Source organism: Lissotriton helveticus, chromosome 4_1 (assembly GCF_964261635.1).
Source record: "Lissotriton helveticus chromosome 4_1, aLisHel1.1, whole genome shotgun sequence".
In the NCBI taxonomy this organism is placed as follows: Eukaryota; Metazoa; Chordata; class Amphibia; order Caudata; family Salamandridae; genus Lissotriton; species Lissotriton helveticus.
Window position 1 is genome coordinate 1,358,698,096 of NC_136063.1, and position 288,358 is coordinate 1,358,986,453.

Here is a 288,358-nt window from a genome sequence, read left to right on the forward strand (position 1 = left end):
CCAGAACCCGCTTTAACTCTCGGTATGAAACTACTGAAAGACTTCAAGCAGGTCTCTGCAATATTATTAGCCAACATAAAGGGAGAAGCAGCAAATGTGGCGATTCGCCAGAGGTTAAAAGAGACAAATATAGCAGACCAACCATTGGAAATTGCCCGAATCATAGAAAAATCCTATGAAGAACTAGGAAGAGATAGTTTGGGTGGAATACCAGTGAAACCCCAACTAGTTGAAAGTCCTGAAAAGGTATTTATAAAAAATAATTTAAACACTCAAAAAAAGAGCTGGGATGGAAATAAACAATCCAATCCTAAAGAAAAAAGATTCCAGTCCAGAGGAAGGTCTCCTTGGCGGAGAGAAAGATCTCCCGACCAAGGACGCAAGTCTCCCCAACGGAAGCCCTCTGTGAAAAAATACAACCTTAGAAATAGGGATAATATAAAGAAACCTGATAGATATCAAGATATTGATACACGTCCCTCTCAATCTTTTCAGACTTCCTCGCAGAAATCGGAAAGAAGAGGACGATCAGAACAAAGGGAAGAGCACGTCAAGTCCAAAGACAAAGAACCTGCTCATCTGAATAAAAAATTACAATTTCCAAAAAAGAAGGTAGCCAGTATTAAAGTAATCAACAATGCCGAGAATACTGAGGACACAGCTGAAAAACGGAGAATGGGCTCAGACAATGCTAGACAGCGCAGCAGAAGTGAGCATAGCTCGCAAAGTCCTTATGAATCATCTGGAGACAGTGGACACGAATGAATACATTCAGGTGGAAACTGCAGATACCAGAGTTAGCAAACCTCATAAAATATATAAAATAACATTGCGTATAGAGGGGGATAAGACTAGAAAAATAAGAGGACTATTTTGGGATAATCTGTCCAAGGGCTATGACATCCTTCTAGCTGAACAAGACTGGCCTCCAGAGTTTGTCAGGGAGTGCCCACATGGCGAAGAAATAATTATGCCTGCCTTCTCAAACCATATTCCAATTCATAAAAAATATACACTTGCAAGAAAGTGGGCAGAAGCTCAAGCCCCTGCCTTATATAAAAATCATGTGGGATGGGATGAGGACTCTCCTCCTCACAAAATCCAGTTAAAATCACAACCCACTGCACAGAGGCAGTACCCGATTAAGCAAGAAGCTAAAAAACAGGTAAAAGAGATCCTAGATCAACTTGAATACCAGGGGGTGATTGAAACCTGCACCTCACAAATGAACAACCCTTTGTTTCCTGTCTCCAAGCCAGACAATTCATATTGTCTTGTTTTGGACTACAGACACCTTAACTCATGTTGCAAAACATTTGCAGTACAAAACTCGCACAGTGCTGCACTAATGAATAACATAGTGCGCAAAAAATACAAAACAACCTTAGACATTTCTAATGGTCTCTTTTGTCAAAATATAGCACCAGAGAGCAGATATTTGACGGCGTTCTCAATAAACGGCACGCGAAACAATTTCTGTCGTTTGCCCCAGGGGTTCAAGAACAGCCCAGGATTATTCTCAGCGAGAGTAACAGAATTACTACAAACATATGATGACGAGGCATTATCTTATGTCGACGACATCTATCTAACAGATGATGACTTGGATACTCACTTGAAAAGAGTGAACACCATAATACTTGGGTTCGCAGCAGAGGGTTACAAATTTAACTTTAAAAAGTCAAGAATTGCCCATCTAACAGTCCTGTTTTTAGGATATGAACTATCAAGTGAAGGCAAAAGCCTGGCTGACAATTTCCTAGAGAAATGTGCTGTAATCCAAGCACCTAGAACACTAAAAAACTTACAATCAATTCTAGGCTTCCTAAATTTCGGAAGAACTTACATTATAAATTATGCAGAGAGAATTAAACCTCTCTATGATCTAATAAAACCAGATTTTAAAAGAATCAATTGGACTCAAAAAACACACAGAAATTTTGAGATCTTTACAAACGGATATGTTAGTTAAAACAAAATTACAAACATGTGACAACACACGCAACCTTGTGATTCGAGTCATCCCAGGAAGATGCGGATTCACATACCTGACCTCTAATGAGGGAGAGAAGGTACCAATAGCATACAAATTACATTTGTACACAGAAGCTGAAAAAAGGTTCAGCATTAAGGAAAACATTGTTCATGCGGTTCAAACAGCTGTAGAAAAAGAAAAATACCAAGCAGACGGTAGACAGGTTACAGTCAGAGCAGCAGGAATAACTTTGAGCAAACTAGCACTTGGAGTTCCCTACATGCTGAATTTGGCCTTCAACTTTTTGAAGAAAAGCGATATGAAAAATTTTTCTCATAATTTTTTTTCAGACTGCAAGAACTTTTTCCCCAATTCCAAAATATTTACGATTTTTGGGACACTTATCTTCTGCTTAAAGTAGACGTTATTCTTAGAGAACTAAATTTCTATTTTTAGGTAGTCACAAGACATTCGCTATGCTAGCACTGTTATACATAAATTTATGATTGTGATGAAATGGTCTCGCACTTTTTTTCTGTATTAAGAGCCATTTCATGTGTGGTTTTCGCATTTAGATTATGCTGAATTTTTAACATACGAGTAGCATTATTAGACTGCTTGTGCTTATAGTATACGTGACAGTACATGTGATTGTGTTTCGTATATTTTATAAAATCCAATTTTCGGAATGCATATAAATGTATTTTGGGGTGGTACGGTATACACAAACGCTACTGATATTCACTATGCCTAGATTTGTAAATATGGACATAGTCTACGTGGAGTGGGTGTGATGTATTCCTATAGGTACTGTATCGATTCCCCTATTCCTGACCCTGGTTTGGTTAATAATTAACTAGCAGCCATCCAACGGTGCAAAAACCGTTATCTGATTAAGCCACACCACGGCACAGAAGCGCGTTATCTGATTAGGTCATAACGCATGCCATCTAATTAGACAAGCGATATTCCTCCAGCCCCTGATAAGGCATACGGAGTTCTCAAAACAAATCAAACCTACAGCGACCTGGGAAATTCCCATAGCCATTGTTTTGATTTCACCCAGAACTTCAGCAAAAGAATGTGCGAACGAGCCCGTTCATATGACATCCTTATTGACGTATATATGTCCATCCTTACGTCAATCTTGGCACCTTTCAGGTATAAATATTACCGACATTGCCTTAAGCAAACACATGCGGTGGTGACGAGATCGGAGCAGCAGACGTGCTGAGGAGCCCAGCAGAGAGCGAAGCCCACAGACGCTGCCCCGCCTTCCTGACGCGCTGAGAACGAGACGCTGCCTTTCTCCTGCCGAGAAATCCAGCTCCGGCGCTTCCAAGCAGCCCTCGCAGGCAGCTGGAATATCAAGACCTGGGATAAGAGATACCAGCCCTCCATCATTCTAGATCTCAGGTACAGAACTTAATAACCCCTTGCAGAGAATTCTCGAATCAGTCCCTTGGCAAAACAAACTTAACTTAAACTGCTACTTATCTACTCCCGCCCACGTATTAGGCTTAGGTCAGGTACATTGGGGTAGGCGTGGTTAGAAGCACCAGTTGAGTACGATTAGTCAAATGTATATATCTGTATGTATCTATTTTATCCATTTTAATGTATCATATGGCTCAGAAACCATATCAATGCTTTTACAGTATTATTTTATAATTCTGTCTCTACTGTATGCACTTTACTTAACTACAAGTATTGCAATAATAGCGATTCATTTCTCTTGTATGAGAAAAGAGACTGATCAATAAATAACATCTTTTATTGAACCACGCCCATCTCTTATTTCTCTACAAACTGGTGAAACTAAGAATGCACGTACTGACTGAGTAAAATAAGTTGTCTATTGTTTTCACACGACTCTAGAGATACACTCTTGATTAGGGGAGAGCAAAGTTGTCATGTTCCATGGTTGTCAGAAACTAAATCCCTTCTTGTCTATCCAGGGAGGTTAAAATCCTCCTTGCCTATTCGAGAAAGTTTCTAGTGAACTCTGAGCTAGCTGGCAAACACAAAACTTTAAGTCTAATATCGTCGGTAGAAGACCTAGTTAACTTCTGCCCTAGGTCTATACTATTGAAGATATTATTCCAATGCGCAGAGCCTATTGGGATAATAGGAACTACACTACAAGCTCACTCGAGGGACCTCGGCGCCTATGGGCACGGTGGCAAAGTTACAGACACACGTGGTCACTGAACACAACTCTTCTGGGCATTTACACAGCTGTAGTGCAGAAAAAGCACTATACATTTACCCAACGAGGTAGCACTTACTGCTTTCTCCTCAGCTGCTGCTCTTATCGGTCTCTGACCCTTCTTAAACAAGAGGCATGTGAACTCACACAGAAGCCCGGCCCCACACATACTAGGCTATGCAACGTCTTCCCGCCCTTTCCCCCACTGTGATGGACAGCTCACTCGAGGGACCTTGGCGCCTATGGGCGCGGTGGCAAAGTTACAGACACACGTGGTCACTGAACACAACTCTTCTGGGCATTTACACAGCTGTAGTGCAGGAAAAGCACGATACATTTACCCAACAAGGTAGCACTTACTGCTTTCTCCTCATCTGCTGCTCTTATCGGTCTCTGACCCTTCTTAAACAAGAGGCATGTGAACTCGCACAGAAGCCCGGCCCCACACATACTAGGCTATGCAACCTCTTCCCGCCTTTCCCCCACTGTGATGGACAGCTCACTCGAGGGACCTCGGCGCCTATGGGCATGGTGGCAAAGTTACAGACACACGTGGTCACTAAACACAACTCTTCTGGGCATTTACACAGCTGTAGTGCAGCAAAAGCACGATACATTTACCCAACGAGGTAGCACTTACTGCTGTCTCCTCAGCTGCTGCTCTTATCGGTCTCTGACCCTTCTTAAACAAGAGGCATGTGAACTCGCACAGAAGCCCAGCCCCACACATACTAGGCTATGCAACCTCATCCTGCCCTTTCCCCCACTGTGATGGACAGCTCACTCGAGGGACCATGGCACCTATGGGTGCGGTGGCAAAGTTACAGACACACTGGGTCAACTCTTCTGGGCATTTACGCAGCTGTATTGTAGGAAAAGCACGATACATTTACCCAACGAGGTAGCACTTACTGATTAGCCAGTAGAAAGTACTCCAGTTAAGTATGGTGCAAATCGCATAAAAATCTGCGATTTTGTGGGAAAATCCACGAATTTGTGGATTTTTTTGCGATTTCGCGCAAACTCGCAGACCGCTGATTCGCAAAATTCGCCCATACTTGCTTCTGAGTGTTTTCTTTTTTTGCAGCTGGCAGCCCAGGGGACCCTTTTTGAGGTTAACCATATGGGGGGCTCCATGCACCGTGGGGGCCTCTGTTATGCTCCTTGCTACACCCATACCAATTTTTCCCGGCACATGACTGAAAGCCTGCTGATCTATACTTAATTTCATTAGTACTCACTGCAAGTTGGATCTGTGTATTTCAAGTGCTCAATGTTGTTCTATTGTGAGAACTGCATGCTGCGAACCCCCTCAGCAGTAGGCTATTTAGGCCATTAAGTGGGAGCTTTCAAACAGACACAGGGAACTGTAGAGGCAAATGAGGCGGTTACATGTTAAAGTGGATTTTCTGGGTACATTTGGAGCAGACAGAAAGCTTTCCTTAACCCCTTGGACGCGGTCGCGATTCTGCGCCTGTGCGGCACTTCTGAAGAGTGGGCGTGTTCATGACGGCCCCCAGCCGTCATCAGCACATGAGCACTGTGATGCATGACGGACGGGGGCCGTCATCAGCATGGAAGGGGTTAAAGATTTCAACTTGCCGTGTGGACACAGTGTAGATGTGATTTGATCTAGTGTCTGTTATCGCTGGTTTCTGACCAAAGGGAAATGGGAGTTTGCGACCGTATCATGTGCAGTCGCGTTGTAATTGCGGTTACAGATCGCCGTCCCTCATAATTTTCTCATTCTGGCAGACATCTTAAATCCAGCTAGGCAACACACACCAGAGGACAGAGCTTAAGTCATGCCAAAACTCTGATGCCCAGTGTTGGAGGAGCCAAAATGTCCAGTGAGAGAACTATTCTGCTTTTCTCCTAACAGCTCATGGGGGTAGATCGTTGTCCATAATAACCACAATACAGATTATGGAAATGGAAACGTCTCAATTCTAAGACTGTCACCTGTGATGCGGCTAATTGGTAGTCCCATGTTTTTCTAAGATGACAGCATACTGACATGGAGCATGATCAAGGAGGAAACTGCAGAGATCAAACACTTTCAGAAGACAAGTAGCAAAAGTTGAAATTTCTGCCATGTAAAAACTGCTGAAAACCTAGCAGCATGCAATGACACAAGCCTCAAAAACTCCATGATAAAAAATAGTCACCTGTCCGTAACCATGGAGTCCTCTGGACTATAATTCCTTGATTGAAAATATAACATAAATGCTTAAAATGTGAACTTATTGCAAAGGACCAGGAAAACTCCCCAGAAACCTGAGGTGCCCAGACAACCCCAGTCTAACAAATGGCAGGGTTGCCACAAATGAAAAAAGCTGGGGGTAGATGTATCAAGATTCGTGTTAGCGACTTCTTAATAGCGAGTCGTTGCAAATCGCTATTAAGAAATTGTTAAATGCGATGTATGTATGTTTCTGCGACTTTTTAGCGATTCCTTAAAAGTCGCAATTTTTTTTGAGAATTTTATGCGACTTCTTAATTTGCGAATTTCGCAAATTAAGAAGTCGCAAAAATGCGTGAATGTGCTGCTGCCAACTACAAAATAGCTGAGTCATACTCAGGAAATGGGCTTGATTAGTTTCACCTGCATGCCTGAGCCACACCCAGTGGCAGTTGGAAACCTGTTTGGCTGGAGAGAGGAGCTGCTTGACTTCAGGATGGAGGCTGCAAATTCAGAAGGAGGCCCCTCAGCAGAGAAAAGGAAAAGGAAGCAGAAGTTTTCTGAGAGGGAGGTGGGGACACTGGTGGAGGAAATGGCCTGCAATCATGAACTTTTGTTTGGAAAGCAAGCCAAATATGTTCCTGAAGTCAGGAAGAGGAAGTTATGGCTGGAAATCCAGGAAAAAGTCAATGCAGTCGGTGTCATCCCAAGATCAATTGATGAAATTAAAAAGCGTTGGTACGACATGAGGCTGAGGGCAAAGGAGAAACTTGCTGAGAGACTAAAGGAAGCAAATAAAACTGGTGGAGGATCTGCAAATATAGACCAACCAACCCCACATGAGGAGCTCATTGAATCTACCATTCAGCATGAAAGTGTTTCCGGAGTCTCAGCCATTGACAGTTCTGATCACACAGTTGCTGAACATGGTAAGCAGGATGCTTGACTTTTTCATTGCATAAGTTAGAAGCATGAGTGTTTGAGTATGAGTGTGTGAGCATTATACCATGTTTTGGACAAATAACAGCACTTAAATGTGAAAATTGATCCCCCTTTTATCATACATGATTTCATAATTATTATATGCAGTACAATTTAGCTGCACTAACATACATGCATCTGAATAAGTACACAATAGCACCTCTGTAGTTAGCATAATTTAATAGTTATGAAGCAGACAGACAGACAAGCATCTCATGTGACTCTTCCTTTATTCCCAGATCATGTTGTAGATTCACATGATGGTGATGGGGGGCAATCCTCACAAGAACATATTACAGCCCCAGAAGAAGTAAATGTCAGTGATGAGCATGAATCATTGTCTTTTGTGAGAAGAAAAAGAAAAGCAGTTGCACAACTGCAACCTTTTGAAGAATCAGATGATGAACCTGAGGGATCAACAAATAACATACATGTGTCAGAACAGGAAGTTTTACATCTTGACACAGTTACTGATTCTGCTTCAAGAAGAACATATTCTATTAATAATAACAGAAGAAGCAGGGGAGAAGTCACAGAGACAGCAAATGTTTTTGCTGGTTTGGAAAACAACATGCTTTCAGTGCAAGAAAAACAACATAAAGCATTAAGGTCAATTAATGCCCAACTAAATAAATTAAATAAGAGTAACAATAAGGTGGGTGATGGTATGAGGCGCATGGCTGACTCCATGGACAGACTTTGTGTAGCATTTGAAAGATCAGAGTCAAACAGAGTGAGAGATTCTCGCAGTCATAACATCAGACTACAGAAGTACTATGCAGCTATAAATAGACTGTGCACTGTGACAGCACAGAGTAATAGGCGTAGCATTGCCATGCAACGCATGGTTGGTGAATGCAGCAGAAATGTTGCCAAAGGGCTGGATAAAGTATCCCATTCTTTTGAATTATTAAAAACTTGTCAGAAAGGGGCAAGTGCGTTCTTTGAGACCATTGAGTCTGAGGACACTTCCAGTAGAACCAGCAGTAACCCTACGCCCACTTTGGACACCCCTGAAATGAGGAGTGGAAGCCTTGGGAGACCACATACATCTGTGAGGAGAAGTGGGCCAGGCCAACGCAGGAGTAGCAGAAGGGGAAAAAATTAAAAAGATATTTCCACATATATATTAAGAAAAGTGAATGTCACTGTGAGCAAACATTCTCAGATGTATGTCCTGTGGATTAACAGGTTTCAGATTTTTGTTACCCTTCTAATTTTGAAAAATTAAAGGTTTACATACTGAAAATAAAGCTGTTGTGTTTTTATTTCTTACCTAGAAATAATTGTTTGTAATTTCTGCACGCCTTTGTCGACCAGCCACAGCTCCTAAACCTGTAGCACATCTTCTTGGTGGTGGGACATCATCATTGTCTGAAGATTCAGGGTCACTAACTTCACATTCTGTTCCTTTTCTAATAGCCATGTTATGTAGCATAGCACAACTTGTAATTATTTTGCAACACAATGATGGTTTATATTGCAAGGATCCTTCACTTTTATGGATTCTTCTGAACCTGCTTTTCAAAATTCCAAAAGTTCTTTCAATAACTCCACGTGTAGAACGGTGTGCCTTATTGTATCTCCTTTCATGAATGTTGTTTGGATTTAGATAAGGTGTCAAAATGAAATCACGAACTGCATAGGCACTGTCTCCTAAATGGTAATTTAGGAAATGTGACAGTTTTAAAAATAGGTTGACAAAAGTTTTAAATTTGATTATGTGTTTTTAAGTAGCACTTACCAAGCAGAAATCCATCTCCAAATTCACCAGCACTCAAACGTCCATGTAATCCACTGTGTCTAAATATATATGAATCATGAGTGCTTCCTGGAAATTTTGCAACAATGTCAGTAATAATATACTTAGCATTACACACCATTTGAATGTTTAAAGAGTGGTAACTTTTCCTATTCCTATAAACATGCTCAGTTGCAGCTGGAGGTGTAATGGCAATGTGTGTCCCATCTATACATCCAATAACATGTGGAAAATGGGCAATTTGATAAAAATCAAACTTTGAAATTTGGATATCTTGAGGTGTGCTGGAGAAGTAAATATGATGTTTCAACCTGTTCATCATTGCATCAAAAAAAACTTAAAAACCTTGAAAAAGCACTCTGAGATACTCCTCCCACCTCTGCAATCACTCTTTGAAAAGATCCTGAGGCAAGAAGGTGCAGGGAACATAAGACCTGCACATGAGTTGGTATAGAATGTGTCCTGTGTGTCTCATGCTCCAAAAAAGGCTTCAACTCCTCAATTAGGTCCAAAATGGTATGTGGATGCAGTCTATATTTCTCAAAAATGTCTTCTTCAGTCTGTTGAAATAAGGTAATCCTCAGTTTGAAAATCCTTTCCTGCCTCTGTCTCATCTGTGCAAGAGCTTGGATGCGCAGTCTTCTAGCTATCAGGTAAAGTCCAGCCATGGTTCTGTTGAAAAAATCAGTTGGGGCTGTCTTTTAAAGATTCAAAAAAAATTACACCTGTTTTGAGTTAGTGTTAATTGCGAATTCTTATTTTGCGATTTGCCGTTTTTCGCTAATTGCGATTCTTTCATACATTTCATAACGACTTCTTAAAATGCGAACATGCAAAATAGAGAATCGCTAAAAAATATTCGCATAAAAATGAAAAACGCAAATAAGGAAACGCAAAAAATAGCGAATTCTTATTTTGCGCTGCGAGAAAACACATACATCCCGAAATATGCTAAATGTTCATTAGCGATTCGTTATGGTCAAAATTCTGCGAATTTCGGCCATAACGATTCGCAAAATGCTTGATACATCTAGGCCCTGGTGTCAAGCAAATGAGATTCACCTTTGTCTACAAAAAAGAAGGAGAATGGTGTCAATTTGAGGCAAAGAGTATGCTGGCTGGAGGTCAGTGGTAGCTGGCTTCTACTGAGGGTGGGGCAGTCAAACAAAAGAAAAAAGAAATACACTTACTGACCCTGACGATGGGGACGACATCCTTATCACTCCAACTTCATCCGCTGCTGGGACCGCAGTGCAGGCCCCAGGAAACTCCGTTGACCAATCCAGGACTGCTCAAGTGCTGTTAACCAGCATGTGAGCAGTGCCCTGATTGATGAGATTGGACTTTCTCGCCGCTCCCGAGGGTACTGGATGTCTGCACTTACTCTCAATCTAGCTGTCTTGTGACAGCTGGTTTGAGAGGTTTAAAGTGTGCATGTGTGGCTGACCATCTCAAGACGACTGGCCAAAGACACATGCACACTTTAAGCAGGTGCAAAGACAGCCCTCTGCCCACCACTCCTCCCTGCACACTGAGCAGGACCCGCCCTGTCCTGATGCCCATGTTCAGGTCGGGACAATAATAAATAAAATGGTATCAGGACCCGCCCTGTCCTGATGCCCATGTTCAGGTCGGGACAATAAAAATAAAAAGGTAATGAATTACAACGTTATTTTTTTAACCCTGGGGCTTTGGGGGCACATAAGTGGGGTGACGCTTCTCAGCTATGCATTCCCTATGAAAGCCACAAGGGACACTTGAAAAATATCAGACAAGATCTCAATGCTGAATGTGTACCCCTTTTGGCACTGACAATGGAGTAATAGGGGACATGTTGAGTGAGGAGGACTACCCTAGACTCACCAAAATATTTCCACTCAGAAATCTACCCATTAGTTCTAGTATGCCACTTCCCTGTTAGGAGAGCTTTCAAGCTTGCATGTTGAAGGCCTTTAATCTTAAATGTGAGGTGATCTTGTGCTGCATTAAATGCATGCAGACTGGAATAAAGCGACAGCCATCCACCCTGAGGTCAGTATCCAGTTTGCCAAGCATCCCAACGAGCTGTTAAGCATAAAGTGAATCTCAAATAGCTGCTTGCTCACAATATTAAATTGCCTGGGGAGACTAAGATTAGTAACAACTGGGAAAACTACTTAAATAGTTCTGAGCAAGTATATGGCAGTAATTACCATTCGGTTTCAAAGCTAGCTAGAAACAGTAACTCTCTGTAGTGGAGGGGAACGGCAATGAAGACAGGAAACTCCGTAATATGAATTCAGGCTACTATTTATTTATAGTAATATACAGGAAAAGGAGCCCACGGTATAAGCAGTTGCAGGAGCAGGAATCAAACGGCAACTGACTGGGCAAACACAGAGTGACCCATGTTAACACCATTCTATAATAAAGGTTTTAAATGGTTAAAGAAACAGTAAACCTACATACCACATACCCTCCCCCATATAATGCAAAAAATGCTTCAACATAATACATAATCATGAAACTTGACATGCATTCTACAAACCCGTTGATCATGTACAGGTGCCATAGTAGGTGAAGTACAAGAACGAGTAGGTGAAACCATGTTGGTGCAATTTGGTGAAGAAATGTACACATTGGTAGCATTAGAGAAATTAGTGAAATCAAAACCAGGCCCAAAAGTAAAATCAGTATCATTTTCATCAGACCTGTTGGCATAAACTTTGTTAAATATATTAACTTGGTTGTCAGTTAGTTTCACAACATTGTTCTTATTCCACCAACCTCTATTCTCTAAGAGAAAAGAAGATTTGGTGACTCTGATAACTCAAACTGGTAATGTGAATCTAAATTGACCTTTACAAACTTTTCAGGGTTTTTTGATGAGACGCCAATCATTAGTTTTGATGTTAGGGCCAAGTGATGTAGATGGACCACCGTAGGATTTCTTTTGTAAAGATTGCTTACCGGCAACTCTGGTTTTAATAATTTGAGGATCTACCAGGGTATTTCTGTTGAGATGTAAAGCAGAACCTACTGCCAAGTTAGTGAACCATTTTGGCATGAGTTTTGACCTAGCTTCCCAGTCCCTGAGAGCTTTTAAAGGTGTAACACCAGTTGTGAAACGAGGTGTCGTTAAATAAGCCCAAACCTTTTCTTGTAAGAAATCACCTACATCAATATTGGTTGCTAGGAAGAAGAAGAAGGACTATACAATGCAACTTGACAATGTTTAATCTTGTGACTTTCCATGAATTTGGTGACTTGATGAGAAAGAAAGGGTTGGCCATTGTCAGTGACAAAGCAATTAGGGGTACCTTCAACCTTAAAAATACTTTGAAGACATGAAATGACAGTAGAAGAGTTAGCTACTTGTACAAAATAATAATTTATCCATTTGGATTGATATTCATTTACAACTAAACAGTACCTTTTGTCTGAAGGTAATAAATTAAAGGGTCCTGAAAAGTCCAAGGCAATTTTCTCCCAAGGAGAGTCCGGGAATGGAACAGGAAGCAAAGGCTTCTTGTTGGTTTTCCAATGCTTGTCGAAAACAATACAAGTAGGACATTTGTCTATAAAATTTTGGAAAGCAAAGTCTTGCTGAAGACTTACCCAAACCATTACCAGACAATAATGAGACTAAGGGTTTGTGGTCAGTACCAATCTCACATTGAGTACCCCAAATGTATGTTTTGAATTTCTGAACTGCCCAAACAATGGCAAGAGCCTCTCGTTCAATCGTGCTGTAGTTGCATTCAGTAGGGGTTAGAGCATGAGAGGCAAAAGCGATAGTATTTTCTTTGCCATCAACCCATTGCCCAAAGACTGCTCCAAGGCCCTTTTGGCTAGCATCTACAGACACAAAAGAACTGGCATTGGAGACAAACGGTTGCAACGCAGGAGCATTGATTCCTAATAATTAGATTTTTTCAAATGCAACAGACAGAGTATCATTCCATTCAAATTTTATACCTTTTTTGGGTAGACTTCTAAGTGGTTGAACTAATTGTGCATACCCAGGTACGAATCTGGCATAGTATTCACAGAGTCCTAGGAATGAGCATAGAGAATCTTTGTCATAAGGAGGAGGAGCATTGCGTATGGCTTCTACATTGCAAAATGTGGGTTTGATACCATTGCTCGAGATGGTGTGACCCAGATTCTCAACCTCGTTAACAAGTAATTTGCACTTATTAGCTTTTACTTTCATACCTTTGTCTTGTAAAATTTTGAGTAGTTTGTTAAGTATTTGTAAATGTTCCTCCTTTGCTTCTGTGTGGATTAAGATATCATCTTGGAATGCCTGAACTTGGGAAAAATCACTAAATAGACTATCCATAAGTTTTTGAAAGACACTCACGGCTGAGGCGAGGCCGAAAGGAAGTTTCAAATATTTAAAAGCCCCAAAAGGCGTTGCAAAAGCGGTAAGTGCTTGACAGTTTGGGGAAAGTTGAATCTGGTGGTAGGCAGAATGTAAGCCTATAGTGGAAAAAAACTTTGACTTCCCAAGGTTGGCCAGCATTTCATGTATGAGGGGTAAAGGATGGCAGTCAACAAAGATGTTTTGATTTAGAGATCTTAAATCCACCAGAGCCTCAAGTCCCCATTCTTTTTTTTCGTAAAACGACTGGAGAAATCTATTCTGATGAATCTATAGGAGAAATGATACCTTGATTTTTGAGATCATTAATTAATGACTTCAAATCCTATCTGATGCTAAGGGGTACTGGTCTGGTCTGTATTATAGGAACAGCGTTTTCCTTTAACATAATGGTGTGTTCATAATCTTTGACAGTGCCAACAGAGTCTTTAAATACATTAGGAAAAGATTTAAACAGATTTCCAACATCTGTATCTGGTTGACTGATGGACAAAATACTAGAGGGTAAATCACCTAAAATTATTGGAGGATCTTGGCCAGGCGCAAAATGATACCCAAAAGAGTAAGGTCTTTCCATCCAATAATGTCTCTTCCTTTGATGGCGAAGTACATTTTAGTTTTAACAGATCTGCCAAGACACTTCAATTTATCCAAAAATAACCCAGGAGATCAATATCTTGTTCTACGAAGGCTTTGGGGTTAATATCTGGAGTAAAGAGGGTCATGGTGTTAGTCCAAAACTTGTAGAATGTTTTGTCTGCTAAAATGGTGACAGGAGCTCCTGAATAAGCCATGGCTAAAATGATTCTACCATTGATGGAGATGATAACTAAAGGTCCTTCAATGGGTTTGTCTGAAGATTCAGGAACTTCAACAGTAACCACTATGTTATTGAATTGAGAGATGCAATCTTGGACATCAGGAGTGTCCGAAGAAATATTAGAAATTTTAACTTTGTTAGCTAATATAGAATACATACCACCCCTGCATAGTCCTTGAAAATGTCCACATTTCTGGCATTTTGTACATTTTTTCCCAGGGCAGGACAGTTAGGATTGTTCCCTATGTGATTGCTAGAACCATATCTAAAACAAATGGGTTGGCTTCTTTGCGGTTGATTTCTATAAGGCTTTTTGTTAAACATTTGTTTGGTATTTATAGCACAAACAGTATTGTCATCAGAAAACAAATTCACATTGGACGGAACAGAAGATTGAGTGGAACTAAGTGTGGTTTGATTGGAATGAGTAGATAGTACTTTAGATGTAACAATCAATCTTTAAATACTCTTGGCGATATTGATTGTTTCAGCTAAAGTAGGATTGGGAGAAGTAAGAAGACGCTCTTGAATCTTCTTAGAGTGGCAATAGAACACAAATTCATCTCTCATATAAATCTACATTAACACCAAAATCACATTTCTCTCCTAGAACTCTTAGAGATGCTATATGCTCTTCTACTGACTTCTCAGAAGATTACTTACACATAGCAAAAGTCAAATCTTTCTAAAAGAACTCTTGTAGAGTCAGAATACTGTTTGTCCATGCGTAGTTTGGCTTCAATGAAAACATTCCACACCGCATCCTCAGCTTTAGGAGGAGGATAGCGTGGCAAATTATCAAAAACTCTGCGACCAGCTGTGCCAAGATGATTTATTAATAGGGCTAACTTCCTTGAAGGGGAGTAACCATCTGCGTCAATAGCAGTAAGATAGTTTTCAAAGTCTCTCAGCCATTCGGCCCACTTTAAATCAGGTTCGCTGGTTTTGATAGAAAAGGTGCTGGCTGAATAACTCCTTGGCTGAATGCCACTGTATGAAAAGTAAATCACTGACAAGGATAAGTTGCTATTTGTAAATTTTAGAAGAAGTGCCAGTCAAATGTATAAACTAGTTCAATAAAAATGAAGCATGAAACATACTTACAATGAAGTATTGATGATGTAAAATATGGTTGAGTAATGTAATTGAGCGTTGAAATAGTCGGGCATAAAATAGAAACTGGTGTGCGAATCACCAATCATGATCTCGCACACAGCTGATGCAATTTCTGTTGTAAATGTGGTGTGCGAATCACCGATCGCGGTATCCCACACAGCTGAGGTACTCTCCGTTGTTGTAGCTTAAGGAAATCTGTTCCAGGGATATGTGACTGATCCAAGATGGCCGCTGGAGAGCGTATGATGTCAGGACACTCTCCTAGTATGCAACGCAGCAGTATGATGACGGCAGGAGAAGAAGTAGCAGGAAGAACAGAATGGCAGATGAAGTTCCAAAGCTTGGAACGAAGCAGGAACAGAAGGAGCGAGCCAGGTAAGCGACTTTTGAAACTGTTGCGCACCTCAACAGTCAGAAGGAATTTGAGATAGTAAGGAAATATTTCTGACTGACCTGAGTGCAGTTCATAGGTTGTAGGAAACAATATCTGGAACGAAGAAACAGCAATCTGGTGGGCTCCAATCCCAATTGATGCAGGAAAAGCAAAAAAAAATTACCCCACTCCTGGTACCAATATGTAGTGGAGGGGAACGCCAATGAATACAGGAAACTCCGTAATATGAATTCAGGCTACTATTTATTTATAGTAGTATACAGGAAAAGGAGCCCACGGTATAAGCAGTTGCAGGAGCAGGAATCAAACAGCAACTGACTGGGCAAACACAGAGTGACTCATGATGTAACAGAATTCTAAATGATTAAAGAAACAGTAAAACTACATACCACACTCTCTTTTCTACAGCCTAAACAGGAGCTAGTCCAGTCTTATTGTATACATCTGTGGGTGTGAATGGCTTCTTGCAGCTGATGAAAATGGTCTTCAATCCTGACATGAAGCAGGTGTCCAATAATATTAGAGCAGCATAACTTTAGTGTTCCTTAAGCTTACTAATTACATGTTAATCAATATGCTAACATGTAAATCGGTGTATTAATATGTGACAGTGTTTCTGTAACAAAGCCACATTTATAAAACTAAAGTATAATCAATGGATTGCTAATGGAATATTCCATTAATTTACCTGTAATTCTTTAATGTAGCCTAACTGCGAGTAGGCCTGAGCCACTCAAAGTTTTTCTTTAAGACATGTACTGTTGATTTCTGTGTGGTTTCATATCGCTTTCTTTCTTGCAGGAGCCGATTCATCATCATTAGTTAGGAGAACAGTCAGTTGTATTAGCTTTGGAAAATGTTAGATTAGGAGAGCTATTTAGAGGTTTGCCATGATTTGTGCTTGGCATGGCGATGGGAGAGAGCCTCCTGTACCAGACAGACTGGACAGAATATACTTTCAAGTCTGGCAGCTGTGTGCTCCTTTGTTGGGTAATGGGAACTTAAGGAGACTACCTGGTCCCAGTAGATGGTGTATCCCAATTGGCCCATCCAGTGGGAGTTGGTGAGTCAAAGCTTATTGAGCATTCTGTTTGATATAATTGTGTCTCTTAGAATAGTTTAGCACAACCTGACCAGACTTTGCCCTAACTCTACTGATACTCATAACTTTCATTCTTGAGCTTGAGCTAAACAAAGCAATCAATTCAACCACAAAGAAGGTAAAAACGCTTATCTGGTAACCCTAATGCGCAGCCCCTCTCCTATGGCCCAACACTATGGAGCGTGGCAAAGCGGCAAGATGATGCTGTAGTATCGATTTCGACACTCACCCACTACCAATTTCCAGTGGGCCAAAGCCCCTGTAGAGCTTTAAACAAAAACCTACAGATCCCCCCCGAAAAACTCTCATGTGGCACACTGACCCCACGTACTCACATCAGTCTTCCCCAGCAAAGTCTCCGTCTGTCTGGACATCGGCCTGGTGGCTTCAGTAATTGGGCCCTCTACCTGTACCCAAGGATCAAGTTAAAAACCTCGGAATTTGGATTGATTCTAAAATCTCCTTCGAGTATCACACCAGACGCGTGGCTGGAACCTGCTTCGGCATTCTGCGTAGTCTTAGAAAGACACTTGATTCGTTCCCTGTGTCAGCTAGGAAAGCCCTGGTCCATGCCTTGGTTACTTCCAGGCTGGACTACGGGAACGTCCTCTATTTGGGAGCCAATGTGAAGTGTCTTCAGAGACTATAGCATATTCAGAATGCTGCCGCCCGCCTGGTGTTGATGCTACCTAAGAGATCCGCCTCTAAAAAAGCTCTGGAGACACTTCACTGGTTGCCCACTAGGGAGCATATTCAGTTTAAAGCTCTTTGCGTCAGCCATAGAATTGCGCAGGGGAAAGGCACTTGTTTCCTGCGCAATCTGCTCACATTGTACACTCCCACTCGGCTGCTGAGGTCGCAGGGTGCTGGTATGATGCAGATTCCCAAAACCAGAAGGGCCAGAATGGGAGGTAGGTCCTTTCGCTTGTTGGTGGCCCGTATGTGGAATACCCTGCCCCTCAGGCTCCATGTGGAAACCTTGGAGGTGGCTTTCCATAAGGACTTAAAAACCTATCTTTTCCCTAGGGACTAGTTTATCTGGGTGGGCCTGTGGAAGCTGTAACGGTGGGATGCAGAAGCCAATGACTAGCGCGGGGACACACTGGTTAGTGTAACCAGGCGCTGTATAAGCTCAGGATTATTTATTTATTTATATTTATTTATTTTCTTATATAGCGCTTGAGTCAATTCCCGAAGGGATATCTCCGCGCTTGTGCTCCTATCAGATGGGCTCCAACATGATCATATGCTAATAGCAGAAAAATGTTACATTAAAACTGAGTGAATAAATGAGTTTTAAGATTTTTCCTGAAGGATTCTAAATTGGAAATTTGTTTCAGCATGGGTGGAAGGGAGTTCCAAAGAACAGGGCCTTTGTATTATTATTAAAGGATCATCATGCTTGGTGCCATGCAATACCAGTGCAGGGACAGCATAAGTCCTCGATCGGCACCCTTGTACTCCTATGCACACCTACATCAGTTACAGCATCAAGATTTTTGCACACAGGGACTACATACTCACCCTGATCCCTATCTAGGCCGCACTATGTGGATCCCCAACCCTTCTTCGAACGACAATGAGTCGAGGCACTCTGTGAGGTCCAGGCGTTCACCAGCGCTATTGCACAGCTACACCGGGATGTTTAGTCTGCATTATCTGGCTCCTCTTGTTCCAGCGGTGTCTGACAGTGAGTTACCCTTGCAGACTCAGTCACTTGTGACCATGCACTCCCTCACAGACTCAAAGGCATTGCTTGGTGCCAGGTCCAGGGCATTCCTTCAGCTGTTATCTCTCAGCACAGTTATCGCCTCCTGCATTTGGTATTGGAAGAACACTCTAGGAGAACATACAGCCTTAATTTTAGTACCAGTGCAATACCGGACCGACAGTCTAATTCTTATGACCTGCCAGGCCTGCAGGTCTACCTTGATAAGGTCTACTATGAAGCCCAACATTTAGCTCAACAAGCAGCGGTGTCACTGGGCCCAAGGCTTATCATTTAGGCAATAAAGTACAAGACAAATGGTGTCCCGCCTACATCGGGGAATCTGCATACTAAGAAGCGCATGCTAAGGGACTGTGTGGGACCAACACCACCTAAGAACCATCTGCTCTTAAGGCCCACAATGCATGAGGCCTACCACAAAGATCATGAAGCGGTCTTACTAGGCCTTGGTCCGAGGCCTACTGGTCCTCAACCAGCAAGATCCAATCTGTAGCATATGACGATTCTGCAGGGCACAACCACTTAAGGCCAGTTAACGCCTGGTAAACAGTGAAACATCATGAAACAGTAAACCAGTTGTGAAACACGAAATAACAATATTTCAGAGAGCAGCTAACCAGCTCTCTTGGGGCTAACAATGAAATCTAAATTTCGATACCACCCGTGCAACTCCCCCATTATTGTGTGATGAGGCACTTCCATACCAACAGCAACCAGCTGCAGTGGTCCAGAAAAGTGCAGAAATAGCAAACACTTTATGGTAATAGGGGAGCCTCTGCTTTGAGATCCAGCATGCTCTGCCTAGTTGTTGAGTCCTTATCGCTCCTCTGCCAGACCAACAGAGCACAGGCAGTATACAACTGCCAAAACAGATCTGCCACAGTACTAATCAGACACAAAAGTACGACACATGCCCACAATGGTGGATAAAAAAAGACCCTAAAGCCTGTGATGTACAGGATCACAAAGACTACAAATAACAGAAGGCAGCCCTTAAAGAGGCCAAACAAGACACTACTGTTACCGAGCCACCTGTAAACAAAAAAAAAAAAACATGATACTAAAGACAAAATGAACCTACCTGGTACAAATAGAGGTCTCTGGTCTGCGGAATGACTTCAAATCCAGACCCACGCAAATAGGGGAAGCTAAATTCAGAATTAGCATGCTAGAAAATGTGAATTTCAATGACAAGAAGAAATCATATGCACCACTAAGCAAGCAAATATCCTCTCCAGAACAATAACAGACTTAGAAAAGAGGAACAGAAGAGGAAATCTTAGAATCTTTTTTACTGACTGAAGGAACAGAAAATCAAGCCCCATCACATGTGTCATTCCTTGAACAATGTATACCGCAAACCCTTGGAGTCAAATTTGAGAGGTAATTTGATATTGAAATGGCATATAGAGTGCCAACCAGAACAACTCTGGGTGCCAAAAACCCACCCCTTTTCATCTTCAGACCTCTGCGAATCCAGCCCTCTGAGACCATCTTATCCCACATGAGAAGATCTAAAATGCCAACCTGGAATATCCCAAGACTATGCAGAAGAAAGAGTCTTTCACAGGAAAGGCTTCCTAGCCCTAAGAAACCCCCTTACAGCACTGAACATCACCTTCACTTTCATCGGCCCAGACAGATTCCAAATTATTCACAAGGGAAAAACTTTCATCTCCGAGGACACAGCAGAGCTCCAAACTTACATTGAAAATCAAGAGCAGCAAGATATGTTATCCTGAGTGAAATACTTTAAACAATCATGGTGATTGTGCCTGATTGCTCAAGGCCTCAGCAGATAAGACCCATTCTTCTCATTTTCAGCCTGATTTTTGTATTATGACCTCGATACGATACTTATGGCCTCATTTATGAGAAGTGACGCATCGCTGCGAGAAAACAGCGATGCGTCACTTTTCATCGCTACCTCCTAGCGACACCAATTATGCGTCATATTTACAGTATGACACATCATGTCGCAAGGAGTTACAGATATCTGTAGGTGCAAAAATGAGGTATTGCTGGAGTATGTCACAAAGTGACGAAACTCCAGCAATGGGTCATTACACATGGGCAAGTCCCATGTTAAATGTGCCTGCATCAGGCTTACGCCTGTGATGAGGCAGGCGTAAGATATTGACGCACTTGCGTCCTAGAAGTGGTGCAGTGAAATCTTACAGATTTCACTGCGTCACTTCTAAGACCCTTTCTTGCGTCGGAACGCCCCCCTGCATACATTATACCTGGCGCAGGTATAATGTGGCGCAGGGGTTTACAAAGTGACGCATCTACCTAGATGCGTCACTTTGTAAATATGGCACAACATAACAGATTTTTAACACCACTGGTGCGTCACAAAAAGTGACGCACAGGCGGCGCAAAAGTGATGCAAGGGCCCATAAATAACCCCCTGAATGTATCCACAATACCACAACTGCACTCTCTCATTTCTACTCTCTACCACTGTCGCACCTACCAATAGCACCAACCCACCTCCCCTCCCCACACTTACACGTACCTACATGCACATAAATCAAATATACGCAACCAGCTACACATACATACACCCATACTGATAAAAACATGCTCACATATGCTCCTCCACTCTGATAAGTGAGGATACCTGCACTACCTCTAAGCAAACTTTACGCTTCACCTCAGTGGGATGGAATCAGATCAAATGGCTATTCCAAGCCTTTTTCTATCGCAACCACTGACATAACCTCCATTTTATCCTATACAATACATTGTCCGAGAAGCCTCAAATGACTTATTTTTAAGTTTGTTCTAATGTGCTCACCATAATTATTACATCACCACAAATATGATGCATTTTTTTGTTGTTTAATATTTGTTTATAAAAGCAGGATTACCACTTTTTAATGATGACAATCTTCTTATGAATGTTGTGTACCTGACTGTCCTACATGTTACATTCTAGTTGATACATGTTCGATTTTATACCTTTGATACATGTTTGATATTAGGAGAGCTCTACTCAGTAAGCTTCAGATCTTTAATTTATCAGACATATAATCAATTCTCTGATGTGTGATGCACTGTTATATCGTACTATTTGTTTGAGCATTGATGCAGTCATCTCTGTTTCATGCCGATAGATGTCTGAAATGTCGGTTTTATCTTTCACTACTTAACATCTGCTTGCTCGCATTCACTTTAAGCATTCTTCTAGCATACTAGGACTAACACTTTCCTCTCCACTCTCCTCTCCTTTCACATGGGAAGAATACCTTCACCAAATAGTGAAAGCTAACCATGGCAGATATATTATCCAATGAATTTTGCTGAATTGATCAATGCCTGTTCATTAATTTCAAGGTAATTTACAAATGTTTTCCATTGGCTTCTCGTGTAACTTCTGAAGTTTCACTGTAATTCCTTTTACTTATTACACCTGATCCTTTTTTTGCATCTCTGGAATGCTTTCACTTAAAGATGTTTATTAAAGTGTTAATTTAAAAAAAAAAATCCTATTTCAATGCTTTAATTAGCTCAAGGGAGTTGCTTTTTGGAACTGAAGTATTCTCTTTACTGCATCTTATATTTGGCTATGATTTGCTTTTTCATCCATAGAAAGCATGAATGAATGAATGATGGAATTTGTAAAGCGTCGGATTCGCCCCGAAGGGTATCTCTGTGCTAGAGGTGCTGGAGGTGCAGGTATGCAAGGCCTGAGAGATCAGTTACTGAAAAGTTCGGTTTTCAGGAGTTTCCTGAAACGGAGGAGATCTGGGCACTCATGTAAGTGTACAGGTAGAGAGCTCCAGTACCAGGGGGCACGGTATGAGAAACCTTTGCCCCCAGTGCAGAGTTCTCTGTAACTGGGGATCACAAGAAGAGCTTTTTCCCCTGAGCGAAGAGATCTGCCAGGTTGACAGTACCTAAGTTTTCCATGAGGTAAATTGGACCTCTGCCATTGAGTGCTTTATGGACTAGACAACTAATTCTGAACTTGATTCTTTGGTGGATGGGTAGCCAGTGACGATGTCACAGCAATGTCAGGGAAGATGTTCTAGGGGTCTGTTCTGAATCACCTGCAGCCAGTTCAGCAAGGATTAATTTGCGGCCGCAAGAAGGGTGTTGCAATAGTCGAGGTGACTAATTACCAAGGCTTGAATTAGGGTCCTGTAAACAGATAGAGGAAAAAGATGGAACACTCTACAGAGATGACTCAACGTGTGGAAGCAAGTACCTGAAGTGGCCATTACTTGGTCTCTCATAGAAAGAGAGTGGTCCAGATGGATGACCAGGTTTGTTTTTTGCCATTATTTTTGTATTAGGGGCTAAGCCCAACTCCAGGTGCTACCAGTCAGAGCATCATAAAGTTTGAGCACTGCTGAATATTAAGATTTCAGTTTTATTGCCATTAAGTTGGAGGAAGTGTTCCGTCATCCAATCAGAAATTGTTTGCATACCATCAGCAAAGAGAAAAATGGTTGAGGCCATATTGTTATCAAATGATGAAAGAAGTTGGGTGTCGTCTGCATAAGAAAAGTGAGTGAAGCCATGAGCTCTGATGATCTTTGCGAAAGGGGCCACATACACATTAAACAGGGTAGGGCTAAGACAAGAGCCCTGTGGTACCCCCTTCGTGAGCTCCATGATGCGGCAGCGGAAAAGACCCATGTTAACAGTTTGGGTGTGCTGGTCTAGAAAACTTGCAAGCCATTTTAGCGTAAGCCCACGGATTCCATTCTCATTCAATCTTTGGAGTAGCTTGTGGTGAGACACAGTGTCAAAGATGCGGACAAGTCCAGCAGCACTGACAGCACAGACTTATTGTTGTCAAGGGCAAGTTTGATGTAGTCTGATGCAGTCTGTGACACCTATAAGGGTGTACGCAGTGGAGTGATTAGATCTGAAACCATACTGTGAAGGGTCGAGGCAGCCTTGGGATTCTATGAACTCTGTATGCTTAGTATTGATATGTCCTTCCAAGAGTTTATTCATAAGCGGAAGGAGTGAAATAGGGTGGAAGTTTGCCAACTACATTGCAGGAACATGTGCCTTCTTACAGATCAGAAGCACTTGTGCCACCTTTCATTCATGTTGAGGTTTCCCTTCACTCAAAGAAGCATTTAATATAGTACAAATGGAGGGGCCTAGTTGCTTAACTAATAAGGCAAACAGATTGGCTGGCATAATGTCGAGGGGTGAACCAGATTCAACTGTTTTCAGCATCTCTTCTACTTTTGATACCTGCAAAGCAGGGAAACTCTCTAAGTAGGCATCCTTCTCCCTCTGAGCTGTAGATAGTAGGTCAGTAATATCCAGTGATTCAGAGTCTCTTGGAAATGTATCATATATTTTGTTAATTTTTTACTCAAAATATTTGGCAATATTATCACATAATGCTTGAGAGAAGGGATCTGATTGATATAGTCAGTTGGGTTGGTAAAGGAATTGAGGACTTTAAAGAGTTCTTGAGTAGAGTTGCCTGCTTGGTTTAGCCTAGAGGTAATATGGGATTTTCATGCGTTTTTAATATTTTTGTGGTCAAGTGCTAAGGCAGCTTGATAAATTACTTTCTCCTTCACAGTTTGAGATTTTTGCCATGTCTTTTCCTATTTTGTGCAAATAAACTTTTCTTTATGAAGTTAAGAGATATACGAAGCTGCATGCTTACTTTGGGGATTGGCATGGTGTTATTTTAAGGGCGCAAGAGTGTGTGTGACTGATTTTATGGCCTCATGAATTACGTTTACCCATGTGTTAGTATCCCCAGGTTCTTCAAATATGGGGGGTGTAAACATTTTCCCAAAAGAGTCTTGTGTGATCTTGTACCATTGTCTTATAAGGTTACGAATGGGATGAGTAGGGATACTGGTAGGTTGGGTACATGTAATCTGGAAATTAATGAAAGAAATGGTCCGACCAGATCACTGGGCAAGGGGGTTCTGCAAGTATACCAAATCGCATGCCCCACTTCTGGGAAATATCTTGTTATCAAAACTTTTATATGCCGACAACTTGGTTTTAATAAGCCGGTCTCCAATTGGACTCCAACACCTTCTGGACACCACAAACAAATTTTCACAAATTAATGCATTAAAGATCAATTTAAACAAATCAAAAGTAATGACAGATGAATTATAATAAAACAAAGAAACGTTCATGGTACCTGGAAGGGCAGAGGTTAGACTGGGTAACCAACTACAAATACCTTAGGGTTCTATTGAACAGCAGAGGATCGTTTATACCACAACTAGAGGCCCTGCGTCAGAAAGGCACCACATTCTACTTCTCAATGAAGCCCTTGAAGAAGGTCCTTCCAGACCGAACCTTGGATCCTCTCTTACAAGTGATCAGAGCACAACTGCAGCCAATGCTCACATATGGGAGTGAACCAATGCAAGGGAAAGATGCAACAGTTTTAGACAAAATAGTCAGTAGAACATACAGAGCTATCTTCCAGCTGCCCAACTACGTGTCGCCTGCCCAAATAAGTCTTGAATTTGGCCTACAGAGATAAACAGTCTAGAGAAGAGGTGCTTACATCAAAATCTGGCATAGCAAGGATCCTTAAATGCCCACCTCTGGATGGAACTGTCAACCCGGCATAAATCACCAGCCAGGAAGTACCTTTTTGAATCATTGGAATGGATCACTGACATAACCTCGACAGACCGAATATCGACTGGACAAAATATCGATGACTAATTATCGACAACAAAATTATCGATTGACTATACTTAAACAACAAACCTCAAAAATATCGAATCCACAATATCGACTACTAAAAACAACGACTACAACAATATCGACTAACAACATTATCGATTTCTAAAACATCGATTATTACATATTTATATAAAAACAGTCAAAATATCGAATACAAAAATATAGATAGCAAATTGATCGATTTTTAAAAATATCGCCATTAATACATCCTAGAATAAATGACTTTATTATTTATAAATTGAGTCATACTAATCATAATTATTCAGATATTGTTAATATAAATAGATAAAATATATTATATATTTTCCTAACATTTACAACACACAATAAATACAAACATACATTTTATAATACATAAACAATATTTCGAACCACTACACATTTCTTACAGCTAATTATATATATTCCCCCACTTTACAAATATCAAGATAACATTACCTATACTAAATAAGGCCTTACACATTAAATAAACGTTAATTGGCGTCACCCATATAAGGAAAGCAATTAGCATAACAGAGAAAAAAATTCAAATCCACAAATAAAAACAGACTATCAATTTAAACAACCAATCCTATTTCTGAAACAATTAAACTAATACTATATAAACGAGATCACAGCAAACTAAAAATGCAGGATACATCTCCTAACTAAAGGAAGACGAAACTCTGCAGGATTTCAGAAAGAAAACTGATTGACTTCAACAGAAAGAGAGCTACACATATCTAAAGTAAGTACTACTACATTATTAGTCAGCGAAAATGTAACTCTCAAACCTCACACCTATGTTTAAAAGCCAAATACCTCAAATATATGTATTTTTTTTTACCACTCATCCTACAGACAAAAAGAAAATACAGAAGACCTACACAACACCTGGACATCAAAAGTTACATATAAAAAAGTAAGTATATATTAGAAATGTAAATTCGACATTTAATAGATAGGTAACTAAATAGAAAGTAGCTAAAAACGTCTATCAAAATATCATAAATAGTAATAAAATATTTGTACACATTTTCTCAACTTCCACAGGTACAAAAAGATATACACAGAAAATAACAGTTTGAAGAACATCAACACCTGGAAATAACGACTTGAAATCATCAAAAGATTTACAGGTAAAATAAAAATGTATTAAACTGTATAATGTGATTAGAACATTATTTTTTCTAAAAATGTAATGACATTCTCTTTTAATTACCTCCTAGCACTACAATACAATCATGACTGAAGGAGCTAAATTCATTTATTCACAAAAAGGGAAAATGCTTCTTTGTTACATGGGATATGTCTACACTCAAGAGAAACAAAAAGATTTGAAAGTGTTTTGGAAGTGTACGAAATATTATGCCAACAAATGTTATGGTAGAGCTATAACTCAGGAAACTACTGTTACTTATACTAAAGAACATAATCACCCACCCAATGTAACAGAAATAGAGATTAGACAAATGCTAGATTCCCTTAAAGAAGCTAGTACTAGAACTGATCAACCAACAACTGCTATTCTGAAACACCATTTAAGTGTACTTCCCCAACATGCTTCTAGCCAATTACCATCTATCGAATCCCTTAAAAGAACTGTAGCTAGACAAAAAAGAGCAACATGCACTACTCCTCCCACACCAAAAACTTTAGAAGAAGTCCAAATTCCCCCTGAACTCTCTGTAACTCACAATAATGAAAATGTTATACTCTATGACAACAAATCTAAAGATAAAAGAATTATACTGTTTGCCACAGCAAACAACATGACTAAACTTACCCAATGCCAAACATGGATGATGGAAGGTACTTTTTCTGTATGCCCCAAACCTTTTTATCAATTATACACCATCCATGGTCATTTCCAAAATGCAAATATTCCATTCCTTTATGCCCTTCTACCAAACAAACAGCAAGCTACCTATCAAGAAATACTAACTGAAGTCATTCAACATACTAACAACTATTTTCCACAAAAAATTATCATTGACTTTGAAAAAGCAATGATAAACAGCATCCTTAAAACATACCCACACACAGCAATACAAGGTTGCTATTACCACTTTAATCAATGTATCTGGCGACATCTACAAAAATCAACCTTGAGTATCCAATACGCCACTGATAGCACAGTTGCTTATCAAATCAAAAAACTCATCGCCCTAGCCTATGTTCCACTAACAGATGTAACTGAGCACTATAACTTATTAATAGACAGCCCCTACTATAAAAGAAACGAAGATAAACTAAGCCCTATGCTTGACTACTTCGAAGACACATGGGTAGGAAGGCTACACAGATCAGGCCATAGAAGACAACCCAAATACCAAATAGCTTGGTGGAATGTCTACCTTAGCACACTAAATAAGGAAGCAAAAACAAACAATGCAGTTGAAGGATGGCACAATGCCTTCCAAGCAACTACAGGCCGAGGAACGCCTACCCTTCACAAATTAATACAATCCTTACAAAAAGAACAGAGTTACCAGGAGCTCCGAATGGAGCAATCAGTAACTTTGATCGGACCTAAACTCACCAAAGAAACTAAAAAAATGTATAACACACTCCAAAGTCAAGTTACCCTCTATCCAACTAGCAAAGGACTAGAATATCTATCAATGATAGCAAAAACAATTCTTTAAAACATTACATAACTATACACGTTAAATTAAGCATTTTTTTCCTAAAATCCTTGATTATAACATGTAACAATTTGCAATTAAATGATCAAATACATAATATTAACATATATAAAATGTATTTAGATAATGTATTTACAAAATGTTACATACAACGTAAGTAAAGCAACATTTTAAACAGTTTCCCCACCCATTAAATGTTCAGAAAATACTTACATTTCTGTTGCAGCTTCAAACGTAATCCAATTCCAAGCAATCCATACGACACCATTGCAAAAACCCATACAATCCATGGAAGCCCAAAAAAAAATGCAAAAATACAAGCAAATCCATAGCGACTCCTTTCCACTTTAATAGACACGAGATACGATAGAAAACCCGAAAAACAGTAATGCAGAAAAAAAAACGCTCCAGGAAAACTTGAAATCCCCAAAAATTGTGTGCAAAAATAAGAGTGTATAATACTCGTCACACAGCTCTGATCAAAAATGAAGGAAGTCCTCCAAAACAGCGAAACGCGACGATAACCTAGAAAAAATAAAATACATACCCACCCACACAAAAACACCCATACATATATTAATACACATATTTGTACATCAAACATATTATCTTAGTAACATTTAAACATATTACCTCACCTCACACACCTACAACAAAAACGCGGTAAAAATCAAATATCGTACACTCTACCTAACACCGAACACACAATCTTCTCTTAATAACTCTATCTACATAAACCTAAACACAACACACATACACTAACAATAACTTCATTAACTTGTAAAAAACAATTAAAACAAACTTACCCTCTCTAACGCGAAGCAGCATCCAACCGCGATCTGTTGAAGCACCAAATAAGCCTAAGTAACATTACGCGGTTAAAAAGTAGTCCCTGTATACAGCAAAATCCTCTTTAATTTCTATATTCCAACACTTAAAAAAATACACAGAGTATTATATTAAGTGTAAATAATTATTTAAATTGTATAAAATTATTTCATAAATATTCATTGCTTTGAAATAATTATTCAACTGTTATGTGATACTTTAAATAATATTTGATGATTTATAAATACATTTAGAAAGTAATGTATATGTAAAAAAAATTGCATATATAACTTTGTTACAAATAAATTGTTATTAAAAATTGGAAATATTATTTTAAACATTATGTATGTATATAAAAAAAATTTGGGGTGTTTATCTATGTAAAAATTAATATTATAAATATGTTCAATATTCATAATAATAATTTTTTTTAAATAACATGACTTGGTAAAAAACAAAAATGTTACTGTTACAAAATAAATGTACATATTTTTCTATGACAATATATTCAATGTGTATGTGAATAAAATGTTTGTTATTAAATAAAAAGTACATATTACCAATTTGTTTCTTTAACTATTTAAATTTGAATATATGTAAAAAACATAAAATTATGTTAATATCATTTATGTGTTAAAAACATATATATGTACTTCATATATTTTTTGGGATAATAAAAACTGTGTATTAAAAAATTTAAATAGAAATAAAAAATTAATCTCTACTTACAATTATTTTTTTATATGTTAATAAACTGTTTTTCATTTATTGCATTTAACCCTGTGTATGTTTCCTTCTTTATTATTGTATATAAATATTAATTGCATATGAAATATTCTATTTAAAAATGCCTTATAAATTTTAATATTTTTAAAAATGTATTAATATTTTAAGTACTACAATAACAATAATTATAATGAGAAAATAAAAGTTCTATGTAATGTAAAAACTTTATTATATTATCCTACCAATAATAAGTATTTATTTAAAAATTGTTTTCTTATTTCCACTGCACCAATTATAAACTCACAAAACCATACTACACATTAAAACCATACAAATTACTATTCCCATTTCACCAATTGTAAAGTCATGGAAGGTGCTGGACACTGAACCCATACTAATGACTATTCCCACTCCAGTGGGTGCAAGAGTAGGGAAAGTAAATACTTCATATATTAATAAATTAATGAAAAAATCATATCTATATAATATTTTTAATAAATGATTAACAATTAAATTTAACATAATAATTAATATTTTACAATTACTAAATAACTATCATTATTTATCTTACTTTCCTATTAATACTAATTTACAACTAATTACCAATAATTTATGAGATAATTAAAAAATTCTTTTTCAATTTTTTTCTATTTAATACAATTAAATAAAACATGTATTAACTTTTAACACATACTTTTACAACGCGTACCTTTACAACGAAACTTTAACAAAGCAAATACCATTACACCACATTAATTTACAACAAATATTTTTACAAAATAAATACCTTTACAACGCATAACATTACAACATAACTATTTATAATTGTATAATATTGTGTTTAATGTATATTAATAGAAATATTTTTTATTAAATGTATTAAAAATTAACGAATTTAATAAAAATTTAAATTTACCTTATTTGTACCCTGTACCCCTCTAACCTAAAACCCCAAACTGACCCTGAACCCTAAAAACACCCCTTTACCCACAAACTGAAAACTGACCCAGAACCCAAAAAATACCCCTTTAGCCACAAACTCAAAACTGACCCTGAACCCTAAAAATACCCCTTTAGCGACAAACTGAAAACTGACCCAGACCCCTAAAAATACCCCTTTACCCACAAACTGAAAACTGGCCCTGACCCCTAAAAATACCCCTTTACCCAAAAACTGAAAACTGAACCTAACCCCTAAAAATACCCCTTTATCCACAAACTGAAAACTGACCCTGAAACCAAAAAATAGCCCTTTACCCAAATACTGAAAACTGACCCTGAACCCTAAAAATACCCCTTTACCCACTAACTGAAAACTGACCCGGACCCCTAAAAATACCCCTTTACCCACAAACAGAAAACTGACCCTGAAACCTAAAAATACCCCTTTACCCAAAAACTGAAAACTGACCCTGAACCCAAAAAATAACCCTTTATCCACAAACTGAAAACTGACCCTGAAACCAAAAAATACCCCTTTACCAAAATACTGAAAACTGACCCTGAACCCTAAAAATACCCCTTTACCCACAAACTGAAAACTGACCCTGACCCCAAAAAATATCCCTTTACCCACAAACAGAAAACTGACCCAGAAACCTAAAAATACCCCTTTACCCAAAAACTGAAAACTGACCCTGAACAATAAAAATACCCCTTCACCCACAAACTGAAAACTGACTCTGAAACCGAAAAATACCCCTTTACCCAAAAACTGAAAACTGACCCTGAACCATAAAAATACCCCTTTACCCACAAACTGAAAACTGACCCTGAACCCTAAAAATACCCCTTTACCAAAACACTGAAAACTGACCCTGCACACAACATATACCCCTTAATCCCCAAACTGAAAACTAACCCTGAACACTAAAACGACCCCTTTACCCAAATACTGAAAACTGACCAAAAACACTAAAAATACCCCTTTACCCAAAAATCCAAAGCTATAAAATTTTTTATATATTTATATACTTACCAACACTTACGTTGTAATAATATACAATGTAAAAATACCTGCCTAGTTAAAACATTTAATGTAAATACATGCCTTGCTATGCTTTTGGCGTTGTAAAAGTTTCATTGTAAAGGTAGTGCTTTTTAAACGTTGTGTGCTAAACGTTTTATACATTATTTAAATATTAATATTTCCTTATTTATTTATATATTACTTCCCAATCTATTCCCCTCTAAAAAAACAACCCACTCCAGAAAAGGAAAAATTAAATGTAACATAATTAAGAATTCAACAATTAGATTACATTATTTATCAAATATATTTTAAATAATGAACATTAATTTATTTAATGAGCAATTCATTAAATATTACTACCAATTAATAAAATTAAATATTTAATTGATTATCATTTAATTACTAACCACCCTATTTCCCTATAAACTCACAACCCCTACATAACATAAATTACTTGAAATAACATAAATAGCAATTACTCAATTAAATTATATTATTTACCAATTATAAATTATATAAATAAAATACATTATTTAATTAACAATTATTATAATATGACGACCAATTAAAATTGTTTACTTTTGTAAATAATAATAACATTACTCACCACCCGATTCCCCTATAAACCCACAACTCGCGACATGACATTAATTTAATAATATTACATAATTAGCTATTATTCAATGACATTAATTACCAATTAAATTTATTAAAAGTAAAATATATGATTTACTGACCAATTATTTAATTTTAAATACCAATTAATACATTTACATATTTAATTATTTACAATTAAATTACTTCCCACCCTATTCCCCTAGAAAACCACAACCCACTACATGACATAAAACATTACATTTTACATTATGAACAAATATTCAATTTAATTAAATAAATTACCAATTAACTTATATATAATTAACATTTTATTTAATTAACAATTATTTAATTATTAATACCAATTAATTAATTAACATATTTAATTAATTATAATTAAATTACTTCCCACCCTATTCCCCTATAAACCCACAACCCGCTACATGACATAAAACATTGCATTTTACATTATGAACAATTATTCAATTTATTTAAATAAATTACCAATTAAATTATATATAATTAACATATTTTATTTAATTAACAATTCTTTAATTATTAATACCAATTAATTAATTAACATATTTAATTAATTATAATTAAATTACTTCCCACCCTATTCCCCTATAAACCCACAACCCGCTACATGACATAAATTATTTAAATAAGCATAATTATCAAATAATCTATTAAATTACAATATTTACCAATTAAATATTATATATTTAATTAAATTGTAATTTAACAATTAATTAAATATTCATACCAATTAATATATTTACATATTTAATTAATTATATTTAAAATACTTCCCACCCTATTCCCCTAAAAACCCACTACCCGCTCCTAGAAATTATTATAGTAATTTAATAATTTTTTAAAATTATTATTTATTTTTTCAATTAATTCTATATAAATAAATAAATAAAAATAATTTATTTTAACAAAAAATGTATTTATTAAACATTAAAACAGTGTACATTTAACTATTAGATATTATTTATATCCATATTAAGAGTCGATATCATGACAGTCGATATCATGACAGTCGATAACACAACTTTCGATATTTTTAAACTACTAAACAAATCGATATTTTTTACTAACGATATTACTTACTCGATATTTTATCTATCGATATTTTTTTACATACATAACAATCGATAAAAATTACATCGATATTACTTACCTCGATATTAATGCCATCTCGATATTCTGTAGTCGATATTATGTCCATTCGAAATAAATAACTCGATATTAAGACTGTACACCCATTGGAATATCTCGAACTGACAAACCTTTGGAAGTTATCCATAGATAATAAAAGTTTCAAAAAAGTAGTAACAAAAACAACAACGCTAATATCAACAATAGAAGATAAGGACAACCTGGCCAAAAGGGCTCATGGATGGACAGTACTGAATGATTATGAAGCTCTTCACCCTCAAGCATACCTGAAAATGGGACTGACACAGAAGACAGAAGACATTTCTTTTAAACTGCGCTTTGGCATCCTACCAATTCTTCCTCATCTGGCATCCTGGAAGGAAAGAGAACACCAGTCCTGCATTTTTGTGGAAAAGGAAAAGAGGATCTAACACACATAATCTGTACCTGCCCGAGCTTGATCGACATAAGGCGTGCCTTTCTTCGAGTACTATGGAATCAAAAGGGCATAAGAAGCTGTAGACAGGCCGTGAAGCTGTGTTTTAACCCAGATGAGATCCAACTAAACTGCCAATTAACAAAGTACTTTGACGTAGTGGCTAGAAGACTCAAGACCTAGCAAAAGGTGCAAGGAAGACAGTAAGCAGCTATAGCACTTCATCAAGAACAGTGATGGCCAGTCTTGTAACAGGCATTGTCAAATCTTGTCTAGTACCCAGAAGCATAAGCACTTTATTGTCCTCGAACTGGAAACATTGATAATAAACTGAGAAAGCCCATCTAGAACCAGGCCTTGTTAAATTTGTGTCCTGAATTCCGAAGCACAAGCACTTTATCACCCTGGAAAAGGACAGCACATAAACAGAAACTGAGATTGCCAAGACCTTTACTTGAGAGTATAAAAGTTTTAAATCTAATAGTATAAGATAATGGCGAACATAATTTTATCGCTGAATGATTTTTTTTATATTGTGAGTATTAACTAACTGTACAATAAATTATTATTATCCATGTGTTAGTATCACCAGGTTCTTCAAATATCGGGGGTATACACTTTTTCGCAAAATAGTCTTGTGTGATCTTGTACCATTATCTTCTAAGATTACAAATGGGATTAGAAGGGGTACAGGAAGGTTGGGTGCATGTCATCTGGAAATTAATCAATAAATGGTCCGACCAGATCACTGGGGAAGGTGGTTCTGCAAGTATACAGGGTGAGTTGTTAAGAATAATATCCAGGGTATGCCCTGCTGAATGAGTAGGGCCTACATTAATCTTTACCAAACATAGGGTGGCCATGTCTGCAAAGAAGTGAACGGAATCCATATTTGCGCTATCTAATATACAATTTCAGAATTAATACCCAAAATGATATATATGCTTATTTGAAAACTGAATTCTTGATTGATTAGAGCTGGTAACTTTGACAAATCTGGTAATACATCTTTACAGTTTGGAATGCATCCTCTATGTTGTTCTTGTGTCTAATGGATTTCCCTGTCATCGAATTTTAGTGCTAATATTAGCTCCTTTCATACAGTTCCAGTCGATAACAAAAGTTCTATATTACTAATTGTGCGATTTGTTAGACAATTACACCAGAGCCTACAGGTGTTGGAAAGTGTTCCAGATCAATCTCTCATTTGGCTCATCCTTGAGGTTCTCTGTGGTCTATTGCCCCTGCAAAGGACATGGGAGCTTTAGTTCAGAGGGTGAGCCAAAATTCTCAGGGTTGTGGAGGAGCTGCATTCTGCGATAGGTACACTGATAGAGAATGCAATCACGGAGGAGTCCTATGTGCCGAAAATAATTTATACTAGGAATATAATGGAATTTAACTAAAATTATACTTTGGAATGTTTTAGATATCCATACCACATTACAAAGGAAGACATTGCTGGGGGAGTAGATTTATCAAATATTTTGTAGGGATGGAAAATACAGCTATAGTGTCTTTGCAAGGAATTCTGCAATACTTTGAGAAAACAAAACACTTTCACATCTCACTCATGACAAAGTAAAAAAAGAGACATGAATAATGGAAAGAGTTGAAAGGGCACGAACTACAGCAATTATTTCCTTTCTAGCATTATACACTTTAACAGAGGTTTTCAAGAGTTTGAGGGTGCAGGATATCTGCAAAAATATTTAGTTTGTGTTCTGTTATGAAATGTGTAAAAAAGGAGCAGAAAATGGAGTTCAACTGTAGGAAGATAATAAACAGAGCTATGTGAAATAAGCTGCACAATCAACATTTGAACAGTGTATTTGTTGGAGACAAAACCACTTCTTGCCCTCGCACGTAGAATGGAAAGACATTAACAATGCAGGGGAATACGGCAATAGCAAATTCTGGTAAAGTATTTGGATTCGGCTAATGGTGATTCAGAATGAAACGTGAACTGGCTATGGTGGTAATGTGCGGCTAGAACTTCCATAAGGCAAAGTGCGGCAGCTCCACACAACAAAATGTAGAGGGCAAGAAAATAGGGGAAGTATGACGTTACAACGCATACTTTTACAACGCATACCTTTACAATGCATTTTTTACAACGCAACATCCATTACAACGCATTCCATTACAACGCATGCCATTACAATGAATTTTTAAAAACTACCTTTACAACGCATTCCTTTACAACGCATACATTAGAAAGCATAACATTACATTGCATGTATGGTAAGTATTGGATAGTGTAGGGGTTACATTTACTATTCTAACTCCAGGGGGGTGCAACAGTAGGGTAATGTTGGATAGTGTAGGGGAAACAATTACTATTCTATTCTAACTCCCGGGGGTGCAACAGTAGGGTAAGTGTTGGATAGTGTAGGGGTAAAAATTACTATTCTAACTCCAGGGGGTGCAACAGTAGGGTAAATGTTGGATGCGTTGTAACGGTATGCGCTGTAATGGTATGCGTTGTAATGTCATACGTTGTAATGGTGTGCGTTGTAGTGTCATGCGTTGTAATGGCTGCGTTGTAATGGCATGCGATGTAATGAATGCTGCGTTGTAAAAGTTTTGTTGTAATGGTAGTGCGTGGTAAAAGTTGTGTTGTAAAGGTTGTTTCCCGAAAATAGGTACATGAGTTCCCCTGCCTACACTATATTCCAAATGAACAATCCTAAAGTTCCAAAGTGAAAAGCATTATCAATGAAAATGTAGTAATGGTACAAAGTACTGGCAAACAGTGTGGAGTTTAGGATAATGATACAAAGAAAGGGTCTTGTGACACACTGTTGATAGCTAGAAGTGTATTTGCCTTAGAGAAATGATTTGAGGATTGTCCTATAAATATGAGTACACCAAGAGAGTATAGGGCATCCTCCTCATCAGTATATAATCTTAGGATCATCTGTTGATTTTAAAAACCTCTGTCATTAATTCCCCAACAGGCAAGCAGAGGGTAGAAAGAATTGATTGCACCCCCTTTTTATTATTAGCCATATTTAACATTTTGTGGTCTGGGCCTAAATTGCACTTTTATGCTTCAGAGTGTGAACTCTAAGGGTCAAAGTGTCATTAGTTCTTTTACAAGTCAACTTCATATGGCTAAAAACACTCAACATTAAACTTCATGTGGCTAAAACACTCAACATTAATGCCTACCAATATGGGAGTTGAAGGGATGTTTCAGTGCTTTTTTGACGGTCTGCAAAGGATCTGGGCATACGGCAGGACATGTGTAACATAAGGGCTACTTCCTGAAAACAATGTACAATTAAATCCTAGGCCAGCTTCCCGAAATGCCATGTTAAGAACAGAGCATTGTGGTGCAGTCATAATAGAGTTCTTGGGTATAAAATAAATTAGATGAGCTAGCACTGTCTGCTTGTGCTGTCAAACTTAGGGCCTGATTTAGATCTAGGCGGTACAACGGCCGTCCTCCCGTGGTGGTAGTCCCAAGTACTCTGTCAAGCTAACAGCAGTCCACACGCCCTATTTAGATGTATGTTGGCTGACTCTCCATTCACGTCAATAGAGTGTTTACCGCCGCATATGCGGCTTACCACAACCTACTCCACAGACTTCTCAGCTGCTGAATAGTTCTACGTTGCCTTCAGGGCTGCAGGATTGCGTTGAAATGATTTAAATTTCACAGTTGTGCTGGCAGTGTTCTAGCAGCGGGGTGCCGATGAAGTGATTGTGTCGTGAGATATGGTTAACATTGAACTGTTCCTGTGGCTGATGTGTTGGACTTGGCCCTCTTTGCAGGGCTATCCCCAAACTTTTTGCTTTTTCCTCCTACTTTTTCCTGACCCGCTGTTGTTGGCTTTAGGACTCCGGGCACTTTACCACTGCTAATCAGTGCTAAAGTGCATATGCTCTCTGTGTAAAATGTTATCATGATTGGTTCTCCCTGATTGGCATATTTGATTCACTAGTAGGTCCCTAGTAAAGTGCACCAAATAGGCCAGGGCTGGTAAATCAAATGCTACTAGTGGGCCTGCAGCACTGATTGTGCCACCCACATGAGTCACCCTGAAAGGATGTCTCAGGCTTGCCTCTGCAGTGCCTGGACACAGTTTGGTAACTTGCCATGTCGACTTGGCAAGTGCACTTGCCAGGCCCTAACCTTCTCTTTTCTTACATATAGGACACCCCTGTGGTAGGCCCAAATTACCCAAAGTACATGGGCAGGCTGCAGTGTATGTGAAAGGTAGGACATGTACTGGTATGTGTAACCTGTCCTGATATGAAAATACTTGCATTTTCGTTTTTCACTATTGAAAGGCTATCTTGCCCTATAGGACAGAATGAGGAATGCTTTGTAACATTTTACAAGCATGTCTTCCCATAGGGATAAGACAAAAAACAAAGTTTAGGCTCTCTGAAGTCATAATGTAATAACACATCCTTTACTAAATATGTTTTTTAAATTTTGTGTGTGAAAATGCCACTTTTAGAAAGTAGGCATTTTCTTGTTTGACCATTCTGTATGCCTCTGACTGTTTGTGTATTTACTGTCTGGTTTTGGAGTGACAAAGGCTGGGAAGGTGCATTCTCTCAGACTGCCAGTGGGGGTTTGATGTGTGTCCTGCCTTTCCTGAATTATTCAGGGCTGGGATGAATAGACCTGGGCTGTATTCAGTGTAGGAGGAGGAGTTCTCACTAGCACCGGAATAGGCCCATCTGCATATAGAGTGGTGGGTGGAGAGTTCCCTTGCACCTGACGGGAAGCTGCACAAGAGAGGACAGAAGTGGTTTGGACTGGGCCCAGAGACCCTGGCATAAAGACAACAAAGACATTTTGGGGTATAAGTATTAGACCTAAAACCCCTGAACTTTAGACTACTTCTGGAATTAAGAGGAATCTTTGCTGAGGACAAAAGCTGGAGAATCTGAGGAGAAGTACTGCCCTTGCTGTTTGTCTTGGGTCGGCCTGCAGTTGCTGTTTCTGCCAAAGAAAGGAGAAGGACGTTGCTCTTTGCTGTGTCCCATGCTTGAGGAAAGTCTCTAAGGGCTTGAGTGGAGCTTTCGTACAGTTTTGAAGTCTCAGAAATACTTCACCCCCAGCTCCCCTGAACTTCCTTGCTTGGAGTTCTGACCTACCAGGAGTGCCTGTGTGTGGCCTCTGGAGGTTGTTTCTGCTACTGGGAGATGGAAAGTAACGTAACAACAATGAAAATCGACGCATTGCTCTTCTTGCAACAGTTTTTCTTACGCAAAGCTGTGATACGAGAAGAATCTCCCCGCACCGCTGCTGAAACTGACGCAGCGCCTGTTGCCGCTGCAAGAATCAACTCATCGAGGGATTGTGGCTGAGAAAACAGATGCAGCGTCGTTCAACATTGCTGCATTGTTTGCAGACGCATCCTGGATTTCCATGCATCGTCCCCATGTGGCAAGTTTTCCCCGACGCATCACCTGCGGATTAGAGTCATCTCAGAATCGATGCATCACTTCCCCCTACCAGCCAGACCTGACGCACCGCTCCCCTGTGTCCAGCGGAACCAGCGTATCACATCCACCAAGGTCTCAGGAATTGACGCATCTCTTTGTTTTTAACACTTCAAATCGCTGCGACTGTTTGGCTTGGTGAATTTTGTCGCCATGAGAGGTACTTTGCAAGAAATCACGCATCCATAGTTTTCTATGGACTCAATTGCTAAAACCTTTTGAAAGGCATTTTTGTCGCTTGGGTCTTGTTAAAGTTCAGATAAAGATACTTTATTTTTCTAAACCGGTGTGGTGTCCATTTGTGGTGTTATCACTGTGTTACTGTGAGTGTTGGCACAAATACTTTACACATTGCCAATGGGATAAGCCTGTCCGCTAGTTCCATGCTACCCAGGGGGTGAGCAGGGGCTATCTAGATTGTGTATCCCCCTTACCCTGACCAGAAGCAAGGGTCCCTATTTGGACAAAGGTACCTACCTCTGCCAACTAGAGACCCCCATTTCTAACAATGTGTATTGGGAAATGTGTGTACCTGCATACCACATCATAAAACACACTCCATATCAGACCATGATCCTTTGCCATACCACAGCACCACAACATTTGAAAGGCAACATTTTGTCACTGAAGTCAGGTTAATTTGTTGCTGTTCCCTGTCTCTTGTACCTTTTTATTTTCCATTTATTTTCTTGTGGGTAAGTAATTGTATTTCTATATTTTATTTGGATAAAGTCAGGGCACAAAAATTGACATTTTACCGAGGGAGAATTGACAGTCATGGTGGATGAAATCATAAGACTAGAGCCACTATTGTTTGTAGCTAAGTCCAAAATACCCTCCTATTGCAAAAATGGAAAATGTGGTCCAGAATAGTTGACAGAGTGAAGGCTGTAGCAAAAAACCTGCTCACACAGGAGGAAATTAGCAAGAGGTGTAACAAACTGGGGGATAGAGTGCATTCCCTGGCATCCAAGCATCACCTAGAGGCCCAGAGGACTTGTGGTGGTTCTTTCAGGCCACCCTTACAACACATGCCCTTGGAAGATAAGGCCTTGCAGATCTTACATCCTGAAGGCTTGACAAGAATCCCTGTTGAAGGCGAGACTGGTAAGTTGTACTTTTGAATGTGTCAGTAAACCTAGATGTCCTGTTTGCTTGAAGTTAGCTGTTGCTAATGTATTCAGCACCATATACATACGCAGAAATGTACATATATATTAGTAACATCTTGTTTGGCTTATTTGTTTGAATGTATTGAGTTGTATTTAAGATAACAGGTTTTAATATCCATCTCATTTTAAATGATGGTATGGTGCTTGTAAGTGTTTGTACTCCAAATACCAAATACATATATGTGTTCCACACATTAAATGTCTGTTCTCTTTCTATTGCATATATATGCAAGGTATGTTCAAGTCACAATTTTGCAGGTGTTTTGAATGTTTCATTGATATAATTACAACTACCATGATGCCTTGTTTCAGGTATGTGGTAATATTTATATTTCATTGTGCTCATTCTCCCTTTTTCTCTCACATTTTCACAGATGGTAAAGTGTCATTTATTGATCAATCTCTTTTGAAAACTGTGTTAAATTTTGTGTGTTGTCCTTTGCTTGTTACATATTTGAATTGATTGCAAAGGAAGCACAATGTTCAGATGGAAAATCTGATCTCCAATTTGGGCTCCCTGACATGGGTGCTGCAGTATATTTATACTCATATGTGCAAAGCTTTACCTGCACCATCCTCCCCTCTCTTTGGTCCAACTACATCTGGCCCTACTACATCCGCCTCTGCCACATAAAGGGAGGCCTTGTCATAAGAGGCAACACCTGCACCTGCCTCAGTCTCTGTAGCTGTGGATCCACCATCCCCCCACTGGAGCACATGTTCACTCGGACTGCCAGGAGAGGATATCTACACCCCCACCATCACCTAGAGACTCAAAACCTAATTTCCTCCAGTGCATGACTTCCATTCACTCTGTGGGCTATTTTCTAGTCACATTAACCTTTTAGAGTCCAGTTGTATTTTCGAAATTATATTTCAAACAATTTCTGCTCAATAAATATAGTTTAATTCACCATGACTGACGTTTTCTAATTTTGTGTGTTTTTTGGTTTACATGCACTTTTACTTTATTTGCTTTTGTTTAGTAAAAGTCACAAAAAATACAAAGTCAAATACTGGTGTTGAAGTTCATTTCTGTATTCAATCAACTGTTTTTCCTTCCTTCATACATTTCAAAATATAAACAACCAAAGGATTGTTTATTCATAAACTAATTGCAAGTAGCTAATGTGTCTCACTAATTTCTACCATGACAACAAAATACAAATACCAAAAACCTGATCAACTAGTATTTCATTAAATTTGAAACAGATTATTCTGTCATTTTTTTTAAACATAACAAACCATACATAACACAAATACTCCGGTGCCATTTTTACATTTCTAGTTACACAAATTGACACCCTGAAAGAAGTGGATATAATCAAATGAATCAGATTCAAAAGGCAAAATATAATTGGATTATGTCATCAGCTGGAGCCAGATATGTTTCACAATTGCACAACAATAACATCAATCATCCTAAATCCTGGCAGTACTCAATTTTGTGGCATCAGTTAAAAAAACTGTAGTAGTATCTCGGGTATGTCACAATCAACTTTAAATGGTGTTCTACTAGACGTTATTTCTACAATGATGAGACATATCAACATATTTATACACTTAACACAAAATGTGAATTTGGCCAATGTGAAGGAGGGTGATTATGCTTTTGGTTGACTTCCAAATGTGGTTAGAGCAAATCAAGCAGCACATATTGGCTTGGTGCCACCATTCAACAAAAAAGAACTCAAATGCAGTATTAAAAACTTCCATTCAATCACTGTGCAAATTGTCTTAGAACAAGGGGGCATATTATCAAGGACCGGTGTTAAAATTATCACCATTTTATCGGCAGGAAACTCCCGATAAAACAGCGATAATGGGCTTGATAATACGCCCTTGCTAATTCCCATAGAAGCCCATGTTAACATCAGAACATGGGCTTCTATGGGAATTAACAAGGGCGTATTATCAAGCCCATTATCTCCATTTTATTGGCAGGAAACTGCCAATAAAATGGTGATAATTTTAACACCGGTCCTTGATAATATGCCCCAAGATGTGTGCACAAAAAGTCTGTGTGTGTCTTCCAACAGGAACAACCCATGGTCCCTTTGTACTTTGAAACAGCACCATTCACCTGCAAATGTCACAACTTTCAAATATCCAAATGAAGGTGACACGGTGAAGATACATAAAATGGATTAAAACAAAAGATATTTAATGAAACATAGTGAAATAGACACATTACAAAGCCATCTTTTCTATGGAAATTTTTCAAAAACACAATCAGAGACAAACGATGCAAATATACACAAATGTCAATATGATGACTTAAGGCCTGGATTTCCCTGAACTTGCTGATCCTAGGAAATGGCCAGCACATTCGTTTTTCACTCATTACATCAATAGTAAGGGCGGGCGGAAAACTTTGCTCTGCCGGTGGAGTTTTCTGAGTTTTTGCCACTCTGCGTTCCTCTTGGAACACAGAGTTCGGCAAAAAACTCTGAGTCCCACTACTGCGTATTAGAGTTTATCACCCACCACCACCAGTGAGCCACGCCGCAGCTCTGTACATGCGCCCTGGCACCCGGCTCCTTTGTCTGTGGCGTGCATCAAGAAAGGAAATAAGGTAACTCCTTAATAACATTAATTACCTTATTTCCTTTCTTGTTGTGTGGCACAGACTAAGGAGCTGGGTGCTAAGGCATATTTTTATTTATTTATTTATGTAGGAGTTTTATATATCGCTAGCCTGACCCGAAGGTATTGGAGGACTGCACACAACATTTGTCGAATGACAGTCGATTATACAAAGAGTGGAACAGTAAACATAGTGTTCAAAGATGGGTAATTGATCGGTATAAGTCACATAGCAATCGAATGCAGAGTAGTAGTGGTGGTGGCAATAGTAAGGTGGAGTAATGGGCGGGTCAAGTGAAAGATGCTGTAAGGAGTTATTCTTAACGTAGTGACTGGATCCTCAGTTGGTGGTGGATCGGTATTGTAAATACGTTGTCACTTCGTGAGAGCTCGATTGAGGAAGAGGACTTTGAGCTGGCTTTTGAGGAAGGGTTAGTCCTGATGTATACGGATGGCATTCCAAATTCTGGTTGCATATCTGGAGAAGGACCAAGATAAGGTCTTTTTTTTTTGCGGGTTTTCAGGGGGATGAGTAGCAGGGTGTTGGTGCTCCTGAGATTTCTTGTCTGTCCCGCTTTGTTGAGTTTGGCGGCTAGATAGGTGGGTTTCCCAGTGTGCAGATCTTTGTGGGTGAGACAGGCAGTTCTGAAGTTAGCACACATTTCTATTGGGAGCCAATTAAGCACTTTGATAGTGGGAGAAGATGTGTTTGTATTTCTTTACTCCTGTCACCATTCTGGCTGCTGCATTTAGGGTTGATCTAACAGGAGCAAGGTGTAGTTTAGCCGTGCCTGTGAGGGTGGCGTTCCCGTAGTCACATCTGGATAGCACAAGGGATTGCTTGACTTGCTTAAGGTCTTTTGCAGGGATTAAGTGTTTGATTTTGTTTAGTAGTTTTAAGTTGAAAAGGCACATCTTGCGTTGTTCTTGATGTGTTTGACCATGTCAAGGTTGGGGTCTAGAGTGATGCCCAGTGACTTTACAGATTCTGCAGGGATGAGAGTGCAGTTGAGTGCATCAATAGACTTTATTCATTCCGTGTCCGTGGGGTCTGCTCTTTGTTGGCTATGAAGAGGATTTCTGTTTTTGACTTGGTTGTGTTTCAGATGGTTTTGGAACAGCCATTTTTGGACTTCTATTAGGGTGTCATTGAGTCTGCATGTCCGCTATGGTGGAGGTTTCGAGGTAGATCTGGGTGTCATCGGCGTGGAGGTGGAAGGGTATATTGGCTTTTTTGATGATGATGTTGAGTGGCTTCATGTAAATGTTGAACAGTGTGGGTGAGAGAACTGAACCTTGGGGGATGCCTCTGATTATGGGGTGTAGGTCGGACATGAAGTTTCTGATTTTTATTCTTTGAGAGCGATTTTGCAGGAAGGAGGTGAACCATTGTAAGACCACCCCTTCTGCTCCTACTCTTTCTCGGAGTACTTTGATGAGTAGTTTGTGGTCAACTGTGTCAAAGGCCGCTGAAAGGTCCAGGATTATGAGTAGACAGCAGCGGTCCTTGTCCAGTGATTTGTGGATGTCATCAATGAGCATATGAGCGGGGCTTACAAATGCTGTAGGTTTCCAGTGTGCATGCGTACAATGAAACACATGCGCACACAAGAGAATCCTTTAGAGGCTGAAATCGGATACAGGAGGCAGCAGGAGAGCATCACCGTTGACTCGTCACTAACCTCAAGGATCCAGGGACTCGGAGAAGGTAGGGTGCATGTGACGCGCTGGCCGAGCCCCACTGCAGTCTAAGTCAATGGGTGGAGCAGAATTCCACTGAGTTTTTATTGAGCTACACGGAATTCCATGTAGTAACACTCCGCGAGCTTCTCCCACCCCTGATCAATAGTTCGTTTAACAATTAATGTGATAATATGTAAAAATGTACTTACACTCATGAAGAAGTTGTCAAAGACATCCTTATATAAGTCAAATTCTTCCTCCTCTCCACCTTCATTTGTCACAGGGCTATGTTGTGCATTATGCAGCAGGCCATGGTTATTTGGCATACCTTATTAGCTGAGTAGAGGAGGGCTAATCCAGTCTTGTCCAGACAATGAAATCTAGCTTTTCAGAGCACAAAAGCCTGCTCCATTGGCCTCATGTTCTTCCATTGGGCCTCATTGAAATGGACTTCCCCTGGTGTTGCTTGACTCTGGTGTGTATAAGTACTCTGTGAGCCTCTGACCATCCTCGTATTGGAATCCAATACTAGGAGGGTCAAAGTTTAACTCATCTCACGCGAATGATGGAAGCAACGCGTACGTGTGTACATGCCTGCATCACCCTCCGGCGCCAAGTCGGCGTTCTCCTGATGCAGCTCACAGAGTACTTATACACGCCCGAGTCAGGACTCTTCTATCCTCGGGGTCCCGAATGTTGAGTTGAACCAAGTGCCATACGGGCGTCTGGCTTTGGCGTAGTAAGTACTTAGTGACGCAACATAAAGGTAAAGAACCGTTTTGTGTTTCTTATAATGACCATGTTCCATCTCCTGCCGTGTGACTACTATCCACGCCCCCTGCTAGGATCCATGATGTAAGGTGTCCCTACATCACTTGTCAGCCTGATTTTCTTTCTCTGCCATTCTTCCTATACCTGATGCCTCACGCCATACGATGGTGTATCGCTCCTTTTTTTACTCATGTTCACCTCGTTTTTAGTTGTTCTTTTACACGGATCTACAATGCCGGACCCGGCATGCAGGTCTTTAGTGCAAGTTGCACTTTGAACCGGCTTATTGTGATTGATTACCTGGGCAAAATCTAGTCGCCTAAAATCCGATCGCTCACTAAGTGTTACAAACCCACGCACTTGTTTTCCCACTATCACCATAGGTTACAATATACCAATTTAATGGACACACCCAGAAGAGCACACATGGCAGCATGAGCAATGTGACCCACACAGTGTTATCTCTTTTCTGTACAAAACCTATAATATGGCATGTTTGTTTTTATTTGTGTTTTATCTTTCAGAATCTCAGTGCTTTCAGAAATTACTGAAGGCATCAAGTTAACCGTAAGTTGAGTGGGGTTGTTTGTCACAAGTGCGAGTGCACCTTAGCGTGTGCATACCCCTGTGGCATTTTGATCCTGAAGAAAGCCTCGCTACGGGCATTAGGAGGCTGAACCTTGTAGACCACTATTTGTACTACCACTTTGGAATGTGACTGGTCAATTTAACCAGTTTGATACATCCACTTCACTTTGTTTTAATCTTACCTTACTTCTCCACCAATAAAACTTGTTGGACAAGTAAAGGCAATTTTAACCTTTGCACTCTCACTGACTGAACTCCCACACGAAAAATTGAAAACCTGCTCCTCTGTAATCAGGCATCGTAGCACACCAGAGAGGGACTCTGCCTCTCTGGTGGAAACCCAACGATGATGCATGTCACCAACCAGGTTGGTGAGTGAGGGTTCTTCTAAAAAACAGGCGTGACTCCTCATAATGAGATTGTAAAAGTTCGCTTGGATTCTCAAACATATATATTACTTATGAATTCACGTCAAATCTATATATGATCCTGATGATTTTAAGCATGAAAATATTTGCATATGCAGGAGCCCCTACAAATCTAATTTTGAAAAGGATCATATTTATTCAGATCAAGAATGGGATGAGAATCTGATTTTTTATAGTCAAAACCATACTTACTGGCACTATGAACATAAGGCATCAAGTCAATGAAGCTGGCCCTCAGGGTGTCTGGTAACAATGCACCAAGATGTTTATCCTTCAGTAGTTCACAATGTTTTGCACTGATCTGAGAAAGCTCGCCTCACTGAAAATATAGAAGCCCCCTAGGTGATGACACTGGCCCGGATTTTTGAGTTTAGGCCATGACCAGGAACGAGAGTATTCAATAGGTCACTACAAAATGATGCATTAATATATTTTTGGGGGTGAAAATACACATGTTGTAAGGTAACTTATGAATGATGCTTGTGATAGATGTAGTAAAATTGTGTTACATCAATACAGACAAAAAAAGCCACAAGTCACAATACCATTCTTTTTCTTTCATTTCTTGCATCCATAGAGATCAACTCCCATCGAAAACTAGATAGCTGGAAGGCCATTACCAGGAAGGTGCTGATCCTGGGGTCTACAAACAGTGCGACCGCCAGTGCAGGAAGACTGGGAGGACCTACGATGCTGGACCAGAAAGTCAAACGAAGTCCAGCTTGGGCAGTCCTCCCAACAAGGGAACAAGGGGGTAAGTTCTTATTTAAGTTTCACATGGTACATGACTAGTTTTTTTGTTACAGCCACAATTTTTCCCATCAACAGTAAGGATGACCCATGTCCAATGCACATGAAGAGCTCTTGAAGGTGAATACCCACATGCACCCTCACATTCACATGTACCACAATGACACCCAGCAGCACCCCAACAGCACATTCATCCACACAACAAACACATTAGAATCCACATCCACAAAACATAAACTCCCACACTCATCCCAACAACAGACACTTAGGAAGAAACATACACCCAAATGGGGGCAACATACATCAGACATTGTCACTACTGCTGCCTCCCAAACCCAAATCTCTGTTGAATATCCTACCAGTGTTCCTGTAGAGGCTGTCCTGTGGTTAGTTGTCTTTTGTTTTTGCTCCACCCTCTCCAGGATCCAATATTTTCCAAACTCACCTTCTGATTTTAGTGGCTTTTGACCATCTTCCTTCCAACTGATATGGGAGTATCATGGTTTCCACTTCTGTAATTCTTTTTATTCTCACTTTTCTCTCTGTATCTCTCCCTTTGTGCCCCTCCTGATCTTCTCTGAAATCCTTATCTGTATATTGCTTGAATTGTTCATAAATTGTTCAACTCAATATAGTTCACTTTCTTGTTATTACAAGTGTTGAGAACTATGGTGTAATAATAATCTCCATTTGGTTTCCTGGATGGTTAAAGGTATCCATAATCCTATAAAAAAACAAAGAGTTCTCACACATCTGCCAGACAAATCTGCCAAATAGCTCTCTTGCAAGAAATCCATATTTTGTAAAACATATAACTTCACTAAATAAACAATGGGTGTGTCAAGTTTTGCGTTCACCTGCTAATAACAATGAGACCAGCTTTTTATTCTATTTCATAAATCCCTTAATCTGGATATTGAAATAACCATTATGGATGAAAAGGGTAGAAGGCTTCTTGTGACTCTCAAAGTGAACAATACGCCACTCTAGATATATAATGTATATGGACCACTGGTGTCGATTTTCAGTTTGGGGATAACATTTCTTTAATTTGCTGTGCTCTTGCCCTAATGACAATTTAATTGTAGGTGAGTACTGTAACCTACTGATGGACCAAGTCATTGATAGAATAGAATGCAAAAAAAAAATTTAAAAATCCAGTCTCGCAAGCAGTTTAATTTATGCATGGAGGATTATCAACACCTTTTATTTCCCAGTACATCCGTCCAGATCTAGAATAGATTACATATTTGTAACTCAGCATATCTTAAAATCCTTAGTTAAGGCAGAGGTTAGTCCTAAACTAATTTCTGATCATGCTCCAGTCACCGTTCACATAGAATATGTAATGGCACCTATCCTAAGCGATGATATTTTAATAATGCCTTATTAACGGATCTTATATTTTTGCAAAGACTTGAACAATTTGCCAGACTATTTTGTTATTAACCAAAATACAGATACATATATGAACTTTATTTGGGATGCCTTTAATGAACTGCAAGAGGCTTCACTATTGAGTATGTGGCAATAAATAAAAAGAAATCATTGAAAATATATTGTGCTTTATTGCAACATATCAAAGATATTGAACACAACTATGTTTCCTCTAATCATAAAAAAAATTTAGGGCAAAATTAAGTTTCATTGGAAATCTACTGAAAGTGCTTGTGAGACCTTACTGCAAATAAATGCTTAATAGTACAGTGGATGTAATAGGGCAGGCAAATTACTTGCAAGTTACCTTAAAGTCCAAAAGCAAAAATCTAAAATATGGTTCATGATCAACTGGGTGATAGACATCTCACTGACCAGGACATTCTGGATTGTTTTATGGATGATTACACCCAACTGTATACTCCAGGAATATTCTCAATCAACAAAGGCCCTGGAGACATTTTTTTACTCTATTCCTAATACCTCGCACAGCTCAGCTGGTTTTTCTTAAGGGAAACAGACCGTTTGATTCAAGGTGTATGGTACCTTTTCAGAAGCTATGCTTTCTTTAATCCCAAAAAAGAATAGGGATTTATCTCAGTGTGGGAAATATCGCCCTATCTCATTAATCAATATTAATTGTAAGATTTTGCAAAGATTTTAGCTATGCAATTTAACACCATCATTCCTGAATTAATTGGCATAAAGCAATCAAGATTTGTTCCAGGTAGATATGTTACTGATAATGTTAGAACATTTTTGAATATCATCCAAGTAGCCTTGCATTCTACAGATGCTGCTGCAGCAATTACATTAGATACAGAGAAGGCTTGTAACAGTGTTCATTGGGATTATATGTTTAGAGCTCTACAATGGCTTGGTTTTAAAATACACGCTTTGCTTTATTCCTCTCCTTCTACCTCTATTTTTGTTAATTGATCGCAATCCCCACATTTTCAGCTACACAGAAGTACTCAAGAAGGAAGTCTTTTATCTCCATTATTGTTTATTTTATCACTAGAACCTTTCCCAGAAAAGTTACATAGAACTCCTGCCTTTTTCGGTTATACACACAAGGACATTGAGGTTAAATTTACAGCATATGCAGATGGTGTATTATTATTCACATCAAACCCTGTGCAAACAATCCCTAAATTTTTTCATTTATTGACAGAATATTCGTCCATATCTGGTTCTAAACTTTATTTTAACATATACTTTATTAGGATTCAGAGTTTGTAAGCATGGTTTACATTACACATTATTCTTTTCAAACTTATGCATACAGTGGATAACTGTCTCAAATAATATCACAAATATCTATTGATACTTCATGCCTGTACATAAGCATTAGTACAATTATTGAAGGTGATTATGCACTTCCAAATAATAATCCGGATATTTTATTAATATCAGTGTGATTTCTAAAGAACTTTTAAACCCTCCGGCTAACTCCCTTCCACAATACTTACCCTACCATAAACTTCCCCTCAAACTTTGCTTCTATGGTCTAATCAGCCATGTCTGAGGTTACAACTCGCTTGGGAGACAGTTTTGGCACAGGGGGTAGAGGGATGCGGGGGCTAAGGGGGGGAAAGTAGAAGAAAGAGGGGGTGGGTGAGGGAGGGGGGAGAGCAGACATATATTTTCGCCTAGCATTACAGTCTTGCACCAAACACTTCATACAGGGTCACCTTTTGTGTGCTGTTGATCCTCAGACTCTTCGCAAGACCCTACTCTAAATTGTGCTATCAATTTGGCCCATTCCATGGAGATCAGTTTTTTCCATAGTCCTCTGTATTCTTCGCGCTGTAGTGCTTCCCTTTCGGCTGTGGCCCATTTAATAACTTTTCTCCACCTTCCTTCGCGTGGTGCAATGCGGGATTTCCAGTGTTGTGTGACTAGCCTTTTAGCAAGCATCAGGGCAAGTCCCGCAAAGCGGCGCAATATAACTGCATTTTTTGGTGAGAGGGAAAAGGCCCAGGAGACAGGCCTCTATAGTAGACCAAGCGGAGCGCTCAGTAATTTGGGTAAGACCTTGTGTGACCTCAGACCAAAACTCTCTCAATGAGGGGCAAGCCCATGGCATAAGAATAGTCAGCATCCTGACGAAAACATCTTGGACAGCCCGAGGAAGCGGTGGGGTACATTTTCTGTATCTTCAATGGCGTGAGGTATGCCCTGTGAAATATTAACAGCTGTATTGTTTTTAGTCGGGAATCACAGAAAACCCATCTGGGATCATTCAGGGTCTGAGCCCATTCTCTGTGATCCAATTCCCTAGCTATCACTGCTTCCCATTTTTGACGAAGGGCCATTAGTAGGGTACTCAGATGTTCCCTCAGCCCACGGCATAATTATCTGACCAGGTGACTCCTGTGTCCCGTTATGTGGATTGCCTGCAGTCACTGAAAAGTACGGGGTTCCTTCTGGTTCACCAACCAACACCTGCAAATAAATTATGTGATAGATGCATGAGTCGGGAATAATGTATCTGGAACTGCGTGAGTGCTTACAGACTCATCATGGGGCATCAAATTAACATCCAAAAATAAGTCACCTACCATCTCTGTTTCGGCCCGTGTCCAGCTCTGTAATCTAATAGTTGATAATATTCTGCTCCAGGTGGGCAGGCCACAAAGTGGAATATTTGGAGCATATGGAGTAGATATTTTTACATATTTTAGTGCCAGCTTCCAGTAGTGTAGAGCTATGTGTAGGAGGGAGAAAATGAGGATCTCTTACTCTTTTGGCCCTGGAGCATGACAATGCCTACAGTGTTCCAAGTTGTAGTTGCTCGGGGGGGTAACCAATTTTGAAAATATTGTGACCAGCTAACCAGTATGCCAGCCATTGCAGTTGCCCGACGACGCAACATGCCTTAATATCACGCGCCCCCATACCGCCCATGGTGTTTAGCAACTGCATCTTGACCAAAGCTACTCTATGTAGACCTGTTCCACAGAGCAAAGATGACACGAAAGTATCAAGTATTTTAAAAATCCATGCCGGGAGGGCTACAGGGATATTTGCAAAATGATAGAGGAGTCTGGGCAGCATGATGCTTTTAGTCACTGCCAGTCGGCCTGCTATCGTTAATGGCAAGGTATTCCAGAACGCTATCTGAGATCGGAGGGAGTTAATAGTCCGAACCACATTTCCATCTATGGTGCCAGTGCTGGTCCTGTAGATGTGTATTCCAAGGTACTCAAAAGTAGTGGGCTCGAATCTGAACTGTAATAGGCCAAACTACAGACTGGGCCTGTTATAAGTTCATAAAAGGAGTACGCCACAGACTTTAAAGGGGGTTAAGATATAGGCCGGATATTTCCCCGAACTGTGAAAATAGGGAGGCTATGACTTGCATGTCTATATTTAGATCTCTAAAATACAATAACATGTCGTTGGTGTAAAGTGATACAGAATGCTCGTACAAACAATAAGGGTGACAGGGGCACCCTTTACGCACTCCGCTGTAGATATGATATGCGGGAGAGATGGTGGTGCACGTGCTGTGGGATCAGTATAAAGCAACTTCACCCAATTGCAGTATTCCGGGGGTAACCCAAACTTAGCGAGTACAGCCAGCATATATGGCCAATCAGGGTAACAAATGCTTGGCATATTTCTCATGACAAAAATCCTGCTTGTGGAGTTAGAGTATAGGCTGAGTGGATCAGGGCATGTAAACGGCGAATATTTAGTGAGGTTCTACGATTAAGTATGAAACCACATCGATCGGTATGTATTCATTTGGGGAGCAGGGGGAGCAGTCTGGACACTAAAATGTGCTGAGTTTTTTATATTCAGTATTGAGAATTGATAGGGGACTGTAGGACGTCAGGTAAATTGGGGGCTTATTTGGTTTCAATAATGAAGTCTCTATGGCTTCACTGGTTGTGGGAAGCAGCGTGTCCTCTGGAAGCGTGGTGGTATAGAGTTGTAATAATTTCGGAACCAGTGGTGTCGCAAAAGTTAAGTAGAATTCAATGGGGAGCCCATCCGAAATTGAGTTTTTTTACGTTCCAGTGCCTTGATAGCACTATGGATCTCCGCAGGGGTGAGCGGGGCTGCCAAGTCTTCAGTGTTGTGTCTGAAATAGTAGAAAGTTCTACAATTCCAAGAACTGGAGTGGTTGCTTCGGTTGTATCAAGGGGAGGAGCTGTGTAAAGATTTGTATAATATTTCTGAAATGCCCTATTTATGTCTGCTTGAAAAGTGATCAAAGTGCGGTGGCTATTGTGGAGCGCCAGGATTGGTGTAGGTGATGTTTGCGGTTTTATCAATTGCGCTAATAATGTGCTGGCCCTATCTGCTTCTGCATGAGTGCGTAGTGTATATTGAATTAAATCAATCATTTGCAGCTGTTCTAATAATTCAGCATATTTTATCCTAGCCTCTTGGAGATTTTCAGCTCCCTTCGTGCCTGTCCGGGCAGCTCGTTCCACTGCCTGCAAGTTATCCTCAAAGTCTATTATGTCCTGGTTTATCTCCCGTCTGTCGCCCACTAATGTCCCCATGGAGACTCCCTGTAGCGTCACATTAAAAGCTTCCCATTCCAGCGATCTAGTCGTGGCCGTGCCCTAATTTTCCTCAAAATATGTAGTGATGGCAGTTGCTAATGTATAACGAAACACTGGATCTTTTAATTGTAAGGGCTGCAAACGCCATGTTGGAATAGACATGGGGATACGGCCCCAGCTTAGTGACAATTCTATTGGATTATGGTCTGATATGGTTTTACCCAAATAAGTACTCTGTATGATCACTGATCACTGGGAATAAGTCTGGTGTACAAGGGAAGTGATCCAGATGGTGTACAATTCGTGCGATCTGGTTATAAACATAACATTGAAAAATCAGAGGTCTTACCCCTAAATTACTATTTTCTTAAAAAGATACTTCAAAATTCTGGCTTTACATGGTATTCCAGGCACATTAAATGGTTAGGCAAATGATATACTAACTCAATACGAGACACTATTTCTATTAACATCAATACAGTAAAACAAAAACTGTGTAGTTTAGCTAAAAAAATAGTCATCATTATTTTTTTCCTGGTGGAGTTGGTTGGACATCATCAAAATGAAAGTGAAAGCTTCTTACATATACAAGTACCTTGATACATGCCTGTTGATGGACTAAAAACAAAAGTTTAGTTACAGTGGGAAACTAATTTGCAACATACCTTTTCACTCCATATTTCCAATAAAATATGGTCATAAATTCACTCCACATCCTGTTCTGCGTGTACCACTCAAACGGTATATTTCTTTTATAATAGACTGTTGCTTACCCCCACTTCACTTTTTTAAGCCTGAGGTTGTAACTGATACTAACTGTTGGCCCTGTAATGTTGAGAACAGTGACCTCTTTCACATGTTTTTTGATTGTCTGAAGGTTAGTCTATTTTAATTACAGATTTGGAACAAGCTTGCAGGTATCTGTTCTTTCACGTTTCCATTTGATAAGAAACATTTTTTACCTGGGAGATGCATCTGATATTTGGCACAAAAATGTAATGGATGGGAAATTTGTTGATTTATTGATTACAATTGCAATACACATTATTTCGTCAAGTTGGAAAGACACTAGCGCTATTGCCTTCATTAGATGGTGGAATATGTTATGTCCTATGCACCATTTAGATAGAGCAAATGTACACTCTAATCAACAACTAATCAAAAGAGTTCTGGTTGCCATTTTCTGCTTTCTTATCTAGCCAGCAAGTCAACCCTAAGGTTGAACAAATGATATTTAGACCTCCTTGATTTTCCATATTTTCTTCATAAGTGTTGAACAATGTATTAAATGTTTAGCATTTAATTTTGACACTCTCAGTTGATAGGCTATGTCCTGTTATCCACCTGCTCCCTCCTTCCTTCCTTTCCTCCTTTGTCCTCTTTTATATTTATTTACAAATGTATAAAATGCTACTATTTTTTCTTTTCTCCATGAATAAGGTTGTTTTAGCAAGAAATATTCTGACTATAAATGACTTAGTGTATTGCTTTTTATATACTTCAATTTCAATATCTCCTCTTCCTAATGTACTCAAGTAGAAATTATTATTTATGTATATATGACATTATGATGTATTTTATTATATTATTCTATATAGGATTTTTAGACCTAAAATTTGGAATCTGGGTCAGTTTATTAGGAATGATGACTTCTCAGATCTAAACAGGGTATACCGTCTTCCGAGAATTAGATTATTATGCTGTATTCAACTAAGGGAATTTTCTCTAAAGAAATTAGCATGTCTTACAATTAATTCTTACAGAATTTCATCAAAATTTCAAGGAGCACTAATATCCATACTTTTATTTAATTTTGATAAGACAGAAGGATAAGCATAACAAATTGGAAGCTGTGTGAGTAATAGGTCACACTAATTGCACTGAAAATGTCTGTTGCTGATATTAGGCATACAGGTCTGCTGGTTCAGAGCATCTTAAATATTTCTCGGCTTAAGACCCATTCCTTTAAAAATGTGTATAATCTCTACTATGCACCTCACAAGTTGCATATCTGGGGCTTAAGAGAAAGTGAAATTACTTTTGTTGTAACATACCTGGTGCACAGACCATTCACATTTTTGCAACTAGCGATATCATTGCTCCATATTGGGCACAGTTTTTGCAATTCCAGCGCTAGATAAGAGAGCAGCAGAAGCCTGTATTTTGCAATTTGGCTCTCCATAACTCTCTCCAATATTGCAATGCAGCAGAACAACTTTCGTTCCTGTACTACTTTGCACAATTTCTTTGTCAACCTGTCCTGTAGATTGATCAGTTTCCTGTCAGAGACCAGAATTATAGAACATCCCGACCCGGAGTCAAACCCTCAGCTGCTGTGGAATTCGGAAATCAAAAGATATTTATTGTGGATCCCTATGACAGCTTGGAGTGGAGCAGTTAGTTTTAATATAAGCATTTCCCAGGAAAACAGCACCCATCAAAGGACTGAGAGATGTACATTAAAGACTACCTTCTTGGCCTTGTACTGTGTCTGGAGGGGCTCATGACGTTTGCTGGCATGTACGCCTAGGCCTGACTTACCCAGGACCTTAGGGTATCTTTACTCCATGCTCTGTCCAGGTGACCAGGGAGAAGAACAAGTTTTGTGGTCCACAGTCCATCAATCTTGACAACTTAGCAACACCTAGCTTTGGCATTTCTGACTTATGAGAATTGTGGAATGAAGTAATGCGCAGTTAGAGGGTCCAGGAAAGCAACAAGCATTTCAATCACATCAACCTCTTCACTTCCTGTGTGTCAGAGCTATGCCACTTCTGACTGACAGTGAACCACTCTAGGATAGCCCTTGCATTTTGTTAAAAAAAGCTTGAGGGTCCCTTAATCTGTAGGGACAGTGAGGAAACATGAGTGATCTCTGCACGTGTGGTCTGGGGATAGACATCCACAACTCACCATGCCAAGCCAAAGATTTTGCTACCCCTATATTGAATGAACATCTACATTACATTGCAAGTCTATGTATGAAGTTGTGGAATTTAGATCAACAAGTATATATGTACCCTGTGATATGATGTAGTACTAGGCAATGTAGTGGATGGAATATTTTGATGATCAATTTTGCGATCTCTATTGAAATAAATCCATGTATAAGTAAATGAAATATTGTTCATAAACTGTAATTATTATTAGTGCATTTACATTTGCCAGAGAAGTATCCGCTCACATGCTACTTGAAGTTCGAACATGTTTACTAAGCAAAAATAAGCTAAATGCAATATCACAATGCAAAGTGTCATCGGTTTCCCCTCATAGCAAAGAGCTTCTGATGCTAAAATCTCCCCTTCCTTCAATTTTTCATAAACTTCTGGATACTAGAACAACATAGCACACACATGACAGACACCGAAACTCTGGAATTGTTACACGTGCACAGCGTTATGATGTGTAGAGTGAAAATGACCTTGGGAAAAGATACAAGAAAAGTACCTTCAACAATATTCCGTTTGCCATTATATTAAATTCAAAGCAAATTTGTACATTTTCTCACATTGTACAATGCAACATAGTTGACTGTAGTGTCTGGTGGCATTTGATGAGGTACGAATGAGTGTCACCCATGCAAACTTGCACACTCCATTTAACATACAGGTATCGGTAAACGATGTATAAAGCTACAGGGTTACAGTACTAGCTTGGAAAATTACTTTGTGAATATTTTTATTTCTTTTCTGCCAGTTTCATCTTGCTTGATATTTGAGCTGTGAACTGGGGTAGCTCAGTGAGATAACCACTTGGGCATAAATCTGCATGCAACCTCAAGTAACGCATTCTTGTCTCAGTAGTACCAGCCAGACTCATTCTTGCACGGCCAATACAAATTAAATTAGTCTCATTGAGCCGGATAACAAAAAATATCCAGTATTATAGTGCCAAGAAGCTGCTGGGTGGTATAAGAGCACTCTACAAAACAAGAAGGCAGTGTTAAACTTGTCAACTATCAACATATGGTGGCAGTTGCCGCACACATAGCTGTCTCCCAGGCTGAACCCTGGTGACTGTGGAGACACATTACATCTTGCCCATTATGAAACGCATACTGACACCAAACTCCTAAAGCCAGCAAGCATAACATACAGCAGGGAATAGCATAACAGATAACACCCTTTAAAATGCAATTAATTAGAAACAAAAATGAAAGATGGTTAGCTTTATCCTAAGCTCTTCACATATTTAATTACACAGGTTACTGTCATTCATTGCTCTCAATAAACTCACTAGAGCAGAGAGGGTCAATCTGTTACTCCAATATGCAGTCACTGATATCACTCTGAGTGATTTGTGACAAGCATTTTCCAGCATTAAGATTTGCCTTTTTATTTCCTATGACTCAGATCCCCGGCGAGAGCGACAGTTTTAGAAAGTATCAAACGCTTTAAATTTAAAGCACCTTTTAGCAAACGCAGCGCTGTTCATCTCCCCAGGACTTTCTCTTACCTTGATTAAATTAAATTGGACCATAATAAAGAGGCATCTGCTTCATTTCCTTCTTTATCCTCATATGGCTACTGTTTCACAGTAGATTTTCCAATGGCCCTTTCATTGGAGGTTTATTCATCCTTTTAAATTTAACATTGAAGCAAAACAGTATTCTGGGCAATGAGGGACATAAGTCACCTGTGGGAGAGATAAGTCAATGTCTTTTTGGGGCAAAATGCAAGCGCCCCAGAGGGATAGTCAGAATTTATTACACCAAATAAAATCCGACACCCCAGGTTATGGAATGTATTACGCGCAATAAATTGCACTGAGTACGAGTTTTGGGGGAAAAACATGCGCAGTTTGTCTACATGTCCTGGGAAATGCAGGTTCTTTTAGTCTTGTTAAATTCCGGCATGTTTGACCTACTGAAACTGAATGGAGGATGCAAACTTTATTACACCCAGTTACCACTGGGTGTCATAAACATTGCGCCACTTATAATTGTAATCTTGCTGCAATCAAATCGTTCCATGTGGTTTGCAATTTTACTAAAAGAACTATAACTGAGGTCACCGAAGACCCACAACCTCAATTTAGAGGGGTAAACTGATTCTGTAAACAACATCTTAGCTCATCTTGATAGCTTTTTCTATACAACTCGGAATTGGCTGTGAATGTGTTTGGCGTGTACCCAGCCAGTCAATCAAAGCAGGAAAATACAAACGACATTAAGGAGAACCAAGTTAGATAATACTAAAGAAAGAAGTCACGTATATAAATACATATATAAAGTGGATAAAATGGTTTAAAAAGTCATGAGGTAAAAAGACTTATGAGGTAAGCATTAAAAAAATAATGGAAACATTAAGTGTGTCAAATTAGTACTTTAGTCATTCTAGGGGCAATATTTGTTTTCATGCCAGAAAATTGTATATGGAAATATGGTTTGACATATAGATCGTATCATCTGGTTACAAATCGTATTGTACCATTGGGCACAGATTTTCTCTTATCAATTATACTATAGCGATATTTTTAAACGCATATTAAGGTCATACAGCCTGATTCATGAAGCGAAATAGCGCCCGCAATGGCTGCGAAAACGCAATTGCGGGTGCAAAACACGGAATCGGCATTCAAGTACGAAATAGCGAAATCGCTAAAAAATAATAGCGAGCGGAATAGCGATTACGCTGTAAAAGTCGCAGACTCCGGGAAGTCGAGCATTAGCGATAATGAAATAGCGACCAACCACGGAATCTGCGAATTGAATAGCGAAACGCAATATTGTCTCAATCGGCATTCATGAAAGAAAAACATTAGCGAAAAAGCGCTAAATCGCACATTAGCGCGGCGCAAATTAAGGACAACTCAAAGCAGGTGGTAACCATAAAAGCCATGATTAACCAAAATTTGAAAAACTGTTAGCCAATCACCAACAGGTCCAGGCCTGACCAATCACACATAAGGACATTCAGCAGCAGCAATAGGCGTTCCACAATGCCTGGGATGTACATGGTGGTGAGGCGGCGAAGGCTACAGCGAGCAGCACGGAGGAGACGCATGAGGCAGGCAAGGATTTACCGGCAGCGGGTCACCTTGCTGGGGCAAACCAGAGAACAGATTTATGCTAAATACAGGCTGAATGGGGAAATGATCACCTGGCTGATACAAGAACTCGACCCCATCATGCAGCACCCAACAAGGCGAAACAATTCTGTGCCCACACATGTGCAGGTATTGTGCAGCCTGCACCTCCTGGCATCCGGCAGTTTCCAGGGCATAGTAGCCGCTGCTGGGGGGATATCCCAGCCCACCATGTCACGCTGCCTCCACACTTTTGTTGACGCCATGCTCAGCCAGCTCCACCGGCACATCACATTTCCCACGAGCCAACAGGATTTGGACCTCACAAAACTACAATGTTATAATGTTGCCCATTTTCCCCATGTCCTTGGCTGCATAGACTGTACCCACGTCGCCATCTGCCCACCAGCTGGCACGGAGTATATGTACCGCAACAGGAAGTCGTACCACTCCCTCAACATACAGATGGTCTGCAATGCCAAGACCATCATCACTGACATTGTGGCCCAGTACCCAGGGAGTACCCATGACTCCTTTATCTTCAGGCACAGCGGACTCCACACACGACTGATCAGGGGAGAGTTTGGGGAAGGACACCTACTTGGTAAGTACACTTTGTCGACAATGTCACATTGCTATGAAGTAACTGCGCTGCACAGGCAATCAACATCTGCTCCTCTCATTCAGGTGACAGTGGCTACGCCCTACGGGAATACCTCCTGACCCCTTACCTCAACCCTGCCACACCTCAGCAACGCCGCTACAATGTTGCGCACATCCGGACAAGGAACTGTATTGAAAGGACATTTGGCCTGCTCAAGAGCAGGTTCCGTATACTGCACAAGACAGGTGGGGCCATGTATTACAGTCCTGCAGCGTGCTGCCGCATTGTGGCTGTCTGTGCAATGCTTCATAACATTGCAACCAAGCGCCGGATACCAGTTGACATCTCAGGCAGTGAATCTGAGGGGGACGACCGGCCACCAGCACATGCGCACCATGCACGCGGGGAGAACCCAGCTGAAGGCCACAGACGTCGCAACCACATCACAGCTAACAATTTCTAGCCCACCCCCTTCCCCCACCCCACATATCACAATTGCATGCAAAATGTAATGATTACACAAGGCGTATGTGTGCACCAAAATAAATGTATTTGTTTGAATCACAAAAAAAGGGTCTTGGTAACAACTATTTACAAAATGCAGTATTCATGCATACTGCATGAGACGGTCCATGGCAGGCTTAAGTTCAGCCTGCGCCTGTGTCCCTGCCACAATGTCATTGGCGCCTCCGGCGCACAATTCCCAGGCGCCTGTGAGGCTCTTCCTCATCCTGGGCAGCTGGAGCAGGCGTAGCCCTTGTGCTGCGCCTAGGTGGGGGGGCCTGCGTGGCAGAGTGGCTGCTGACACTGGAGGCACCCTCACTAGCATCATCACCCCCCACAATTGCCGGTAGCACAGGTGCGTGCAGTGCGGTGACGGCGGTGGTCAAATGCTCCAGCACCCGGGTAATATCCTCGCAGCACTGGACCAGTTGGTGCTGCTGGGTCAACGAGCGCCGCGCAAGCAGGGTGGTGGCATTTGCCGAGACATAATTGGAGCGGCTATAGGTGGACAGCCGGCTCAGCAACTGGTGGTGGCGCCTGCTTGCAACACTGCGGTGCTTCACCAGCGCTGCAGTGTTGTCTTCCATAGCCGCCGTCATGCGGTCCATGGCCGCCGTCATGCGGTCCATCCTCTCGCCGACTCCAGCCACATTGCGGCCTATCTTATGCAGCTGGAGCTGGATGGCTCCTTGCTGCTGGGACTGGCGCTGGTGTATGCGGAGCATGCGCCGCTCCACGCTCATGCAGGCATGGAGATGCCCATTGCCCCGCCTGCTGTTGGGCCGCTGTGTAGCGGATGTGGCTGGCCCAGATCTTATTGGACGTGCTGCAGGTGTTGTAGCAGCTGGTGTTGCAGGTGCGGCAGCCACTGGAGGCACATTGGTGGGGTGCCTGGCTCTGGCAGCCGGTGGGCCTGCAGGTGTTGCAGCAGCAGAGGCGGGGGGCCTGGCCATGGCAGCCGGTGGGCCTGCAGGTGTTGCAGCAGCAGAGGCGGGGGGCCTGGCCTTGGCAGCCGGTGGGCCTGCAGGTGTTGTAGCAGCAGAGGCGGGGGGCCTGGCCTTGGCAGCCGGTGGGCCTGCAGGTGTTGTAGCAGCAGAGGCGGGGGGCCTGGCCTTGGCAGCCGGTGGGCCTGCAGGTGTTGCAGCAGCAGAGGCGGGGGGCCTGGCCTTTGCAGCCGGTGGGCCTGCAGGTGTTGCAGCAGGTAAGGTGGGGGGCCTGGCTGCTGGTGTTGGCGCTGCTGCAGGGGCTGGTGGCTGTGTATCAGGTAGGGATTCCTCCTCCTGGGCCTCCTCATCGATCAGCAGCCTCTCACTGTCACTGCTGTCACCCGCACCTGTGAGGGTAAGTGGATACTCATTAGGTGCATGTGACTGTCAGACGTGCAGATGTTACATGCATGCTGGGTGTCATTCCCTGGGTGGCTGTGTATTTGCGCACTTTGGAACCTTTCTGGCCGCATTGTGGTACTACTACATTGTGGACATACTACGTCTCCCACAATGCTTCAGGGCATTTCCTGATGCACAACATAGGCATGACTAAGGGCCAATGAGTGAGCCTATTTGGTCAGGGGCGGTCATAGGGGACAGGGTCGCAGTCGCATGCCACTTACCTTGGGTGTCTTGGGTGGGGCGGGAGGAGTCCAGAGGGGTCACGCCAACACACGCCTCCCTCTCCAAGGTGTCCTCTACCTGGTCCTCCAGGGGGGTGTTGGGTGGGACAGTCGGTCCACCACCTCCGGTGCCTGATGCCTCACCAAGGCGCTCCGCCACCCTCTCCTTGGCACGGCCTCGGAGGTCGTACCACCGCTTTTTAAGCTCCTCCAGAGACCTGTCCGCAACGCCCACAGAGTTCACACTGGAGGCAATCCCAACCCAGATCCTCCTCTTCTCCTGCTCTGGGACCCTCCGGGAGTTGGCACCAAACAGCTGGTCGTGGTTGGCCACCACCCCTTCGATGAGGTTCTCCAGCTCCTGTTCGTAGAATTTCAGTTTGCGCTTGCGGCCAGCGCTGTTGCTGGGGCCTGGCTGGGGTTCGTCCGACATGGCGGTCGCAATTTCGGCGGGGTTGTGAGTCGCTAACGGCGGTTTAGCGGCAGCTTTCGGTCTTCAACACTCGACTGATAGCGTCACTGTGTTGTTTGGGGGTGGGATTTGGCTGCTTCCTGGTTGTGATGTCATCACGGTGCTCGTAATGCGTCTTCCCGTTTTCCAGATCCCGCGAGATTGCGACTCGCATTCCCGATCCCACGGGATTGCGAGTCGCTATCCCGTGCGATCGAGATTGCGAGTCGCTATCCCGTGCGATCGGGATTGCGAGTCGCTATCCCGATCGCAGGTAGCCGGAAATAGCGATTTTTCTGCGTTTTTTGTCGGTCGCTAACGGCTTTAGCGCCCGCGTGCGAGTCGCTATTTTTTCCCCGAAAAGTACATGAATGCCATTTTGCGTTTCCTCAATAGCGAGTCGCTATTAATCGCTATTAGGGACACGCAAAACGGCCCGTACATGAATCAGGCTGATAGTATTTAATTGAGATGTTATTTTATAAACCCATTAATAATCAATATTATTCAGTTCATTGGGCTGCCCTAGCCTGTTTCACACTAGGAGCATTGTTGAATCAGGAAGATCTTTCTGAACACAAAAGACAAAATATGCTGGTGTTGAGGAGAAAGCCATACTGGGGAGCCGTCCTCACCCTGATGAAGCATGGAGATGGAATGTTGAAATTCAAAGGGCAATAAAAATCATGCACTGCACTCTCAGGAGACATCAATTTTAGTCCTTAAGATGAGCCAGAAACTAGAATATACTTTCCTCTCTAAGTTTCTTTGTTTCCATGTGAAATGCTGAGAGCCTGGCAACTAAGGGGCACATTATGATGGAGGATTTTCCGCATCCTCCGGGCCGGCGGAAGCCACCGCCGGCCCGGCGGATGCGGAAAATCCTCTGCGGACCCACCAAAGACCCACCGCCACATTAGGATGGCTGGTGGGTCCTGGTTTCAGTCCGCCGCTTTTCCGCCGCGGTTGGCTTACAACCGCGGCGGAAAAGCTCTAACATGGCTGGCGGTGTCTATCAGACACCGCCAACCATATTAGGATGGTGTAAAATGTATGCTTTTTGGCGGCGGCTTTTCCGCCGTGGAAAAGCATACGGACCTTCACTTCGGGGGCCCGTTGCGGGCCCCCTGGGTGAAGGGAGGGTGGGGGGTGCACATGGGGGGTACCTATGGTACCCTCCTGCATTTGCGTGAACAAAGCAGCAGGCACCGCACGGTGCCTGCCGCTTTGTGCACGCAAATGCGGTGCATGCATTTTTAACATTGCGGCGGGTGCAGCTTGAAGCTGCACCCGCCGCAATGTTAAAGATAGAGGATGTGACCGCCACCCTGGCGGTCACATCCTAATTGCACTGGAGGGACTGCCGCGGCCCCTGCGGACGGTCCCTCCTCCTCTAGGGTGGCGGGCGGACGCAAGTCCATCCGCCATCCTAATGAGCCCCTAAATTAGGTGCTGGCCAATTCCCTGTCTGAATAAACTGAAATTAACTATAATGAGACTTAATAAGACCTTCAAATTGACCTTTCAGTCCTGCAGTCATGCAAATATCATGTAAACTATGTAATCCAGTTATTAGTCCATGGTAAATGTATACGTTAGTCTGTTGATCTGTGAATTTGCTCACATGACAATTGATTGTAACCTGTGAATCTATTATCTTGCTAACTGATTCGTAAGCAGGTGTTAACTGTTCTCATGTGAAGTGCTTTGAAACCGATTAGGTCTTGTTTGTGCTAGACGCAACTGTAAAATACATAAATAGCCATGGAGAAATGCTTGGATAGTCTGTCTTGATGTAGGGTTCTGGACACCAAGCTGAACCAACCATTAATCCAATGTCTGACTTAGAGCATTGAACAGATGGTTGCAGGGTGCTGAACTGCTTGGTGGGACTAGAAGAACAATGGTGGTTCAACAGTGTTACATGCCTACCTTCAAATCGATGGATCTCCAGGATAGAAAGCAACTTTGCTGAGGTTGTGACAAAGTAGTGGTTAAACCACACAGTAATGCTGGAGAAGGCAGAAGCAAAATTGAATGCAGATGGTTAAAAGGGCCTAGGGTACCCTCTCCATATTGTTTGAAAGTCTTAGACCAGTTGCAGGAGCCTCTTGAGATTGTAAAACACTTAAAGAAGTAGCTTCTTTTGGTCATCTGGTTTTCCCAGCTTCTCAGCCCTCATTCACCTTGGACTAAGTCCGCCAGGAGGTATCAGTTTCTTGAGAGATGGGACCAAATGTCCCTGAAGACTTCAGCAATAAACTCACTCTCACAGTTATGAAGACAAGCTCTGGAGACAGAATCACAAATCAAAATTCTTCTCTCAGTATTGATTTGACAATAGTCACAGGTTATCTTTACAGGCATGGGAGTCTTCCCTTTTAAGAAGTTTTGAGAAATGATCCTCTTTTCACGGGGTCAAGAATGGATTTTTTTAATGGGTATATCTAGTTTGACATTGATTGCAATCTCTAAAACAATCTCAGCTCAGTGACTTCATGGCTCACACCCACATTCACATGGCAGAATCTTGGTTGAACTGTGAGGAGCTCTGCTCTGTCCTTGATCTCTACCAACAACATCCCCAGCAGAGCCCTGTTAGCTACAAACTAAAACCAGAATTCCATTGTCACTGTAGTTTAGCTTGAACTCACTTGACCATGCCCTATTCTATAAATGGAAAGCAGAGTTGCTTAGCCGTTCACTATTGTACATCTTTTTGCAAGCCCAAGTTAACCCTCACTCATTTTCTGTGCTTTGTGTATGTTTTTTAAAGAATGAGGAGGAGAGTAGAGTTATTAAAAGATATGAAGTGTTCTCTCCAGCCACCAATATTTATCTTCCGTTAATCTAAGGGGGCTAGTTCAAAGAACTATTCTTTCCATCAGTAGATAACTGATATTCCTGTGCCTAGTTCACGAGCATAGATTGGTTCAGTGGTATCAGTTTGTTTGAGTACTATTACACCTCCATATCAATTGTTTTAAAAGGACTATAACACACTATGAGGTCTTGGACGTTTCTTACCTCTGGCTGTGCCTTGAAAGTCTTCAGGCCAAAATAGTTTGGATTTGTAACTGGAAAAGCTACACATGTCTACTGCTATGATAAATCAACTTGCCCTATCTGACACTGACCTGCCTTCACAGCCAGGTCTACCTTATGAAGGTCCTGGTGCATTTTCTGGAAGTACATCACTGTGACCCCCATTTGGAGCTGTACAATTCAATGTACAGCAGACAGGCGACACTGAAGTAATCTAGCCAAACAAATAACAAGTGATCAAGCTTTTGAAAGATGGCGTGGAATATAACCCAAAAGTATAACATTCTGAATTGAAACTGATCGTCTAGCATTGCAAATGTTAGGCTCCCCTTAACACACTAGATTAGGACAGGGTAACCTAAATCCACTTAGGAACTTTTCAACCTTACCAATCAGTGAGCTCACCGGTTTGTTGTTTTGGGTGAGCGTAACGTTGGTGACTCAAATGAGAGTAATATAATCCACATAAACAGTAACCTCTAGGATACTCAGTTGAAATATTGACTTTAGAACATGTGACTTAACCAAACACTACTGGAGGATTCATTCACCCCCATAACTAGCATCCAAGAAATGTAGGGCAGATTTACAAGAACTGACGCATCCCTGCATATTAGCAGAGATGCGTCAGTTAATTTGCGTCATGCAAAAAAAACCTTGCGCCACCATGGATGCGTCATATTTACAATGGGGTGCACCGTGGCGCAAAGATTGAGTAAAGGCAACACATTGCTGGAGTCGTGTCGCAAGCACGACGCAACTCCAGCAATGCTTCGTAATGCCTATTCCTATTATGGTGTGTCACTCCTTACGCCTGCTTCAAGCAGGCGTAAGGTTTTGGTGCAGTGGCGTCATAGAAGTGACACCGTGAAATCTTGTAGATTTCACTGCGTCACTTTTACAAGGCTTTATTATGTCAGAACGCCCACCCTGCATACATTATACCTGGCACAGGTATAATGTAGTTACAAAAAGAAGTGGTCGGTTACAAAACATATTCATAGTGTTCATTTCATCAGTAAATGGTTCAAAGGTACACATTAACCATGTCAGAGCAAAACTGAGTTTAATTCAGCTGTAAGCAGTGGTATTCAATTTATACACAGTTATTAGGTATTTAATTCATACATTACATAACGGCGAATGTGGTCATTATTCAAAATAGTGCTCAGTGAGTGTCAAAAAGAAGGGTTCCAGATTCAGTAGGGTAGGGGGTGGTTGGAATAGATGGAGGGACAAAGAAAAGGAATTGTGTCCTGTAAACAATTCAAAATTAATCTTGAAACATTTCCTGTCTATAACAGATCACGCTGTTCCCTTTACAAACAATACACGAAAGCCAATTATGGCAAATCCTAACGTGACGTGTATGTTGTAGAGTAATGTTGTCGACTTTTCGACCCCAGTATTAAGGGCGGGTGATTCCTCAGTTTAGGGTCTTCATCAGGACAGTGAAGAAAGTGTTAGTGAGCACCTACGGAAATAGATACATATATCACTCAGTAGGGTGAAATTAAAAACTATTAAAAAGGGCATCAATAAATGGTTCCTAAACTCGTGTACCTACATTGATTCAGGCGTATCATGGAGTCCCACCTCAGTTGGAGACTTGCGCCGTTGTCGCTGTTCTGTGAAAGAACAATTGACATTTAGGAAGGTTTAGGTCGGGCAGGTCAGGGAGGAGACACCCCACACAGGAGATGCCCCTACTTACTAGATTCTTTAAAGTTGTCAGCCTTGGGTAGATGATGGCAGTCCCAGTATGGGAAATGGCGTGGGATCTGTGGATAAAAATATATATCCATGTATCTCTATGCCAGTGACAGAAGTGCACAGTGTTCCAAAAGTGCAGGTGGAATTCATAGGGTTCAGAGAGGAACAACTTACTTGAAAATTTTCTTAATTTCGTATTGGTGGGTGTGTTATCAGTCCAGCACCCACTTAAAGGATTAGTTTGTGAAAAGTTTTCTCACATCATCTGTAAAAGACCAAAAAACACAATGAGAATCTTAACTCGAGTCATTGTGTGGAGGTTGCTATTCGGGCGAAATTATGAACGTTGAGATTGAGGTGACCACTTAATTAACCCCAATCTGTCCCACAGGAGAGTATACCCGGTTGTAAATCTAGCCCCATTAGCTCCGGGGCCAGGTCGGGACTTCTAAATACATTAAAAGACCTCAAGTGCGGGGGCATAATTACAGCGTTGTGGGAACCGGAGTTGCTAGGATACCAAAAACGCCGTGCGTCTGTAAATGCTAGGATACAAAAAACGCCGTGCGTCTATAAATAGATCGGGGTTTTAAAGAAACCTCGGATGCGGGGACACACTGGTAAAGTTATTTTAGAAGTCCATGCGGAGGAGTACTGGTAGCGCTATTAGAATCCGAGCCCCGCAGGGCAAACAGGACAGCCTTTCTGTCTAACGTACCTGTGCTATGCTGGAGTTAATCCGCAGCATTGAAAGCCGGCGCCCACATCGAAACACTCTGAAATGCTTGACGCTGGAGGCGTGTCTAGAGGGGCGTGCCCGAGTTCCTCGCGGTGCCGGCGCTGGATGCTGCTGCCGCCTATGTGGCTAGAGTGCGCATGGGCGCTGGTGGAGACACTCTCCCGTCCGTGTGCGCGAGTGTCTGGTGCATTGGCGTGTATACAAACATCCATGGATCAAATAATGACAGTCTAGGCATATATGGTTGCTGACATCCATGAGTCTAATAATGACAGTCTAGACATATATGGTTGCTAAACTACAAGCGTTCCCATATATACTTCCTATTGTTAAAAAGATGCAAACCTGGTACTACGCAACATAGGAGGAGGCTACATAAACTTCCTATTATTAATGTGGAAGACATACCAAAAACGTAATTGTCGATTTGTTAATCCTGCACTATTAATATACATAGAGAAGCTGATCTAACTGCCCTTTGTAATTAAAGGCTAATAAGGACGATTGTCCGTTCGACTATTCACACAGGCACGCAAACCATTGGTCCAGAGTGATATTGTGGGTGATTAGCTAAGTCACCAGTTGAACATTGGTTCGGCTGACTGCATGATAGAACACTACGGCATAGAAAGGTTTATCCAATGCAGGGAGCAAGAACAACCGTCAGTGCCACCAGTTGAACGTAGGTCACATATCCACAGTATTAAACACAGTATTCTTAGAAGGTATTATTGAAACTTATCTAAGTGTTAAACAGTATTGAACACAGTATTCTTAGATGGTATTATTAGACATTGTCTAAGTGGATTGTGAGTCCTAATGAGTCACTGATTCACTAATTCCGTTAAAAGAAACATATCCTAGTATACCCTTTCTGTACATAAAGCATTTTCAAAAATCAGGGATCAGTTGATAGTCCCGCTAGCTGGGAGTAGGTAGCATCAAGTTCATTAAGACCATTATCCACAGTGTCCAGAGTGTACATCCATTTACATTCTCGCAAGTTAAGTAGCGAATTTAAGTCACCCCCTCTAGGTCCAATCTCAATTTTCTCAACCACCAGCCATTTGAAAGATTCTGGAGTGTGAGCTTTAGATATAAAGTGTTCAACCAAGGGGGAGCCCGGTGTCTGACACCTTATCCGGCTGGAGAATCCGTTTCTTTACATGTTGTTTTGTCTGTCCAATATATACAAGGTCACAAGGACATATAATGGCATAGATAACACCACTAGTATTGCAATTAGTCATTGTTTTGAGATTCACCTTATGGTTCCGATATTCCCATACCTTGGTCTCTAAGGTGAGTGGGCAGGCTTTACACTTGGTACATTTAAAGTGACCTACTACTTGGGGAAGATTCCAGATACTTTGTAGGGTCGGAGGAGCTGGTGTTTCTAGAAGTGAACAGACCACTTTGTCTCTGATATTTTTCGCCTTTTTGAAAGCGTGCATCGGAAGTTCGTTGTGGTTAATGACATCTGCTACCATCTCCCAGTGTTTATTGACTGCCTTCTTGATCAAGTTGCTTTTTGTACAGAATGTGGTGACACAGACAATTCTGTCTGGATTGGCAAGGCGTTCTTTAGGTTGGAGAAGATCTTCCCTTGGACTGAACCAGGCCCTCTTTCTCGCCCTTGTCACCAATCGTCTCGGGTATCCCCTTTCCATCAATCTCCCGATTAGACGATCCGATTCTGAAAAATAATCTTCTTTGAGTGAACAATTCCTCCTCACTCGGAGGAACTGGCCGAAAGGAAGATTGTCACGGAGACTACGTGTGTGGTGGCTTGAATATCGTAGTAGACTGTTCCTTTCCGTGGGTTTTCGGTAGAGGGTGGTATGGAGATGGTCATTTTGAACTTTTATGCTGATATCTAAGAAATCAATCGAAGTTCTACTCATGTTCATGGTAAATTGAATGTCTTGGGATTGGGTGTTAAGCCATGTGAAGAAAGAATTCAATTCATCTTCTTCTCCTGTCCACAACATCAGCACATCATCGATATACCGTCGCCACATCCAAATGTTGTTTTCATATGGATTTCTAGGTGATAGGATGTGGTCCTGTTCAAATTCCGCCATGTATAGTATGGCTAAGTCAGGAGCAAAGGCTGCCCCCATCGCTACTCCTTTACTCTGGAAGAAGTATTCATCTTGGAATACGAAGAAGTTTTTCTTCATTGCCACCTCCAGGAGCTCGATGATGAAGTCCGTTGGTACTAGAGGTGGTTGGATTCTCCTATCCAGAACTTTTCTCATTGCCGCCAATGCTGGGTCTTGGGGGATGCTGGTATAAAGTGACACTATGTCTAGTGTCACTAGTAGTTGTTAATCCTGGTCAAATTTAATATTGTCAACTTGGTTGATAATTTGCATGGTGTCCCGGACGTAGGTTGGGGTACCAGCCGCCAGTGGTTTCAAGAAGGTGTCTATATATTTGCACAGTGGTTCTAACAAAGAACCACATCCCGAAACAATGGCATCTCCTGTGTGGGGTGTCTCCTCCCTGACCTGCCCGACCTAAACCTTCCTAAATGTCAATTGTTCTTTCACAGAACAGCGACAACGGCGCAAGTCTCCAACTGAGGTGGGACTCCATGATACGCCTGAATCAATGTAGGTACACGAGTTTAGGAACCATTTATTGATGCCCTTTTTAATAGTTTTTAATTTCACCCTACTGAGTGATATATGTATCTATTTCCGTAGGTGCTCACTAACACTTTCTTCACTGTCCTGATGAAGACCCTAAACTGAGGAATCACCCGCCCTTAATACTGGGGTCGAAACGTCGACAACATTACTCTACAACATACACGTCACGTTAGGATTTGCCATAATTGGCTTTCGTGTATTGTTTGTAAAGGGAACAGCGTGATCTGTTATAGACAGGAAATGTTTCAAGATTAATTTTGAATTGTTTACAGGACACAATTCCTTTTCTTTGTCCCTCCATCTATTCCAACCACCCCCTACCCTACTGAATCTGGAACCCTTCTTTTTGACACTCACTGAGCACTATTTTGAATAATGACCACATTCGCCGTTATGTAATGTATGAATTAAATACCTAATAACTGTGTATAAATTGAATACCACTGCTTACAGCTGAATTAAACTCAGTTTTGCTCTGACATGGTTAATGTGTACCTTTGAACCATTTACTGATGAAATGAACACTATGAATATGTTTTGTAACCGACCACTTCTTTTTGTAACTACATACTGACCCAGGTCGGTGAACAAAGGGTTTACCCCATTATCACCTACCACAGGTATAATGTATGCAGGGTTTTACAACGTGACACATCTTTCTAGACGTGTTACGTTGTAAATGTATTGCAATGTGGTGCATTGTTTACGACACTGCTGCATCACAAAAGTGACGCAACAGTGGCGAGACAGTGTAGCAAGGGCCTGGTACATCTGCCCCTTGTATACCTTACATGAAGGAGGTCATTGCAACTTCTATTACATTTCATATCACTTCTGGTTATGGTTGAGTTACTAGCTCATATTTAGCATTATGTTCTAGAGGAAATGGCTGTCACATTCTTCATTGAATAATGTGTAAAGATTCAGATTATTGGTCTCTTGACATTGGAAAATAGAATGCTTTGATTCTGCTGGTAACTGCTTTGGCTTAGGAAATGGAACTGTGGAATGATATGACTCGTTTTATGGGGGGCAATCTTCTGTGACATCCTGTCCCGTGAGACATTTCAAGTATTTCTTGGAAGGGCCTCAACCAAGGAATTATGGAGAAAAATCAAAGCATCTACATCTTCCAATTTTAGGGACATCCAATGTGTGCTTAGGGCTTAGCTGAGCCTGAATCCCAAAGAGGATAAAGACCTGTTTTGATCTAGATTGACAAAGTAATAATGCATTGTTACACCAATCACCAGAGGAGGAAAAATGATCTAGGCTTAGGAAATGGAACTGTGGAATGATATGACTCGTTTTATGGGGGGCAATCTTCTGTGACATCCTGTCCCGTGAGACATTTCAAGTATTTCTTGGAAGGGCCTCAACCAAGGAATTATGGAGAAAAATCAAAGCATCTACATCTTCCAATTTTAGGGACATCCAATGTGTGCTTAGGGCTTAGCTGAGCCTGAATCCCAAAGAGGATAAAGACCTGTTTTGATCTAGATTGACAAAGTAGTAATGCATTGTTACACCAATCACCAGAGGAGGAAAAATGATCTAGGCTTAGGAAATGGAACTGTGGAATGATATGACTCGTTTTATGGGGGGCAATCTTCTGTGACATCCTGTCCCGTGAGACATTTCAAGTATTTCTTGGAAGGGCCTCAACCAAGGAATTATGGAGAAAAATCAAAGCATCTACATCTTCCAATTTTAGGGACATCCAATGTGTGCTTAGGGCTTAGCTGAGCCTGAATCCCAAAGAGGATAAAGACCTGTTTTGATCTAGATTGACAAAGTAGTAATGCATTGTTACACCAATCACCAGAGGAGGAAAAATGATCTAGGACTCTGGTCCTCATTGCGTGTCTGCTTTTCTTGATCTATGTGCAGAGAATATTCCGTACAAGTCAAGTCGAATCAACTTCATTCGGTCAAATTACATTTGACCACATAAGTGAAATACAATCATAAAATGCAAAAAATAATGACATAATATGATAAAAACAAAACTAATTGAAACGGGACCCACTGGGATAAAAACAAAGTGTGATCAAAGTGCAGTCTCCAAATTTGATACAAAGCAGAATCAAGCATGGCCTTTGGAGATAAAAGCAAGGTGCAGCCAAGGTACAGTCTATGAATACAGTACAATTAACAGCACTGTGTTGAGAACTGCCCATAACTTCTCATTCCACTCAGACCCATCAGCAGGTTCTATGCCACATCCCAACCCTTCAAGCATAGATTGATGGTATTTGGGATAGGCTTGAAGTTCATTGGGCAGGGCTTAGCTTGTTTTGAATTCAGCAGAGACGTATTTGTACCACATGACTACTCAAAGAGCATTGATAATTCATCATAGGCATTAGAATACCTCTTAGTCTGGAGGTAAATAGAAATTCGAATTTCAAGGGATGGCTTTGGAAATGACATCTGTGGCAGAGAAGTCAATACATCCCTCATCACTAAAACCTATGAGGAAACCTCAGGTTGATTTTCCTTCTCGTTTTTGCATACATTTTTCAAATCTCTCTCTTGCAACCAATCCCATTCATTAATTATTTCCTGGATGAAGAATTTTCTGTGGGAAGTACATACACAGTTCCCTTTTGCAAAGACCCATGGGGCTGAATTTTTTTACATTTGGGTGATTTTTTTCATTGGACCATTCCATAGTTTTTGTCTATTTGGCCTCAACTCAAATAGGATAAACATAATACTTCACTTCAGCTTTAATAGTGTTGCCTTACAGCGCCTCCAATTGTTGCTTTGTATGATGATAAAATGTTATTCGTCTCAAACCCAGTAGGTAACCTCCCTGCAAGCATTGTATCCCTCTTCTTATTCTTTTATATATAATTTTTGCAATGTTAGTTTATGTCATAGCCACTGTTGCTGATTGCTTTAAATAAAGATGCTGCTACACTCTAGTCTCCTCTCTCCCTGTTGTATTGGAACACTAGCTTTTAGATTACTCTACAAATCTTCATTTTAGCCTGTTTTTGAGATTACATTACATTATCCGACTCTATCAAGGCAAGGACAATCGGGGTGATTCTCCTACTCCTGGCTGGAACACAGAAGGAAGAAATCTCTGCCCCCACAGATGTTCGGAGCATGTGTTTGTCACTTTTGAATCTGGTTTCATGGGCACCAGCCCCCTGATTACTGCTATAAACTGGTGGGTTAGGCAGACAAACAGCACAAAAGTTGCTTTAAGTTATTTAGCACAACTTCACTAGATGCATGGTGCTATTCAGTGCTGCTGTGTGTGAAAAAAATATTTTGGAGTTCTCAGACACATGATCTACCGACACATGAACTAAACTAAAAGTAGCAGAATGGCTGTCAGTGTCAGTTACTCTGTTGATTTGCTAATGCGCACACTTGTGTGAGAAGTAAGGCTGTCTTAGTATAATGAAGATTCTAGGTACCGAAGTACCAAGACACTATGGAGGCAGCGGTCACACTTCCGATAGAGCCATGGTGACCCGCCCACTACATCTAATCCTCCTCCTCAACAATCAAGGAGTTTTTGAAAATAGCGCTTTCGTTGACAAAGCATGGCCACTTTTAGCAGAATTGTTCAGGGACGGCCAACCCACCTCATTGAAAGGAAGAAATAGTAGAAGTTCTGGTTTTCTGAACCCATGGAGGTGGTGTTTCTGTGGCAGCTGGACCACTGTAAAGGTGTTTTAATTGGCACAGCCCACTCAAGCTGTGTCACTCCACCTCTAAATAAGCTAGGGGAAACAAGAGCACTGGAGACGACCATCTAAATGGGACCTTGAGTCCTACGATCAGTGTAGCATAATTGGCCTGGCAAGCAGGCACAGCCCGTGACGGCGTGCCACCGGGCGGTGACGTGGGGCGGGGGAGGGGCAGGGTGGGTGGTTGTAAAATGTGGGAAACGGAAGATTTCAGGTAAGTACCGGAAAAAAAAACGAAGGGGCATATTACCAAAGTTAGGCAATTATTGCCGGTTTAGGGGCCGTTTTCGGCCGCTAAGCAGCGATAATTCTATCGCTCTATTAGCAAGCTGCCGCTAACTGATGTTAGCGACAGCTTTTAGGCGGTAGCGAACGGTTTGGGGCCCGCTTTGCATGTCAGCAATATTTATCGCTAATGACATGCAAAGTGGGCATACCCAACCTGTTAGCGACTGAAAGCAGTCGCTAACGTCGCTATCGCCTATTAGGAAGGCAGGCGTAGCGATGGAAATATTCCCGCTATCGCCAAAATCCAACTTTTCAGGGGCCCCGATTCAGAACAAGACCAATAAATATCTGTGAGATAGCGGAGACTAGAGAGCCCCTCACCACATTTTCTTCAGGGTGTGGACGGCATTTGACATTACGTCACTAATTGAGAATGGTTGCCTTACAAAGTTCAAGAATAAATGGCTACTTTTCTTTCTCAACAGAACTGGAGCAGCTAAAAATTGTACAAAATTGCTTTGGTCGAAAGTTTACTTATAAATAACCCTCACTATTGATGTAATTTAATTAATGAAACTCTGTGGATATCATATAAAGTGATGTACTATATAGGCTTGTTTACCGTCCTCTACATGCTCCTTTTTATGGCCCGAAAGAGCCGTAAAACCATGGCGCAGAAACGATTTTTAAGAAATATTGAAGGCGCACTTTTATCGTGCACGCAAAATACCGGAGACAGATATGAACATATCTAGAATTAAACATCCATAATATCTGATTTGCACCGCCGAGCTGTGCCTTAAAGTGAGTACTCGCATATTTCATCACACTCCATAAAACCAGAGTGAAAATAAAATATTTCCAGGACACTGTCCTTCTTCGAGCTGTTTATTCATTCGTTCATTATGTTTTAAAAGATGAGAAATGTTACTGATGCGCGTACTTACATGGTTTGCATCACATTATTTTAAATTATAGGGTGCCTTCTGATAACATGGTTTTTAAGTGTTTGTGCGCAGTGGATCTACAGTCGGGCGGGGCATAATTTGCCTGTGTTTTTCTATGGAACTGTGGGGCATATTAGCAAGGAATAGCGATAATTATCACTATTGCTTGGTTAGAGACAAAGGGGCATATTATCAAGGGGGTTTATCTCCGCTTTTTTGGCTTTAAAAGCCAAGAAAGCAGAGATAAAATTATCTCCCTATTACCTAGCTGTCGCTAACACCAGTTAGCGACAGCTAGTAGGAGATAGCGACCATCTTGGGCCCCACTTTGCATGTCAGTGATATTTATCACTTATGACATGCAAAGTGGGCGTGCCAAGATGTTAGCGACTGGAAACAGTCGCTAACATCGCTATCTCCTATTACCAACTTTTGGAGATATTCGCGCTAAGCGCGAATATCTCCAAAAGCTAACACCTGCCCTGAGCAGTTCTTAGCCATGTTATCCAATGGGAGGTGGATAACATGGCTAAGAGCATTAGCTCGGTAATGCATGAATATCGCGGACTTTTCGGCGATATTCATGCATTGCGGCAGTTTTTTATCGCATTTGCTTTTATTGAGTGTCAAGTCATTCTCTTACATGCAAGAGGCGTTCAGGCTCACCCATAATTATAAAACTCTATCACACTATGGTGGCACTTTGGAGCTGCAGATTAGCTCTCCAGTTGCATAAATATAAAACACTCAAATTCATTGGATCACTTTTTTTACACCATACAGTAGATAGTCTACCTTACATGAAGGCGGTCATTGCAACTTCTATTACATTACATATCACTTCTGGTTAGGTAGAGTGACTAGCTCATATCTAGCATTATGTTCTAGAGGAAATGGCTGTCGCATTCTTCATTGAATAGTCTGTAAAGATTCAGATTATTGGTCTCTTGACATTGGAAAATAGAATGCTTTTATTCTGCTGGTAACTGCTTTGGCTTAGTAAATGGAACTGTGGAATGATATGACTCGTTTTATGGGGGGCAATCTTCTGTGACATCCTGTCCCGTGAGCCATTTCAAGTATTATGGAGAAAAATCAAAGCATCTACATCTTCCAATTTTAGGGGCATCCAATGTGTGCTTATGGCTTAGCTGAGCCTGAATCCCAAAGAGGATAAAGGCCTGTTTTGATCTAGATTGACAAAGTAGTAATGCATTGTTACACCAATCACCAGAGGAGGAAAAATGATCTAGGACTCTGGTCCTCATTGCGTGTCTGCTTTTCTTGATCTATGTGTAGAGAATATTCCGCACAAGTCAAGTTGAATCAACTTCATTCGGTCAAATGCGACAGCTACAGCAGCGACACCCTTGTTCAGTGATGCGACGGCAGCGTCTGCGACGGCGACACGTTTCTTCTTCGTGAATTGCGCTTTCAGCTCCTTGCGACACACAGTCTCTCAGAAGGCCCAAAACAGCTGCAGGCACTTCCAAAGAACTCTTGGGGAGCTGGTGGTTGAAGTCTGTTGTCCCTGAGACTTCAGCAGGAGGCAAGCTCTTCTCTCAAGCCCTTGGAAATCCTTCACAAGTTGAAAAAAGCACACCCAAAGTTCCTTTCTCCTTTCTTTGGCAGTCAGGCAACCACTGCAGGCCAATCCCCCAATCAGCACTTCTGCTTAGGGATAGTCACTCCTCAGTCTCTCTTGTTCCGCTCCTCAGCAAAGTTTTCTTCTTGTTTCCCAAAGTGATCTAAAGTTCTGGGGTTTGAGTACCCTCTTTTATACGCATTTTCTCTTTGGTCTCTGAAGGCAGAGAGGCCTTTGCCTAGTCCGAACCAGTTCTGGTCAGACCTGGAACACTCTGTTTACAAGACTCCTTCTTTCCTTTCACAGTGCAGGGCAGGGACATCAGACGCACCACAGGGGGTGCAGCCAGCATTGTGGAAGGCAGGCACAGCCCTATTCAGGTCGCTGGTGCAACTCCTCCCATCCATCTACATGCACATCTCTCTATTCAGCCCTGTGCTGACTCACTCTGTCTCCTGGAATCCCCTAGCCCCTGTCACTCAAACTCCAGACAAGGAATACACAACCTAGCAGAGGCAGGCTTGGTTGGTTAAACAAAAAAATACCTACTTTCTAAAAGTGGTATTTTCAAACACAGAATGTTAAAACCAACTTCACTAAAAGATTTATTTTATCATTCTGAGTTCAGGCCTACTTAACTCAAATTTCTACCTAGTTCCCTGGGTCAGTTAGGATTATAAAATGTTATAATCTAACTGCCCATTCTGGCCTATGGGGAATAGGTAGCTTTGCAATAGTGAAAAACAAAAATGGCTGTAATTCACTATTAGAACATGCCACACACATCAGGGCTTGTCCTACCTTATACTTACAATGCACCCTGCTATTGGGCCTACCATAGGGGTGTCTGACATGAAGAAAAGGGAAGGTTTAGGGACTGGCAAGTGGGTGCACCTGCCCAATCAGCATGGCAGTACCAGACTGCACATAGGCTCTGCAATGGTAATCCTTGGACACACTTTTACAGGCTGCTTCTGTTAGTGGTACAACCCCATGGCACACTCAGTGCACTATACTAGGGTCTGATACGTAAACCAAACCAGCCAATCATGGACTCGCTAATCCATACATCAATTTACAATAGGGAGAGCATATGCACTTTAGCACTGATCAGCAGTGGTAAAGTACCCAGAGTCATAAAACAGCCAACAACAGGTCAGAAAACATATGGGAGGAAGGCAACAAGTTCAGGGATGGCCCTGCAAAAGGCCAACAATAAATAAATAAAAGGTGTCAGGGCCAAAGGTAATTTTAGGGACACCACTGTGTCTGCAGCAACGAATTCCTTTACTGACAGAATGCCAGGGTCAATAATTTCCCCACAAACACAAGTGGGGTATTTTGGACTACTCTAGATCTCACTACGCTATTACGATGGAATTGACCTGCTGTTTTTATTCCGGTTTTTTTAAAGTATGCTGAATTGCTCAATGTATGGTGGTCTCCTCTATTAAAAAATAAACAGGAGGTACCGCCATGTGGTTGACTTTCATAAACAGGTCCCAGTGGTAGAGGATGACCAGCACTGACAAACACCACCAGAATATTAAGCACTACCTATAGAGCACTTGAAATCAGGCTCTGTGTCTTCCTTTGTTGAAAATTTCTCAGTCCCTCTGTTTACTAAATTCATTTATAATGCTACCTTGCACTATCCATCACCTACTCCCTCTCTCCTTTTATAAAGATGTTTTTAACTGTAAAGTGTCACCATATCATGTGAGGTATTTTCAGTCAGCACTGGCTGGCTCTTCATGTTCTCGTTTTTTGAGGCTGTTACATGAAACTAAGTGTCAGAGACTGGATTTTATTTTAAATAAGTAAGAGCTGGCTTACTGGCTCAAAATGACATAGATGACATGCAGTCATTTAACAGCTACCTTAATAACACACCACACAGTACACCGTCCTCAGTACTCTATCCTTCCTTTTCCCATGCTCCACTCCCCTTCCTCCGTAATTATTTTTCTCACAGTCAGTCCACCCAAGGCACACTTTAACTTTCCCTCGGACTTTAGGAGAGAAGATGACACTGAAACACAGTTTCTGCTCCAGAAGCCCTAGTCTGTTTATTTTTCTTGTTTGACTTCTTCTTGCACAGAACTGATACTTGGATATTTCGCAGTGGTGGTGACACGGATCGGGGATGGCCATGCAGGGGGAGTTGGGGGTTGTAAAAAAAAAATGAAACTTACTTTGGGCCATATTATCAAGAGAGGGCGATACATTATCACCGCTTTTATCGGCAGGAAACTGTCGCTAAAGCAGCGAGAATGGGCTTCATAATATGCCCTTCCGAATTCCCTTAGAAACCCAGGTTAACACCAGAACCTGGGCTTCTATGGGAATTCACAAGGGCATATTATCAAGCCCATTATCGCCGCTTTAGCGGCAGTTTCCTGCCGATAAAAGTGGGTATAATGTATTGCCCGTTCTTGATAATATGGCCCATTATCTTTTTTTTTCTCACCTTAGCTGAGGAGCCACCACTGATCTTTCAACTGCATGTGTTCTTCTTCACATCATCTAAGGGAAGGCATCCATTGACTCCACACCTGCCTGAAAAACCTAGGGCTTTGTGACCTCATTACTCACTTGACGAACATTTTTGCACATACGTAGTGAGAGAATATTCTTATAACAGGCACTTTCTGATGTCAGAATTTGCCTGCAATAGGAAAATAATTAACAGCAGTTTACATATAAATGATTTTTTGAAATATTATATACTGTCAAAAGTCTAAAAAGAAATACTACCAATTTATCTGGATGTGCTGAATCTAAAATCGGATCATCTATCTATCTATCTATCTATCTATCTATCTATCTATCTATCTATCTATCTATCTATCTATCTATCTATCTATCTATCTATCTATCTATCTATCTATCTATCTATCTATGTATCTATCTTTCTATCTATCTTTTCACAGAAAAAGCAAAGGTTAACAGGACATTATAGTTAGGTGAAAATGTCAGTAGGTCCATTTCATTTTAAATGACTCAAAGCACAGAAATTCACCAATTATAATTATCTCAAGTAACTATAACTCATATGCTAAAGTAATTATGACTCAACCCCCCCAATGCACAGTGCTGTTCTCATTGATGTAATTTCCAGATGTTGCAATCATGTTATCAATGATGTAATAGAATGTCATGAGGAATCTGATAAGTGAGTTATAATCAATGCATGGAGAGGGTTTGAGTTATTGTTACGTTCCCTGAGATAACTATAACTGGTGAATGTCAGTGGATGTGTTCATTTAAAACAGTATGGGACTAATTCACAAAGGGCCTCCGCACATTGTGAATATTCCACCCCGAGTACGGAGACTCCCTCCCCACTGCGGGCCTCCACCACTAATGTGAAGTCAATTTGTAAATCAGGCCATATGTTTATTGATTTCATTTTCACCTATCTATAACGTATATTTAAACTTTGTTTTTTTATGTGAATGTATTCATTTTTTTAATGCAAAGTAAGATATTATTATTATTTCTGACTTTAACGTCACTTTAACCGTTGTTTTTTTCAGTGAATATATCTATATATATGCTCTTACATTTCAATTAAGTTCCTCGGCTGGCAGTGGCTGGTAAATAAGATTGTAAATGGCTGCATCAGCTTCAGAAATAGCAGCAAAGTATACTATAAAATTGTAGAGTAATAACTGGCAATTTTGTCATTGTTGGCCATTTCTCCAACATTTCTCTGGAACACATTAGCTCTTTGAGATGTATGGTAATTACTGGTAGGCATAGCAGTAGTAAAAATGTCCAATCAACCAATTGCCATACATTTTTGTCTGAATCACCATCATTCTCTAAACATCCACACGAGAGGCAAGAATTTCTTCTATGGGGAAATAACAATAATACATTTTTTTAAAACATTAAAGCCCAGAACTGGGACTTGAGTATTGAAATCTTATAGAAAACACTATTCTTTTCAAAATACACTTTGGAATTTAACAGTGGCTAACAATATTTGTCATCCCTGCTGACCCAAAACAAACTTCTGACATCACATTAAAAATAGTTATGACCAATAAGTCGACGTTTCGACCTCTTATACTTATTCAAATAGAGTCTTCCTCCAGACAAAATAAAGCGGTAGTAACCTGCCCATAGGACCTCAAATAGTTCTAAGAGATCCAAGGCCCCGCACAAGAATTGCCCTTATTTACGATTTTCAGTATTAATCAAATGGCTCTTTTAACATATCAGTAACATCTCGAACAATGAATGCCCGTGACATGGGATCACCTGGGTTCTCTCACGGACTCATCCCCTCAACATACATGGTTTCTTATAGGTGAGCAATGAATGCCACCACTTAAAGGAAGATGGCTTCAACAGCCCAGCCTACTGACAATACCCAAAAGGTTTCTATTTAATTCTTACTCTAGATTTAATGAAAAAAAGTTTTTTCTATCTGTGAAAGAGAAATACACTTTTTATCTATCATCACTTAAATTATGGTTAAACTCTCAGTTTCTCTCTAATAAAACTTCCATATCATTGGTGAACCTGTACTGGAGCCCCAGACTCCAGACCTCAGGAAACTGTCCTTCTAACCTTCCTAATTTTCTTTATCCTTTAAGAACCCCTTTTGCACGTATACACCAGAGGTAGAAAACTGGAGTTGGGAAATGAAAGAAGACATATTACAAATAAGAGATTGTAAAGCTGGCCTGCTCTCCTCACTACATTACACTTACAGGGAAGTGGTAGTGATATCCCAAATCACTCTAGTCACCCAGGCAGCCCTTCTACCCAGGCGTTCGACCGCTGAGATCACGAAACCTGGATGGGTTGGGCTCAGAAGTGGAGGCCTCAGACAGCCTAGCTTCTCAGGGCCAGTCTGGGAAGCATCTACATGCCGGTACTTCAGCGCTGCACAGGGTGGTTCTCAAACCCACCCACCTCCAGGAAAGTATAGAATCAAACATGACCCAGAAGCAGTGGGTGGGCTGCCCCTCACAACCACTGAGCCTCTCACTGTCTTCATTCATTGACTTCCACAGGTAAGACATGTCCTAAAAAATACCAAAAGAGCAAATGACCTGTATTTAGTGAAGGAAGAAAGTAAAAATACTAATGAAAGCTAGGTAATAGACAAGACCCAAACAATGTCCACCATGATAACTGTGGAATGCAGACACACACAGTAGACTTTGATTAAGGTCAGTGATTCCTTTATGGAACACCTGGAGAGGAGGACGCCAAGGGAAATCCTATGATCTTCTAGCTTGGCTTGTCATACCCGAAGGGACAAGTTGCAACATCGAACAAAGTAGGATGGAGGAGGCAATGCATTGTGGTTGACAGTACTATCCAATTCAGATTAGTGTGAATTTATTGACAACCTCCTTCGACCTTATTTTGTAATGACTGACAGACATGCCACCAACATCACGGAGGTAGTGATGACAGACGTGTCGCCTGTGTATTTGTAACACACATTTGCATTCAGAAACAGAAGTCACCTGATTATTATCAAATGATTCAACATCCTAGAAATAAAAGGAGACAACTCAAGTACTAAAAGCTCGGCGGGAAATCGACTTCTATGTATGATAGAAGGGTGCGTGGCTGTCGTTTTCAAATGCCCAACACATGACTTTGATGGTGCCAGGCTTCTCTTATTTTATTTTATTCGGTTCGTTCAGTTTTTGTAGGTCATACACCGCATAACTTCATTGCCTATGCATGTCGGAGTGAATGTGCACTGAAGGAACAGATGGCGATCTGATATGAGATTTAGACCTGGCGGGTTAAAGTCTACCATGTTTTCGGCATTGTGTGTAGCTGGGAGGCTGTTCAAAGGGTCAGGGCGAACGAATGAGAAGCATTGGTCTCCTTGAGATTGTGGGGCTACTAAGGAATTCACGTTGCAGGCGGGAGGGCTCCAGTGGTTAGGAATCTCTTCATTTATTTATGTATGTTAGCTTTCTTGCTACGTTTTCTCAGCCAAAGGGTTTCCTTAACAGAAAACTTTCCTGCAAGATGAGAGTGCTTTTGGGAGCTGTCTGCAAACAGTGAAGGTTGTGTATGTGTACTGTAAGCGGAGACGCATAATACAAAACAAGTGTTTAGAATACAACTTGGCTTCCACAATGCACAGGCTGTGATCCACCTGCAATGAGCCATGCTGATGCAAGCTCAATTTCACAATTTTATGCAAAGCATACACAGCCCAACAAAAGGAAGCGTTTCCTACCTACAGCATCATCTCTTCATCCTGACAGCTGGTTCTGTCTCCTTGAATGCTCGTTCGCTAAACGAGGCAAGCAGCAGTCATCCCAACTCAGAGATGAGTGAGCCTTGCTTTGTTGTGGAAGCAGCATGACTAGCTTTGTGCTAAACTGCTGACATCTGCCATTTTAAATTCTTCTAGCATAAATCCTCACCACTGTGTAGCAGGGTTCCCTCCGGTGAAAGATAGCTATTTTTAAAGAGGTGTGGGATAAATAGATGGCCTTCAGTGAACCCAGGGAGCTTGGCAGGGCGTGTTGCCAAACAACAGGTAGGTGTCGGGGTCAAATGTTGGGGAGAGGATGTGGCCTAACGGCTAGGGCGGCCGACCTCTTATCTGGGGAACCAGGTTCAATTCTCGACAATGATGCTCAACATCCTGCGATTCTGGGCAAATCAATTAATCACCCCGTGCCTAACAAAACACAAAAATGAATGTGTCCTTGAATAACGCAACTAGTGCTCATGTAAAGCGTTCTGATACCTGATACCTTCTGGTCGAGTTCGCACTATATAAAACTCGTAAAAAAAACAAAATGTTAATTTTACTGCAGTTTTTAAAGATCATGTTGTAGTAGTTAAAGATGGTTCTAGGTGAGTTCTCTAGAAATATGGCAATGCTTCAGAGTGTATCACAATACCCAGAAGCTTTATTTATCCTCTGCATCAGATTGTGTATCTGCTTATTCGGAAACATTTGCATCTGATCTGTCCCAAATGCTGGCAGTACACCAGGTACACGATTGTACCACAGGTTAAGCAGTACACCTCTGATATCATGTGTCCATCAGCGGGTCCACCCCAGAAAATGTTATAGAAAACAAAAAACCATCAGTGCATGCTTCCAATGAATAAATAAATACCTCAGCATTATTTAGGTATTTCAAGCGACACCTATTCACACAATCCTCGTGTCAACCTCTCTGGGCTACTTCTCAAACATTTCATGAGGCTTTTGAAATGATTCAGAGAGCTGCACAATTTTTATTATTATTATTTTTATTAGTAGTAGGTATAGTATTAGTAGCACTAGTATTATTATATTATTTGTAAAGCGCAACATGTAGTCCAAGGAAGTTTCTTGGCTCTTGGTACTATCAAGGGGGCAGAGCAGACGAAGGGATATATAAGAGAATTCTTAAAGATCGGGGGGCTTATTTACAAGCCCTTTGCGCCACTTTTGCATCATTTTTAACAGCCAATGGGTGGTGCAAGGGGCTTGTAAATAAGCCCGCTGGGTTGTAAGACCTTTTCTAAATCTCATCAGGGATTGGAGCTCAGTTTGAAAGGTATGTTTATGTTTATGTTTATGTTTTTGTGATTTGTATTGCGCCCAAATACCCGAAAGGTGTCTCGGCGCATGTGTTTCTCAGGACAGAGCACGCTGAACGAATCATTGGTCAAATAACCAGGTCTTAAGAAGTTTTCGGAAGCTGGTGAGAGTGGGACTGCGTCTGATGGACAACGGGAGCGAATTCCAAAGCTTAGGGGCGGCCACTAAGAACCGTCAATCTCCCCATGTGGAAGTTCTCGTGCGGGGTCTGAGAGGAGACAGGAGCTGGATGAGCGCAATGGTATGCTGGGAGCATAGATGTAGAATGCGTTCCTCAGGAATCGTGGTCCTACGTTATGAACTGCCTTATAGGCAATGCAAAGGGCCTTGAATTTGATCCTATTTCTGACCCGTAGCCAGTGCAATTGACGTATGGCCGCCGAGGTTGGGTGACGTTTGGGGATGCCAAGCAGAACCCTAGCTGCCGCGTTCTGAATTGATTGCAATTTGTTAAGGACCTGTTCTTGTGCATTAAGGAAAAGGGCATTGCCGTAGTCTAATTTAGAGAATACGAGGGTGGAAATCAGCGTTTTTCCTGCAGAAGGGGGAATATAAGGGAGTAGTTTCTTGATTTTCCTTAACATATGAAAGGAGGCAGATATCACAGAGTTCACCTGATGTTTAAATATCAGTTGTCGTCAAACATGACCCCGAGGTTTCTGACCTTGGCCACTGGGACCGGTAGAGGGCCAATTTCACTTGGCCACCAGCCTGAGAACCATCTCGGCAAGAGATTTCCAAAGGTCATGACCTCGGTCTTGTTTGAGTTTAACTTTAAGCAATTACTCACCATCCAGGACCCGATGGCAAGCATCCCCTCCTGGAATCTCGAAGCAACATCTGTCCCATCCTTATGCACTGCCACCACCAATTGGGTATCATCCGCATAGGTGGTTAGACTCAGCCCATGTTGCTTGATGACCCTCGCCAAGTCCGACACATATATATTAAATAGCGTCGGACTTAGCGCTGATCCCTGGGGCACCCCACATGGGAGAGTGAAGATGGGCGAGTAATAGTCCCCCAGCTTCACCGAATACGTGCGGCTTGCCCAAAAAGGTGCGAGAAGATCCCTTGCCAAGTGATTGATCCCCAGAGCTGAGACACGGTCGATCAGAGTGGAATGATCAACCGTGTGAAAGGCGGTGGATAGATCCAAAAGAATGAGAGGCGCCGTCCCCCCCTTGATCCAGGATTGCCCTGATTAAGGCGGTTTCTGTGCCGTGGCCCTTTCTAAACCCAAATTGGGTATCATTCAAAAGCTGTTCTTGCTCGCTTACTTCAGAGAGCTGCTGATTCATAAGAGATTCAAATATTTTGGAGGGGAAAGGGAGGCAGGCGATGGGTCTATAGCTTGCAGGGTCTGACGGGTCCAAGGAGGGTTTTTTTAACAGCGGTTTAATGACTGCTTTTTTCAAATGTCAGGATAGGTACCTGTTGAGAAGATGCAATTACAGATATCCGTGAGGTGTGGGGTAATGACCTCCGTGATGAGTTTGAGTATGGTAGGCGGACAAGGATCTAGAGGAGAGCCTGACCTAATGGAAGAGACAAGATGACTAATCTGTTCCATAGAAACATTGAGAAAGTTAGGCAAGATGGGTCGCGGAGATGAGGTCAGAGGGTCAGGATGTAAGCCCTCCGGGTAATGTTGGGAGGCGAATGCTGAGTATATATTAACAACTTTGGAGGAGAAGAAATTGGCAACGGAGTTACATAGATCTTGGGTTGGCTCAATGTCGGAGCGGGTCGGAGGGCTGGCGAGGGAATTAACTACTTGAAATAACTTTTTTGCAGAGTTGCTTCCAGACTCGATTTGTGATTGGAAGTAGGAGCACTTATGTGTAACGATGGAGCGCTTGTAAGAAGCTAGCACAGCTTTGTAGGTTTGTTTCTCGTGGAGATTATAGTGTTTGCGCCAGTGTCGTTCAAGGTACCTACAGTGTTGCCTCTGGAGTCTGAGGTCCTCTGTAAACCATTGTGCAGATGGAGTGGCCCGATTGGGAAACACCGCTTTAGTAGGGGCTACCCGGTTGACAGCATCCTGGACCCAGTCGTGATACATGTCTGAGAGTAGACTAGGGTTACCAGTGCTCTCATAGCGAGAGGTAGTTAGAGTGTTAGACAGACACAGGGTGTCTAAGTTTTTTCAAGCTCGGGTGGTCTTGGGCATGTGCGCTTTGTACTGGGGTGGATTAGGATTATGCGCTTTGACCTTGAACATAACTGCAGCGTGGTCTGACCATGCCAAAGGGAGTACCGTGGGCAGTATGATATCGGGATTATTGGTAAACAGCCCGTCAAGAGTGTGTCCTGCTAGGTGAGTAGGGCCTAAGACTAGCTGTTGTAGACCAGCTGCTTGCAAATCAGTAATAAACTGGTTTGTGTCCCTATCGCTAAGAGCTTCCAAGTAAAAATTAAAATCACCCAGTATGGTATAATCCGGGGATCCCACCGATGGTTCAACGAGTTCATCCAGGGCTAGAAGGAAGCGCTTACGGGGACCGGGGGGACGATACAAGAGGGTCCCTTTGAAGGTTTGATTATTGTTGAGGGCGATGGAAAAAGCAAAAGCCTCACAGTCAGGGCGGCCTACAGGCTCTATTTTTATGTGGTAAGGGGCTTTGTGCATAATCGCTATCCCACCTCCTTTACCTGAAGGTCTGTCCTGCCTAACTACATAGAAATCTTCTGGAGTGGCTGCACAAAAGTCCGGCCCGAGGCAGCATCACCCCAGGTTTCCGTGATAAAGAGGATGTCGAGGTCAGGCTAGTGACTAGCTCCATTATTTCCAAGTTGTGTTTTGGGAGGGAGCGTGCGTTAATCAGTGCCGCACGGTAAGGAGGCCTAGAAGAGGTGGGGGTAGAGGATGTGACATGGAGAGGGGTCGGGAGTGAGAACGGACAAAAACGACAAGGTACTGGTGCAGATGGGAGGCTAGGGATGGGTAACAGCGGCTTGCACTGCGAACTGGTAGCATGAATATTTAATTCCTTAAGCTGCGATGATGAGTACCTTAGTGAAAGGCATTCTGCTTGTGACTTCTGAGGGCCGGGGGGGGGCCCTGGGCTCGGTCCAGGCGCAGACGGGCGCAGACGGGCTTGCCTTGAACGGCCTTCGGCGCGTACGCGGCGCGCCCGCTGCACGCGGCTGCTGCGCGTCAGAGGGGGCATGAGGTTTTTATGTCGTAGTAGGTGAGCAGCTAGACTGCTAACCTCTATGCCAACCGGAAGTGGTGAATCACACTTCCTGGCGAGGCGATCTATCCCTCCACAGCAAGCTGAATAATCAGTGGTGGAACGGGGATCACGCCCAACTCACAAACACAAAGGTAATTTATTAATCAAATAACATTTGTGACATGACGCAAAGCAAGCAATAATGGTGAAGTTAAAAACGCTAGGCGCCTTCAAACTGAGCCTCCGTCTGCGCTTTAGTAAAAGAATTAAAAATGGGTCAATCACGCTAATGCGCTAGTGCGAGCATGCAGCAGGGCGAGAATGAATGCTTTCAGTCAGCGTTGTGGTGTCCTGGAGAATCCACGAACCTAGAAGGACAGGGGTTTTTATGTCGTAGTAGGTGAGCAGCTAGACTGCTAACCTCTATGCAAACCGGAAGTGGTGAATCACACTTCCTGGCGAGGCGATCTATCCTTCCACAGCAAGCTGAATAATCAATGGTGGAACGGGGATCACGCCCAACTCACAAACACAAAGGTAATTTATTAATCAAATAACATTTGTGACATGACGCAAAGCAAGCAATAATGGTGAAGTTAAAAACGCTAGGAGCCTTCAAACTGAGCCTCCGTCGGCGCTTTAGTAAAATAATGAAAAATGGGTCAATCGCGCTAATGCGCTAGTGCGAGCATGCAGCAGGGCGAGAATGAATGCTTTCAGTCAGCGTTGTGGTGCCTGGGAGAAAGGTAGCGAAGAAGATACTTCTTTTGGTTCGCTGTTTCAACTGGTGATATATAAATGTTCATGTATGTATATTTGCATAATAATTGCTGTTAAATGGCAATAATGACTGGATGAGTTAATGGGGGAAATCACAAGCAATCTTGCACTTAGAAAATGGACTAATCCAGTGATGCTCCCAAAATAAATGACCCAATCAATACTTCTGTTTAATAGGAAGAGTTTGGTGTCTTTGAAATTCAAACACAGCTGACAAAATGCCACTGACTTTCAAAAATTGAAATCCGGAAAAACAAAGTCGACTAAAGATACTTAACCAGTGTTGATGCAATTGGACTGCACACTTTGCCATTATACTCTTGTTAAATGTGTTTAAATATACCTTCCTTATGGAAGTACTTTTTATTCTATTCTTTATCAGGCTCTGAAAGTAACATGGCTGCATGTAACTGCCTACTAAACAATAAGTTTAGGTGCATTTAAGCTGGCTGCATGAACCTCAGCTACCAATTAGTTGATGTTCGTCCACCTCCCCATTTTTTCCCAGAGAAGCATTATGATTATTCTCTCACAAAGTGATAGATAATCCCTCATCCTGGTCAAAGACTATGTCTGCAAACTAAATTCCGGGATCCTGATTCTTTGACCGTGGCAGAAATAATATGATATGAAGAGCTGCACTCTAATGAAGGTCAGTCTAGATATAAAGTCTGCCTGGGAACACTGCATGCCTTATAAAATATCTGGCTGTAGTTTGCCAGTGGGGAAGATGGGTCATCATATAGCCTTTTCAGTGTAAATATTTTTATGCTATCTTTCTGATGTCAATTATTCACTCTTTATTCTAGCCAGACCCCGGGATAGCTATAGCAAGGTTCAGTTTATATACTGCTAACTCTCTTTCCACCACTGTCCACTTAAAAAATATCACCTCCTGGTCAGAGACCTGCTCTCCCCCCGCAGCTCCGCTGTCAAGTGCCACCGCTCCGGCACTGTTGCTCTGGGCACTGATGCTCAGGTGGGTGTCGAGGCCCTCCTCCACCCGCAGGCTCCTGCCGCGCCTCATCCCTGGTGGTCCAGTGGGAGAGCCTTGCTCTTCTGCTGGCCGCTGTTGTCTGAGTCTGCCTTTGTGCCACTTTTCTGTTCTTTGTCTCATTTGTGCCCGTGTCTGTCTTTGTGCCACTTTTCTGTTCTTTGTCTCTTTTGTGCATGTGTCTGTCTTTGTGCCACTTTTCTGTTTTTTTGTCTCTTTTGTGCCACGTTTCTGCTTTTCTGTCTCTTTTATGCCTGTGTCTGTCTCTGTGCCATTTTCTGTTATTCTGTCCCCCTTGTGCCCATTTCCTGCCTCCTCTCTGTCCTTTATTGTGCCCGTAAATGTACCTGTTCCTCTCCTTAGCCGTTCCTGTCTCTGTGCCCTTCCTGCCGCTGCTGCCCCCACAGCCCCCACAGCCCCTCCCCCTGCCAGTTCCTGCTTCCCGCCTCCCAGCTGCGCTTCCTTCCTCCCTCCCCTACTTAATGGCGGCCGTTGCGCAGCCACGCAGCGGGCCGCCACTGAGGTGCCAAAGGCAAGCCCGTCTGTGCCCGTCCGAGACCCAACCAAAGCCAATGCCAGGAACCCTGGATCTACAACCTTCCACAACTACAACTCCGCTGCCCTCCTCGCACTCAACCCTGGATGAAACAGCAACTGCCAGAGATCGACGCTGAACACCTCCCACGGCCAGTTCTCCTGCCGACACTGCAGACAATCCTTCACCATCAACAGCCCCCACATGACCGCTGACCCCACGACGGACACCCACACCACTGAAGCCCTGATGTGCATACTCCTCAACGTGCACTCCCTCCACAGACACGCCACTGAGATCTGGGACCTGCTTGACACTCTCTTGCCAGACGTCGCCTTCTTCACGGAAACATGGATCAACGCCACTTCTGCCCCTGACATCGCCACCACCATCCCCGATGGATACAAGATCCAAAGAAAAGGCCACAGCCCAGGAGGAGGACTCACCATCACACACAAGAGCTCCCTCTGACTCTTCACCCCAGCCTGAGTGACCCCCTCTCCAACACTGTATATCGCCACTTCCAGATCCAAACCAGCCCCAGAACCATGCTGCTCAGGACCCTCGTCTACAGAGCCCCCCAGGCCTCATGCCTCTTCCACCACCACCATTTCCAACCTTGTCACACCCTACGCAATGGCCTCAAAGGACTTCATTCTCATCGGAGACCTGAACTTCCACCTCGACAACCGTACCAACTCTGTGTCCACCACCCTCCTTGCCAACCTTGCCAACCTCGGACTGAAGCAAGTCATAAACCACCCTCACCCACAGTGCCGGACACACCCTCAAACCCATCTTTGCAGGAGGGACAAACATCCACTTCAGCAGCACCACGCAGCCCCTCTGGACAGACCACCACTGTGTACACTCTACCTTCAACACCACCACCACACTCAAACCCGCCGCACCCGCCACAAAGGAACTGGAGCAAGATCACAGAGGAACACCTCAACACCAGCCTCCTCCACGACCCCCGCTCCGCAAGGACCGATGCCAGCTCTGCAACCAAAGAACTACACCATTGGATCTCCAGCTGCGCAGACAAGCTTGCGCCCCACCGCCACCCCAACAAATAACGCCCCCTAAAGGTTGACTAGTTCACCACCGACCTCCAAGAGGCCAAGCGCTCCTGCAGATGCCTCGAGATACTTTGGCTGAACAGGAAAACCACCGAAGACCAGAACACCTACAGCAACGCCATGAATGAATAGCACCAGCGCATAAGAGCCACCAAGCAGACCTTTATCAAGTACAAAATCCTCACCCACGCAAGTAAAGCAAAAGAACTCTTCACCATCATACAGCAGTTCACCAAACCCCCCAGTGAAACAATGGACGTCACACCACCCTAGGACCTCTGCAACAAGCTCAGCTCCTACTACCACCGGTAAATCAAGGCCCTCTATGACAACTTCAGTGAACAGACTCCAGACACCACCCCCCTTTCCACCACAGACAGCCAGCCGACCATCATCACCTGGAAACCTGCTACCACTGAAGACACCACCACAACCATGAAGAACACCCACTCAGGAGCCCCCACAGACCCATGCCTCCATAGCACCCGAACTAGGCCGTACCATTAATGCCTTCCTCAAATCTGGCATCTTCCTCGACAACTGGAAGCGGGCAGAGGTCAAGCCACTCCTCAGGAAACCCTCGGCCGATCCAATGGACCTGAAAAACTACTGGCCCATCTCTCTCCTTCCCTTCACAACCAAAGTCACCTAGAGATTCATCAACACCCAGCTGACCACCTTCATCAAAGAAAACACCATCTTTGACTATTCCCAGTCTGGATTTTGCAGCAACCACAGCACCAAGACCACCCTCCTCTCCGACACCGATGACATCTGCATGCTACTCGACCAGGGCCACACTGCAGCCCTCATCCTACTAGACCTCTCAACAGCCTTTGGTGTTGTCTCATACCGCAAGCTCACAGCCAGACTTTACGACACCGGTATACGAGGAACTGCCCTCGTCGGGATCCACTCCTTTCTCTCCGGCAGAACCCAAACAATCAAATTCCCTCCTTTCTTCTCTGAACCCACAGAGATCAATTGTGGAGTACCCCAAGGATTCTCGCTCAGCCCCACGCTCTCCAACATCTACATGCCCCCCTCACCACCATCGTCAGACAGCATGGGCTCAGCATAGTATTCTATGCCGACAAAACCCAGCTCATCCTCTCCCTCACAAAAAATCCCAAAGAAACCAGACTCTGCTTCCAGGAAGGAATGAAGGACATCACAGCCTGGGTGAACAACAGCTGCCTGAAGCTTTACTCGGAGAAGACAGAGGTCCTTGTCCTTGGACCCTCCTCTACCTCCTGGAACAACACCTGGTGGCCTTCTGCCCTCGGAATCCCACCCCCTCCAACCGACCATGCCCGAAACCTTAGCATCATCCTAGACTCCTTCCTCACCATGACCCGCCAGATCAACGCCGTCGCCTCCACCTGCTTGAACTCCCTCCGCATCCTCCACAAGACCTTCAAGTGGATCACCCACAAATGCAGAAAGACCGTCACCCACGCACTCATAAACAGCAGACTGGACTACGGCAAGAGTACAACGTCTGTCGTAACCCAATTGGGGTGCCATCAATAGCCCGATTTATCTGCATTGTGGAGTAGTGATAAGCTATGATGATGTTGTTTAGAAGGAAATGCTTGAACCTTACATAAACATTAATCAATGTGAACTATATATAGACAATAACCACCAGGGGTGGTAATACACAGCAGTTTTAAACTTGATTTATGAGAATCCTTTTAGACACAACAAAGTTGTATTCTTGTTTACCCATTTACGCACCTGGGATAGATCTAATTAGAAGCCATAAAATCCCCTAACCATCGGTTTTGATCACATTAGGCTTCTGTCCTTCCCATCAAATGCCCTTTTATGATCCATAAAACATGCAGAAAACTGGGCTTTTCTTAACTACTACTGTTTAAGGAACATAGGGCTATGCTATTACCAGTCGTATCCCACTGCAGTCTAAACTGGTCTGCTGCCTGGGAATGAGTAGTGTTTCCACACCCATGCTTTTCATTCCTCTAAAAATAAACAGGCATTTGCTTTCAAAACCAGCATAACTGTTACCGGTAGTTGCAAGAAGAACAATGTCAAACATACACCCCAGTAGGGAGATCTAGGGCTAAAGCCATTGTTTTGTTGCTCCTCCTGCCATTCCAGTTTAAACCCAACCATATGCAAATCAGTCTTGACCCTGCTCCCTATGCTAACAGTCCGAACAGCCAGGTCAGATCCTCCCTGGAACAGAAACAAGCATCCTGGGACCGGTTTGAAGTCTTCACCTCTCTTCAGCCAGTCTAGCTTGACTCCAGTCTCAGCGAGAGCAGAGGACCCATATCTGGGCATACTCTTCCCAATCGGGGTGACAAATGCAAAGAACAATTGATGGACAGAATGTCGAACAATGTCAATCAATCACCCCAGTACAGCGATTTTGACTTAAATCCATCTTTTTCTGCTCCCCATGCCATTCCAGTTTAAACCCAGTCATATGCAAATGAGTCTTGACCCTGCTCCCTATGGGAACATTCCAGCAGGAACTGCCAGACAAGGTCCTCCATGGACCTGAAACAAGCATCCTGGGACCAGTATTGGGGTTTCACCCCTCATCAGCCAGGCTAGCCTGACTCCAGTGGCATGGAAAACAAAGGGCTGACAGCTGGGAATACCCGTCCTACTCAGAGTGACAAATGCAAGAAGGATATGCCTAGATGTGGGATACGTGCTGGCTGCACCACTGATTTCAAGCTAGCCTGGCTGATGAGGAGTGAAACATTGAAACTGAAACCCGTTTCTGACTTAGCAGTTCAGGCTGGACTGTTCCCATGAGGAACAGGGTCAAGATTGAGTTGCATATGACTGGGTCTGAACTGGGGTGGCATGGTGAGCAAAAGAACAATAGATTTAACCCAGTTCTTTTGACTGGGGTTGAATGTTTTGATTTGTTCCTCATTCTGTCCATCATTTGTGTGTCTTTGGCGTTCTTGTCCTAAGTACACCGGGAATGCTCAGACATGGGTCCCAGGCTCACTGTACCACTGGATTCAAGCCTGGCTGATGTGGGGTGAAACCCAAAAACTGGTCCCAGGATGCTTGCTTCTGGTCCAGGGTGGTCCTGGCTTGGTAGTTCAGGCTGGACTGTTCCCATGAGGAAAAGGGTCAATACTGATTTGCATATGGCTGGGTCTGAACTGGGGTGGCATGGTGAATCAAAGAATGATGCATTTAACCCAGATCTGTTGACTCAGCAGTAGCCATCAACAAGGCCCAGGGCAGATCTAGTTAGATCTGGTCAGCAGGGCTTGTCGGGAAACTGGATTCTTGAAGTTTGCTGTGTTCCTTTTGCTTAAGAGAAAGTCACCCAACTGACCCTTGGAGTCCACTTCTTCTTCCTGTGTACAAGTGGGAGCACATCCAGCCTTTCAGGTCTCCTCACAGGTCTCAACAGCTGGTGCAGTACCTCCTCTGTCTTTCAAGGTGTAGTAGTATTCTGCAGAGGGTGTCCAGTGGTCCCGCATATATGCCTGGCACTAGCATATAAGTGGGGGTGACTCCTGGCCCCTCCATAACCAATAGCAAAAAAATGTCCTTGGGGTAACCCAACCCTCTTTTGTTTACAGTTTCTGTGTGCCCTACTGCAAACAATCCCACTCTACATAAATGTAGAATGGAAGAACCTTTCTTTCCCTGTGCAGAGTTCCTGTGCCCGCCCTAGAGGTGTGACCAGGGAAATATTCTACTCTCATCTGTGGTCTCTCAAAGCTGGTTCTGTGGGCCGCTACTCTTACACCAGGAATATTGCCTGTCTGGCAAGAACAACTAATGAGAGAAAGGCCCAGATGTGAGCTACATCTGCAGTGACAGGGTAGACATCCTTTAAAGATGTGCAAGGGGCTGGGTACAGCCCCCCAGGGCATCCTGTTAATTGAATGTTAATCTCTCCCCCGCACTCAAGGTCTTTATCTCAGCCACAGAACCCAATTCACACCTCATCAAGGAGTGATTCTGCTCCTGATTGACAGTTGGATGCGTAGGCAAATGGGCTTCTGGAGGATATAGGTAGTCTAAAGATGAGTTTTTAGAAGACACTTTGGTCAAATATGTGCCTGATTAGGTGCTGATAACTTTATTTACTTTAATAATGTATACCACTGTGTTCCTAGGTAACAGCTAACCTTGTTACATTGAAAAAAGCTTTTAGTACATTGTCACTGGAGGGGCAAGCTTAACATTGAACATTTACATGTCCTACTCTTACATATCATTGCCATGCCGTATGGGCACTTAAGGATAACTTATGCTTGACTTATTCATATTTAAAAGGAGGGTTTGGGACTTTCAAAAGGGGATATTTTTGACAGGTTGAATTTGCAGTTTAAACCTGCACAGCCATGTTACTGGTGCCAGGCCAACAGTCATGTTTGCATTTTTAGAAATTGGGTTTATGGTTGGCAGAGGTACTATTTAGAAAAACTGAACCGCACACACCGGGTTACGTGTACATTTACTCTAAAGTGAGCAAGACGTTGTGAAATGATACATTAAGTTTCCCAGAGTAGCTTTATTTGAGGTTATTATTTTTTTATTATTTATATTCAAAAAAGAATTTTTTTTAAATTTTTTTTTTCCCTTTTCCTCAGTACAAAAAAGTGCGTTGATATATTTTAAATTCGTTTTTGTATTTCAATCACACATTTATATCATAGAATATGATTATTATTTAAAAAAGTTCAAAAAAGATTTATCAACTGATATGACAATATACATCAATTAGCAAATCATGATTTCCATTTATAAATACAGCATATATTCCCTTCCAACGCGTTTCGGCTAGTCGCCTTCCTCAGGAAATCTGTATTTTCAATTATTGCAAGAACTTCATGCTACAATAATGAAAGATAGTAGTTTAGTAATTCATCTGTAGAATTTCGATCTACTAACAACGTCTAGCAATTACTTTTCCTCTTATTTATCTACATCTTATCTATATCATGTAATCATTTCCTACTATCCAGAGATCTTTACCTACTGGGCTAAATTACACTCTATACATTTGTGTGTGTTGATCTATAAAACTATACATTTATATACAATTTTTACAATTTTCTCATCTATATGATTCTTAAAACAACAAAGAAGATTTTTTATATATATATATACAATATTTACAGCAGTTATTTAATTTCATAGTCTGACATACTTTTAATGCTTGCAGATGGGAGCTAAGATCTGGTGGGAAGTATGGGCATAACGTCCTGGGAGGAAAGCGGGGAGGGTTTTTATTTGGCATGTCATGAGAGAGACATGTATATTGGTGAGGCAAGGGAATGTGTTTTTAATAAAAAGCAAGGTGACAAGAGCATAACTTGAGGATATCAATCTTGTCGTATTTTAATGGTAGACATTATATTTAAGGTCTTAGTTCAAAATTGATTTAGATGAAATATGCTCTACCTGTTTTGCGTGAATGAATTCTCAGGCTATCTTAACCAGCAAGTGGCGCAAAATTCGGATTTTAAGAAATTCAATTGGAAGATATTCCTAGAGTGAAAACAAATTTCATTACTACATGGTTGCTCTATTTACGCCATAACTGGATACAGTATAATTAGGCTGCAGATTTCTACCTGAATTGAGGTCGTGGGTACTGTGACGTTCCGGTTCTAGTTTGATCAGATTTATCATGCTATTACTTGATCAATCCTAAAGGTCCTCTGAAAAAAGGGTTGTGCAAATATCAATATTAGTGATCCATTATCTTGTACTTGGTTGCTATCTCTATTATGGAAGAAAACAATACAGCGGTATACCTTAATGTTCGCTGTTTCTTATGGTCCAATTTCATGTACGCCGATGGTGCGCCTCTATTGGCGACCTCTATCGAATCCAGGGATACTAAATGTTGGATAGAAGGTGAAGGAATATTTAGATATTCACTTGTGGGATTTGGCGATTATTTCATATTAAGGACTTTCTGGTTGTTAACTTATCCATTCGCACCGTTCCATACCTTAAAAAGTTAGATAACAGAGCTCCATGAGGAGTCCTTGATTCTGTGCAGTTGCTTAGACGTGTCAGTTATAACCGGCTTCCTGATAGATTCCTCTTTAAATATGGTCGAATTTACTGTGAAGTATAAAAATATATTTACACTCCCATTATTGTCAATTCGATTAATTTATGGCAGTTTTAAACGCTCTAAAATCGCTACGCAAGGAGTCCCATTTAGTCTTACCTTTTTTAATGACATAGGCGATGTGGAAATGGATCCTTCAATCACGCAGTGTAGCTCCGCTAAAGTTGCTTACACCGGCTTCCTTTTTATAATTCAATGTTGGCGCCACTACCAGCCACTATTTGAGTAGTCTTTAATTCTGTGCAGTTGCTTTGACGTGTCCGTTCTAGCCAGCTTCCTAATATTTTCCTCTTTAAGTTTTGTCGAATTTGCTGTGAAGCATAAAAATATATTTACACTCCCATTATGTTCTGCTAGATTAATTTTATGGCGTTTTTTTTATTGCTCTAAAATCGCTACGTCAGAGGTCCCGTTTAATCTTACCTTATTAACTGGCATGGACGATGTGGAAATGGGTCCTTCAATCACGCAGTGTAGCTCCGCTAAAAGTCACTTACACCGTCTTCATTTTTATAATTCATTTTTGGCGCCACTACCGACAACTACTTGGGTGACTGACCCAGTCTCGCGAGATGGGTGTGTACTAACACATAGTCGCGTGACGATAACTTTGTTTACATTCAGCGCCTCCATCTTTAAGGTACCATATTTGCCTTAAAACAGTGCCAATATATGTGATTTGTATGAGTTGTAGCTACTATCCTCAACGCCCATATATTTCTCGCTGTCATGTTATTTTATTTTAAGATATTAAATGATTTTTTCGATCTATTTATTTTGCTATTTGTCATAATTTCGACGTTCCATGTTTATTTGACTATAAGAGTATTATTCATGGGACTTAATTTGCCAAATATTTATATGAACCTTAATTAGTAATCTTACCCGATTATTTTTTGCATGTTCTCGAAATACCGCTGTGGATGTGGCTTGTAAGATTTTACTATAAGGGCGCCATCTTTGAGTGTGTTTTTGTACTGGCGAAATAAACAAAAGTTAAACCTTGCAAGGTGTAAGTTGAGGGTTTAAAGATCACTTCCATCTGCAAACAATAAATAAACATAATAATAGCGAGAATACAAGTTAATACAGTACATGCCTCTTTTCTCTATTTCTCTTTGAGGTTAATTATAATGCATTGTCTCATTCACACTTCCTTGACCTTCCCAACCAACCTTGTAAATACTCCCCTCTAAATTACTTTCTATTTATAAAATTGCTTGCTCCCATGGTATTTCAGCATTTAACCCATTCGTAGCTGTTCCCAGAAAAAATATCCAAAATACCTCTCTCATCTTGCGTATTTTATCTTGATCCTGTCCTGCTTTAGCATGTATTCTTTCTAAAATGAACCATGCCATATTTTCTGGTGTGTGGTTGTGTTCCACATAATGACTCACCATAGGTGCTGTTAGCTTCCTAGTTCTTATTGCAGATCTGTGTTCTGTCAATCTGACATTAAGAGCTCTGCCTGTTTGTCCTACATAACCTTTCTCGCAAGGACATAGGATGAGATAGATTACATTTGTGCTTTTGCAGTTATTTAGATCCACAGGTTGAATTAGCTGTTTGTTAAAGATGAAATTCACTCCTTGTATTGCTGTAGCACAGGATTTGCAGCTTGAACAGCTATAGGTTCCTACTACAGGTTGATTATTTACAACTGATAGTTGTGTAGGGGATTTTGTTGGGATCATTCTCGATTTAACTATGTGGTCCTTCAATGTTTTGTTTCTTTTGTACGCAAAGATGGGCTTGGGTAGCTGATCCTGTTTGGGCACATTTGCATTTAAGATGTGCCAATTGGCACATATGCATTGTCTGATTCTTTCGTTGATCATAGTATGTTTGGTTATGAATATTAGTTGGGAAATGCTTTTAGCTTCTTTTGGTTGGAGCAAGCTCTGGCGATCATAAAAACGCGCCCGTTTGTAAGAGTCTCTTATTATTTTTTTCGGATATCCTCTGGCCAAGAACTTTGCTTTCATGTTTGTGGCTTTAGTGTCATAGTCTAGGATGCTGGTACAATTGCGCCTAAGTCTTAAGAACTCTCCAAATGGCACACTGTTTTTCGGTATATGTGGGTGATAACTATCATAATGGAGGAGTGTGTTTCTCGCAGTTGGTTTGACAAATAAGTCAACAACTAGATTACCTTCTTGATGTTTAATTACTACATCAAGATAGTTCACTTGTTCCCTGTCTATAGTATGTGTGAACCTGATATTGTTATCACATGCATTTATCCATAAAAGAAAGTCTTCCAACGTGTCTTCATTATCTGTCCAGATAAAAAACACGTCGTCTATATATCTAGACCAATTGACAACAGTTTCATAAAAGGGCGCAATTTCATTAAATACAAACTGATTTTCGAAGTATGACATGTATATATTTGCAATAGTGGGGGCACAAGAAGCCCCCATACTGACTCCTTGTTGTTGTTTATATACTGTGCCATTAAATTCAAAAACATTATCATTTAAGACAATTTTGAGGCATTCTAGAACGAATATCGTAGGACATTGAATTTTGTATTTTTGAATGAACCAATGTGTCGCATGTAATGCTCCCATAATCGGAATGTTACTGTACAATGCCTCAATATCCATTGTAACTAAAATTTGAAAGTATACACCCTGTCCAAGCAGAAACTACAATCCGAGTCAGGGTAATTCACAATGACACTCTAAATTAACTGGTACTCACCAGCTGGTAACTTTGCACTGAGCTGTCAGGCTTAACTTAAGAGACTGTGTAAAATATGTGTGCAACACTTTATACAGTAAAAGAGTGAAATTCCACACAAAAAGATATCAAACCTGGTTAGACAAATCAAGCTTACTTTAATGAACAAAAGAAGACTAAAATAACAAACGTCCAATAAGTAGAACCGGAGTTGAGAATTTTTAAGAAATTAACTGAAATCTAGTTTTTAACCCCTTCCCTGCGGGGCACATTCCCCAGCTGTGCTGGGGGAGGGGGGGCGTGCACAGCGCCCCCATGCTCATGACGAGGTCAGCTCATCATGAGGCACAGTGGTCGTGAGCTCATGAGGAGCTGACCACACCCGTTTGTGTGGAACGCTCGCACAGCAGGGGAATTAGCCCAGCATGCGAGCGTTCCAATGGTCATGACGAGCTCAGCTCATCATGAGCACACGAGCACCGTGGCTCATGACAAGCTGACCACATCAGGAGCATGCAAGGTGTTAAAAGCATAAAGCGCCAACTGGGTCTATCTGGTCGCACTGGACTGGGTCAAAAGCAAAAGCTCAGGCAGAATATGGTGGAGCGTGGGTCGAATACAGTGCCAGGTAAGCCCCACTGAAGTTTTACCTTCTCAAGAAATATGTCAAGAGTTTTGTTCGCAAAAACTCCAAAAGCTTGATTTCAGGAGCCAAAAAACTGTTCCAAGGACCCAAGCCCTGAGAGGTGCATCTTGGGTGTCAGGTGCTTGGTCAAGAAGGGCCCAGGAGCCGTGTGGAGCCTGTTATGTCCCTGAGGCTCAGATAATGAGGCCAACAGTCTAGCCATTTAAGTCACTCTGCAGTCCTGGGTTCAAGAGGAGGATTTCAGGTCCAGCAGGTCAGCACAGCAAGAAAGCAGTTCCTCCAGAGCAGACGTCCAGTGGCAGTCCTTCAGCAGCACAGCAGTTCTTCTTCCTGACAGAGTCTCCACAGGGCTAAGAGCAGGACAAAGCCAGTTTTCTAAAAGTGTAATTTTTAAAATTGTAATGATAAATTCATTGTTACCATTAAATAGGATTCATCATTACAATACCATAGGTACTAAACATGACAGATCTACCTCTTTCCAGTTGGGAATTCCAGCGTATTATATGTAACAGCAAACTTCCAACAGTATCTTATGAGAGTGGTAGACCTCACTATACTGCAAAACTAATTTTGGAGTTATTCACTACCAGGACATGTAAAACTTAAATGTACACGCTCTACATTTTATTTACATAGCACCCTGAACTAGGGCCTGCCTACGGGTGAAATATGTAATAGAAATGGGAGTTTATGGCTTTGCAAACGGTTTTCATTGCCAAGTTGACACGGTAGTGTTAACAGCACACACCGGCTCTCAGACTTGAGATAAGTTTTAAAAGACAACTTAAGTGTTAGCACAATCAGTACGGCAGCCCACTAGTAGCATTTAATTTAAGTTACAGGCCTTGGCACATGACCAGGGACTTGCAATTAAACTAAACATGGCAGTTTTGTATAAGCCAAACAAACTATGTTTTAGGAAGAGTGCACATGCCCTTTAGTACTGATTAGCAGTGGTAAAGTGCTCAGAATCCTAAAGCCAACAAAAACTAATTCAGCAAAAGGGTAGGGGGAAAACAAAACGTTTGGGGCTGACCCTGCAAAAAAGGCCATTCCCGACATGCATTCTCACTGTAGTGATGACAGAATATGTCCTGCAGTCCAGCAGTGACATTTGACTCAGACGCCCTGAATACACTTTGCACCCAATACTATCGATTTATAGGTAAGTTAAATATGCCAATCAGGAGTATAGCCAATTTTTACAAGTTTTAGGGGTCAGAGCACATGTATTGGGGGCTGGGTGGCAGAGTCCCAGTGCACAGAGTCAAAAACACAGCAGCATCAGTCCATAAAATGGGGGGGAATGTGCTTCTGGTCCATTATGCTGTGGCAAACAGAATGAGGCCATAACTGTCAAATAACAGGTGACCTAAGGGAATTGTGAGGGATGTACACTCAACTTCAACCAAATGTACACATACTTAGAACAGAGGCGCCATTGGTTGAGTAAAATAAGGGCGATATCTAGTAGGAAACAATCCTATCTAATTCAATCCATGCAATATGAAATAAAAGGATGCAAAGCAGTACTTTTACAATTTCAAGAACAGAATAATCCATTAAATATATTAAAATCGATCAGGGAAATGTGTGACATGTAATGTAAAACACACCTGGGCCCTTTTACCAATAGGCACACTTTTCATATTTGAGCCACGGCACCCCTTCAAGCAGGTGCTCCAGATACAAACAGGGAAAGAGCCCTATTATGTTGAATATGCTGCCCTCAGGGCAGTATAAGACTCGTGCTGCCTTCAGTGCAGGGCGAGGCTTGCTGTGCCCCCCAGGGCAGCGCATTCAGGAGAAATACGGAGCAGCTGTTTAAAAGCTCCTCCATTTTTCATTTTTAAGGGGGATTAGAGGTCCTCTTGCAGGCAGGTGACGTGAATGACTGCACCCACCTGCAGAGGATGACTGGGGGGTCATGGGACCCTCTTTGATCCTTCAAGAAGGCTGCCTCTAGGAGGTGCACTGACAGTGCGCATCCTTTTTCTGGAGCACTTTTAGTGCGCCTCCTAAAGGCACGTCAGGCGCAGAGGCAAAGAGATTCCCTCATTTGCTTGGGGGGATACCCCCAATGCAAATGATGGAACACCCTCTAATGATAGCGCTGGCACTACATGTGCACCAGCGATGTCTATATTAGAGAAGGGTCTGCACAAGTATCTTTGGCCCCTTCTGTAATGCCAACATTCCACAAGGTTGCACAAAGCGGTCGCATACGCCCTTTGTGATCCCAGGATACTCTGTAATATGGTCCCTGGTTTGGATGGAAATACAATGATTGGAATAATAACAGGCAGAAACAAAAACAGTAAAAATGAGTCTTTGTGATTGCCACTTGTAGTTAAACAGGTAAAGATGCTGTGGGAATGAGTTCTAGTGATATAGGTTCAGAAAATTGTAGAGAACCCCTCACAGTTGTACCCAACCAAATTCCTTTCAAAACTTGTTTTTTTAGTTGGACACAAATGGCAGTCTGCCACTTTTACTGCTATGTTTAAGTCTTGCCATGTTGATGTTAGTGCCGGGGAAAAATGATGGCAATTTGCATTAAACTGTATATCTGCAGAAGAGATGTTGGTCAATTTAATTAGTGCAAGTCGGGTAGTGGGAACTAGCACTCACTTTTGGTGACCAGGATTAAAATGTTATCATCTGCCTTTGTCAAAATCAAAAGAAAGAAAAACAGACAGAAAATAAAAAGGGAAAGAAAAATATAGGAAAACAAATACAAAAAGAGTTAGAAGGGATGGGAAATCCCGCAAGAGAGGTAAAGAAACAAGAGGACATGTTATCAAGGTTTTTGTCACCCTTGTACCATGCATTGGCGATGTATGGGTGTTCCTGTGCATCCACCCAGGGATTTTGGCACATTAGCAGAGTTACCATTACTGGTAGACCTGGAAATGGATCAAAATGCAGGGCCTCCCCAGGTGAGGCATAATGAGGAGAAATGTCCTTATTTCTTCTAGTTTTTTCTTCTTTATATGTGTGCTACATTCTGTGGCCCACATAGAAAGAGGAAAATGACTTTCGGGATCGTTTTTGTGCAGGAAGGTGAACATTCCTCCACAAAAACATTCTTGCCTGCAATGCAGGCACTCTTGCAACATGATGCAAGGATGTCTGCATTGGCTCTGGGCAACTAAAAGTGTGCCAGCACTGGGAAAGGACAGGAATGTGCTGTATAATGTTAAATATGGCACATTCCTGCCTTTTCACACAGCGTAGCAAAGTGGCTTGCTGCGCTGCATGAATAATTGATAAATATACACCAAGAAGTATAGGGTGGTGGTCAAAAGAAGGGTGAGGTGGAATCAAGAATAAACTGTAGGCACCTCAAACACAGACGCTTGGCTCCGCCTTGAGTCAGTGCAGTTCTGCCGTATCATGATGAGCTCCGTTGATTCAGCGCAAAGCAAACCCTCATTTTTTGGTACTTGCAGGAGCTTAAAGTCAATTCATTTCTTTGAGTTAGAGCTTTATTGCCAGACATGGCAGCAGCTGCGGCTGGTTCAGGCAAGCGAGGTGGGGAGACACAGGGCGTGGCAGGGGGTGAAGACGACGGATGCCAAAATAGGTATTATGAGGCAGATTTACGTTGCCTGACGCATCTCTGCAAATCGGCAGAGATGCACCAGGAAAGGTACGGCACGCAAGTTCATCCTTGCGCCACCCATGATGCGCCGCATTTACAATGCGGGGCACCATGGTGCAGGAATGAACAGATGCGTGTCGCATCTTGGGCGTAAAGGTGGCGCAGTGCTGAAGTTGTGTTGCGTGCGGCACGCAACTCCAGCACTTTTCCAACTTGCCCTATCTTTAACGTGGTGCGTCAAGCCTTACGCCTGCTTCAAGCAGGCGCAGGGTTTTGACACATCAGCGTTGGGAAAGTGACTCAGTGAAATCTTGTAGATTTCAGTGAGTCACTTTTCAGGGGCGTTCCTGCGACGGAACGCTCCCCCCCTGCACCAGAACGCCTACATGAAACCTGACGCAGGTTTCATGTGGCGCAGGGCCTTACACCATGACGCATCTCCATAGATGCGTCACGTTGTAAATGCCTCGTAGGGATGCACCATGTTTATGCCGCCTTGCGTGACGCAACAGTGGCGTAAACATGGCGCAAGGGGCTTGTAAATCTGCCCCTATTTCTTTATTTAATTATACCTATTCCGTCGTATGTTGACTTCCCCCCCTCTCCCACCCGACCGTGCCCCCGCCCTGCCTCACCGGTCACCACATTTACCTGTGCCGGCCGCCGCTGCAAGGCAGCTTGGAAACAGTGCGCAAGCTTTTCCGCTTTCCATTTTTGAGCTGTACTGTCTGAAATAATGCACTCACTAGAAAAAATTATACCGAGTTAAATGAACAAGGGTGTAGCTGTGAGCTGAGTGGAATCCATTGTGATGCACCCTGATTTGCTGTGTGATTCTGGTGAATTTAAATCTTCAATATCAATTGAATGTGAATCTTTTTAAGTAAGCAGTGTAGCAGTGAGTTCTATGCAAAGCTTTTCAAAGCAAATAGTGTAGGTCTCTGTTATAGTCCATGCGTTTCAAGTTAATGCATCAAATAACATTAGTGTAGCATTGCTGGGAAGGGGCTTAACAGATCGATTCCCGCTCTCGTTTTGTGGGCCTGTCCACTCACGAATGTTATTTTATTCATTATATCACGTTGCCGGAAGTTGGGTCTGGGAGACATCTTTATCTCTAATCGTCTCAGTAGTTTTGTCTTTACAACTGGAAGGCAAAAGGTCACTGTGTGAGGTTGCTAAAACGGATGGTGATTTCCTCAAATCTAAATCTAGGGTGGGATAATGCAAGTAATCAATTGAACAATGCTCTTCATATAAGTGAAAGTGGTTTTATGTACATTAAAATGAACTCAAAACATACTTAGCACTTTAAAATAACCTTGTACATAACCTAAACACTTGAAACGCTTAAAAAATGTTCCTATCTAGGTAAATAAACCGAATCATCTGTCAACCTGTTCCACAGGACTTGTATCAAGATAGATTATTTTGGGAGTAAATATTCACTTTAATTTCAATAATTTTAGATTAACAAACACTCAAAGCAATTTTTCAGTGAAAGGTACATGTACCTTCAATTTGATTGTACTGTACAGTCATAACAATAGGACGTTCATATTATCTCCTTAATATGTTATGAATCATAATCAGCTATACATGTTATTTGAATTAAAGAGATAGATTTGACCGAAAAACCAATATATAAATTATGCCTGTCAAGTGATACACGACGGCTGCTACAGAGCACTTCATTGGGATGTATTTTCCATCAGGGCACTAAACTGACGACTGCGAAGGTTTAATAGAAGTGAGCGATTTATTTTGTATTCAACTGTATTCGTTTCATGAAATGTAATTATACAAATTTTTATTACTGTCGCACTTCAAAGTGTGTGAAACTAGTTGTACTTGAGTTGGATTAAGGTATTAGTGATTGCTAGCGTTTGTAATAGACATTATAGAACTTACTCATGATTTCCTCAGAACAGGCTGTCACATTTTGATTTACTTTGTGAGAAATGTTATTAGAGTAAATACTAAATATAAGTAAATTCATGTACCTGATACAAGGGCAGTTTTATCAATTTGGTTCAAGAAGCCAGGATCTGTATTATTGATAAGGCGAACTAGCCTTGCATGGTCGGCGACTGGCTGCCGCCCCCCCACCCCCCCGAACTCAACACACCAAACCCAGGATAGAAGCTCATGAAGCATGGTTAACTTTTGGAAGGCGGGGGGTCGCGAAACCCCCCGGCCGTATTTATTAAGATATAAGATCATAACATTTTTAATTGCATGATAAACGTTTTATACAAAAATCATCAAGACATTAGATACAATATTGTCAACAAATGTGAGAGCCTAACCTTAACAGAGACTCTAATACAGCTTGTTTCCTAACCGAATCTAACATCCTCATCTAGATTTTTGTATACTACATTTTTGGCCATATGGCAAGGTCGCTAACCGGTGTCAGGTCCTACAAGCTGCGCCTTACCTAGAGATGTGCGCATGCACAGCCGAGCCCGGTAATTACCCGGTCCACGCCGTGAACTCCATTTACCCACTAAAGGAGGGCCCTTACTCTGCGCCATCCGGTGACGTCATAAGTATGCGCGCGCGGGGTGGCTACCAGCCTAAGGAAAGCGTGACTACTCCAACCCGCGGCCCTTTGAAGCACCAGTTACCTTGCCCCTGAAGTTCTAGGAGGGGCCAATGGCCCCTCCCCCTGGGCGGGAACCTCCATGGGTTGATGCCCGCCCCCTCAGACCTTAAAATGAGCTGCTCACCGGTCATGACCTTACCGCCACAGGCCAGCATTGTTAACCGACGATCTGGCCTCCCCCTGTCTTGACCTCCCCTCAAAAGTGCTCACCTAGCAAAACCCTCCAACCAGGCCCAGACATTATTAGACCACAGGACGTTCCCCGCTTCAGTCAAGTGTACCCCATCCCCCAGATAGAATTGTGCGCCCCAGATACACCCATGTGGAATCGTCTGCAACCGGGGGGCTCGGAATAGTTTGTCCAACTGTGTGTTGATCCTCTTTACCGAGTGATTCAACGCCCTGACCGAGTCCCCCCCTCGCCACTGCCACCGAGGGATAAGTTGAGACCATACTACAGTGCAACCCGGACAAGTCCTGGACACCCACCCCGCAGTGGAGATGATCTCTTCAATGAGGATGCGTCTCGCCAGTTTGGCCAGGTCATTCTCCCCTAGGTGAAGTATCACCACTGATGGGGAGTCGGGCTGCTGAGCTAGGAGCCCCTGAAAGAAGTTCCTAAACTGACAAAGGCACAGACCCCCCCTCCCGAAGAATGAGATGTCTAACCCCATCAGCGCCGCCCTTCTCTTACGGTCTCCTGAAAGAAAAACATGTTGCACCCGCCTCACATAAGAGTGGCCCAAAATCCAAATCTTCATTGTCCCGCGTCCAGCATGCTCCTTGTGCTGTGACGGTGTAGCTCCTTTTCTCCTGGTGGTGAGTTCCTCCCCTGCGTCACAGGTTTGAGAAACTGCAAGAACCAGAAAACATACCAAGCGTGAGAGTCATCCTGTCATAACATGTCAATCCGTACATATCGTTTATAACAATCAGATGACCATCTCCCAATTTTCTTCACACTCTCAGCCGAGAGACCCCCTAGCGCTGCTTCAGTTGCCACCCCTATCCTAAAGGAGTGCGTGCCAAATTCCTTGGGATCTAACCCTGCCTGTCTCACCGTCAATTCCAGGACCCGCCTAGACTGGTACCTAGTCAATGGTGTCCCATCAGCATGACACAACAGTGCACCCCCCGCCGTGCCCTCCCGTTGCCTGTGGAAAACCTCCACATGAGAAACCGGGCAACAGGGGTTGGTCCCGGCCCGGTGGAGCACTATGGTGTGCCCCCGAGATTCCTGATCAGTTTTTGACCTCTGGATTGTCACCCACATAGTATCTTCTCTGATCCTAACACTAGACAGTTGTAGGCCGCCCAACTTATCCCCTTTTGACCCTGCCACCAGTTCACCAATTCTTAGAGCCCCATAGAAAGCAAGGGAAAAGGCGCCCCCGAGCGCGGGGCACGACACGCTGTGGGGAGCGTCCAGGGAACAAGAGGGTCTTCCGGGCGCTCCCTGCCTCTTTATTCCTAAGTGGCCCGAGGGGGGGGTAGCTACGCCCCCCACCCGGCCCCCCCTGCAGCCCGCCCCCCTGACCCGGAAGTCCTATAATGACATCCGGGCCAGGGAGGGCGCCACCCAATCGGCGGTGAGGCGCGCCCGGAAGGGCACGCCCCACCACCGAGAGGCCTGGGAGGGGGAGGCGGTCGCCGCGCCGCCATGCGGGCGGGGGGGCCAAGAGCCCCCCCTTTTCATTTGCGCCATGGCACTCCTTTAGACTTGCGCGCCGGCTGCCAATAGGGACAGTGTACCTTATTATGATGAATGCGCTGCCCTGGGGCAAGCACATTCAATGAAATATGAAGAAGCTACTTCAAAGCTGATCCGTGTTTCTTTATGCAGGCAGCAGCACTCCTGCATTTGTAACTTGTGCACCCGCCATGCATAGTTTTCTCATAAATAATTTAATTGCAAATGTTGCAGGGATGTTATCAATGATGTCATAGAAGATGTCATGTGTGATGTAATACATGCCGTAATTAGCAGTGCTTGCTGAGGACGTGAGTTATAGTTACCTTGGGCCATGAGTTATAGTTACGTGAGATAAATATAACTGGTGAATTTCTGTGGTTTTTAGAGTTTAAAACATTACATTGTTACTAACTAATAATTTTACTTTAACCTTTGTTTTTTTGACTGAATGTTATTACCATACATTTGGCCAAAAGCCCCCTGCGCAAGGCCTTTTGGTTTTAGGCCTTGTGCGGTGGGAGGTGGTGGGTTGGCCCTAGGGCCTGGTTTGTGGCCAGTTTCTGTAGCCATCCCCAGCAGGCAGCCAAACCTCCCCTCCACCCCTCTGCACCCATCACCCACCCTATATATAAAGCAGATCTATCTCTCTACAGAAATTACCAATAATTTTCATCAAATGTATATTTCAATAATGACTTAAAAACATTAAATAAACGTTTTTTGAACTCCATGTCTGTGACTCTTTTTTTACACAGTTCCTAATAATTCATTTAGGCGGTGAACATTGTGAAAATAAATAGTTAAAGAAATATTATTTTTACTTTAAGACGAAAAAATAAAACAAATATGTCTCTATTTCACCTTTAAACATTTTGCACCCCATAGAATACAATGGTAAAAACAACCTCATCAAGGTCTTGTATTTTATGGGAAACATCTTCAACACATAAAATACAACTATACAACCAGCCCCTAGGTGGCAATGCATTCCCAGCTGTAGAGCAAAAGCTCCAGTCTGGGAAATGCATTTTGAAAAATTTGGTAAGTTCTCCTGGAATCATGATTTCAATGACGCAGGTGATGTATGACTTTTTTCTAGTGTTGGTAGGAGGCCTGCAGATGTCTCTATACTCCCCATACATATTTTTATTAATGAAGTCTGTTCCCCTTCTAGGGACTTCAACAAAAACAAGATATACGTAAATAGCTCTTCCAGGGCATTTTGCGGTGTCCCTTGAAGGAGAAGTTTTGCTTTTTATGAATTTTTTTAATAGGGGTCCCTTCCCACCCACTGTTGTTTTATATAGATGTGACAGGGGTCCCATGGCCCCAACAGCCCCACTGGATCACTGCTCCTGCAATAACTGCCATGTTTTTTAAGCAGCGTTTTTAAAAAAAATGGGATGCCCCAGTGCCCAGCCGGGGCACCCCACAGCTAACACCTCATTGGGGGCTGTTGGGGAGGCCCATGACCCCCACCGTCTCCCCCTGTGGGTGCAACAGGATTAGGATTTGTTTGAACCTACAGGGTGGGAGCAATCAAAGCATTTCCCTGCCCTAAGGCACAGGCAGGGAAATATTTTGCACTCCCATCGGTCAAGAACAGCTTTGTGGTCCCACATGATGGGAAAACATTGACCTCAGGACCCTGGGACACTGTCAGTATACTGGCCGGGGCGTTTGTATAGCTCAGGTAGAGTGCTGGGTAGCTCCCCTCTCCATTTACAGATTTACGGTCTCAGGGGATGGTGTCCCTCTACTTGCTTGGGGAGGGGTTGGGGGCTTCCACACCTTTATTTAGGATACCTGCCCTGGGGGATGAGGTCCCCGGAACCTCTCTTGGTCTGGGGAGGAGAGTTCGGGGCCCCCCTCCCATTTATTAATGATACCAGCACCGGAGGATGGGTCCCCGGGACCTCTCCTGGTCTGGGGATGGGGACCTCTTCCCCATTATTTTAAAAGATGGTCCAGGTGGTTGAGCTTCTTGGAGGCTTGGGGAGAGCTGCCATGCGCCTCCTCCCCCTAAAATATACCTCATGCTTCCCAGCCAGCCCAGGCCCATCTGGGGGGATTGAAGGCACTTTTGTGGTTTGTTATGTTAAAACGATTTTGGCCCTATGCGGGGTCCTTCTGGGACAACCCCACCAGGCTCAGGGAGTCAGGTCATCCCTACCTTGCCCCTTATGTCTTTTTTTCAATTTTCTTTAAGAATCAGGACTCAGTCCCAAGTCTTAAGATGGCTACCACCAATTCCGGATTGAGGTGGTAGCAGTCAATCAAATCTCAGGATGAGATCTATCAGCACCGCAGATCCTCTGCAATTTGATATATACATATTTGATTGAACCTTAATTTTCCTTAAACTACTGAATGAATTTAGTCCCAACACAAAAAACACTCTTTCTCTATAAAAAGATCTAGCATTCTGCCATATTTGGTAAAAATCCATTCAGCGATTTGGACTGTAGCTGTGTCTAAAGTTCCTTTGGAACTGTGAATGGGGAAGATGTGTTTTGGGACCCCCCTTTTTTCTCAGATCCCGCTTGCCAGATCTTCCCACGACTTTTGATGCCCAAACTAATCAAAAAGTAGCACTTTTAAAAAAAGGTTTTGTGGAGAATTCTCACTTGGCACTAAAGTTATTAGCAACTCCAAAAAGGAATTTCCTGTGGAAACAAGATGCTAACTACAGCCACCCATTGGCAACCGCTACTGGATAAAATATATATGTAATATATGGAGACTTAATTCCCCAACTTAAAAAGCGCCACTGGGCGGCTTTCCACACTTGCGACATCAGGCTACGCCCCCTCCCTGCACCACTGCGCAAACACACCCCCTGGTGGGTTGTAGATTGGGGGATTAAGTCCCCATGAGTCCTTGGGGTCCCCGGGGGCTAACTAGCCCACCACTTACCTCCGGTAAGCGCCACAGAGCTGCGTTGAAAAGTGGTGTAAAAAGGGGCATAGTCTGGCCACCTCTCTGCAATGCAGCGCAGCACAGTGGCGCTTACTGGAGGTAAGTGGTGGGCTAGTTGGCCCCCAGGGACCCTCAGGATTGAAGAGGAATTAATTCCCCAATTTAAAATGTGCCACAAGGTGTGTTTGCACACATGTCGCCTCAGGCCCCGCCCCCTCCGTTCACTACTGTGCAAACACATCCCGTGGTGCATTTTGAGTTGGGGGATAAAGTCCCCTTGAATCCTGAGGGTCCCTGGGGTCCAACTATCCCACGAGGTACCTCCAGTAAGCGCCACAGAGCTGCGTTGCAGAGAAGTGTAGAAAGGGGCGTGGCCTCTGAACACTTCTCTGCAACGCATCTCCCTGGCGCATACTGGAGGTACATGGTGGGCTAGTTGGCCCCCAGGGACCCTCACTATTCAAGGGGAATCAATTCCCCAACTTACAACTCGCCAAGGGGCGTGTTTGCACAGTGGTGAAGGAAGGGAGTGGGGCCTGAGGTGACATGTGTGCAAACACGCCCTTTGACTTTGAGAAGTCTTGAGAATGTCCAATGGTAGACCAGCTACTCGCTCAAATCATTAGACGTCATGAGGCTGTACACCTGCATTCCCCATGACCGAGGTTTGGAAGCATGTAGATACTTCCTAAGTGAAAGATCTATCTCATATCTCTCCCTACTGATATGTTAATAGAGATGATGTCTACCTGTCTCAAATAAAACTACTTTCTCTTCGATAACAACATTATAAACAGACCCTTGGTACATCAATGGGGACCTGCTTTGCTCCACAGTTTCCAGGTCTCTATTTAGGGTACTGGGAAGAGAAAGTAGTAAGAGAAACATCTATGTACAAAGAAAAAGTGGCGTTGTGTGTCCGCTACATAGACGACATCTTTTGTATTTGGGATGGAACAGAAAATGAAGCAAATGAATTTGTAAATACACTGAACATGAATAGTTTCAACCTTCAATTTACCAGTCAATGGTCAAAAGAAACACTAGAATTTCGAGATTTGAGACTCATAATCCAAAATGACAAACTTGAGAGTACACTTTTTTGGAAAATGACTGAGGGAAACAGTCTTCTACACGCAAGAAGCTCTCATCCCACCTCATTGATCAATAGTATACCAATGGGAGAGCTATTAAGAGCGTAGCGCAATTGTAGTACAGTAGAAAGTTTTCAAATAGAAGAGATAATTATGACCAAGAGGTTCCTCGAGAGAGGATATACGCAGTCAGTCATCAACAAGTCTAAAATGTAAGTTTCTAAAAGACCAAGAGCATCTTTGCTGATTTAGAAAGGGAAAGAAAAAGAACACGAGAAAAGCCAAGAGAATATCAGGTTTATTACAACCTTCAACAGACAGGCCCTTGAAGTGCGTAAAAGCTTGCGCAAGTTTTGGCCAGTTTTACAAACAGATGAAGACCTATTAGACAGCATAGAGAATTTCCCCCAGATTACTTTTAAGAGAGCGAAATCTCCCTTAAATATACTCTGTGTAGAGCAGTAGAGTCATCGGTTAAAAAATAAAAAAGAATGTATCTTATCACCAGATTGTAAGCCATTTGTAATCACTAAACATACAGCATGCAAGACAGAGTTTGCTGTATATGCCCCGGTCTGTCCCTTTTCAGTGATGTCATTTGAGATGTCATCAGTGATGTCATTTGAGATGTCATCAGTGATGTCATTTGAGATGTCATCAGTGATGTCATGAGTGATGTCACTGACCATGTCATGAGTGATGTAATATGTGACATCATCAGCAGTGCATTGCGGGCGCGCTAGTTATAGTTAGATGAACTAACTATAACGGGGGAATTTCAATGGTTTTGTATGAGTGAAATGTCCAGGTAACTATAACATGTGTTAAACCTATGGTTTTTTTCAGTGAATTTCTAAGGGTTTTTTTAAATGCTAATTGCTAACTATAACGTGGCTGAAACCTATGGGTTTTTCAGTGAATTTCTAAGGTTTTTTAAATGCTAATTCCTAACTATAACGTGGCTGAAACCTATGGTTTTTTCAGTGAATTTCTAAGGTTTTTTAAATGCTAATTCCTAACTATAACGTGGCTGAACCCTATGGTTTTTTCAGTGAATTTTAAAGGTTTTGCAAATGATAATGTTTAACTGTATTAATTGTTATATTTTTTTTATACTGATTTACTACATTATTTTAAAGTATTTATTTTTAGATATTTTATTTTTTAAATTACATTGCATATTTTTAATATAAATTGAAAAAAAATGTTTTTAAAAATATTGAAATTGTAATAGTTTTATTTTTTATTTTATATTTTTTTAATTGATATATATTTTATATAGCAGGTAATGATATCCTATGGAAGGAAATTCAAGTTACTGGTAAGTACGGTTAAAGTTACTTTTCTGGGACAGTAGTGAGCTGAAAGATGCAGCACTGAGGTCTCTCCTGACAACAGGTGAGTAAATCGGAATTCATAGTTCGACTGATTTTAAAGGAATTTTTTAAAGTTCCAAAACTCCATACTTAGAAGAATTTCCAAGTGAAACCAGTGAATGTGAGCCTATGGAAGGAAATTCAAGTTACCGTAAGTATGGTTAGAATTACTTTTCAGGCTCAGTAGTGGGCTGAAAGATGCAGCACTGAGGTCTCTCCTGATAACAGGTGAGTAAATCGGAATTCGTAGTTCGGCTGATTTTAGAGGAATATTTGTACATTTCAAAAATAGACATATGCACACATATTACCTCAAGCCCCGTCCCCTACCTTCACCACTGGGCAAACGCGCCCCGTAGCGCGTTCTAAGTTGGGGGATTAATTCCCCTTGCATACTGGGGGTCCCGGGCGGCCAACTAGCCCACCTTGAACCTCCAGTATGCGCCAGAGGGCTGCTTTGCAGAGAGGTGTAAAAAGGGCGTGGCCTCAATACACCTCTCTGCAACGCAGCCCCCTGGCACATTTGCAGAGGGGAAACTAATTCCCAGTACTTTAAATGGGCCGGTACTCACTGGTACTGAGTACCGGCACTTCATTTTTTTACCCCCAAGAGTACCGGCACTTTTTCCTTACAAAAGAGAGTACCGGTACTCAATCAGGTCAGTGTTTTTGGTCTAGTGAGCATGCGTCACATTTTTGCACTGTGACACATGCTCACATGATGGCTGTAATATGTGCTGTGGCGCGGTAGTGACATGGCACAGCCAAACAAAGTCTGACGTCACCCGCCAGGTAGTTGTTTGGCGCGAAGGATCAGAAGCCCTTTAGGCTGGTTTTCCCGTTTCGGTTTCCCAGCGCAGGACGGAAAGCAGAGCCACAAGATCACCACAGAAGAGCACCATCGTGAAGGGATTTGCCATCGCCAGCCAAACCCAGTGAGGAACCCTCTCCATTAACTCCTTGGTACACAGGTTAGTACCATGCAGGCCTTTTGTTTTGTTTCTGCCTCCTGGAATGCAGGATTGATGGGCCCCTTGGAGAGATGTAATGTGGGGCACCGAGGTGATGTGCAGCAGCTGCCCCTGCATTACACAAGCACACTCATTTGTTTCAGACTACCATACATGAAAACAAGCTAGTCCGGGGTGGGCTGCTCCTCCTGGCCGGGTGTCAGTCACGTCAGCCGGTTGCTCCTTAGTAGCCCGCTCACATATTTGGTGAGGTACCGTCCTCTGCGGTCAAACTATTTGCGTTAAGTTTCACTGTGAAGGATACTTTTTTTAGCTTACGTGTTTTTGAGCCCCTTATAGAGACCCCCCCAATTTTTTTGTCCCACTTAAACCCCTGATATTACTACAGTTTTGCACCAATGTCTTTTTTACTGAATGAGAAACACCAGCCAGAACAACGAGCCTCTCAAATACAGCGTGATTGCAACTTTCACAGTCTAACCCATTAGAAGTGCTTCCGACACACTTCTATATGATGGACCGGCACAAATAGGCCTGTGTCAATATCAGCGTGATATTTTCAAAATCTGTAAATCAAGGCCCCAGCCATCACACCTTTGCCAGAGGGATACCTCAGTAGGTTAAACATTTGATTGTTGCAGTGCCCACAGAGTAGCTCACAAACCTCTCAGGTTTGAACCACGGAGGGAAGGAGCACAGCTGCATTACTCAGAGGCTGAAGATAGAAAAAGTAATGAACAGTAGAACTGTTTCAAACTTTACAAAGCGCAGATGCACTACAAAGAACATTTTTAAGACAACGGTTCTTATTTGGTTGAGATCATTGTGCAATGCTTCGCTTAAAAATATACTACTAAGTAAATCAAGGAGCTCACTAGTCTGCCATCACTGCCTAGTCTGCATTCCACCTCTTGCCTTTTTCTTCCACCACTATTCACATCCTCTTTCATCGTCTCATTCATACAGGTGTTTTCATCAAATAAGTTCCAGTCCCTGAAAACGAGTGGCAGTGCCCACCACCTGCAACCACTGGCACAAACTAAGCACACTGTAATTATGCCACTTTGCGGCTATGACGATTTCACACAATTACAGATTTGACACATAATGCATCATCTGCTGCATAATTTGCAGATTTTAACCCCAAAAAATGTTGCTTCTAGCTCAGTTCAAAAGTTAATAAACAGGCTCTGACGCTGGTTGCTGCGCAGTGGAAGGCCCTTTGCAAATAAACTGATCACCTTTCTGTTGCTTATTGCCATATGAGAGTGTTAAACTGGCATTGATACGGTGTAACCAGTGCATAGACAGTGTTATCTCGTTTAAAATGATAAAATAATGAAGTAATACTATTCCAAAATGTGCCACTTTATGCTGTATAATTTCCCTGTTCTTGCAGAATACCTTACTCAACCCTGCCGCATAATTTGGCCCTCTCCCACTGCATTGTTCCAGTGGCCCTGCCTGTACCTCACCACATTAGACATTGGACTCCCCTCCCCCAATCCGAAACACGTAGACCTCTTTTCTGCTACATTTGTAAAGTATGTCAAGTGATAGGGTTGAAAACAGGGCGCAGCCAGAAGACGACTTCTTGTGGGCTCTGGAGAAAAATGACATTACTTCTGCCTCTGAAATTATAGAATGTACTCATAGATAGCAGCGCTGCTACATAGTGACTCCTGGAACACAATTTATCGAGGTCACATGCTCCATATTTCCACCCCCAACCCCAAAAGCCACATTTCAAACCTCAGTTTCCAGCGCTTAGTAAATGGTCTAATTTTTCTGCAGTGTGCTAAGTGCTGCACAGTGAAGCACACAGGAGGCCCAACAGAAACACCGCACTATGCCATGGTTGAACAGTGGTGGCCGTAGGGCCACTCATAGTATTTTCTCGGTTGGCTGGAAGCTAGGGGGTGCTTTCTGTGCTAGCACAACCATGAAAGCCCCGTTGGCTCATTCTGCCCATGGCCTCCTGAGTGTGGGGATGGTTTTAATTATACTTCTGTATTTGGTCCGGTTTTATGGCGTTTATTCAGGCCAGGTGTTTGTATAATTAAAACGTTTGGGCAGCAGCGACTGGTTCCTGGGCTAGCAGGTCTTTAAAAAAATAAGACGTGCAATTTTCCTTTTTGATGGTCCCTGGAGTGCAATACACTGTTTTGGTCTTCAGTATTTTGCTATTTTTATAGTTGTTGTCCTTTATAAAACTCTCCAATTTACACCAGAATTGGGGTTTAGATTTGTACCTAACAAGCGGATTAGTGAATATCACGGGTTCTCACTTACATTTTTGTTTGCCTAGGATCACACAATTTGGGAATCTGAATCTGTGCATAATACATGTGATTCATGTGGCCATTTGTGCACCAGCAATTTCATATGCAACATTTGAAAGAGAATGTTAAAAGTATCTTTAATACATGCAAGGGTATCAACAATATATTACAAATTGAAGCAATTTGTCCTTATTCGCACCCCAAAAAAGTCTTGCGCCTTTTAAAGTGGCATTAGCCCCGCACATTGTCCCACCTCCTAGCCCCGCCTTCTTGCCACACCTCCAGGACACAGTACAATTTGATGAGTACCTGCACTTTCTTTTTCCCATTTAAAGCACTGCTAATTCCCCTTGCATACTGGGGGTCCCTGGGGGCCAACTACCCCACCAGGAACCTCCAATATGCGCCAGGGGGCTGTGTTGCAGAGAGGTGTAAGGAGGCCACACCCCTTTTTACACCTGTCTGCAAGGCAGCCCCCTGGCACGTTTGCAGTGGGGGAACTAATTCCCTTTGCATACTGGGGGTCCCTGGAGGCCAACTAGTCCACCAGGAACCTCCAGTATGTTCCAGGGGGCTGCATTGCAGAGAGGTGTAATAAGGCCATGCCCCTTTTTACAACACTCTGCAACACAGCTCTGTGGCGCTTACTGGAGGTACCTGGTGGGCTAGTTGACCCCCAGGGACCCCCAGTATTCAAGGTGGAATTATTTCCTCCTCTGCAAACGTGCCAGGGGGCGTGTTTGCAGAGTGGTGCAGGGAGGGGACGGGGCTTGAGGTGAGGGATTGCACCACTCTGCAAACGCGCCCCCCTGGCGCATTTGCAGAGGGGGAACGAATTCCCCTTGAATACTGGGGGTCCCCGGGGACCAACTAGCCCACCAGGAACCTCCAGTATGTGCCAGGAGGCTGCGTTGCAGAGAGGTGCAAAAAGGAGAGTGGCCTCCTTACACGTCTCTGCAAGGCAGCCCCCTGGCACATTTGTAAAGGGGGAAATAATTCCCCTTGAATACTGGGGGTCCCTGGGGGCCAACTAGCCCACCAGGATCCTCCAGTCTGTGCCACGGGACTGCGATGCAGAGAGGTGCAAAACAGGGCGTGGCCTCTTTACACGTCTCTGCAAGGCAGCCTCCTGGATCCCTGTTCAGCTACAGCTTTCAGCCTTGCCCTGCTGAAGGAATCAGAACTGCGCAAAACCTGAATACATCCGAAGGAGCCAAATGTATATGGCCATCAAGGAACCTTCCTTTGAATACTCCAGATCAGGGCTTTCCCACAAAAGTCAATAGCTTCACTGAGATCTCTTCCAACAGTTGTCCGGTGTTGTGGAGTGGTCCTCAGCCATAGCCTGCTGCCATGCCCCACTGAGGATTATGTACTTCCATTTCAAAGACTAATTCCGAAGGTAAAACTTCTGACCAGGACAACACTGGTTTCTATATCTCACCCGTGCTCCATTGCAGTCAGCAGTTGGTGAATAAATCTTCCATCTTCATTTCCCCTTATTGGATTCTGTTTTTTTGGTGGAACTGTGTTCATTTAATGATTTTCTATTTCTGTAAATTGGAGTGGGATTTTTATTTAGTTATGTTTTTGACTTTCTAACTGTTTGGGTACTTCTAAATGCTTTACGTCGTCTGTATGCTCTGTGCTCGAGCTACCAGAGCTGAGCTCTGGTTTAAATTACTGAAAACCTTTACTGGGCCTAACAAGAATAGTGACTGTATTACTTGTGGTGAACTACTATCCATCTCAACTAGTAGTTCACTTTCACCTATCCTAGATGTACTTCTTGGTATAGCTAAGATGCACCATAGCAGGATGGATACAGTAGGTGTGTGGCAATTAGTCGGTAGGTTGCATTAAATGCCATACGGAGAGGTTGACTGGCTCTACTTGAGGCTATAGGAAGCAGTGTCCAGGTCTAGAGAGATACCCCATGGCATACTCCTTTTCAACACTTGCTGAATCCAGGCAATTGCAGTACCAACAAAGGTACCACACCACTACTAAGGGAACCGTGCAGCTGAGTACACAAGTCATCAGATGGGCCAGATGGAAGAAGGTGAGTGTGGACTACCTGCCTAAGAGAAGGTGGGTAAAAGCTTATGAGGACCATCTTAGGACACTCCACAGGCACCATGGTCTATTGGTGTTTCTGTTTGAGGGCACCTTTCAGTACCACGAACTGCAAGCGCAACGGGGTTGCCCTCGCGTTTGCCTGAGTCTTGCCAGAGTCCTGCCCGTCTGCGCCCGTCAGCGTCCCGGAGGCGGTGGAGCGGAGGTAGGGGGCTGGAGTTTCCTATTACTGCTTATTCTTATTTGTCTTGTTCTTCCTCCTTGCATTTACTCTTGGGCAGAATGATTCGCTATTCTGCTATGGAACTTTGCGCCTTGCAAAAACACTCTGGTGCCTGCCGGTCAGTGTTTCCGGCCCGTTACAGGGGGAAACGTCTGTGTCCTGGATGTGGTTGGGCGCCTACTTATACCCCTGCTGCGCCACGAGGGAGAGGAGATGCCGGTGTGAGACATCTAGGACTACTGCTGAATACCAGGTCGGTAGGCCAACACGCGCTGGAAATATTTGATCTCCTTGTTAGAGAAAAACCTCTATTTCTTCTCCTGACTGAAACATGGCTGGGGGAGACGTCCAATCCGGACATCATGGCGGCAATTCCACCGGATTATAACATCTTCCGGCAGGATAGAATCACAGGTAGAGGAGGAGGGGTGGCGGTGGTAGTGAATAAATCAGTATCCTGTTCTACTCTTTCTCTTAACACCATTACAGGATCTGAGTCGTTAGCATTCACTATTAGATTGACCCCGCAACAAGCCGTGAAAGGACTGGTGGTGTATAGACCCCCTGGCCCAGTGGGTTCTTTTTTTGATGACCTTCAGATGGCGATTGCGGGTTTGGCATTAAGCACACAGCATTGCCTGTTGGCAGGAGATTTCAATTTCCATATGGATGTGGGCGACGATTTGGACGCCAACAAACTGTTGGATATTACGGCTCCTTTGGGTCTTGTTCCTTTTCTTACAGCCCCCACACATGATAAAGGGCATACTCTTGATCAGATTTTCTCTTCGTTCCCTTTGGTCGACATTGAGCTCCTCCCGGTGCTCTGGACTGACCATAGGCTGGCCAGATTTGCCATCCTGGCCAGTGAGTCACCCCCGTGTAGTGCGCCCAGACAACTTGGCCCTGCTACAAGGGCCTTGCATAGAGTCTCACCTGATTTGCTAGCCATGGCCGCTGCGGACCACCCGTGCCCTCTTATAGGTGATTTAGAACAGGATGTCGAGTCCCTGCAGGGATGGTTGGTGGAGAGGCTGAACGATCTGGCCCCCCCGATGGCCCTGCGGGAGACGGCTAAGAGGGTCTCGGCACCGTGGTTTACCGAGGCTTTGCGGGTTGCCCGCAGTCAGTGCAAGGTGGCGGAGAGGGCGTGGCGCCTTAATTATGATCAGGGGGCGAGATTGGCCTATAAGACCATGGTTAAGTCATATCATCGTGATATTCTTCAGGAAAAAAGAGACTATCTGGCTAGGAGGATTGATGCCGCCTCCAACTCCTGTAAAGAGATTTTCTCGGTGGTCAGGGAGTTTATGACCCCTAGATCCAACATCTCCCAGGGTTTTCCATCGGAGCTGTGGGTCTGTGACTTGGCCAAATTCTTTACAGATAAGATTAAAACTATACAGGACTCGTTCACAGTGGAGTCTTCAGAGGAGGGTGTGAGTGCGGTGACAGGACCGGCACGGCTGTCCGTGCCGGTTGTGGTTCTCGAAGAGTTTCCTGCCATTTCCAGCGATGCCTCACTAGCGCTCTTGTCCAACCTGAAATCGGGCTCTCCTCTAGACCCCTGTCCGGCCAAATTCTTGGCTAGGATGGCAACCGTGGTTAATCCATTGGTGAATCCACTTGTGAATCTGTCTCTTAGTGCCGGGAAGGTCCCGTCGCCCTGGAAAAGAGCCATGGTGATCCCCCTTCTGAAGAAGGCCGGTTCGGACCCAGAGGTTCTGGCCAACTACAGGCCAATTTCCCTTCTTCCAGCGTTGGCCAAGATCACGGAGAAGCATGCGCATGGCGTCCTCTCCGGCTATCTAGAGTCCAACGATCTGCTTCACTCTTCGTAGTCCGGTTTCCGCCCTAATTTAAGCACGGAGACGGCACTGTTGGAGGTGTCGGAGATCATTAGGGAGACTCTGGATGCTGGAGGTAGGGCCATGTTGGTCATGCTTGACCTATCGGCGGCCTTTGACACCGTCCCCCATGGGGTGCTCCTCGCCAGACTACATGACATCGGTCTGAGGGGGACGGTGCTCAACTGGTTTACATAATTTCTTGAGAGCCGCCGACAAATGGTCTGGGCCTCTCCGAGCTCCGCCGAAATGCCGCCATTGGGAGTCGGGGTTCCACAGGGCTCTGTGTTGAGCCCGACTCTATTTAACATCTTTATGACACCTTTGGCGGCACTGGTGGAGTCTTTTGGGGCCCGGATCGTGTCCTACGCGGACGACACGCAACTGCTTTTTGCGTGTGGGAAGGATCAGGCCTTCGATGGAGAGAACATCCCAGGGTGTCTGGAGCTGGTTTTTGGCTGGCTTCAGCGAAACAGTCTTAAGGCCAACCCCAGTAAATCGGAGGTGCTGTTTTTCGGCTGCTTTCAAGACCCTGACTGGCGTGCGTGGTGGCGCGTGGATAGTTGTCCTCCGGCACAGGCATCATTGGTGGCCAAAAACCTGGGAGTGAAGCTGGACAATGGCCTGTCGTTGGTTCCACACATACGGGGTCTGACGGGGACTTGCTATGGGCTGCTCAAGATTCTCCGGAAGTTCCTACCTTTGCTCACAGAGGAGCATAGGAAGATCACCATACAGGCCTTAGTGGGGTCTAGATTGGACTAGGAGTAGCCGTGCGCTATAAAAATAAACATATAACATAACATAACATAACATAACAAGCTAATTATTCATACAGGAAGACTCCGGAGTAGTGCCACCAAAATTTAGGTTACAATTCAGGATGAAGGAGCTTTCCTTATAGACTAGGGAACCTTACTCATCATTTGCAGTATTCAGCTCATGATAATTGACATTTAATTATTGCATTTCTTGGTCGAAGCAATATCCTGTATGTCCTTTCCATTACTGGCTTTCACTGATATGTTGTCACTTTGTGGATACCCAAGCTTACACTATTACTTATTTTGTTCAGTGGAGACTTATCACCCAATTGCCACTCAATTCCCATGAGACTGTGAATCCTGTATTTTCTCTTTTAAAGTCTGAGTCCTGAGAACTATTTTGGTCTCAGTGTTCCCTTCCTAAGCATATATCAATGCCCTGTTTGTTTAGTATAGATCTCTCATTCTCCTGACACTCTTCCTATCTGGAATTTCGCAAATCACTCAAGACTTTCCTGTTTTCTAGATCTGCAGCAGTCTAGCCTCCATCCTCGCCTCCACTGACTCACAGCTATCCAGCGCCATGAAACCGTCCCGGTATAAGCGCGCTTAATAAATATTTTAAAAATTCAATTCAAAAAATTTATAATCCACTCACCCTTACAGATTTTTTCTTCTCCCCATTTTATAAATGGAATCATATCAAGCTTTGATACTGCAATTTCTGTGTTAATCTAATTCCATTTGAAATTAAATGAATGAAATGAAAAGTAGATTTATACAACGCGGTTGCTGCCCAGGGGCGTCCAAGCGCTATAGACCAGAATGGAGATATATGTTATGTGATAGCAAATGCACTCATTTCTTTCACTAGTAATGCTCACCATCCATATGAATGCAATATTTGTGGTATATTTGCCTGCATTTTATTGCAGGTAGCCCTTGCAAGTAAGGCCTATGGCTGAACATATTTAACGAAAAACTAAACTACTTTCAGTATGCTTAACAGAGGTAAACTTACACTTTTGTGTATCTTTACGATTCTTTGCTATTCACAAAGGGATTTATGAGTAGTAGCTGTACGAGCATGGGAGTCTCCAGACTAAAAAGACTTATCTTCTGTGAGTTTACTTTGTGAATCAGGCTCTTATTTGTCCATTATTCTACTACATTTTATCTACCTATCGCTTTTTCCATCTTTAATTCGGCGCTGCTTGCCAATTTCTGATCAGGATTTTTAATGTTCTTTGGTACATTGGGGATTATTTGAAATAAGGTATCTGGGACTACTGGGACTACTTAAAGTAGGTCCATCCTGTAGTATTCTGTTATGCACAAGTATGTGCCTTTCTGAAAAAACCTGAAATGGGAATGGTGAGGGATAATTGATATACAAATCTTACTTTAAAAAAGGGATAGCATTCTCGTGGACTAATATTATTAGGGAAATGGGCCTTTTGGGGCAGTTCACAAAGGCACATAAGAGTCATTAAAAGAATACTCCCAGAGTAAACTTTGCTTTTGTGAATTAGCCCCTATGTTTCGACTTATAAGTGTATCTATAAGGGCAGTACAACTTTAGTGTTCACTGTTCTTAACAAAGCACTATTAAGTGTCCTTTTACATCCCTCAAAAATGTATCTAGTAGCAAAGCAGACTAGTTCCCAATGTAACATTAAACAATATGGTTTGCATTTTCTTGGTTGTTGGCCAGAAATAATTCTACATATGAATTCTCTGTTTGAGTTGTTTTATTCAGATACATGAATTCACCCAAAAATGATAGATTTGCTTTATATGGTTTACATTGGTTTAGTTTGGAAGTCTTACAATTTGCGAAGGAAGGTCTGGGAAGATTAGCGATTAACTCTTGAGGTATTACTAGATTGTTATTAAATGCTAGGAGTAATCTCAGACTACCCCAAGCTTACTCCTTGATTACTCCTAGAATTCTAAAGTAAGCCAGGAATACAACATGAGTAAGCCACGCTGACTCATAGCAAAATCTTTTGCAACTCGTCTCTCTGTTTCTGTTCTATCCTTTCTCTAATAAATATATCTAATCAGTGCTCTGGTTGATTTCAATTGAGCAAACCTGACACTGTGGGATAATTTAGACACCAGTAGAATCTTCATTCGTATTTGTTTGTTTATGCAACCACTGAAACTATTAAAGTTTCATAACTCTGGACATGATTTCTACTGGAGTTTATCAGCATTTTCACCTAAAAATGTCCGCTTAGTTTAGTCAAATATCTGAGTGATATGAAGCCACCTCAGTCAAGGAACTTTTAGATTTGTACAGATTATTGGTAAATGAATTCCAGTTACTGGAAGGTAGGTCTTACCTATCTTGATTTGCTCTTTAGCAAAATAACACATCTGACTTGAAAGGCGACGTGTTTTGGTAAGCTGTTAGAGCTCTAACTTAGGCCCTTAGTTGAGGGAGTGAAAGACCGACTCAGGCAGAACCACAATACTAGTCAGGGTGAAACGCAAAAGTCACTAAATAATCCTGTGCTTAACCCTCTGGTAGCTCGGCACAAAAGCACTCAGACTTAACTTAGAGGCAACATGTAAAGTATTTATGCAGTACACAAACATTAATAAAGTAAAAATACTAAACAAAAAATCCCAAACCAATTCAGAAAAATTGATTAAATTTTAATAAATAGAATGACACCAAAAAGTATTAAATCCAACCAATAGAACCAGAGTTCTGAATTTTAGTGAAATCTGCGATCTAAAAGATCAAAGCACCAAATGCGGGTTTCCGGTCATGCACGACTGGGTCAAAGACTAAAGTTACAGCCGACCACAATGATGCACGAGACGGGCGAAAGGGGTGGCTTGGACCCGGTCTTGGCTTACCTTCTGACTTCTTGAAGAAAAGGTGTTGGGAAAGTAGTGTTCAGTAGTGCAAGACAGCAGGCTGAGCCCAGGTATGAGTTGTCAGCACTGGGGAGCCACTGGCCGAAGTCTCGCTGAAGCTGTTAATGACTGGTGGGAAAAAGCTTTTGGTGGGAAAAGCTGAATTTCCAGACTAAGGAGGACATCATTGGCTTTGGGGAGCTGGTTATTGTTGACCCCAGTGAAGATTTCTATCTTCGGTCTTGGAAGTTATTCTGGAGCTTGGAATCACCCAGTGGAATGAAGCTGCAGGCTGTGGACAAAGAGGGCTTCATGAGGCTGAATACCTTTGTTGGGAGGTCCTGCTGAAGAGGATTTGCTGCAATGGAGAAGGACATAGCAGGTGCTACTACTAAGTTAGTCTGACCAGCTGTGCCCCTTGGTCAGATCGTCTGGTAGGGAGGTCCCCGTCTTCTATAAGTTCTCTAGGCAGTTTTTCCTGAAAAGTCCCATGTTTTAGGGTTAGAAGGGAGCAGTACCAACGACACCACTTCCAAGAGTTCAACGCCTGGAGCTCCACTTGGTGGGTTAAGACTCACTCCAACCGAGGTCAGCAGCAGGGTTCTAGGCCTCAGGAACTTATGTCCCTGTAGCTCTCGAAGCAGGCCAGACAACTAGCCCTTGGAGTCAGTCTGACAGTCCAGGGGTCACGGAGCAAGTCCAGTCCTCCTTCTTCAGATACCAGGGCAGCAAGGCAGTCCTTCCAGCACAAAGTTCCTAGTCCATTTTTATGTTATTTTCTGGAAGGAATACACAGACCCCCAACAGCAGAGCCATTCACAATCATAAGACCCATGACACTGACAGAAGGCACAAATGGTTAGGACAAGAACATGCAAGAAAATGCCTAAAAGTAAAAATTTTAGAAGTGTGACCTAAAATCCTACTTTGCTATTAAAGAGGGTTTTATATTACTATTAATTTGAGTCTAAACAGCGTATCTCTATCTGTTCCCTATTAGCACGTATTAAATGTAATAAAGTAACCCTTAGCTATTAGGCGTGATATGCCTAAAAGTAGTGAACAATGTCTTTAGGGAATTATCACTACCAGGACAAGTAAAACTTAAACAGACATGTCCTATTTTTCAAATACTGGGCACCCTGCCCGAATGCCGTTAGGGCCTACCTTAGGAGTGATTTATAAGTAATTCAAAGGAAGTTCTGGGCCTGGCAAAGGGTTTATTTTTCCAGGTCCAAATGACAGTTCAAAACTGCACCACATGTTGCAGTAGCAGGCCTGAGACATGTTTAACATGCTACCTTAGTGAGCGGCACGAGGAGTGCTGATTGACAACTACTACCATTGAATTAACAGGCCCTGAGTACATGTAGTACCATATAGTAGGGACTTCTAAGTAAATTAAGTGTATCAATCATGTGTAGGCCAACTTTGCCATGTTTTAAGAAGAAAGCAAAAGCACTTTAGATCTGGTTAGCTGTGGTAAAGTGAACAGAGTCCTAATGCCAACACAACAAAATCAGACAACAGGAGGGGTGAAGTCAAAACATTTAGGGGAGTACCAAACCAAGGTGGTCGGATTAACCAGCCATCATTTTGAGTTCAAGGTTAAATTTGGATCCCAGTGTAAACATGTTTGCATAGGGATTATGTTAGCAATTGGGCTTCTGGTTGAAGAGGTATGCACCCTGTCCAAGCAGGAACTACAATCCTAGTCAGGATAAAGAAACCGGTCCTCGGAAGCTTGTTTCCGGTCCAGGGAAGGCATGGTTTGGTTTGGCAGTTCGGGCTGGACTGTTCCCATGAGCCACAGGGTCAGACTGATTTGCATATAGCCATATCTGAACTGGGGTGGCAGAGTGGGCTAAAGAACGGTGATGGATTAAACCCAGATCTTTTGACTGGGTTTGAGTGTTTGATTGGTTCAGATGCTCCGTCCATTACCACCCCCTTTTGTACCGCTAAGTCAGATACACACCATAAATTATTCTGTGCTCACCCTCTTGTAGTATGGCACAGACCAGGCAGGCTTCAATTAAGAGGCAATGTGTAAAGTATTTGTGCAACACTTCAAACGGTAACACAGTGAAAACATCATGAAATGACTCCACACCAGTTAAAAAAAATACATGTTATTTCTATAAATAAAACAAGACCAAAATGACATAAACGCAATAAATAGATGTTGAGATACGAAGTTTTAAACATTAAATGTAAAAATAGCACTTTAAAGCAACAATCGCCTATGGGTGTTAACTAATCATGCGGGACCGGGGCAAAGTCAAGATTTCAGGCAGACCATGATAGAAGGTGGGTCGGGATAGGGGAGCCATGCAAGGCCTGCTGAAAAAAGTACCTTGATCATGGTTACAACAGTAAGATACGGGGTGCAGCCGAGCGATGTGTTGTGTCGATCCTGCAGTTGAGGTGATGCATCGATTTTCTAGTGCTGGGTCTCATACATTGTTATTGAGACGTCTTGAGTACCAAGTTGTGATATAGTTTGTATTGATGTTTTGAGAGTGTAAGGAGTGGTATGTTAGTTGATATAAGTGTGAATGAGTGAAGTGATCCAGGGGGGTATAGTAATATGTGTTTTTTATGTGTTTTTTATGAGTAGCATGAATTATAAGAAATATATGTATCAATGAACATATGTATTGTAGGACTGTAGCCTTCATTTTGTCACTTGATAAATTGACATAAATAAAAAAAAAGAGAAAAACAAAAAATATTTTATAGTGACAAACCTGTAGATATAATTAAAAATATATTTTGAGATAAACTTTAGTGTCTAGGGGTGTACTTTTTTAACTGAATTGGAAATTATGCGAAGTAATTATTGGATGTAAATAATATGGTCTATGAGGGAAACTTTTGATACTGATGCATCGATTTTCTTCATGTAATGGTGGGAATGCCCCAATTCTGAAGATGATGTGTCAAGTTGAGAAACGTTTATTCCATAGACACTGAGCCATGCAGTCGAGGGATTGGTTTGGTCTTCTCATACTGCAGCGGCAGCAATGCGTTGGTTCAGGTGCATCAGTCTTTAAGGAGATGTGCTGGTTCTTAGAAAAATGCGCCTATTCTTCTCCCACAACAGAGATGATGCATTGGTTCTGCTACACACAGACACTAGATGTGGGAAAAAACACCTGGGTCTACTGCCAATGAACCAGGCAGAGGAGCAGGTGGTGAGACTTTGATATCCTTGAGTCTCAAAAACAGAAGGCAAGCAAGCAAGCCCATGGAGATCACTCTGGGTTCAAGCAGAGTCCAGTTCTTCCTCAGCAGGGTCAAAAGGAAGCATGCAACAGGGCAGCACAGTAGAAAAGCAGTACTTCTAGAACAGAAGTCCAGCAGAGTGACAGTCCTTGTTGAAGCACAGCAGTCCTCCCCTGACAGAATTTCTTTACAGGTCCAAAGTGTATGATATGGAGGAGTCAGAGGCTCAGTACCTGTACCCAGTCGTGCCTTTGAAGTGGAAATGACTTCAAAGAAGGGTCTTTGAAGTACATAAAGGTACTTACTTCCTAGCCCAGGCTCCAGACTCACTACAGGAAGTAATCAACCCTTTTGTGTGGAGACAGGACACTGCCTCTTCAGGTGTGTCAGCTCCTGCTTCTTGTCCTGCCCAGGATGAGCCATCAGGATACAGATGGGCATTTAGACACACCTAACCTTCCTTGGCCTGCGACTGTCTAGAAGGAATGCAGAAAGTCAAGCCACCCACCCCATATGTGTATTGGAGACAGGCTGCAGGCACCCAGAGCTTTAAGAGCAAAGAGATACCGACATTCTAAAAGTGGTGTATCTAAAATAATAACATTAAATCCAACTTTAACAGTAAAGAGGATTTATCATGGCTATTTAAATAATATGGAACATGACAGAGCTACTCCTGCTCAATCAGGAATTATAGTTTAGAAGTGCAATAAGGAACTCCCAATGTTAACCTACGAGAGGAGTAGGCCTTACTGTAGTAACAAATATTTTGTAGTGCTTTTCACTACCAGGACATGCAAAACTTAAAACTACATGCCATACCTTTTGCTTACACAGCACCCTGCCCTATGGACTACCTAGGGCCTAACGTAAGGATGACTTACATGTAATAAAAGTGGAGTTTAAGGGTTTTGCACGGCAGACCTGAGAAACATATAAAGTGCTACTGATGTGGGTGGCACAATCAGTGCTGCAGGCACACTAGCCGCATTTAATTTACAGGGCACAGGCAGTGCACTCTACTACAGATGTACAGGTAAATTAAATATACCAATTGTGAATAAGTCAACATAACCATGTTTAGGAGAGAAGCACATGCACTTAAGCAGAGGCAAATTGCTCAATGTCCCAAGGCCAACACAAAGGTCAGAAAAATAGGAGGAGGAATTCAAAGGTTTGGGGTGACCCTTCAGAGAGGGGCATTTTACAACAGATTGGAACTACAAAGTGTTTGACAATTATCACATCCTCACTTTTTTCCCTTGATAAATTCTTAGTCAAACCTACCAAAATTTACTGTGAGAAAAGGCCCAGAAAAAAAAGGCAAAATATGCAGGATTTGTTGAAAACAGATTCCTCATGTTAAGCCTCATTTTTCTGTTGAAAATTCAGAAGGAGAGGTATTTCCCACATGCAGTAAATCCATCACCTGTTCCTGCAAACTTGTAATGAGGGCATTAGCACAGAAGCTAAAGAAGCAAAGACATACTAGTTAAGATAATAGAGTATAGGTTGGCTTTCCTGTTTTCAGTTTTTATTTTTGGTAAATTCTAGTGCGGTTTTTCAGTGTTTTCAAGTTATTTCAATAACTTAAAAAACAGTGGCTATCAGTGGTTACACATTTTCAGGCCATCAAAAACAACAGAAACAGTGTTTTCCTGTGTTTATGGAACGTTCTGCTTTTATTATTGCTTGCTTTCTGCACTGATAGTGCATGGTATATAGACAGTGTGTGTACAGTGTATAGAAGGTCTAAATACATTTTTGCAGGTATTTTTATTTCCCTTGGCCATTCTGTATATTCCTCCGTAATTCCACTGGTCCTGTCCTCACTCCCTCTCTTTCTCTCATTCCCTAGATGTCCCCTACATCATAGGTCCTGACGAGACCCCACATCCTAGCGGGTCGAAACGCCATTGACGATTATAGGAAGCGAACCATTTATAGAGCACCTAGGATTGTATATGTTTGCTGTAATACTCTGTATAAGTTTATTCCATAACGGTCTTTCCTGGAAAATAATTGTTTGAAACCTTGTAAATACCTTCACCAATTGTCCCTTGACTGTTGTTTTTGGTTCTTACAAATACACTTTGGACACTTCGCACAGTTAGAAAGTTGTTTTGTAAATGATTTATTTTGTATAGTGTATATGTCTAAACCCACTTTTTGAACAATACAAACCTAAGTATGGTGCAAACATTGGTGTCATGAGTGCTCTCTCTCTCTCTTACTTCCCTCCCTAACCCTTACTGTTATTGCTATTATGCTAAATAATTATCAATGAATCCCAATGTACTATTCCAATGGAACCTTTATTTTCTACATAAAGTTCGCACCCTGGTTCCTGAGTGAATAGGGTTCCCTTGTCCTTTCCTTTCGACTCAGCACGTTTGAAACTACGGAGAAGATTCCCTTTACGGAAGGAATCTAGAACTTGTACAGAGTACCAGAGTGAGGTTTCATTGACTTCAAATGCCATTGTTGGTGAAGGGACATTTCTATGCATCATTGCAAGCCATTTCTCATACATTGTAAAATAAAAGCTCCTAAATTGTTCTTCAACATTGCGTTGCTTACCATCTGTCAAGCACTCTAACATGGAACATGTTGCAGTACCAAATTCACTAAAGGTGTCACCCAGCCTACTCTCAAGGAGATGTTTCACATCTACTCCAAACCAAGTATACTGAACACTTGACAGACAAGAGTGTTTTCAGACTCTATTTTTTTTATTATGTCCACTACAGCAGTTATGTTTTCCTGTAAAAAATTTAAGAATGCAGTAGAGTTTTCTTTTCACATCATTATCAATCTGTGACAAAATATCCTCCCATTTCTTGCCTTTGGCATAATTACTCATCAAACAGAACAGGGTAGTCAGATTCTTCACTGGTGGTCTTGGGTGGCTCTGTACTTTATTTAAGAAAAAGATGGATAAAGATGACTACTTTGAATTTCTACATATCTCACTTCAAGTGACATTGTACTACAATGGTACCCACTGTGATTCTGTGATAGTGTGTCTTTCTTTGGGTACTTCATTTCTGAGCAGGCAAAATGATACATTTGACTGACTATAGACAATGGTAGACGGGAAGCCATTTGAGCATGTCCTATCACAGAAGCGAGGCAAATGAACAAAAATACAGAATGTGATGAAAACCTGTTTGATATCTGTGTCTGTGCTCAGCAAATCCCATTGTTCTGCAATTTCCATGCACTTTTTTAATGAAGGATCTTTGCCACTGGTTGGCTCTGTTTATATCAGGCCATGCTATCATGAGCTGGATTGATAGGGCATGAAATTGAGTTGGCAGTTTATTATTGAGAGTCAGACTCCTAACTGAACACTATTGCGATGCCTATTTACAGGGCATGCGTTGCAACACATAAGTCAATTCACAGCAAAACAGCATCAGATAAATGACCTTGTGATATTGGACACGAGCTCTTGTTGAGAGCATTAGCGGTGCAAAAGAAGCAATTTCTCATACATTACTGCACTGTCAATCTACGCGATGTGAATGATTTTTATATCTTCCTTGAGAAAAGCACTTTCACTGATTCATGTTTTAGCAAACGAAAAACTGCTGTGACAGTATACGTTATGGGCTTTATAGCTAATTGTGAAAACAGTATTTGCTTTCTTTATTGTGCAAATTAATAATGCTCTCCTCTTAAAATTATTTGGGGACTTGCTTGTTTAGGCAAGGTGACATTGACATTTGCATTACAAATTTTGTAGTGTACGCATTTGTTTGCACTGCAGGTAATGGCAGAAGGGTAATGATGATTCACTTAATGTTCACGTTTACCTGAATTTTGGTTGGCACAGTTCTCAATACATCCTGACCTCGTGCCTATTCAGTACGGTCAAGCAGGGTATGAAATGAAAGATTCAATGACAAATCTGCTTTTCTTTTTTTTTTAAGTTGAACACGTTTTTGTCCAAATGTCTAGTCTTGGTGTGCTTCTATCTTAAGGCACAGATACCAAATTGGGGCTACATTTACCAAAAATTAACCTAGGGCAGCAAGTATTTTTGCTGTGCTACCCTATGCCAATTTGAAAGGGCAGGAATGCATTGTATTTAGTCCGTTCCTGTCCTTTCAGCAAGCGCCCAATTTGGTGGGTAGTGGCAATGCAGGCGCACTTGCACCATGGTGCAAAGTGTGTATGTTGTTGGCAGGATTGTTTTTGTGCAGGAAGGGGAACCTTCCTGCACAAAAACAATCCAGAGAGGTGTTTTCCTCGTTGGAAAGAGGAAAAAAGATGAAAAAACAAGGAGCAATAAAAACATTTCTCCTCGTTACACCTCCTCTGGAGAGGCACAAGGTTTTGGCACTGCCCCAGGTTTATGTGATTTTGTAAATCTGGGGCAGCGTGAAAATCCATTGGTATTGCATGGGAACACCTACCTAAACACCCATGGAATATATCCTGGAAGCAGAGTAAGGCGTCTCAGACCTTTGCCCTGATTTGCCTTACTCCATATCTCTAGAACGATGCAAATCCACTTCGCGCCATGTGGCTTTGCGTCATCTCATAGATATGATTGAGAGGCCTGTGACACCAGAGCGTTAAAAAAAGCAATTCACTGGCAACGCTGGCCTCTTATAAATAACCCCTTAATACTTAATTAACATACTGCACATATTTGTTTAAGAAAGTTCGTCCATGCAGAGATTTTTTTATTCTTTTTGCAGTTTTATATAGCGCAATCGTGACCCGAAGATATTGGAGTGCTTTATATGAGCATGAGTTACACTACACACCGACATATACATTTTTGTTTTAGGTATGGGCAGATTAAGTGATTTGCCCAGAATCACAGGTTGTGCAGCGAAGCGGAGACTTAAGCCTGGTTCTCCAGTTCCAAAGTCTGCAGCTCGGCCCTTAGGCCACATCTTCTGAACTAACACTGAATAGAGGTTTGCACTGAAGAGAGGTTCACTGCGCCCCCGCTTCCCCATGCTCTCTGTGCCACCATTTTATCAGGGTTGACCCTGGCAGTATCAGCAGAGTGGTCATCTGATTTGGCTGGATGACTACTAATAGGAGCTGATGAACATCATTCCTGACTCTGCTTAATGATTGTGAGAAGTTGGCCTGGCAAATGCTGTCCGCTAGTTATAGTGGTATAAGAACCATGACTTGACTAGACACAAGGCCTAGAGCCTGTAGAATCGCTGGGGCCACAAGGAACCATCCAAGGTAGGGACACAGGGGACCCACCGGGGCCACGTGCAATGTGAGAACACAACCACGAATCACCATTAGCTTCTATGGGGAAAGTCGTGGTTGGAAATTTAAAGATTAAGGACATATAGAGAGGACTCTGAGCAAACCCCTTTAGATTTAAGGGGTTCTAGAGCCAACACCCACTGGAGCACTGGAGGACTCGAATTACCTCACCCAGGGAAGCTGGGTGCATAGGTATCTTTTGGTGTCAGGAATCGTTGTTGTTTTCAGTGGCAATCTGCTGCAAAGTGCTGCTGCCGTTGAAGTGGAAAGTGTCCGGTGTGATCCAAGCCTGGATCGAAGATGAGAAAAACCTGAAAGTAGAGGGGTCAGAGTCTGGGTCACTTGCCAATGACCAGGGGCACGATGGTCAAATGCCCACCGATGTCGGGTGATTTCAGGTTGAAGAGGTGAAGCTTGACTCTGCAGCCACGAGGACCAGGAGGCGTCGATGACAACCAGGAGCTGGATTCGACCTGTCCCACAAAGGATGTCGGGTGCTGCGTTATTGGTGACCGGATTGGACCAAACAAGCTTTGGCAACAGCAGCCCACACAGAAAGTGAAGAAATGCTTTGGTGCAGACCAGCAAGGTCCAAGGGACTCACCAAGTGGTGGAGAGTCAGGGCATGTCTGGAGCAACCAGGAAAACCAAAGGAAAGTCAAAGTTACCTTCTGTGAGACCCACCAGTCAATGGACCAGGGATCGCAAAGGTACCTCAAGCGGAATGCAAAGAGCGGGCTCACGGAACACTTGGGGCATGTAGGCCCACAATCTTCGGTGCAATAGGTGCTCGGGATATGGGCTACAAGTAACCCAATGCACAGCCTCGAAAGTTGTCGGAAAGCTGATGCACTTGCAAATATGCGCAGTATCCAGGGGTTCCGGTTCCAAAGTACCCACGAGGGCTACAGGTCTCAGCTTTGCTGGGGACTTGGTTCAGCCTCTGGGATGTCTGGAAATATACCTCTTGTGTTGCAAAGTCTTTGGCGTCTGGCAGGAGCTTTGGAGATGCAGACAGGTCAGATGCGTCTTTGGTGCCTGCCAAGCAGGGGAGTAACTCCCTTACTCCAAGGGAGATTCTTCTGTCATCTAGTTGTGAAGATTGTCGAAGTTCCAGAATATCTGTAGCAGAGTTTCGTCCAGGTGTAATCTAAAGTCCTGTAGTCAGGGGTTCATTTCTTATACCCAAGGAAGGGGTTGGACTTAGTCTGGGGACCCACCTTTGGGAGGGTTTGGAAAGAGGGGTGGATACACCCATTTCCTTTGTCCAGTTTCGCGCCAGAGCAGGGGCTGGTAGCCCCTGCAACCGGTTTGAGCTGGGCTATGCAGCCAACTTCAAAGCACTCTCAGAGTGCACCCACCCAGCCCCAATACATTAAAGCCTGTCTAGGAGGTGGTTACACCTCCCTGTGACAGGAAATCTATTGTCCAGACCTCCCCTGCTGGAGTTTCGCCCAGCAGCAGGAGGCCAGACTCGTGTCTGTGGCTGCAGCATCTATTTTGTGATGCCAGGGCTCTTTAAACTTAGTACTGATGATACCGGTGTGTACATGTCTCACCCTCTAGAAGGGTGGAATTCTACCCCCGCCACTAGGACTGGCGGGAGGGGGTAGGATTCCAAAGTGTTTGACACCAAACACGATGTGTTTCCATGCAGCCATTCCAAAGTTAGCATTTACCGTGAGGTTATAATGCACTTAAGAGTATATGGTCTCGCCGCATCACAGAACAGCCCCAGAGAACAGATCCCGAAGGCTGCTGAAGGGTCCTGCTAATCCATGAGCACCCTCTCACACAAAACCCAACACCCTGTCTTCAGGATTGATAAGGCCTGCCATAGGGGTGGCTGATAGGTTTATATGTGCAGTGATTTAAGGTAGATATAGATATAGGTAGAAGGGGTGCATGCACAACCTTACCCAGGTTGCAGTAGCAGTCTTGTGGTGTCATTTTGGAAGGCTTCCCAGGGGTGCTGCAGCCCCTGGTAGGCCTCTAGGGTACCTATGCCCTTGGTACCTAAGGTACCATATACTAAGAACTCATAAGGGTACCCCAGTAACCAAACTGGAGTGTACCTAAAGTACTTGGAATTAATTTAGAGAGGAAGCAGCTAGGCTGGGGTCCTGAATAGCAGGGCCCCCACCAGACTAAAGTCGAAAAACAGTGAAACATCAGCAAAAAGTGGGGGTAACCATAAGAGCAGATCCTACTCTCCTATAATGATTGTACCTTGTGTACTTTCTTTTGGACTTTCACGTCTCATTTGGCTAAGAGTGTGCTGTTTTGAGTGGACCAGCAGTCCAGCAGCCCAGGGGGGCTAGTACCACCATACTGCACCATATTGGGTTACAGCCTGGTAGGCTAAAACAAGATTAGCCAGCTTAATAAGCATAATCAGTACAATCCGTACAATCAGCAGTGCGCAGCCAGACAATCGCAGCTCTGGTGGTTTGCAGCCAGCGAACTAAAATCACTTGCTGGTGATGTGCTACAGATGCCTGCATTCAGGGCGCTCTATTGCTCCCTCAGGATCATCTGCCGGATCGCCAGGGTCCATTTTAGGGCCGGCTAGTCACACCTCTGATTACACTAGTCCCCTCAAGTTACTCAAGACCATAAGGGGAAGGAAACCCCGGGATCCGATGAAAGTCTCTATGCCACCTCTCAGGTGAATGGCGTTTTTTTTAGGTTGGCCTCCAAAACTTAGTTTTTTCCCAGTGGTATGGCAATGTCAAAAATACGTATCCTGGCCTTAGTCAGGAAAATCACATCTCCAGGTTCGAGAAGATATTTGCCCTAATTAGATAGTGCGGAAACAAAAAGTAAATTAGCAGCACTAATCCTGTAGTGGCTGAACCATGGGAGGTAAAAAAACTAAATTGCGAGATTAAGGCCCTAATAAGGGAGCAATTTGAGTGGTCCTCAATGTCTAGACAAAGGAAAATTAACAGACTAAAACAGGCAAGAAAAAGAAAATTGGCAGTGAAGCGCAGAGTGGTGGAAGATGCGTATTGCATAAAATGAAGATAGATTGCACAGTCCAGTGATACACGGAAATATTGGCTTTAATAGCCAAATTGTACGATAGCAGAATTAACGCAAAACCCATTATGATATCTGATGTAGAATGGACCATATACATTTCTCGGTTATAAGCACTAAATTCCTTGGCTGGACTGAATACAGACTTTGGGGATCATTACGATGGCGGACGGACTCATTGTGGTGGTGCTTGGGACTGCCTGCCTCTATGTCGGCAGTCCCGCACGTAGAATCACGATGCGACCGCCACCCTGGCGGTTGCATCTTGCATCTTTAAATTTGTGGCGGGTGCTGCTGGCCATATGCTTAAGATGGAGCAATGCACTACTGAAAAGTTCTAAGAACCTTTTACGGGTAGCAATGTGTGAGGAATCATGTTACACCCTGAAGGGAAAAAGTGTTCTCTGTAGGAATTACCAGAAAGCCGTTAATTTGTTTGACTTTGAGAATAGCTGCACTGGCGCTCTTCCCAAACAAGTTCTGAAAACCACAATAAAAAAACTATTTACGACGTATCTCGTAAAAGAGATACGGCACTATGCGCAGCACATCCCAATAATGACTGTACAGTGGGGAGTAGTATTTATAAAAAGCCACAACCCTATTTTATATGGATCTCTCCCATGCATAGTGAAGAACAATCTTGATGCTTCGAAGGAATTTACTTCTGTTAAGAATTGTAACAGGAGCTTGGGAAGGTCTGCCTAGGTAGTAAAGACTTTGTCACCTATGTGGCACTTGTGTGCAGGACTTAAATCACATCCTATTTGCCTCTCCCCTACTTCAACCTTCACGATGTCGATATATAAGACCTTTTTTTCTAAAGTATAATATTGCCACCACTGAGGAGGGCCAAAATTGTCCTCTGCCCCCTGTCCCCTCTGAACCAGTCTGTTTTAAATTCTTTTTTTTTTAAACAATTTTTAAATATAATTTAGAGAAGGAATAGCTCCACACTTGCACTCTTATTTCCATGTATGCTGCTATGACTACTGTTATGTACAATTGAATATCTATCAACCAAGACATAGGTATTTATTATGTTCAAGCACTTTCACTTTTCTGTGTCCCCCTCATGCTGCTAGCTACTACTTATTGTATCCTGAATGTTAGTATTTTTTAATTCCTCCGTATTTTAATTTTTAAACCATGGCGAAGTAATTGTATTATTACAAGCATAGTTATTACTTTCTTGCAAAACGCAGTCAAAGATCTAATGGTATAGTGTGTTATGTTCAGCCCTTGCTACCTTTGTTTTTGCATGGACTCCGAAATTGATTCTTTGCTCATATTGCTCCTCTTTCCAATTAACATGCAACTATGAATTTTGCACTATGTTATGTAAACTGAATTTCTGATATTCACTTGTTTTTTTAAGTGTCAGATGATTTGATAAATTGGATATATGTTTTTATGTGGAACTCTTCGGAGCTCCAAATCATAAATAAAAATGGAATTGAATTCAGAGAGAGAGAGCGGACTTTGGTTCAGCCTTCTTGAGTCATTGGCTTTCATGTTATTTTCATTGTTTGTAATTGCTTGAATGCGCCGTCCAATAGTGCCATTGTATTTTATGTAAGGTTACATTCTCATATTTCTATTCCCATCTGGTTTTGGTGAACGGGTATACAGTAGTCCTTTTGTTAGAACGTAGATGCAACAGACCATGAAGCTTGTCATTAGAACCAGGTTGTCATCTATGATGTATTGTACTTATTAACAGTGACTTTTGAATTGCTGCTTTGTGAATTTAGTCAGTCATAAGGACACAGTGCTAATAATTAATTTCCATTGAACGTTCATTTGTTTCACTTTGCTGTCATCATAACCATTTAAGCTTCCAGCTTTTTTCTTCATAAAGGGGTCTGTACACACAGACTTTCTTAAAGATGCTGCAAAAATATCTACTAAGCAATATTGTATTGTGCATACCTTCTAGGTGCACCACTTACAATGCAGGCTTCTACTTCCGACACTTTTCGTAACACTCGACTTTCAATTCTGCTGCGGTTGTCCATTCAGCAAACTTTAACAGCTTTCATATTATTAAACTCCAAAATGCTGTTACATTCCGATGCCTTTTTTAGACAGCTGGGGACATCTTACACAAATTAGCCCAACCATTAGTAAATCATTTCCCCTGACAAAAAGGTAGATCTATTGGCAAAAAATGGTCATTTAGAAGTGGGCCAAAATATGGACAAACTCAAGTATCCACTTATGTATTCATTAGAGGTGATCAGAACATAATCAGCATTATAAGGAAGTGATACAGGCAGAGAACCTGTTGAAGAAGCCAAGGTTAGTAGAGGTTTGCTTCAGACATTTATGAAGACCAAGAAAGAGGCAGTGTACATTTTGAAGTTCTCTGCCAATGTAGTGTTCTAATACTCTTTGCCTTTTACCTTTTCCAGCCGCGGTGCGTCCATTGGGGCATAGGGGCGTAGCCCCACAAGCCTCATGGACGCGCTGCTGCAATAAAACAAACTGGTGACTGTTGTTTAAAAAGTTCGAGCGAGCGCCGCCGGGAATCCGGGAAGCACCCGAGTTCTCCAGGAGTGGGGAGTGCAGGGGGGCTGGTCTGGTCTGCTGCCCAGCTTGAGTGACAGTCCACGACCACGTGACGCACTCAGCTGCAGCAGCAGACAGCCAAGGTATCTAGCGTGCAAGTGATGCTTGGGGCAGAAACTTGCCCGCGCATGCGCATCAGTGTTCCCCCATAGGGGGGTGCTTGTTTAAGCTGGCCGCAGCCCCCGGCTTTACAAAGGCGACACAGGGCGAGCATTCATGAGCCCCCCTAGCCAATCCTGGCGCTGCTTGCAGCGCCAGGATTGGCCGGTCACCTCAGGGTAATCCATTATTGGATGCCGCTCGTTGATGGTGCACACACACTGCATAATGGCCAATCACTGTGTGTGACTTCATGTATTCATGCAGTGATTGGCCATTTTGCGGTGCACGGCTGACCTCTCTAGTCTCTACTCGCCATTGTGCATACGAGAGCTAACGAATGCGAGTATTCCTGGCTGAAGGAATTGGGACTGGCCGAGGAAAACCATGGGGTGTATAACGGAGCTTGGGGAGGGAGAGACCCAGGGACACACCCATCGGGCACCGGAGAGGATGCCTCGGGGCAAGCACCCTGCATACGTCACTCCTTCCATGGGTGTCTGTGGGGCTCCGAGTGCCGCGCTTTTCTTCAGGACACCTTCGGGTCCCCGTGTCAGTCAGGGACTCTTGAGAGCAAACAAAGAGGCCACAGGCCCGCGCTGACAAGGGGGCTGATAGTGCCTGGGGAAGGGGTCATTGTGGTGTTAGAGACCCAGGGCGTTACACCCGGCTGCATCTGGGAGGCGGAGTCACACCGAGCAGTGACAGGCCGTCTGAGCCCTCCATCTGCTGGCAGGGCCCTCCGTGCACCCCTCCCCAGTGCATCTTCCCCTGCCGCAGTGAGCGCATCCGCTCCACTCGGAGCAAACAGCACCATTGAAAAAACACAACTTTAAGAGCGCAGCTTCCACTGTGAAGTGTTACCATGGCGATGGGCGAGCTTTCCCTGCTCTGAGTGAAGATGAGGGCGCCAGCGACCTGTGGCTGCATGCCACCACCAGAGCCTGCCCAGGAATGTGCCCCCAGAAGGACCGGCACCAATGGGTAAGTGGGCCACTACTCTGCCGTCTGCTTGCGGGCGTTTGCTTCTCGTTTTCAAATGAGTGTGTTGCTTTTGTGGATGATTTGTGCTATGAGCCAGCAATGCAATTTTCATGGGAAGATGTGTCTTTACCTTTACACTGGACCGATGGGACAGAGCGTTTGACGTATTGCTTGATTGTTTTGTGATATTTTTGAAGCGATGTCTGCATGAATGTGTTTGCACATTTACAATACCACAGGTGCTCTGAATCCGCAAAAGGTCCTCGTAGCGCTTTATAGCTAATAACATAGATCAGTGAGACAAGCTGTCACTGATAAGATCTATGTTTCATCTGCAGGTTGCAGGTCAAAGTAGGGCGGGGGTGACGTAGCTACGATTTTTTCCGAGAGTGATACCTCACGTAGTAGTGAGTTGGGTGTGTTTAACAGTTGTTATTACAGCGCTACGAACCGGCAACACAGGGATAGAAAGCACTGTATGAATGAACAATGCATCGTTACTATGCAAGCCGTATTGTGTATGTCTACAATGACACAATGTCAAATCGACTTTTGCGTCATTAATTACTTATTAGTGTTCTGGAGACTTGCCGCTGCTGTATTTTTGAAATATGTTGTTGGTATGCTTATATTGTTAGGTAGTGATTGGAAGTAGTTTAAATGTGTTAACAAAATTATTAATTAATAGCGTTTAGGAATTGGGACTGGCCGAGGAAAACCATGGGGTGTATAACGGAGCTTGGGGAGGGAGAGACCTAGGGTTACACCCATCGGGCACCGGAGAGGAAGCCTCGGGGCAAGCACCCTGCATACGTCACTCCTTCCATGGGTGTCTGTGGGGCTCCGAGTCCCGCGCTTTTCTTCAGGACACCTTCGGGTCCCCGTGTCAGTCAGGGACTCTTGAGAGCAAACAAAGAGACCACAGGCCCGCGCTGACAAGGGGGGTGATAGTGCCTGCACTCCAGTGAGGGACACACACAGAATGAGCTTCAGTGCAGGAATAGAGGTACACAAGGAAGAGTGCACTCAGGCGAGCAGGTGTTTGAGGAAAGAGGCGCCAGAGTAGCAGGGGATGCCAAGGGCACAAGCAGGCAAGGGGGCGGTGAGTACGTTCACTCAAGTGAGGGATGCAGAAGGAGCTTCAGGGGGGAGTCACTCAGAGAAGAGACACTCAGAGGAAGAGACACTCAGGGAAGGATGCACTTTGGGAAAGAGGCTGGGCTGAGGACATAAGCTGACATGGTAATAGCGAGTGCCTGGCTCTAGTGACGGGGGCTTCAGTGCACGGGAGAGGCACGCACAGAAGAGTGCACTCAGAGAAGAGACGTTCAGGAAAGGATGCGATTTGGGAAGCAGATGAGGCCGAGGACACAAGCAGAAATTACACCAGTGAGTGCCTGGCTGCAGTGTCAAGGGCATCAGTGCACTCAGGGGAAGAGACACTCAAAGAAAAGAAGGATAGAGAGCATGCGAGGGGGCACTCGGGAAATGATGCACTCAAAGAAGAATATCATTTTTAAAGATGTGCATTTAGCTGGAAAGGGAATTTCCGCCCCAGCTGTTACATTTGGATGGAAGGAAAAGGAAAGGGGCAGGATCCCCTGGCAGCATCAGATTAGGGGCTGGTATTTGGATGTGACTAAGGCATGCCTCCTTGCTGAGTTTAGTCATAGCTGGAAAGTGGTCCAAAGTCACACACAACATTTTTAGTCACTTTTGATTTTATGGGGTCAATACAATTGCTCTGCTAGGACATTAATGTCTGGAGAAATAATACCTGCAATTAGCAGAATACAAAGTTATGTTCGGTGTGCACTAGATGGCATTGAACCAGTTGGCAGGTATGAGAATGTGGGATGGAAATACAATCCTAAAATAGGGGTAAACTGTCTTTACCAACAATGGTGCAAGCTGTGTTCAGGGCATCTGCCCCTCGTCTCCTCAGGTGGCTGGAACAGTTATTTAAGACTTGCTGAGTGACCTAGCACCTTTTATCTGGAAGGAATTACATTCTGTAAATATTGGAGGCAAACGGGAAAAAAGTTGTAAAGTGTACAGGCGATTCACATATTTGTGGTGAGCAGTCTGACATGGCCTCTTATAATGTTTCACCATGCCCACCCTGTTCCCTTTATTTCTTTCTTCTACTGTCATTCATTCTTTGATACTCAATCTATCAAGAGGATTTTCCTTGCTCTCGTGGATGAGTTATATCAGTGTTTTGATGGCAGTAGTGTCAGTGCTCTCACGTCATTGGATCTCTTGGCAGCATTGGACAAAATTGAACATGCCGCCTTGGTCAACTTTTTGGCAACTTTGGTGGTAGGGAGAACATTTTTCCATTGGTTTAGTTGTTTTTTTGACTAATTACGCAATGAGGTAGTGCTTCTCCCTTTCTTTTCACACTCAATTTACCTTTTCTTTCTGAGGTCCCCAGATCGCCTCCTTAAGCACTGCTATATTTAATGCTAGTGTCAGCTGTTTTTCCTGATTTACTTTTAACTGATAAATCACTTTTGTCTCTGCTTCATTATATCTGTGGTTGACACCCAGATTTTCTTTCGCATTGATGGGGTGGTTTGACAGTCCCCTGCCCCAGTAAAGTTCCCTGGCAGCCATCCATTCCTGGATGCAGGCAAACTATCTCTAGATCAATGACTGTTAAGCGGCAATCCGAATCTGTAAGGCTCAATCACAAGTTTGGACAACCACCTGGTCCAATATATTAGGTTAACGTCCTCTGGGTATTCAACTGATTAATAGGTTTTTGATGTCAGCACAAGTCCAGGTCATTTCAAAAGTCTTTTGTGTATCAATTTCTCTCAAGAAAATGCTCCCATTGCTAACCTATTCGGAGCGTTGTAAAAACCGTTAGACGTTTGAAGGCCGCATGTCATTAAGTTCCATTTTCATGGAAATGGTCGGTAGAGCATGTACTTGAAGGCCGCATGTTAAGTTCCCTTTTCCTGGAAATGGTCGGTAGAGCATGTACTTGTTACCACAAATATCCTGATTTCAATTTTGTGTTAAATGAGTGCAATTGTCATAAATGCTGATGCATACATATTCGGACTTACATTCTTCACGGAAACTTTGTTTTTTAAATCTATTCCTCCTCAAGTGCAATTTTATTATAGTTTTTAGGTCTGACCTATTATACAGCTTTAACTAGCTCGTTTGGAATATCCCAAAAACTTACAGTCGGTTCAGTGATCGCCCATTGCCTCAGTTGTTTGCTTTTATTGGCAGCCTTACTTCCTTGTTTCTCATTCGATGGTTTTACCTCCTCCTCCTCCTCCTCTTCCCCTTAAGTGTGGCCCTTCCCTGGAACATAGCCTATTTACCATGCTATTGACTGGCTGACCAGTATTCTTCCACTGCTCACTTACTTTTCTTTTTTGCTACGCACTCCATGGGAGTGCATGTGTTTTTCAACTCTCTCTTTCGTGTGCTTGCCCCCTGCCAAATACCCATCCCTTTGCTCTGTGTTGCCATATCCCCTGTATGTTCTGTGTTCACTCTCCCTTCTATGCTGCGTTTCCCCTCCCTTCTATGCTGCGTTTCCCCTCCTTCTTTATCAATTCTCCCATCACTCCTATTTATTTCTATGTTTGCTTCCCCTACCCACTCCTCCATTGCTCGACCACCCCTTACATTCATTTTAATATTTGTTTTAAAAAAAATCTAGATATTTTGGAGGGTTTGATAGCCCCCTTTGGCTCCTGTGCTGCACTACTGGCAGAAATGCACTTTAGCGCAAATGAAAATATTTTTTTTCATTTACCCTAGCATGTAGCGTCCACCATATTGGATCAAATTTTTTTTTTTTTTAAACTGTGCCTGTATTATTCAGTAGGTGTAGCATGCAGTGTGCTTTTTACCAATGCTGTACAGCATTGCTATAAAGCATTGGCAATGCCAGGAGTTCGCAATGGCAAGACCTATTGGATTTTCCAAGGCTTGTGTATTTTGTCAGTCATAGTTCTTTGCAGGGACTATGTCTTTCGACTGTAAGCAGACTGCTTTGCATATTGATGAAGAGAAATTACATTGATTTACTATAAGGAAGCAAACTCAAAAGCAAACACACTGGAACCCTCTAAGACTGACAAGAAATAGTTTCAGAGTATGGCACAAATGGAAACCCAAATGATTGTGCCTGGCCTCCTTTCTTATGTTAATGGAAAGGCACAACTATTTTATAAGCACTGCTTAAATCTAATTTAGCCTGTTTCTAAATGCTGCCAACTTTGGAAAACCACCGGAGCTTGGACACAGACACATAAATGGATTCTGAAAGATCACACACTTAACTTACAATAGAGAAGACAAGAAAAGCACTTTTGATTTTGTGGAAATACAGGCGATGTCTTAGTTTTCTACCTTTCTTCTCGTTTCTATTGGCTTGATTTGCCATTTTTCCCCCTTGTCCTATTCCTGCATTATTCCTGCTTTTCTATGGGGATGACATATCTAATCAAGGAAAAAACATTTTTGGATTGGGCCCTATACTCTGATTATAAGACCGTCTTTACCACTCAGAAAATATTAATTCTAAAGTTAGTGTTCATGTACATTTTGAAAATATGCAGTTTGTAATATCTATATCGAAAAAGGTTACATAGTAAAACAGCAGGGTTGTAAATAAGTGTTATGTTATCAGCATTAGTATTGGCCATGTCTGCCTCACAGATGTTTCAGTAGTGCATGCTTGGCTTTCTTCACAGTTTGGGCTTTCCACAGACAAAAGCCACAGTAGTCAATTGTTTTTTGATGGGTCTATGGACCTATAGATTTTTTCTGTGTTGTCCTTAGTGACTGTACCTGTTGGATTAAAGGACCATTACAGTATTGCAGTTGAGTTTCCACCGACTCTTTGCAGTTTATATTTTGGGTGGTTGAGGGTGTGAGTGAGCTATAGAACTTTTACATTTATGTCATTCACTGAGGTTGAGCAATTGTCTACTGTTCAGTCAGTTGTGTGTGCGATGCTGAATTCAGCACCAGAGCATAATAGGACGGAATGTATGAAGCTCTGTGGTTATACTGAATAAGCAGCTACCTATGTTATGCCATATTTTAATGTAATAACTGCACTTTCACAATTGCTTTATTAACCTTCCTGCTTTCTCAAATTTGCTTAAAAATGCACGATTTTTCTTCTTCTTTTTAAAAAAAATTCTTGGGGGGGTAACCCCCTCAAACCCCCCCTTTTGGGGTTCGGGCTCGCTCACTGCGCTCACTCGCTACGGTGCTGTATGCAAATCACTTTGCGCCCCACCACTTACAAATGTCACCCACCGCCCCTGCTTTTGTCATACAAAGGGCAGTACTTATTAGCCCCACTTACGACTATAAATGACTTGGGGGCATATTATCAAGCACGGAGTAAAAATTATCGCCGCTTTAGCGGCAGAAAACTGCAGCTAAAGCGGCGATAATGGGCTTGATAATACGCCCTTGAGAATTCCAATAGAAGCCCATGTTGACACCAAAACATAGACTTCTATTGGAATTCTCAAGGGTGTATTATCAAGCCCATTATCGCTGCTTTAGCTGCAGTTTTCTGCCACTAAAGCAGCGATAATTTTAACTCCATTTCTTGATAATATGCCCCTTGGATGCATCAGTGCTTTACATTGCACTAGGGAAGTTGAATAAAAACAAAGATTTCTTACTGTGCTGCTCCCGTTTGTTAGGCCAAAGAAAGGTGGGGGCATATTAACTACAAATGGCGATAAACATTGCAAAGCGTGCTTACCGCTATTACATTTATCACCGTCTATCGCTGGAATGTAGCGTGTTATTAACAACGTGTTTCACCAACGTGATGAATATTCCAGCAATAGTGGCGAAATGCAGGAATATCGCTGAAACTCCAGCGATATTCCTGCAGCGATAGGGAAAACCTTGATGATAGGGAGATGTGGATTCAGCCATTGAACCTCCCATTATAGGTACAGCTAAGTCTGGATTTTTGCAGACGTTCGCTTACAGCAATATACGCGGTTAGCGTGGATTTTCATGTCAGTATTGGTATCCTGGGCCAGCTTGATAGTAGGGAGAAGTGCAGTTAGCGATGATTCCTGTGTTCTTTTGTGAGGAAATGCCTTCTTTGCATCTCATTAGAGATGTGAAGCGAGGCGTCTGGTAACAACTGCTAACATGCGCAAGTGCATGTTAGCACCGCCTTGTAAATCGGGCGAAAATGTTATCTCTGCTCTTTTGGTTTTTGAAGCCAAAAACGCGAAGATAAGGCCCTTGATGATATGCCCGTAACTTCTTTGTTAGATATCTGACCATGGGCAGATGGCAAAAATGGTAATAACCACTGTGGGGAGAGAGGAAACGCTGATGATGAATTAGGCAGCAGAGAGAGAGGGCTAGAGAAGTAAAAATGAGAGGGGGAGGGAGTAGTAAAAGGAAATGGCTCAACTGCTTACTGGTATTCTCAATACTATGAGATCAGGACTTACTCATCACAGTCCTTAATGTATATGTCTGAAATGCAGTATGCTCACAGGAGGCCGGAGATACCAAAGGAACAATGAATGGAAGTCACCAAACGATTTCATTCAAACATAGGGCCTCTTTTATGGGGTTTTGGCATAGAGCAGCGCAGCAAGTTATTTTGAGGAGTTCAGAATGACCAGATCTGGACGAGAGCCAAAAACAGAAGGATAACCCAAGACCCCAAAACCAATGCAGTGATGTGGTCTCCAAAAAGCGCCATCTGGATATCCGCCCAGAGCTGCAAGGGTTGCATTTCTAACCCCCTGGTGAGAGACATATTTTTATGAACCAACAGGAATAAGAAATCAGATTGGACTGCAAACCATACTCAACACACTAAGCCACACTTTGTGGGTCGTGTTTTCTGGTAACAATGAATTCCTCTAGATCAGTTCAAGGACACAGCGGAACTCATACCCTCTTTCTTAAAAGAATAACACTTTCATACCCTGACTGAGATACTGGCAATAACATTTGGAACATGTATTTTTGAACTTAAGTCTAGTGCTTAAAAAATTTATGAATCCACACTGAATGTGAAAATAAATGCAGCAACACATGCCATGGCTGGCAAAAACGAACACGGTTAACAAGTTCATAGCATCATAACACCCTATTGCTACTCCTACACACTGTGCTAAAATGTAGCGGCTATTTAGCTATTTTCTATCAAAGCCGTTGCCCAGAAATAATAAGCAGTGACGCACTGTAGGACACTTTTTTCTACAGCTGTCTGAGCCCAGGAGTAGCCCTCACCAGGGGCTGGTTTGTTGAAGCAAACCGGTGTGACCTCTGGCCTGATAGTCCTGTTGTGAAGCCTCCCCGACTAATGTGTTTTTTATCTCATGTTTATAAGTTTGCCAACACTAAAGTCCCAGCCAGAAAAAATAAATATGGTGATAAATGCATCATGTTGATTCACATGTAGGTGTTTTAGACTTCATTGAAGCATCCATATTATCAATACAGCGACCATAACATAAACAATGAAAATACTTCAGCCTAGCTATGAGGTGGACTTAATGCTAACACTTCTGTGCATGTCTATACTTCACAATTTCTAATAGAAAGTGATAAAAGATCTTGCTGAGAAGAACTAGCTGAGTCAGATGAGACAGACTGAGTAAGAACCGCTACCGTTAAACAGTGGGAACAAGGGACCCATAAAAATGACAAATTTTTGGGCTCCTAATGTATAAGAGAAAGGGATGTAGGTGAACCATTTCAAAGTAAGGGCCAGGAGTACCCGGCCTTGGCCTACCACCTTGAAAGACATAAATAGCATCCTGGTGCTCCTCAGATATTGCTGCCACCTTTTTCAATCTATGCCATAATCGAACTTCTTTGGAAAGACTGGTAAAAGATTGTCTCAACAAAGAGACTGAGCAAAATACCACTGAAGCCCCATACCTACAGGGTTGATGTTCTAATTGTCCTTGAGTTCATATTCATGGCTAAACACCCTTTCAGGTCACTGACTAATAGTCTTTAAACTTAATTTGCCTGGGTGTCTTCAGAGTGTAGCTAGCACTAGGTGTGAGATTTCAGGAAAAACAGGAGATGCAAAGAGGCTGGTGATGCTGGAGAACAGACCTATGGGAGTTACGAAGGACTGGGTCACTAGATAGATTACTTCAGCATAGAAGTAGTAACTCACTTCCTGGTTTGGGGTCACATCCAGGTGAAGAGAGGTAGAGCCCTCTTTAGACTGGCATAGTCTGTTAGGCTTCGCATGGCAACATGCTGCGTAGTTGCATGCTCATGTACTAGTCTGCATTTCACCGACTTTTACTGTTTTCCTTTAATTTTTGGTTCCCCCGGTTTCCATTTGCCAATGTTTTTTGCTTTGCTGTGTGTTGTGTTGTTTCAACCAATTTTCTGGAGCGACAAGTAAGTTGTTGCACCATCCTGGTGCCATCCGGTTCGATCCCCCGTGCTGACGACAGGTTAGCCCAGCACCATGTGACTCTGGGCAATTGCTCGCTTAATCTTCGTGACGGCCCCCAGTGCTGGGGTAGCTTTGCGCTTTACAAATGCTGGTATTTCATATTATGTGGCTGCTACCTAAACTTCTTATTTAACAGGTCCCCTCTGCCTTCCGCTGGTTTGACATCTAGACAGAGTCTTCTCTCTTACTCCTTTCCCTCTCGAATCGACAAGTCCCTCTTCACTCACCGGATTAGGTATTCAGTGATGGGGGGTTATCAACGGATGTACAACTCTGGAAACTGGCACTACCTTCCCTTTTGCAAATTGGTCTTTGAGGCACTATACTAGACTCTGTAAAGTGGACACGAGCCAAGCTGATGTCAATGCCAGAAGCTGTCTGCAAAATTGGGAGTCTAATTGTGGCTGCCTCTTCTAGATATGATCTTCACCTCCAATACTGCCCTGATGCAGTACACTTTGATACTGATATTCTGTTCTAGATGTCTATTTCTCAAGGGGCCTATGCCTTCCTTTTGGAAGTGTCTACAGCACACCTTTGGGCCACTTGAATGTAGCCAAATTATGTGGTCGTCACCCAGTGTAGTGCAGTGGATGTCTTAATTATTGCTTTTGATGGTCTTCAATACAGTTTTTGTAAAGCACCTTTCTTGGGCCTGATAGCTTTATTCCAGTTATACGCTAGTGATATCCCGACAGTTAGTGAGGGGGAGTCACAATATTTCAGTGGCATGAAATGTTTAACTAATGGGAAGTTTGTTATCATCAATGAGAGACTGTCTTCAGGAATTGTACTGCTGAGAAATGGGGATCCACTTTAAGAACCTGTTGCTTTACCTGTCCATTACCTATTCTAATAGGTTATAATGCCTAAGTAACTCAAAACATAATGCCAGTGGATTCTCAGGGAGGGTCCTAGTTCAACATTAGTTCTACTTGTTTCCAACATTTTCATTGTGAGCAACAACCGGTGGTAATAATGTCTACATTTATTAGCTGACTTCAGATGCTGGCTAGGTGTCACTGTGCCATAAGGAGTAGGTTTGGTGGTGGAAAAATTCAAAGTATCCAGGACATAGGATCGAACCTTCCTCATGGCATGTACAGTTGGTACTAACCTGGGCCCTCATTTTTGAGAACTGACTCATCGCTGCAATAAGGCAGCGATGAGTCATTAAAACTTGTGCTATGGTACTACATTTTCAAACACCTTGGATGTGTCGTATTTATGGCACGCTTCAACATGGCATAAGTTCCCATGGTGCGTAAAAAAAATGACGCTACTGAGGGATGGTTGCCACAGAGAAAATGACGCATGTGCAGAAAAGTAACACTAGGCTGTTTTGCGGTATGTAAAGCAACGCAAATCATTCTAGCGTGACATTGCATGTGTCATGCTTCAAGAATTGCTTAAAAAGTGATGCATTTGAAGAAAAAACATATCTCAATACCCCAAAAGGGAGTACTGGAGCAGGCGGCAGCAATCACTGCAACAACCGGAACACTCCCAGCACCAGCCAGGATGTCCAGACAGTCTCCCCAGGGGAAGAGGGAGAGTAATTGTAATGAGGAAGAGAATCAAATTCTGACAACAGAGGTGACAACGCATGAACATCAACTCTTTGGCTCCTCCAAATTTCCATTAGGGAAGAAAGAGGCTAGTTAGCAGTCCACAGTGGACAAGATTAACATGACCGGCAAGTTAAAAGGACAGTACCAGAGTGCAAGAAGCACTGGCGGGATTATAAGTGTAGGACCAAGGATAAACCTTAATGTAACCATGCGGACCAGAGAATGAGGAGAACCTGAGGTCCTGGAAGAGCTGGCATCCTCGGAGAAGCAGGTGGCAGCAGTCATCCAAGCAGAGTTGGGGACAAGGGTTCCCAGAGAGGCCAGTGCTGGCTGTGAGGACCAGCAAAACCTATAGGGTAAGTGGCAACAAGGGACAATATGAACAGAAATGTCATGCTCTGCAGCGCAGCAGGCTACGTTCCTGTGCTGCACTGAGCTGAGTATAAGAGAAAGGGATGGAATTGCTCACATCTCCAGTCATACATATATAAGTCAAACTGCCCAGTCACATGTCGCAGAGCCCAGTCCAGCTCTTTCACTTTTGTCCAGTCCATGTGTGATGTGCAGCACCAGTTCAGGTTCACCTTTGTATCCTGGAACTTGTAGTGCAATGTATAACATTAGTGACCAGGCCTTCAAGTCCAACAATACAAAGCAAAAAACCAGGACTGGAACACCACATCATGACTGGAAACTGGAACACTGCCAACCCTGACTTTGACAAGGCATGCCCCCTTGCACCGTGAGGCTAGTGTATCTGTCTTGGGGCCATGCAGGCAAATCTGGACTGCAAAGTAATAGAATGGAATGGAGTTGACAGAGTATAAACTCCTCACCTGAGAGGGGGGTCAGGTGTGGGGCATGTGAAGTATCACCACATAGGTACATGTGAAGAACCACGTGTATAGTCAATTACAAGAAACTACATTGCACACAGCTGTCCCGATGTGCGGAGGAGAGCACACAGGTGTTGCCTGCCATGGTGTAGACAACCCTAACTCATGTCATGTGCAAATTCATTCTGGGTTTGGGAGTGAATGTAAGTGATGCCCACCAGAGGACCATGTGTGCTTATTCAAAGAATAGATGGTGTCTGAGCCTGGTGGGCCCCTGGTAGTGCAGTGCAATGCAGGTGTGGCTGAGCACATTTAACTGTCTGAATGGGGAGACATTGCATAGCAAGGAGATAAGGAGAGATGTGTATACTGCAATGTAGTCTGAAAAATGTACATGAACATCGGTGTGTTTGTTAGTGTTACACTTGTGTTGCAGCTGTGAAGGGATGACATATAAGAGGGCATGGTCTACTACACCCTACATGCGAGGTGGACCTGTGTGAAGATCTATCACATGTCAGGAGGGAGCCAGAAAAAGAAATATCTTACCATGCCACTTGTGTCAAAGCAGTGGGATGTGAAACAGGAAATTGTGACGTGACCGAATAAGCCAAGTTTCCTTGACTGTGGGCAGGTTTCAGGGGTGGTTGGAGGGTGAGGTGGTATGGGCCTAGGTGTGTGGCAAGCCTGTGTAAGTACATGTGACTGGTTATTATCACTACTAGCATGTGGAGAACTGCTTGACCCATAGCCCTCAAATACAGACAACCATGTTGGCCAATTGGACATGGTGACTCATATTGTTGGTGTCACATGAGAGTCAATGCATGATCTGTGTTCCATCGGTGTGAAAGTAATTGGAGTCCCTTGGCCTAAATGAGAATTGCCAGAGGAGTCATGGCAGACTTCCGTGATAAACTGTGTGCAAGGTAGACAGTACGTTAAACCACATTCAGTACAGCCATCATGAAAAAGAAAGCTAATCACCAGAGCAGATGTGGACCTTACCTCAACTTACCTGAACAGGCAGGGCAGGGCAGGGTAAGCCAGCACGCTGTGTAATTGTGAGACAATATCTGGTAAGACACGAAAATTCACCCTTGTCACACAGTGGTTGAGATACTGCTATCTGAAAGGCAACTACAATGCAACTTGGCCTCAATTCCTACAGTCACATTGTCCTACGAATCAATGCTGGCCTGAAATTGAATGAGAATAAATTGTGTATGCCAGCCAGATTATTCATGTTAGCATCTAGTATAGATCACCATTAACATAACTCTGTTTTATTGCAGAGGGGTAAACAACATCTCCGGATCAGCTGCCTGACCTAGATGACCAACCTGCTGGCGATGATATCCTTCCCCCAGTGGACGATGACCCTTTCAGCAATTCCTGGACTCCATTGCAGCACCTTCCCTGGTTGTGGGAGGGGCTGACAGTGTTGCTGGGTTTCCAGAGGAACAACCTACCATGGGACATCCCGTGGTAGGTACATGCACCTACACATTCCCGTAGTGAAGCAAGGTTGCTGGCTGTGTAGAGTTAGGTAGATGCATGTGAAATGTGAGCCCTTGGGGTATACACCCGTTACAACGCATCTTTTACTCCGCACTACCATTACAACGCGACTTTTACTCCGCATACCATTACAACGCATTGCGCTGGGGGGCGCTCTAGGATAGGGAATAAGTATAATTTACTATCCAACACCTTCCCTAGGGTCCACGGGGACTGGAGTTAGAATAGTAAATTATACTTACCACTATCCAGCGCCCCAAGGCGCTATGCGTTGTAACGGTATGCGGAGTAAAAGTCGCGTTGTAATGGTATGCGGAGTAATAGTATGCGTTATAACGTCATACATCCGCCCTTGGTCACGTGAATGCACAATATGCATGCAAGATAACACAACAAGGCAGACTTCCGTGCTGTTCTGTGTGCAAGGTAGACAGTACGTTAAACCACATTCAGTACAGCCATCATGAAAAAGAAAGCTAATCACCAGAGCAGATATGGACCTTACCTCAACTTACCTGAACAGGCAGGGCAGGGTAAGCCAGCAAGCTGTGTAATTGTGTGACAATATCTAGTAAGACACGAAAATTCACCCTTGTCACAGTGGTTGTGTGAACAATGCAGAGATACTGCTATCTGAAAGGCAATTACAATGCAACTTGGCCTCAATTCCTACAGTCACATTGTCCTACGAATCAATGCTGACCTGAAATTGAATGAGAATAACTTCTGTATGTCAGCCAGATTATTCATGTCAGCATCTAGTATAGATCACCATTAACATACCTCTGTTTTATTGCAGAGGGGTAAACAACATCTCCTGACCAGCTGCCTGACCTAGATGACCAACCTGCTGGTAATGATATCCTTCCCCCAGTAGACGATGACCCCTTTCAATTGGAGCACCTTCTCTGGTTGTGGGAGGGGCTGACAGTGTTGCTGGGTCTCCGGAGGAACAACCTACCAGGGGACATCCCCCATCTGCCAGCCCAAGCTCAGACCTGGACACCGAGGACCCCCAAGTTGTCTTCGAACAGCAGGTGGCAGGATTCCAGTGACATCTGGTAGATGAGGTGCAGGCAGGGATGGAGACCATCATGGGCACCCTAGAGGCAGTCAGTGGGTGTCTCAGTCCCAGTAATGTAACAGCCCTGCCGATCTGACACATGTGAGGGTGCCACCCAGCTGGGGCCTATACACACATCCTTGAGTCTACGGAGCAGAATCAGAACTCCTATATTGCAACAATGGGTGCCTTCCACTGCAACACTGTTGCTGTGCTGATAAGCCAGCAGGCCCTTCTCAGCACAGTGCTGCCTTCCTTGTTGGCACAGACAAATGTGGCTAGGGACAGGGAAACCATATCATCAGCCCCTGATATGGGTGTGCCTCAGATACCTCCTGCACAAACACCATCACCGTCAGGGGGGTAAAACACACATCTGAGGAGGAAGATAAGAACTTCACCAATTTCCGGCGGCAATCTACTCAGTAACATATGTCTGTGCCTTTTGGCCAGTTTCCTATTGGATCTGTGTTAATTATCATGCCATAGCCCTTGTCACCTGGTACTGTCTTCTTTTTGTATGCCCACCCGTTAGTCTGATACATTTGTGGACTGTCAATGAGGCCTTCCTTCCCTAACGACAATTTGGACCTTCTCCTCACTGGAATACTTCTCTCACCCACATGTCACATAACATGTATCCCCCATGGACTCTGTCTCGGCATCCATTGGCTCTCTAACAATGCTGGGTTTGTTGCTGCAAGAACTACTACTGTGAATTAGCCTATGATCACACCTGTAAATAAATGCACTACCTTGAACCAGCGTGTTGTATGTCTGTTGCAGATAGGACTAACTAAACCATGGTGGATGTGCACACCCAAAAGGCGCTTCCTACTATCTCAAGAAAATGGTGCTGCAGTCTCTATAACATTCTCTTGTTGGACAAGGACAAGCGTTATGGACCTGCCATGACATTATGTTGCAAATCAAGCTGAACTATTTAACATGATGGTGTGCAAATAAGCGTCAGTATCTTCAGTGCCACACAGTGAAATATACCAACAAATCACACAATTGCAGAAATGCACAAATTAGGTTCTGTGACACAGGTTCCCCATAATAACATGCTCACACATCCACAGATGTTTAGATCAGTTATCATGACAATGTTATCATGCACATGTCAGCCTCAATGCTTACATTGAGGATAGTCTATAAGTACTATCATAATGCAGGTACTGACAAGAAACAAAAGAGAGTGCACGTGCTGCTACCTAGTCAATAACCCTAGTTTTTGCAAAACATATGAAATTAAACCAATGTTTTGTGATCAAAGAGTATCATTTTTTTATTTTTAATTTACGTCAATTATTCACTTTTGACCTTTTTTTGAAAAATTTATTTTGTCAAGTTTATCTTTTACGACCTTATGTACATCAAAGAAAATTACCATTTACTCATACTCCTATTTACAACCAACATTCCAAATACATTTCACATTTATCTCATTCAAACAGTCAATCATACCACTTTCATACCACACACAAGTTTATATACATACAACAAACAATGAGAAAATATATGAATTATTTTCTGTTGGAAAACAAATAATCACAACAAAGCCATGTACGTTTTTTAAGCTTTACAAAAAAACTAGCTATATTTTGTATAACTTTTACTTATTTCAGGGTTTTATAGTCTACGCGTTTCGAACTCATATCAATGTTGAGTTCTCATCAGGACCAATGTCTGTGAAAGAGAAAAAAGGTTTCATGGTTTTAGTTTCCTTTCTCAATGGTGCACTGCCCCTAACACTACTGCAAGCTCCTTTATCTTACCTCTCGATCAAAAGAAACCAGAGGAAGTAGAATTATCCCCGTGGACAGCAGACATCTGTAATACAGACATTTGTGGCACATAGTCAACATCCGCTTTATGTTCTCACTAGAAGACAACCCACTCGATCACTACCTCTGTTTTCACTTACTTTTAAAATGAACATGCATTCGTGATATGTTTGGTAGATCAGCTGTTTTTCTTGTTTCTGCAGGAGAATGGAAACTAATCAATGACCCTTTATGGGGGGGGGTTCCGAGGTGAGCATTAGTTTGTTTTTCAAAAAAAGGGCGCTTACCTCAATTGAGGGATCAGGCTTCTTTGGAGTAAGGGTTCTGAGCCTTCGCCTGGGAGTCTGGGGGATGATAAGGTGATTAAGTTATCCACTGTATCTATTTTGAATACTTGCGCCCTACTTAATTTATCAGGTGTTGGTGGCATGGAATTATCTTACCTCAGTCCGACGAGGCAGTATGCATGAGTCTTCTTCGTTTGTTCTCGATGAACCGCGTCCAAATGGAATGTGCTTCCGGGTCCGCAAAGGATCATGGAGCATGTAGTTTGGTCTCCTCCCGTTCTCTATAAATGCACGCTTCACCTGCTCGAGCGGAAACTGTCAAAAAATATCAGTTGGGCTTAAAAGAGCAATTGCTTGCTTGTTCGCCATATAAAAAATTGATTTTTGTGCAGATTCAGAACAGGCTCACATCTTTTTAGTTCATATCATTGCTGAAATGCCGTCCAGTGCATTATGGTAATTGTAGTTAATACTAATGGGTGGTGGATGTATTACCAAGTTGTTGATGATATGTGAATCGATCATTTCCCGGTGGGATGATCACGGGGACATGTGTCTTGGTTTATAACATTAGTAGCTGTCAGTCCAGTGGGGATATTAAAAGAGGATATTTAGAGGGGATATTTGAAGATTTTTAGAGACAGGACCATGATTCAAAGTTTGAACATTTCTGACATCTCGTTTAATCCTGAGATTGCCGTATTAAATTTGACAATTAACATTGCTTTTATTTGTGTCAGTTTTGCATCGAGATCTCCGCCTCTGGCATCATTTTCCACTTTTGCGATTACTGTCCAAACAAGATCAGTCTCTTTGTGTTGTTTTTCTCGCCAATGGCTCACTAAGGGTGCTGTTACCACATTATTTCGGATTCTTGATTTGTGTTGTTGTATCCGTAAACGTATTTCTTGATTTGTTTTGCCGATGTAGACTAAGTTGCATGGGCAGAAGATTCCATAGACCACATAGCGTGATTTGCAATTCGAGAATCGCTCATGTTTCCAGCTCGTCCGATTATGTGTGAACACTGATCCTTCTTTCGTTGTGTCACAACATGAGCATGTCCCACATCTATGATGTCCCTGAATCGGTGGTAAGTTTAGCATGATCCGTAGGTTGGGGTTTTGTTCTTGTGGTAAAGCAGCTCTGACAATTGGTTGGCAACACTACAGGTTTTTTTTAAAGCAAAAAGTGGTTCATTTTTGAACGCCTGGTCCAAATTACGCAGCAAATGTCAGTTTTGTTTGACCACCTTCTTCAAAGCGTTAGAATTTGGACAGAAAGTGGATACAAAAACCATCCTGTCAGTTTCTTTATTTGTTTTTCTTTCCAAGAGGGTATCTCGTGGTGTCCACCACGCTCTCTTTAATGATTTTTTTTGTAGTTTTTTGGGGTACCCACGTTGTTGTAGATTAGCTGTTAGATTTTCTGCATGCCTCAGATATTCTTCTTTACATTGACAATTCCGTCTGATTCTTAAATATTGTCCATATGGGAGATTATCTTTTAGACTCCGTGGATGATTGCTTCGGAAGTGTAGGGCCTTGTTTCGATCAGTAGATTTTTTATAGAGTGTTGTTATCAATCCCCCTTCCGAGGGGTACACTTCTACATCCAGGAATGGCATTTTGTTTTTTGAATGTTCCATACTGAATGTTATCGTAGGTACTCTGTTGTTAATCCAGTCGTGGAACCTTTTGAGCTCCTCCTCTGGCCCTGACCAGACGAAAAAGATGTCGTCTATAAAACGATGCCAATGTGATATTCATTGTGTGTAAGGGTTGTTATTATACACAAACGTGTCCTCATATTTTGACATAAACAGCACAGCTAATTCAGGGGCAAATGGGCTTCCCATCGCCACTCCCCCTACGAGGTAAGATAAAGGAGCTTGCAGTAGTGTTAGGGGCAGTGCACCATTGAGAAAGGAAACTAAAACCATGAAACCTTTTTTCTCTTTCACAGACATTGGTCCTGATGAGAACTCAACATTGATATGAGTTCGAAACGGTCGTGTGAAGGCTGGGGGGCAGGGGGAGAGAGTTCCCCTCCCTAGGGCAATTCTGATATATGTTGGAAACTATCTCCTGAGAGAAGAAATCATAGAGAAAGCGAGACCAGATAAAATGCGGACTTTTGAAGATATCTCCTTTTTTGCTAGACCAGACTTTTGTCATGCCACCATGGAGAGACGATGGAGATTGAGACAGCTCATTAAACCATTTCAGCTTCTAGGATCTGAGGCTTACTTGCTTTTTCCAGCTAGATTGAAAGTAATTGCAAGAGGGAAAACAATGATGTTCTGGTCTGAAATAAAAGCCCAGGAGTTTTTGGACTACCTAAAAGCACAGAAGGGAGGATAGAAGTACATTACTAGAATATGTAACATTGAAGGGATAAGTATCTGAAGGCTGAAGGCTGGGCATGGACTAACGTATAAACTGTATTAAGAAATACAATAATACATGATATGATTCTGGCTTATTGGGTTGCTGGACAGGGAGCACATGGAATTTAGTGGGGGTAAAGAGGGGAGGAGGGAGGCGGGAGTTTGCGACTTACACACACTGCAGTAGCCACACATAGGTCTGGTGACCTATTTGCCTTTAGAGGGGGGAGGGGGAGGGGAATGCTGGGGAATTGGGTGGGTAGGGAGGGGTAGGGAACACGGGGGGGTGGGGGGGAGAAACGGAGAGAAGTTGTGAGTATAACAGCTTGGCTCAGCACAGAAACAAACAGAACAAAGTAATTTTGAATCAGGAGACATACCATATGTTCAAGGAATGTGTGTATATACAAATGTTATTCACAAGACAGGACAACAGGATTAGTACAGGTGTAAGTCTAGGATCTAGAAGGGGGTTTAGAAGGGGATTAGGAAGATGGCTAGGAAATAAGAAAAATTGTAATGAGCTGTAGAATTGCGACTATCAATGTGTGTGGGTTAAATGAGTCCAATAAGAGAAATAAAGTGGCAGCATTGTTGGGAGCGCTGCACTTGGACTTAGTATGTCTACAAGAGACCCATGTGGAGGCAGCGCAAGGATACCTTCTAGGGCAATTAGGTTTTGTTGTTTTAGCTAACTCGAAACAAGGTTCAAGGAATAGAGGGGTGGCGATCCTAGGGAAAAGCAAGGACGTGGTAGTAAATAAAAAACAGGAGGATGAGTGGGGGCGTTGGGCCATGTTGGATTTGACATTTAGGGGGGAGAAGTTCACCCTGGTAACAGTGTATGGGTCAACACAAGATGATCCTGAGATATTTCAGTTCCTAGATACAGAGCTGGCGAACTGGCCTGAGCCGATAGTGTTATGCGGAGATCTAAACATACATGATTTTAGAAATCCCTTGTTGCAGTCAGGGATCCCCTACTCAGGGAGGAAAAAAAGAACTTATAGGGTATTATGCGATCTGGTTAGCAAGAATTCCTTGTTTGATCCTTGGTTAGAGTTATATCCAGCCGTAGATGGTAGTACATTCTATTCTGCCCCACACAGAGTGATGGTTAGGCTGGACTATTTTTTAATTTCTGGGTCCCTTATAAATAAGATTGCGATAGAGAAACATCCCCGCTTAATCTCAGATCATAGCCCGCTGGTATGAACTATCAAAATAGGTCAAGATAGGAGGGAAATTAGGGAGTGGACATTTGAAAGGGCTTTATTGCAAGGAGAATGGTATAAAGTGCGTATGGGATCCTGGATTAAAAACTACTGGGATATTAATAGGGGTACAGCTAGCTTGGGAATGGTTTGGGACGCCTTTAAGGCCGGGATAAGAGGGGAGACGTTGAGCTATGTGTTAGCTACAAGGGCAAAGGAAAAAAATATGATGATGGATTTGAACAGGAAACTGCTGGAGGCGGAGAGGGGTTTGGGAGAAGCGATTCAACAACGGCAGCCTCTCGAGCCATGTTTACTGAGGATTGTGTCACTCAAGGCAGATGCTACAGAGTACTTATCAAGGAAGGTGGTAGGGAAATATCTGGCCAAGAAAGAGGGAATATATGAATTCAGCGAAAAAGTTGGGCATCTGTTGGCGGCACGTACTAGGCAGCGAGCGACTGCAGCGGATATCTTGGAGATGACAGATCAGCATGGAAATAGAATATTAGGGGCCGCAGGGATTCGGGAAATTTTTAGGCAGAGTTTTGCATCCTTATATAAAGAAGACTCGGAGGGGGATTCCCAGGAAGTAGAGAGCTATTTGAGGGGCGTGGGTACAGTAGGTATCTCTCCAGAAAGTAAGGAAGAGCTAGAGGAGCCATTTAAGAAAGAGGAGTTTATAGAGGCACTTAAACTTCTCCCTTCTGGTAAAGCCGCGGGCCCTGACCAGTTACCTGTGGAGTTTTATAAAGTATTTCTTCACGAACTGGGTATGGATATGTTTGAGGTTATGAGTAGGGCACAATTGGGGGAAGCAGTCCCTGACTCATGGGGGGGGGCGGACGTAGTGGTGATCCTTAAGAAAGGAAAAACCGCTAATCTACCAGGATCATATAGACCAATTACGCTATTGAATGCGGACGTAAAAATTTACTCTAAAATCTTAGCGAGAAGGCTGGCAGGAGTTATTGAAAAATTAGTCGTTAACTCCCAACATGGGTTCATACCAGGCAAGGGGACTACTCAACATACGAGGCAGGTAATAACTTTTTTTGACGCAGTGGGTATCCCAGGAGACTCTATGGCAGCAATTTTTTTAGACGCCGAAAAAGCTTTTGATAGAGTCTCCTGGGATTACCTATGGGGGGTATTGAGGTGGAATGGCATTGGTAATAAATACCTTAAAGCAATTCAGACGCTTTATAAAAATCCTACTGCTAGAATTAGGGTGTGTAGGGGGCACTCGGTAGGAATTAGTATTGAAAGAGGAACAAGGCAGGGATGCCCATCGTCACCTCTTTTATTTGCTCTATATTTGGATCCCTTCTTGCGTCGCCTGGAGCTGAATTGTGGGATTCCTAGGATGAGCCTGAACGGATGTGAAGCTAAAACATTGGCATACGCGGACGATGTGGCTATTTTAACCTCTTGTCCGGAGGAGGCGATTGTGGAAATAGAGAAGGAGGCAGAACTTTTTGGACGAGTCTCTGGCTACAGTTTAAACAAAGCTAAGACCCAAATAGTCTGCAATCAATATGTACAATATGGTATAGATACAAGGATGGTAAAATCTGCAGTTTATTTGGGGGTGGAAATATCCGCTGATTTAGATGTTGTAGTGCAGAATAATGTTTCTCCCTTATTGGTGAAGGTAAAATCGGATCTGGAACGGCTTAATAATTTACATTTGTCCTTGCTTGGATGTACAAATGTAATAAAAATGCTCATACTTCCAAAATTTTTGTATTATTTTAGGGCAATTCGGCTATTGTTTGAAGCAAAATGGTTTTCGGCGTTGGAAGGAATCCGTAATAAATTTATCTGGGCTCATGGCAAAACACGGAGGGCATATCGATATATGACACTCCCTAGAGAAAGAGGGGGTTGGGGGGCACCCGATTTTAAATTGTATTATTGGTCTGCGGCCATTCAATGTATGCAAGGCCTACTAGGGGGGGGAGAAGATCCCAGGGTAAGGGACCGGTCCTCTAGAATCTATAAGGTCGTACTTGGTGAAGAGGTGGAAAATAGCTTTATATCTTGTGTAGAATATGGGCATTTTAAAAGGACTAGATATAAAACGGTGGAGGCAGGAGTTAAGATTTGGACGGCATTTATAAAAAAGTTGGATTAGGAAGGTTTAATCGATATACCAGGTTGTTTAAAAATAGGTCATTCCCAAACGAGGTGTTTGGGGATATAGTAATGGAGAGATGGACGCAAAAAGGGCTAATAAGCATTGGTGATCTTCGGGGACCGGATGGTTTAGTTACTTTTGTTGAATTGGGTATTAAGTTCGGGCTGAATAATAAGGATTTTTTTAAGTATCTGCAAATTAGAAGCTTTCTGGGGAATAAGCAAGGTGGGTCGGTTGGGTACAATAAAGTTGAGATTATGGAAAAAATAAGAGTAGGGGAGGATTGTTCAATAAGAAGTTTATATGCTAGTTTCGTAAGTGGTATGCAGGACGATATGGATAAGTATAGCAAGAAGTGGGTAGAAAAACTAGAAGGGGATTCAGGATGGTTTCAGAACTCATTGGATTTAGGGCGCACAATTCTCTGTTCAGCGTCATTACAGTCGCAACACTATAAAACCATATATTCCCTATATTATACTCCAGCAAGGATAGCAAAGTGGGGAGGGTCAGAAGGTACAACATGCCCGCGATGTAATTCAGGAGAGGCCGACATAATACATATGTTCGCGTTATGTCCACAGCTACATACTTTATTACGAAATCTGGAACACTTCTTAGAGTTTTCATTAAAGATTAAGCTGGAACTTAAACCAGTACATATACTCTTAGGAATTGTACCAGAAGAAGGGGAAGGGCATCACGAGTTTGTTTTTATAGCTATGGCAGTATATAGATTATGTATCGCTAGGGCATGGTTAGATCTTAATCCTCCTACATTACAAGTATGGCTGGCCAGTTTGCTGTCCTCATACAACTTGGAAAAGGCGATATATGCAAGGAAAGGCAGGAGGGGAAGGGAAAGAGGGTTGCGTATTTGGAAGCCAATAGCAGATTGGCGTAGCGGGATAGGATAGGATGCATACACTTGAAGAATATACTTGAAGAAAATAAAAACTTAGATGGGAATGTAGGGAACTGTTGTTCATTTAATGGTATGTGATGTTAAAATACTTTCAAGTATGAATCATATAGGTTGTGTATGAACTACTTTTTTGTTTCTTTTTTGTAAAGGAATGGATTGAATATTAATTTGTACTATGCTCCGGTTAATAATGTGCTGAGCTGTAAAAGAACGGGAAAAAAATAAAAATATTTAAAAAAAAAAAAAAAAAAAAGAGAAAGGAAACTAAAACCATAAAACCTTTTTTCTCTTTCACAGACTATGGTCCTGATATTTGATATTTGATATTTATGGTTTTTTTGTAAAGCGCTACTATCGCTCCAGGAGGAGCATCTTGGCGCTGTGCCCACAGCAGATCTACTTGGGTAACATGGATCGGATCAGATGGCTGCGAGAACTGAGGAGTCAGATTGAGAGTAGATCCACGTCTTCAGGGTTTTCCTGAAAAGGCTTTCTGAGGGGGCATGCCTAAGATGAGGGGGAAGGCGATTCCATGCCCTAACAGCAAGGAATGAAAAGGTCTTTCCACCTTTTGTTTTTAATTTGATACGAGGTTCAGAGATGAAATTAGCGCCTGATGACCTCAAGCAGCGCGTTGGAGTATAATGCTGAAAGCGCTTAATCAGGTAAGCTGGGCCCATGCACTTGTTAGCTTTAAAAACAGTAATTAAAAGCTTGAACAAGATTCTCTTATGGAGGGGCAGCCAATGGAGTGCGTTGAGGGCTGCAGTGGCCGAGGACCTCCGGGGTAGTTTCAGGACGAGTCTGGCGGCTGCATGTTGAACGGTCTGTAGTTTTTTTAGTGAGGACTTCTTGATGCCTGCGAGGAGACCGTTGCAATAATCCAACCGGGATAGGATAAGTGCAACCGCAACTGATTTCCTGGCTGAGATGGGCAAGAAATTAAAAAATTTCTTTAATTGCCTGATTAAACTGAAACAGCGTCCTGCAGTGATGCGCACATGTTCATCGAAGCTGAGGGAAGCATCGAATTGAACTCCCAGGTTGCGAGCTGACACAACCGCACTAGGTGGTGCTTCAGAATTTTGGGGCCACCACTCTTTAGGGAAAAAGAGTGTGCCTTTACCGAGAGGTATTATTTCGGTTTTGGCGCTGTTGCACTTCAAGTGATTCAAGTTGAGCCAGGAAAAGACTTCTGAGAGGCAATTTTGGAGTCTGATGGTAGCGTCCGGGATTCTTTGGTCAATGGTGACGACGAGTTGAGTGTCGTCAGCATAGGACGTCACTAGAATCCCATGTGACTCAATCAACGTAAGGAGGGGGGCCATGTATACATTAAAAAAAAGAGGGCTTAAAATGGAGCCCTGAGGGACACCTGAGATGATGGGGCGTTCACCAGAAAGGTAGGGGCCTAAGGAAACCGTTTGAGAGCGATTGGACAAAAATGAAATTATCCAAGCAAGCGCGGAACCCGAGACACCAATCCCACGCATCCTGCTAATAAGGATCGCATGAGAAATGGTGTCGAAGGCCGCGGTAAAGTCGAGCAAGATGAGGACAGCTTGCCTGCCCTCATCTTGCAAGAACTTGATGGTGTCAGATAACTCAATCAGAGCGGTTTCTGTGGAGTGGCCGGGGCGGAAGCCAGATTGCTGTGGGTGCAAAATATGTCGATTTTCCACAAAGTGTTTTAGTTCCTCATGAACCAATTGCTCGGTGATTTTTCCTAGTACAGGAAGAAGGGAAATTGGGCGCATATTAGTCAAGTCGGTGGGGGATTTATTTTGCTTTTTCATAAGGGGCTTGACTATGGCCTTCTTCCAGTCAGAGGGTACGGTACCGGAGTGGAGAGATTGATTCACAATAGCATTAATTAGAGGATTAACAACTTCAACGAGATGATGAAGGATGACTGGAGGGCAGGAGTCCGTGGGGGCGCCTGATTTACACGCCAAGATGGCTTTATGCGTTTGCTGTGGGGAGACTGGTGTGAATTGGTTAAGTAGGGGCATGAATGAGAACTCAACATTGATATGAGTTCAAAACGCTTAGACTATAAAAGCCTGAAATAAGTAAAAGTTATACAAAATATAGCTAGTTTTTTGTAAAGCTTAAAAAACGTACATGGCTTTGTTGTGAATATTTGTTTTCCAACTGAAAATAATTCATATATTTTCTCATTGTTTGTTGTATGTATATAAACTTGTGTGTGGTATGAAAGTGGTATGATGGACTGTTTGAATGAGATAAATTTGAAATGTATTTAAAATGTTGGTTGTAAATAGGAGTTTGAGTAAATGGTAATTTTCTTTGATGTACATAAGGTCGTAAAAGATAAACTTGACAAAATACATTTTTCAAAAAGAGGTCAAAAGTGAATAATTGACGTAAATTAAAAAGAAAAAAAATGATACTCTTTGATCACAAAACATTGGTTTAATTTCATATGTTTTGCAAAAACTAGGGTTATTGACTAGGTAGCAGCACGTGCACTCTCTTTTGTTTATTACTAGCTTGTGGCAAGCTGTGCTGTTGGGAGCCCAGACCCAGTGGTGGTGTTACTGGTACTGACAAGAAGCAAAAAAATAATGGCCAGAATTCTTCTGTTTCGCAACATCCCTATTCAACTCATATGATGTAGAAGCTCAGTGCTACACCTTGGAAGTCATTAAGCATGAAATTAATCTAATAAGTATTTGTGGTCCTGGGTCAAAAGATAAATGGTATTGTAAGGCACACTGAAATATGTAGGGACATTGTGTCCCTTTGGCCCTGGGAGCCCTCACATGCATTCAGTGTGAGATTAACCACACTTTACATCAATCGTCCCATATTCAAACATAACAATATAGAGGAGCCAGAGCACAGACCCTGGCCCACGCTGCACATCCCTAGGCAAAGAGGAACAGTCAGACAATTTTCTTTTCTGACTTAGTAAGTAGTGGCACAAATACACATACAGGAAGTGCGACACTTTGCAAATATTAAATGCCAAGGAGGGATGACATTTTCACGCAGGTAGGGGCCACTTTTTCATGGATACTAACCAGCAAACAATAATGACTAGTACAATGGTGCAAGGGTGAATGTGTAATTGGTAGGCACCAGTGTATGTCCCAACACTGTCATGAATTGGATCTATTGGGTGACATATCCATCCCTACCATACATGTAGCATAACTTTCACACACGGTATTACATTAGGTGACTATCTGTGTTGGGATGCGCTTCCATTCACACAAAGAGTACCACTTGAAGATCCCATAAAAGACTCCATTGCAACATTGACTGACTCTTGTCCATAGGCATTTCACAAAGTTGCATATATCTACAAACACTGCAGGGAATCCTAACACCGTGTGCTCAAAATCAACCTAAGCAAATATCACAGCTTTTACTCAGTAAATCATTACGCAGTCGTGAAAGTAGAAAAAGATTTTTACATAAGACATTGTTATTCGCAACAACTAAAACTATCTACCCTACCCTAGCTAACTAACACTGTCTAGCCTAAACTATCTTTACCTACCTATCCTACACTAATTTAACTTAATTCTACATTAAACTACTTAAACTTAGCTGGTTTTATGGTTTACATTTACCACAACAGACATGTTAAACATCAACCCCCACCACACTTGACACACATAGCCACACAGTAAAAACACGAACTACACCTATACATAAACTAACTACACATACTAACCTAAATACATATATATTTTTGGGGTATTTAAAAATATATATATTTAATTTTATTCTTAACATAGTCTACACATCAACCATCTCACCCACTAATATCCCAATAAAAATACTAAAATCTAGGAAAACACCTATGTATAAAAAAATCTAAAAAATAAACCTACCTACACTAAACCTAGCCTAAACTCCACCTAAAGCAATGCCTTACTATCTCATAAATGAATAACTCAATCTAAAGTCCCCCCCAACAAGGTCCAACACAAAGTTTAAAGGAGTTGGGAAATCTGGAGATGAGCCTCCTCAATTGTTTCCTGCGACCTCTGATGAGTGGCCAGCTCCCTCTTGATGTCCTCCAAGTTGGAGGTGATCTTCCACAGTTCTCCTAAAATAAAGTACTTAAAGAGGGAGTCACTCCCCTGACTGGACCTCCTGGCAAGTGTGGTTGGCGTTGTTGTTGCTGCAGATGCAGCCACTGGTGCCTGGGTTGGTGGGGGCTGTTGCTGCCTAGCACATGCTGTTGTTTGATATGATGAGGTGGGTCTGCCTGCTGATGGTCTTGGTGAATGAAGGACATTCCATGACCCTACTGCCTTGACATGTGTATAATACTTTAGCATTTTGCGGTACCCCTTTGCTACCTTTTTGATGTGGCGGTGCTGGTCCATCCGCATGTCAAAGGTCTTGCAATCTTCAGCTGACATTTATCTAGGGTGGTAATGAAAAAACATAGCTAGTTCAAGCTGTACATGTACACGATGTGTGTGAAATGAGCTGACATAATAATTCAATAATAAGTGCATGATAAGATCAAGTCAAAACATTGAGATGGATATATGCACAAGGTTCTGTCACTACATGGCCATCCTGTACTTAATCATCAATAATAGAGTATGCTGCCATCTGTGAGGTTTACTTTACATAAATATGCTCACAATCAAATCACAAAACATCATACCTAATAATGATTCACATGCATGATGATATATAAATTTAATATTGTACACATGGTCCTGAGTCAGTAAATTGGATTGAGGGTTTGCATTATGCAAGTGGGCAGAGGCTTTCACATACACATATATGAAAGAGGTTAAGATGATACAATTTTGGTAGTGTGCCTCTATGTTGCATACCCCATCTGGAGTCACAAAAGCCCCCACGCATTGCTGACTTAACTAACTCAGTGTCAGGTAGCCCATACATGGGTATGCGTATGACAGTTCCCTCTTGCAAAACCTGACTGGGATAGAATCATTTATGTACCCTCAAGAAACTGTGGGGACATGTTACCTGGCTTCTGGTTGACCCTTGAAGCCGATAACACACTTTATCATATTTCAACATTTTTCATTATACACATCATCACAACCCTGCATTTGGCTGCACACATAATGATTTTGACAATGCTTCTCTGTAGTGTGCATATGCATCCTGGAGCACATGTCAGAGCAAGAACTTTGTAGCATATAATGTAGACACTCGTGTACCATGACTCTGAGTGAGGTTCAAGTACCCCTGAGACTGCATGATATCAGCCATACCTCACGGTAGGCCAAGAAAAAGATGATCTAGGTATCCACATAATTATGATAAAACACATGAACAGTCACACCTGTAGCCATGTCATCTGTTGTCTGTCATAGATCATTAGCATTTTGAATGATTAACATTTCCATCTCACAAACAAATGTTGCTAATATCCATAAAAATAGGTTAGTCTATCATGGCTACCCTGATGACACATTAATTCTATATGTAATATGTTTTATTCCTGGCATACTGCTACAGAGACAGGTATGTTGTTGACAAACAAATGAGGTGTAACATAGCTGGTATGTTTTCCCACCCTTATGGTCAGTCAAACAGATTTTTGTTTAGCAGTAGAAACCTAAAGTAAGTGGCAGGTCTGGGATAAGTAGACCGTCTGGGATAAGTAGACCGCATGCAGTGCAAAGCTTGTGACATATTGTGTGCCTTGGATTCCAACATAGGGACCTGTACATGCATATTAACAGTGTCTGTGTGAACATATTGTACATCATCTGTACTTGTGTCCAAACCCATTTTTTACATAAGCAACTGAACACTAACTAGGAATGCGTAGCAAGTATGGTTTTCTAACTAAGTGCCATTATGGGTACCAGCTAATGTGTTTATTTTCAACGCAAGCAGAATCCGCAACAAGTGATGGTTAGTGTGCCCAAAGCCACATGAATATTGATATGCACACATTATCAAAATGCGTATATGCTTACATCATGTGTGCCTTCTTACATACACACAACATTCACAATGGGAGGGTTCCTTGTTCATTCACAATAACTCTGTTATACGTTTCGTTGTGTTTCAAACACTGACAGCAAATTGATAGTAGGTGGTAATTACCTTCAAAACACATCAAAATGTTGCATGTAACTTAGATCACATACCAACCTCAACATTCAACATACATGTACTCATGACAGTTACTGGAAGCATTGATAGCATTGGGGTCATGGAATGAGTTCACCTCTCCACTGTTGAATCGTCTATGTCTCCCTGGAAAACATGATTTTGAACATAGCATTGTAAACGGTGCTGTAACATAGGCCTACAGGCACATCTTATGAACTATGCTAACCAAGTTTATCATATTTACATGAAAGCTTAGTGACAATTAGCAGTTTATGGCAAAATAATTTAACACAGCTAGTAAGCATGCAGGCCTGCACAGGTTGGAGGATATAGTTCAGATGTATCCATCATCACATTGCTGAAGCATGGCTCAGGCATGTGATGTATGTAGTAATGCTGGGCAGCATCATGTCAGACGACATTGTAACATGACACCGAGCTGCACTACCCTGCATCAAAGTGAAAGTGCAGGACTGTGCCATTTGGGTAGCATATGGCACATTTCTTTTCTTTTACGATGCTCTGGCACCATTGCAGCAGACTACAGCCGACACAGGCACCCTTGCGCCATGGTGCAAGGGTGTCTCTGTTGCATGCAAGGTTGCTTTGGTGCAGAAAGGGTCATATGCCTGTACATTAAAAATACATGGCGGCTTTATTATCTACTATGTGTGCTGCAAAATGCTGCACACATGGAAAGAGGAAAAATATAAGGATGTATAAAGAAATAATTCATCGTTGCACATCCCCTGGAGAGGTGTAAGATTTTTAAGCACCTCTTGGTATACATTGCATTGTAAATTTGATGATGCATAACAATCCATGGTTGCTGCAGGGATCATCCACCACAATGGCCCTGGAAGACCTCCCCGACACAGAGTAAGCCCAAGCAGAAATTTGTGCAGCCTTACTCCATATCTTTGGGGCCATTCTAAGCCACACAAATGTGCTTACCCTGGACTCATACATAGGTTGAAAGGTTTGCACCAGCATCTCATCACTAAAAGTGATGCAATGGCCCAATAAGACTTTCTGAGTTATACCACCAAGTTAATTTACATTTATCATACCCATTCTTTCCTCTTATTTGATATACATTGTGGACGTTGCAGTCATTAAAAAACCTTTTATAAACGATGCCCAGGACATGTTTTTGTTTAGCATAAATTAAATAGCTACTTCACAAACATCAGAAGGAACAACCATACATATCAACAGGTCCAACAAACTCCAGTGGCGGCTGGCCGAGGTAAGCGCTGTAGGGCGGGGGAGGGGAGAAGTGGGGAGAGTTGACAGAAGGCAGAATATGTAAAATTGACTAAAACCTATTCCGTTGTCTGTCGACTTTGCCCCCGCCCTGCTCCACTGCCCAACCACGCTTACCTGCTCCGGCCGCAACTGACACTCTCCAGTCACAGGAGGTGAATGAGATCGGCCTCCCATGCCACCACGGTAGCCCACCAAAGCTTCATCTGTTTTGCAGTGCATTCCACCTCAAAGATCTTCATGTGGTGCTAGTGGACATCCTTCCATCTGTCCTTCTTATCTTTTGCAGGGTATCCCTGGCTCACCCTACTCCCATCCACAACCATCATCAGCAAGCAGTGCATCACCAAACAGATGAGCCCACCCAACTCCAGCTCAGAAACACAGAGCACACACAGACAAGAGCAAACAAACACCAGTTGCAGAAAAACTCTCAGAAACCTCCAGAACCCAGTACAGAATAACAGAGAGTAAGTGATAGTAACATCACATTTCCTAATATACAGCCTGCCATACCCATGGTATCATTTCCTGCCTGAGTTGCCACCCATTTTCGGTAAAAGCGTTGTTTTTTTTGAGGCGTCGGTAGTAAATTTGATATTGCAAAATGAATGCCTAGCACATTGACACTTATGATGGTTTGTACACGTATTGGCCTCGATGCACGGTTACAACCAGCGCACCTGGTGCGATGCGCCATGCATCAGGGCTGATGAGTGGTTTGTGACAGATGCTACTGGCCCAATATGTGGGAGTAAGGTAGATGACAGTGGAAAACACCATATCACAGCCCTTATCCACTTCCATTGGTCCCACAGTTATAGCAGACAGGTCCAAAGGTTGGTTATGTGTGTCATTTAACTGGTCATAGTATGCTTTGTGTGACATAATACCATCTTACATGTGACATCTATAGTGACAATTTTTTGAGAGTGTAACAATGTAATTTTTGTTATGTATTGAGGCATTGAGTTATTTATCTTCATTTAGTGGTTTCAAATTATCTGGGGGTTACATTGTTAACGGCGATGAGGCTAAAGTTATGTAATTTATGCATAACTACATCCAGTGTTAAATTGTAACTAGCACAGCCGTGGACTGGGTCGGCAGGATTTGTCAGGTCTGTGTGACAGATGGCGGTGTCCAGGTGGTGATGAATGCAGGGTCTGATGGTGTAGGCATGAAAAGTGTCAATAATACTAAGTGATACATAGTTTCATTAATCAATGCATTGGAACTGCACCAGATATAGGCTACTTGAAAGTTGTTTGGGGTACCTATACACACACAATCGTAACATATGCGTTCTGAAACATAACAAAGAACATACCATGAGAAATGTGTTCGTAAGTGATACATTTCCAGGTGTAGAATGACATGGTCTTGTACCAAAAAAAAAATCATCCTCGCCACTTCACATCTTTATGTGAGGTAGGTTCTGCATTACACATAGATGATGGAATCCGGCTCAAAGGATATTACTATTATCAATAGGATGTCCCTTCATGCTCAAATATATTCCTGCATGTGATGTTTGCTTTCCTGCTCCATGGTGCAAGTGTAAAAACAACAGTTGATGGACAGAATGCAGAACAATGTCATACATTCACCCCAGTACAGAGATCTGGGCCTAAATCCATCGTTTTTTTGCACTCCACACCACCCCAGTTCAGACATGGCCATATGCAAATCAGCCTTGACCCTGTGCCTCATGGGAACAGTCCAGCCTGAACTGCCAAGCCATGTCTTTCCTGGACCGGAATCAAGCATCCTAGGACCGGTTTCTGGCTATCAGCCGTCTTCAGCCAGGATACCGTGACTCCAGTGGTGTGGAGAGCATGGGACTCACGTTTGAGCATACCCATCCCACTTGGGGTGACAAATTCAAAAGCAACAGTTGATGGACAGAATGCAGAAGAATGTCATACATTCAGCCCAGTACAGAGATCTGGGACTAAATCCATCGTTTTTTTGCATTCCACACCACCCCAGTTCAGACATGGCCATATGCAAATCAGCCTTGACCCTGTGCCTCATGGGAACAGTCCTGCCTGAACTGCCAACCCATGTCTTTCCTGGACCGGAATCAAGCATCCTAGGACCGGTTTCTGGCTATCAGCCGTCTTCAGCCAGGATAGATTGACTCCAGTGGTGTGGAGAGCATGGGACTCACGTCTGAGCATACCCATCCCACTCGGGGTGACAAATGCAAAAGCAACAGTTGATGGACAGAATGCAGAACAATGTCATACATTCACCCCAGTACAGAGATCTGGGCCTAAATCCATCGTTTTTTTGCACTCCACACCACCCCAGTTCAGACATGGCCATATGCAAATCAGCCTTGACCCTGTGTCTCATGGGAGCAGTCCAGCCTGATCTGCCAAGCCTCAGGCAAGTTTCAGCGCTCCGTCCATCATCTCTATGTGTTTGCTTTACTCCACTTTCAGAGATATTAAATTAGTTATTCATATGTACATGTATGACTCTGACTTGTGCGGGGTTGTGTAGTTCTATGCCTTGTTTTTTTCATAATTGCTGTGGCACATTAATGTTGAGATTGGTATCTTTTATGTCTTGCCCAGAATGCAATTTAATCTAAGGTGATGGCTGATGTGTGATTTTTGGTAGCATTCTGTTTGACATAAGTGAGTTTCACATTACTGGATATTTATGCTTTACATTTGGCCTACTTACTCCACAAAACAGATGAGCCATCAAATTGGGTACAACAGTCAATACGCCCATCAACCTACATATATGTATGTTTGTAGACTGTCAGTAATGGTGATACATACATGTATTTTGTACTGTTGGTTTCACAATGTTATCCTGTATTAAAATGTGTACATGTCTGGGGCCTACACTGACATGGCATGCCACACATGGTCTGTCCACATACTTCTTCCTGTGTTTCTCCTGACACTGTGGGCAACATACAGTTTTATAGCCAAGTGTGCAACAATTGCTCATTTCCACAGTACTTGTTCTCACACCTCTGACCTTGTGGGACTTTGACTGACAGCAGGAAGCAGGAAATATCTAATGTGAGGAAACACTCACATTAGATATGTATCTAGTGTTGCCTATGTACTCATAATTGCCATGAGAGCCATATAACATGATTTCATTTAGGATTATTTACCCTTTGCATTTGATGCAGTTCCATCCATCCATATAGAGTGAAATGGCATATTGCTACTCACTGATGTTCTGTCGCTACTGCCATTGACAGATTAGTAAGTGCATGTCAATGTGACACATCATTGTCTCCACGTTGTAGGGCATTGTTGCCACTATGTACAGTTGACACTAGGGCCCAGATTTTTGGGAAAGTAGCAATGTTCAGTGCTGTAAGTCACCTGTCTGCCCTGCACTGTCTCAGGGAAAGGGCATTAGTGCACGGTATTTTGGCCATACAGCACATTCCTGGCCCATCCACCTACATTGGCACATAATATGCTGCCTAGTACAAACACAGACACACTTGTACTACTGCACTCGGGTGCCTGGATTACATGCAGGATTGTCTATGTGCAGGAGTGGGCACCTTCCTGCACATGAGGTACCCTCATGTGCCTGCACATGAGGTACCCTTTTTTTTCTCTGTATTTTTCTGTGTCCCTGACCGTCTCCAGCACTAATACCCTTCCCCTTTTACTCAGCTGCTCCTCCATCCCTCAGCCCCACATATGGAGGCAGCACAGCAGCGGGCATGCAGTAGACGCATGCAGCGGGTGCGCCACTGGCACGCCGCTGGAGTGCTCAAGGCAAGTCCATCTGCACCCGTCTGCACCTGGACCGCGCCCAGCGCCAGGACCCCTGGCCCCTGCAAAGACCACACTGCCTGTCTCTGCTACGACTCCAACACCCTCCACGCACTCAACGCCGGACGATCACACACCTGCTGCCTGGCCACTCCGAAGCGCACCCAATGACCCTTCTCCTGCCGGAACTGCAGCTTCACCAGCATTTGGCCCTCCAATCCGCCCACCGAAGAACCCAACTTCCTCAGATGCATCCTGCTCAACACCCGCTCCGCCCGCAAATACGCCGTCGAACTCTGGGACCTACTTGACACCAATGCCCCAGACGTCGCCTTCCTTACGGAGACCTGGCTGAACCCCTCCTCTGCACCCAACATCGCCATAGCCATCCCGGAAGACTATAAGATCACCCGCTAGGACCGCACCAACGGAGTAGGAGGAGGAATATCCATCGTCACAAGAACACTCTCAAAGTCTCAACCAACACCGACGACACCCTCAGCACCGCCGAACAACTGCACTTCCAGATCCACACCGACCCCAACACCACCCTCAGAGGCACCTTCGTCTACAGACACCCCCGGAACCCGACCGCAGTTCAGCGAATCCATCGCCGACTTCATCAGCACACATGTCCTTGCCTCCACGGACTACATCCTCCTCGGGGACCTGAACTTCCACCTCGAGAACAACAACGACTCCAACTCCTTCACCCTGATCGACAACCTCGCCAACCTTGGACTCTGACAACTCGTCACAACACCTACCCACTCTGCCAGCCACATACTTGACCCCATATTCTCAGCAAGCACCCATATCTCCTTCAACCACACAACCGAACTCCACTGGACCGACCACCGCTGCATCCACTTCACCTTCCGGAAACCCACCACACACCACAGCACCCAACAGATGCCTCACCGCAACTGGAGCAAAGTCACCGAGGACCAGCCTACCACTGCCCTCGCCCAGAGCCCACCCGCAGACCCGACCGACCCCGATGCCGCAGCCCGTAACCTCTGACAGTGGATGGACAACTGCACCAACACCCTCACCTCACTCAAGAAACCTCCCAACACCCATACCAGCAAGAGAGCCAGCTGGTTCACTGAAGACCTCCAGACCTCCAAGTGAACCTGCCGAAATCTCAAAAAGAACTGAACCCACGAACAAACAGCGGAAAGCTACACAACTCACAAGAACCCCACCTGCAAACACCACCACCTCATCAGATCCGCCAAAAGGGCCACCTTCAAAGACCGCCTAGACAACAACGCACACAACAGCAAAGAGCTCTTCAGCATCGTGAAGGAACTCTCCAACCCCAGCTCCAACACCAACGACATCCCACCGTCTCAAGACCTGTGCGACTCGCTGGCCACCTTCTTCCATCGCAAGATCGCAGACATCCACGACAGCTTCAACGCCGTCACCATCCCAGCAACCAAAGAGACCCCCGCTCCCACAAACAGCACCCGAACCAACCGCCTGCTGACCTGGACAAACATCAACGACGATGACACCATCAAGTTCATGAACACCATCCACTCCGGATCCCCGGAAGACCCCTTCCCACAGCACATCTTCAACAAAGCCAGCAGCACCATCGCACCCCACCTCCGGAAAACCATCAACATCTCCTTCGAGACAGCAACTTTTCCGGATAGCTGGAAGCATGCAGAGATCAAAACCTTACTCAAGAAACCCAAGGCGGACCCCAAGGACCGCAAGTACTTCCGACCCATCTCCCTGCTCCCGTTCCCGGCGAAGGTCATCGAAAAGGCCGTCAACAAACAACTGACCAGCTTCCTCGAAGAAAACAACATCCTGGACCCGTCCCAGTCCGGGTTCCGCAGCAACCACAGCACCGAAACTGCCCTCATCGCCGCCACCGTGACATCAGGACCCTGCTTGACAACGGAGAAACCGCGGCCCTCATCCTCCTGGATCTGTCAGCCGCCTTCGACACGGTCTGCCACCGCACACTAAGAACACACCTCCATGACGCCGGAATCCAAGAGAAGGCCTTGGACTGGACCTCCTCCTTTTTCTCCGGCAGAACCCAGAGCGTCCGCCTCCCCCCTTCCGCTCCGAAGCCACGAAGATCATCTGCGGCGTCCCCCAAAGCTCATCCCTCAAACCAATGCTGTTCAACATCTACATGGCACCGCTCGCCCACGTAACATGACAACACAACCTCAACATCATCTCCTACATCAACGACAACCATATGATCCTCTCCATCACCAAAGACCCCCAGACCGCCAAAACCAACTCCCACGAAGGAATGCAGGCCATCGCCGACTGGATGAGAGACAGCCGACTGAAGCTGAACTCGGACAAGACGGAGGTCCTCATCCTCGGACCTACCCCCTCGGCCTAGAACGACTCCTGGTGACCGACTGCACTAGGATCACCCCATACACCCATCGACCATGCACGCAATCTAGGGGTCATCCTCGACTCCACCCTCTCCATGACGAAGCAGGTCAACGCCGTCTCATCCTCCTGCTTCAACACCCTCCGCATGCTGCACAGGATCCTCAAGTGGATCCCCACAGAAACGAGAAGTACGGTCACTCAGGCCCTCATCAGCAGTAGACTGGACAACGGCAACGCACTCTACGCAGGAGCACCGGCCAAACTCCTGAAACGGCTCAAACGCATCCAGAACGCCTCCGCCCGCCTGATCCTCAACATCCCTCGCCACAGCCACATCACACCCCACCTGAGAGACCTGCACTGGCTCCCCATCAACAAGAGGATAACCTTCAAACTCCTCACCCACGCACACAAGGCATTCCACAACACCGGACCAGCATACCTCAACAGCCGACTCAGTCTCTACACCCCCACCCACCAGCTCTACTCCGCTGACCGCGCCCTCGCCACCGCCCCACATCCGAAGACTGACCACCAGTGGCAGATCATTCTCCCACCTCGCTGCCAAGACATGGAACACCCTCCCCATCCACCTGTGGCAGACTGAAGACCTCCTAACCTTCAGGAGACTTCTCAAGACCTGGCTTTTCGAACAATAGCAGTGTCCGCCCCCCTCCAGCGCCTTGAGAACCTGACAGGTATGTAGTGTGCTTTATAAATACCATGATTGATTGATTGATTGATTGGAGTCAGGATTGTCTATGTATGTTTTTCAGAGACTTCAGCACATATAGGAAGTGGGAGTGACTTGGCTAACTTCAGTTCAGTTTCCTTGTTACACATCACCTGAGGAAACCACTTGATTTGTCACATTCGAAAGGTTACCTGGTGTTTGATGCATGACATGTCTCATGAACCATTGGAGTTGCATGGAGACACCCCCACAATGCCCATGGAACCCCTCCCTTGCACATAGTGATGCTCCACTGCATTTTGGCCAGCGTTGCATTGATATGCATCTTTATGCCATTCAAAGGCACAGAAAGTGGCTTAGCAGGTCGTAACATGTGCGACTATGTGACTAGGTAGTTTGCATTATAGGCGTACCATGATGCATAGTGCATGTAAGAGGCACACCCCCTCAGACAGATGGCTCTTTTTTTTACAGACACAAAGACAGTTATTATGTCATACTTCCGCTATTGTTAGTAGGTTTGTAATGTACTTCAGTTTTGCTTACCATCAAGTAGTCCAATCCCATAACAGACATTCTGGAAGCAGTCATTGATGATGCAGTGCCTGAAGATGTAAGCATCATGCGCACTCCCTGGTATTTTCCCAGCACATTTGTGAACATCTCCTGATGGTCCACGATGGCCTGGATGTTGACAGAGTATGTGTGCTTGTGGTTCTGGTACAGATGTGATGTTGTTGCAGGGGGAACCAGTTGCGCATGTTGTTGGAGAGTAGGATCTGCTTCGCCCCCACTTTTTGCTGATGTCTCACTGTTCTCGACTTAGAGTGGCTGGGATCCTGCTATCCAGGACCCCAGCCTAGCTGCTTTCTCCTCTAAATTGATTGCATGTACTTTAGGTACACTCCTGATTGGCTACTGTGGTACCCTTATCAGTCCCCAGTATTTGGTACGCCATGTACCCAGGGCACATGTACCCCAGTGGCCTCTCAGGGGCTGGAGCATGTATAATGCCACCCCTGAGAGATCATTCAAACTGACACCACTGGTCTGCTACTGCAACCTGTGTATGGTGGTGTATGCACCCCTTACTTAGATATAGGTTCAATATATCTTTTCTAAATCACTGCACATATAGACCGATCAGTCACCACTATGGCAGGCCTTATCAATCCTGAATGCAGGGTGCTGGGGCTTATGTGAGGGGGTGCCCCTGCATGAGCAGAGCCCCCCTGCAGCCGTCGGAACCTATTTTCTGGGGTTGTTTGTGATGCAGCCAATCATATATATTTAAGTGCATTATAACCTTGTGGTAAATGCTATCTTTACAACGGCTGCTTAGAAACATGTTGTGTTTGGTGTCAAGCACCTTGGAATCATACCTCCCCACCAGTAACTGGCAGAGGAGGTATGATTCCTCCCTTCTAGAGGGACTTATGTGAAACACCGGTACACCGGGTACTAGCTTTCTCGACCTGGGCATCACAAAATGGATGCTGCCAGCCACAGACACGAGTCTGCCCGCCTGCTGCTGAGCTGAGCTCGAGCAGGGAAGGCTTGACAATAGGTTTCCCGTCGCAGGGAGGTTTGACCACCTCCCAGACAGGATTTGGTGTATTGGGGAAGGGTGGATGCACTCTGAGAGTGTATGAAAGTCTGCACTAGGGGCATATTTGGTGTCCCTGTGATGTCCAGCTCAAACTGGTTGCAGGAGCCATTTGCTCTTGCTCTGGTGTGAAACTGGACAAAGGACATGGGTGTAGCCACCCCTTTGTCTTGACCCTCTCATAGGTGGGTTCCCAGAGTTTGTTCAACCCCTTCCTTGCGTATAAAGTAGGAAACCTGAATACAGGACTTCATATTTTACCTGGACTAAACTCTGCAAGCAGAAACCAAGTGCTTTGATGATCTACACTATGCTGGATGACTCAAGAATCTCCCTTGGAGTAAAGGAGTTACTCCCTGGCAAGGCAGGCACCTTTAACACATCTGAATGGTTTTCATCTCCCAAGCATCTGATTACTCCGAAGATTTCTGCAACCCAGGAGATGGGTTCTCAAGCATCCCTGAGGTTGATCTGACCTCTCAGCAATTCTAAGACCAGTATCCCTCGTGGGGACCGTGCAACCCGAATCCCTGTGCACCATGTAATTTTGCAGCAACAAATGATTTTTGGCAATCCTTGAGGCTGGGCTTTGGACTATGTGTAGTCCTGACCCTGGGCAGTAATTGCACAGAAGATTTCAGGCCTACACTCCAAGAGTGCTCCGTGGGCTGGTATTTCGTGATTCAGCTCAAAGTCTCTCTGCAATCCCTGGTCGGTTGGCCTGTGGGTCCCTGTGAAGGTAACTTTGATTTCTATTGGGCTTTCCTGGATACTCTAGAAGGGCCCTGACTCCCAATAGCTTGGAAAGTCCCCAGGACCTTGCCGTTCCTCATCGTGACTGGTTTCCTCTGCCTTTGTGAGTTGCTTTTCCCAAGGCTTGTTGGTGTTCAATCCGGACACTGACCCCTCAGCTCTTGACATCCTTTGTGGGCAGCTCACCTCCGGACTTTGGGTGTTGTCGATATCTCCTGTTCCCCGTGGCTGCAGAGTCAAGCATCCCGTCATCTCACCTGAAGCACCCGACATCGGTGGGCATTCGTCTACCAAGTCCCTGGTCACCCTGAAGTGACCTAGACTCTGTTCCCTCTGCTTTCAGGTTCTTCTCACCTCGAATCCAGGCTTGGGTTTCACCTGACACTTTTCACCTTCCCAGCAGCAGCACTTCTTTGAGTCACACCACTGAAAACGTCGAAGGTTTCCAACACCATTTGACCCCTATGCACCTGGCTCCTCTGGGATAGGTAACCCGGGTATCTCAGTACTCACAAGGATGCTGGCCTTAGAACCTTCTATGTTCCAAAGGGTTTGCTTGAAGTCCTCTCCGAAGTGTCCTTAAGCTCTAAATTTCCAACCACGACTTTCCCATAGAGTTGTACCGAACTCGCTGCTGTGTTCACACACTGCACCCGTCCTCCATGGGTCGCCTGTGTCACTACTTTGGGTGGTTCCTTGGTGTCCCTGCGATTCCATGTGCTCTGGGCACTGTGGCTAGTTAATTTGTTGTTGTTATACCATTTTTGTAGCATATGGTTCAGTCTCCCCCTGGAGCCCGCTGTGTATTGTGCTATTTACTGTTGTTCTATTGATTAATAATTGTGTGCCTTGCACTCTAATCTCTTATAGAGGTTAGTAGAGAGTGTTTAGTAATAAATACATATATTTCATATATCTCTTGTGTGGTTCTCCTTTCATTTGCTTATTCAGGAGGTTATAGGCTGGTAAAACAAGCTGCTTTACATTCCTTTAAGACTTAGCCTGAAGGCTGCTCTCCATAGCTACCACTATGATCGCTTTCATAAAGGTTATCTTTGACCTAATCATCAATAAGGGTTTGGACTGGTACAGGGTGCCCACTTTAATTAATGGACAGCATATACCAGGCCAACTTCTCACACATGTGTGCAATCCATGTCACCCAGCACATGTGGAAATCTGGCATTGGCATAGAAACTTTGCTTGGTGTCCAGCTGCTGTTGTTGAGTCTTGGGGAAGAGGTCGTACTAGGGTATGAGGCGGATGATGGCATCCAGGACAAAGAGTAGGAAGGCAGAAAAAGATGGCTGCAATATTCCTGCCACTTTGGCTGTTGTGATCTGGAATAAACCAGATGCTGACAAGTGGAGGACCGACATCAGCTTAACCTGCAGTGGAATGTTGTTGGGCCTGGCTGTTGATGGCTAGAGCCTTGGGACTATCTGGTTCAGCAGTTCTGGACGCCCTGCTAAGTTGGTGGTATGTAATAACCTCATCCTCCCTGAGGTCAATGAAATAGTCCACTGGAGAAAAACGTGCTCCCTTCTCTTTCTCTGCCTTCGTGGTGGGGGTCTCATCACAACTCCTAGCTGTAATAATAGCACCTCAATTGTGTAGTTGAGCTTGCAAAACTGTTTTGTGTGGCTTGTCTTAATGTACTGCAGCAACTGTGTCACTTCCTATGCCTTTGTTGCTGATGCACATGAATTTTTTTACACATTTTAGGCTTTGCGCACCACTTGCCGATGATGCATAAAACATTGTAAAAACCATAAATATCACTGCATCAGTTTTACGCTGGATTTTATGAGGGATCGCCTATCTTGAATATATAATTCTCTGGCCATCGCAGTCCGTCCTGGCCTTGGTAATTTTCAATGCTTGCCTACCAAAACTAAAGCATTTGGCCGCATGTGGCATTTTGTAAATATGGAGTGCTGTCTGTGCTGTAGTCGCGTCCAAATTAGTGACCCAGTGGTGGTGCAAGCCTCTTACAAATAAGCCCCCTAGTGACCAAGTTTACATCTAAAGGAACAGTGGTCCTTGACAAGGTTTGATGCAAAACACAATCAATATAGACTTGGATCAGTACTACATTCCTTCTGTCCAACTGGACAGTGGGATTTTTAATGATTTATATTTCAAATACGAGAACCAAAAATAAAGTGGGACACAGTCCTGCGTCCTACACAATACATTCAACAAAAAGAAACAAACATAAACATTCAGGCAGGGCAAAAGCACTTGTATGCAGTTAAAACAGTAGAACAAGCAAATTGAGAATAAACTCTGTTACACTTATATTCTGAATTATATTGAGTGTATTCGGCGTTAAGCAAGTCAATGACGTTTCGATCCTTTTGTAAAAGTAATAGGATCATCATCAAGACAACATTTATACATGCCTAAGATACATAAGGCCTGGGAAACAATAAACAAATGGGAAGAAAGAGGCAGAAAAAAGAAGATTTTAGAATTAACTAATATAAAGTGAAAAGACAACTTCCTTTGCCACAATAATGCGAACGGCGCAGTGAAATAAAAGGAACCTAAGTGCTGTGGACTATGGAGGGGAGGAAAAATTGTAGCAATGATGCGAATGACAAGGGGGTTAAGGCTTGAATTCCAAAAATTGGGTCAGATACACCCCGCCGCGCACACTCTCACCACTCCCTGCATTTTCTTAGTTTAAGGAATTCAAGCCTTAACCACCTTGTCGTTCGCATCATTGCTGCCAATGAGGCGACTTCCTCAAACTTCAGGCTGGTTTCTTCGAACAGTGGGGTAGATCTCCTCGCTACTACGTGCAAAACAGAAGGTTCCCTTCTTGCACATAAACAATCAGTAATGGTGCTTTGTAACTTGTATGTGTGCTGCTTAATGCAGCACACATAGAAGCTGCAAATAATCTTTTTTTTTTTATGATTGTTTATGCGTAGGAAGGTGTGCAGGAAGGGACGCCTTCCGGCACATAAACAACCAATAGCATGTTCATGTTTCTATGTCTGCTGCACAACGCAGGATACATGGAAATAGCAAAACCAAGGAGAAATAATGCATTTTTCCTTGTTTTGCCTGTTTAAGACCAGGTTTTCCCTGGCCTTAATTTTGGCACTGCCTCCAATTTATGCCACACTTGTAAATAGGGAGCGGCATCAAAATCAATTAGTGTTGCAGTGGAACGCCATCTGCACCCTCCCCTTTCACGCTAAGTGTAGCGTGAAAGGGTGCCTTATTAACATGGCAGCTTTAAGCCACATTAAGTGGCTTAGGCTGCCCTGTAAATAAGGCGAAGCCCCTATCGCCACCAAAACCTCTGAAAAAGGGACATTGGTGGTGGCTATAGGGGCTTGTAACTATACCCCGAAATCTTAACCTGCCTATGGCTCTAAATATTGCTGCACCCAACATTTGCCCTGCCCGTGCTTTGCCCCGGGCCTGCACCTCAACAGACATGCTGCATTGTTGCAAGGTAGGGGAGGAAGTTGACGTTTGTTTCTGTTCACTGTGGGTTTGTGCCTCCAACATCCAGTCACTTCGACATTTTCAAAATCCCTAAAGAGAGTATCATTTAATGTAACCCTGCCTAATATATGGATGCCACTGCGGTAATGTGTAGGGTGTAGAGTAGTCTCTGCCTCACGTCTGTACTATTATTCTTTCATTTCCTTAAGCACTCACAGTTCATAAGTTCATCCAAAATGCAAAAAAATGAAAATGGGATCACGACTAACTGCCTTCAATTATCTTAAAATCGAGCAAAGAGCCGTAAAATCCTTCAGCTTCACCTTGGACGCCGCCGTCTGCTCTCGATGATTGTGCTAAGGGGCCGCTCGCCCACTGTCCCGGTTACCAATTATTTTCTCATTTCAGTCGTCAGAATTAGCAAAAGGCAAAAGAGAAGTTCAAATCAATTGCGAACTATTCTGGCGATAATGAGAGGTCTCCTTCCGTCTCTCCAGGCAAGGTCAAACAAGCGGACAGACACTGAAAGGAAAAGAAATGCGAAATGGCCAAACATCCAGCGTCTGTGTCAATCTGCATTACAGATCTGGAGGGAGCTGAGATAGCATGGAGTGATTTTATTGGCTGCAGCTACTGGAGGATTATGTGGCCACATTATCCGCTAGAAAAAGAAATGGTACAGTTCAGCTTTTTTCACTCAACAGTCTATTAAAATACAACGGAAGAATCTGTGGATTGTTGGTTTTATTACAATGCTGGTTGACTTCAGCTTTTGCCTGGTGTGGGTCTGTCTCTGCCAGAGCTTCTTGGCTTCTTTGAGTGAAAGGTTAGTTGGTTTTCACCCACGCCGAGGGCACACCTGAAAAGTGCTCTAAAACTCGAGGAAACACCAGAATTGCACTCTAAAATCAAGCCAACCACAAAGCTACTGATGGAGCGCGGGTATCTGAACCTCAGTTTATTAGTGACATCATCAAACAAATGCCCCCATTGGTAATATGGATCTGTACTAGCCGACTCAAAGTGTTATGAGGGAGCAAACATCAGAAATGCACTTTTCCATCTCTGTGAAGCCAACATGACTCCACAATGAAAACAAGGACCAAATATTCTACCTCATTAAGGTTTATTTGAAAACGTGAATCTAAAATGTGCAAGCAAGATAAGTCGTAATAAAGTGAGATGCAAAATAGGAAGCGCCACAATACTTAGGAAACAGATTGACACAATCAGGTATTTCATAAATACACTTCCTCTTTCTAGACCAAGCTTATGCTGGGACAGTCTCTCTAGGAGGGATTTCTAAAGGGGAAGCATAGAAGGTGTCAGTATAAGTCCAAACTTTACTAGAAGTTCATAGGAAGTGAAAGAGCGTTCAGCATGAAGCTTTACCCTCAGAGAAACCCAGGAGGGAGAAATCTGTTCTCTCTCAACGTCAGGATGCACTGCACAGGTGCCACCATTGCCTACGTAACGTTTGTTCTTGTGTTTGAGTGTCTGCCATTTATTGAAGTATTATCCTTCTACCTGTGTTTGGTACTCGTTTGTAACATGCACACGCCACTTTTCTCTTGTAACACACTGTTTGCTACCTCCTACATTTTGTTAGCTTTAGATACTTGCACAAGTGCCACCATTGCCTACGTAACGTTTGTTCTTGTGCTGGAGTGTCTGCCATTTATTGCAGTACTATACCTCTACTTATACTTTGTATGCCTATGTAACTTACACACATGTCACTTTTTTCTCATCCTGTAATGTACCGTTTGCTACCTCTTATATTTTGTGTGCTCACAATTGTAACTTTTACCTCATGTAACAACCTTTGCTTTTGTAATTTGTTAACTTGTAATTTTCTCCTCATGTATCCTTAACGTTCCTATTGTGAAGCGCTCTGACACCTTCGGGTAAAGTCTGCACTATATAAAAACGCATACATAAATAAATACATAAATAAATAAACTATGAAACGACAATTAAAAGTACAACTAATAGTTTCTAGAACATCCATGTCTCATTCCCACTACTGACAGCCAATACCATAACCACATTTGAGGGGAGTTGATATGCTCCCTAGGTTCCAATCTCCACACAATTAAGTACACATCTGTTGTCTTTGGATGTTGCATCCTCCTGGTACGACGTGAATAGGAGGCTTTCTCTCACTGCCACTGCTCCTCAATCATCACCAACTTTCCTCTCTCAGGCTTTAACATCAGCAGTCCCATACATAACAAGACTCCTTTCTTTAGCTAACGTGAAGCACAATATCACACCTGCAGAGGAGAGAAAACAGCATACTGCCAAAGTTAAAGAAAACAATTTCAGCTAAGGCCTAATGTCAAACTAAGTTAACTTGAAAATCAAAATGGATGCACAATGCAGTATCATAACAGAGGAAAGTAAACAAGCATTAGTAAATGTAAATATGTAATGTAAGAGATTACATCAATCTATTCACTTTTATGTGAAACTCTAAATAATTGTACTGGTTACATACTATTAACCATTTAAAGTGCAACATGTTAATAAAGTTAAACAACACTTTGACTATAGATGTTGTATATATACTTATGAATATATATACATGACGTACATCGGAGGGAGCCTAAAATTACACTGCTCCAATACTAGCTAAACTAGAACAGTTGCCCTTCCTAGGTCAATAATGTGTAATTAGTGTGCAAAAGGGCAGATCATTTAACTTTTGGTGTACACGTAATGGGGTACCTGAGATCCAGAGTTTGTGGTATCAAGGGGTGTGAGCTAAGTGAGGACCTTTCTGATCTAAAAGTCGATTGAGAGGAGGGGTTGTTCCTAGGGGTGGAGGGCAATGTTTGCTACAATTCAAATAACACCTTCAATGAACCAAACTTCAGAGTTCCTTGTCTTAGAACTTTCCACTCCTTTGACACATAGGTTCCATCAGCCTGGAATTGGAGCTTAGGTCAGGTCCTCATCCCAACTCCAAGTCTCAATACTGCTGAAACTGTAAGAGTTAGAAAAGCTGGGCCTTATTCACAAAGGTAAACTTATACCAAAAGTCTGAGTTTAGACCTGATGTATAAGTTCAGAACTAAAGTCTAACTTTACTACTACTAAAGTTAGACTTTTTGTCTATGTTTAAACCAAAAGTCTAACATAGGCCAAAAGTCTAAGTTTACTACTACTAGAGTTAGGCTTTTGGTCTAAGTTTAGACCATAAGTCTAACTTAGACCAAAAGTCTATCTTTAGTACTACTAAAGATAGACTTTTGGTCTAAACTTAGACCAAAATTCTAACTTTAGCAGTAGTAAAGTTAGACTTTAGGCCTAAACTTAGACTTCAGGTCTAAACCTAGACTTTTGGTTTAAGTTTACATTTGGGAATCAGGCCCTTACACTTTTGGTCTAAGCTTACATTTGTGAATCAGGCCTTTGTGTTTTTCAAGGATTGAAAGCAAGCCAAAAAAAGCTCTCTGAAGTTTGGGATGGTACTCACTTACCCATGGATTTTACAGACTTGCAGCATGTAATCTCGGAGTCTCTCAATGGAGTTCTCCAACCTTTTTGATATGTAGACACATCTTTTTTTCTGATGAGTGAGGCTACAACATCCTCATGGCTCCCACTCACTCACTTCCTTGAGATGCCCTACACTCGGTTTTCAGTCAGCTGGCCTAGTCACAGATCTAGTTGTCTCTACTGTAGGTAGGACAGTCTCTCCTTATACCAGGTAATAGCTAGCAGATTTGCTAAAGGAGGTCTAGGACTCGTCATAAGGAAAACAGCAACAACTGGCTAGATGTGGTCAGTATTTGTTCTCCATGAGGGACTACTGGGAAGCCATGGACAAACAAAGCATAAGCTTTCTTAAAAATATGAACACTTATTAAATCAGGGCATAATGCACCTTTCTAGGATTTTCAGAACACAGAGGAGAGTTAGAAACAAACAGGCAAAGGAATATGAACCACATCCATATTCCTCTAAAGCTTTTCTGTATGCTAGGTAACACAGAAGAGCTGACGTACTACAGCGGCAGAATTTTGCTGTTAGGGCTGTTTCACATGTATAGTCACCTGGTCCACCAAGGTTTCTCTGTGTATGATCCCCAGGGACAGCAACACTCAGGCAATCACATAGGGTAGAGGATGTGGCACAATGGCTAGAGCAGCCAACTGCGGAACCAGGTTTGAGTCTCAGCATCAGCACAACATCTTGTGATTTCGGATAAATTACTTAGGGCCTAATTATGACTATGGCAGTTCATGTGGCAGTCTGTGTACCGCCAGCCTGGTGGTCCACCTGCCAAATTATGAATATGGCGCTTTGACTGCCTCTAGACTGCTGCAACTGCTGTGATCATTGACCCCAGGGCGGTGACGCAGTGGTCTCAGGCTGCAATATGCTGGTAGTGCCGCTACCGGCAGCACCGCCAAGCATATTACATGTTTCCTCACTGTCCTCCTTTTCATGGCGGTGATGCTGCTAAAAAAAGAGTGAGGAATCTCTGTGCATGGGGGTGAATAAAGGGGGGCAGATGTTGTGCCCCACTGTATTTCCCCCTGTTCCTGCACGCAAAGATATGCACAACATTGTGCATTTCTTTCCATGCAGGAACGGGCTGCGGTGGTCTCACTGCAGTGCATGCCTAAGGCACCCCTATATGTCTTACATACGCATGCCATGGGACCTCTGCAGCAGAACCGCCTGACCTGGATTCGAGTTGTAATCCGGCGGGAGGTCTGACTACAGGTTTGGGGTCTTACAGTGGGGCCCTTAATCTTCCAGTGTCTGTAAAACAAAAATAAATGAGTGTGTCCTTGTGCAATATAATGGTTGCTCATCTAAAACACTCCAAGGTTGAGTTTGCGCTATATCAAACTGCAACAAAAAAAAATACTAAATCCAGAGGGAAGACTAGAAACAACCTAAAAGTCAATAGTCATTTTGTGGGTGCACTTACTGTGTCACGCTCAGGACATCATTCATATTACTAATAACACATTACTTGTGCAACATACACAAACCCGCACAGTGCATTGCATACAAAACTAGGAGGGTAAGAAGAATCCAGTTACAGAGGACGTCATGAAGTTACAGGTAAGGGACAATGATTTGCCACCCTTGCATTCCGCTTGAGCGCCTGTCCTTTTTCGGTGGCAAGAGACAATCTTTGATCTCAATCAAAGACCTCCTGGCAAATCATGCACAAGTTCTACTGTTTTATATTTTCCTGTACTGCTAGTTTGTGGGGGTTCCCAGGAGTTATTACTATGCTCACGTTTGTGTAGTATCAATATGAGGCCTCTGCTTGATATTTAGGAAGTTCATCCTCTATGTATGAATTTTATAATCAGTTGCCAATGAAACTGGAGACCAATCTGGACATAACTACTAGCTCCCTATAAAAGTGCTTCTGGACAGTTGACATCTCTATATACTAAAATCTTCTTAAACTTAACAGACACAGTACTTCTTTTGTCCCATTATGAGCAGGCTAAATTATCACTGGTGCCAGTTACTCTGGTACAATTCCTAGGAGTGGCAGCCAAAGTAGGCAACGATAAGATATGAACACACTTGATCGAAGCAGCACCCCAATCCTGATACTGGCATCTTCAAGCTGTGGGACATCTTTAATGCTTCTTGTACACAGCCTTTTTTATAGGTGAATTGCATCATCTGGTTTGGATTATAGTAGTATCCACAAACTGCAGATGACATACAATGCAGCAGTCAGTGCATTGCTATAACTGCTATCACTTCTTCTTTTTTTTTTTATCCTCATTGTGCGATTTTATGTGTAAGGAGTTAGAGGGAGCCCGTCTCTACAATGTTTGTACCTTCACTGCCCCATGGTGGCCATGCTGGATGGGGAGTTTCCCTTTAGCGGTTGTTTTAGTTTGGGGTCTCCTTGGTCCTTTACCATAATCAATAATTTCGTTTACTCGTGGGGGAGTTAGCCCTCCTGGCTACTCGGCGGGAATGTTTCCCGTCTGAATTATTGTCACCGCTTAATCATAGGATTTTGTTTTTCCGGAGTCACACTAGTGCATAAGTGCCTGATTGATAGTGGTCTTCCCAAATTTCCCAAAAACCATATTTTTTACTGGGTTTTCCTTTCCTGTCAAGTTTATTTATTTTTACAATGGAGTTCATCCAGTCCCCGTGTGATGGTGGTACTGGTTTAACCCAGTTTATGCATATCTCTCTCCTTGCCGGTAGTATCAATACAAAAAGTAGACTTTCCTGTTTTTTTGTTAACTTACCCAGCTCATTTGTGATGTCGATCCCAAAGATGATAAGGTTTATACTTACGTCCAGTTGTTTTTTCAATACCAAGCTTATCGTCTTACCGACTTCCTGCCAGAAGGAGTCGAGGAGGGGACATTTCTCGAACATGTGTAGGTCGTTTGCCTTCTCCATTCCGCATTTAGGGCAGGTCTTTATATTGGCTCCCTTGAATTTAGATAGCCTTTCGGGGGTCCACTAGGCCCTATGTATAGTGAAAAGGTGATTCCTCTTTAAGGCGGCCGGTTTTATGGTAGACCAGCACTTTTGCAGGGATCTTCAACATATGTTTTGTAAGTCCAGCTCTGGTATATCTTTCCTCCATATTGTTTCTGGGATCAGAAAGTTTTCTTCCCCAGCTGTTATGAGGGCCCAGTACCACCTAGATATTTCTTTTTTTTTCATGGGAGGAACTTTCATAATTTCTTTCTCTAGATCTTCATTTCCCCTTTTTTTCTCAGTGAGGGATTTAGCCCAGCTAATAAGTTGGTAGTATTTGAATTTAGATAGGGATGAGTTGGAAATTATGATTAGACGATCCCAAGGGATAATGGAGTTTTCTGTCATCAATTGGCCCCATTCTTTGATTCCTGCTGCTTTCAGCGGGGAGGCCATGCAGTCTTTTAGGCAGACTGGTGTGCCCGGAGATTCCCATATAGGAACCAATGCACTGTAGTATGGTATGTTTAGCGTGTTTCTTATTTGATACCACAATTTTGCTGCGTTGATTAGGATCTTTAGTTTTATCTTTTTGAAGAATTTGGGGTGTCCAAATTTATATAGAAAATGATCTGTTCTTCCTGTCATATTTTGTAAAAATTCGGGGTAGTATTGACAGCTCTTCAAGAGAGGTCTCATGTTTTTGAATTGAAATGCCCTATAGCAGTGTTTCCCAAACTGTGGTCCGCGGACCCCCAGGGGTCCGTGACACATTCCCAGGGGGTCCGCAGGCAACAGTTTTAAAAGCACAGAAAAGTTTCTTGTATAATTAGCAGCTTTCCAGCAGCAATAAAAGTGTCAAGATAAAGCCAGTGATTAATGTACCTGCTGGAGCGTGAGGAGAGTTTTGTTTAGTGGCAGCTTTGACTTAACTAATGTAGCACAGAGGGTTAATGTGCCTACTGCAAAGAAGGTGCAACATGCATTTTAAAAAGCAGCATTTTATGTGCATAGGTTCGTGGTCATTGCTTTTGGCACAGAGATTCTTTTGTTACTGTGCACTTCATAAGTAACAATCGTAATGTGGCAGAGGGACCTATAAACTGTCATCAAAGAGCAGCTTGCAAACTGCATGGTACCAGTTAGTAACTTGTTTTTTCCCAGTTATTAATTATCCTGATGCTGCTAAAAAGATGTATTTGGGTGGAAATACATTTTTAATGTTAAAGTCAGTGCTAGCCACTGTGTTATGTTCTGAATCCTGAGTTTGTGCTTTTCCAGACCAAACACTCTTTAAACGTTTTATATACACACTGTTTTACATGTACGATTCAATGTCTCTATATGTGTGTGATGTAAAGACATCCTACAATGGTATGAGAGATGCTATAAAACAAATGAAATACATGTGACAGAGGGGCTATTACTTCAATATAAAATACTAAGGGCCAGATGTACGATCCGTTTTTATATTCGTGAACGGGTTTGTGAACCCGCTTTCACACGCAAAAAAGTATTGGGCCATGTACATTGCCTATTTCGCGAGTCGCTAAATAGGTTTTGCAACTTGCTATTTGGAAGGGGCATTCCCTTCCAAATAGTGAGTCTTAAAACCATGTACAAATGTTTTGCGGTCGCAAACCACTCACAATTACCACTTACTTGAAGTACGTGGTAATGCATTTGCAAATGGGAAGGGGTCCTTCCCCTTTGCAAATGCATGCAAAATTATTTTTTAAGGGCAGGCAGTGGTCCCAGGGATCACTGCCTGCCCTTAGAAAAAGAAACGAAAACGTTTCATTTTTTTTTTTTTAAATGCATGGTAAATGGGCTGCATTTTTTTTTAAACTGCTTTATTTAAAGCTGATATGCATGGATGCGTCACTTATTGTAAATCCGCCCCTAAATACTTTGAGTATTTGTTTTGTGTGCACACGTGTGTATTGTTTTTGAATTACTGTTTTAACCCTTTAACCGCGGCGGAAATTCCGCCGCGGTGCGGGTGATTTATAGCGTGGGCGTGGTTCGGACGGCCCCCGGCCGTCCTCCGCACACGCCCACCATGACGTCGGACGGCCGGCGGCCGTCCGCACGCAAGGGGTTAATATTTGAAATTTAACTCATACAAATTGCTTGGGGGTCCCCGGCTTCCAGTGGTGACTCAATGGGGGTCCTCAGGAGTCAAAAGTTTGGGAACCACTGCCCTATAGTATTCAAAAAGGTCAGGACTGGCTATCCCTCCTTGTTCTTTTTTCCTCCTTAGTTTACTCCATGCGATTCTCGTTTCTTTGAATCACCAGATGAAACTCGTTATTTCTCCCTGAATTTACTTCAATACGTCTCTCTTGAATTCCAAAGGTATAGTGTTGAAAAGGTAGGTAGATTTGGGTAAGATGGATATTTTTATTATGTTGGATCTTCCCAGGAAGCTTAATGGTAGCGCATCCCATACTATTTTAAGAAGTCTTCTAGTTTCTCCAGCAATTCTGTTGAGGTTTATCTGGGGCACTTTTTCCAGGTCTTAAACCAGATTGACCCCCAAGTATTTTATTGTATCTTTGGAGTAAGGGGTGTTGGGGTGCGTGTTCCAGCTCATGGCCTCAGTTTTTGCCTGATTTGTCTGATACCCTGACACTCTACCAAAATTTGTGAATGTGTCTTCTATTGCTGCAGTAGAATTTTGAAAATTGTCTGTAAATACCATCAGGTCATCCGCGTATAGAGCCACCTTTTTGGTCCATTCATGATGTTTAAAGGGAGTTATTGAGCTATGGTTTCTGATATTACTTGCTAGGGGCTCAATGTAGAGATTGAAAAGTAGCGGTGAAAACGGGCATCCTTGCCTTGTTCCTCTCTGGATTTCAATATTTTCGGTGAGGTTCCCGTTGATTAGAATCTTAGCTCTTGGTTTTTTATATATTTTTTCCACCATACGACTAAAGCTCTCCCCTAGGTTGTATTTGCTGATGGCTTTGTTCAAGAATGTCCAATTGACTCTGTCAAATGCTTTGGCAGCATCGAAGGTGATTATTGTTAAAGGTTTTTTTTCGCAGGTGGCTATATCTATTGCAGCAAAGAGTTTGTGGGTTATCTCTTGTATTTGCCTTCCCTTCATAAAACCCTGTGGTCTGGGTTGATCAGTTTTGTCATTACCGTAGCTAACCTCTTTGCCATGATCTGCATGAAGATTTTGTAATCGCAGTTCAGCAATGAAATAGGTCTGTATGATTCATAGATTATAGGGTTTTTCCCCAGTTTTAGGATGAGGCTAATGGTTGCATCATTCCAGGAGTCTGGGATTTTGTCTTGATCCGTGTAGATTATATTTAGTAACTCTGTTATTGGTGGAGCCAAGGTCACTCTCAGGTTTATATATAACTCGTTGGGTAAGGCGTCCGGGCCGGCTGCTTTCCCTTTTTTCAGTCCTCTTATCACGTCTCTTACTTCTTCTATTGTAATTTCTTCGTTCAGTTCTTCTTTTTCCTCTTCCGATAAAGATGGGAGTGGCTGGAGATCTAGATCATTTCCAATCTGTTCCTCAGTAGGGTTTATGTCTTCCTTGTATAGGTTGGAGAAGAAGTTTGTGAACTCCTACATTATTACAGTATCCTCAAAGCTTGGTTCTATTTGGTTATGCTGTTGGATGCTGGATATTTTGTTTCTGGTTTGATCCGTCTTCATTTTCCACGCCAGCATTTTGCCGCATCCTTCTCCATATTCATGGTTCGATAGTTTGCTGGCTTCCCATTTTCTCCTCACTTTATTCTCAAGAAGGTCAACTAGTTTCTCCTTTAGTTCTTGCCTCTCCTTTTCTAATACTTCTTTGATGCATGAAGTGCTCTCAGTCGCTAATTGTAAGTCGAGAAACTTTATACCTTTTTCCATGTCTCCTTTTTCCTGCTTCATAATTTTGGATCTGTAAGCTCCCAGACTTAACAGCTTCCCCCTGATTACTGCCTTGTATGTATCCCAGGTGATTTGTTTTGAAGCGCCAATTTTGTTGTCCTCAAAGAAGTTGACTGTAACAACCCTAAGTCCTTGTTAAACATAACTCGTAGGAAAGCCGGGAACCTCATCTGCACTGTTGCGCCCAGGGCGCGGAACTTTTCCATCCTTTGTCCCAGCTCCCACTGCCGGTCCAGCGTAGACTTTGATAGATCTGGGCGAATTTGAAAGGGAAAGTCCGGACCATTAAGGGAACTGTTTTTTAATGCCAAGTTTAGTATCTTTTCTTTGAGTGCGTAGGTTAAAAAGTTTACCAGAATCTTTCTTGGCTTCTCCCTACCAGGCTTTAGGCGAAAAGGATCTCTATGAATCCTTTGGATATCTTTTTCCAAAGATTCTGACGTCTCCTCCAAATTTAAGGCGTCTTTCAGGAGCTTTACCACAAAAGTCTTAATATCGGTCCCCTCTTTACCTTCAGGAACCCTCAAAAGGCGTAGGTTATTTCTCCTCGAGTAATTCTCTAAGGATTCAACTCTCTCTCGCATCATATCTCCTTCCTTTCGCAGGGTTTGTATTTTTACTTGGGCTACCCCCAAATTAGCTTTAAGTTCTTCCACAGAACCTTCAATTGACTCTGTTCTGTCACAAAGCCGGTCAACCTTGCTCTCCAAGACCTCACAGGCTGCCCTAATCTCAGCTTGGTTCTCAGAGGAGACCTTAAACCCCTGCATTATGTCTGCTCTTAATGAGCTAATCAATAACTCTATTGAGGTGCCACCTGCCCCATTACCTCCCCCACTTCCACCCATTTCTGCTGACTCTAATGGCTCTAATGGCTCCCTCTGAGCCCTTGACTGAGCTTGAAGTGGAAACTGCACAAGTGTGGCCTCGGCATCGACAGCAGCAGGCCCCTTATCAGACTCTTTAGAGGTAGGAAACAGGACCGGAGACTGGCACACCTGGTCTGCTTGAGTGACACCATTTCCTTCACCATTCTTTTGTTCCTCGCTCAAGCTTGCTGACTCAACTACCCTAGCAGCCTCTGCCTCTGCCATCAGTGATATAGTGCTGGTTTCCCCCGAATTAGTTTTGCAGGGGCTTGTAATTTGACTCTCAGGGGCTGTTTTAGCACTATGCTGAGGGCTAAGGGGGTTTTGAATACTAAGCACCTGGGGCAACGCCTTAAAATAAGAGCGCAGAGATGGTGTGATGCGGGGTGGTTTAGTAACGCTTGCCCTTTTCTTAGCAGCTGTTTTAATCAGCTTATTTGTTGCTATTTTGCCCCCCTTCTCCTGAGATGTCAGAGGAACTTCTTTTAGTGAATCTTCGCCTTCTAAGCTCTCTCTCCACTTTTCTTGGGCACTTTCGTCCTGCCAGCTCAGTATCTGTGAGCACTGACTACCCTTACCCCCTCTGCCCCTACCTCGCTTAGGTTTACCCTTGTTGGCTCTGCTACTTTTTTTATTTGCGCCAGGTCCCTTAGCTTTCCTTTCTCCCACGTCAGACTCACAGCTACCTGCCTCTCTGAAACAAACACCAATGAAGTGATCCCCCTTGCCTGACTCCTTAATGTCTGCCCCTTCGGTCTCCTCCACTACTATTGATTCCCCTGATACATCCAAGGACCCTGCAGCCTCCGGTGAAAACGCCACTGCTGCAGCCGCTAACGAAGATGAGGGTAGGGTGCCTCCTCCAGCCGCCTTCACACGGACCCTACCGGCTGAGAAAATCCCTGCTGCGGTCCCTCCAGTACTTGCCCGGAGATGACCTCGCGCCGCTGCCCTGCGGCCGCGCCGTAGCTCCACGGCTGCAGCCTTCCAACGCCGCGGCAGGGGGAGGCTGTGGAAAAATGAAACTCCGCCCGGACACATCCGACTTCGCAGGCATGCAAGGTCGGCCAGACGTCGAACGGGAGCGTGGGTCTCTGCTACTGCTACTGAAGAAAAGACACCGCTGAAACGACTCCCGACACCAATTTCTCATCGGGGGAGAGAAAGGTAGAGAGCGCTAAGGAGGGTGCGCGCTACCGCTTAGCATGCGGGCGCCATGTTTTCCCTTAGCATGCGGGCGCCATGTTTTCCCTATGCATAACCTTAGATCCCCCCTCGAGGCTGATGAGATGCTCGAGTTATTGAATGCTACATGGAGGGGAGCAGGGAACTCTTAGGGGGCTGATGTGGACTTTAGGGTTAATAAGTAACTCCCCCCAAAGTCAAAGTCAGTGTTGAGTTTGAGTTATGTAATATAATTCTAAAAAAAAAAAAAAAAAATTAAATACATTGACAAATAAATAAATAAACATGAAAAAAAGGGATAAAAGAACAACAAAAATCAACAAAAAAAAGAGATAGATAAATAATCTAAAGGGGATCTAAGTCTTCTTTTCTTTTCTTTTTGGGGTGCGGGGTTTGGGGTGTTGGGGATTGCAAGCTTTCGGTTTGTTGACACTAAATACTATCTAGTTGGTAGATAAGCGGGGGGAGAGGGAGGGGAGGGTGCCAGAGGGTGCTAAACTGGAGATTCATCAGTCCAGTGTAGTTAGGGGGGGGGTTCCCAGGGGGGAGAGGGTGGGTGGTGCACGGGGTGGTAGGGGGGGAAAAACGTGAAATGTCCTCATGGAGTTGTACCCATTTGTTTCGGTTTGTCTCGCTTTAACCACCAGTCATTATTGCCAATATTCATCTCCAAGGGGGGTCCTAGGAAGAAACAGCAACAGAGAAGCAGGGTGGGTCGTAGAGGCAGTAAGGGGCGAGATAGACTGATTGTATGACTAATTTGCAGTTTTTATCCTGGAATGTCAATGGCCTGCGCACTGGGAGCAGGAGAAAAAAGATCTTTCAATATTTGAGGGACTCCCAGGCGCAGGTCATTGTCATACAGGAGTCACATCTTCTCAAAGCCGAAACGGTCGAGCTTCTTAAAAAAGAGAAATGGATTGACATCTTCTTGTGCACTGATCAATCGGCAAATATCAGGGGTGTGCTTTTTATTTTTAAAAAGCAGGCTAAAGCTCAAATTATAGAGCATTTGGAGGATAAAAGTGGTCGGTGGCTGATTGTAAGGGCTTTGTTGGATGGCCACCCATACGTTTTGGTTGGATACTACGGCCCAAATCAGGACGACCCTTCGTATTTGAATATTATTCAGGATCATCTAGTAGCTTTAAAGGACTCGGTAATTTGGGTAGGAGATTTTAACATTGTTTTGAACCCAAAATTAGATAAATCCGCAAAGTCTAGGGCCTGTGCTTCTTCCAAATCCAGACAAGACCTCTTAACAATTATGTCTCAGTTAGGTTTAGCGGATATCTGGAGGGAAAGGGCAGGGGCCAAACTGGGGGTCTCCTTCCGAAATCTTAAATATAAACATCTTTCAAGAATTGATTATGCTTTCTTCAGTTATAGCCTTAAGGATTTTCTGATAGATATTTCTTATCTCCCCTCGCACCTCTCGGACCATTCCGCTATATCATTCATACTAAATATAGGCCGCCAAAAAACGCATTTTTCTTGGTCTTTTGACCGTACCTTGTTATTGGAGGAGGAGGAAGTTTTCTTCCTCAAGACAGAAACGCAATTTTTCTTAGAAGCCAACTTAGACACAGCTGTTATCTCCGTTTTGTGGGATACTTTGAAAGCCTATTGGAGGGGGTGCATTACAAGTCGATCTTCGTATAGGAAAAAGCAATATAATGAATGTATTAAAAATCTTGAGTTGGAAATGAAGGCAGTAGAAAACACTTTGGGGGATCACTTGGGCACGGAAGCTGATCGAGAAAGATTAGGAGCTTTAAAATTGCAGCTGGAAGGCATCTTACAGAACAGAATAGCAAAACGGTGGGAGGCAAGTAAGAATTCTCATTTTGAGTTTGGGGAGGCGGCGGGGAAAATCCTCGCCTGGAAAACCAAGGCTAATCAATCTCGGAACTATATTAGGGAGATTAAGGTGGAGGGGGAAGTTTCCCCGCGGCTGACCCAATTAGAAATCGGCGCTGCCTTTCAGGATTTTTTTCAGGCCATTTACAAAGAGGATACTGCTGTAGACACTCTGGAGTGTGAGGCTTGGCTGAACTCAATCTCTACTCCTAAACTCACAACTGAGCAGAGTAAGATCCTGGAGAGAGAGATCTCGGTGGAGGAGGTTAACAAGGCACTAGGGCAAGTGAGTCGGGGGAAGGCCGCAGGCCCTGATGGGCTACCAGGGGAACTTTATAGAGCCCTTAGTGGAGAGATTGCGCCGGTCTTGACCTCTGTTTTTAATAGCATTTTTCTGGATGGTTCGGACCCACCTAATTCCTGGAAAGATGCCACTGTGGTTTTAATACCCAAACCTGGGAAGGACGTGAGGGACTGTGGGTCGTACCGTCCGATATCACTTCTTAATTGCGACTACAAAATCTTCGCTGCTATTATGGCGGACAGACTGGGGGCGGTGGCTAAAACAATTATACACGATGACCAAAAAGGTTTCATTAAGGGTAGACAGCTATCAGACCTCACTCAAGATCTTGTGAGTGCAATTGATATAGCTACCACTTTTTCTCTCCCGCTTGCCGCCTTTACGTTGGATGCGACAAAGGCCTTTGACAGGGTCAACTGGGTCTATTTGGCTGCAGTTATGAGGAAATTTAACTTACCCGCAAATTTCTGTAATATGATATCTCTTATTTATAAAGCTCCAACGGCCAGGCTTTTTGTGAACAATCTTCTGACAAAGCCTTTTAGTATCTCTAGAGGAACAAGGCAGGGCTGCCCGCTCTCCCCCCTCCTTTTCAACCTTTATATCGAGCCCTTTGCTCAGATTCTAAGAGAAGAAGCAAACATATCATCATTCAGCTTCGGAGGGTGGGAAAAGCGGGTAGCCCTATATGCGGACGATATCCTCATAATGACATCCAACCTAGACCAGGCTCTCCCCACAGTGTTCAAGAGGGCTGAAGAGTTTGGCAAGATTTCCGGGTATGAGATAAACTCAGATAAAACAGAAATTATGGCCTGGAACACCACTACTACTCTGGTTGAGACAGTACCCTCAATGCGATATTTAGGCATCAGAATCTTTCAAGATATTAATAAGCTCGCCGTTAAAAATCTGGAGCGAGTACATAATGAATGCCGGAAGAAGCTTAAGGCTTGGAACCGTCTCCCTTTATCCATCTTTGGGAGAACTAACTTAGTTAAAATGTCTATCCTGCCTATATATACGTTTTTGTTTAGCTCGATCCCAATGGCTTTTGACCCTAAACAATTGGCGAAGTGTCAACAGGATGTCAATTCATTTGTCTGGAGATATGGAGCCACACGACTGGCGTGGAAGAAGTTGAGGAGGAGGAGGAGGGAAAAAGGGGGGTTGACGCTGCCTGACCTTCAGTACTACGCCTGGGCATTTGAGCTATCTTACTCTAGAATGCTTCTAAAGACACCAATGGATAATGCTAGGGGAAGAATGTTTCGAGCTATGTTAGAAGGCACCGGTCTTCCACCAGCTGGCTTTCTTTTTAAGTTTGGAGACCAGAAATTTTTCAAAAAAGTTAAATTAAAGACTCTTCAATCACTGGCGAGGAGCTGGTCTATAATTAGGAAGAGGTTGGGGCTCGGCTATTTCTCCAACGCGGCACCTCTGTGGGACTCACCTGGAGCTCCAGCGTGTCTTAAAGACAGTTTGGCGGGTCCTATCAGAGAGGCCGTTTTTTTGTCCTGGGGAGAGTTGGTGGCAGGAGGCTCCATGATTTCTTGGGAGGATTTGCGGGAGAAAGTCGGACCGCACCTTTCTACCTTTAAGTATATACAACTAACTAGTTGGGCTCAGGCAACGCTTAGGAAGAGGGTCCCCCTTGGGAAAGAAAGTCAACTGGAAAGTTTATTGGTCACGAGACCAGGGGGGTGCAAGGAGGTTGCATGTTGATACTGGGGGATGCTAGAAGAAATAGATGGAGATTTTAATCTCCCAGAGAAATTATGGGCAAGAGAGATGGGAGATCAGTGGGATTCGAAGTGGCAAATTTCATTTACTTTGCTAAACAAGCTTGTGAAACCAGCTTGGCTGAAAAGAAACCACCTTTTCACGCTACATCGTGCATACCTTTCTCCCCAGAAACTATCTAAATATCAACATGGGAAAAGTTGTAATAAATGTAATCTGCCGGAGGCTTCGGATGTTCACATGTTCAAGGACTGCCCAGCAATCAGCTATTTTTGGGAGAAGGTGTTGGAGGCTCTGTCTTCTATGCTTAATACAACATTGCATATCTCTCTTCCCCTGATTATCTTTGGGCAGGCTAGATCCTGGCTAGGAGACAGATTTGCAGGTTTTGGGTAGACGTAGCTCCCCCAACTTTTTCAGGATGGTTGACATCGCTCTACGAGGTTTCTAGGGTGGACCTGGCCAGATCCTGCAGCAGGAAAAAGCTTGCTTTTTGGGACTTTTTGGTAAAATGGAGGTAGAATGCCCGGGGTTTTTTTTTTTTTCCCCGGGTCCTATGATTATGCCTGTTTCCTACTCCATGGACCGGTTGAAGGGTCTTCCCAGGTTTGGGCTGGTCCAACAGGCGTTAACACGTCTAGATGGAGAGATCTAGGTCTCCCTGTTGTGTGAAGAATCCCTTCTCCCGCCAACAATAGCTTTTGCGCGCCTGGGTCCGTGCCATGTTAACATATCCGAGGGCTGGTTACGGAGGCGTTGTGGTGGTTGGTGGTTGTTTCTTCATACTAGGGTATCGGCAAATGAGGACACAAAAAAAAAAAAACCCTAAGTCCTTCCGTTAACTGAGGGTCTAGTAATATAGTTCGATCGACAGTCCATCTAGGTTGTGTGTTGTTATTTGTCATTTGCAGTGTTAGTTGGACTGCTGAATGGTCGGACAAGTGAGCTGGCAGATTCTCTATGCTCCTAACATTACCTAATAGACTCCTATTTATTAAGAAATAGCCAATTCTTGATTTGAGTCCCAGTTTTTTGTTGTGAAAGGTAAAGGGCTGTCTTTTATCGCCCTTTTCCTTCCACATATCCTTCAGATCCAGATCTTTTTTGCTTTTTTGTAGTTGCCTAGCCACTCCCTCATTATAGGTAGATTTGCTTGTCTTCCTGGGGGGGGATCTATCCATTTTAGGATCTAATATCATATTGTGTTCGATCTTGACTTTGAGTGATTTTTTAAAGATTATTACTATACCTTTGATGTTGCAGTCTTGGTTAGTGCAGACATAGGCATCGACCCAGCTAAGATTTTTCATTATTTGGTCCCATTCCGCGCTTAGAAGGTGCGTCTCCTGTAATATGATTATCTCACTCTCAGCTTCCTTAAGGTACTCAAGGATCCTCCTCCTTCTATTAGCTGTTCTAAGACCATTAACGTTCCAAGAGAGTATTTTAAATTTTTTGGAGTTTGTCGTCATTTTCTTATGTTATGTTGGGGAGTGCATGGCCTAATTCATATTTACAGGCCCTGTATGCTCCTTTTACTTTAATTAGTGAGGACATTGTTTCTGTTTTTTTCCCTAGTTTGCTCCCCACCCGCATTCTCTTTTTGTTTTGTATTTGTACTTTTTTGTGAGATTCATCGTTACCCACCCTGAGGAAGCCTCCCTTCTTCTTTTTGGGCGGTATTGTTCGCCCTCTTTGAGCTCTATGCTTCACCTAATTCGCAAGTTTCACCTTTCTTGTTTTATGTTGTGGTCCGCAGTTGATCCTTAATTTGCTCTAGAAGAGTTTCAACCTCTCTGGGGTCTCTGATATTATTAATTTTGTTTCTCCACATGATCCTCAGGGCTGCAGGGAATTTCATTTGAACTGTGGCTCCAAGGGACTTTAGTTCTTGCATGTATTGTCCCAATTCCCACTGCCTGTCCTGGGTGGCTTGGACATGTCTGAGCGGATTCTAAAAGACCAGTTGTCCTTATTAAAGGTGCCCTTTCTTAAGGCCTCGCTTAAGATTCTTTCTTTCAAGGTGTAAGTTTTAAAATTGATTAAAATGTTCCTTGGTGTCTTCCTCTCTTTATTTTTGCCGAAAGGGTCACGGTGAACCCTCTGTATGTCTTCTGCCAGGTTAGCTTCTTTGGCCCAGGGGAAATACTCTTCCAGGAGTGAGACAGTGAACTTTTTGATGTCCGTCCCTTCCAAATTCTCTGGAACGTTCAAAACCCTCAAATTGTTCCTTCTTGCTTGATTTTCTAGCGATTCATGTTTCTCTTTCATGCTTTTATCGCTGTCTCTTAAAGATGTAATCTCCTTTTGGTTAGTTTCCACTTTTTTGTTGAGAGCTTCTACCACTGTTTCCACCGCTGTCACTCTTTCTCCTAGCACATTTAATTTGTGGTCAAGAGTTTCGCATACTTCCTGGATCTTACTTTGGTTACCTTCTGAAACTGCAAATTTTTCTCTCATTTCTCCCAGTATTTTATCCATAAACTTCTCCATGAGCTTCTCCGTGTGACTTAGGGCGGGATGGTCTTCCCCTAAGTTACCTGCCGATTGTTCAGCGGATTTTGCCATGGCGGAGCCTCCTGGTACCTCGACTTGTGGGCCTGTGTGAGTAGCTATCTCTTTCTCTTTACTCATGTCCAGGATTTTATCATCTGGTGTTGCGGCGTTTGGTTCCACTCCAGTAGGAGGGTTTATTTTTGGGGTAGAGCCTGCGTTAAAAGTTGCAGATTTGTTCTTATCTTGCAGAGCGGGGTGATTGCCTTTCGCTTGGACCAGCTGCTGGACTTTAAAGAAAGATCTTAGAGATGGGGTCACTCTAATTTTTTGTTCTATCTGGTCTTTCCCTGGGTCTTTCCCCTTCGCTGTTTTGCCTTTTGTTTTTTGTGCTTGGTGATCTGGGTTAGGGACCCCTCTTGGCTTCCTTTTCGTGCATCTAGGGACCACACTTTTTTATAGGGGGGAGGAAACTCTGTTTGGAGAACTGCCTGTTCCTAAGGCAGTAGCTAGATCTTGTCCTGTTACCACCTTCAAGCTCTGTTAGCGGTTCAACGAGGATTGCCCCTACTGGGGGGATTTGAGTCTTCCCACCTCCCCTAGCCTCCAAATTTACGTGTGGGATTGCAACTTCTGCCTCTATTCCTCCCTCTACTCTTGTGCCCTTATCACCACACACTTGTTTGCTCCCTCTACAGCCCACGAGCAAGTCTAGCGTGGCAACACCCTCCCCTCCTCTCCCCCATGTACCTTGCTCATGGGCGTGTGTGTAGTCCTCAGATCAGTCCCGGGTAAATTTTGCCTATCTCTGGAGTTGAAATGCCTCGCCTCTGCTGGGGGTAGTGTAAGGGACGTCTCCTCTGTATGTTTCTTTCCTTCTGCCTCCATCGTGGTGCATTCCCAGGTATCGCCCGCTTTTGCCGACTCTGCAGATTCCGCGGGATTCACTCCAACGGCGCTTCCCTTTCTCACCCGGAACTGAAAGGGCTTGACTGAGACTGTGGGGCTTGCGGCGGTGTCTGCCGCGCTCACGCTGCCACTCCTGCCCCTGAACAGGAAGGGAATCCTTCCGATTGCCTTCCTGCACTCTCTGCTTGCTCCTGACGTCGCCGCCCAGAACCCGGAGTACGTCGTCAGGACGCTGTGTATCGCGGCTTTCACCGCGGCTTCGCCCTCGCTGTTCGTGGTGCCACCGGCTGTAGCTGTATCTGTAGCTTGAGTTGAGGAGGCTCGCATCCAAGAATCGCTAAAATTATTCGTAAAGTAAGTTACAGTGCTTAGAGTTCTTTTCCTTTTTGTCAACTGCGATTTTGCTGGGTTACTTCGGCATAAGGTGGGGGATTTCTGGTGTGTATACCGTGGCGAGCATGGAGCTCCCGACCGGACCTCTTAGCCGGCCGCCATCTTCCTTCGCTATCACTTCTTCTTAGCCATACTAGATTGGCTTCCCATTTCAGAATAGATACCATTTAAGTCTCTGTGCTGGTCGAACACAGATCACCTTGCTATGTAGATGTTTTCAAATCTGCAATATTGCTTGTCTCCTTGGCTCCGCATCCTTTGCCTCCAAGAAAGTTCCAACTTTTGTAAACAAGCATTTGCAATGCATCGGTCGTGCCTTTGGGACCTTAAATGTATTTACTATGCAGCACATTAGCCTGGGTGTTGAAACATCTACTGTTCTTTAACATGGAGGCAAAGTAAGCACCAAACTGCGTGACATGCCTGGTAAGGAAACACATGGAGAGAAATATTGCCTTTCAGCGGGGAATGATATAGTCCAAAGCGTTGTTTTTAATATAAAAGCAGGGCGTTCAGTGGTCATATCACTGAAAATACAAGACTTGGAAAAAAAAGAGATGGCAACCGTGGGAAGCAGGGGTCTTATGACACAGACTAAAAGAGGGCTCTTGGAGGGGAATCTTAGCAGAAAATGCAGCAAATCAGGGCAGAGACAAATGTAGGCACCTGGGTGGAAAGTGTTGAAGGTGAGGCCTTGCAGAACGGATGCACTGAACAGGATAGAAACTGCAGTAGAGAGGGGTGTACCATGTTGATTCAGTAGTGGAAGGAGGGCGTTAAAATACAAGAAATCACATCGTTCTGTTTGGCGAAAAAAAAGTTCCCTGTGTTTATGAAAGTCTTACTTACGTAGCCTTTATCAGTGCAGTCTTTATAATGCCTTCACGTCAGAGTCGTTAAGTGCACAGTCACTGCAGCCGCGTTTACCAGCAGTCAGCTTGAGCGTTCACAGTCAGTGAATCAAGGATGGGTCATCAGTTGCGTAGACCTGCTGCTAGCGTCTTGCGGGACTTGAGCAGGGCAAATGCATACCCACAATCCTTTGCACTGTGACAGTTGTTTATCTTCCATTCACAAACAACTTAACAATATTTCTCACTATTTTAGGTGTAAGGCAGCAAAGTACTTGAACTGGCTGTCACACTTTGCCTGTTAACAATGTTATCAATGTTGCTCTAACAGTTTTAGGTAACGTATACTGTGAGCTGGTTCTATTAATAAATTATAGATATGAATTGTAAGCTTCTGGTCTTGTCCTTGAATTGACACTGGCTTCATTCGCAGTTAGTGTCAGTGAATACGCTGGACTTTCCTGACTCAAACAACTCAAAGCAATAACGCGCCTTTACCTCAAAGGACTGGGCATGCGCACACACGCGCTTACAGGCGGATTGTACTGACTAGACATTTAGGTGTGGCGGGGCGCTGGAAGTCTTGTGCGGCATTCTTCTGACCAGGCACTGGCAGTTAAGTCTCTGTGCTGCATGCTCTGAGCCCGGGCACTGCCTGTGTGCTGTCTGCCACCCTGGGCACCACCTGAAAGGTGTCCAGGGGCGCTCTCTCGGCTGCTTGCATGCCAGATACAAAGCATTGCGGTAATGTTGAACGGTCTGTGCTGTCTCTCGTCTTTCCTCCTCCTGGAGGCCTCAAAGGACTGGGCATGCGCACACAAGTGGGGGGAGTGCGGCTGCACGGCCACGCCCCTCTATCTTCACTCAATGCTGGAGCTATCAGTGCGAGCGCAGTGATGTCGCTAGACTTTGCCCTTATGGGCACGTAGACCTGCTGATAGCATCTTGCGGGACTTGTGCAGGGCATATGTATACCCACAATCCTCTGCACTGTGACAATTATTTATCTTCCATTCACAAATGACTTAACAATATTTCTCACTATTTTAGGTGTAACTGGGCTGTCACACTTTGCCGGTTAACAATTTTATCAATGTCGCTCTAACAGTCTTAGGTAACGTATACGGTGAGCTGGTGCCGTTAATTAATTATAGATATGCATAATTTGTTAGCCTCTGGTCTTGTCATTGAATTGACACTTAGGGGCCGATTAGGATGGCGGACGGACTTGCGTCCGTCCGCCATCCCAGAGGTGGAGGGACCGTCCGCATGGGCTGCGGCGGTCCCTCCGTGCAAATTAGGATGTGACCGCCACCCTGGCGGTCACACCCTAGATATTTAACATTGCTGCGGATGCTGCTTCAAGCAGCACCCGCCGCAATGTTAAAAGTGCATGTTTAACATTTACATGCACAAAGCGGCAGGCACCGCGCGGTGCCTGCCGCTTTGTGCATGTAAATACTGGGGGGTACCATAGGTACCCCCCATGTGCACCCCCCACCCGCCTACAACCTGGGGGCCCGCAACTGGCCCCCAAATTCAAAAGTACACATGCTTTTCCACGGCGGAAAAACCGCCGCGGAAAAGCATGTTTACAAATGCATCCTAATTTGGCTGGCGGTGTCTGATAGACACTGCCAGCCAAATGAGAGCTTTTCCGCCGCGGTTGTAATCCGACCGCGGCGGAAAAGCAGCGGACAGAAACCAAGACCCACCAGCCATCGTAATGCGGCGGTGGGTCTTTGGTGACTCTGCAGAGGATTTTCTACCTCCTCCGGGCCGGAGGTGGCTTCCGCCGGCCCGGAGGAGGCGGAAAATCCTCCATCCTAATCGGCCCCTTAGTGTGGCAGTGAACATGCAACAACGCGCCTTTACCTCTAAGGACTGGGCATGCGCACACACACACGTACAGACGGATTAGGCCTCGTGCCAGACAGAAGTGAGCCAGTAAAGGGACCAGTAGCCTTGGAAGGATACCAATGATGAGATCATTGTCATGAGGAGGAAATAACAAGCCTTAAAGCATTTGGAAGGCTGCATTTACTGACCAAAGCCAATAACAAAGATGGGCGGAGAGTTGGTGGAGCTTCCACAAAGCTTCCACACTAAAGTGTATACTGCATGTCTCGGAGAGACAGCGCAAGCGTTGTCTAGGCAAGACCTAAAAAGGGAAGTGGTATTGTCTGTGGTAGCTGCCACGTCACGGAAATCACTTCCCTCTGGTGCTCACAAGGAGCTAGACTTCCTGAAATTTTGAAAAGGGGAGCAGTTTTGGCTTTATATTATTACCAATACATATTTCATTGCAGAACTATATTATACAGTAACAAGAGAACTGTGGGTGCACACTTGAATAGTCTTACATACAAATACGTACTGAAACAATGTGCTTTACACTGCATTCACTACACCTATATTCCTGTACGTCTTTTTAACAAGAAATGGCCTAGCATCTCTTATTTGGTGAGTCTTCCAACATCTTTATAATTCATGACTTTTAGAAAGGAAATATTTTCCTGCCTAACCATCCAGCCTGTCTCTGCTGCGTTGTGTATTACATCTCTGGTTGGCGAGTGACAAGGGATGGGGTAGCTCCAGGAGACAGGGTGAGTCAGCACAGGGCTGAATAGACCCATCTGCAGGTAGAGTGGCGGGAAAAGTATCACCTGGGACTGAATAGGGCTGTGCCTGCATTCCACAATGCTGACTCCTCCTCCTCTGGTGTGTCTGAGGACCCTGACCCATCTTGACAAAGAAAAGAAGGAGTCTTGTAAACAAAGTGCACCAAGACTGACCAGAACTGGTTTGGACTAGGTCCAGGACCCTCTGCCGTCGGAGGACAAAGGATTTGGTGGTATAAATATTGGGCCCCAAACTCCAGAACATTAGAACTCTTTTGGATCAAGTAGACTGCCAAGAGGAAGAGCTGGAGAAGCTGTGAAGAGGAACTACCACTTTGCTATGTGCTTTGCTGAGTTGGCCTGCAGTGGCTGCTTCTGTCTCGGGCAGTGAAAGGACTGAACTGAACTTTCTGCAATCTACTTTTGTGAGTTTCTCTACGGGCTTGAGGTAGAGCTTGCCCCATGTTCAAGAAGTCTCAGGAACAGCAAAGACTTTAATCTCTTCTGCCCTCAGCACTGTGAACTGTGTGTTTTGAGTTGCAACAAAAGAAATGCAACTCAACGATGTCGAAGAGGACGCTGCACACTCCGTGTCCTGACGGCACCTCAGAGAGCACCGCCGCAACGCTGCACCGCGACCCTGGTCTCACCAACGATGCATGCTGACGCCGCCACCTAGCCGCTGCTCGCACCGCGACCTGTGGGCACAGCACTCCGCCCCGCCTTGCTACACGACGACGCCTTGGTATCCCGACGATGCCGCTCCATGCCAGAACCAACGCCGTTGCTTGCACCGCGGTTTGAGGGGACTGCTCATAAAGTTACATGATGCACCGCCCTCATCCCGCACTGCAGCCTTGGCCTACCAATATCGGTGCCATCGACTCCAGTTTGTCTGCTGACGACAGCGCTTCAGCAACAATGACTATGCTGCTTACCCTGTGACCTGCCAGCACCGTGACAAGCACCACCTTCATCTCCCACCGCGACCCTGGTCTCACTGACACCGCCATCTGATGCTGCCACTCACCCGCTGCTCGCACCGCGACCTGAGGGCACTGCACTCCGCAACGCTGCACTTCACACCACAGCACCCAACGCCTGGCGACGCCAGCGCTCCTGACTTCAACAAAGAGGAGTTCGATCTGCAACACGTGTGACTTTGAGGGCCCCCATGACTCCTGCAACAACCTCCGGAACCGACGCCTGCAGCCACCGTTCTTTCGAAAGCTCAAGGAGAGGTCACCGACGCCCCGGCATTTCTAAAAGGTACGGTTTGCAGGTCTTCCCGACACCGTAGCTGGGCCGTGACGCCGCGGTCATCCAGAACTGTTTGGATTTGTTTGCTCAGGACACCGTGATAGCCCTGGATGGAGCTATCAACATTAAGGTACTGTTTTTCAAGGTTATTTTGATAACTGAAGATTTCTAAGTACTGTATTGTGGATTTTTATTGTTTTTGTCATGTTTTAAGTATATAAAAATATTGGATATTTTTCTAAACTGGTGTGCTGTCCTTTTGTAGTGCTTACACTGTATTACTGTTGGTTATGTGCAAATGCTTTACACACTGCCTCTAAGATACGCCTGACTGCTCATGCCAAGCTACCAAGGGAGTGAGCAGGGGTTATTTTAAGAGTGTAACTCCCTCATCCAGACTAGGAAGAAGGGTCCCTATATGGACAAAGGTACAAGCCCGTGTCAACTAGAGACCCCCATTTCTAACAATGCGCAATTGTATAATCAAACTCCTGCAATCACAACTCCCACCTTTCAATGTGATGAGACATCTTGGCTTTAGGATTAGCAAAAATGATGACCAATTCCTGGTGGTTGGTGACTACTGTGAAATGCTATCCATACAGAAACTCCCAAAAATGCTTGTGTTTTGGGGTTTTTGGGATGCCTAGTGTGCTGGGCAAGGATGGTACCCAACTCCACTGGGCATGCATCAATAACAACCTCCGCCTGCAATTTTGGATAAAGTATGCCATTTCAGTGGTGTTCTCAATTACATGCTTGATTTTCTTGAAGCTTTGTCCACATGCATGTGACCATGGAAATGGAACATTTTATGACATTAAGTCTCTCAATGAGACACTTACAGTTGCAGAGTCACAAATAGACCTTCAACAGTAACTGGCTATACCAAAGAAGGATCACAGCATAGTTTCATCTTGTGGGAGAGTAGTGGATGACAAGGCTTATACTACATTTGGTTCCAAAGTCATTCCCCCATCACAAAAGATAGGACCAAAGAACTTGAGTTTAGTTTTGAATCATCCCACAGTTTACCGCATTTAAAGTGAGACATGCATTGCCAAGTATACAACACACGTGTGTAAGAGCTTTATCATGTTCCTTTCGTTTGGCCCCAAAAACTAGTATGTCATCACTGTAATGGAAAGCATTTGTGACTTTCTGTATTATGTGACTAATGACATCCTAAAGAGTTCTGCAGCTGATGAAATCCTGAAACTCAGCATTTATATCTAAATATAGCTAGATGAGTTGAAAAGGTAGTAATGTTCCTGCAATTTTCTTCCAGTACAAGTTGGGGATAACCTTTGTTCAAATCAAGGCGGGAAAATAATTTAATTCTATTCAGCTGTGTAGTCATGTCAGCAATGTGCAGACCTGGATGTCATTCTCTTTCAATCGTTTTGTTCACTTGATGCATATTAACACAGATGTGCAGGGCTCCTTCACTATCCTTCTTCGGCACCACCACTATTGGTGATACCCATGGTGTCAGACCAGTGGATCACTCAATGATGTCGTGCTTTAATAGTGTCCAAGTTCACCTCAATGGATGCCCTAATTTATGTGAAGTTGCACTTTCATGGTCTTAAGCCTTCTTCGTCCATGAAACAAGGATGGAAACTGATTCATTATCTCATGATATGCATTGACACTGTAGTTTATAGAAATCAGCCCCATGACAGCAGCAGTACTGAAACTGAGTAAACATGCACTCGATGAAGTGTCTTGCAGGGCATGAATTGGTGCTTGTATTATCGTTTTTTTATGCTTCACAGTTGCTATGAATGGACCTCGACTTTGCAGTGGTGTCGAAGCAGCCCATGTACACACTTCGGTACTCAACAGGGTTAAACGGGGCACTGGAGACATTTTATTGTAATTTTCTTCTTGCATAATGTTCATGCCACTGTCTATTATAAAGGTATGGAGTACCCATTCACTTTCAGTGTGATTTTGGGACAGTGCCCAAATGAATTTCACACTTTCACTTGTCAACCTAGCTTCTACAGGCAATTTTCCTTGCAAGAAGCTAATCCTACATCTCGTTCAGCTGTCAAAAATTTGCCATCACACACCCATCTTTCTCACTATAGCTTGACAATGAAGGTGACAAACATTTAGATGAGTAATTCGATGGCAATCAATGCCATTTAGTTTTGATTTGCCTCAATTGATGTTGCCGCTTGGCCTTGTGGACATGTTTGGAATGTCTCTGGACCTTTCTGGCATCTATTTTGCTTTCCCAACATAACCCATTTCACCTTTCTTTCATTTAGTTTACTTGACATGACACACTTGATTTTTCCCTCGCTTTGCAAACCGTTACAAAATAGTTCTCTTTCCCTCAGCCTTTGCATATCTGTTCAATAGTGGGACTTTACCTTCATGTGGAAAGGATAATCAACATCCGAAATACAACGACTTTTTCTTTGGAGACATTAGTTTATGGCCTTCTACCTTGTGTTTTGAGTTACTTTTCACACTCAGCGCTAATTAATTTTGAGCCATTGCTGCCCCCATGTAAGCTGCTTGTTTGCCAGCTCTTTCTTCCCCTCTGGCAGCAATGAGTACTTGCTCTAAGCTGAGTGTCTCTTTCAGCATTTTTTGTCTGAATGAATCAGAGAGACAACCATCTATTGCTCAGAGACGTATGGCCTCTAGGCCTGGGCGTCAAATTCAAGTTTCAAGTTTTATTTATTATGATTAAGGAACTCCTTATGAGGTCCACATAAAAACCAAAATATACATACCAAACAAAAGGCACATAAAATGTCATATCAACACTACAAACAAAAAAAATAAACATCTTAATACAGGTCCAAAAAACATTTAAAGAAACCGTACAGTTTAAAACAAAACATTTCATTAGGTGGGTTAATCAAGGCCGCCTGAAATGATGAAGCTGAAAGAATGTTGAGTTGATGGCAAATTGGTCGTAACCATCTACGCCTAAAAGGCATCAAGGCAGGACAAACAAAAATAACATGATTTAAGTCCTGGTCATACATCTGACAAAGATCACAAAGTGCTGAATGTCCGTACCATCTGGCACAAAGATCTTTCAACGGAAGCAGATTTTGTCTTATTAAGTACACTAAGCGACGAACGCCATGAGAGATGTTCCAGTACAAATAAGGTTGAGCTTTCCGCAAAATACAGGACTCAATAACAGGAGTACCACCTTTTTTTAACAGCCGGGAATCTCTGTCCTGACAAAACCCCAGTTCCCATGTGGTAGATTTCAGAATGGTTTTTAATTGATAAGAGGATAAAGAAAATAAAGTCTCTTCATCCAATTTCAATTGTGCCACGGCAAATCTGAAGTTTTTTACAAGTAAGGAATAGTCATTGAAGTTTCCCAGCAATTCATTTTTTATAAGATCTCTTAAGGTGTTAGACTCACTTTTTGCTATACCTACTACCCAACGTATAATACTGGCCAAACCTTGAACCCAGCTGCTGCGTAAACCCAGTTCCTGTCTCAGGGAAGCAGTAGAATTTGCTGTACTAACAGATAATAAATTACGCAGAATTTTCCCTTCTGCGGAGTTTAAAAAACTCCACTTTCTTAGATCTATTAACTCTATTCCGTATAACAGGGAGGCAGGAACTTTTGCTCTAAAAACATCTAGAAGAATAGAAAAATGCCTTCTACCTGTGGCTTTATACAGGGATACTAAACTCTTTCCCTGTGAAATAGCCTTCCGGGAGTTATTATCCATATGTGCTTTGTCACTTAGATTATTTGTGACAATTTTGCCCAGAAAGGTATAAGATTTCACAATTTCCAATTTTTGATCCCCTACAACCCAAGGAAAGTTAAGAAATTTAGGTTTCTTCTTACCGGAGAAACACATCACTTTGCTTTTTGCCGTGTTTATCAATAGGTAATGGTTTTCGGCGTATTCAGACAGCGCTTGCAAACGATTATTCAAGCCCTTCGGGGTAAGATCCAAAATCAAGATATCATCTGCATACATAAGGCATGCAATCGGAACTCCACCCAAAGACGGGGCAATACCAGCGCAAGCTGAGAGGGCCACAGGTAAATCAACTGTATAAAGGGAAAACAGCAAAGGAGCCAGAAGGCAACCTTGCTTTAACCCATTAGAGGTAAAAATTATTTTGGATAAACCACGTTCACCTCCCAGTAGAACTCTGCACCAGGTATCTGAGTAAAGTGCGCTAATTAATTTAATAAGAAAGGGGGGCATACCTAAATCAAATAACTTTCTCCAGAGCAATATTCTATCCACTTTATCAAAAGCGGTGGAGAAGTCAATAAAGGCGCCGTAAACCTGCCCACCACGGACTTTCACGTATTTTTCCATGATAACTTGAAGTGCAGTCAAGTTATCTAGTGTTCCGTGATTTTGTCTAAAACCTGTTTGTTCAATAGGCAGGATTTTAAACTCAGTTACCCATTGGTTCATTAAAATAAGAATACATTTTGCGAAAACCTTACCAATGGCATCAAGCAAAGCGATTTGGCGATAATTTTGAGGAAGATCTCTTGCCCCTTTTTTATATAAAGGAACAATGATACTTCCTTTCCAGGAAGGGGGGACTGTTCCACTCGAAAAGCAAAATTTAAATACAGGAAAGAGGATTTTGCTCCAAAGTTCACTCTGGTGTTTTAATACAGAGATGGGGACTTTATCTGGACCCATCGCACCAGAGGAACGCATGTTCATAATAGCAAATTCAATATCCTTTACCGATGGACAATCAAATATACGGGAAACGTAATTAGATTCCACCATGGGCAATTGTGAATTATTATTACTGTACAAATTCTCGATATATTGGACCCAAATCTGTTCCTCAATGGCAATAGGGGTGGCACTGGCTCTAGTCCCACAACCCTTGCCGATTAAAGACCAGAAAGTCTTGGCTTGGCCGTTATAAGAAGCTTCCCTCAGTTGTATCCAAAGAGAATCTTCCTTATTGCGCTTTAAACGGGCCTTAAGCCTAACTCTCCTTCTTTTTAAAATTAACAACCTATGCTTGGCTTCTTGGGAAAATGATAGATATTGCCCCCTTATTACTTTATTTATTTCTATATTTATAGCCCGCAATGGATGAGGGACTGCAAAAGATTTTTTCACATAGGGTTTCTTTTCCACTATGGAAATTACCGATTCTAAAAAATTAGCAAATCCCAACAGCTCTCTCCCTTCCCAGAGAGATAAACTCTTGACAGTTTGATTCAAAAGGGACACCAAACTTTCAAAGGAGCGAAAATTCCAGAAACATTTCCCTGAATTGGAGTCAAAATTCACCAGATCCGTATCCATACTCCAAGAATCCACTTTCGGAAGACTGACAGAGACTATAAGCATCAACGCATTATGGTCACTAAGATTAGACTCTATGACTTTCATATTTTTCAACTGGGAAAATAAGGCATAATCTGCCATAACATAATCAATAATAGATTTTCCCTTATGTGATTTATGTGTGAAAGCAGCCGGGGTGTCAGAGGGAAGCCTCCCATTTACTATTAAACAGTCAACTTTATGTAGGCCTTCTAGGACAAGTTTACCTCTTTTGTTAGTTTTAACTTTAACAGGGAACTGGGCCGATGGTATATTCAGAGACTCCTCCCTGAGGTTGTTTCTAAATAAATCCAGCCCACAATTGGATATATTGCAATTCAAATCCCCAAACATTAATACATGAGGAGGCGGAGAAGCATCCATTGTTTTAGTTAAAAAGGAGAACGGTGTTTTTAGACCATCATTATAGCAACAATTTGGGGGAATATAGATGTTTATCACTACCAACGATGTATTAGGGCAATCCTTAAATACATCTTTTAAGGTTATTGCCTGGAACAATTTCCCTGGATCGAGATAATGTGAATAATTCCATTTTATTCTATTTGTTAACAAACATGCTATTCCTCCCTTTGCATGGCCTCTTCTAGAGGAGGTTGCACCATTTTCCAAAACAAAATAATCTTTTTCTAGAGCTAATCTACCTTCCACCCATGTTTCTTGTAAACAGATTATATCTGCCTTATGGGAATACAAAAAGCCTAATTTCTCCTTATGATCTTTAAAGCCTGCAGTATTCCACGATATGAGCTTCAACTCTTTGTTAAAAATTTGAATGCGGTTTGGGGCAGGAAGCAGATGTACTTGCTAAAACTCCAGGTAACCAACTCCACTTAGACTGATCATCTTTCACAGTTTGTTTAAGAGGAGGATTTTTATATGACACTCGCCTTTCATTCCTGGACACACATATTTTTAAGTCCTCCGATCTAGAACTAGACCAATCCGATGACAACAAACCCGTATTGGGGGGAGAAAACAGATTGGGAACAGCACATTGATTTCGTTTTTCCCCAAAGTATGGCACAACATCTATTCCTCTGATTTGTAATTCCTCTGCCCACTGTAGAATAAGATTTGACACTACTTTAGATTGGAATTTCACCCTTGTAGATCTCCCTATCAAAGAGTTAAGAAGAAATACTACATCCAAATCAGATGTTTGAATTAATTTTAAACTATCAATCTCTTTGAAACAAATAAGTAAGGCAGATCTATTTAGAATTAAATCAGTTTCAAATAAGGGAAAAAAATCAAGAAACAGAGTATCTACATTTATTTTTTCTTTAGGAGGAATGGTTACAATTGAGGGAGCCTCTTGGAAAGGCCTTACTGAAGGATTGAGAGAGGAAAGGGAAGGATTAACAGAAGGAGAGGTGACCTTGGGTACATCTTGGAGAGGCCTTGCTGAAGGGTTGAGATAGGAGAAGAAAGGATTAACGGACGGTGAAGTGACCTTAAGGAGGAAGGGGTTAGTGGAACTTATGGGACCTGGTCCTGTACACATAAGTTCTCCTTTAGGGGAAGCAATCATATCTTCCTGAGAGGCAGAATACTGCTCAGCCTGAGGGGGATCTTCCAGAATTGGTTCCAAACTTTTATCAAATAGAAGTTTTCTCTGTCTTTTTTTAGAGAATCTTCGAATGGGTTTTCTCTTCTTTATTCTGTTCTTTTTTTGTTTTGGGGGAATCAAATTGTCAGCTATTCCAGTATTTACTATACAGATCTCCTCATTTTTTGACTGTAAGGAAAATATAGGGAAAAGAGAGGGTGTTTCAATCTTATGGTTGACTGGGGACGTAGAAACTTCCTCTATCTTATCACTAATGGAAGCTACACAATTAGCACCAGAAGAAACCGCTTTGAAAATTTTAAGGTCAGCTGGAAGTGCTGCTGGATTCATTGTTTTTTGGCCATCCATGAGGAGAGGAGTTTGAGCTGAATCCAGTGCTATTTGAGCACTTGGAGAACTTTTTTTGGGGATCTCCATCAAAGTAGCAGACGTTGGAGGGCAATCAGACACTGCTCCATTCTTATTTTGCAAAAGAACTTTTAAAATTTGAGTTACCGTGTCAAAAATGCACTCAGAACCTCCCACAAATTTTTCAAGTAGGCTCAGAATCGAAGATAAAATAGATTCCAAAGAGAATAATGAATTAGAAATTAACTTCCCATCAATACTTGGAGACCCCTCAGCTAAGTTGTTCAAAATAGGGCCAGAACAAGAGGTAAAGTTTAATTGAGCAAGGGAAAAATCTAATTTATTAGAGGGTGTACTACTTAGTGGACCCGCACTTGAAATGGATATAACTTCATTTGAATTTGGGATACCCCTAGATTTCCCCTGTAAGGCTGTCATCCGATCCTTATGAGCTGTTAAATCGATGTCAGGTAATGTAAAATCCCTTTCTAGGACGGGCGGATTAACTGGCAAAACTGACAGAGGACTAGTGTTCACTATAACTTTGGGAACTTCCATGAGGGACGCTTGAGGAAGAACAGTACTATCGGGTTTCAAAACCTTACTACCCGAAGACTCAGAAGGAGAATTCGGTCTCAATTGCAAGTCGTTTGAAGTCAAAGGCAAACCCCTTACTATTACGGGGCTAGCAGGTATTAATAGAGATTGACTAGGAACCAAACTCAGGGTAGAGGAAACGTTAATAACCATATTAACAGACTCCGGAGCGTTATAATCTGGAACCACGCTTGGGGGCTGTGACTCAAACGACTTGTCTTTCCCTTTATCCCATAAGTTGAAAAGCTGACACTGGCCTTTAAGTTGCATAGAGGACGTAATTTTGTTGCGTAAAGGGTTAGATTTCGTTTTAGACCCAGATTTCCCTACTAGAACACGACCAGAACGCAGTTTTTTAGCCGTCATGAGAAAAGATTACACAGGATAAAATTGATCAAACTCCCTAAAGGTACACTACAAGCCTGTAAAGGAATGTCAAACAAAATGATACCAAGGATCAAAGGGAGAGGGCCCAGCCCAGCCTACTTCAGCCTCTGACGGCCTCAGACGGTCCCGCCCTTGTCCCGGGCTTCGCCCGGCGCGCTCCCGCGCGCTCCCGCGTTGCGGTACCAAGTGGGAGATTTATAACTGCGCTGAGGCGGGGGAGGAGCCGGCAGGGAGAGCGGGTCAGCTGATGGAAATGCCGAGGGTCAGGCGCTCCTGGGACTAGTAGTCCTGCCCCTGCCCTCGCTCGCAGCCCTGCACTCACCACCGCCCCAGGAGTTCAATCAGTAATGTTTAAAAGACGCTTTAGCTTCGTAGCACAGCGCACTTCTGACAGCGCAGTCCAAGATGACAACAGACGATGCGGGACCCGCGGAGCGGGTTCCGCGAGAAGTGGAGTATTAAAACAGCAGGAAGAGCGACTCCAACCTGCTCGCAGTCCAGTACTCCTTTCTATTTTCCAAAACAGCAACAGGTGAGCAATCCAATCAGGGAAACTGACACGCTGGTTTTTAACTGCGCTGAGGCGGGGGAGGAGCCGGCAGGGAGAGCGGGTCAGCTGATGGAAATGCCGAGGGTCAGGCGCTCCTGGGACTAGTAGTCCTGCCCCTGCCCTCGCTCGCAGCCCTGCACTCACCACCGCCCCAGGAGTTCAATCAGTAATGTTTAAAAGACGCTTTAGCTTCGTAGCACAGCGCACTTCTGACAGCGCAGTCCAAGATGACAACAGACGATGCGGGACCCGCTGTCAGATTCCGTCGCGCCTCTTGTGATGATGGGGTCGGCATGAATGACTACATATACCAGAAGGCTTAGCGGCTGGGAGGCGGGGTATAAGTAGAATCCGTTTCCTGCAGCTGCTGTCGGATATTCTGGCTTGTTGTTCCTGGCGTTCCCAGACGACCGTACGAATTGGCGTTTCCTGCGCTCCTGTGTCTACCAGCTTTGCGGTTCCTGTCTAGTACGTTGTTTCCGACTTTCCTTGTTCGTCTCTGTCCTCCGTTGGAGAGCCTTCTTTCACTGGCTATTGCGGAGGGCAGACTTTCTTGTGCCGACTAGTCGGCTTCCGTGTCTCCGTGAGTGAGCATTCATTCGCTGGTTCTGACGTTTCCTCCGTTGGCGAGCCTTCTTGCACCGGCTATTGCGGAGGAAACAGATTAGTTGCGTTGTATACATGGCCATAAATCCTCTGTTGGACAGCCTTCTTGCACCGGCTATTGCAGAGGATTTACTAAGATAAGTCCCAGGGTGGACGAAGGGTCTATTCATCCACCTGATAACGACTTCCTTAAGGTAACCTTATTTGCATTTCTTCTGGGTGACGTAACCCTTATTATTTTTTGTTCATGGGAGATACTGAGTAACTTACGCTGCATTGCTTAGAACTCTGTTTACTTCCTTCAGGACTCTAAGGGAAAGAGATTAGGGTATGTAGCATTCTGACTTGCCAGTATACAACATTCAAATGCATTGGTAGTACGGGTGATTTCAATAGTGGGTTTCTATGTTCACAGGGGAAGGCAATCACAGGCTATATGTTTGTACTCTACATGGCAGAGGAGCATCTCCTGTGTTAGTACGGTTCACCTTCCTGATACAGGTATAGCACAGTTTAGCTTAATAGTAGTTTTGTGGAAAAACACTTTACTAGAATTGAGACCCATCAATCATTGGTTTCTTTTCTGTCTTCACAGCTCTCCCTCCCAGCAGTCCCCTTCCTTTCCTCCCTTTTGTTTATTATTTTGCCCTCACCTGATCCTTCTTTGGCCCACGGCTTTAATAGCATTCGGGGCTTGGATAGATCTGGAGGTGGCCTATGTGTACTACAAGCTGATCCTGAGGACGGAAAGGATAACAGAATATCCGACCCTCGTATTAATCTCCTCCCGATCAGTTTGGGGCAATGGCTACTCTGGACGAGGTGATGGCTGCTTTAGTTTTGGTGCAATCTGAGTTAATTGCATCCAGACAAGAAAGCACCGAGTTAAGGAACCGGTTAGACAACATACAGAAAAACCCGTTTAGTGCTGGGGCGTCAGGGTCGGGTACAGCAGGTTCAGTAGTGGTAGAAATTCCCCCTAACATACCGTTAGCACATCCAGAACGATTTAACGGAGATGCTGGATCGGTGCAAGTGTTTTTGACACAAGTCACAATGCATTTTTCATGCAAACCCAGGTCATTCCCCACCAATCAGTCTAAGGTTGCATTCGTCATCTCATATTTAATAGGGGACGCGGCTCAATGGGCTGTTCCAATAGTACAGAGAAACGATCCTATGCTGCATGACTGGGATGTTTTCCAAGCAGAGTTCACAAAAGTATTCGATAGAAGGGCCGATACATATATGGCGGACAAAGAACTCCTAGGTCTACGTCAGGGGAATCAAGATTTGGTTACTTATTTAAACCATTTCAGACGTCTAGTTGCTGAAACCAAGTGGCCTGAAGCCAAACAGGCATCAATCTTTCATCAGGGCTTAACTGAGGAAATGCAAGACATCATAGCTCAAATAGACCCCCAGCCTGAGTCCTGTGAGGATTTGATCAATTTGGTGTTACGGTTGGACCACAGGATGAAGAATCGTAAAGGAGGTAGCGGGGCTAAGACCAGGTCAATCCCTTCTTCTGTGGCGGTAAAGACCCCTGATAGTACGGTATCTCACGCCTCTTCAGAGCCTATGGACATAGGAGCGGTCCGTGCGGCCTTAACCGCCACCGAAAAGGAACAGAGGCGTAAGTTCGGTCTTTGTCTTTACTGTGGCAAAAAAGGCCATTTTGTTAGAGAATGCCCTGTTAAACCCAAAGTTGCCAAGTATCGCATGAATAGGGGGGTGTCCGCGGCCACAGAGAAACCGGCGGAAAACTGAAGGGCTCTGGGGTTGATGAAGGGGTTCCCTGGAGTCATGTCGTTATCCCTTCAATGTTGAATACGGTAGTGGGAGCGCAACATTTGTTCATCAAGATAATTTTGATGATTGGCATGATGGAGGTGCATACGCAGGCTATGGTGGATTCTGGGGCTACGGGTTTCTTTATGGACATGAAGGAAGCAGAAAGAATAGGCATACCTCTGATCCCTAAGGAAGACGGTACCGATGTATTCGCAGTGGATGGCAGGAAACTGAACACCGGACCCATAAGTTATCAAACAGCTCTGACAGAGATGAGGTTTGGGTATCACAGAGAAAGGGTTTCTTTCAGCATAATCAAGGCACCGCAGTATGGGGTGATCCTAGGCATTCCTTGGTTGAAGAGACACAACCCGGAAGTTAACTGGGAAACAGACACAATAGTGATGAATTCTGCTTATTGCGAAGAGCATTGTTTTAAATATGCACAATGTCCTTCGTTTGCTTTGGCATGTGGGGATCACATAGCCACCGCCGCAGAAAAAGCGGTTACACTCCCAGCGGTATATCAGGACTTCGAAGGAGTTTTTGACGAAGTACGAGCTGAGGAGTTGCCCCCACATAGGCCATACGACTGCCAGATCGAATTAATTCCTGGGGCAGTGATTCCCAAGGGCAGGCTGTATGCGTTGACAGAGCCAGAAAATGCTTACTTGAGAAAGTATTTAGACAAACTGTTAGGGTTGGGGTTTATACGCCCCTCACGATCACCAGCAGCGTCCCCGTTGTTCTTCATCCCCAAGGCCAACGGGGAATTAAGAGCCTGTGTAGACTTTCGAGCCCTTAACGCGGTAACAATAAAGAACAGATACCCTTTACCGTTAATCAATGTCTTATTGGAACAGGTGAAAAAGGCTAAAGTGTTCACCAAACTAGACCTAAAGGGAGCATACCATCTCGTAAGAATGAGAGCAGGGGACGAATGGAAGACGGCCTTCCAGACCAGGTATGGGTTATTCGAATACCTGGTCATGCCCTTTGGGCTATGCAACGCCCCTGCTGCCTTCCAGTTTTTCCTTAACGAGGTGTTGAGGGAAATATTGGACAAACACGTCATTGTGTACATAGACGATATCCTCATATATTCTGAATCGGAAGACATGCATGTACAGCACGTCCAATCTGTCCTGAGGATCCTACAGAACAATCATCTCTACTGCAAACTGTCCAAATGTGACTTTCATGTCACTACTGTAGAGTTTTTGGGGGTTATGCTTACCCCCTTGGGGCAGGAAATGGCGGAGAGGAAGATTCAAGCAGTTCGAGACTGGCCGATTCCTAGAAACATCAAGGATGTTCAATGTTTTCTAGGATTCGCCAATTTCTACAGACGTTTTATCAACCAGTTCTCGAAGGTAGTGGCTCCCATAACCAGACTGTTGAAAAAAGACCAAGGGTTTGGGTGGGATGAGACAGCCCAGGAGGCGTTTGTAACTTTAAAGGAAGCATTTGTCACCGCTCCAATACTGAAGCACCCCAATACAGACGTTCCATTTATAGTCGAGGCGGACGCCTCAGAGGTAGCTACCGGAGCCATTCTTTCACAGCGAGATGAATCCACAGGCCTTTTGCATCCCGTGGCTTTCATGTCACGTAAACTTACGGGGGCTGAACTCAACTACTGCATAGCCGAAAAAGAACTCTTGGCCATCAAACATGCCTTCACGGAATGGAGGCATTTCCTCATGGGAGCGAAGCATACGGTGACGGTTTACACCGATCACCGTAATCTGCAGTTTATGGCAGCGGCCAGGCATCTATCCCCTAGACAACTGAGGTGGATGCTTTTCTTTTCGGAGTTTCATTTTGTTATAACTTTCAGGCCTGGAGTGGACAATAGAAAGGCGGATGCCTTATCCCGTCAGTCATTCACAAAATCCTCGGGGGTTGGAACAGAAGCTCCGATAGTGGATCCTGTCAAGGTGGTTTGTGGCATTCAACCTGATGCCTTTTTGCAGGGCATAAGATATGGAATCAGAACGGACCCATGGAAGAGATGGTTACAGTCACATCCTGAATGGCACATAAGTCACGGCTTTCCGATCAATCAAGGGCGAATGCTCCTACCCACTGAATCCTTGCGGAAACAAATGTTCTCTTGGTGTCACTCTTCACCCAGTGCTGGACATGTGGGGGTGGATAAGACTGTGGATCTAATCCAGCGTAGATGTTGGTGGCCCACGATAAAGGACGATATACGGAAATGGGTGTCGGGGTGTGATGTTTGTGCCCGTGCCAAATCTGATCATCGTCGTCCTGCAGGGCTTTTACAGCCCATGCCTACCCCTTCTACTCCTTGGGAACGAATATCATTGGACTTCGTGGTAGGTCTACCCAGAGATCAGGGTTGTACAGCAGTATTGGTTGTCATTGACTATCTGACAAAGATGGGGCATTTTATTGCTTGTCCTCAAGTACCTACAGCGGGTCAATTGGCACAGCTTCTTATGGTCCATGTGGTGCGCCTGCACGGTGTACCCAAAGTCATAGTGTCTGACAGGGGCTCTCAATTTACCGCTAGGTTCTGGAGGGCATGGTGCTCCTCTCTTCATATTGAAACGGCTCTGTCTACAAGCTTCCATCCGCAAACTGATGGTCAGACTGAGCGTCTCAACCAGACGTTAAAACAGTTTTTACGGTGCTATGTGTCTCAGGGTAAGAACAACTGGGTGGAGCATCTATGGCTCGCGGAAGTGGCATACAACAATGCGACCCATTCTGCCACGCGAGTATCGCCTTTTTTTTGTACTTACGGACATCATCCTCGGTTTCTTCCGTTTGCTCACCCTTCCCCTGAGGTGACGGTGCCTGATGCGGCCAGGAGGGTTTCCCGGCTGAAGTTGGTGCTGGAGCAGGTGCAGGACTCCCTGAAAGCATCAAAGCTGGCTTATAAGAAATCGGCTGACAAAAGACGCCGTCAGGGTCCTGTGTATCAGGTGGGTGACTGGGTATGGCTGTCCACCCGGAACCTCAGATTCAGGCGTTACAGTGTGTTTAACCCTCGCTTCATTGGCCCGTTTCGGGTGGTGCAACGTATCAATCAGGTGGCAGTGAGGCTGGTGTTGCCGAGACATCTACGTATACATCCTGTTTTCCATGTGTCCCTGCTCAAGCCTGCTGCTGCGGTGGTGCGACGTCTCCCTCCCCCTCTGTTGGTCCCTGACGGCTTGGAGTACGAGGTGGAGTGTATTCTGGACTCCAGGTGGCGGGGCCGTGGCCTTCGATACCTGGTGGCTTGGAAGGGGTACGGCCCCGAAGAAAACTCGTGGGAGCCTGCTTCTGGGGTTCATGCTCCTCGCCTGGTGGCGGATTTTCATCGCCGGTTTCCTGACCGCCCCGGGCCCCTTCGGCGCTCCAGGTGAGGGGAGGGGGATGTACTGTCAGATTCCGTCGCGCCTCTTGTGATGATGGGGTCGGCATGAATGACTACATATACCAGAAGGCTTAGCGGCTGGGAGGCGGGGTATAAGTAGAATCCGTTTCCTGCAGCTGCTGTCGGATATTCTGGCTTGTTGTTCCTGGCGTTCCCAGACGACCGTACGAATTGGCGTTTCCTGCGCTCCTGTGTCTACCAGCTTTGCGGTTCCTGTCTAGTACATTGTTTCCGACTTTCCTTGTTCGTCTCTGTCCTCCGTTGGAGAGCCTTCTTTCACCGGCTATTGCGGAGGGCAGACTTTCTTGTGCCGACTAGTCGGCTTCCGTGTCTCCGTGAGTGAGCATTCATTCGCTGGTTCTGACGTTTCCTCCGTTGGCGAGCCTTCTTGCACCGGCTATTGCGGAGGAAACAGATTAGTTGCGTTGTATACATGGCCATAAATCCTCTGTTGGACAGCCTTCTTGCACCGGCTATTGCAGAGGATTTACTAAGATAAGTCCCAGGGTGGACGAAGGGTCTATTCATCCACCTGATAACGACTTCCTTAAGGTAACCTTATTTGCATTTCTTCTGGGTGACGTAACCCTTATTATTTTTTGTTCATGGGAGATACTGAGTAACTTACGCTGCATTGCTTAGAACTCTGTTTACTTCCTTCAGGACTCTAAGGGAAAGAGATTAGGGTATGTAGCATTCTTACTTGCCAGTATACAACATTCAAATGCATTGGTAGTACGGGTGATTTCAATAGTGGGTTTCTATGTTCACAGGGGAAGGCAATCACAGGCTATATGTTTGTACTCTACATGGCAGAGGAGCATCTCCTGTGTTAGTACGGTTCACCTTCCTGATACAGGTATAGCACAGTTTAGCTTAATAGTAGTTTTGTGGAAAAACACTTTACTAGAATTGAGACCCATCAATCATTGGTTTCTTTTCTGTCTTCACAGCTCTCCCTCCCAGCAGTCCCCTTCCTTTCCTCCCTTTTGTTTATTATTTTGCCCTCACCTGATCCTTCTTTGGCCCACGGCTTTAATAGCATTCAGGGCTTGGATAGATCTGGAGGTGGCCTATGTGTACTACAAGCTGATCCTGAGGACGGAGAGGATAACACCCGCGGAGCGGGTTCCGCGAGAAGTGGAGTATTAAAACAGCAGGAAGAGCGACTCCAACGTGCTCGCAGTCCAGTACTCCTTTCTATTTTCCAAAACAGCAACAGGTGAGCAATCCAATCAGGGAAACTGACACGCTGGTTTTTAACTGCGCTGAGGCGGGGGAGGAGCCGGCAGGGAGAGCGGGTCAGCTGATGGAAATGCCGAGGGTCAGGCGCTCCTGGGACTAGTAGTCCTGCCCCTGCCCTCGCTCGCAGCCCTGCACTCACCACCGCCCCAGGAGTTCAATCAGTAATGTTTAAAAGACGCTTTAGCTTCGTAGCACAGCGCACTTCTGACAGCGCAGTCCAAGATGACAACAGACGATGCGGGACCCGCGGAGCGGGTTCCGCGAGAAGTGGAGTATTAAAACAGCAGGAAGAGCGACTCCAACGTGCTCGCAGTCCAGTACTCCTTTCTATTTTCCAAAACAGCAACAGGTGAGCGTCAAATTCCGATCCGCTCATGGAAATTGCGATAATTTGACATTTTCGCGTTCCGCAGAGAGAGCGAAAATTCCAACATTTCCGCGATCCGCAGCGTACCGGAATTTTTTTTCATGCTGGCGCTGTAAAAATACGTTCTCGCGCACACGATCGCTTTACCTGGATCCCCGCGTTCGCCGACAAGTTTTCCCGATCCGGTCACGTGCTCCACGAGATGTTGGATTGTTGGTAGCCATTTTGCACAATCTTGCAAGAGTTCGTGCCCGCGATCACGTCATTCATCTCGCGATCATGCACCCCGAGAGTATGAGATCTCAAACACGTCATTCTCCACCGCGAGCAAGAGCGTGAGGACACGATCACGTCATATTGAACGCTGCAAGGAGCGAGAGAACATGGACACGTCATTCTCCACCGCGAGGACGCATACACGTCATATCAAACGCGACAAGGAGCGAGAGAACCCGAACACGTCATATCCAACACAACAGGGAGCGAGAGAACGCGAACACGTCATATTGGACACGCCATCGACTTCTGGCGGAAGTAATGTGAAGCTCGAGAACTCGAACATGTACATTTTCAATTGCAAATGATGTTTTGGATGAGGAAAACTCCTCAGATTGACATTTGGCTGTCCTTTTTTGTGCAAGGAGTCTTTTTTTAAAATGGAGGGAGAGAGAGGAAGTGCCAAAGAATCTCCAGCTTCCTTTTCCTGTCCAGCAGGCTCCTCCCAGTGCTTTGTCCTACTCCTGCTTATTCTGCCTTTGTATTTTGAGCTGGGAAGATCACTCTGTTTGTCTGCTGCATCATTACAATTGGATTTGAGGATTTTTTAATTGGATATTTCACAAGTAAGTGGTTGTTTTGTCTGTTTGATTGTGGGCATTGCAGTTGTTGCAACTACAATTTAATTTTGGTAACTATCATTCATTTTTTTTTTAATGTTGTGGGTAGTAGTAATCAGTAGTAGGCTCCGAGCTAGTCATGGCCTCATGGGTTTGTGCATGATGAAGCAACTGTTCCTTAGGTGTTTTTTTAATGTATTTCATTTTGAAGCATCATTTAGGGCCTGAATGGCATTGGATTGAGTTGGGAAATGTGTTTTTTTGGGGTGGGCTTTCTGTTGTTGGGCCTGGCATTGTGGCTGGTCGCCATTTAGAAGCCTAGGCCTGCAAGCTTGTCTGGCCTTGTTTGCCAACAGGCCTGCTTTCATCCAGTAGGCTCAGAGCAGGTAGCCACAGCTTTAATAATCAAGTGTTTCTGTGTGGTCTGTTGAATTTAGACATCATTTAGGGCCTGGATGGCATTGGATTGAGTTGGAAAATGTGTTCTTTTGGGGGTGGGCTTTCTGTTGTTGGGTCTGGCCATGTGGCTGGTGGCCATTTTGAAGCATAGGCCTGCAAGCTTGTCTGGCCTTGTCTGCCAACAGGCCTGCTTTCATCCAGTATGCTCAGAGCAGGTAGCCACAGCTTTAATAATCAAGTGTTTCTGTGTGGTCTGTTGAATTTAGACATCATTTAGGGCATGGATGGCATTGGATTGAGTTGGGAAATGTGTTTTTTTGGGGTGGGCTTTCTGATGTTGGGCCTGGCCATTATGAAGCCTAGGCCTGCAAGCTTGTCTGGCCTTGTCTGCCAATAGGCCGGCTTTCATCCAGTAGGCTCAGAGCAGGTAGCCACATCTTTATTAATCAAGTGTTTCTGTGTGGTCTGTTGAATTTAGACATCATTTAGGGCATGGATGGCATTGGATTGAGTTGGGAAATGTGTTTTTTTGGGGGTGGGCTTTCTGTTGTTTGGCCTGGCCATGTGGCTGGTGGGAATTATTAGTGTCCTGCTTTTGCCATATAGGCCTGCATTGATTTCCTATTGGCTTACTGCTTCCATCCATCCACCCCTTTGCCCCCAGCAGCTCCATGAATGATGTGATGCTCAAATAATTTATTGGCAAATAGGGTCCACCCCACTTCCATTACATTTTTATTTTGGTGGTTCTTATTCTCTTTCCTATCCTTCCTGAGAGTGTGGTGTGTGTACACAGTAGTATAAATAATAATAATAATAATAGTTACATTTGTAAAGCGCCTGGTTACACTGAGGCCAGTGTGTCCCCGCGCTACAGTGGCAGTAAGCGAACAGCAGCATCTACCAAACAAAACAGATTAAGTAGCAGGGAAAAGGTGGGTCTTCAGACCTTTCCGAAAGATCATTTCGGAGCGCTCCAACCGGAGTGCCTGAGGAAGAAGTTCCATAGCTGGGCAGCCAGGTATCGAAACGAGCGCCCACCCATCCTGGCACTCTTAATTTTGGGGACATGCACCCTACCTTTCCCGCCGGACCTTAAAAGTCTGGTCGGTACATAGGGTGTTAGAAAATTGTGCAGATATGTAGGCCCCTTTCTTTGTAAGATCCAATGACTCACGCACAAAGCCTTGAACTTTACCCTCTCCCTAATGGGGAGCCAGTGCAGAGAAGCCAGCGCACCAGTAGCTGAGGCCCTCTTAGGGAGCATGAGGACTAATCTTGCTGCTGCATTCTGGATGCCCTGTAGGTGCTGCAAGCATCTAACAGTTGCACCCAGTAACAGAAGGTTGCCATAGTCCAGGCGAGATGTTACCATGGCATGGACAAGGATCTTCCTAGATACAGTGGGGAGGGTGTCAAGGGTTTTCTGCAGTCTCTTCAAGATGCCAAAACAGGCGCCTGCCACCCGCCTGGTATGGTAATCGAAAGACAGCTTATTATCCACCCAAACCCCAAGGTTCTTAGCCTGCTCACAAGGTATGGGAGTCGAGCCCAATGACTGGGGCCACCATGCCGAAGACCATAAAGAAGGAGCCTTCCCAATCACCAGCACCTCGGTCTTGCTGCCATTCAGCCTTAGGCAATTGTTTGCCATCCAGTCAGCCAGTTCTTGGGGGCAGGCTACAAAGTTGGAAGCAGCGCCTGCCCGGGCTTGGGTCGGAGAGACCACCAGCTGGGTGTCATCAGCATAGGACAGGGCATTAATTCCATATTTATCTGAGATTTTAGCCAGGGGGGCGACATAAAGATTGAACAGTGTTGGGCTCAACATAGAGCCCTGAGGCACTCCCTTGGTCAGCTTGATGTTTCTAGAGTAGTAGTTTCCCTGCATAACTTGAAAGCTGTGCTCGGATAAGAAGGATTCCATCCACTTTAATGCTCTGCCAGCTTCACCCCCTCTCTCCAGATCGTAAAGCAGGGTATGGTGGGCAACAGTGTCGAATGCGGCACTTAAGTCTAAAAGAATCAAGGCCGCGGTCTGTCCTTCGTCCACATACTTCCGGATGGTCTTGGTAGAGTACAGCAGGGCAGATTCCATGGAATGTATAGCCCGAAAGCCGGACTGGGAGGAGTGAAGAAGGTTATTGGTACAAATGTGAGCAGTAAGCTGAATGTTCGCAATCTTTTCCGTAACCTTTTCAAAATACGGAAGCAGAGAGATGGGACGCAGATTGTCAAGCTGGTCAGCGCTAATATGAGGCTTCTTCTGTAGGGGAAGTACCACAGCCTCCTTCCACATTTCTGGGACCACCCCTGAGATAAAAGACAATTCTAAAAGATGTCTCAGAAAAGGCTCTAGTGCATCAATGCTACCCCTCAGCACCCTCAGGGTAGCCGAGTCCCTAGGCGAACCCGACTTAATACAAATGGCAATTTTTTTAAGGATGTCCTGGAGGGGTACAGCAAATTCAAAAATACCCTATATTTCAGACACATCCACAGCTTCCTTTTCCACTCTTTTACCATCACGAGCAGAGTTGGGAAAAGAAGAGTAAATCCTCTCCACCTTATCTGCAAAATATTCTGCAACTCGATTGCCAGCGAAGGGAGCTGCAACGGAAGCCAAGGAAGAAATCTCTTTGAAGATCTTAAACAGCTCTTTTGTAGAGTTCTCTGCTGTTTGAATCCTATCATTAAAATAGGCTGCCTTCGCCTTCCTAATGAGTGAATGGTAGTTCATAAGGCTAAGTTTATAATCTACTTTCAGGCGGGCTGAGAAGGCTTTCCTCCATCGCCTTTCTAATTGTTTGCAGGTGGTTTTAGTGCAACGTAACTCCTCGCTAAACCAGGGGGGAGATTTACGTCTGTTCATAGACATTTTAGCAGACCAAGGTGCGGTGCAGTCAAGAGCAGCAGTAATACGTCTCTCGGGAGCTTTACACACCCCATTTACATCCTGCCCGGAGGGGGGACCCTCCCTCAAGAAGGCCAGGTCAAAAGCCCCCTGCGAAAAGCCAGCCCACTTACTTCTTTTTATACCGGGCTTAGCACCCTCCTGAGTTTTTAAGATGGGCAGCTTGATCCTAAGCGGGATCAGAAAATGATCTGACCAAAGCACCGGAAGCGGAGACTCCATTTCCAGCGCATCCCAGTTGGCAAAAATAAGATCAAGCAAGCGCCTCAGTTTATGGGTGGGAAGTTCAGATTTAAAAAATATTTGTAACACTTCTAGTTCCTGGCGCAACTCTTGTGCCCCAGAGCTGAGTGCATCATCAAAATGCAATTTCATATCACCCAGCACTAATAGCTTTTCGTACCGTTAGGCTGGTTGAATAAGGTAATCGATCAGGCTGGGCATAAATCGCAGATGGGGCCCCGGGGGTCTATATATCAGTAGCCCCTTCACGACGTAATTAGTTGCCAGACTGATAGTGAACAGGCCTGCCTCCTCTTCTACTATGTCAGCAGGTACCAGAGAGCATCGAATGTCATGTTTGTAAATAATTGCAATTCCCCTCCCCTGCCTGACAGTCTGTCAATTCTCACGATCCCATAGCCATTAGGGAGTGCCTCCAGAATTTCAGGCGGAGAGTCAGCATCCAGCCATGTCTCAGTGAGAAACAGTACATCTATTTGACCCTCCAAAAGTAAGTCACATATTTCAAATCTGTGCTTTCTTAAGGATCTACAATTGATTAGCGATAGCCTGAGTTCATGGCCACCTTCTCTAGTCTTTGCTTGTTCTTCTGCCCTGAAAGAGCAGTAGCTGCATTGCCAGCTCTCCCCCTCAACATGAATGCTATGCTTACATTTTCTATCCAGGGTTGGGCAAAGAGCGCAAAGCCTCTTCGGGCTGTAGTAGCGTCTCAGGCCAAATCCGACAAGGGTTCTGGCCCCTAGCCCTGGTCGGCCGCGGACGGGCGCAGAAGGGCTTACCTTTGGCGAGCCGACGGTGCGTCCGCTATGCGCTGCCCACGGTCATGTTGATTTTAAAGTAGAGCCCTCCCCACAACTAGACCGCTGCCCTCCCAACTGGAAGTACCTGTCTCTGTCTCTCCCGCCTTCCGCGCAACGGTAAACACCGCGTCGGACCGAGGCAGGGAGACCAAAAGATCAAGTACAGGTAAGCGTGGTGCTTCACACAATTCCTCACACAAGGTGTTTTCCTCAAAATGTAATTTTTAAAAAAAACCAGAGCAGTGCCCAGAGTTAAAATAAAGTTTAAATAGGGTTTACTGTTCACGAACTGCACCGCGAGCGGACCTGGAACACTGCCACTGTCCCCCGTCCACAACGCGCCCGCTCCGCCAAGCTGTTTTTAAACGACAGCCCTCCCCACAACTAGACCACTGCCCTCCCAACTGGAAGTACCAATCTCTGTCCCCCCCTCCCTCTGCGCAACGGTAAACACCGCGTCGGACCGAGGCAGGGAGACCAAAAGATCGAGTACAGGTAAGCGTGGTGCTTCACACAATTCCTCACACAAGGTGTTTTCCTCAAAATGTAATTTTTAAAAAGAAACAGAACAGTGCCCAAAGTTAAAATAAAGTTTAAAAAAGGGTTACTGTTCACAAACTGCACCGTGAGTGGACCTAGACCACTGCCACTGTTCCCCCGTCCACCAACACAGCCCTTGTTGACAAAGTCTCAGAAATGGCTAGACTATATCTTTTGTTTGCACTAGTACAGTAGTAACTGAACCATAACAACAAATGCAACATTTCACTGATGTTCTTCCCCTGGCTTATTTGCTTTTAGGTGCAACAAAAAGCCAGAGGAGGAGGTGTCATTATCATCACCCGTTGTACTGCCAGCCAGACAGAAGTCCTGCTGCGCATCACGTCCACGTGTGACAACAACTTGTTGTGCATCTGCGTCCTGCCTGACATCTGAAGATGGCCCCAAAGAAAGGTACCAGGTCCAATACCAAGAAAGTTGCAGGTGAGAAGAAGGAACAGAAAAAGGAAGTGCTATTAACCACGACTGGTGTGCCGGCCAATGTTTTTTTTGGGACCAAAAAAGTTACTCCTGTAGCAGCATTGTCTGGGAACCAAGCTGGGAGCAGCACCTCCGCATCAGCGGTCCAACCCCACCAACCTAGGCCCAAGCCCTTGAGTGTCGTAGAGGTAGCCAGCCTACTAATGAGCAGCGATGTTGAAATGTCAATATCGTAAAGTAGTACACGATCAACGCAGGCGGAAACTCAGCACATAAGTGTGCAGCCGCAACAACAGCAGCAGCCGCAAGAACAACAGCAGCAGCCGCAAGAACAACAGCAGCAGCTGTAAGAACAGCAGCAGCAGCCACAAGAACAGCAGCAGCAGCCGCAAGAACAGCATCAGCAGCCGCAAGAACAGCAGCAGCAGCCGCAAGAACAGCATCAGCCGCAAGAACAGCAGCAGCAGCCACAAGAACAGCAGCAGCATCCTCAAGAACAGCCCACAATAGTATTTGTTGCTCCTGACGTAGGGGCATTTCAGGAAATCGAGCTTCCTGTAGACAAAGTGGAGCAAACCACTGTTTCGGAAGATCTATTGCCTTCCAGACCACCAGCAAGGAAAAAGAGGCTTAGTCCATCATCTTCTTTTTCAAGCCCCGCTTCTGATGATCATGATGCCACTTGGCAGCCACCAGATCAGTCTGAGAGTGATGCACGCCACAAGACAATGCTTCTGAAAAGGAAAGTTCCAGAAAAACTTAGAGTTATGGAGGTAGATGTAGTAGAGGGGGATAATGTTGATGAGGACGAGCCAGTCATCACACACATCACTCCCGCCCCAAAGGGGATGGAGACCGACATTCTTACCGTATCCAGAAAGGGTGCTACTGAGCGGGATGTAGCACGGATACCACCGACACAGGTTACTCCACCACGACCTCCAGCTGCCATATTTTCAAAGGCCCAGCAGGGACCTACTACATCTAGCTCAACCATCTCAGTAGGTAGTGGTAGTAAAAGTCACATTGTAGCTGCACAGAGTCACATTCCAAGCACATCCTCCAGTTCATCTGGTATTGAAAGTGGCACACACAGCAGTGCCAGACAGATCTCCTCCCCAGTTTGGGATTTCTTTTCTGTTAGCACCAAGGAGGAGAACGTTGCTATATGCTCAATTTGTCATCAAGGTGTTTGGCGGGGTCAGCTTGATACAAACTATGGTACCGGAGGGCAAGCAAGTCATCTCAGAATACACCAAACCATTGTGTGGGAGATTCACCTACTTCACTTAAAACATAAAAAAACTCAACCCATTGAAGTTGGGCATGAAGAATCAGGGGACGATATTATTGCGGTGGAAGGTGAAGAAGAGGGAGGCATTTATAGCCCTGTCCCCAGCAGTGCAGTGCTACCACCCACATCCACCTCAGTAACATCTGAGTGGCACCGCAGTAAGAGCCATACTCAGAGTCAGCCTGAGACACCAAGGGGACCGAGTACTGCAATGAGACAAACTACGTCGTTGAGCCTAAGTATGTATGTATGTTTGGATTTATATAGCGCTTATAACCCAGGGGTCTCTAAGCGCTTTTGCCTTGGGAACCCGTCCTGGCTTTTCCCTGTGAGATAGCCCCTACAGGGCATCCCCAAGGTGAAAGCCAGGCATCCCGCCGCGGGGGGCCGTTGTGGAGATTAAGCAAGCTTAATGCCCAGAGTTGCAGAGTGTGAACCCATGATTAGGTCAGGCACCGAAGTGAGAATTATCAAGTCCGTGGACATTCGAGCTCGAGACCCTGCCGCGTCGGGAATTGAACCCTGGTCCCGGGTCTGACCTCTGCTTCAGGGTCTGCCTGCTCTAACCAGTGAGCCACAACAGCACCACAAAGGAAAGTAATCCAGCCTACCATTGAGAGCATGCCTAGGTTGGAAGGGCAGTTCCAACGCAACCACCCAACGGCACGGTTGTACAATGCGAAGCTGGCTAGAATGTTAGCACTGGACCTTCTCCCTTTTTCATTTGTGGAAGGGGTGTGTTTCCTTGAATTTGTGTCAGCCATCTGCCCTAAATGGAAGGTTCCCAGCCGGTCCTATTTCGCAAGAATTGCTGTTCCGGCACTACATCATGATGATTTACAACAAGGGGTGGTGATGGACAGAGTCTCTGAATTAAGCAGAATACTCTCACCCAGTCAAGAGATCTGGGCTAGATCCAACACCGTTTTTTAGCACATTGCACCATCCCAGTTTCAGAACCTGGCTGTATGCAAATTAGTCTGTCCCTGGCCCAGTGCATCATGGGAACAGGGCAGACCAGACTACAAAAGCCAATTCTTACACTGGGAAGGAAACAAGCTTCCGGGGACCGGTTTCTGGCATTGCAGCCGTCTTCGGCCCGGCTTGCTTGAATCCTGATGGTGCAATGAGCAAGGGACTCACATCTGAGTATACCCTTCCACGCTTAGGGTGGACAAAATAATTTACAACAAGGGGTGGTGATGGACAGAGTCTCTGAATTAAGCAGAATACACTCACCCAGTCAAGAGATCAGGGCTAGATCCAACACCGTTTTTTAGCTCATTGCACCTTCCCAGTTTCAGAACCTGGCTGTATGCAAATTAGTCTGTCCCTGGCCCAGTGCATCATGGGAACAGGGCAGACCAGACTACAAAAGCCAATTCTTACACTGGGAAGGAAACAAGCTTCCGGGGACCGGTTTCTGGCATTGCAGCCGTCTTCGGCCCGGCTTGCTTGAATCCTGATGGTGCAATGAGCAAGGGACTCTCATCTGAGTATACCCTTCCACGCTTAGGGTGGACAAAATAATTTACAACAAGGGGTGGTGATGGACAGAGTCTCTGAATTAGGCAGAATACTCTCACCCAGTCAAGAGATCAGGGCTAGATCCAACACCGTTTTTTAGCTCATTGCACCATCCCAGTTTCAGAACCTGGCTGTATGCAAATTAGTCTGTCCCTGGCCCAGTGCATCATGGGAACAGGGCAGACCAGACTACAAAAGCCAATTCTTACACTGGGAAGGAAACAAGCTTCCGGGGACCGGTTTCTGGCATTGCAGCCGTCTTCGGCCCGGCTTGCTTGAATCCTGATGGTGCAATGAGCAAGGGACTCACATCTGAGTATACCCTTCCACGCTTAGGGTGGACAAAATAATTTACAACAAGGGGTGGTGATGGACAGAGTCTCTGAATTAAGCAGAATACTCTCACCCAGTCAAGAGATCAGGGCTAGATCCAACACCGTTTTTTAGCTCATTGCACCATCCCAGTTTCAGAACCTGGCTGTATGCAAATTAGTCTGTCCCTGGCCCAGTGCATCATGGGAACAGGGCAGACCAGACTACAAAAGCCAATTCTTACACTGGGAAGGAAACAAGCTTCCGGGGACCGGTTTCTGGCATTGCAGCCGTCTTCGGCCTGGCTTGCTTGAATCCTGATGGTGCAATGAGCAAGGGACTCACATCTGAGTATACCCTTCCACGCTTAGGGTGGACAAAATAATTTACAACAAGGGGTGGTGATGGACAGAGTTCTGAATTAAGCAGAATACTCTCACCCAGTCAAGAGATCAGAGCTAGATCCAACACCGTTTTTTAGCTCATTGCACCATCCCAGTTTCAGAACCTGGCTGTATGCAAATTAGTCTGTCCCTGGCCCAGTGCATCATGGGAACAGGGCAGACCAGACTACAAAAGCCAATTCTTACACTGGGAAGGAAACAAGCTTCCGGGGACCGGTTTCTGGCATTGCAGCCGTCTTCGGCCCGGCTTGCTTGAATCCTGATGGTGCAATGAGCAAGGGACTCACATCTGAGTATACCCTTCCACGCTTAGGGTGGACAAAATAATTTACAACAAGGGGTGGTGATGGACAGAGTCTCTGAATTAAGCAGAATACTCTCAACCAGTCAAGAGATCAGGGCTAGATCCAACACCGTTTTTTAGCTCATTGCACCATCCCAGTTTCAGAACCTGGCTGTATGCAAATTAGTCTGTCCCTGGCCCAGTGCAACATGGGAACAGGGCAGACCAGACTACAAAAGCCAATTCTTACACTGGGAAGGAAACAAGCTTCCGGGGACCGGTTTCTGGCATTGCAGCCGTCTTCGGCCCGGCTTGCTTGAATCCTGATGGTGCAATGAGCAAGGGACTCACATCTGAGTATACCCTTCCACGCTTAGGGTGGACAAAATAATTTACAACAAGGGGTGGTGATGGACAGAGTCTCTGAATTAAGCAGAATACTCTCACCCAGTCAAGAGATCAGGGCTAGATCCAACACCGTTTTTTAGCTCATTGCACCATCCCAGTTTCAGAACCTGGCTGTATGCAAATTAGTCTGTCCCTGGCCCAGTGCATCATGGGAACAGGGCAGACCAGACTACAAAAGCCAATTCTTACACTGGGAAGGAAACAAGCTTCCGGGGACCGGTTTCTGGCATTGCAGCCGTCTTCGGCCCGGCTTGCTTGAATCCGGATGGTGCAATGAGCAAGGGACTCACATCTGAGTATACCCTTCCACGCTTAGGGTGGACAAAATAATTTACAACAAGGGGTGGTGATGGACAGAGTTCTGAATTAAGCAGAATACTCTCACCCAGTCAAGAGATCAGAGCTAGATCCAACACCGTTTTTTAGCTCATTGCACCATCCCAGTTTCAGAACCTGGCTGTATGCAAATTAGTCTGTCCCTGGCCCAGTGCATCATGGGAACAGGGCAGACCAGACTACAAAAGCCAATTCTTACACTGGGAAGGAAACAAGCTTCCGGGGACCGGTTTCTGGCATTGCAGCCATCTTCGGCCCGGCTTGCTTGAATCCTGATGGTGCAATGAGCAAGGGACTCACATCTGAGTATACCCTTCCACGCTTAGGGTGGACAAAATAATTTACAACAAGGGGTGGTGATGGACAGAGTCTCTGAATTAGGCAGAATACTCTCACCCAGTCAAGAGATCAGGGCTAGATCCAACACCGTTTTTTAGCTCATTGCACCATCCCAGTTTCAGAACCTGGCTGTATGCAAATTAGTCTGTCCCTGGCCCAGTGCATCATGGGAACAGGGCAGACCAGACTACAAAAGCCAATTCTTACACTGGGAAGGAAACAAGCTTCCGGGGACCGGTTTCTGGCATTGCAGCCGTCTTCGGCCCGGCTTGCTTGAATCCTGATGGTGCAATGAGCAAGGGACTCACATCTGAGTATACCCTTCCACGCTTAGGGTGGACAAAATAATTTACAACAAGGGGTGGTGATGGACAGAGTCTCTGAATTAAGCAGAATACTCTCACCCAGTCAAGAGATCAGGGCTAGATCCAACACCGTTTTTTAGCTCATTGCACCATCCCAGTTTCAGAACCTGGCTGTATGCAAATTAGTCTGTCCCTGGCCCAGTGCATCATGGGAACAGGGCAGACCAGACTACAAAAGCCAATTCTTACACTGGGAAGGAAACAAGCTTCCGGGGACCGGTTTCTGGCATTGCAAGCTGTCTTCGGCCCGGCTTGCTTGAATCCTGATGGTGCAATGAGCAAGGGACTCACATCTGAGTATACCCTTCCATGCTTAGGGTGGACAAAATAATTTACAACAAGGGGTGGTGATGGACAGAGTCTCTGAATTAAGCAGAATACTCTCACCCAGTCAAGAGATCAGGGCTAGATCCAACACCGTTTTTTAGCTCATTGCACCATCCCAGTTTCAGAACCTGGCTGTATGCAAATTAGTCTGTCCCTGGCCCAGTGCATCATGGGAACTGGGCAGACCAGACTACAAAAGCCAATTCTTACACTGGGAAGGAAACAAGCTTCCGGGGACCGGTTTCTGGCATTGCAGCCGTCTTCGGCCCGGCTTGCTTGAATCCTGATGGTGCAATGAGCAAGGGACTCACATCTGAGTATACCCTTCCACGCTTAGGGTGGACAAAATAATTTACAACAAGGGGTGGTGATGGACAGAGTCTCTGAATTAAGCAGAATACTCTCACCCAGTCAAGAGATCAGGGCTAGATCCAACACTGTTTTTTAGCTCATTGCACCATCCCAGTTTCAGAACCTGGCTGTATGCAAATTAGTCTGTCCCTGGCCCAGTGCATCATGGGAACAGGGCAGACCAGACTACAAAAGCCAATTCTTACACTGGGAAGGAAACAAGCTTCCGGGGACCGGTTTCTGGCATTGCAGCCGTCTTCGGCCCGGCTTGCTTGAATCCTGATGGTGCAATGAGCAAGGGACTCACATCTGAGTATACCCTTCCACGCTTAGGGTGGACAAAATAATTTACAACAAGGGGTGGTGATGGACAGAGTCTCTAAATTAAGCAGAATACTCTCACCCAGTCAAGAGATCAGGGCTAGATCCACCACCGTTTTTTAGCTCATTGCACCATCCCAGTTTCAGAACCTGGCTGTATGCAAATTAGTCTGTCCCTGGCCCAGTGCATCATGGGAACAGGGCAGACCAGACTACAAAAGCCAATTCTTACACTGGGAAGGAAACGAGCTTCCGGGGACCGGTTTCTGGCATTGCAGCCGTCTTCGGCCCGGCTTGCTTGACTGGGATGGGGCAGTGAGCTAAATAACGGTGATGGATCAAGCCCTGATCTTTGGAATGGGTAAGAGTGGTCTGCTTAATTCAGACACTCTGTTCATCACCACCCCCTTTTTTGAATCGTTTTTGGCCACTATAGGTGTGGCAGGGTATACTCAGACATGAGTCCCTTGCTCACTGCTCCATCAGGATTCAAGCAAGCCGGGCCGACGAGGCTGAAATGCCAGAAACCGGTCCCCGGTAGCTTGTATCCTTTCTGGTGAAGAATTGGCTTGGTAGTTTGGTCTGCCCTGTTCCCATGATGCACTGGGCCAGGGACAGACTAATTTGCATATAGCCAGGTTCTGAGCTGGGATGGGGCAGTGAGCTAAATAACGGTGATGGATCAAGCCCTGATATTTGGACTGGTTAAGAGTGGTCTGCTTAATTCAGACACTCTGTTCATCACCACCCCCTTTTCTGAATCGTTTTTGGCCACTATAGGTGTGGCAGGGTATACTCAGACATGAGTCCCTTGCTCACTGCTCCATCAGGATTCAAGCAAGCCGGGCCGACGAGGCTGAAATGCCAGAAACCGGTCCCCGGTAGCTTGTATCCTTTCTGGTGAAGAATTGGCTTGGTAGTTTGGTCTGCCCTGTTCCCATGATGCACTGGGCCAGGGACAGACTAATTTGCATATAGCCAGGTTCTGAGCTGGGATGGGGCAGTGAGCTAAATAACGGTGATGGATCAAGCCCTGATCTTTGGACTGGGTAAGAGTGGTCTGCTTAATTCAGACACTCTGTTCATCACCACCCCCTTTTCTGAATCGTTTTTGGCCACTATAGGTGTGGCAGGGTATACTCAGACATGAGTCCCTTGCTCACTGCTCCATCAGGATTCAAGCAAGCCGGGCCGACGAGGCTGAAATGCCAGAAACCGGTCCCCGGTAGCTTGTATCCTTTCTGGTGAAGAATTGGCTTGGTAGTTTGGTCTGCCCTGTTCCCATGATGCACTGGGCCAGGGACAGACTAATTTGCATATAGCCAGGTTCTGAGCTGGGATGGGGCAGTGAGCTAAATAACGGTGATGGATCAAGCCCTGATCTTTGGACTGGGTAAGAGTGGTCTGCTTAATTCAGACACTCTGTTAATCACCACCCCCTTTTCTGAATCGTTTTTGGCCACTATAGGTGTGGCAGGGTATACTCAGACATGAGTCCCTTGCTCACTGCTCCATCAGGATTCAAGCAAGCCGGGCCGACGAGGCTGAAATGCCAGAAACCGGTCCCCGGTAGCTTGTATCCTTTCTGGTGAAGAATTGGCTTGGTAGTTTGGTCTGCCCTGTTCCCATGATGCACTGGGCCAGGGACAGACTAATTTGCATATAGCCAGGTTCTGAGCTGGGATGGGGCAGTGAGCTAAATAACGGTGATGGATCAAACCCTGATCTTTGGACTGGGTAAGAGTGGTCTGCTTAATTCAGACACTCTGTTCATCACCACCCCCTTTTCTGAATCGTTTTTGGCCACTATAGGTGTGGCAGGGTATACTCAGACATGAGTCCCTTGCTCACTGCTCCATCAGGATTCAAGCAAGCCGGGCCGACGAGGCTGAAATGCCAGAAACCGGTCCCCGGTAGCTTGTATCCTTTCTGGTGAAGAATTGGATTGTTGTTTGGTCTGCCCTGTTCCCATGATGCACTGGGCCAGGGACAGACTAATTTGCATATAGCCAGGTTCTGAGCTGGGATGGGGCAGTGAGCTAAATAACGGTGATGGATCAAGCCCTGATCTTTGGACTGGGTAAGAGTGGTCTGCTTAAGTCAGACACTCTGTTCATCACCACCCCCTTTTCTGAATAGTTTTTGGCCACTATAGGTGTGGCAGGGTATACTCAGACATGAGTCCCTTGCTCACTGCTCCATCAGGATTCAAGCAAGCCGGGCCGACGAGGCTGAAATGCCAGAAACCGGTCCCCGGTAGCTTGTATCCTTTCTGGTGAAGAATTGACTTGGTAGTTTGGTCTGCCCTGTTCCCATGATGCACTGGGCCAGGGACAGACTAATTTGCATATAGCCAGGTTCTGAGCTGGGATGGGGCAGTGATCTAAATAACGATGATGGATCAAGCCCTGATCTTTGGACTGGGTAAGAGTGGTCTGCTTAGTTCAGACACTCTGTTCATCACCACCCCCTTTACTACATCATGATGTGCTGGAATTGGTTGGACAAGCTTTGCAGCAGAGTGATGGTTATAATATCCACCTGACAACAGACATGTGGACCAGTTGCCAAGCCACAGATTACATGTGCATCAATGCACACTGGGTCTCTTTTGTGGGGGTTAGAGATAAGCTATCTGAACAAGGTGTTGTTGACACAGCTGAGATTTTTAAATCTACTCGGAAATATGCAACTGTAGCCATGTTCACCATGGAGAAATTTCATACAGCTGTAAACAGTTTGGAAGAGTCTCGCAGCAGGGTTTTTGAATGGCTGCGCCTAAGAGGGCTTAGTATTGGTGTTGTTGCCACAGATAATGGCATTAATGTACTTGAGGCCATGGACCTTGGTTCCTATTTCAGGGTTCCGTGTTTGGCGCACTGCATAAACATTATAGTTCAAGACTTTCTTAAAAAAGAACCCATAGTCAGCAACCTACTGACCACCTACCGAAGAATATGCACTAATTTCAGCCATTCTTTTAAACCTCGGAAGCAGCTGAGGATCATTCAACGTGAATATAAGATGCCAGTCAAAGCACTCATCCAGGAGGTGGCAACACATTGGAACTCAACGTATTACATGCTTGATAGTATGTTTGAGCAGTACAGGCCACTCAATGAATATGTCATGCGAAGACTGGATGCTACTGTGAAAGGCATGACCCTTCAGATGGACAAATAGTGCCTAGTTAAATGCCTGACTGAGATGCTTCGTCTTTTTGAGGTCTTCACACGTGAAAGTCAGCAAGGAGGAATGTACAATGGGCCAAGCTATCCCATTATTGCAAATGCTAGAGCATCAGCTGAAGAAGGTGTCTGAATCATTCAAAGGTGTAGATGAAAAAAAGGAAGCCTATGACTTGGTGGAGAGCTTAGCCCGTCGCTTAGCTGAAAATACAAGGGTGCACAATAAGATTTTGTCAGAAGAACATTACATTTCTGCCACAATTCTGGATCCACAAGAAAAATTGGGACTGAATACATTCATTCCTTTTTTAGAGATGGATGTTGCCCTCTACAAAACTTGGATAGATGAGGCAGCAAGTACGTTAGAAAATGAACGGCTGCTAATTAAAAGCCTGCAAGATCAACCCACAAGAAGTACTGCAGCAGGGCATGCAGCATCAAGTGCAACTTCGGAGGCTGAGGGCAGTGCATTTGGCTCACAACACTCACCATCACTATCGACAACAGCAACAACAATTGGATCATTAGGCCCAGTAGAATCGTTACACGATTGGTATTTACAGTTAGGCATTAATAAGCACAGTGCTGATGCACAGAGAAAAGAGCCCGAAAGGTTAGCAGCAGCACCCCTGAACATTGAGTGGATGGTCCAGGCCTATCTGGATGACCCAACAGAGGTGTACATTGATCAAAACCCATTGCAGTAATGGTATAGGAAAAGGGCTGAATGGCCACTGCTCAGCAGGCTGGCGATAAGCTATCTGGCGTGCCCTGTCGCAAGTGTCTCTTCCGAACATGTTTTCAGTGCTGCTGGTTCCATTTTAACAGTGAGAAGGACCAGTCTCTCGCCCCAAAAACGTGGAGAGGTTAACAATGATCAAAATGAATCAGCACTTCATACCACTGAATTACACAATACATGAAGGAAGAGAGGAAGATGAGGACAGCGGTTCAGGTGATGGAAGTAGTATGTCACATGATTACCTACTACTGGCTGAACCCGCAGAGTTTGAGGATGAGCGATACTTCCCTGACAATTAGGATTGCACTTACTGTCTTCCTCCCTTATTTTCCTTTATTTGTGTGTCTGTCGTTCCTCTTACAAACTTTGAATCACAACAAATCCATTACCACTGTCTTCTACTCTTCTTATTTGAATATACAAGTTTCAGGTATCTGCTTTTCACAGTAATGAAGAATATGAGAGAGGACCCCACAAGTTCCAGGGAACAGGGTACTTGTAACACTGAAAGTCAAAGGGCTATCCCTGGAAAGATATGTAGACAAGAGAGCTGCTACCAAAATATCGTGCTCCAAACACATTCACTCACAATAAGCACTCAATATATCCTTAGAGTCACTGGTCACAGACTAGATCATAACGTTCACAGTCTATTTTATTTAAAAAATGTTGTACATTAAAATTTCAGTAAGAATTCTATTGAATTTTACTGAAAGCATTTAGTATAGAGCCATCTCATAATATAAAAGAGTTATTTATAAAAGAAGAACACAATACAGTTGCATATATATATAACACATTAAAAAATAAAGAGTAAAAAGCAATGCACATATATAACACATTAAAGATGAAAAACAAAATACATTTTTCTTAGTCCACAAGAGTAATCATGCAGTACATCACAAATCAATACAAAAACATACAACAGAACCCCTTAGTTTCAATAGAGCAATTAATGTTGCTACAGATTAGTTGATCCAGCGGCCTTTGTATGGATATATGGGGACTTCCAGTATTGTACAATAAAATATCTCTAGGATCCCCTAGGCTTATCTGGATTCTATATGGAAAAGTATGTCGACGCGTTTCCGTGTAGCAGCCCGTAGATGTGGTCACACCTTCATCAGGACAGTTTTTTGTTTGGGGTCATCAAGTTCCAACGACCGTTTCCTTTTTCTTAAGTGTGTGGATTAGATGTTCCTTATATTCACTGATTCTCGCATCCCATCATACGTTCATGCCAGAGTAATCTTATTACTCAGGGGATTTAGTGTTGAATCTTTTCTTTTTTGTAGAGAAGACTGTGTATGCAGTTATTTATTCTTTTACTCCTACCAGCTACTCTTTCGATATTTCCGTTTTTTCAGTCACTGGTTTCTCATGTGGGTTCCTAGATTGAGACGTACCCGTGGTGAGCGATGTAACGACCGAAACAGGAGAAACTATCGAGTACCAACAAGAAGCGCATGTAATCCGGGTCTCCTTATCAATCATCATCATGCATGCATTTCCTTTTTCTCCCTTAACATATTGATATGGATATGGTAGTCTACAGAGTTTGTTGTTCGGTGTTTGTCCATGCATACTGTCAGTGTTTCATTTTCAAACCTTTCCCCAAAGCCCCCGTTGCATCCCTTTACCAAACCCTAACCCTCTTCCCCAGGGCTGTGTGACTTATTGAGGTGTGACTAAATTAAATGTACACCAATAATTAATCACACCCTTGCTGAGGCGGATATGGCAAAAGCAACAGTTCCTCAATTTCAAGGCAGAGCGATGATCTTCTTCTGCTTGCCCACCCATGAGCAGTATATTTTAGAGGTGATTTTTATTTAACAAAGGAACATATACCTCTGCATTAATTGTAGGCATTGATTGGATTTGTTGTCATTCTCATACACAGCACTAACTGTTACACTGTAGGCCTAGTCAAGTGACTCGACACAACTATAGTTTGTAACTCTGTCTAGTAGGCTATACCCACCACCATTATGTTTTGTTGTAAAATATTTTTGCATATTATTGTTGCTCGGTAAGTTCTGTACTGTACTTCATTCTACTACTCCTCGAACAGTCTCTCAAAGGCTACTGACTGTCTCATTTTCTTTTTTTGCAGATGCTGCTGCCCTGCCAGTGTCTACTACTACTACTATCACCACCACCCCATTCATGGCATGTTAGAAAAATGAAACCATTATCACCATGCAGCCATCGCTGTGCCTAAGTTAAACATCAAGCAAAGGTAAGAGAAGTTTGGGGGTGGAATAATTAATAATAATAATGGACATGTTTTTAATTAATTCCCACACCCCTTTGAGTCAGGATAAAGAATGCATAGACTAGAAGAGAGAGACTGAAAGTACTAGTAGGATAACTCAATCAGTGAGGGGTGTCGCATCTATCTGTTTGTGTCTTACACAGTCAGCCAATTATTTAAATCAAACACTAACTATGGGCGGATCTGCACCAGCAAGGAAACAGTGTGATGTAAAACAGTAACCCCACCTACAAAACATTAACAACATTGCATGTAAAGTAGAAATATAAATTTAATATAACCCTATTAAGAATAAACTATGTAAAAAAAACACAAAAACTGACCCACCCCCCTCCCTAACCCCAACCAATGTCCGTAACGAGAAAGTCCAAATGTCCAAAACCCCAACACCCAATTCCCACCCACCAAAACAAGAATTAAAAAAGGGGCAATAGACAGGGACTCTATGTGTGGTGGGATTGGAGGACGACATGCATTTGCTCCTCTAGTCGGGCGACGCGGCGTTTTAGAGCACGGCAGTTGCAGCCACAGTGGAGGGGGGCCCAGAGATGGAAATGCGGGGGCAGGCGGCCACCAGACAGTGGCGCCGTACCACTGGAGAGCGGTGGCTGGGGCCCGGGGCACTGGAGGAGGCTTCAAGTGCTCCAGCCTCTTCCTCTTCCGAGACCACCAGCCGGCGATATTCTCGCAGGTTTGCCTCCAGCTTGTGGCACCATGCCTTGGCAGCCAACTCCTTCCGATCAGGTTTGGAAGGAGTAGCTGTATATCAAAAAGAAAAAACAACACAATTATAAAATATACTCTTAGAAAAACAGTAAGACAAGTTAATTATACACATAGTGGCATGGTAGCACTATAAAGCACAGAACATAACATTTGTGGTATGTATCTATCCTCCCACTTGCTTGGGCTTTAACATTTGCAGGATTTTTTTCAGGCATTCAAGCAACCATGCATCAGATTCTTTACTATCAGCCACCTTTGCAATTTGCATGCTTGCATCACACGTATCCTTCTCTCTGTCAGTCATATATATTAAATCACGGCCGTCCTTCTTCCTTCTACCCATCTTTCACTTTTTACTTCAACACCAGGTGATCTGAACTGACTTTTAGTCTTCTCCATAAAACTTTCAAAAGGGAGTTGAAAACAGAGATAGATGAGGCCATTGGTTACCCAATACTCCCGCCCCTAATGCCTTTACTAATGCCAATTAAATGGCGTCTTCACTCTTCAAAGGTTCACAACAACTCTTACTTACTTAGGTCATCATTAGGATCCTCACGCTAAAAGGGACCGCCCGCCATAAGGGCGGGGGTCCCGTGGGGGCAATTAGGATACGCCCGCCACAGTGGCGGGCGCATCCCGTATTTTTAACATTGTGATGCTAAAAATACATGTTGTGCTTGTCCAAGCACAATGTGACAGGCCCCCGCGCGGTGCCTGTCACGTTGTGCTTTGTAAGGCAGGGGGGTACCATAGGTACCCTCCATGGTGACCCGCAACGGGACCCCCAAGCATACTCCGCATGCCTTTCCGTGGCGGCATTGCCGCCACAGAAAGGCATTCCAAAATACACATTATATCGCAAGCGGTGTGTTTCAGACACCACCACTACATTGAACGCTTTTCCGCCCGGTGTACATGTCGACTGTGTGGAAAATCAGCGGACGGTTTCTTTATGCCACGGACCCCCCAGCCATTGTAATATGGCGGGGGGTCTTTTCTACAGGGATGGCGGGAGGTTAGGTTTGCCCCTGCCGGGCCGGCGGTGACTACTGCCGGCCCAGCGGGGGCAATCCACCCGCCATCCTTATGGGGCCGTAAGTCTCAACAGTACAGTATACATACAGTACACCCTTGCAGTGAGTGTAATGTCAATAGTTAAGGATTATGAATCTAACTTACCACCGCCCACCACTGGTGCTGGCTCGCCCCCTACCGCTCCATCGGCAACTGCCGTATCCTCTCCATCCGCATCGCCTTCACCGCTGGCCCCGGCAATGGTGGTCGGTAGTGCGCCTGGAAAAGATTACACATTTTTTAGGCATCATATACACCTCCCCCTATTGGTGAGTAGCAAGATTGAAAAATGAGTTATAGTATGCAACATACATCACTAGTACAAATCAGGTAGTAGTAGAGTAGACACTAGTCGTTATATATGGTCCCTAGGGTCATTCTATCCTTTGCTTAGTTAGCCCGAGCCATGCAACCATTTTACCTTTGTGTCTTTTATTTTTGCATGTGTGACGTTACCTTGCAGCTTGTTGTATAAGACACCTTTGCGCCTCCATGACCTCATACTGCTACTGTCTAAGCGCTGCATACAAGGTCAACCAAAACATTAACAAGCCACTTTTTTTATGAAGATCTGGTGTACTGTTAGTCCATAATGCTTATCCATAAATGCTACACTTTTTGGCACGGCTGAGAAATGCTTGCAATATACTAACACACCATTTCATTTTTCGCATTACAAACAGAAGATTCCCCTCTAACAACCAGAGCTTTGCAGAGCTTATGATGCAACAACTACCAGGACTAGGTTCTTCTAAGGTGAAGGGTCCCCAGAATTCCCTCAGAAATCTTCATTTATAAATTTATATAAACTATATTCCTACCTAGGGGATGGTGGTGCTTCCACCACTGTTCAGTTATCATGATTTGTTTCCCAACTGTAAGTAAGTGTAACAATGTTTATTGTTTTAATGTTATTGTTTTTCCTGTTGATGCTGCATTATAGAACAACGTACAGAGTTTGTCAATTCAAAATAAAAATTTTGAACTTACATAGACTTGGTGGTATTTGGTGTGAACTTACACGAGTGAGCAAGTGGAAGGAAGGGTGTGCAAGTGCATTGCTTCCATGACTGAGAGGTTGAGAGTGTTATGTTCTGGGTTGTCTACTTGTTGGGTATCTTGGGGGAAGGGTTCGGAGAGCTAATAGTGACAAGACATTACTATAACTAGTCGGGCAGGGGATTGTGGTGGGTTCTGAACTTCTGGTTGAGGTGTGTGAGGAAGGTACAACCTCCCATCACCAACATCCTATTTTCTTGTGCAAAGTTTTGTATGTGCAATATCCGTACAACAGTAGTAGTATGTCTTATCATATCAAAATAGTAATACATCTGGTTGGGTATTCGTTGGTGTGAATTGTCAAAGTCTCAAGATTAACAAAGACTCAAGATCAATAAGACTAGAAGTAGTATAAGAGGTCGACCCAAAGCACTGGACTCAATGGCTAGAGCTACTGGTGAATATGATTTTTATTTAAAACCTTTTAAATAAAGAGTGGCCAACTGGGCAAGCTTAGCTACGACAGTACAGACAGACTAAAAGTAGTAGTAGTACAGAGAGTCATCATAGCAGAGGCAGGGATAACAAGATTTTCAAAACAGTACAGATCGAAGGATAATTGTTGGTAAAAAATAGCATTAGGAAACTGAAACAATAGTTCGGGAAAATATGGTGCAGTAAAAGTTATGGAATAAGAATTATTATTAAAAACAAGAAGGCTTACTAGAGCCAGCAGAAGAGCCCACGTTGGTGTCCTCCTCCTTGATGTTGTTCTCCCTCCGACTGTGCCCCTGTTTGCATGCCCCTGGGTGCTGAACAGGAAAGATAGAAGAAAGAGACAAACATTGATGGATAGTGTCAAACAAATAAAATATTTTTAAAGAACGGTCAAAAAACACTTATGTAAACAACAATTGCAATAACTAAATTGACCGATCTCATCTGGTCCACAAGTAGTATCGGGGGATTCGCGGACCGATTCCTTACTATTTATCAACACTAATCCAGTCTTCCATTCTGATTCCAGAAAACTAACTAATCCTAAGTACGACGTACCACCTGACCTAGCCCACCTAATCCAGGCATGCTAATTGTACATTAAGTATGCATTTCCACTTCTTTTAGTCCTCAACAATGCATATGGTCGAATGGAGGATACATGACTACATTTTTGTATACACCAAATTTGTGGTGGATTGATTGATGCTGATGTTCTGCTAGTGCTAAGCCTATTACCACTCATTGAACAAACTAGAAAAGGTTCTAATAAAGACTAGGGTACTAGCAGCACGTGACGTAACAGAGGCGGCATCACGCATACCACTAAAAAATTACAAACTCCTACAAAGTAACTGAACCTAAGTATCAATCTGCCCCTATCTCTTAGTGACAGGACAAAGTAAGGACTAGAGTCACTATAGCATTACGTAACATAATTTCTCTAAAATAAACTCTTACATAATCACGCTAAGCGAGCGCAAACGCAAAGTTGCAAACAAGTAAGATTAGTAGTAGCGCAGAAGAGCACCTGTGTCATAACAATCACAGAAGACTTTTAAACGTAATAATTAACCTGTAATGTAACCAGCAGCATTCTAACTGGTTGGGGGAAAAAAAGATATTTGCAATATAATTATATAACACAGAGCAGAAGAACAGACACAAAGTAGTAATAATTAAATAGTTACTCACCAAGACCCGCGACGTCCACTCATAGTAGGTGCAGCAGGTCCTGCTCCCGGTCCACGATGTCGGACCACCGGTGCGTCAGCTGGGCCTGGGTGCGCCGAACCCCAGAGCAGCGGAACACTGCCCTGCGCACCTTCCCCCACCGCTGCCAACGTTCCCAGAGCCCGTACCTGGACCCAGGCCTCCCACCTGCTGCAAGGATTAAGGGGAGGTGGCGCTGCACAAAGAAAATGAGTGCAGCCAACTTCACCTCCCCAAATAAGGCCCGTGCCTGCACCCCTTGTGGGCGCTGCCTTCCGCAAGGAAGGCGGTTGCGTCTCTGGCTCCTGCGGCGAGCCCTACCCTTGGACATGGTTCTGGTGTAGAGAGAGAGTGAGATGGGGCGGGAAAGAAAAGGTAATAAAATTTAAAAAGTAAGTAAAAGAAATGAAAATACCAGGAAATAGAAAAAGAGTGACAAAGTAGCTAAAAAATACACAAAAAGTCGACAAAAACCAAAAATAAAGAAGCAGGAAAATATTCAGAGAGATAATAAATAAAAAGGATTTTTAAAAAAGTGTCTTGAAACAAAGGATTGGAAAGATAGAGGGAGGATTGAAAATCAAGCCCCAGAACAATATCAATAGAGTGAAAAACAAGATGGCCGCGCCCATTGCGACGACGTGTGCAAGTTTGCATGATATTTTCTCCCTAAGTACGCAAAAAGTGCCGGGAACACGTAAAAGCGTTCCCGAACTGGAAATACGTAACGCGAACGGGCGCGAGCATGCATTGCGTGACCCAGAACAGGAAGTAAGCATCGCGAGCGGGCGGGACAAGTGAAAACAAGATGGCCGCACCCATGAGTGACTGCATGGGTACGTTCGCGAGAAGCGATCACGCAGAAAATAGCATGAACGGGCGGGAAAAAAATGTCAGCGTCTTCGTGATATTTTCGAATGTTCGCGGAGATTTTTAATATGTTTGCGATAGTTTGCGAAAGTGAATTTCACAAATTCCGCCCACCCATCCTTGAAAACCTTCAACTTGCTTGAACTTGCAAAGCTTGATGAGCAAATCAAATCTTTCTACAAACTAATACTTTGTTTCAACAGCTTTCCACCTTTCCTAGTCAACATTTGGCATTTAATTGAACTTGGTGTTTAGCACCTCTCTGATTTGACAGTACGTCACTTCAACACAGTGTGGTATTTTCTTTATCACTTCTTTTACCCCTTCCCCCACCAAAGTCTTCAGATATTTAATGATCTTTTTGTCATTTACTTTTTCCAGTGCATCAATGAACTCATCGAAGTTGTGCCTGCAGCCTGTTTCTGATCAGTCTGGGATGGATGACAGCTAAACTTTGTGTATTCCATCTAGCTAGCCACACATAAAGGGAAATTAGGTGTGACTTGATGGATCTTCTTGGGAAGATGGAGGAAGGAGCTGGGCACAGCCTTACCCTTACGCATGAATAGGCAGAGTTCTGTCTCCACACAAAGGGCTGCATACTCCCTGGTAGTGAGTCTGGAGCCAGGGCAAGAATTAATGAGCTCTGTACACTTTAAAGGCACTACTGGCAAGACAGTGCACTTCTTGACCTGAAACCACTGTTCCAGGAAGAAGAACTGCTGTGCTAAAGAACTACCAGTCTGATGGACTTCTGCTCTCGAAGACTGCTTCCTTGCTTTGCTGCCCTGCTGCTCTCTCTGACTGGGTAAAGACTGGACCTTACATCACTTGAATCCAGAGTGACTCCAATGGCAAGCTGATTAGCCTCCTGATTTGAAGACTCAGGGATATAACAGTAGTTCACCCTGCTCCTGTGCCTGGCCCATTGGATGTGGACCCAGGTGCTTGCTTCAACAGAACCAATGCATCCTCTGCTGGGAGAGCGGAATTAACTCATCACTGCTGTTGTGGGAACAGAACCGGCACATTGTGCTCGGATCCAGCACATCAACATCGGAACTGCTGCATCAAAATCACTGCATCACCGCCACAGCAGAGAGGCGATTGACATCCTCTCGATTGGGTGGAGAAACTTGGTGCATTGGCTTCAGAACCCTCGCATCACAGAACTGGTGTATCATCTTCAGAACCAGTGCATCAACATCGTTGCATGGAGAAAATTGAGTCATCACCTTGACTGCGGGATCAACTCTGACGGCTGCACCCCGCATCTTTACTGTTGCGACAAGGATCAAGGGACTTTTGTTTAGAGAACCTTTGGGAGTCCCTGTACACGGTCCGTGCTCCATTGCGGTTGGAGTGAACTTTTGACCTTGTCCCGGCACGGCGTGACTAAATGTCCCACATAGGCACTTATTTCTTCTAAGCGCTATTTTCACATTTAATCTTTACAAATTAGTATCTTGACTTTGACCTATTGGATTTTTGCCATTTTGGACTTGTTTTATTCATAAAATCTAGTTTTATTTTGCTAATCTGGGTAGGAGTCTTTTTGTGATGCTTTCACTGTGTTTTACTATTTGAAGTGTTGAACAAATACTTTACACATTGCCTCTTAAGTTAAGCCTGACTGCTCTGTGCAAAGCTACCAGAGGGTGAGCACAGGATAATGTAGGGTGTGTTGAAACTTATCGTCACTAGGATGGTGGTTCCTGCTTGGACAGGGTGCATTTCCCTGGCAACTAGAATTTCTAACACCTCCCAAGAGAGGTTCTGAGTAGTGTCCCAGCATGTGTGTCATGAACCGTGGTATAAGCAAGTGAAATACAACCACCCTTCCAATATATAGCTAGGACAATTCAACCATAATTTGAGTTCAATGGGCCCCTAAGGCCCGGGCCTCATTGTCACTGCAACTGCTGAACGAGTGATAGATATGCCCTTCGTTCCAATGTAAGGTTGAGTTGGTTCTCAAGGACGAAAAAATCAGGATTCGAATATTCTAGCCCAATTAAAAAATATATAGTTCAAGTAGGCCTGCAAACCTAAGAACCTGTGGGTCTTCCCTTTGGTTTATCTTAAGCATTTTAGTCTTTACCAGCATAATGAGAACAGTGATAACATATCTGAGAGCCTCAATGATCTGCATGAGAGTATATCTGGGTGACAAGATTTTTATGATCCAAGTTCGTTGTCTACTGATGCACTACCTGAATTTAATACAGAGCCTAAGGTTCATCACCTAGAGACTGAATTCAGATCACATAGCCAAGAATGGCGCTCAGGTTGTAGAAACATTAAACTATAGTATGAACATCTGGTAACTAATATCTCATTACAGGCAAACTTCGGGAATTGTACTATAACTTAAGAGGAATGTTGAAAGAAAATCATAAATGTCAACACTGCTAGTATTTGAAGTGAACGTAGATGGATCATAAAAATATAAATCACATACTTGGACTTGAGGAAACTTCTAAATATATGTGGGAACACATTGAATTAATGTGAGTAGAATTGTTCTGGATAATAATATATCACAAAACTAAATACATATGGTGGGTCTCTCTTTGAAGAGTCATGGTGTAGGTCCTGTGATGACTAGCTCACTGGTGCGATTGTTAATGCCCTTTTGTGGCAATGCTGTGCATGGCCTAGTTGACTTGGAATTACTGTATGAAATCCAGTAGCAACACATGGATGATCTTATAAAGTGACTATTGTGTTCAAAGACTGGCTGAATGAAAAAAATTATGATGAGAGTCTGTTTTGTACAATAGGCATGAGATTATGTCCTTATTGGGGCAGGTGCTTCATTTGCTGTGGCATGTGCTTTGTTCGCTGGGGAGCACATCCCTGAGTAGGCCCCCAACTTAATTAAGAGCCACCAGGATAAGACAGGAACAGAGGACACCTAGAGTTGGTAAAATGTACACAAGGCCTATCCTGGCCAACTGGAATGTGATGGCCAAGGATGGTCTGATCCATATTGTACTGATTCTTGATGGCAGGGACGACCCAAAAATGTGAGGGTCATTGTTTCCTGAGGGCTGCCAGTAAGAAAACATTAAGTGAACAAGACATGCTGGTAACCATTAGGGCCACCAACCCTGTGGCTGCATTGGGCATCAACTGAGTTAACTGTCTTCTGTTCTGGGTGGATTATGCACCTTGTCTTGATGCTCTGCCACTCACTCAATTGGATGTCCTAGAGGAAGTCATCATAAGTAGCCCATTCCCTCTATCAGCTATAGAGGGCGCGGACAGAGGAATATTTTTGCATTAGAGACACACGTCTTTTTTTTTCTCACCCATAAAACTGCCCTTGTTTCCCCTAGTTGGTGCATGCATCCATTGTAGAGATACAACAGGAATTAGGGTATGGGCAGCAGTGGTAACCCAGACAGTAAAATGCCCCAGCATGACAAGTGATACCTTGCTACTACTAGTCAATTCCACTTGTGAATGGCAGAGTCATTTTGAGTCAAACCTGTGGTGGGTGAAACACTTGAACTCATCTAAGCCCTCAATAATTACTCTTGGTCCATGCCACTCATTGAGGAGTGTGGTGCATTTCTTCATTCAGTTTTGAACAGTGTACCACTTCAGAAAAGAACCAACAGCATGGAAATCTGGTTTGGTCCTGCTCTAAGGAAAGCAGTCTACTCTAAACTCTCAAGTCTCTCCCACTTTTAATGGGAAAACGAGCGAGCCCAGAGCAGCTTCTGCTTATTTGTGATGTGTCTATCTAGTGAAGCTTCGATTTTTAACACCTGGAACAAGGAACCCATTCCAGGCACGCTCAACTGTACTCACTGCCCTTCTGATGTCCTCTTTGGGAAAGCAAAACATGATGGTTGGAATGCTTCAATTAATCTCAGCCACTAATAATTAGTATTTGTCCATGTCACTTAGTGAGGCGGGTCGGACCCTAATTGTTCAGAAGTCTAATCCCCTCTACGATCCTTTTGTGTCTCCTGTGGTGGGATTGCAGCCAACACCCACAGATTGTAACCCCTGAAAATAAATAGTTGGCTGGCAGACATATTCCTGGATCTTTTGTCTTTGGAGAAAGGATATCTGAGTAAGAAGACAGGTCCTGGAGCAGTGAAGCACCAGGCAGAAGCTGCACTTCATTAGAATAATTTAGGAAGGACACACTGCATATGAGAACTTGTGCACTACCCGCACCCAAGCTCAGGAGAGGTAACACACATGTCATGCCACCACAGATTGTGAAACTTTTTGTTCTGTTCTAAAAAGGACACAACACTAATACCTGCCTCTTTTTTCCTTGAAGGAGATATGACGGGCTACAAATAGTGTACATTGAATGCCTGATTCACAAAGCTAAACGTTTGTGTAAGTTTACGATGTTTTGAAATTCATAACGGAATTTTACAAGTAATATCTTTATGACTGTTTATCTCTTTTATGATCAGAATCTGAGTCTCCTCCACTAGTGTGGAGACTCCATAGTTGTAAAGATAGTTCTCTTAAAATTCCTTTGTGAATTGCAAAAACTTCATAAATGTACACAAAAGTGAGAGTTTATCTTTGTGAATCAGGCCCCTTGTATTACCAACCCCATATAATTGAGATTGTAAATATGCAGAACTTATACATTATTATTATTACTGAAAATCGCTGCAATGAGAAAAACGGAGGAATACACAAATTCCCGTAATGCAGTGGTCCATTTTGCTAGACGAGGTCAACTTGCACCCGCCACACTTGGGCACACTGCCTATTACACACATGCTGACAATATAGTGCTCCTAAGTCACACAAGAATAGGCCTACAAAGGGCAATCAATGAACTGGGGCACAACGCTAAGGTTAATATGCTAGAGATAAACACCACAAAAACAAAAGCTGTGATTATAAGCCGACGCGCTCATAAACAACTACCATTGAAAATCAGCAATACAATACTAAGGGGCCTATTACGATTGCGGATTTCCCGCATCCACCGGGCCGGCGGAAGACACCGCCGGCCCGGAGGATGCGGGAAATCCGCTGCGGAGCCTTGAAAGACCCACCGCCATATTAGGATGGCTGGTGGGTCTTACTATCTGTCCTCCGCTTTTCCGCCGCGGGCGGATTCCGCCCGTGGCGGAAAAGCATTAACATGGCTGGCGGTGTCTATCAGACAACACCAGCCATATTAGGATGTCTGCAGAAATATGCCTTTACACGGCGGCATTTCCGCCGTGTAAAGGCATACGGATTTGTGTTTGGGGGCCCGTTGCATTTGCCTGCACAAAGCGGCAGGCACCGCGAGGTGCCTGCCGCTTTGTGCATGCAAATGCACAACTTACATTTTTATCATTGCGGCGGGTGCTGCTTCAAGCAGCACCCGCCGCAATGATAAAAATACAGGATGTGACCGCCAGGGTGGCGGTCACATCCTAATTAGCACGGAGGGACCGCCGCTGCCCCTGCGGACGGTCCCTCCTTCTCTATGGTGGCGGACGGACTCAGGTCCGTCCGCCATCATAATCGGCCCCTTAAAGTGGTCAGCAGCTATGAATACCTAGGTGAATGTTTGGACAACCAATTTACCTTTAAAAAACAGAACAAGAACCAACTTAAAAAAGGAAACGGTTTAATATTTGCCTTCTGTCAAATTGCAAAGAGCTTAAAAGGCCCATCTTTCACTCCACTACTAGCAGTTATTAAAGTGAAACTCCTACCAATGGTAGCAAACGCAAGTGAAATCCAGCATGGGAAAGACACATCAATTTTGGATAGCCTCCAAATGCGTGCATACAAAACAGTGTTATCCCTACCTCGTAATTCTTCACTGACAAAGGTCTGGCTAGAATTTGGGTTGCAGTCACAACTACATAGAAGATACGCAAAGATAAAAACGTGGTATAAATTTGGATCAATCAACAAAATCCCGATTAATACTGCACTCTGGAAGGCACTACATGATGACCCCCAGTCTGCCTACACTAAAGGGCCTCATTTATGAAAAGTGACGCATCGCTGCGTGAAAACAGCAATGCGTCACTTTTCACTGCGCCCTCCTTGCGACACCAATGATGCGTCATATTTACAGTATGACGCATCGTGGCGCAAGGAGTTACAGATACGTCAGTATTTCTGACGTATCTGTATGGCGCAAAAGTGACGCATCGCTGGAGTGTGTCACAAAAGTGACGCCACTCCAGCAATGTGTCCTTTCACATGGGGCAAGCCCCATGTGAAAGGGCCTGCGTCAGTCTTACGCCTGCTGTGAGGCAGGCATAATACATTTACGCATTTGTGTCCTAGAAGTGGCGCAGTGACATCTTTAGATTTCACTGTGTCACTTCTATGACCCTTTCTTGCGTCAGAACGCCCCCCCTGCATACATTATACCTGGCGTAGGTATAATGTAGCGCAGGGGTTTACAAAGTGAGGCATCTACCTAGATGCTTCACTTTGTAAATATGGTGCAACAAGGCACATTTTTTACACTGCTGGTGCGTCACAAAAAGTGACGCACCAGCGGCGTAAAAGTGACGCACGGCCTCATAAATGAGGCCCAAAGTATTTACAATCGTCTTTAAAGCTCACAAACACTGCAGGTCTCTGGCAACAGAATCTACCATCTCTTCCTTTCAAGAAACATTGAAGAAAGTGCAAGAAATCACTCACTAATGGAAGATAAAACCAGACTAAGCAAGCAAGAACATGGATGGATGGTCCTAAAATCATACACAAAACTGCAACCGGCAAAATACCTGGGTCTGACTTACTCCGCTTATTTAAAGACAAAGGGGCTTATTTATGAGCCCTTGGGTCACTTTTGCGCCGCCGGTGCGTCACTTTCTGTGACGCACCAGCGGCGTAAAAGATGCACCATGTTGCGTCATATTTACAAAGTGATGCATCTAGATAGATGTGTCACTTTGTAAACCCCTGCGCCACATTATACCGGCGCCAGGTATAATGTATGCAGGGTGGGCGTTATGACGCAAGTAAGCCTCGTAGAAGTGACGCAGTGAAATCTATGGGATTTCACTGCGCCACTTCTAGGACGCAAATGTCTCAACATCTTTGACCTGCCTCACAGCAGGCGCAAGACTGACGCACGCACATTGAAATGGGACTTGCATGTTAAATAACCCATTGCTGAAGTTGCGTCACTTTTTTGACACACTCTAGCAATGCGTCATTTTTGCGCCTACAGATACAGACATATCTGTAACTCCTTGCGACATGATGCATGATATTGTAAATATGACTCATCCAGCCTGTCGCAAGGAGGGCGCAATGAAATTTGACGCATCGCTGTTTTCACGCAGCGATGCGTCACTTTTCATAAATGAGGCCCAAAGTTCCTAACCATTCCTTTTGGTTCACCACCGTCAAACTCAGACCTACCAAGTTGGAAATACAAGGGCCCAAAGTCATATTCCCCTTGTGAAGCTCCAAAACAGGACTTCATCCATTTAATATGCATCTGTCTGGCTTTAAGCTCATGCCGGCGCTTATCCCTGAAAAAACTATTCAACATAAGGGGCATTTGTACTTGCAGAACGGCAATAATAAAGTGCCTCGAATCGAATGACTCACAGCTTAACTGTCACTTAGTAAAGGTTTTAATGTATGAGCTGGTATTAAAACACAAGCTGAGGGAACAAGCACAATAGCACTTTACAGACTAGGTCATACAAATTTGTTATCTACCTGTTCCACTTGTTATTTCTCCCTTACTTCTGCATTATTGTAACTCACATTTTTCAGCATGTATACCTTACTTGTTTATGGCATCTTTACAAATCCGTAGCTTTTACTATGCTCATTTTAATAGTGTAACTAATTCAGTTTTATCGGTATATTTTTATGGTTTTAATTAACTAAATAATAAAGTGCATTCTGATTCTGAATCAGTGATGCAGTGGTCCATTTTGAAAGGTGGCCTACCTATATTTTGAAAAATGTTAGCAACATAAAAACGATGCTTCTTTACGGACACGTATAGGCCAGCACGTCTATTTACAAGGTTATCTGCTGATATTACATATTGATACCTAAGGATTCTCCTATTTTAAATCTGAATAAAAACGTAATTGAAGGTTTTAGCCCTTTTGGAATCCTGTAAAATAGCATCCCACTTATGTTCGTGCTCTCGTGTAAGTGACAAACAATAAAGTTGCTTCCGGCTGTTTTGGAACAGAATAAATAATTAACTTATAAGTCATCGCCGTTGTTCATATGACGAACTTCACCCAAGAGCACATGCGTGGTCATTAGGTAAACAGAGGATGTGTTTTTGTAGAACAACGTACTGCGACATCAGCAACCATTGTTAGCCCACGGTACACCTGCAGCAATGCCGCCAGTGCTGATTGGGTCTGTCAGCCCTGCAGGTGACGGGGCCAGGCTCCCTTGTGTGTTATGCAGTGGGATCCCTCCAATTATATCGTAATGAGAACACTGGATAAATATTAGCGCCTGAAGCGCTTGTGCGAACGGACTTATGTAATGAGGTGAAGACAACCGAAATCCATCGACACCAGCTTTAAAATGACCTGATTTATTAGCTTACAGGTCCAAAACGGGGAACTAACGTGTGTACAGTTAATGCTGCATGACATATGTAAACCGTAGATATGCATTGTTTATGCTGTTTAAACCTGTAAAGCCACATTACGAATGGAAGCAATGGGAGGGAGGTGAATGCATTTTTCAATTTTCAATGTATTTAACTACTTTAATTGCTTATTTCATATTACTTATGCGTTTTTCGTAATCAGCTTGTTCCTTCATTTCCTTATGTTTATGAGCATTATTACGTATCCTCTTTTTATGTACAGTTCTATTAATCGGTTCTGCCATTTTGTAAGAGAATTTTCTTGTTTTTCATAACATATGATTGTTTTTTCATTTTCTGTCATTGCTTCTTTATACTTCAATAAACTTCAAACTTAAAAAAAAAAAACAAAACCCTGTAAAGCCACTAGAGAATGGTACAGGACGTATGTGTGTAATAGCCCAATATGACATTTACTTCATTCTTTCTTATCTACCTCATTGTAGTCTATGTATGATTTTATCAAGTTCAGGTTTTTGTGATGGGAACTGCACAATTGTTTCAGAATAATTTGCGTTGTTCTATATTGTGAACACAGAATACTTAATAAAAAAATCTATCTATCTATCTATCTATCTATCTATCTATCTATCTATCTATCATCTATCTATCTATCTATCTATCTATCTATCTATCTATCTATCTATCTATCTATCTATCTATCTATCTATCTATCTGTCTGTCTGTCTGTCTGTCTGTCTGTCTGTCTGTCTGTCTGTCTGTCTGTCTGTCTATCTATCTATCTATCTATCTATCTATCTGTCTAGCTACATACATTTTCTTTCCATTTGTGTATTTGATTTCAGTATGACTAACTAGTTGTTGGTCCATCCCTTAATTCTTCCTTCCATCTGTCTACTGGCGTGTTCTTCTGTTAGTTGGTGTCCAGACTTGTTTAGGGCAATAGGACACCAAGGGTGGTGGTAGAGCCTTCTGCCACTGCTATCTCAAGGTCTAAACTTTGAGGTATGTATCTGTGTAAGTGGTATTTCTATAGCAACAACCAAGCCAAAAGGCAGAGGGGCACTGCACGTGGTCACATGGCACTGCAAACTGACTGCTGAGTACGCCTTTTTAGCACTTAATCCTCTAAGTAAGGGTGTGACCTAAGCAGTCCTAAGCTACTCAGAGCTCAAATGATACCAAAAGTATGCAATGATAATTAGCCAACAAATGCTTATTTATATATATAAAAACGAAAGTATGTCTGTCTGTCTGTCTGATTGTCCTTTATGCATTACTACACCATTCATCCGATCGCCATGAAACTTTGGGAAGTTGTTGAGTACACTCCAGAGAAGGTTTCTGGCATAACAGTTTTATAAATATCGGCCCCCCAGGGTCGTGTATCCACAAGCACTCGAATAAATAAATAGAATTAAAACACCATTCATCCAATCGCCATGAAACTTTGGGAAGTTGTTGAGTACACTCCCGCGAAGGTTTCTGGTATATATTTTTTTTAAATATCGGCCCCCCAGGGTCCTCATAATCTTTCGAAAACTGATGTACGCACAAGACGGAAAAACAAAAAATCGTGTATCCACAAGCACTCGAATAATATAATAGAATTAAAACAGCATTCATCCGATCGCCAGGAAACTTTAGGAAATTGTTGAGTACACCCCCGCGAAGGTTTCTGGCATAATTATTTTTTAAATATCAGCCCCCCAGGGCCCTCATAATCTTTCGAATACTGATGAACGCACCAGATGGAAAAACAAAAAATTGTGTATTCACAAGCACTCGAATAAATAAATAAAATTAAAACAACACTTTGAAATGTTTTCCATCTTAAAATGAATATGTTTCAATAAAAATGACACAATGTAAATTGAATGTTATCATAACGAGTTTCCTTGAATTTCCTTTCTTCAGAGATCGCAGCAACGCGCGACGGGTAAGCTAGTATTTAATAAAAGCAAAGCACTTTATTATACCAAAACAAAATACCAGACAACCTAATGCTCGTGTGGGCCCAGGGGTCAATAACAGATAATTGAGGGAAAATAGGCAAAATCATACCGGGCTTAGAATAATCACCAAGGTTCAGGTTGACTATGAAAAGTATAAGCAAACTTCTGGTAGTGGCTCATAGGCCAGTGTTTCAGAGCCCCAGTCACTGGCAACCTGGGCCGGCTCTAAGGCGGAGTGATCTGTGCCACTGCATCGGGTGCTGACTTGGGGTGGGGCGCCATTTTTGCAACTATATTAACATTTTAAATGCAACTGCTGCCGCGTTCCTGGCCTCCAGCAAATTTTAGGCATCACTTAAAATGTAAAGATAACTCGGGTGATTAATCGTCTTCCTGGAAAGAGACTGGAGGTTTGTCTTGTGGAAGTTTTGACTCATCCTAAGGTAGCGCTGAGGGTTAAAATGTCTGCTGCTAAGAACGTGTACCATGCAGATTACTAAGTGCATATAATGCAAATAGGTCAGTGGGTTACTGCTTCTGTAAAATAGCTCTTTTTGTTACTTGTAGTTTATAAGTCAAAATCCTAATATGGAACATTAACCTATTAACTGTCATCAAAAAGCTGCATGCAAACTGGTAGGTATATGTTAGAGCTATATGTTTCTGCACTGCCTTTCCTTATCCTAATCTTCCCAAATGGGGTCATTTTGGTAGAAAGCTATTCTTATTATTAAAGGGAACCCCTAACAATGGTCGTACGTTTTAAATTCTGAATTTGTGCTTTTCCACTATAGGGTGTCTTAAACTATATTGCCTATCAGTATCAATGACATGTCACTCCTACACTACACCTTGTAGTCCAATCTGGTGACATTTCCTATACACTGACTTATACACATATGACTGTCTCTCTGCAATTGTGTGTAATGTAAAGTGCTCTGACACCTTACACTGGTATGAGTGGTGCTGTAAAACTAAATTAATCAGAGAGACAGTGGTTACAGAGACTTGAGGGGCACTGTTAAAGGGTGCCTGTTTTGGAATCCATGGCAGAGACGGTCATTGGGGGGGCGCCAACAAACATTGTTGCGCAGGGCGCCACCATTGTTAAAGCCGGCCCTGCTGGCAACCCCCACTGGAACTTTTCTAAATGACAAGAGTCCCAATTTCTGACAAGCATTTAATTGAGCATTAGTGCAGCGAGGTCCTCATCATGAAACATTCACTCCGCAGAGTGTACAAAGACCCCACCCTCCTCCAATGCTGTTTGTGAACTCCATGCAGACCAGATCTGGTCAGCGGGCAGAGCTGCATACTTCATCTGGAGAACTGGCCCAAAACAAAAGTCCCCTTCTCGAACAAGTTAATAGCCCACCCTCCACTGCTGCTGGTTTTTTGATTGTCGGTGATTCAGTGGCGTAGCTGGAGGGGGGGTCCGCCTCACGGGACACTCTTTTTGGGGGTGGCAGAGGTGGGCAAGTTATCTGTCGACTACAACCCCCCTCCCCTGGAACAAGTGGTCTGTTGACCACCATTCCCCACTCTTACCTGCACCGGGTGGCAAACTTAGGGATCGCCCCTGGCAGTATTACTTCTAGCAATGCCACTGTGGTGATCATCTACACTTTGGCAGTGTCAGCATAGATCATCGGGTGTTGGAACCAGGGCGGTAGGGAGGACGGTGGCAGTGTCTCCCCGACCCGCTGACGCTTGGTTGGAGAGCAATAGACTTACGCTGCAAATGTGAATTTTACAAGTGATTTTAAAACTGTAAAATTGAATTGTATTTTAAATAGTGTTGTGTTTCTAAAACTGTGTATAGTCATTGCTGATTGCTAGCAGCGCTATACGCAACTATATAAAATTGGTATTTACAATCTTACCTAACCTGTGCTCGATCTCTTGTCCTGCCCGCCCCGGTCCGACGCGGCAACCAGTGCCGTTTGAGCGGAGGGCGGGTCAGGCAGAGCCAGGTCACTTCCGCGAGCACAGAGCGGTTAGCGCTCTAGTCTGCTGCACATTGGGAGGTATTTAGGCAGCGAGGAGCAGGCGGCATTTGCGGTAGGGAGGACGGTGGCAGTGTCTCCCCAACCCGCTGACGCTTGGTTGGAGAGCAATAGACTTACGCTGCAAATGTGAATTTTACAAGTGATTTTAAAACTGTAAAATTGAATTGTATTTTAAATAGTGTTGTGTTTCTAAAACTGTGTATAGTCATTGCTGATTGCTAGCAGTGCTATACGCAACTATATAAAATTGGTATTTACAATCTTACCTAACCTGTGCTCGATCTCTTGTCCTGCCCGCCCCGGTCCGACGCGGCAACCAGTGCCGTTTGAGCAGAGGGTGGGTCAGGCAGAGCCAGGTCACTTCCGCGAGCACAGAGCGGTTAGCGCTCTAGTCTGCTGCACATTGGGAGGTATTTAGGCAGCGAGGAGCAGGCGGCATTTGCGGTAGGGAGGACGGTGGCAGTGTCTCCCCGACCCGCTGACGCTTGGTTGGAGAGCAATAGACTTACGCTGCAAATGTGAATTTTACAAGTGATTTTAAAACTGTAAAATTGAATTGTATTTTAAATAGTGTTGTGTTTCTAAAACTGTGTATAGTCATTGCTGATTGCTAGCAGCGCTATACGCAACTATATAAAATTGGTATTTACAATCTTACCTAACCTGTGCTCGATCTCTTGTCCTGCCCGCCCCGGTCCGACGCGGCAACCAGTGCCGTTTGAGCGGAGGGCGGGTCAGGCAGAGCCAGGTCACTTCCGCGAGCACAGAGCGGTTAGCGCTCTAGTCTGCTGCACATTGGGAGGTATTTAGCCCCCTCGTCACAGCAAGCGCGCAGCGGTCGCGCGCAGCGAAGCGCCTGAGACGCGCCAGAGAGAAGCCCGTCTGCGCCCGTCCGCGACAGGACGTGGCTAGGGGCTATGGCACTCCCGACTGGTGATACTATAGGTACCAGGCGGGTATATCTCTCACACACCTTACGCCACTTACGCCCTAAGTTGTTTTCAACTAATTGTTCCCCATTATCCCATTGCTGCCCTGAGGGCCCTTTCTCGTGTAGGTCTTGCCATACACAATTTTTAACGCATAGTGTTTCTTACCAACATGGTTTAGACAATATCACGACTACTCAGAATTACGGGGGTAGTTACCTATTGTGTAATATAGGATCTTTAGTCAAACATTCAGCAGAGGTTTGGGATCTCATTTCCACCTATAAGCCAGATATATGTTTCCTAACCGAAACGTGGCTTAAACCTCACACCACCCCCGCTATTACTCTTGGTATACCAATGGGCTATAAGCTTGTCAGACAGGATAGACCTAAAAAAACTGGTGGCGGGATAGCAATCGTATTCAAAGACGATATCTCTGTCTCTGTCTTAGACCAATGTTGTACCACTGACTTTGAGATGATGATATTCAGGATTGATTCATCCACTAAATGTAGTAGGAAAGGAGCCTTGGTTTACCGTCCACCTGGCCCTCTGAAAAATATGCCCAAGCTGCTGGTAGAAGCAATTGCATTACATATTAGCACAGACAAAGATTTCCTACTACTTGGGGATTTTAATATTCACAGTGAGGAAGAAAATAATAAGGAGGTACAATCTTTCATGACTGATATCTCTCTTCTGGGACTTAAACAATATAATAGTGGACCCACACATCAAGCGGGGCATACTCTGGACATGATTATTGCCAACTTTCCTGGCATCAAATGCAACATACCCAAACAATACCCTTGGACAGATCATTTCTTGCTTGAGTTTTTCATGCCTATAAGTACTCCGGGACCCACTGTACTTGCCCATATTCCATCTAAACGAAGGCAGTGGCATAAAATTACTAATATCACCTTTGAGCGAAAATACCGCTCCCCCCCTGTCGTATGTACGGAGGACATTAATAGCGCACTTTTGAAGTGGGACTTAGCAATCGGTGATGTTGTAGAACAACTTGCCCCGATAAGGACCTTTAAAACTAGCCCTACCAAGAAACATGAAGTCTGGTATTCAGAAGATTTACGCAGTTTAAAACGCACAGCTAGGAAATTTGAGAAGATATGGAGAACCTCTCATCTGGAAGGGGACAAGGTTAACTATAGGATGGCTCTTCAAACCTATCACAAAGCCATACGATCTGCTCGCAAACACCATATCACCGCTCAGTTAGAGGCAGCTGGTAATGACCCTAAGACCTTGTACCAGAGTGTCAATACCTTCCTGAAGCCTGTTGCTTGCGAAAGTGCAGACATGGCTTCACAACATCTTTGTGATAGCATATCAAGTTTCTTCTCTGATAAAATTGACGCCATCTACAGGAGAATTGAGACTACAAATATTGATGGTAGTAGTCAAGACCACTCTACTTTGATGCATAGGTCAGCCACTAAAGCTATAATGTCTCATTCCTTTAATGAATTCCCAGAAATCTCACTGAGTGAGGTCCTAAGTCTAATTACGGAAATAAAAAGCGGAAGCCCGGCAGACCGGCTCCCAGCTAGACTTATGGGTCCACTAGGGAGCATACTGGGTCCTGATGTCCAGAGGCTAGTAAACCTCTCACTGACATCTGGAGTAGTCCAGCAATGCTGGAAAAAAGCTCTTGTCAGACCGATCAGGAAGAATTCTTCAATTCCATGGACCAATTTGTCTAATCTTAGACCTATTTCCCTTCTACCATTCTTGGGGAAAATCACCGAAAAGCATTCAAATAAACATCTATCCACCTATTTGGAACAATCTGGCTGCCTCGATCCATCTCAGTCAGGTTTTAGGCCAAAATACAGCACCGAGACGGCCTTGCTGTCGATAACAGACGATCTTCGGCTGTACCAGGACAAAGGTTATTCTGTGATCCTGGTACTGCTAGATTTATCGGCAGCGTTCGATACTATCTCTCACAACATCCTTATCGAACGCCTGTCTGAGAGTGGAATCGGTGGTATGGCACTGGAATGGATCAGAAGCTTTCTCTCCAACCGCACCCAATCTGTCACCATGGGTGATTTTAGGTCGGAGGAGGTTAACATCACCAAGGGGGTCCCGCAGGGCTCATGTTTGAGCCCTACTTTGTTTAACACCTATGTGGCCCCTTTGGCAGATGTAACCAGAGCTTACGGATTCCATCCAGTATCATATGCTGATGATACGCAGCTGCTCTTCCCTTTTAAACATCTTACACCGGAGATAATACAATCTTTCTCCGATGGAATGAAGGCAGTTGCAAGGTGGATGTCCTCCAATTTCCTCCAATGCAACGTTGGAAAAACTGAGGTAATGCTTTTTGGTGATGTAAAGGTCCAATGGTCTCCTGACTGGTGGCCCCTCGATCTGGGACCAGTTCCTGAGCCCAAAGCAGTGATCAAGAATCTGGGAGTCAGATTTGAACCGGAGCTGACTATGAAACATCATGTCTCCATTACTGTGGGAACATGTTTCCACGTAATAGGTCTCCTCCGGAGGATTTTTCCTTTCCTCCCTGACCTTTATAGGAGAACTCTGGTTCAAGCTCTGATTATCAGTCGTCTTGATTACTGCAATGGCCTCATGGCAGGAGCTAATGAAGAGGTTCTCAACCGCCTACAGGTGGTTCAAAATACAGCTGCAAGGCTGGTGCTTAATGCACCTCCTAGGTCTCCTTCTAGACCTTTACTACAGACACTACACTGGTTGCCAGTCCGGCAACGAGTGAAGTTTAAGATCGGCTGTATAATCCATAAAGGCCTCAATGACTTGGGACCAGAGTATTTGGCAAAAGAATTTGTTCCATACGCTCCTATCCGTACTCTTAGGTCTGGTGAACAGCTTTTGCTGAATATTCCTAAAATTACTAAAGCTAGACAAGGAGGCAGGGCCCTGTCTGTGGTGGGTCCAAGTTTTTGGAACTCCCTCCCGCTTTCTTTAAAACTATGTAGGAATCATCTTGAATTCAGGAAAAGGCTGAAAACCTTTTTGTTCAGCTTATGCTGAACATCTATTCTTTGGTTTTCAGATTAGTTCCCTGGCCATAAAGCATATTTTCTGTGGATATCTGTTTAAGCTCCTCTATCCCTGGTGTCAAAAGCGCGGAGATACTCCTTCGGGAGTTTATTCATAGCGCTATACAAACATATAAATAAATAAATAAATAAACCAGTCTTTCGAAGCCACAAATGCTCTCATTCTCTCGCCTTCTCCTTGGTTGGCAGTGTGTGCTGGTTATGGTTTAAGCCACGATGGGAGGGTGTGTGTGGACTCACTCCAGCCCTGGGGTCAGCACCTGTGACTATATCTCTCCATCTGGGGACCAGCGCAAAGATATTGATTTCTCCATGATCATTGATGCACAAAGACCCACTCCTACACTTGCAGCTACTACATCTCTCTCTCTCTCTCTCTCTCTCTCTCTCTCTCTCTCTCTCTCTCTCTCTCTCTCTCTCTCTCTCTCTCTCTCTCTCTCTCTCTCTCTCTCCTCCCTCCCTCCCTCCCTCCCTCCAGGCAGCCACTGGTGCAAGTTAGTCCCAAATGACATTTATCAATACCTGTCTGGCTCCCAGGAATTCCTCTGGTACTCGGCGGTGCAATACCTCTGAAGATAGCAAGACATCTGGAACCACATGGGGAGGTTTCCGTCCCATTTTATAGTTGTGTTGCAGACAGACACCGTTGACTCCACTGTCGGGGTTCTGGGACCAGTTCAAAGGAGTCCCCTCTTTAAGTGTATTGCTCTTCTGCAAAGCAGACACACTCTTAGTTTCAGGTGTTGTGTTCCACAGCAACTGGCATAGTCTCAAAGTGAAGCCCTCATATATGAGCACGATCACCAGTGAAGAGCCTGCACCTGGCAGCCATCAGCCTTTGGGAGCAGCAACTCTGGAGGTGGAAGGGATAGAGGTGCAGACCCTGCTTGGATGATACGCCCTGCACAACAAAAGAGCAGCCGTGGCCCGTGTAGGTAAGAAAGGTGGGGCCAGGTTAGGGGGGTATTTAGACTGACGACAGCGAGGGAAAATTAAATAAATAAATATTTTCCCTCTTCGTCGTCGGTCAAAATCCCCCCCACCCGGCCCCACTGCCTCACCGCTCTCGCCTGCACTGGCCGCAGCTGCAAAAGAGACCACAGTCCCCATGCAGCCACACCTTCCAAGAACCATCTTAGGACTCTGCCATATATTCGGTGGCAAAGTAGAGACTTCTGGGAGGAAACACTGGCCGCTCCCAGGATGGTGAGAAGATGTTTGCAAGGGTAGACGGAGGTTATCTCTTTCGGACCCTCAAGGAGTGGGACTTGGTTGTGATTATATTGATAAGGTTCAATGCCTGTACAACTTCCCATTCAATTTCAACTGGGGAGGATTCCTATCATGGCTGATTGCCTTTCAGAGAGAAGGCTGTCTTCTATCACCCCAATTATTCCACTTGGCTCTTGAGCCTTTATCATCTGCAATTTGCACTCGCTTGATACTCAAGTTGTACTTATGTGGATGGCCTTTTACTTGCCCTTATTAACCTGCACCTTCAATCCCCACAGTCAGATCTGTCACTAACCTGTTCTCCAGGTTCTCTGGATATAGAATTACTTGGAGGAAAGGCGATGTGTTACCAGTGTCCTGTGTTACCACCAAACACAGCCTAAGTGGGTATGATATGCAGTGGTACCCATGATGGCTTAATCATGCTGGCATACAAATCAACACAGGGCTTGACAAAAAGGTAGAGGATAACTACATTTTCTGATAGCTAAATCTAAAAACTTCTTTGTGAATTGGACCTCACTCACTCTGGGGCTGAATACAGACTAAAATGACCCTAGCACCCAGGCTCAACTATATATCTGTGGTGATGCCAGTACCAACCCACAGCATTCTTTAGTTGCTCAAATAGACTCAGAAATCAAAGTGTATATGTGTGTGTGGGGGGCGTGGGGGGGACAGGAGACCAAGATAAAAGCCACAAAAGGCCTGTGCTGGGATTTTCCAAATTCACCCCGGCTTCTCCAAAAACAGAACTTGACCTCTTAATCTACCATTACTGGGCCCGGCAGTACATGTTCCTATATACCTAGAAGGGCCACATTGCATCCCTCAACTAGAGATGAACAAAATATGGTATAAAGAGGTGGTAGGGCTTGCTTATCACACAGTGCACCCAGATCTGCTATGCTCATGGTGCAATGACATACTAGAGCAGCATATGTTCCACAAACAGTCCATCTAAACCGACCTGAAGTAGGAAGACAACAGCTCCCACGAACCCTGACAATAGGAAAGGCATAGTGATGTCTCCTACTCAAAAAGAAAATGGAGGTTGAAGGTAGGGGTTGGGAAGGGCACAATGAGGTAATGTCAGAGGCCTAATGGAGAATCGTGTATAGTTTCCTTGTGATCCACAGTCCACAACAAATGGGGGATGTCATATTTTGCGACAGAGCTAGACCAGCATTGGGCTCTCCGTTAATTGCTGTACATTTAAAAAAAAAAACATCTGATGACAGCTAACCTCAATGCCAACACGGCTGGATAACAAGGGTTCCACAGGCCCCAACGAGAGCACTGAAAGTGGCCCCACGTCATCCCTATTGTGACAGTAAAAAACGTCTACAATTGGGGTGTATTGGGCACCTACGCCCCTGCGCCCTGGCACTATGAAACCTGTGTCACTACTGAAAGCTATGACCCTACCAGAAAAGGACATTTGTTCTCCAGGTGATCCGAATTCAGACAGGACAGAGGCAAAAATATTCTGGCCAAGGTTGAATTTAATTGGAATGACTATTTTTTTTTTAGCATAGTCCACAAACACTTTTCATAAATGATACAAGTCAGCGAAGTCAGCTGTTCTCATTTCATCAACTTCAGGAGCATGAAAGGATGAGTTGGCTGTGCTAGGGTTTTTTGGGCATATTATCAACCTACAGCGATATTTATCGCTAAATAGGGTTAGCGATAATATTTTTATCGCCGCCCTTCACCTGTTTTTATCGCTGAGATAACTTGCTATTAGCAAGGTTTATCTCAAAAGCGATAAAAATCAGGCGAAATGCGTGAATATCGCTGTCAATACAGCGATATTCACGCATTAGTGTGGCAATGCTCTTAGCCATGTTATCCACCTCCCATTGGATAACAAGGCTAAGAACTGGTCAGGGCAGGCGTTAGCTTTTGGAGATATTTGCGCTTAGCGCGAATATTTCCAAAACTACGCCTGTGTTGATCATAGGCGATAGCGATGTTAGCAACTGTTTTCAATCGCTAACATTTTGGCACGCCCACTTTGCATAATATTAGGGATAAATATCACAGACATGCAAAGTGGGCCCCAAAATGATCGCTATCGCCTACAAGCTGTCGCTAACTGGTGTTAGCGACAGCTTGGTAATTGGGCCAGAAAATTATCGCCGCTTTAGCGGCAAAAAGTCCCGCTAAAGCGGGGATAAGGGCCCTTGGTAATATGCCCCTTTGTTTCTTCTCTGATGCTCTCACATACAATTTCCTAAGCCCACTGAGCTATTTTACCCGCTGTATGGGGCATATTACCAAGGACCGGTGTTAAAATTATCGCCGTTTTATCGGCAGGTAACTGCTGATAAAACGGCGATAATGGGCTTGACAATACGCCCTTGTTAATTGCCATAGAAGTCCATGTTCTGGTGTTAACATGGGCTTCTATGGGAATTAACAAGGGCGTATTAGCAAGCCCATTATCACCGTTTTATCGGCAGTCTCCTGCCGATAAAACGGCGATAATTTTAACACCGGTCCTTGATAATGTGCCCCTCTGTTTTATATACTCCTTCTGTGCTTTAGGATCAAATACAGACGACACCCTCCTTTTCTCCTCCCCACTAAGGATATTTTGCCCCATGGCTTTGAAAGAACACCTGTTGTGAAAGTATGATGGAGGTTTTTTTTTTTACTGAAAAATAATCTGTTGAGTGATGTGAGATTACCTCTCTGGGTAGGGGTAGTTCCATAGGCACCAACCTCAGTGACGCAACCGCTGTTGGAGACCTCTGAGAAACCCACAACAAAAGTTTAATCTTAGCAGGTAGAAAGGTTTGGGGCTGTCGACATGCTTGCCCCTCGCACAGAAATTATATAGTTAAATATAAAACCGTGAAATAATTCAATGCTTTGCAGGCAATTGCAGCAGGTGTCAGAGAGTATACCTTTCCCACTCATTACTGTAATACAGCAAAGTGTTTATTAACTTGTCTTCGCTTATTAAATTACGAGTATTGTCACCGCTCGCTTCGAACATCGAGAATGTTCTTTCTAAATTGAAAAGTGAATGCCTCGCACGTGACAATGTGCTAAAGAGGAGATGGAAATCTTTTTTCCTTACTACCAGCTAACCAAACATATATTTATTTCTTTTGTCAGTTCCCACAAACCTTGGCTATACGACAGTGCGATGTGTATATATACATTTAGTGATTGTTTTTCTCCACGAATTCGTTTTAACAGCATGCTTGCCATGTCTTGCAGGATCAAGTGCTATGAACCTTGACTGAAGTTGTGTAAAACATAAACCCGAAGGACATTCTCCACCAAAGCGATAATAATACATTTTTCTATTTTCCTTGGAACTTGAGGTCGTTTTTAAACAATGTCTAATACGTGTTTCACTGAAAGGCTTTTATATCAGTTATGTTTTGACAGACAATAAACAAAGTTGCAAAGCAGTGGTAAATGAAAATGAGATTGATTGAATGTTTGTCTGCCAGCAGCCATTGCAGTAAGTAAACGTAGCACACTTCGCTTCTGATGAGGTCTATCAGGAGTAGAAATAGTTTATTGTATAGTTAATTAAAACCATAACAATTTAGCATAAAATAGACAATATACAACAGGATTCTCAATTGAAAGATAGGACTTAATTAACATCACGTTAAGCATTAATTCCTTATGTTGAAGTAGTCCAAGCAGTTTACATTATTTAGGAGAGCAAATTTGAATCGATGGGAAACCTGTAACACAAACAATATTTAAAAGAAATTACCAACATGATAGCAAAAACACATCATTATAGAGCTGACATTTTGGAAAATGTCAGAAGGGTTGTTATGAGGAGGTGTTTTATGTCTCTATAAGGCAACTTGACTCCCAAAACCTATTTTTAGACACCAAAATGAAGCATATAGGTCTCATGGTTCCTGAAAAATCACACCATCACTGCAACAGATCTCACATTTTAAAAAATGTCGCCTTGAAAAATTCAACCTGGATTAGCAATGCCTACGCAAGCTAAATTACTTTTCATATGATACAAAATCACAAATCAAAAACAAAAATACTCTGGACAATATTTCTTTTGAGGGAGGTATATCAAGGGGCCAGGAATATAAGGGCTGTTGCAGAGAGATGAAGGAACGTCTCCCATTCCCAAAAATAATTGCTGGTGGTTCCCATAAGGAACAACTGACACAAATCAAGCACTGATTGTGTGCACTTTCAGGGATCTTGTGTAAGAAACTTTGATACTGGTTGAGAAAAGTGGAAGACCCAATCAATGAATACAATCCTTTTCAGGGTTCACACAAAAGTCACTAAATAAACAAGTGCTTAATTCTCTGTTAGCTTGGCATGAAAGGAGTTAGGCTTAATCTAGAGACTAAAGTGTAAAGTATTAATGCAGCACTCAACCATAAAGTAAAAACACAGCACCAAAAAAATCCCAAACCAATTTATGGAACAATAGAGTACATTTTAATAAATAAAATGACTCTAAAATTACAAAAATCCAATAAATAGAACTGGTGTTAAGTTTTTGTAAAGTTTCAAGTGTGAATAGCCCAAAATGTAATAAGTTGCATATGTGGTCATCTGGTTGCGCTGGACCATGTCAAAGTCACAAGTTCAGGCCGATCACGATCGAGCATAGGTCGGATACAGGGACCAGATTTGTCCTGCTGAAGATTTTACCGTCTCTGAGCCCAAGACCACTTGGGGAGCTGCAGTGAAGCTTCGAGTTACCGGTCGACACATAGAGACCATTGTTGAAGTTAAGAGCAGGTCGGGTGCTGTTTCACATGAAAAGTGGGTCGTTTCTGGACCTTCGAAGTGGCGGTCAACCTGGACTGCTTCTACTTGTATCTCTCGTGTACCTCTTCAAATTTCTTCTTTTTACAGAAGCCTGCTTCAAAAATGCAAACATATTATTGCTTTATGCACAGCGTGTTGATTCTCACTGAAGCAAATATGTTTTAAAAAAATCCTGGAGGACAATGTGTGCGCCAACCGACTCACTGCCCCTGATTCATTCCTGTGACGGCACATGTTTTTGGCCGCTCTTTATTTTCTGGGTCAATGAGTTTATCCTCTACCTCATTACTGATGATAACATTTTTTTTCTCTATCAGTGTCTGTTAATAGTCAAAACTGGAGTTTGGCACTCATCATTTCACTATCCAGTGTGTCACTTTGAGGGTTAATTTTATCTGTTTGCTCATCAACCCAAACCAAAAATTGCGTATGCTTATTGTAACTAAAGACGTTGTTCTTCATTGAAGTGCTATGAAGCACTTCTTCATCTCCCATTAGCCACACACTTTCCACCTTCTCTTTGTTTCTTGTGTTTCAGTCTTAAGCAAGAATAACGTAGAATTCACAGAAAACCATGCAAGATATTCTATCGGAAAACTATAATAGTTGTTAGGGGCAGGGATCACTCTGATGTGATGTGGCCTTGACCAGCTCTGGGGCACATCTTGCAAAGCTATTCAAATTACAACTACTGATGTGATTTGAAGCAGTAAACAACCAAATATGTCATCCACTGCGACCAAGAGAAAGATGTACAAATGTAATTAAATTAAGTGGTATGAATCTAAATTGACCCACTGAAATGGATGCTCTTGACAGGCAGTCAACATTAAAAAAGGCCTTAGCACTGTCATAAATATATTAGCAGTACCATCCAGTTTCCAAAGTTCCTCTCCCTGTTCCAAGGTTAATAAAGAGTTGAAAGAGGTAAATTCCAGCTGGGCTCCATCATCAGGTAAGGGCCTGCTTTAAAGAAAGATGTTTCGCTGTTGCAAGGCAAAGTGAAGCCTTGTTCTTTCAGTGATTAAAGTGCTCAGAAAAGATGGAGGTCATTGTACTGTTGTCTCTACATTACACGCGGGCAGGGAGCTCTGCAACGTTTTGAGCACCCTCCTTTATAAAATATTACTCCACTTAACTGGCTGAGATCAAACAGAAACATTGGTCTCCTTCTTGAATGGGAAATTCAAATATTTCAGACTTGGCACCAGGGTCGTGCGAAAAGACTTTGTAAAACTTCTCATAGACACTGTTTGTGTTTATGATTATGTAATGCCTTGTGGGTAAAACAGCAGGACATGTGGGTGAATAACTAAGAAGACATACAAGTGACCACAAAATATTTATTTGCAAAAATGCAGCATATTCATGCAGAAGCCGAATGGCATAATTATCCACTACAAATGGCCTACACCTGCGTAAACTCATGTTTTCACTCATTTAGATCTTTAAAAAGCACCTCAACAGACTAGGGGAGCTTTAAACTCCACTTGGGACACCATGCCCTGAACTGAGGGAGCCCTAACACTTCATGATAGAGCGACCTGCCATCCATCTCCTAATAGAAATCACTAACAGCCAAATCAAATCCCTAAAGTGGATGAATGAAACGATTAAGTGGTTTCCTGTAAACTGTAGATCTCAAATACCATGTCTATTCAGCGCGATATTTTTAATGTATAAATATTTTTATTAGCCGTGTCTGATCTGGCCTCCCTCTGACGGACTTGTGGAGATGTCGGAATGGGCACCCCAGAAGCATGCAAGTGGAAAATGTCATATGGAAATCAATATGACCTCTCCCATAAAGGAATCTTCTGGTTGGCACGATTAGGCTACCTCCTCTGTGGCCCGAGGTGTGCTATGCATCAAGGAATCCAACTGGAGGTGTTGCTGACTCCGTTGGTTAGGTGGACAACAGGTCATGTCTGGACACACTAGCGTCAGCTAACGAGGTTCACCAGGGCCTCGGGATTAACACCACATCTCTTTACCAAGGCCCAAATAGTCGTTCAAGACACTTAGGGGCTAATTGCGATGTTGGGCAAACTTCAGTCCGCCCAACACCGTCTCAGTCCTGGGACCTATCGACCTCTGGTCAGCAGTCCCAACCGCCTAATTAGGATGCGACCGAACACTATTCGGTTATATTCCTACATTACGCTATGGGAGCATGCATTATGGCTGTAAACCGGCTGCAATACATGCTCTCATAAGGAATGGGAGGTGCAGTTTATCCCTGCACAGTGTGGCAGGCACCATAAGGGATCCCCTTTAGGCTACACACCAAAGTGGGTCCAGCTGGAACATGTGAGAGTGTTTGTATTATATTAGATTGCCTTTTTGTGGGGAGAAATCATAGCCTTTACATGTGTTACAATATTACATAAATTATAAATATAAGCAAGAAAACATAGGGGTCTATTATAATGTCGGGTGGATCGCCACCGCTCGTATGGTGGTGGCGTTCCCCCGCCAATATTCCCCCCCGCCACCCATTTCCACCGCCATATTAGAATGGCGGGGGGACCCCGGTGGAAGGAAAGACCGTCTGCCAGTTTTCCGCCGTTTAGACAGGTGACCGGGGGGAAAAGGGGATTGTTATGGTGGTTGTGTCTGTAAGACACCGCCATCCATAGCAGGATGCAGGTGGTGACGTGTCTTTCCATGGCGGCGTTGCCGCCATGGAATGGCATGCGGAGTCTGCATGTGAGGGCCCGTTGTGGGCCCCCAGGGTGTTTGGGGGGTGAGGGTGCACATGGGGGATACCTATGGTACCACCCTACATTTGCATGCACAATGTTGAAGGCACTGCGCGGTGCCTGCCACGTTGTGCATGCAAATGCACAAATGCCTTTTTAACATTGTGACGGGTGCTGCTGAAAGCACCGCCCGCCGCAATGTTAAAAATCTGGGATGCACCCGCCAGTGTGGCGGGCGCCTCTTAATTGTATGTGCAGGACCTCAGCACACATAGAGGGCGGTCCCACTTCCCGATACCATGAGTGGCAGACTTTGTCCGCCCGCCATCGTAATAGACCCCAAAGTGTAAACTCCATGTAGCAGTGATCAAATACTTCAAGCTCATAAGTTTTTACATCCATACGTTCTCATATTTACAAAAGCCTATACTAATTTAACACACCAGTACATCATAAACGCAATAAAAGGGAGAGACCCAGACACTTTAAAAACCCCCTTTTGAAATTCCATAAGGTCTACTTCCTAACACAAAATGTTCCCATAAAGTCGACAATGATACTATTCTTAAAGCATATAGCACTTCAAATACATTCACCATTTTAACTTTCCACTGTTAAAACATGGTACAAGCATTGCTTTGTTCTGAACTCAGCTCATTTCATGATGGGTAGCCCAATTAATTGCCTTTCTGACAGTGGAAATCAGAATTTATCATCGGCCCTCTCAAATTAGACAATGCAATATATTGGGCATGAGGGGTCCCAAAACACGTTTTGCCGAAAATGTCTTTTCCTTTAAACTTATGTATTGGACATAGTGTGAAAATAGCTGAACAGATTTACATCAAATCTGGTAGGATTAGACATTATGGTGTGCAGATGATACTTTTGGGTACTACAGGTAAGAAGAGTATTTATTTTTTAAGTTTAAGGTATTTTTACTTAGGGATATCTATTGTCGCAGTATTATGGCAAAGTTTTGCTCTATTTCGCGGAAGTACTGCTACACATAGCGATGACAGGTCATTCGGTGATTGACTAATGACTGCTTTTAAAAACGTTATAGGCAGCCTTGGTATTTTTAGGTAAAGTTTGGCTATATCATGGGTTACACCTTCAGAAGTTTGTAAGGATTAGGGTTTTCCCCCTAACTATTACCAGTTTTATTAAAGTGGTAATAGGTAGGGATTTTTTGTTATAAGTTTCTATAGATTAAAAAAAAAATGTACACCGGTACTGCCTCAGGAGTACCCTAGTACCGAAAAAACATTAAAAACAATTAAAAAAATGGTTTAAATACACAATAATACACTATATTTCACAAATATTGTATACTAAAGTATATGTTCTATTTTAACATATTTAAATATGCACAAAAATGCCTGCGGAGTAGCACGATAATACATACAAATTGCTGTGCTACTTATAAAAATGCGCAATTCTCCCTAGACTGCTATAAAAATATATAGAAAATTATAAATACATTTCTCTACCTATCACCACTTTGATGGCAACAGATATTGAACAACAATGAAAACTAATACTTACCTAACTGTGAGAAGGTGATTCTGATCATCTAATCTGCCCAGATTTGCTTAGCTTTTTAATCACTTTGTTTTTTACCTTTTACTGTGGGAACGTCTCATAACCTGTGACTCATTCTGGGTAAACCCATGGTAAATTGGACTGTGCGTGTTTACTGCCAGTCTGCCTTTTAAGATAAGGCCGCTATGACACAGCAAGGGTAGGTGGCACTGGGCTAAATACATGTGGACATAGTTGCACATATGTGAGGGCTGCGCTTGGGAGTCTCCTGTTGTGCACAGCCTAGGAACTGCACACAGGTAGCCTTCCACAAATTACTCTTCAGGGCTGGGTAGTTAACTGGTATAGGCCTTATAATGTTGGTGTACACAGATATGGAAAGTCAGTTTGCTTCCCTGTCTTGTCTGCAGAGAAACTCCATCATACACCTATGGGGAATACTGCCTTAGAGTGATGGTCTGCTTCCCCTTGGTCTAAAGTTCCTAGAGTCATACCTATGTACAGGATAACTTGTGTGAAAAGAACAATTGTGTAAAGTCCTAAGACATATGTGTACAACCTTTGGCTCATCTAGGAATGCCATATTTGTCTGGCTCAGCTCAGGATGAAAGTTCAAGGCAATTGTCAACCAGCTTGGCTGGGTTAATTACTTTTCTCTCCATTGGCAGGTACAAAGGCCTCCCCCCACAAACGGAGAAATTAACAGTGCTTAACTCAGCTCCTGAGGAGGAAAGGGGTGGGGTGGACTGCTCTGCATCAACTAGCCAACTTTAAGAGGGCCTGTCCGAGCCCGCTAAACAGAGGCAGGACCCCAGTCCTCTATAGCCAAACAAGGAGGGGGGCTTCTTTAATGTTTTGCTGGGGAAGGCTCTGGTATTGATGTCAGTAAGTGGTGGAGCTGGGACCCCCCTAGAGCACACGTGGTACGTCATTTCTGGGTGATGCCATTTTGAAGTATTCTAGCAGCCTGTGCAAGGAGGTTGGGAAAGGGGCAGAGAGGGGATGTGGTTAGGAGTTGATGGAGTTCATGGAGTTTAGGGGTGGGTAGAGTTCATGGAGTTCCATAATGTGGGATTCCATAAAGCACCTCCAAAGCTCCACTCTACTTCGCTGAGTTCCACTTACCAGCATAACTGCTCTGCACTGTGTACCCGCAGGAGCTGCACAGCCCAGAGACACTGCTCTGAGACCCTGACCGTTCCTGCAGTGCTAGGCACATACCTGTTTGCTCCGTTAGCACCTGTGGAAGCATTGCAGCAGTTGCAGCCCCTGTCAACCCTTCTTCCTGCCTTGGCGATCCCCCCGCCCCCTACCAGGCACACACAGAGGAATTATGTCTCCCATTCACCTTTGGATGCCTTTCTGCCACCCACTCTCATGCGATTCTCTTAAATGTTCAGCAGTGGGATCAGGGGCGGCTGCTCCTTGTGGGTGGAGGAGCGTCGCCCCACTGCTTCCTCGCAGTGCAAGAAGCCGTAGCATAAAATGGTATAGATACCATTGTATGTTACTGCTTGGTTGGGGGCGGGCGGTCCTGCAATATGGTAGGACATGAGTGGCTAGCCCAATGTTGCGGGCCCTGACTGTTTGGTCGGACCTCTGGGGCCGACCAACTAGTCATGCGCACTCTGCAATTTTCTCCATGTAGGTTGCATGCAGATTACATGGAGAAATTGGCCTCCCCATGGGCGTCTGGCTGGGCGCCATCCCCACCAAGCACAATGTTGCCATTGCAGAGTTGTGATTGACTTAGGGGAGGTGAGGGAGGCTGCCTGCTTCCTGCGAGGAGCAGAGTAGCAGAGATGACACAGGACCGGGTTGAGCTGTTGAAGGTAAGTTATATATTTTTTAATAATCAAAATGAAACCTCCCCCTGACCTTCACATCCCCCAACCCACAAGTCATGACGGCCACGACTGAGTGGGATTGGTTGCTTTACAATCCGGAAGGGCTAAAGTTATGTACACATGACATCTGTTAAAAGCAAAACATCAACAAAGGATAACAAGGGGGCGTGGCTGGCCGGGCAGCGAGATGGCCGCTTAGACAGCGAGCTCTGCTGCCCGCACCGTTAATCCTGTCTAAATCCTGCCTGCTCCCGCTCGCACAAGCTCGTGGACGACACGATATGACACCGGGTGATCTGGGGCATGATTGACGGCAACTCCGGAGTCCTGGCATGATCGGGAACCCGTCTTGGACTCCTCACTGCCCGGGCCGTGGCGGAGTCGGGCTGCGTGCGGAGGTGCTGGAGGTCGGCGCCGGCTACCGCTGCTAATTGAGGACGTGGCTGTGCGGGCCGGGACGATTGCCAGACGGAACTGCGGGGGACGACACAGTACCCGCGCTGGTGGAGGTGGGGTAAGAGCGCTGTCCCGGCCACGGCTGACATACTTCAGGAATACCTTGTTGCGAGCCCGCACGATTTTATCCTGTTTTTGATCCTGCTGGTGTGGATCGGTGGAGAAAGGGGCCGCCATATTGGGCTGGGCACGGCACCACCGTTCATGTCGGAATTGGAACAGACCTGTGAACCCTGCTTCTCCAGTTGTCAGTGCAGCGGAGGTTGCTGATTTTACACGCGCTTGGAGGGTTCACCACTGAAACAGTCTCCTGTGTCACACAGCGCCACTTTTGCCAGCGCCTCGCACAAGGCATCAGAGACTGCGTGGTCTGTGCACGTTCATGCTGGCTATGGCGGCTTGCCCTTATTTATTGAGGATAGTGATGGCCCCTGCCTAGTGGATCTACCACGGCTCTTCTACCAGCTGCAATTGACCGGGCTTCTGATGCCGTTCTGAGTGAGGAGCTGTATCCCGAGAGACAGAGATTGGCCCAGAAACACATGATGGCGCCCACGGTTCGGGACCTCTTTGTTGCTCTTGGCTCCCTCCATGCTGCCTGGGTGGGAGGAGTCAGAGGGCTTGGACTAAAGCTGGACGCCATTGTTGCCCCTCCGACGGGTGGGAGTCACGTTGATCCTGTGATTATTAGCGCCACTCACGGCTCTGCGCCAACGCCAGGGTTTACTGTTGCACGTCTAGAGATGGTCAACTGTGGGGCTCCGTCAGGTGTGGAGTATAAGTCCCGCACGGCCGATCACATAAGTAGCGCAGGGGGGCCTGGAACTACACTGCGGGCGGAACACTTCCACAGAGCAGCGCCTTTGCCCATTCGAGTTGCACCGCCTTTGCGCCCGGCTGACATGGCCTTCTATTCTTTATTGCCCTGGCGGCGTCGTGATCTGGAAGGCTGGCTTGGTACTTTGTTGCTGAACTCAGACGATTGTTGGTTGTGTCTTGATGGTTCCCTGTTGCAGGAATCTCGCATGGTGTTGGCTTTGCCTTGCTTTCCTGTTAACTCTGATCATTGGACATGGTACTGTGGGACGAATGTTCGGTCGTCACGCGCCAACGGGCGTGTTAAAGCGGGGCAGGGTTGAATTTTTCTGTATGATGTGGGACGGATTCCCCGGCCAGCTACTGATAGGGAGTTGCTTTAATGCTCTGTCTTTCTAATGCCACATTCGTTTGTCAGTACGTGGACCTGTTTGTATTCGATTTTGTGTTGCTTAGTGCGAGCGGGGCAGGGGAAGTTGCATTCTCCTCCATCTTTTTCCCTTCCTTGGGGTGTAGTTTAGGGGGCGACAGACACGCTGCTTGTGGGGTTGGGTCGTAGCCATCGGTAGGGATGTAGGGTGGGGGGGGGGTTTATTTTTCTTTGTTATTTTCTATGACCTTCTATTCCCCTTTCCTCTCTTCACAAGAGCTGTGGCGTACTCTCCTGATTCTTATTTATAGCATATTCGGGTGTCCATGTTTGCTCCGTGTATCCTGTACTTCTGGTGGGCGGGTGTAGGTGGGAGGTGATTGCTGTCATTACTCTCTACTTGCTTGCTTTTGGTTCACGCTTCATTTGAATCACTGTGGCTTATGCTGTGTATTGTTTCGTCACTTATTTGCCCGTCCACGGATCTATTTCAGTTCGTCTATTGCCACCTGATATGTCTATGTATATTTCTTCTCTTGTGTTATAATAATAAAAAGTTTTCAAAAAAAAAACAAAGGATGACAAATATTGGGCTGAATTCACGGACGGTCCATGCAAGTAGTGGGCAGGCTGTCATCTTATTTACGACTAAATGTTAGAAAAGAGGAGTGGAATCATACACAGAGGGTTAATCAATAAATATTTCCACTTAGATCTTCCTGTTCTCACCAGGGGTGGGCAACTTTTCTCCTCCCCCGTACATTGGAAATGCTGACAAGCCTGCTCGGGTTGTATTAAAATCTTGCGGTGAAAAAAAAGGTGAAGTGCTAAGCGCTGACTCACTCTCCCAGAAATATGCGAAATGCAGGGCCTGTTGCCATCTCTTTTATGTTGGTAGTCAGGTAAGAGTCATTGGCAAGTAGTGAGGCAGCAAAAGTCCCCCACAGGCCAGATAGGGACCGGTACTTGTTATGGAATGTTTGATAAGAAATATCAGTGGCACTTATCTACTGTATGACAGCATTGTATGTGCACAGTCTATCCCTGCACTTCAAGGCGAGAGGGGTTACTGACCCAAGTATGTGTGATCATCTTATTAGAATCCGCTACACGTTGAGAGCACAAATCGCTGAGTTCCCCCTCGAACCGGAGTCATATTTGCCACTGACAGTATTGATCACCAGTAATGGGGGGACCAGCTAGTCTCGAAATTGTATAAAGCATGCATGACAATAATTCCCACCAAAGATGCCAAAATCCGGGAGGTTTGGGAGCGGGACCTGGGACACTCTATCGAGGATGCTCGCTGGTCCTTTTGCTGCACACAAATTAAAGAAGCAACCCTAAATAGTCGACACAAGTTGCTCCACTTCAAATTCCTAGGGGGGTATATATGTCACACGCTAAACTTCATTAAATAGACCCCACGAGGTTGCATGTATGCCCCAAATGCGGGTCACATAACGCAGACTTCGCTCACTGTGTTAAAATAGGGAGCTACTGGAGAGCAGTGTATGCAATTCTTGCCCTCATGACTCACCTGGACCTACACCACACTCCAGAGGTAGCCCTATTGGGGATGTATGATGTTACAACGCATACTTTTACAACGCCTACCTTTACATCGCAAGTTTTACAACGCATACCTTTACAACACATAGTGCTTTTAGGCGCTGGATAGTGAATTGTTTAATTTACTATTCCAAATCCAGTCCCCGTGGATAGTAGGGAAGGTGTTGGGTAGTACATTAAAACTATTCCCTATCCTAGAGCGCCCCCCAGTGCAATGCGTTGTAATAGTTTGCGTTGTAAAAGTTGCGTTGTAAAGGCACTGCGTGGTAAAAGTTGCGTTGTAAAGGTTGTTTACCCCCTATTGGGATATGTCCGGAACATCCCTAAGCAGTTGCGCCGATTCTCTTCCATTGCACGACTACTAGCTAAACGGGAAATCGCCATTCACTGGGGAAATAAGATCACCCCTACCACCAAGACCTGATTAAATAGACTTATATGCTGCAACACAAATAGTGACCTGTTTGCAATGCGGGTCACATAACGCAGACTTCGCTCACTGTGTTAAAATAGGGAGCTACTGGAGAGCAGTGTATGCAATTCTTGCCCTCATGACTCACCTGGACCTAAACCACACTCCAGAGGTGGCCCTATTGGGATATGTCTGGAACATCCCTAAGCAGTTGCGCCGATTCTCTTCCATTGCACGACTACTAGCTAAACGGGAAAACGCCATTCACTGGGGAAATAAGATCACCCCTACCACTAAGACCTGATTAAATAGTCTTATATGCTGCAACACAAATAGTGACCTGTTTGCAACCACCCTGCCAGTGACATCCAGACCCAAAGATATAAGGGCCCCTTGAAATCCTACTTGCTGAAAACTTAGGGGCCGATTTCGATTCGGGTCAGAAGGGTTCCAAACCATGTTCGGAGCCCTTCCGACCGAATCAGTATGTGTCGGATGGGTTCCTTTCCGACCGAGCAATCCCGATGGGCTCGGTCGGAAAGCAATCCGACTCGGATTTCCAGATGGCCTACGACGGGCTCAGAGAGCCCGTCACCCTTCCGGAAATCCTCCAGTACTCTCCCGGTCTCCTCTTTACGACCAAGGGAGTACGATGGCAGTTTTTCACTGCCTTTTCTTGCCGGTGTGTCCGGCACGAAAAGGCAGTTGGAACCTGTCTCTGGGTGCCCCCGGCAGGGGCCCCATGGGTGTGAGTTTGGTGGCCTGGGGGCACCTATGGTGCCCCTCCGTTGATCCCTGCGCCCGTTGGCAGGCACCTTGGGGTGCTGGCCACAGGGTTCAGGAATGAATTGCACCCCTGCATTTCACAATGCCAGCATGCTTTCCGGTCGAAATGCATGCTTGCATTGTGAACCATACGATTGCGACCGAACAGGGTTTGGTCGCATCATACTAGCAGGGCCGCAACCGACCACAGCAGGTAGGTCGGTTACGGCTCCTGACCGATGTCGGACTAGGCCCTAAGTCGGCCACTCCATCGCAGCCATCGGAGTGGGCTCATCTCTTCCCCTCTTCTTCATCTCAAACTGATCACATAGGGTCTGATACATGACTCAAAATGAGTGGTAACCCAGTTGAAAATGGTGCTTGATGAAGTGTGCTAAAATAGAAATTGCTAGCCAAAATGTATATTACACTGTGCCAATTGTAAAACTTACATTGTGGATATGTGTCAAATTGTTTTGAATGTACACGACAAAATGATAAATAAAGTTATTAAAAAATATATGTGTGCTCATAGATCATAGAGAGGATTTGTTCATCCCATAGTGCTAGAGAAGTAAAGCTACTCTTTTTCCAGCACGCTTTCTTTATTGTTTGCTTTTTTCATTTTGTTGAAATATTTAGAAAGGTAAAAAGAAAAAGAAAATATTGCAAAATGTATAAAAAATGTATTTACAGTTTACATTATTAATCAATTAACATTTATATTGAATTGTATATTAATACATGCATTTTAATAAGTTAGAAAATGTAATATTTTAAATTAAAATTATTAAATATTTCATTTGTTCAGAATTAAAAGTTTACAATTTAAAACAAAGTGTACATTTTTTAAAAATCTAAGAGATAAACTTATAATATCATTTAAAATGTAATATTGAAATATTTGTATTTAGGTACTTTATGTAAATAATATATTATTTATATGTGACATTTAAGGTTTAATAAAACATAAATATTAAAATATATATATATATATATATATATATAATATTTTTTAAATTAAAATATGACATAATAATATTATATAGTGTAGTAATTTATTATAGATGTTTGTCAAATACTTACAATTTTATGTATAGTGTAGCTAATCATATTATATTAATTTTAATGGGAAAAGACAAATATATATTGCAAAGGTCTGGCAATTCTTTAATTTTACAGTAATTTCAGTGGGTATGGTTAATTAATTAAGTTTAATGTCTAGCACTAATCCTAAATTAATGTTAACTGGAGTGGGAATAGTAAATTGATGTAGTTTAATGGCCGGCACTAATCCAAAATTGAAGTGGGAATAGTAAATTAATTAAGGGCTCATAAAAGAGTACACTCAAGCAGGGGCACGCGGTGGACGAGAACATTCTATTGACATTTCGAAACCTGGTGGAGAACATATTTAGCACACGGTTTGAATCCATACTTACTGGTAATGCTAAACATATTATTGATACTTGAAACCCTTTTATTGCGGGCATTTTGAATAAATGCGAGAGAATTGACTTCTATCTTAGGGAGCCAAGAATTTGACCGAGTTCCCCCAGTATAAGCATGTTACCTAAGGCCCAATCAGACACTAGGTCTCATACTGGAGATAACTACCTTTACCGCCAACCTCTATCCCAGTCACAGGCTAGGTGAACAAGCAGTTCTTCAGTTAGACCCAAGGTAGCCCAAGACCATCATGCGGGGGGGGATGCCCACTCATGCAGACCCACATAAATCTGCCAGTTAATGGTACAACTGTGGCGAGCACAGGGCTATCAGCCCTAAAAGAGAGGAATACAAGACCAAACCACTGTAGAATTAATCTTCCCCCAGAAGCCACCCCTTTGGTAGCAGTTTTAGTAGGGGTGCCTCCACTTGGAGCCCCCGACAATGAATCTACACCGGCTCTGATACGCAAAACCAAAAATTGGTGTGACCCTGAGATTTCACCTAACATCATAATGGCCAGACGGGTGGGGTGTGTTGGGAATAGATCCAAACAGGTTAACGGTGACTGTATTATTGTTAACTTTAATAAACGTGACATAGTCGACAAGCTGTTTTGGGATGCCTCTGATTTAAAGAATGGGAGTATTAGGGCTTTGCCTCTAGGCTTTTTTACCGTCCTGCAGGGCAACCATTAGTATGTGACAGAACTCATACTGAGGCTCACTTGAAGAGGCCATATCAGATTTTTAATCGTCCATCTCGTAATTTAGTCTCTGAGCTCTGTCCCGAAAGGCACTATGGGAGTGATATGAAAGCCCCCCAATTGCCATCCCCGCCCTTAGGGCTCGAAGGAGGCAGCCTAGCTCTAACTAACAGATTCCTCCCATTGTCCCAGTTAGATTTAAATGATTGACTGGAAGTGCCGGATGATCGTTCACCTGTATCTAGCCATAACGGTCTGGTCAAAGTAGAAGAAATTCATCCTAAATGTAAAGTTATTAGTTGGAACATTGCGAGTCTTAGAACTAAAAGAGCAGATCCAAGTTGGCTGAACATCATAAAACAGTATGATGTAATCACCCTCCAGGAAACTTGGGACAGGGGGGGGATCCATTCTGGTTGGATGGTTTTACATCCTATTGTTTACCCGCACTCCCTACCTCGGCAGGAAGAGCTAAGGGAGGTCCAGTGTCCCTCTTCTATTTAAATCTAAAAGGGTTACTGAAGAGGTTGGATGCGGCCTCCCATAACTGCCTGATAATAGAATTAACTACCCTTAATTACCCCAAAATACTATTTGTTAATTTTTATAATTCTGGGGAGTGTGATGTTATGAACCAACATCTATGTCATTTGAAATGTTTTTTAGAAGATTTCAGGTCAAATCAATCCACTTTTTATGACATTGTACTTATGGGCAATTTTAATATTCATTTGTGTGACTTGAATTGTTATTTTGATGATCATCTAGGGCCTGCTCATTCGGTGATTCCTCATTTCGACCACACGCAGCAGGGGGATGCCCTGGAAGACCTCTTGGATGGAGCTGATCTCTTTAAACCTAGTTTTAACAATCGATCTGACCGATTTCCTACGTTTAAAGCCAAGGATAGGGACACCATTATTGATTATATATTCTTGTCCCCCTCACTGTTAGCTAAGGTATTGTTTTATAATGCTAGGCTGTCCCCTTTTAGCGATCACAATCCTGTAATTCTAGAGCTAGATAAAGAGTGTGGTCTGCTGGGACCAGCGGGATAGCAAGTGGTCGCTAACTCTGTGGCAACTAGTGATCAGGGTAGGAGGCTCAAATGGTCCAAAGTAATCCCAGATTCCTTTTTTACAGATCTTTGTAAGAAGGCTGAAAAAAATATTGTAAAATGTGCTGATCACACCACCCCAAGGGTTGAGGTCCTTAGAGCCTTTTAAGGTATTTGTGACCAGATAGCATCTGACCTGACAGTTATAACCAAACTTAGATCAAATAAGGGAGAAAGATGTTTTGATAATAACTGCTCACGGGCCCATCATAATATACTCTGGGCCCTGAAAAACATACCTTGAGATAGCAATCTGATAGCCAGGTTAAGGAAGCAATATAAATTAGCGGTCCATACACGGAAAAATGAGATTAAAGATGAGGCTTGGAACGCACTTTTATCGGTTGAAATCTTAATGGATAGCTCAAGATTCTGGGCTATCATTAACGCACCACTTTTTACTGGCCTTTAAAACGATCCCTTGGAAAGTAATATCACTGAGGCACAGTGGCTTTCTCATTTTGAGGGAATTTATGGGTCTAACATGGACTTGGACCCCTGTTTTAGCTTACTACCCCAGAGGGCCTCAACTTCGCTTGTTTTTAAGGAGGAGGACATTGAAAGGGCAATAATAGAGATCTCTAGCAATAGAGCACCTACCCGACTGTGTCCGAGCAGATCTGTAGAAATGTCACCCCAAATTTTGGGCAAAGATATTAACAAATGTTTTTAATGCTTCGGGCGCCCTGGGAGTTTCCTGCATCTTGGTCCCTGTCGACAATTATACCGGTTTTGAAAAAGGGTCAGAGTGGGGACCCACGGTGCTATAGACCAATATCATTGATTGATTCCGCTGTCAAAATACTAGGCAAAGCTATCCTAGCCAAAGTAATGGTTTGGGAGAATGATAATGAAGTTTTATCCAACCTACAATATGGCTTTAGACAAGGCAAAAGCACGATGGATCAGTTCCTTAATCTTTATTTATTAATAGGCAAATATACTATGGCTAAAGCAGGTTCATTACAGATGGCCTTTATGGACCTCTCCTCAGAGTTCCATTTGGATAACAGATCAAAGCTGTGGACTATTTTGCTTAATATGGGCATTGATCCTTGCCTGGTTTTTTTTTTGGCAGATATGCACTGGGATCTATCAGCATCAGTTAGGGTATCTCAGGAAGGCACTTTAAATCCGGCTGGGGCGTCCTTCAGGAGTGCATATTGGCACCACTGCTTTTCACCCTTTATATTAATTTGCTAGATAAATCTTTAGCTGTGGCAACCCTTGACGTTCCGTGTGTAGAAGAAAGGACTTTTACGGTTCTTCTATACGTGGATGACGCTGTGTTATTATCCCGGACTGCTGTAGGCCTTCAAAGGCTCTTGGATGCCTTTGGGGCTTACATGCAGTCCCTGGATCTGATAGTGAAAATCCAAAATCACATGTTATGACAATGGGCCGAGGAAATAGAAAATCTAAATATTTTTTCTGCAATGGAGCAGAGGTGACAGGAGTGACCTCCTTTACTCATTTGGGGGTACCCTTTGGTGAAAGATCCTCTTGGGTACCCCAACAGAAAGTAAAAAAAAATGCAGTAGTCAGATCTACCGCAGCTTTATTAGGATTTGTACAGCGATTGTGGGCAAGGCCTTTTGAGGCCATGCTTAACATCTATAGATCCAAATGTCTGGCTATTGCTATGTATGGCTCATCTATTTGGGGCTATAAATAGCAGGAATAGCAGGAAGGTGTACAGATAGCAGGACATAGATTTTTACGTGCCCTTCTGCCTGTACCACAATCATCCTCAACCTTTGCTATTCATCAGGAACTGGGGCTGGGCTATGTTTCCGATTTGCTGTTGGTCTGCTGGCTTAAAATTAAAACATGGCTTAATCCAGATATAACACTGAATCATCAGATCTTGCGGGATTGTGTTAAGCTGGATAAAGACAGTAGCATCCTGTGGTTGTCTTACGTTAAACTTCTGTTTTCCATACTGGGGTGTCCTGAACTTTTTAATGCTCCCGAGGGGATTAAAAAAAATGTGAAATGGGTTAGATCTTATATTTGAATACATTGGCGATGGAACATGAGGAGCAGGAGCTACAGAAACCTCAGGTTGGGGCCCATTATCTGACAAAATCCTCCTTGTTAATTGAGCCCTAACTGAGAATTGTGATTAAGCCTTTCCACCGCTGGCTCCTGATCAGGTTTCATTTTAATTTAATCCATTTCACACTGGGTGACCGGCGGGGTGGTGTAAAGCAGAGGATGCAGCCCTGTGCCAGTGTGATAATCATTCTTCACAGGATACACTGCATTTTATGATGCTTTGTGGTTATTATAATGACATTCGCAGAAGTTATTAGTCCTTTTATTGAAGGACAAATGCTTTTCACAGGTTAGACCAGCACTGCTTTACCTTCAAATGTGTCATAATACCTGGGACATTTTTAATATTGCCAGTTTTCTTGCTGCTGCTGTACGTCTAAGGAAAAGGAAAAACACTATGATAAATCATGTATAAATCCCCTATTTTTGTATTTCAAGGAAATTCTATGTAATTTAATATATTATGTTTCAACACTGATGAATTATATTAATGATGCCGTCATTTTTAGTCTTTTATTATCGCTCACATGTATTTATTGTTAACTTGATAGTGGTTTTTGTATATTGTGCCCAATACTTTTATGAGTTCAAATAATCGAATAAAGTGGATTGACTGACTGACTGAATACTAACTGGAGTGGGAATCATCAATTAATTAAGTTTAGTTTCCGGGACCTATTCCTAATTAATAGTAACTGGAGTGGGAATAGTAAATTAATTAAATAAAGTGTTCAGCACCTACCTCTAATTAATACTAACCAGAGTGGGAATAGTACATTAATTAAGTTTAGAGTCCAGCACCTACCCTTAATAAATAGTAACTGGAGTGGGAATAGTACATTAATTAGGTTTAGTGTCCAGCATCAACTCCTAATTAATAATAACTACAGTGGGAATAGTACATTAATTAAGCTTAGGGTACAGCACCTACCCTGAATTAATACTAACTGGAGTGGGAATTGTAATTTATTTAAGATCAGTGTCCAGCACCTACCCTGTATTTATGCTAATATGAGTGGGAATATTAATTTAGCTAAATGTGTTTTCTTTTATAATTAAAAAAATCATTACAGTTTAAATTAGTATAAAAATGTAATTATAACACATTTGTGAAGGAAAAAAAATACATTGTATATACACTTAATTTAAACATATTATTTTACACAGTATACCTAATGAAAATAAACGTAATATGTAACATTGAATAAAACATTAATAAAATGGTACACAATAAATTTGACGTTTTAATTTTTGTTATTGATGTTTATTTAGTGTAAAATATTTTGAAATTAACAAGAAATATATATATATTGTATTAAAATATGTAAAATAAACAAATACATAGAGATGGGGAATCATATTTATTTCACAAAAACAACATAATTTGTACATATGTAAATTTAACATGTTATAATTAATGAAAAATTATTTTATAACATTAGTACATTGCTTTAATCTGTTGTGTAAATTTTGTAATATAAGATAATGTATTTTCACATTTGTTTAGATACATTAAAAAAGTATGTATGTTTATAACAATTGTTCATTTTAGTTTGGTATTATTAACATTTCTTAATTAGTTACATATATTGGTAACATCTTAATAATATGACAGTCTTAACATTTTTTAATATATTTTTTAAATATAAACGTAGTTACAATATTTAAACAAATAATAATACCTTTTAATTAATATTATTATATAAAATAGTATTATTAATAATTATTACACAGTTTAATTTTTTTACATTTTATTTATAAAGTAGACATTTTTAAAGATAAAAAATATATATTAACATTTTTTAATACATGTTGCATGTAACATGTAAATACATGGAATTATAATATAAAATATTATGGGGTCTATTAGGATGGCGGTCGGAAAACCACCCCGACCACCACGGTAGCAGAAATCAACTATCCACCGATACCACGGCAAAACCGACGGTTCGATTAGGATCAACCCCAAAAAAATCCAGACCAAGGCGGAACGACGTCACAAAAGACCACTGGTAGCGGGCAGAGCTGGTGAAAATCCATTTGCAGTGGTCGGATTCGCGGCGGAAACACACTAAACTGCTGCCAGGCCAGCGGAGGGACCGCATGGAAAATTAGGATTCCCCCGATGTGAAATCGGTACGTTCCACTGTTTCCGACTGCCGCAATCGCAAACAGTGATGAATGGGAGAGCCGACGGAAGGGCTGTTGCATACCCGCGGACGCTCCGTGACAAATATGGCGGTCGACAAAAAAAAAAAACACACCCCAAGGCCACCAAAAGCACACATCAAATTACCTCTGCCCCCAAAAACACCTAACACACCCCAATGACACACCCCCATGACAACTTCAAAAGTACAAATCCCAGGACAACCCACACAATACACCTGACAGCAATACCCCGTTTTGAGACACCCGTATAGCTGAGTATAAAACCAGCCACTTCCATGACCAGAATCCTTTGCACAACTCAAGCCCTGAAGGAACCAAACCCTTCAGCACATTGGATAGGCAAAACACCACACATCTCACCAGCACCAAAACACACACACACACACACATACACCCCCACCACCCCACCACCCTCACAACTGCACCTCAAATCATTTGCACATCAGACACCATGCCACAAGAAAATGCCTAAATTCACTGAGAGTGAGTTGTCAGTCATGATAGATGAGATAATCAGAGTGGAACCACAA